This window comes from Aythya marila (genome assembly GCF_965140915.1).
Source record: "Aythya marila genome assembly, chromosome: 16".
NCBI classification, from domain to species: Eukaryota; Metazoa; Chordata; class Aves; order Anseriformes; family Anatidae; genus Aythya; species Aythya marila.
The window spans coordinates 9,255,103-9,540,168 of record NC_139057.1 but is presented as its reverse complement, the minus strand read 5'-3'; the positions used below and the strand labels follow the sequence as shown (position 1 = coordinate 9,540,168).

The following is a 285,066-nucleotide window of genomic DNA, read 5'->3' as shown; positions in this document are numbered from 1 at the left end:
CCTGCTGGTCTGGCTGCCCTTTTAATCTGAGTAATGCAAAATAAAAAGGATTCCTGTGCTTTATGTTCTGATTACAATGGCACTGAAAATAAGACTTAAGTTTGTTGTTGAATCTTCATGTCCTGAGTAATGAGTTTGTTGCAGATAATTAATTCAGACTCGGGTTTTAATAAGTCTTTGACTACTAGACTAGTTTCTGTGTGACCCGTTTTCCCCCCCCTCCCCCGGAGCTTTAATTTATGAGTGAGTGAAAGCGTCCGCGGTTCATCAGCCTGCCCCGAAGCTGCTGGCTGACTCCCTGTGTCTGCGCTCAGTTGTGGCTTTGCGGTAATGGGCTCTTCTGGTTTTGCTGGTGCATCTGAACCTCCTGCTGGTGCTCAGCACAGGTCCCTGTGCACATCCTCTGACTGGGTCCGTGCTCCCTGCTCTGCTTTATCCTGGTTTTAACTGCCTTACATAAGGCCGTGGATAAATAAATGTCTTCTCTGTAGCGAGCTGTGACTGCAGGAGAAGCTTTGACTCCCCGATGCTTATCCCACTCTCATCTGCTGGATGAGCCTATTCCTGGCTGAGCATTATGGTGTCTCATTTAGCATGAAATGAGCCAGCTTTTAAAGGTCTCTGTTTGCTTCTCAGAGGTCAGGCACCCGTGGAGATAAGTGCAGGTGTGGGAGGTTATCAGCAGTCTGACCTCTGCCCCATTGAATGCGCAGCAGGAGCGGTTGGTGAGAGTGTTGATGCGATTTACCTGGGATGAGATGGTTTAGGGGGGGAAAGGCTGGCTGGCTCCCAGTGGAACCAGGAGTGTGTTTTTAGTTCTTCTTAGTTCTTTTAGTTCTGCTGGCAGCCTGAGGAGGTGGAAGCGGGGATAAGCTGTGCAGGACAAGGTGGTTGTCTTATCCACCGAGACTGCTGTATACTTTTAAAGCGGTTCTTAGCAGCAGCCTTGGAGCTAGCTCCAGAAGTGGATCTGTGCCTGTAGCTCATGTGTGACTACGCAGATGAAGCCTGGTCTTTGGGAAGCATCTTCAGACACACCAGATTCTTCTGATGGAAACTAATCAGAAGTTCAAAGGAAAGAAGCAGCGTTTCCTCCTTCTCTGTGGTCTCCTTTCCTAATGCCTCCATTCCTGTTGTACTACCCAAATGGCTTCTTGGGTGGATGATGCAATTAGGACGAGATGCTAGCAAGCTTTCATCAAATAAATACGTCAGAATTTGAAATGTTCCATTTAGGTTCCATCAATCCTTTCCAGGTAGAGTGCAATTATTTGTGACTTGCTGTGACATGCATATGTGCGTGTTTCTTTAAAAAGCCCTCCAGGCAGTTTGCATAGTTAGTGAAGTACCTCTTGTTTGTAATAAAAATAAATTCCAGAGCAGACATTGGGATTTGGCTTTAGCTGGATACCTAGAGGGTTTCTGAGCTTTGCCATCATGATTTACATATTGGATGTTAATTCCTCTCTTTGTCCAGGTGAGCAGAAAGGCAGTTCACTTGTAGGAAATGGCTTTAATGATCATGCAATTTAATGATCATGCATACCTGTAGTTTTTAGTAGCTCAGGCATGAATGTCTGCTGAAGCAAGCTTTCTGATATATGTATATATTTTGCACACATTTCCTGGGAAGAGCAGTCTTCTGCTTTGTGCAACTTCTTAAAACAGTTAATACATTCCCACCTCTCCAAAAGTTCACTTAAACAGCAGGCATGAGGTCCATCTGGCTCATACATCTGGAGCTAGACGTTGTAGGTCAAGAGAATTTTTTTTTCCTTGGTGTTTTTCCTGCAGTTGGTCATTTTCCCTCATGGGAAAATGGAAAAAAATACCATTATTTGGGATATATTCTCTCATCCTAATTACTGTTTGAAGTGCTTGAGGTTACTGATATAAGGAATAAGAGAGTTTTATTTTTCCAGTTGAATATTGACCAGCAGATTCCAGTGTAGCTGGTAACAGTCTCCCAGGTACTCTCCCAAGCCTTTTTCATTGTGTCTTGTCAGCTGGCATTTTTTTTTGCTTATGCAATACACAGAACCAAAAGAGGTTTGGGAAGCTTTTAATGACGATGCTGAAGATCCAGCTCCCTTGTTGGTGACGAGGCACGGAGCTGGTCAGGACAGGGCAGTCCTGCACAGGGTGCTGGTCCGGCTGGCGTGGCCATGCAAGGAGTTGGGTTTGTCTGGCGTCTGGTCGGGAGAAGGGACTGGCATTAGATGATCACAGACCTTGACATGCTCAGCTTTGGAAAATGCCTGAAAAATCTTGAGGGTTGGCAGGGGAGAAATGCTGGAATAAATGAAGCATTGAGAATTGTAAGATTCTTTTTTCAGGTGTTTTCTTCTTGTTGGACTTAAGGTCTTGAATTAAATGTATGGAATTAAGCCTTGTATGAAATCTTACTGTGGACTTTGTGCTGTGGAGCACTGGAGAATTTCTAAAATAGAGGTCTAAATAAAATAACTCACTGGCATCTTTGTCAGGCACTGGAGGCAAATAGAAGGCTGATTCTGCACAGAGGATCCCCGAGCCAAGCTCTTGCTGTACTTTGCCTTCCTTGAAGGAAAGTGCCCTGACGTGAGATGAATCAATGACCACAGCGAGCACCCGTGCTCCCCGTACGTGCTGTTCCAGCCGGGAGCCGAGCGGTCCTGGGCCCCTCTACACCAACCTTTTGCTTAGCCACAGGGTTTATGATCTACCAAGATCAAACAAACCAAGGGCGGAGCTGGGGGGAACTCAAACCTGCGCTGGACTCCTTTTGTGTAACTTGGCAGATGTGGGACGCTGCCATAAGGTACTTTGTTTTGGCAGATGAGGCTGTTTCCTACCTGGGCAAACAAGGTTGCTGCTTTCTGGCTGGAAACCCACTTCAGGAGCAGAAAAGATTCAGTGTAGTGGGATTTTGTGTTGTCTTGGAGATTATGAGTTGTTGGTCTGGGGCCAATTGCACTGTAGCAAGGGTAACTTCTTTTTCTGTAGGTCTTTTTTTTCCTGTTTGGTTTTGTTTCCATGTGTGTGTTTGTTTGTTTTCCCACCCCACTGAAAAATGACTTACTCTCCATCACCAGCAATACGAGGAGAAGCCCAATGCTGTTTGCATTGGGGACAAGCTCAACAAATCCACGTTTTTTTGAATCAGGCATTACCAGGTGTTGCATGTGGCTTTTCATGGATAGCAGCAGCCAGGGCTCCCTTTAAGAGAAGGATGGGTTGTTGTGAAATACATTCAGTAACGAAATGAAGCCAAAGACATGTTTAAACAGCAATTCACCTTCCAGCTTTTAGTTTCCATACGTTTGGTTTGTCATAAAGCTGTAAATGACGTATTTGGTCCTCTTCAGGTCCAACAGCTGCTTTCTCCTGGTAGATACCATGGTTATTGGGTTGTCCTTTGATAGCTACAATAATCCATCTGTGCATCAGCCACGTTTGCTCCCTAGCTATAATAGATCTCATTCTTTGCTCCCTAGCTCCAATAACTAGATCTGGGATTTATTTTTTAATAGCCTCTCCATTGCTGTAAGCTATGGTGACCAGAGAAGCTCCAAGTGTTCTGTGAATTCTTGGTGATGAATCAACAGTAAGAGAAGCAAGGGGATGCAAGGGTGCCGAGCCTGGAGTTAGCTGGGTTAGCTGGGTGCGTGTCCAGCATGAGGAGTGCTCAATGCATGCCTAAGGGTAGGTGCTGAGTATGTCGTGATGTGGTGGCGTGTTCTCTTAGCATTTTGTACTGCCCTAACACAATAGAGCATCTTGCTGTGATGTTTGGGGAGCACTGGTGTCCTTGTGCTGGGGACGCATGGGGGAGCAGTGAGGGGAGATGGGGTTAAAGTTGCTGTTGAAGCCAGAGCTGAGAGCTCTTCTCTGCATGTCGTGATGCGATCATCCCGGTCCCTCTCCTGAGGTCAGTCAGGCCAACGTTGTGAGACCGAGGTGACTTCGGGTACCTTGTGGGAACCTTGGCCTCGGATGGCCAAACTGCTGGAATAGCACCGCTGTGGGGCAAAGCTACCTTTGGCAGGGTCTCTTCTTGGGGTTGCTGTCGTTGCTGAAGGGAGCAGGGCCGGAGGAGTGCAGCAAAGGGGGAGAAATGTGGCTTTGGTCTCTCTGGCTCCCATATCTCCTACGTGGGCCCACCATGAGCAGCCTCTCGGGGTGCAGTGCAGTCTGTCAGCACTGCCTGCAATGGCTGAGCTTGTGAACTGGTGATGTTCTCCCTGCTGTGCTTGTGTGCTTGAACTTTATTTGGTCTTGGAGGGATGACATCACTAGCTTTTGTCTCTGTTTGGATAAGGAAAAGCTTCTTCTCAGCTGTGTGAGCTGTTTGTAGGGGGAGGAGAAGAATTTGCAATGGCAGGAGCTTTTGGTAACCCTGTGTGGCTGGTGCAGGGCGAGCTTGCTGCAGGGCCAGTGGGAGACTTTTTCCTTCTCTGAAACATAATGTGAAGACCAAAAATGGTTGAGAGCTCAGTGACTGTCAAGTATCACAGTGCAAGAGCCTGGGGTTCAACTCAGAGCGTGAAAGTGGGTCATATTCAGCGTTGGAAGCACTTGTCCCTGCCTGCCCTGGAAGACTTTGGCAGTGTGCTGAGCTGTTGTGGTTCTGGGTTTCCTCCTGCTCTGGAGGTGCTCTGGGGGAAAGCACAGTTTCCTATCTGAGCACATCTCTTCATACCACATACATCTTGTACTCTGGGGGCTGAAATAAAATACCCCCACAGCTAGTGGCACTGCGTCCTTCCCTTGCTCCAGTGCTGCTGGTGCCTGCTCAGGGCAGAACCTGGGCCCCAGAAATGGCAGCCATCCCCTTGGAGGGGGCAGGGGAGGGCATGCATTTAACTCAGACCTCTGCTATTTGCAGTAGGAGACATTTCTTCATGTCTGTGGGATGGGCAGCGCGTGGGTTCACGAGCATTGTGGCAGGTGTGCTGAGGCCTTCGCTGGGGCAGCCAGCGCTGGGCTTCCCCCCCTCAGCTCTGCACCTGCTGAACTGTGACAGGAGGTGCCAAGAGGAGCAACGAGCAGCTGGGAAATGCAGACCCCCACTTATTCATTCTTAGGCAAAGAATAAATACATTGATCGGTGCAAAAATTGATGGGTGGCTTTTAAATTCAAACCTGTTGCTGCCTAAAGCTGCTCTGCAGCCTGTTGGCAGCCGGGCTGGCCCCTTATCTCCCACAGGGCCCTGGCAGGAACACCATGGGCCTCGGCCTTGTCTGCGGCTCTGTGTGTGCAGCGATGCCAGGAGTGAGGGAAGGGCTGGGCTGGGGCTGCTCCATGGCATGGCCCAGCTTTAAGACTCACTTTGGGCATCTGGAAACTGGGGACGTGCAGGTGCTGTTGAAAATTCAGTACATCCGTGTCCAGGAGCAGACAGCGTGACTCCAAGCCTGTGGATGTGATGGGCAGCATTAGTAAAATGAATGAGACTTGTGTCTACCGTACCTCAGAGCTGGCATTTACCCCTGAGCCTGCTAAAAAGGGGCTTCCTGTTGTTTCAGCCTTTTAAGAGCCCTGATATTTGCTTGCCTTGTGTGGCTGTCCCGCTGATAAGGAGAAGCTGATAGGAGCGGAGGTGGTATGGAAGTTATTTGGTGATGACATTGGCAGCGCAGAAGAAATGGATACTTCCACCGAGAAAAGGTCAAAGACTTTTTTTTTCCTTTGACAGAAAGACAGAAAATAAAAGTAAATTGGCAGGGGAAGGAAGGCTGATGGAGTGAGAAGGATGTTGGTCAATCTAGAAGACAAAAAGGAAGGTGTATTTTCCAGCATATTACATGTAAAAACAAAATAAGGCAGGCCAAAATATGACTTTTGAAGAATAAACTTAGTGATTCACATTTGTTCAAATGCATCAGAAACCTTTTGGAGAGGTCACAGCAGCAGCTCATGGGAGGCACAGAAGATTTTCTGCATCCATCGCAGAAATCTAAACCATTTTTTGGTGATCTTGACTCCTGTGGAGGAGCTTTGTAGTTTTGCAGCGTTGCAAACTAGAAACTCGCTGTAAAAGAGCTGTCTGAGAAGTTGTCTCATCTTGAATGTCAATAGAAATAGCTCTAAAGCAAACAGAGGAACTGATAAGAAACTATAAGGAATAGTTATCATTCACTCGAGTGCTGTGGGATCTTAAATATAAAATTGTTGGGATGCTTTTGTGCGTGTGCTGTTGCTTAAGTGCCCTTGGTATTGCAGATATTGATGCTGGCAGATTTGATGGCAGTTCTTGAAAGGAGTGGACCTTGGAGAAATCTGGGAGGTGGGCATCAGGCGGCTCAACGTCTGCCCAGGTGACTGCCAGAGGAGGGCTGCAGGGGATCCCAGGGACCCCCGAGCACTGTGCCTGGGTGATAAGGAACAAGTCACTGAAGGCAGGGCTGAGTGCAGCCTGTTGGGATAGGGTTAGAAGGGCTCCTGCCTCATGGACCTGCTGGAGCCTGGGTCACAGGACCGGTCAGGACCAGTACCCAAATACATAAAGTGTATTTGGGTTTTCAGACAGACTTTGACACAGTTACACACCAAAGGTTTGTAAGAATCTAAGCTGATATGGAGGAAAGGTCCTACTACAGACCCAGCGTTGGTTAAAGCACAGGATGCAAAGGGTGGGGCTTCATGGTCATTCTTCAGCATGGGTGAGAGCCAACAGAGGGCCCTAGGGACTGGGGCTGGTTTTCATCCCATTAGTGTGACCTTGGGTATGGAGGGGGGCAGTGAAACCCCCAGGTTTGCAGAGGGCCCTAAATTCCTTCAGATTGGTTGAGTACCTCACCAAAGGTGAGGAAACACAGAAGGACTTTGTGGAACTGTGTGGACAATTATGTGGCGGATGAACTTCAGTGCAGCCAAATGTGAGGTGACTGTGAGGAAAAGTGGTGTGTGATGCGCCTGCGTGATGCCGAACCTGGAAGAGGTGCTTTTAGCTCAGAGCATCCCAGAGCTGCGCTGGGCACTTCTCTGCGATCATCAGCAGAGCTGATGAATGTTGGTCTCCATCCGCAGGGGAGATGATAACAAACCAGGGGCGTCTTTCCGACCCTCTGTAACACCTCGGTGCCCCCGTATCTTGGGGGTTGCATGCTGGAGAGGCTGTAGAGGAAGATGACTGAAATGACTGAAGGACAGAGTGCTGCCTTATGAAAAGAAGGGCTCCTGGGTTTGAATCGGAGAAGGTGAGGGGCCTCAGATGGTCAAGGTATGCAAAATCTTGAAGGCAATGCTTACACTGGATTTCTATCTACCAAGCCTTGCAGCACTGGAACCAGAGGTGCTTGGTGAAACTTACAGGAGAGATTGGTTTCTGAATTCGTTGCCCCAGGAAGCTGTGGAGGAAAAAGGCACCAGCAAGTTCAAAAAGGATTTGGGTGAGCAACAGGTCTGAGCCAGATGCTGGAGAGATCAGCCAGGGAGGCACCCTTAGTATCCATAACACCAGTGTGGATTCTGGGGGCATAAAGAAAGAAATGGAGAGAGGGTGAGACGGGGTTGATGTGCTCTGCTGCTATCCTGGTTGTAGGCAGGATGGGTGGATAGCTGGTCTCACCCAGGGCACGTTTCTTACATTCTTGAATGGTTCCAGGAAACAACATCAAGTAGGAACGTAGATGTGATATGCCGGGGAAGAGGCAGCTTGGCTTTGTATACCAAAATTCCAGCCCCGTGAATTCATCAGCACTTGGAAGGCATTCATGAGCACACGGTGAGGGTGATCCAGTGGAACGGTCTGGTGAGGCTTTCCAAAAGGCTTCAGCGAGATCCTGCCCTCAGAATCTCCAAGAAATGTCCCTCATGGAACATGTGGATGAATTAAAGGTTAAAAGAGGTTGCAGAGATCAGGAGTAGGACGTCAGCTTCAACAATGGAGGGAAGTTGCTGGGAGCCTGGCTGGGATCTCCACTGCTCCGTGTTTGTTCATTACCTACAACGGGACAGGAGTGATGGGTGGGGAGAGCGTGCCATGGATCCCATGCACTGTGATGGGCTCTCAGCAAATGAGGCAAGGGATCTGCTGAGGTGTGAGATCCGGGTAACGCGTGGTGCTGTGGAAGTGCTGGAGGAAGGAAATAGGGTGTTGTGAGGAGCTGAGGGGGGAGCAGAGGACGCAGCAACGAAGGCATGGCACAGCTGCAGCTTGCTGTCCTGTGAAGGTTAAGCGTGTGCCAGGCTATCTCAGAAAAGTCCTTGCCCCAAGCTGCTGGGTACAGGAAACCCCCCCGCGTACTTTTTCACCCTGAATTTTTCTGCCTGTGGCCTTTGTACTGGAGGCAAATGGGCTGCTGAGGTGGGCAGGATGCAAAGAGATGTTGGATGTGCCCCAGTCCATGGGCTGCGTGGTAGGAGGAGGACAGAGGGAGCACTGCCGCCTCTGACACTTCTTGTGGCAGTTTGCTGAATTTGCCCCTTTTCTGCTGCTTTCCTTAACGCTGCTGAAAGTTTTGGACTGAGCACAGACTAATAAGTGCCTTTTTTTTGTGTGTGTGTGTGTGTGAGAAAACAAAAGGAGCTTGTTTTGGGCACCAAATGAAAAAGTAAATTGTTCTCACACCACCGTTCAGTTACCATGTATAGCAGTTACTGCAATGGTAACAGATATTTTCAAGATCCAGCCAAGATCTTCCAGGGCTGCAACATGACTTCTGATACTTGTGATGCTATTAATAACTATTTTCCCTCCTCATAGCCAGGAAGTTTCTTCTTCCTCATGTACCAAGTGTGAGGGATAAGCTCATTTTAAATCAATTGTGGGGAGAAGCGACACTGGGGATTTCCTGCGTTTTTTGTTGTTGTTGTGCAGATCCTGTATAGTGCTGCCAGCTTTGCAGCTACCTCCCGAGCTGAGCTGGACTGTGCCTATTGTGCTATTTAGAAGAAAGCCCAGTCGGATTTTTTTTCTCTCTTTTTTTCAAACCCGGACAAATAGATGACTTGTATTTACTCTTCCAGCTATGCACAGAAGCTTAAGTGTTTATTTCAGGCTAACTTAGTTCAGGGGAAAACCTGTGGCCAATTAAATGCGATCTGGGCCAGGCTCTGGTCTGCACTATTTCTTTCCCTATCTCCAGCCATGTAAGCAAGATGAACTGCACCATGCTGGTGGTTCAACAGTTCTTCTGAGTTTAACTTGGTTCAAAATCGCCACGTGCACACCCTCCTCTCCCCAGTTGCATGAGTTACCTGCCGGCATCTCCTGGAGCTGGAAGTGTGGCAGAGCCACCAGGGTCCCTTGGCACCTGATTAAGGAGCTGCAGCAGAAGTGGGACTTGGCCCTTTGCTTGTTCTGGGGGCTTCTGTCCTGCTGGGGCAGCCGTGGCGAGTGTGAGCAGAGTTGTGAGCCTGCTGCTGGCTCTGGTTCTGCCTGCGCACACATGAGCTTGCAGTGCAGCTGTCCCTTTTCAGCCCTGCAGAATTAATGAGATGTTTCGCTGGCCCAGCCTCTTCACCCCGCGAGAGCAGCAGTTTGGCTGTGGCTGTGAAAGTCTCCTTGCCCCCTTTCTTCACAAGCTGCAGAGCCAAGGGGAGCACTCAGCACTCCAGTTTACCCTATTTTGCGGAGCTCTCTGGTTCTGCAGTTTCTTCTGATGTCACTGCCTTTGATGTCCACCCTTCCCCAAACAGTGACATCCCCAGCTGCTGGATCGACAGCCTGCTGTTAAAACTGAGAGAAAAGTGCTTAGTATCAGGGAAAATGTGGAATCTTTTTATTTTACCAGCCCTCCTGGAGAAGATGAAGAAATGAGCATCGCTATGCAAAAGGTTGGTGAAATGCAAGAAGTAATTCAGTCTTGTCTGCAGGAAGCAACTACTTTTTTATTTTGTTTCCTCCCCTGCTGTTGTACCTTTTTCCCAGGAGGGCCTGTTGGAGGTGCTGCAGGGCTCTGCGCTCCCCCATCGAGGCAGCACATGATGTGGGAGCTCAGGCTGGGAGGTTGCAGCCTGCGCAGCCCAGATATTTTTTTCTGGACATCCACAAGAAACATCTGTGCACCTTTTGGGCTGGGGACTGACACGGGGCTGGTTTTCTGGCTTCTTGATGACTCTCAGGCAGATTAATCCCACCTTTGTTTCTGCAGCAGGGTGAGAGCAAATGCAGGTTTTGAGCTCGAACACTAATCAAACTTTGTTCAGACACGTGAGATTGCAGAGATGTTCAGTTTTTAAAAAGGCTGTGAATGCATTTTGCGGCAAGATTGAGTTATGCAGTCTTTGTTTCTCATTAAATCAAGCCTGATCTTGTCAGTGACAAAGTACCAGCACTATACATAAGTAGCATTTTTGTTTATTTGAAGTTCAAAGATGTTAATATAGCCAATGCTAGTCTTACTAGCACAGATGTGTAGTGCACAGCTCATGGGATGTGACTCCTACCTAGTGCGTGACGTTTTGGAGATGATCAGGAAAAGAGACCACATTCAGGGCAACACTTCCACATGCCTTTCCTTTTGGAGGAAGTTTCTTTTTTTTTTTTTTCATGGTTTATTACGTCAGAATTTAAAAACAATGGAAAAAAAAATCAAGCACAAGCTGGATTTTTTATCCCCAGCTACCAATTCACTCCTCAGTAGGTAAGCTTTTTCAGAGGTTGCTTTCATTCCCAGCATCTCTGCTCTGTCCTGACTGATGCACTTCCCTTGCAGCACTTTCTGTAGGCAAAACAAATGTATTGAAATCAATTTCTCATGGAAAGAGGTTTTCTGCTTATTGTTTTATGAAGCGTTTATGAACTCTGTGGCTGAGATTTTGGCTATCTATTTACCACTTCTCTTGCCTTGCCAGAGGAAATTAGTGTGCTTGGCCTGGGGAAAATGATGCTGACGCTGAAGCAGCTCCTCCACATGCAGCACTTCAGGGATGAGTTTCCTCATGGCTATGGGAGCAGAGGAGAGTTATTCATTTGCAGGCTCTGCATTTCCTGTTGCTTTTGACTTGCTGCCAAACTCCTCTGATGTCCCAGCACTGCAGTGGTTAACATGAGTCACGCTTAACAAGCTGGGACAGCCAAGCCTTTCAAAAGCTCCTCTCCATTTGTTCCTGCTTAGTTTTTTCAGCAGAGTCGGCAGAGACAGCTGCAGCTGGAGAGATTTGCTGAAGAATGAAGTGGCCTAAAAAAGTGGCGATGAAACACTGTTATCTTTGTTTTATGCTTTTAGCCACCAGTGTCTTGTGGGCTCTGCCAGCTGAGAAGTAACCTGGTCCCTCGCATACGGCGTCAGTGTTTTGCATGAGTTTTCAAGGGGCTCTGTGTTTCAGCTAATAAAGGACTGGCAGCCCTTTAAATGAAGAGACAGAGGGCTATTATTTTACTAATGCTGTGCGTTTAGGAATGTTGCTACTTCAGATATGTAGCCTTGCAAACTGCCGCTTGAAAGCCATATGGAAGGATGGTCTGCAGTCCAGCTGCTCGTCCGGAGTAAACAGCCAGGCACCCTTGTAACAGGGCTGCCTGTGCGTGGCCGTGGCTTGCAGGTGCCCCACCTTGTAATTAGACCTCTGCACCTTCTTTAGCAGAGCCGGAGCTGGGGTGGGTGTTTTATGGTCTGGCAGAATTATTTTAGGAAGATGTTGCAAAGGGCCCTTTCAGCCTTCATCACTGCCCACTCTATTTTGGCGTCTGCTTGGTCACAAGTTATGGGCTGAGGGTTTTCCATTTTCTGCTTTCATGGGTTTCTTTTTTAACCCTCCCTGTCTTCCCCAGCCTCTGCTAACCTATGGCATCCAGCAACCTTGGTCAGTGTTTTCACTTTGCTGCTGAGTGTTCCCCTGTGTAGCTCACAAGCGCTGCTGGACCTAGCACAAATGAGCCGCTGCCATGTGGCTGTTTGCTTGGCTCAGCCACGGCTGCTGTATGCTCTCTCTTCCCTGTAGTGAAGATGGTGCAAAAACTCCTGTTTTCTCCTTCTATATGGAAAACTGCATCATGGAGCTGCTTTTGCCTGCACCCGTGGCCATGGCAGCAGCTGTGGGATCCCTGTCTTCATGGCAGGGCTGGGAGGGATCCCTGGAATGGGCAACAGTGATACAGGGGACTGTAAAGAGTCAATCTCAGTCCTGAAGCAGCTGGACAGCAAGTTAGCTTCATCGGGACTTTTGTCAGTCATTCCTGGAGTGACAGAGAGGGCAGCAAGTGCTCCCATGTCCTTGAGATAGCAGAAATACCATGTGCGACATTACTGGGTCTGGCACAGGGACAGTGCTCAGCGCCGGCTGTTCTGCCAGGGCTGTTGCCCTTCAGCCTGTTGGCAGTCACAGCTCAGTGCCCCAGTCCCTGCCATGCGCAGTGGGGTTGGGAAACGTGAGGAAATGTAGCCCTGCTCGGGCTGATCTACCTCCATAAACACAGCGTGGTCAGCTTTTGAGTCGTTGACCGTGGTCTGAAGTGGTTGCCCCGTGTCTGGGGGTTAAGGTGGAGTGCAGGGACCCACCTCCTGCGGGTCCCTGCTCCATCCCTGCCTCTCACTGTGTGTCTGTCCCTTCGATAGATGGGGACAGCTCAGTCCTCGCCTGGAGAGCTGATGGCTGCAGGGTTGTGCCGCGTGCGTGTGGCCGCTGCTGCCCTCGGTGAGCCCACATGCCGGCAGGATGGTCGCATTTACGCTCACCGAGCCCAGCCTGTGGCAAATGTGCCTTCCTGAAGCTGGGGCTGAGCTCAGGGCTGAACAAGGAGGGCAGCATCCAGGAGGTGTTTCCCTGTTTAAATCCTATTTGGGGGGGATGATGGAGCCTGGCGGCAGGTTTGCCTGGATGAGGATGCGGTCACCACCAAAGCGCGGTAGCCGGTGCTGCTCCAAGGCCATCAGCAGGCCTGGCCATGTGTCCTGGGCTTGGTCCGTGTGTGATGCAGTGGGTGGGAGGACAGCACCAAGCTGCAGCAGGTCGTGGCACCCACATCCACCGGGCAGGGACCAGCCTGCCCCCGGCATCCCCTGCAGCTTCCTCCCCTCCAGTAGCCGGGGTTTGGATGGAGCCACGGAGCCATGCGGCACGTTTTGGATGGAGAGAGAGGGGATGAAAAGTGCCAGTACATTTTTCTGAAACTCATTCTCAAATACTCAGCCCTTAAAAGGAAAAACGTCTCTGCTGCAGCCCTTGCCGGGCTTAGGAGGTGCCGCGGTGTCTGGGGCAGAGCAGAGCTTTTGGAGGCCATTTAGCAATGGGGGATTTTGTCTGTGATCTGAAGCACAAAATGAAAACTCCCATCATGGTGGTGGGAGAGATGCAGAGGATGCCCCGGTAGCCCGAGGGCCAGACAGGTCAGTAGGGCATGTCCTGTAGCCCCAAAACCTAGTTCACTGCTCTGTAGGGGTTTGGGCTCTGCAAGGGACTTTGTGCCCCGGGACCAGCTATCACAGACACCCAGGATAGGTTTTCAGCTGGGCCCATTGACCCCAGCCAGCCTGGAGACCCTGTAAGAGCAGAGGGCAGCAGCGCCTGTACATTTTTGACACCGGATGCTTTTTGACCCTCTGCCCAGGCTGCAGCAGCCGCTGCTGGTCCCTGATCAGGATGGATTTGTTGTCTGGCCTTGTAGAGTGACTTGGCGTGGAGTCTGCTCTCCCCGGGGGATGGTTCACTTCTGTCCCCCTGTCTGCTTGTAGGGAGCCCAGGAGATCTTGGCTCCCGTGTGATGAGCTGCCCACTGCCCTCAGTAGATCACGGCTCTGGCAGCAGCCAGGTGGGAGCCTGCAGGGCTGGAGTGAGGGCTGGAGGGAAATCTGGGAACACCCACATGGTCATGGGGGGAGCTGGGGCTGGGGCTGGTGTAAGAAGCATCAAGGTCTGGGCAAGCAAGAGACTGACAAGTTTCTCATCTGCATTTCCAGCTTTGAAGACACCACCCAGAAGAAGGCTTGGGGCTTTTTTTTCTTTTCTTTTTAATTACAATCTCCAAAGTAAAGAGCTGCTTTGTGTACTAGGACCTTTTCCAGGCCAAACAGGCTCTCTGCGACCTCTAACCCACCCACATCAGGGTGCTGTGCTCTTTTCTCCCCTCTGTAACGTGCCGTTGGTGTAAGAGTGGCTCTGGCATGCTGGATTCTGCTTTCAGAAGGACGTTCTGCTCATGCGTGAGCTGAGCATCCGTGCTCGGGCTTTGAGCAATTGCAGCCATTTGTGCACTATTTTTACAGTCTGGTGTGTCTCCTGCTAAGCAGAGGTTGGTTGGTTTGCAAGATGCTTATTTTTGGAAGCAGGAGAGTCTTTTAGGAACAGGCTGACGTTATATTTATTTTAGTCCTTCTATAATTTCTGTTAGAAGGATGTGTGTGTGTTCAGAATAGGTTCAGAGATTATATATGAGGGAGGTGAGGGACAGGGTTGCTTTGGGTGTTTGTTTTTTTTTTTTTGTCCCCTAAGACATAAATTACAGCTTTTCTTGGCTTGGCTGTGAGTAAAGAATAAATTGACCGAGTCAGCTGGTGGAGCATTGCGGTGAGGTGCTGTCGTTGGAGACCTTGGAGGCTCTCTGCAGCTCCAGGGTGCAGATGAGTTTTACAGCCTTGTCCTGGCTTCAGCGTGTAGATCTGAGCGACTTGGATTCGCCCAGGGGTTGCACTTTCCTGCAGCGAGCGAGGTTTTTCTAAGCAGAGCCTGCCCGGCAGCGTGCTCGGGTGCTCCAGGTGGCTTCACCCATTGCAGAAGGCGAGGGGATGGGCGCGGGGCTGCTGCTGCTGGGAGCACCGTGCTGAGGCCGGCTGCTCTTCAGCACATGGGGCACCCGCAGGCAGCTTCTGGGGACTCCCTGGAGGTTGCAGGCACCACTTTGCTCCTTCTCCTGGGTCTTCGTCACATGCTGCACCAGCAGCAAACTGTGGTGATCTGAACTCCCTGGCTCCTGTGGCCAAACGGCTTCTGATGCTGCCACCAGAGCTGCGAGGCGCATCAAGCCCAGGCTGCAGTGAGCCGCCCTGGGTGCCCTGCGCCACGTTCCTGCCCCCATGGGCTCTGGCTGGCGTCCCAGCATGGGGTGGTGGGGTCATGCTGTGCCACACGCTTCTGATCTGCCTGCTCCTAGGGTTTTGCCACCACCTCCTGCTTCTCAGGGACTTCGGCAGCCCTGGCGTGGAGCTGCATTTCTTTGCACAAGGGCTGGGCTCGGCGCCTGCACTGAGTTGCGGCTGGTAGCAGCACCTCTTGCCTGCAGGGTGCAGGGTCATGCCCACGCTTCCCTTCGTGCCCATAAGCATCGTGGTGGCCCACATCCTCTGGAGTTCTTCAGTCAGTTGCTGACCAGGAGGGAGTCCTGTGTCCTGTGAGTGCAGCCATCATTCTGAGGAGGGAACTTGTCTGGGATTACCTGACTTTACGCTGGCTGTACTCAGACTCCTGCTTCCTGGAGGAAGAGCTTAATTTTCCAGGTGTTTTTTCTTTGTTGTGGGACCATCTCTGAACATGCTGGAGGCTCCTGTTGAGGCCATCCATCTTCAAAAGCCTACTCAATACAGAGGCACCGCTGGCCAAGAAGGACTGGGTACTGCTCCAAAGAAGGGAGGTGGAGGATCCCAGCTTGGGGCAAAAAAGACCAGAAATAGCAAAACGTGGAGGTGAAATGGAAGATCAAGACATGAGACCTCTCCTCGCCACCATGCAGAGGAATGTCCTCTCAGCTTGAAGTGCCTTGAAGCAAGGCTTTTCATGTCTTCCCCTGGGTCTCTCCTGTCACCAGTGGGTAAATGATTTTGTGCTGAGCAGCATGTGGAGGAAGCAGGCAGAGGGAAGGCTTCAAGCAGAGGACTAAATGTTGCTTGGGTAATGGTGGCAAGAAAATCAATTGCCCTGCGGATTAGTGGCTGTTTAGTTTCTTGGGGCTACTTGTGTATTCATTCAGACTATTTTTCCCCTCCTGTGTTTGCTCAGTTCCATTTCCAGTCCCTTCCATTTACTTGAAACGCTTTTATTCTTTCCTAGACTCACACCAGTGTCTTTGTCATTGTGAGAAGACCTAACGGGGAGATGTTAGCAGGAAGCAGGATGCCCAGTGCTGCTGTCACGTGGCTTTTTGTTGCCCCTAGCTGCTCATTTCACATGCTCGGAGCAACTTCTCATCCCTGTATGAATCAGTCCCAGGGGTGCACCCCGAGCCAGTGCGTAAAGCCTTGCCACGCCTGTTCCTGGAGCAGGGAGCTGTGTCCTGATAACTGCAGGACAGACGGACAGGGACAAGTGGGATGCCCAGGGCTAATGCCTGCTGCGCTGCTTCTGTTGCTTGTGGTTGGGTCAAGCTCAGTTCCTTGCCTGGGGTAGAGGGCCTCTTCCCTGCACAGCTGGTGTGTCCAGCATCCCTGGATGCTTCAGGACAGGCATGGAGCACGTTATGCACCTACAGTCCCGTATGCACTGCAGCCATGTGGGCTGAGGTATAGGAGCAATGGTGTGCTCTTTCAGGTTGAAATATCCTTTATTATTATTATTGTTGTTATTTATTACCTATCTTATTTCTTGGCTTTGCCAGCCAGGGTCCCTGCGGCAGGCAGGATGGACCCACATTTAGCTCTTAGTTTCTGAAAGAGCAAAGTTTGCAAATGTAAATCACACCTGTCCCAGAGGCCGGCAGGACAGAGCCGCACCTTGGACTTTTACCTGTTCTGTTTATACAGTGCCTCAGAAAAACAAAGTCTGCGAGGCGCTGGCTGAGCCTTCAGGTGAATGCAAACCTGTTTGCCCACGTGCAGCGCTATCGTTGCACACAAAAAGCTTCCTCCTGCTCTTTGCATGCCTGGCGTCCGCACGGCTGGCAGGGCACTTCCCCCAGCACCAGCACAGCGCCAGGGGACCCTATGGCAGCCCCATGGACCCCCAGCAGATCAGTGGTGTCTGGAGCTGTGGTCTGTCTGCAAGCTAGGAGGCTTGGAAAGTGTTTGTGTACCGACTTAGAGAAAGGAAGCTTCTGAAACCCCTCAGACAATAAAGGAGGATGTACACTGGGAAATGTGGTTTTGCTTTTGGAAGCAAGTGGGGATTTTGTCGCAGTTCCTCTCTGCTCAGGTTCGCTCACCGGTGAGGGGGCTGGTGCTCCAGTTTTGTGCAATGCCCTGGGGTGCGAGCTTCGTCTGGGTTTGCAAGCTGGGTCTGCGGGAATCCTGCAGCCAAAGACATTCAGGCCCAACAGAAGGGAGATGGACTGAAACCACCACGGTACTCCTGGTGCTGTGATGGTGGTGGCACTGTGTGCAGTGGCAATGGGGAGCTGGGAGGGGGGCATGTGGGGTCCAAATCTGCCCCTTTGTCCAGGGCTCAGCATGGGGAGGACAGGGAAAAGGCGTTATTCAAACTGTTCCCAGGAAACTGCTTCTTTAACCCTGTTAAGGAGTGTTTGAATTCATTTTTTATGTCCAAGTTATGGCCTTATCTCTCTCCAATCCTGTGTTTATCACGTCTTTCCAGAGTTCCTGATGTTATGTTCCAGACTTGTGTGTGGCAGCCCGGTGCTGGCCCTGCTCCAGGAATGTGCTCCTTGCTTTTCCTTCTCTTTCTTTACATGTGAATGTGATTGTAGCAAACTTTCTGTTATTTTCAATGTGTTCTGCGTGGATTTTTGCCTTGTTAAACTCCAGCTTGGTAATCCTCAGACTCAAATTCAAGGGGAGCAAAGAGGTCACCAACCCAAGGCGTCTACTTACATGTCTTTGCACGCAAAGATAAATGTGGGCTTGTTAAAACGGAAGACTATAGTTAGCAACACACACTCAGTCATGGCCGGGTGCCATGAGAAGAATTCGTTATTTTCAATAGCTTGCACTTAACATAAAATAGCTGACCTCTCCTCTCTCCCAAGAAGCACCCGCGCTGGTGGGGCTGGTCGGCGTCTCAGATCTTTGCTACTCCGGTTGCTGGCAAAACAGATCAAAACTGTCGTGCTCTCAAATGTTACGGTTTGATGGCTCAGCTTGAGGGGTGTTTTTTGTTCTGCCAAGTAAACACTGTGTAACGGCCTCCCTGCTCTCACCCCTCTGCCCAAGCGAGTGTTTCTGTGAGGCTGTGGTGTGTGGTGTCACACCATGCCTGCCTTCCTCTCCCAGCCTCACGCGGGCAGCATGCTGTGCCCAGCGCCAGCCGCAGCTCTCCCCACCAGAAATGCTCAGAAGCGTGGGTCTGAGTCCCCTTTTAGTCCACCTCTGGTTGTGCCCATTTTCCAGTTGATCTCTGTCATCGTGTGAGGGTTTCTGGTGCTCTCAGAGGTCACCGTGCTGTCTGTACCCCCCTGAGCTCCTCTGGCTGTCCATCAGAGCCACTTTTCCAGTTCCTATCTGGACTTCCTTGCTGCTGTATCCTGGGAAGTCTCCTCCCAGCACTGCTAGGCTCTTCTGCTGCCATCGTTTTCCTCTTTTATGTCATTTTTATGGATGACAACCCTTTGCAGTTCACGGTGTCCTCGATAAGAGCAGTGACTTACTGCTTTGTTCCTTCTGTGCCTCTAGGTTGGTGTTACGGTGGTTTAGAAATAACCAGCCTCACGCTGTGCTTCCCACCCCTGAGCCATGGCACGAGGGGCTGGTACACCTTAAATCAAACGGGAATCTAGTTCTGACTAGAGGATGGAGCGAGGGGGAGCTGCCAGTTCTGCCAGGGTGGGTTTTGTAGGGCCAGCCGAGTGTTTACAGGATGTGAATGGCATCAGAGTTAATATTGCTGACATTTTACTTCGCTGCCTGCTTGTCCACCCTTACACGTCCCTGTTGTACCCAATGGCATCACTGCTGGCGTGGATCAGGACCACACGGCCCAGCACCTCCATCACCACAACGCCAATGTGCTGCTCTGCCCTACAGAGGCAGGCACTGGGGAGGAGGAAGGGTTGCACGTAGGGGCGAGCACTGCTTCTGCTGCTCGCCTCGCTACCCCACGGGGCTGTCCCTGCACTGCTTGTCCCAGCTTAGTGAGGGGGCAAGGCTCCCGGACACCCTCTGCACCCCTATCCTGCACTAACCCAGCTCTTATTCCCCCACAGCTCGGACTGGGTGGAGATCATCGAGCCCCGCTCCCAGGAGCGGATGTACGTCAACCTGGCCACTGGTGAATGCGGCTGGGAGCCCCCTCCCAACCTGAAGGTGCGCCAGTCGGACCAGAAGCAGTGGTGGGAGCTCTTCGATCACAACAACAACCGCTTCTACTACTACAATGCCATCACGCGGCAGACGGTGTGGCACCGGCCCCAGGGCTGCGACATCGTGCCCCTGGCACAGCTCCAGGCTATGAAGCGCTCTCAGCCCGACTGCCAGGGCCGGCAGCACCGGGGCAGCGGCGGCAGCGACAGCAGGAGCACCCCGGTCCCTGTAGCCCTGCTGCAGGAAATGGAGAGGGCCAAAGGGGACTGCGCTGCCGAGAAGAGGCTGGACACGGGCAGGTAGAGAGAGTTTTGGTTTATATTTACTGGGTGGCTTCTGTCCCTGGGCAGGCACCGACACACGGGGCTGGGAAAGCTGCACAAGGCCAGGTGGGTGCAGTGCTGGTAGGCCCGTGGTCACCGCCACGTGCTGTCCTCATCCTGCCCCAGGTAAAGCTGTCGCCTTTCACCACTACAGTACCACTTGAGCATCCTCATTTGTGTAGGACGCCATGCACACACAGATGAAAATGTGATTGCCACAGACTCCTTTGCGCTCAGTGGGAGGAGAGGGGATGGGCAGGGCTGCTCGCTGCTTCAATGAAAGCTCTGCTGGACACCGGTGGTGGGCACATGGCATGGTTTGCCAGGGTGGCCAAGCTGCCCTGCAAGGGCATGGGTGAGTCTGGCTGCTCTGGCTCTTTCCTTCCCTGCAGCTCAGCCAGGGCAGAGGAGGGCTGCAGGGGACAGAGCACAGCCACTTGCTTGCATCTACCCTGCAAGGAAAGAACAATAACGGGATGCTATTTTGTTCGGCTGAGAGATTTTCTTGCACTCAAACCAGTCTAACAATTGAACTGCTTTCGTATTGAAACTTTGCCAACTTGAGCTGCATAAAAGCATCCCCTCCCTGGTCCGTGCCCCTTGCTGCCTTTGGCTGCCCTCCCTGCCTCCTCTGTGCCCTGTCTGGGCATCATCCTGCCACAGGGAACAGGGTGCAAATGGCCGGGGAGGCTGTGCAGTGAGTGCTGCTGAGTCACGCTAAGGAGAAGTGATTCACTCCAGGGCTAGAGTAGTGCTAGGGTGAGTCTGGTGCTCCTGCCACCCCGACAGTTCTCCGATCCTGTGTACTTCCTGCAGCATTTGGAGAGGGTGAATACAGCAGGCTAGGTGTCTTTCACACCTTGCTTTTGGGATCAAGGTCACATCACTGTGTGCATGGTGCTGGTGGGGAGAGATGAAAAAACCTTGTAGGATGGCGATTCTGGAAAATGTCTGCTCTAGAGAGCTGTAAGCTGAGGTTTATCATCTGCCCACTGCCCCGTGGAAGGTTCCTGTATGTTCACTTAAAATCTGGTGATGTACCAGAAGAAGCCTGGAGCTTTGCTGGTGCCTGTGACACCTCCAGTGCCTCCTGCCCTGTGAGCAGCCCGTCTGAGTTTCAGACCTGGCCAGAGGGTGATCCCAGAGTGGTCAGGAGCAGATAGTACAGTGAGGGACGCCTTGGGCTGAACCATGGTAGCTCCCAACACCCAGTTCCCTTCAGTCGCACCCTGCGGTCATGGATGAGTGGGCTTAGCATTCCCGAAGGGTCCCCTGACCTCCCTGCCTGATCCCAGGCTGTATCAGCAACCTTGGGACATCTTCAGCCTGTGACAAAATGCTGAAGGGCAGACGCTGGGGAAGGCGTGTGTCACCTAAGCCACTTCTGGGACCTAACACACTGCTCGGTCTCATGTTGCTTTTCCAGATCTCCATACCAGTAAGCCAACAGCATTTGCTTACAGAAGATGTTTTCCTGCAAGGATGTCAAGTGCTGTTTCTTTGCACATCTATCACACATAGTCTCAGCCATTTGTGAGCAGTTGTTAACATGTCTGGTTTTGGTGCAGAGAACACTTGCTCTACCCGAGTCTGACACTCTAGGAGAGATTTATTGCCTTTTTCTAGCTCATAAAATGGTGAGTGAGGAGCTGAGCCCAAAGCAAGGGTTCCCAGGTGGGATCTAAGACCCTTGCAAGGGTGTCTGGTCTAGTAACAGCAACAGCTTCTCAGCTCTTTTGTCTGCATTTTTCTCCAAAGACAAACTTAAGCATGTCCTTTCTTCCTCGGCAGGGTTACAGTTGTATAAACAGAAGGCAAATATGTTGAGTGCTGTTGGTAGCATTTGACATCTTTATAGGTACCTGCACTTGAGACTGTTTCATTTTTGTCTCTATCAGCAGCACGGACAATTTGTTTTTCTTCCCTTTATGCTTGTTGTCTCACAGTAGATGGAGAGGACAAAGGAGATCAGCGTGATCCCCAGGAGTGGCCTCCTGCTAGCACATGCTACAGGGAGCCGGGAAAAGGAATTTCGTCCTCTTTTTCAGCAATACTTTGCAGTTGATTTTTTTCTTATTCTTTTAGCAGCCTGTTGTGTCCCACCCTTCCTCTCTTGTGCATCAGCACTGCTAGATTTGGGTGCTGCTCTTGACATCCTCAAGCACGCTGCACTCGTGCCCTCCTACGTGCTGATCGCGTCCTCTCCTTCACCGCCCCGCTGCTCACTGCTGCTTTTTCTGCTCTCTCGATCACACAAGCTCGGAGCAGCCTCTCTGGAGACCGGCCCTTTGCTGCACAGGCAGCACTGGGAGGCTGACCTCCCTGTGGAAATGGCAGCTGCTTTCACTTGCTGCTGTTGGTGTGGGAAAATGGCTCCTCGTGTCTGGAAACGGGTGCTGCTGGAGATGCTGCTGCTCCTGGGAAACTGAATTTGTTGGGAGATCCTGGAGAGAGTCAGTGTGAGCCCAGGAACCTCATCCCGGAGCAAAAGGAGGGCAGCTGGGTTGGTGTCTCGGCTCCCAATCCACCTTTGTTAGCTGTCTCTGTTATTTGAGCTCCGGAAATGCTGGATGTGTTCCTTGGGGAACATGAGACTGATGAGGGGCTGAGGACAGTGTCCTGGAAGTATCCTGTGAGCCCCCTGCCATCTGCTGGAGCTCAGGGGACCTTGGGTGAGAGGGCTGGGGCTGGGGACAGGGTGATGGGGCCAGCCGAGGATGGCCTTGCCCCCGTGCTGCTCTGCAGTGATCGTGCACTTCGCAGCTCAGGGCTGCAGGCGGGCTCTGCCTTTCCCAGCCTTGCTGTGCCAGCTCTCTTCTCCTCCTATGGTTCTCCCAGCACCACTTTCTTTGGACGGGGTTTCCAGGGTTCCCCCTTGCAATAACACTGCATCTCAAAGTCCTTGGGGTGGAAAAGCACTGTCCCTAGGAATGTCCTGTTCCCCCAGGACAGGACAGGCCCGGGTCCCTGCTGCGTGGGCTGCAGGTGGGGTTTTGCTGCTGTCCCCTCATAGCACACCCTTGCCACAGCTCAGCGTTGTGGGCTGGGACAGAGAAGGGGATTTTGTAGGCAGTGGGGAAAGGCACGGCTTGGTCTTACCATGCCAGCAGGGTGTGCTGGAAGGAGCGTCAGAGGGGACATGTGACACAGAGGTGAACGGAGCCTGTGAAGGTACCTCAGCCTCTTCTCGGCTCTCCTCTACCTTGTCAGGGGCTTACAGCTCCTGTAAATAATGCCACAGGAAGGGTCCCAGTGTAATGCCAATATTAAGTTCTTCATAACTGGACAAGAAACACTAATACAGGCTTGTTTCTTTCCACATCTATGCCGCTGGCTGTGGGGCAGGACCCACGTGCAGGGCTTCACACATGCCCACAGAGCTCTTCTTGAGTCCTGCAGACCCAAATTTGGGTGGCTCGCCTCTGCAGCCCGTGGTGGTCTCCACTCCCATGTCCAGCGTGGACACCCCAGGTGGCAGTGGCCATGCCACTGAAATACAAACAACCCTGAAAAACAAACAGCCCTGTTTATTTGCCTCGAGGAAAGCACCAGGAAAATGACTGCTGGAAAAGGCAGAGCTGAGGTGTGGGGGCCTTTTCTGCAGGCTGCTGGGAGGGAAGAGGAAACAATGGGGAGTGCAGAAGCAGTAACTGGAGCCTGGTGAGAGCTGCTGGAGTTGGGTGCGGGCTGGGAAAGCCAGTGCTGGGCTGTAGTGTTTATATTGGAGCTACTTGAAAGCATTCCTCGAAAGAAGCCTCTCAGGGGACTCAGCTGGGTCTCTTCTGCTGGTGGCTTAAGAGCACAGCAGAGAGGCTGTGCTAGAACGTCTCTCCACTGCTAGCTCCACTTTCTGTCAGGGTTTTTACTGCTCAGAAGGAGGCTGAGCCTTTCTCCATGCTGGGAAGTCAAGAAGTCCCAGTTCCCTCTGCTTGATCTTTTCCCCATCCAGGGATGGGATTGAGGAAAGCAGGATGCAGAACCAAGAGCTTGTTCATGATTGTGGAAATGGCCTTTTTAGAAAAGCCTTGTTCTTTCCACGGTGGTACCTCTTAACTGCTGACATCCAGCTGGCAGAGAGGCTGGAGATGGCATGCTGTGCTTGAGATCAGGCCGGCACCCTCGGATACAGTACGTGTTTAGGGACTGCACTTCTCCATCAGTGGTAGTAGGGTGATCCTGAAGATCTCTTCCAACTTTTATGATTCTGTGATTCCATCACCTTACAAAGCTGCTGGGCATGGTGGCCATGGCCTGGCTGGAGCGGCACGGCTCTGCTGTTCCCGCAGGGACACCCTGGGGGTGCTGCTGGGGAGCAAGGGGAAATGCTCGCGGATCTGATCCGGTTCTAACGCCCAAATGGTGGCCACAGCCGGCTGGGGAGCAGCAGCAGTGCAGTGGCTTTGCTCACCTCCTGCCTCTGAGGCTGGGCAGCGTCCCAGCCCTCCCTGCCTGGCCACACTGCTCGGCTGTAACACAAAAGGGCCTGGTAAGTCATCCCTTTTTAGCTGACGGGAGTGGAAGGGGCAGATTAATGCTGGGCTATGCCAACTCCGGAGGTTTCGTAGGTGTCAACACCCAAAGAAATGACAAAGACAGAGAAAGCGGCTGTGCAGGGGGTTCTTCTCCAGGCCGTTGTGTCCAGGTGTAGCTCTCTGAGGCAACCCATCTCCTTTTGTTTTGAATGTGAGAAATAGCTTAACAGCAGACAAAGCAATCACAGAATTTTGTGAAGTTGAGTTTTATGTGCAAATTCCTCTCTGAAGGGAGGACCGGGCGAGGGGTGGAATGGCTGCTCTGAGGCCCTGGGTAGGACACAGGGCAGCAGGGAGCTGTCATCTGGGTCAGGTCTCACGCAGGGAGCTCTTCCTCCCAAGGGAGCGCAGCACCTGCGTTTTTCCCAGTCAGATCCCTCATTGCTATTCCAAGGGCATACAGGGCCAAGTCAAGGGCTTCACTCTTCTTCACGCATCTTGCAGAAAAATGTGATAGAGCAGGGTCCTACAGATGGCATCGCAGCCCTGCAGCACCCAAGGAGACCATCTGTGGTGGTCAGGGCTCCTTGCCACAGTCCTGGGGAGAGCGAGAGGGACCCTGCGGAGGAGTGGTGCTGGTCCAGACATGAATGCTGCTTTGGGCTGGCAGAGAGCAGACAGCTGAGTCACATCGATCACTTACCAACCTACTGGTGAACATCTCAGCTGTACAGGTTTGCTCTGTGCCTCTGGTGTTGAGCTCCATGGCAGCCCTCCAGCCAAGCAACAGATCTGCTGTGCTTGTCCTTAACGTGGCTCCTTGCCAGGCTCACCTCCTTGCCAGCTGCTGGTACAGCCAAGCAGAGGGGTGGGTGTCAAAAAGGCTCATTTAAAAGCATACCAAATGTTGCTGCTCTGGTTCTTCAGGTTGGTTCAGGAGCTCTTCTAGGAACAGCCAGGTTTTCAGCAGTGCCCCTGCTTGGCCATGTGCAGGATGAAAGTGCTCAGGCAAGGTCTGGTGCATGCAGCCCCCAGGCAGGGACCCATGAAAGCCACCCCAGAGAATGGTGACTCCCTCCTACTGTTATCCTGCCTGGTCCCTGCATGTCTCTGAGAAACTGTGCTGAGTGATGGCCAGGACTCAGCAGAGGAAGGTCTCTGGAGAGCAGGTGCAGAGCAACAGAGGGCTGGGATGTCATGATAAATCCCACAGGGCTCGAGGAGGATGGTGCAGGCAGGCACTGGCATCTCCAGGCGGCCAAGAGGCAGCCCTGGACATGCAGGGGTGGTGGGTCTTACCACCTTCATGGAGGCCACAGGGATGGGAGCAAGTGGCAAGGCTCAAATAGGGAAAAATGGCTTTGAAGGTGCCATGGGAGCACCTCCTGTTCCAGCCAGGGACACGCAGTGCACCCTTGCGTCTTACCTGGTGATGCCTGATAGTGGATGCATGGAGAGAGTACAAGAAACCGGGCCAGATTCAAGGGGACTTTTCCTGGGGACAGTGGTGACTTTTAAGACCTGAAATCTCAGGCTGGTTCAACAGCCTTTTCTTTCCCTTTTCCTCAGAGCCCACAAATGACTGACTGTAGATACTGCCGGGGGGGAGGGGGGGGTCATTATTACGCTGCAGAACGCGCCTGTGGGGCTGGGAGGTTGCAGTGAGCATGCTGGGTTGTGGCGGATGCTGAGCACTGTCACCAGGCAGGGAATACCCCTAGCAGAAGAGGATTTCAAAGCTGTGAGAGCTGAGTGGAGCCAGGAAGTTTGGCCAAGGGAACCAGATTGGAGGGCATCTGTACCAGACTGAAAGCATGCTCTGTACAGATTTACCACACCCCAGGAGCTGAGGACATACACCCCTTTGCACCTCCTGTATACCTCATAGGTTTTGCTGTAACATAGATTGAGAAAATCTCTGCTCTGCTGTTGTAATTTGGCAGTCCAAAGACAGACACTTGGGATTATTTTTCAGCTCACTGCTTGAGTAGTTCAGAACAGCTTGCTGGTCTTCAGCTGGTCGTGCTGTCTGATTAGACTTGGGAAGAGGAGGTTGCCTCCTGTCTTGGTGCTCCTGATACCGGACAGCTTGTAGTAGGACAAGTATGAACTTGTTTCATGTCGTTGTGCTGCTGTTCGTAACTCAGAGTTCTCATGTGCATAGCAACAATCTGTTTCAGGAAGGGGGATCTCCAGGAAAAAAACAATGAGGAGCTGATATAACTGCGTAGGGAATCTCCAGGCGCTTTGAGACTAACAGTCCGGTATTTGGGCAGACATAGGGGATTAAGTTAACATAGACATAGGGATAAGTTAACATAATTCTTAAATAACTCTATATTTGTGTCTTTTTTTCCTTTAGGGACACTCCTACCCACTGGCAGCCTGTGCCAGGAACGAAAGCAGCCATGTTGGTCAAAGTGAACAGTTTAAAGCAGGTACAGGGCTCTTCAAGCAGTTCCCTTCAGCTGCAGAGTGCTCCAGAGGCCAACAGCCAAAAATCTCTTCCAAAAGCAGCCATATATGCTCAGCCTCAGTCTATGTCCCAGAGCCCTGGAGCCGCCAAGCAAATGCCTGCAGGAGAAGCAAAGCAGTCTATGCAGATCAAAAAGACAGAGAATGGTGGGTTTTGCCTTGTGCTGATGAATGGTCCAACTTCTCCAACACCTCCAAGGAGCCAGGCAGGAACTCCCCAGCCTGCATCCCCCAAGTATGCCTCCCCTGCACCTATATACGATGAGCCATCTTTAGAGTCGCCCATTTACGATGAGCCACCAGTAGATATGGACACTGAAAGCATGAGTATGAGTGGGATGTCTCCACCAAGGTCACCGAGCAATAGCTTAAAGAAGCAGCTGCAACCAACCAAACTGTTACAGCATCCAAGTATACAACAGCAGCAGGGTGCAAAGAAGCATGCCAGAAATCCTTCTTCCACTGAATACAGTCCGGCTGGCAAAGAATACATAAAACACATGGTCAACATTGATCAGTCTTCCAAACTCTCCCACTCTGCTGCTGCAACTGCTGATGCTTCTACTAAACTGCCCGGTCAGCTTGCTTCAAAGGACAGCTTCAAGCAGTCTTGGAGGATCTTGGAAGCCAATGTCCTCAAGAGCATAGAAGCCCACCACAGTCGACAGAGCAGCCTGCAAACTCAAGAGTACCAAACTGGTATAAGCCACCAGGACTCTGGTTACTCAACTGGCCCTTCTCCAAGTTTGAGAAAAAGGAAAGGAAGGAGGCATGGGACAGGTCAGGGAAGACCTGGCTCTGTGGGCAGCAGCAGTGAGCTCACGGCTTTGAATGATAAGCTGATTGCTGAGATGCGTGCTGTGGTGGGCAGGTCAGCAGCTTGCCGGGGAAGCAAAGCCAGCCTTGATGCTCAAAGTCTGGAGAGTGGCATCCCAGCAGAGAGCAGCAAAGTCAGATTCCAGTCAGACCACTTGAAAAAATGCATCAACCGGAGCTCAAGGGATGACGTCTCGGCTAGTAATAGGTCTCTGTACAGACCGGGCATGGAGAGCAGGGGCAGCTTTCCCAATGATGTGGCTGCTCCACAGGACACAGTGAGGCAGAAGAGGACTTTTGAGAAAATAGATTCTTTAGAAAAGAATGTGACCAGCCAGACAAGTTTGTCTTCATCAGGTGCTATGCGTCGTTCTTCCCAGGTACCTCCCAACCTGCATCGGGTTAATTCATATGTCTGTGCTGGACTGTGTGATGCTGAGCCTGGTCCTCTCATGGGTGGATTTAGCAGATGTGCTGTGCACAGAACGGTGTGCCTGCAGAACAGCAATGGCTTACAGAACTTCAGAGCTCCATAGGTGGAGACCCCAGTGGTGTGAGAGGAGCGTGTGGATGGGGGAGGGCATTGTATTCCTGTCCAGCAAGCCCTCAGCACTGCTGTGTTATTTGTGTCGTGGCAAGTTATTTGTCTTGTGCTTAAGCTCTGTCCAAACAGAGCAAAACACCCTTTCTCTGAGAGTGTAAAGACAGATGCCAGGACATAAGCACTCAGAAGGATGTAGATGGGTCAGGTCAGGTGTCCAACATGCTCAGGGTGATCAGAAAAAAATGAGGGGAAAAAACACAGTGAGGTGGCAGCTCTGCTTCTCCTGTCATGTCCTGCCAGCATGCCACAGCACAGAGCCAACAGCTTGCATCTGAAACTTTGTTGGTTTAGTAATCCCTGATGAGCTTTTCTGCCATGGCTTGATGGCTTGGGCTGGCCGCCTTTTGGAGCCTCCTCACTTTGAGTCCCCACAGCACCTCATGGCAGAGAGTTCAGTGGTAGAATTATACCTGCTGTTAAAAGGCATTCATTTGGTCATTGTAAATCTGCTGTCTGGTTGGTCATTTTAGTGGTGCTTGTTTATCCTTTGGTAGCCCTCCCATGTCCTCTTTGAGCTGCGATGGTCAGAACCAGTGGTGAACAGGATACAGGCGTCAGGATGTGTATGGTAACATGGCAGCATCTTCTCTTGTTCGCTGCCGTTATTCTAATAGTACTTTATGTTATGTTCTCCCTTCTGATCCCCACGGACCATTGAATTGAAATATTCAGAAAGCTGTTGATCATGTCCCCAGCAGATTCTTGGTGAAAATACCTATTTTAGAGCCCATAAGCATGACTGCACAATGAATCCATTTTTTCCCTACCTTACTCTTACTTCTACCTTACTTTTCTCTACTAAATCCTGCACTTCTTCAGGATTTAGTTTGCCATCTTTTCTCCTGCTTGGACTTGGAGGAACTTCATGCTGTATGGTTTTAGTTCAGATTTAGCTTATAATAAATAATATTAATACCCCGTGCAGTTTTTGTCTCTTTCTCTTTGCTTACTTTTCCAGTTATTTCACCACTACTGCACAGCCCAGGTCTCTGCATCTCTTCTGTAGGATGCAGCTGATAACAGCCCTCCAGCATGGGAAGTGACTAGTTATTTTTAACCCTTTGTTCTCTCTTTTCTCCTATTTATCAGTCCCTGACCTTTCACAAAGAAACTTAGCAAAGCTCCCTGACCATTCTGGATTGCTCCAGTAAATGAGTGAGGTGTAACTGTTCTCTAAGAGCCAGGCAGACACATCCCTGCTGTATCAGATTTCAGTGTGCGTTCTCTTTATTATCATTTCTGACCGGTAGTGCCTGGGTTTCACCTGAAAACCTTTTTAAAACTGAAGTCACTTTTCCTCCGTTTTCCATTTTTCAGGCACAGGGTAGTTTGAGCTTACACATGACTCATGTTGCAGATAGTTCAGCGGTTTTATTTCATAACCTCTTTAGACTTGCTGGAAGGCTGCTATCCCGTCTTCAGGATGTGTTACACCTCATCACAGTGACAGGGCAAAGCTGACTCTTGATGATGCACAGGAGATGGGTTGGGCATAGACTGTAAATAACCTTGAAAATGAAGAATACTTTGTATGTGGGTAGGACAAAGAAGGAGAATAAAGTGGAAGATGTGAGGAGATGGATGATGCGGTAAAGATGAGTCCCTAAACAATCTGTATTCAGAAATGATCTGAGATACAATTGCTGCCTACTATGAAAATGGCAGCGCAGAGATTGAGTCACTAGCAATATCCTACACTGGACCTGTGTGGTGGGGATGAGAATTGGGAGAAGAGGAAATTAATTATCTCAGGAAGGTGGGCAGAAGTTTTAGGACAGGCTGAGCAGAGATGAATGTGTATTGTCAGCACAACTGTAATAGCTGAGTAGTTGAGTGAGCTGATTTTAGAGATAAACTCTAGAGAGTGAAGAGGAGAGAAGCAAGAGCCTGCTTGAACCTCTGGAGAGCATGAGGAGGTGGATCCTCAGAAACGACACGCTGAAGGAGTAAATAGAGTGGTAGGAGGAAAAGCAGCCCTGGGCATAAAAGGTGGACTGAGGATGCAGATGGCAGGGAGAACTGCAGGCAGTGACTTTTAGACAGCACAGAGATGGTGTGGAGATGGAGGGGTAACTCAAGGGATGAAAAAGAAGCAGAATGAAGCAGAAAACCAAAAATGATTGTGCCAGAGGCTGGCAGTAAGAGATGGAGTGTGATGTGTGCTGATACTGTCATCCACATGTAGGTACATGTTGGGTGTAAGATAGGGAAGGGTTGGACCACACAAGCCTCTGTCATGAGTTCAGCAGTTCCTCCTTACTAAAAAGGAGATTACTGACTTGCTCTGGATGTTTAAGAAGTAGCGTGTCTTTTGGGGTTGATTGTGGGCCAGGTCTGGAATCCAGAGTGGCATGCAAGTTAAAGGTAATCTGCAATGACAGGAAAACATACGTTCTGTTTCGTTTTGGTTTTGCCATGAAAAAAAGCTTACAGGATTTTTGTTTTCCTTTAAAAACCAAAAATGTCAATGTTATCTTGTTTGGCTTTTTCCTTCTTGCTGAGATCTCCTTGGAGAACACAGAGTGAAATGTGGGCTGTTCAGCACTTAGTTGCTGTATGTGGGATTTTCAAGTCTAACAAAAAAGTCTGTTTCTTATAACAACTTGTTGGGTGCTGGAGTTCAGTACATGTCCCAGGCTGCCACTTCCATCCAAAATAGAGAATTTGAGACAAGCAAAATGAGTGTCTTTTCCTCACAAGTAGTTATTACCCATAATTTTCTTGGGATCAGTGATGCCAAAGCTCTAATTATCTAGTTATCCTTAGAGATGGCTGGGGAAGAAGAATGGACAAGTGCTGCATGTAAAAACTGCCCACGGAGTCTGGGAGGAAGGAAGGCCTTTGTCTCTGCTGCTGGTGTCTGTACCCTTGTGATCAGAGGGCTTGTACCTGGAGCAGATAAGTTGGGTTGGTAGAGAGCATGTGTGGAGATCAACTGTCTGTGCTCCTCTGAAGAAGAGAAAAACTAAAACAGTACTTTTGAACAATTCTAATTTAATTTGGAGAAGTAGGGATCCATTGCAGAGGTGTCCCTGAGTCCTGTGCAGTGGCACTTGCAGGAGCGCCAGGTCTGTATCCGCAGCCTGGATCTTCTCTGAGGATGCTGCGGGGCTGGGCGTGTTCATCAGGAGGTCGTGCTGCTTCTGTAGGTTACAGTAAGAGCCAGCCCCAGTGGTGGGAGAAGCTGGCTCATGCAGGTATCCCAACTCTCTCACTTCACAAACTCAAACACACCCGAAATTGTGTGATTGGAGCTTGTAATTGAGCACGGTGTAGATGGCAGCCCCTGGGCACCCATCTAACTGTTGCTGTAGGTGTAGTTGTGTACACCTGGTCCTTGCCCAGTGTCCTGGGACACCCAGACCCATGAATCCCCATCAAGCCTTCAGATCTCAGTGGTAACCTCAGCAGTTGCTTTTACAGAGCTTGATGCAGCAGTGGATGTGAGGGTGTTCGTCCCGGGGTTGTGACTGCATCAGACTTGTTGCCTGCCCCCAGAATTACCATTCTTTCCTCCCAAAATACCTCCTTGGTTTGTAGGATTATCCTACCTGGGCATCAGTCTTGCCATCAAAGTAGCTGTGCTCGTGCTCTGCAGTGCATTTGTTAGCTTTTCCTACCCAGTTTGTGTGCCTGGCCAGTATTTCCATTAGGAAAGTCCTGGTGGACCTGACATGCATGTTCTGAATGCCTGGATACAGAGGCTTTGCAGGCGCAGGCTGCCAAAGCTCAGAAGCTCCTGACGGCAGTTCGAAACAATGATTTTGTTTTGTCTTTTCTTACTAGAATTGGGAAAAATATTAAAGGCAGGAAGCAGCTATGGGATTGTAGCAGCTACAAAGGGTGGAGGCAAGAAGGTAGGAGTGCCTGGCTGCCTAGTCTGCCACCTTCTGGTGTTCCCCACCCTCCTCCTGGGCTCCCCTGGCTCCAGGAAAACCGGGAGGTGAAGAGCAGGGAGACACTTGGAGCCTTGGTGTGGCCACATCACTGCATGGCTCCTTTAGGAGTCAGCCCAGCTCCTGCCTGGGCTGTCTCCAGGTGCCCTGGAACAACTTTTATAATCAGCCCCGTTATCCCACATCCCAGAGATTCCCCTGAGGACAGTGTCAAGTGTGTGACTGTGCCAGCCAGGCTCTTGCAGTACTACAGTTGTCAGTAACATACTCTGCAAAACCCCTTGTTTTGTACAGATTCACTGTTTTACAGTTGCTGGTAGCCTCATGTCTCACTGTTGTTAATTTTCTTGTCAGGATAAGGAGTCAACTAAGCTGCTTTTTTTTTTTTAACACATCTGTTCTCCTTTGCAGCCTGGGACAATAGAGGTGGACCCCAAGCAGGAGAACAGTGGCCAGCCCGGTGGCTGCACAGGATATCATTTCCCTTACAATACTCTACGGAAGCCCATCTCCCAGAGCAGCATGGCAGACTGGGCTTCTAAAAACCTGAACATGCACACTCAGGGCATCTTCCGCCGCAGGATCTCCATCTCCAACATGCTGTCATGGAACGGCAGCTCTATCAAAAAACCAATGCTCATCACTAGCAACCGTGCCATCAAAAAAGAGGCATGTGAGATGTTCAAACTGGTGCAGAGCTACATGGGAGATCGCCAGACACGCATGGACCGCAATCACGTGGCATTGGTCACGGTCACCAAGTGCTGGAGCATGCAAGGCTTACGGGACGAGCTCTACATACAACTGATCCGTCAGACAACAGATAATACATGCTACCGAAGCCTGGCATGGGGCTGGGAACTGATGGCCATCAGTCTGGCCTTTTTCTCCCCATCACCCAAATTCCAGTCTTACCTGGAAGGTTATATCTATCGCCACCTTGACAGCGATGAAAACAGTAAGTGCTTCATGCATAACATTCTGTCCCCAGCAGCACTCTGGTGGGTTTTGACATTTATTCAGAGGCTTATTTAAATAATAAACAACAAACAGGGAGTCACCAGCCAGTGCTGTGGTTTCCATCCCTGAGAGCACCATGCACTGCATGAGTCCATCCTTCCTCAGCAGGATGAAGCAGCCACCAGCTCATCTTCCCCCTACAATTCCCACTTGTGCCTGGCAAAAAAAAAATGCCAGCCCTAGACTGTGCTCATCTTAAAGAGCATCATGGCAATATCAGTGCTGAAAAGAGCCACTTCAGCCCCTGCCATGGACAGACTTAACTTGGGTTTCTGAAGATGTGATTGATGTCTTCGAAGTTCTTTGAAGAAGGGGGAAAAACAAAATAAATTATGTTAGTACAGACCTTTTTAGGGAGCCATTGTTAATGCTATAAATGGGCCTTAGCATGGCAAGTAGTCAGGGACCCTGAAGAATAATGGCTTGGTTATGAATAGATGCCTTTTAGAAATCTCGGGTACCAGCCCAGCATTACCTGGAAAGGCAGGTGTTCCTACCTAACCCATATATCTGGTTATTGCTCCAATTTTAAATTGTTGTACTATCCTGTTTGGAAAAAAAAAAAAAAAAAAAAAAAAGAGAGAAAAGCCAAGTTCCAACCTGGAGGGTGTTTATTGGCTGATTTGTGACTATTTTAGCAGTGCTTGTTGTGGCTCGTCCAGTCTCAATCAAGAAACCAGAATGCCTATGTCCCCCTGAGGCTTCAAACACAAGTTGAAGTCTCCCACAAATCCTCGGAGCAGGTGCAGACATTATCACAGAATCATTTAGGTTGGAAGAGACCTCCAAGATCACTTGGTCCAACCTCTGACCTAACACTAACCAGTCCTCCACTAAACCATATCACTGAGCTCTACATCTAAACGTCTTTTAAAGACCTCCAGGGATGGTGACTCCACCACTTCCCTGGGCAGCCCGTTCCAATGCCTCACAACCCTTTTGGTAAAGAAGTTCTTCCTAATATCCAACCTAAACCTCCCCTGGTGCAACTTTAGCCCATTCCCCCTCGTCCTGTCACCAGGCCCGTGGGAGAACAAACCAACCCCCACCTCGCTACAGCCTCCTTTAAGGTACCTGTAGAGAGCGATAAGGTTGCCCCTGAGCCTCCTCTTCTCCAGGCTGAACAATCCCAGCTCCCTCAGCCGCTCCTCGTAGGACTTGTTCTCCAGACCCCTCACCAACTTTGTTGCCCTTCTCTGGACTCGCTCGAGCACCTCGATGTCCTTCTTGTAGCGAGGGGCCCAAAACTGAACACAGCACTCGAGGTGCGGCCTCACCAGAACCGAGTGCAGGGGGATGATCACTTCCCTAGCCCTACTGGCCACACTGCTTCTTACACAAGCCAGGATGCCGTTGGCCTTCTTGGCCACCTGAGCACACTGCTGGCTCATATTCAGCAGAGTCTCAACCATCACTCCCAGGTCCTTCTCTGCCAGGCAGCTTTCCAACCACTCATCACCCAGCCTGTAGCGCTGCTTGGGGTTGTTGTGCCCCAGGTGCAGGACCCAGCACTTGGTCTTGTTGAACTTCATGCAGTTGGCCTAAGCCCATCAGTCCAGCATACCCAGATCCTCTGGCAGAGCCTTCCTACTCTCAAGCAGATCAGTGCAGGCACCTAACTTGGTGTCATCTCTGAACTTACTGAGGGTGCACTTGATCCCCTCATCCAGATCGTTGATAAAGATATTGAAGAGAACATGTGCATCTGGGTCCTGGGGGCAGCAGTGGTGCAATGCAAACCCTTGCCTTCTGGTCTCACTGGATGTGCAGTATTGGTTAGGGTTTTCATGAGGATTCTCCCCCAGATCCTTTTCCTCCAGCTACGCTTGTCCCAGGATTGTAATGTCACCCTGCTGGCACCAGGATCCAGGCAGCAAGGAGGAGTAATCTGAACTATTTGAGTGGGTTATACCTTCTGGTATTTGGGCAGTAAGTTTATTTAGGCCTAAGTTTGCTGCCTGAAGCCGCTCCTTAACTATTCAGCTATTCAGAGAAGTTGAATGATGTCCTGGGCCCCTCACACATTGTGTTTGGAGCTGGCTGTGGTACAGGACCCCAAGCAGACCTCCCCTTGCTGGAGCTAGGCTGGCTGGTTTCATTCCTGTCTGTGCGCAGTGCTGGGCTTTGGTGTTTTAACGTTCCATGTTATTAATCCAGAAGCTCTTTCCACCACACTGAAGGGGAGGAGGACAGGGAACATTTGGTCCCCTTCAATGCTCACTTAATGGTGCTTTGAATTTTCAGTTGCCCAGCGCATCAAGGAGCTTGTGGATCTGAAAAACAAGAAGAACTCAAAATCCAGGAAAAAGAGGAAACAAAACACCGAAGAGGAAGGTAAAAGGGGGCACAGCATACAGGGAGCCAACAGGGCATTAACCTCAGACAGGCTGGGCTGCTGAGCTCTGCTGAAAATCAGACCATTTCTTTAAGTGCATAGACTTAGATACAGGAAACTTCACTGCAGGTGCCCAGTGAGAGGGGTTGGGAGCAGTGTGGGTGGCCACTGGCAGTGCACAGGGCCCCGGTAGCAGTGTGGTGGTAGGTGGGAACCCGTTCGCTGACAGGTGACTGAGAAAACGGGACCTTAAGTTGGATGCAGACCTGGGGCAGTAATTCAACCAGTCTGTGCAAGCTGCAGACTTCTGTATAGTATATGTCAGTGTTAAAGGCTGTGTGAGCCAGCACTGTGGAAAGAACCTGTCTTCAGCTGTAGCTATGGACTTTGTTAGCCACCACCCAACCTGAGGACCTTCAGGGCATCAATATCTGGCAAAGAGCTCTGCCTTTCTCTTTCAAGTACTGGCTTCTCCTTGTCCATGTTTCCTGGGCTGGCCAGGTCCATTGGTCTTGTGGTCTTGTGGTCCAGGGCCCAAATAACATCTCTACTGAATGGACAAAAGCTATTGCTCCTTTTTATTTATTTGTTTGTTTGTTTGTTTGTTTGTTTTTTATAGTAGCATTACTCCAGTTTTTACTTCTGGCTGAAGGAGGACAGATAATACTTTTTCTGGCCTAAAATATTCCTGGACTAAAGTCTATTCAAGTTTTTATATTGTTTCTAGGAAACTTGAGTCAAGCCTATGAATTCCTATCAGGCAGCAGTTTGTCTCATAGCCTCGGTGTCTTTCCTTGTGGAGAGCTGGAGTCCAGCTTCCTGCGTCGTTGAGCCCTGGCTCACTGCATCATGCAGGTGCATGAAAACGTGGAAATCGCAGCTGCACTCCAGTGGTGATTGCCCTGAGTCACTGCTGCTCAGTGGCACCTGCAGGTGTGGCAAGTGGCTGAGGAGGCTCCTTGGTCACAGCCCCTGCTGTGAGCTTCTGTCCTTCGCTCTCTCACTAGCCTGTCTCCTGCGGGATTAAGTGCAGAGGCCTGAAATCACATGGGGGAATACACATGTTGTAGGAATATGTCTTTTTCCTCTCCTGTTCAGGCCCTTAAGAGCTCAGTCTACTCTGAGCCTTTGAAAAGTCATCTTGCTTGTATTAGAGGGATTTTGATATCTTTGTGGGACAACTCCCTGATCTGTTCTACACAGGGTGTGCTCAGCCTGTGTGGGCTGAGCAGTTCTGCTGTGTGATTCCCTGTCTGTGTTGTGTGTGCTGGAGGTGGGTTTAGGAATATAGAGATAGTTTTTACTTGTGTATATATGTGTGTGTATATATATACATGTGACATTGTGTTCAAAAGAACACCAGGAGAGCTTTTATGAAGTTTCCAGAAAGAAGCACTTGAAAGTCAGAAATGCTTTTGTGACTTAGTTGGGTATCTGATGACAGGCCACATGCTGCTCCCTTCACAGGACCCTGCGCACTTCATTGCACAGGAAAGACCCACTCTGGAAATGGAACGGGGCTTTGGAATAACTGAGCTTGCCTGTAGGGCTCCTGCCAGCTTGCTGTAAAGGTTGCAAGGTGCAGCAAGGGAGGCACAGAGCAGCAGGAAGAGAGGGCTGGCAATGAGGATTTTTTTCTGGAGTCTGACCCCGAGAGTCCAGGGGAGCTGCAGCTGCATCCAGTGCGATCCTGCTGGAATGTGCCAGGTGCTATCTGCTGCTTGCTGAAAGGGCCAGGTTTTTCCTCGGGGTACTTACAGTTGCTCCACCAGGCATGTCTGCTTTCCTTGTGTCGCGTGGGTGTGATGCAGTTCCCTGAAGTTCCTGGGTTGTTTCAAGGAGTTCATTAGTAGCTGTGAGATGCTTTCCTGCTACTGCATCTGTATGCATCTGTTTTACAGAGAAATCCAAACAGAAATGAAATATACTATCTTCAAATAGACTTTAATAGTATATATGTAGGCATGTATGTCTTTCAGTGAAAAATGGAGTTAAAGCAGTGATTAACACCCAAAAAATATTTTTAAGTTTCCCACGCTTACTTCTGCAATCTTCATCTTGCGGTATAATTTTCTGTGAGTAAATGAAGTATGAAGGTGGTGCAAGATCCTTTCATGGATCAGTAATCCATTGAAAATCAGAAGAATAACAAGAAGAAATAAATGATCTGCTTTCACAAGAAGGATTGTCTGCTGATCCTTCAGGAATGTATGCTGGGCTTTGGTCTGAGTCTGTACAAGGAGGATAATAACGAGCTGACAGCTTGGTGTTGGTACAGAATTATGCAGGGCTGTAAAAACTAAAGGTGCAGAGGGACCTCACGAGGGTAACTAAGTGATCAAGCAGCAGAGGAAATTGGGTCAGCAAAGGAAAGTATCGTATATGGGGGAGATGTCCTTAACTGCACATGCAGGGGGAGGCTCTTTCAAGTGGGAAAAGACATTTTGCAGCCTGTATATGGATTTCTGAAAACTGTGCTGGGAAGCAGCCAGAAAACCAACAGAAAATGGGGAGCTTTTAGAAAAGGGGCAGAGAGCAAAACAATGTTCAGCCACGGTTGTGCCTGTGCCCGCTCCACGTGCCCTGGCACTGGGGTCCCCAGGGGGAAGAAAATTTCTCATTGTCACAGCAGAAGGATTGGAAGCCACCCAGCTTTGTTGTTGGGCAGCAGGTTTAGGAGTACTCTGTCTGGAAGCACAAAATGAAGTTATACGAGTCTGCAAAGCAGGGTGTCATGCAAACAGGTTTAGGAAGAAATGGGACAAATTCAAAGAAGGGAGGTCTGTCAGTTAATGGTTAATGGTCCAGGTGCACCGCTGCCGCAGGGTATCTCCCACATGCTGTTAGCAGGAGATCTTAGCAGGGGAATACTCATTTTTCATGCATCCTGTGTCTGTTTCTCTTTCTTCTGGCAGTTGATGCAGGCTGCAGACTCATGTGGGCCTTTGGGCTGATGAAGTCTGGCAGTCCACATGTAGGGAATGGTGATGGAGCAGCATTACCAGGATGCAGAGGAACATGCTGGTGGTGTAAGGAAGGGGGAGGATGGGCTAAGGCACTGTTGTGGATGGAACTGCTTGATTATATCCAAACCAGGAGCACAGCACCAGCTCAAAGCCTGGGAGGCTCCTACCCTGCTGCTGGAGAGCAGGGCAGGCAGCTGGGGGCCTGGGAGCCTGTCTGCACAAAGGGATTCGGGCCAGGTTGAGGTCTGTGAGACGCAGTGGTAGAGCACAGAAATATTGAGACAACAGCTTCTGCTGTGCTAAAATATGTGTCCTGTGGCTGGGTTCTGAATCCACATTGTTTGCTGCATTTTTAAGACATTTTTTGGCAGGAAGGCATTCAAGTCTGTTCCAGAAGGTATGCTCCCGCATGTGCATTGCCTGGATTTCAACTTGTTATAAAAGGAGAGGCTCTTCAGGAAGCTCTTTGCATGTGTTTTTAGGCCAGCACATGGAAAAATATTTTCCTTTGCAAACTGTTTTTCACTGTGTGGGTTGTGAGGAGTCTTCTGTTCCCGAGCTCCTGGGGCTACTGTGGTACCACAGGAAATAACAGATCAGCTTGGATTTTACAGGCTCATCATGTGCTCAGAGAAGTGCAGTTACCTTGTGTTAGCTTGTCCTTGTCCATACAGGCTAACGCTACTTGTCCCTGCACCACGGGGCTCAGCCGGGGAGGGGAGGCAGTACCTGGCCGCCCTGCTGCGGACAGCCCGACTGCATCGTGTGTTTTGTGCTGCGGGCATGTCCCTAGCTGGGCGTTTTGAGAGCTGCCAGATGGTCAAGTTGGGCCAATGGCTGCAAAAAGCAGTGGCTAATGCCGAATCCTCCTCATCTCCCTTGCCTTTCTTTCCTCTCCAGCTCACCACTAGCTACTGGGCCTTTCTGACTCTCCTCCACACTCCGCAGCAGGGCTGACCTCAGGCGCCACAGGAACGCGTGCTGCTCCTGCAAGGCACGGCTCCCTGAGGGAGCTGCCATGCGTTCTGTGCCAGTGGCAGCAGCAAGCCCATCACCCCGTGCCTTAAGGCTCCATCTGCATTTTTTGCCATGCAGCTCCATGAGCAGTAGCAGGTCCAGCCCCTTGTGCAGGGGGCGAGTTTAGTTTTCAGTTTATTTGTGTAAAATTCCATGGGTCAATGAGTGGCCCCAGAGCCCGCCTTGGGTTAGAGGCCGCAGCTTGAGCATCACTGGGAGCAGGATGTCTCACTGCACACAGCACAGGATGTAGGATTTACGCCTTTCCCAGGGTATTTTCTGGGAAAACAGGCTTCTCCCAGACACCGCCTGGTGCTGCCCACGTGTCAGCAGCACAGGCTCTCTGAAGTAACCAGTTCCTTTGCAAACCTTGTTAAAGTCTTAGGGTGATCATGGGCTTTATGGTCTAATTACAATGTGAAAAAGTATTTCCTATCATTAGTTTTGAAGGCTCTGCCTCATGTGTAATTGTTCAGTTATATAGACACAGTGCAGTCTTTTTCCCATTCACTCCTCTGTAATCTGGAGCACCCTTCACTTTGGGTCTGTACTTTTTAACAACAGAAGCAGTAACCCAACGTACTGAAACATCACAAAGCAGTTCACTGTGTTTGTTTTCTTTAATTCTTAGACATTCCCAGTATAAATCATGTCTGGAATTAGCAGGATTTTTGCATACAGAGAGTAGTTTGCTTTTGATATTCCCCAGAGAAATTCTTAAAATTGACTTTCCTTTTGCCTGTGGGATGCTGTTGTACCTCCTTTGGCATTTCTCCAGTGTAGCAGGGAGGCTGCACTCCAGACGTTAAAGTCGACCAGATTCATTGAGGCAGGGTGTGCTTGTTTCATCTAGGGGAGCCAAGGGCTGTGGTTTGTCTGCTGGCTGAGAAAAGCACAGCTTTTCTGGAGGAAAGCACAGCTCTCCCCTTCGTGACTTGTCATTTTGCTTGGGGAGAGCTTGTCTTCTCTCTACATTGAGAGGATTTGAGGAACTCCAGGATCCTGACCAGCTTACCTAAGCTACAGAGTGCTTGAAAGGCTGATCTGAAATAAGCACCATCTGACCAGAATGTAGATCTTAAAAGCCACAAGTATTTTGAACTCTGCTGCAAGCTTTGAGCCTGGCAAGGAATCAAATAGGGCAGATCTATTCACTGCTTTCAGCAAGCAATTTGGGCTTGATTTGAAAAAGAACAAAAGGCCAACGGTTTTGGAAAAACTCTCCCAGCAATCAGTGCTCTGTCAGTGCAAATATTTCCCTTGGTGTCATGGGGGGATTAGCTCTGTGAATCCTGGCTCCACTCACCCTCAAAGTTCACTGAACCAAGCACAACAAGAGCAGCCGTTCTTGCAGAGGGCTGCAGCTCTCGCAGCGAAACTCCTGAGCTTTGGTGTGCCAGGTTTGCCATGCATCACAGAGCACACGTGAGCTTTATGTTAAAAGGTAGTGCTGGAGGAGGTTGCTGCCAGGAAAGTGCCAGGAAAGCCCTGCTTCCTGCAGGGCTTTGGGAAGATGGTCTCCATTTTTTTGTGCCTCCCCTTGGAGTCGTGAATTTAGGCTCAGTGCTCTCCAGCCCTGGCACGTTGCTGCCTCTCTCACTATCCCAGCTCTTGAATCATAAACAATGTGTTCAAAGCACTTGAAATCTTTCCTGGCAAGAGACTGCCTCTGCATGCTCTTTGGTTGAGATCGAGCAATATTTAAATACCCAGTCCTGTGTGTGTGAGTCCCACAACTCTGGCTCTGCAGCAGGGAACGAAGACTCATGCTCACATGCGTGCCCAGGCTGTGAACGCCGAGCACTGAGTCAGGACGGGGTCAGACTGTGTGTGTGCAGGGCTGTGATCCGCACAAGCAGGGGTGGGAGGTTCAGAGTGCCAGCCTTGAGTCAGAAGTCAAATCCCTCCAAGGCCAAGCAATAACTCGCACTGACACTGCCTTTCTCTGGGGCCACGATGTATCGGCATGCTCCACGTGAGGTTTCGGCAGCCTCTGCCCTGCCTGCAGAACAGGCTGCGCAAAATGGGGGCGGGCATTTGTACCAGTGCAAAGCACTGCGCTGGTGCTTTGCAAAGATCTGCGGCATGGCGGGTGCACAGTGTTGTGGGCTGACGTCTTGTTTATCCTTCCTGCCAGGTCTGCCCATCAGCACATACGCCAAATACTGCTACCGCAAACTCCAGAAAGTAGCCGTCACCGGAGGCAAAAAGGTGAGTTGCTGCCCCAGTTCTGGAGGCTCAGGCTGCCTGCATGGCACTCGGTTTTCCAGGTCCCAGAGAAATCTGTCCTGTGGTACTTGGAGGCCACTGCTGATTCAGTGATGGAAAATGGAGATACAGAGAGTGGAGGAGGCTTGGTCACAGCTCCTCTCCCTGTGGATGTGTGGGACAAGGCTGCTGCCTGGCTCCTGCTGTGCTCCTGCTGGAGAGCAGTGCCTGCCGTGCTGCTGGCCACAGAACTGAGTGCTTGCTTTGGGGACATGGAGGACAAAGCTGATGGTTGCCTGTCTCCAGGGCAGTAGGAGCTGTCTGTGCAAGGGATGCCCATCTCTGCAGAGCTTGCCTGGGCTTGGTCTTACAGCTGGCTTACTGTAGAGTTGCCCATTTCCAAAGTCATGCAGTGGAGATGCTTGGTACAGGCATCCCCCTCCTCCCTTTCCTCCACACGGAGCTGTGAACGCTGGCATGCAGCCCCAACCTGTCCATCCTAAGTCTCTGAGCCAGATCCGGTTGTCTTTTATTTCTGCAAATCCCTCCGGGGCCTCCCTGCCATCTGGACTCCATGTACAATAAGCAAATAGCTGAAATACCTCGGGAGGGGTGATGGCTCCAGGGCGTCCCTGTTGGGGCAGAGCAGGAGACGTCCAGGCATGCATCACACGCCACCACAGCCCCTGCCTGCTGCTGCCCACTGAGGGGTCAGCAGAGCCCACGGGAGAAGCACCCATCCCATCCTGTGCTCTGTGCTGTCACTCGCCAGGCAATCTTAAAAGCCTCTTCCAAAGCATCTGTCAGAAGAAACATGTCCTGGATGCTCCCTTGGTGCCTGCTTCTCAGAGAGCTTTAGCAGCTCTGAGAGTGAAGCTTTCCCTGATCTAAAGCCAGGCCCTGGGCTTCAACATGCCTGGGATTCTCTTTTCCCAGGGCTGTTTTTCCAGCTGTCCCGTGGCCAAGTGTTTGCCTGGTGCCAGGGCTGCTGTACACGTGCCCTGTGCCTTCCTCTGCCACACCAGCACAACTGAGCTGCCTCAGACCCAGCGCTGCTGGAGTTGTTACCACATACAAATCCCTGCAGAAACACCTCAAACTCTCCAAAGCTGCCTCCTGCCAGCAGGCAGCAGCTTCTGTGCTCCTTTTGAGATGAATGAGCTGAGCCCTCCTGATTTTGGCACGCGCAGAACCAGAGCTGTGCTGCTGCAAGGGGCTCCCAGGGGGACATCAAGGTGGCACACGCACGAGCAGCCCTCTCAGCCCGCAGCTGCACTGAGCTCTCCTCTGTCCCCAGGGCCTCCGTAAACCAACAGTAGAAGAGATAACGCACGCCAGAAATGCCATCGTGACACCGTCACTCTTTGGCAGTTCTCTGGAGGAAATTATGCTGCGGCAGCAGGACATGTATCCGGGTCACAAGCTGCCGTGGGTGCAGACGCAGCTGTCGCAGCAGGTCCTGGCACTGGGAGGAGAACAGACAGAAGGGATTTTCAGGTGAGCTTCTGCGACTCTGTGTTGCTTTTGATCCACCCACGCTATCAGCCCTTAAAGCTAAGAAATCAAGATTGACCTCCGTGTGATTCCCCTTCCCTGAGAACAGCACCCTGTCACAGATCACAAGAAAAAACAAACAACCTCTCTAGGTTCAGGAATCATATGTTTAAGTAGCATCAGTCCATTTGCATGCATTAGCACAGAGGGGACACTGTAGTTGTGATCGGCACTTGTGACAGCACATACCCAGGCACAGCACTGAACTTCTATCATAGAATTATTAAGGTTGGCAAAGACCTTCATGGTCATCTGGTTCAACCATCCCCCTACCACTGCTGTCACCCACTAAACCATGTCCCTAAGCACCATATCCAACCTTTAACACAACTTAAACAGTAGTTGCCAGTACAGGGAAGGGCCAAGCTTTTGGGTTCCTGGTGGAGCCTGCAGCTACAGCTGTGGTGTGTGAGTTTCCCACACCTCTTCTGGAGGAAGCCTGTGTGTCCTGCTTGTTTCTGTGGTGGGGGGATGCTGATGCTGAGAAGTGCAGGGATGGCCCAGTAGGTGGAAAGCTGAATTGAACTGGGAGTGACTGGCACCAAACAGGGACTAAAGCACAGCACTGTACTGCCGTGACTTGCAGTGTCCCTTGCAGAAGGCAGGCTGTAGAGGAGAGAGCTTTTCTAAGAGCAGCTTGCAATGAACTCACTACGGTGCCCTGCTTGTAGCTTTGCTGCTTTTCTCCTGCTTTCAATGGGTAATTAACACTGGAGGAGAAGTTACAGATAATTATCACACGTGGGATCTCCCTGAACATATCATGCTGAAAGGCAGACTGGTGCCAATCAGAACTCTCTCCAGTGACTGAAAGCAATTATAAAGGATGACAGAATCTGTCGGATAAAAGCAGTTCATCAAATGCAACACTTCAGCCTTGGTGATGCGCAAGACTCAGGGTATTTTGCTCCTGGGTGAACATGTGAGGATTCAAGGGAGACAAGAAAATCCGTATGATGAACACAGGGGTTCAGGGGTTGGTTTGGTTGTGTGTTTTTTTTCTTTTTCATTGTTATTTGTTTTAAGACTTTAATTAGTTTTTCAGTTATTAAATGTAATTTAAGGTAGCTAGCAGAAGACTCAACTTTGCCCTGCATTAGTTTCTAATATCTTGGCTTATTTAGCCAGAGGTGCTTCTTTTGTCTGGCCTGAATGTGCTGCAGGGAGGCCCAATTACAGGAAATAACTGCTTCTGAGGACAAAATGGCAGTGGATGTCTGAGTTAGTGGGAAGGAGACAGGTGTTTCTTCCACACCCATCTTAAAACTGTGTCTAAAAGCAGACAAGCCATTCTTTCTGACGAACTGCTTCTGTAGGTACTGCTGCTGTGTGCTCCCTTCTCCCCAGGGTCTCAGAAACAGTTTTGGAGCCACCATTTGCTGGCCTGCTGCCACGCTGGGCATATTGCCGAGCACTGTGTGCTCTCTGAAGCATCCTTGCTGTGCTTCTGTTCGCAGGATACCTGGTGACATAGATGAAGTCAACGCATTGAAGTTGCAGGTGGATCAGTGGAGAATCCCAAGTGGCCTCAGTGACCCCAACATCCCAGGTAGGGGAATGCTGCATGTGTGCACGGTGCAGCCTTAGCCATGGTACAGTGCAGAGGGGAAGGTACAGGAGCAGCCCAGGATGCATGCTGCTGTCTGGGGACATGTACACAGTGCTGTACTCTGCAAGCTGTCTTCACCAACTGGCTTTTTATTCTGTGCCTTTCTGCTGCTTTTCCAAATGCTGTCCATGGGAAAGCACTGGGGGTGGTGGAGGGTCCATCAGAGTGAGGCTGTACGAGCCCAGCAGCCTGCAGGGCAGCTGGGAGTCATTCAGGAGCAGCACTCTTGTTCCCAGCAACTCTGACTTGACCTCTAAGGTGAAATGGGACAACTGCAGAATCCTTCCTCTGTCCTCCGGTTCCTGAGGCATTCAGTCTCTCTGCCAAATTTGTCTCTGAACATGGTGGGGAGGTAACCAGAGCTGTTCTCATGCCCTCTGCTTTCTGCCCAGCCTCTCTCCTCAAGCTGTGGTATCGGGAGCTGGAGGAGCCTGTGATCCCCCAGCAGTTCTACAAAGAGTGTATCAGTAACTACGAGAACCCTGACGCTGCCGTGGCTGTGGTGCATCTTTTGCCGGAGCTCAACAGACTGGTGCTGTGTTACCTCATACACTTCCTGCAGGTAGGCAGCCCCAACCATCCTTGCCTCTGATGCCAGCCAGGAGCACAGAGCACAAGGGAGGTCATCTGTAGTGCGCCATCAGCTGGCATTTAGGATCTCTCATTTGTATTTAAGGTGGGATTAATGGAGGGAGGTTTTCTGGGCTTGTCCCTTGTTGGAGCAATAAACTATATTCTTGATCTTGTGGAGTATGGGGCTGGTCCCAAAGGGAAAGGTATAGATCTGCAGGATGTTCCCTGTCTGCTGAGACTCCCACACCATCAGCCAAGTAAGAGCATGGTGGTCTTCCCCCGTGAATTTGTGGCTGTTGGGGCACTGTCCTTCAAGGAGGCCACATCTCTGCTGTCCTTGCATCTCTTCTTAGGCCATGTCTGGAGTCTCTTGCCCTTTTTATACTGCTACAGCTCAACTTTTCCTTATTACCTGCAGATCTTTGCTCAGCCATCAAATGTGGGCAGAACGAAGATGGACGTGAACAACCTGGCCATGGTGATGGCCCCTAACTGCCTGCGCTGTCAGTCTGATGACCCTCGCATTATCTTTGAGAACACACGCAAGGAAATGTCCTTCCTTCGCATGCTGATAGTACACTTGGACACCAGCTTCATCAAAGGGCTGGTTTGAGGCACTGGCCCTGGGGTCCAGGACATTGCCCTAGGGAGTCATTGGGTGCCTGAAGTCTTCTCCTCTCTGCTTAGATTTCTTCTGTTGTCCTTGCTGCTTTCACACCCCAGGTTAGCCCCTGAACGTCTCCCAACATGTCCCTTCAAGGACAAGGACTAGACATTCTTGAAAGGCTTGGGCATTTCAGCAGCAGGACCTGGAAGTCCTTGGACATGCCAGGCCTCTGTGTGTCAGAGGGGGGAAGGCTTCCTCCTTGGAGCCACAGAACTGGCTGCATTTTGAAAGGGCTGTGACACCCACGAGACAGCTGCCTGAGGCAGTGAGATTCTCCATCTCCTTTCTGGAGGAAGAGTTGGCTTCAGGTAGGAGGACATCGCTCCTGTATTGTGGCACAAGCTGGTCCTGGGGGACATAACTGCCTCACAGGGATGGCACCCACTGCTATGAAGCCAGCCTGCTTTACCTCTGCAGACTGTTGGTTGGAGGCGTGAGGGTGGTTCTGGCACCCCATGGTGCTGCTGGTAGGTAGCTGTGAAGGTGTGGGGGGTTGACTGAGGCAGAGGGATTCCTGGGACTGCCCTGATGAGTGGAAACGTATTGCAACCCGAGGAGAGATGTCTGAGCCTCTGCTGCTGGACGGCCAGACAGACAGACATCCTGTGCCTGGGAGCTCAGGCAGGCCAGCTCAGCACAGCATCCACCTCACCCTCTCCTTTAGGCGGTTTCAGAGCTACACAGCAGTGTGGTCGGTCTGTGGGACCATCCCTGCGTGGAGCTAAATCAGCACCACCCACACCATGGGGCCTGGGGACAAGAGGAAGGCTGCACACCTGGCCGCCTACAGATGCAACAGTCTTGTTGGCATCCTTCTAATGTGGGCCATATCCTTGAGGGGTAACCCCACCAGCTTCATAGCTCCTTTCTGCCAGGCCCTTGTTGCATGTGCCGCATGAGCTGACACCAGTTTTCCTGAAGAACAGCTGAGAATGTGCCGGTGGTGCTCAGAGCGGCCTCCGCGGCTCCAGCAACCCCATTTCCTGGCACCAGGTCCTTCACAGACAGCTCTGCCCACCCTCTGGTTCAGCCCTGGTCCAGAGAAAACAGGGAAGACCACCAGTGGGAAGAAGTGCCCCTGTGCTGCGGTGTGCCCTTCCAGGCAGGGCAGCTGCATTGCCTCTTGCCTGGAGTCAGCTGTGGCACCAGTGCTTTTCCCACCAAATTCTCACTGGATCTGCAGAGGGTGTAGGAAAGGAAGGGAAGAGGCAGGTCCAAACAGCTGAGGTGCAGTGGAGCGTGCTAGAGTACTGTCAGCTCAGTGTCCTCTCTTTTGCTTTTAAACCCCTGCAGCTTTCCATGTGCCACCAAGAAGTGAGGCACAGCAAGGGGCAGCACGTAGATTTCCCTGCAGCCTCCAGATACTGTTGCATGTTCCTTAGCAAGCAGCAATCTCTAATTCTGTGGCATCCTGGCATTATTCTTTTCATCTGAAGTGTTTTCTGTGCTGGAGGCAGATCTGCAGCAAAGAGCTGCATGCTGGGATCATTCATGCAATGCTAAGCCTACTGGTAGCGTCCAAGGTTGCATTTGCATTTCTGCACCCCCTCCCTTTCAAGTGGGGACCTGGAATCGCCCTCTTTGGATTGCAGGAGCCAAGGAGTGAGGTTTCAAGCTGATGTCTGAACCTAAACCAAAGGCACGGACACAACGTGCCATGTGCAGAGGGTGCCCTGTGTCTGTTTGAATCTCTCTCTGTGAGTGGGGTTTCCAGGGCACAACTTCACTCAGAGAGCTCCACAGTGCAAATCCATTTTGTGGCCAAATGAGCCGAGAGTCGTGGTCCCCCTTGTTACACCAGATGCTTCTGTGGTCCAGGAAACCTTGTTTCTTTGTCAGGATTAGCTGTGTCAAACATGCCAAAAAATGTGCAAGGATCTGCTTCACACACTCGTCCTATCCAAGTGCTTCCAAGGAGTTCAGCTCTGTTTCGCCTTCCAAAGTGCTGAGCACCTCATGCTTCAGATTTGGGGCCACATTCACAGAAACAGAGACAGGCAGGCGGTTACCAGCTTTGCCATGTTTTGCCAAAATTTGAACTGTTGAACAGGTTCAGGGTGCCACATCCTGGCCCCATGAGGGCTGGAGCAGCCATGTGCTTGCCCCCTTCTTTGGGCTGCAGCTGCATGTGTCTGCAGCCAGCCACCAGACTGGTGATCCATGTTATTCCTTGCACTTAGCTGTAGCAGGCAATCAAATCATAGGCATTTGCTGCTATTACAAATGAATGCTTCTTGCCAGGGCTGTAAAATAGGCTAATAAATTACACTGGATATTACTTTCTTTGCCAACAGATTTGTAAATACAGATCAGTAAAGCAGCCTCTCTTCTGTTATAATAATAAATACAGTCTCCATAGTTGTCCCTGGTTCTTTTTGTGAATCTGATGTGTGATTGTGCCTGCCTGGAGCTGCAGGTTTCAGCCTGCATGTCAGTGTTCATGAATAATATTTGGGAACCAGCATGACATCAGCACTTGGAAAGCAAGCTGTGGGCTACTTCTGTTGTTTGTAATTCTCAGGGAGCTACTGTGGGGCAGTCAGTGAAACTGGGAAGAGATCAGGGAGGAGCAGATAAAGGAGAATACTTTATACAGGAGCAGTTATCTTCTGCAGCCCTTCAGGGTCAGAAGGGATTTAGGCAAGTTTATGGACTATAGCTCCACAAACGGGTAGTCAGAGGATAAGACAGGGATGTACTGCTAATATCCCTAACCCAGCAGCTGTGGGTGCTGCAGGCACGTGCTTCCTCTGCATAGTCTGTTCTGTTGCTGGAGATGTGGTTACACAGGCTGCAGGGCTGACCCAGCTGGGGCATTTTTATGTTCAGATTGGAGGAGTTTCTGGATCTTTCCTCCCCACCCCAAGAAGGAGCTAGGAGCCATCTGTGGTGGTGCTCCAGACTCACACCGGTCACATCCTGTGGTGGAGCTGCAGCACAAGTGCTACCTTTGCCACTTCAGTCGGGTGGTGACAAGTTACTGTCCTGAGTCTCACCAGGGCTGCCGATGCTCTGGAGCTGATCATATGCTGGTGGCACTGGGAAAAGGCGGTGCACTTAGAGCACAGCAAGTAAGGACTGCTCCAGTCACCCCAGCAGTACACAACCACCCGCGATGGCCAAATCATGGTCTTCTCACCAGCTGTGCTGTCAGGACAGACAAGGAGTGGACCTGTAGCTTTCAGGACAGGCAGCAACAACAGCAGAAGGAAGAGCAATAGTGTTTTAACCTCAAACAGCCCTTTCCTAGGTGGAGGTTGGCAGCCCAGCATTTAGGTGTTCCCCAAGGCTGTTCTGGCCGATGTGGCCAAATCAATAAAGCCCACAAACCAAGGGCTTCAGCTCAGGCTTGGAGGTTTGGGCTCACTCCTGCAGTCTTAAAAAATTGCCTGCATTGCTTAAAAAATTGTGTGTGACAGTGGCTTGGGACACAGCTCACCTGTCCTCCGCACCCTGTGGAAAGGCAGCACGTGCAACTTGTCCTAGACCTGCCACCGGCTGTGGAAGGGCAATGTGTCCAAAGGGGCCTGCACCCTTGCAGTGCTGCATGCTCTGGGTGCTGGTGGTGAATTTCTGGCTGGTTTAGGGCCTTTGCACAGGGCCTGGCATTAGTTTTTTGTCGTTTCCTCCATCGCGTCCTGTGGATCTGCACACAGAAATGGTAAAAGCAATTCTGCCAGCTCCCAGCAACCTGCCCTCAGGTCTGAGCTCTGCACTCCACCCCAGCGCCTCAAGAGGCTGGGCAGCTGCTGGAGCACGATGGGTGGCTTTGGGACCTCTCTGAAGGATGATCTGGGCATACCCGCTTTGGGACCCCAGTGTTACAGGATGTGGTGCCACCCCACAGGGCCACCCATACTGCTCACCCACCACCCCTCTTGGTAGAGAAGCTTTCTGCAGTCTCTCCTCCCCTTGTAAATGTGAGGTGACCAGGAGTTGTGTCTTATCCCCCAGATTCCCAGGCTGTGGGAGACCAGTTTTTAGCTTCATGTTAAGCTTTGCACTAAATCATCCCTGTGGCAAGACACAGAGGAATAGGTGAGCCTGCATCAGGAGCCCAGCAGCATAGCAGAGGGACACAGATGGGAGGGTCCCTGCCCCGATGCTGCCCCAGCACGGGTTTGATGTGAGCACGGCAAACCAGTGCCAAATTCAGCAGAACTGGCTAGTGGAGCTGGCACTGAGCTGGGGCTCCGAAGAGCAGCACTCAGCCTCTGGCACACCCAGAGATCATCTATGGGACAATCATCAAGGATAAAATGGATAAAGGTGATTTGCTTGGTGAGTGTTGCTGCTTCCAGAGCTCCTGTTGTCCTGTAACATTTGTCACCCATGCTTAATGGTGGAGAGAACCAGGTGCAGGTGGTTGAGGAACCATCTAGGTTCCATCCTTGAGGAGGGATGGACCCTGTATAGAGCTGCTGGAGTTGAATGCTTCCAGGAGGCCATGAGGTAAAGCTTTTGGGACATATTGCAGCATTGAGTTACTTATCAGTCAGTTTTCCTTTCAAATAGGGGGCACCATTTCAAGACGCTGCCCAGTCCAGGAAGGTTTGAACCTACAGCTCCCAGGGGCTCCTCCTGCTGCAGCCTCCACCCAGAGCTTCCTCCTCCTCACCATCAAAGCCATTCCGCTTTGTCTGAAGTGTTTGGTGTTTGCTGATATGGTAAAGGGAGCCTGAGTCCCTTCCTTGGTGGATTGCCTTCATCACTGCTGTCTGGAGGAGGAATATGGAGATGTGAAAACACAAGGTTGAATATGAAGTCTTTCTGCGAAAATGCAAGCAGAGAGAGCCCAAAGGTCTGGCTGCTGGTGTTGAGGGGCCCCAGGGAGGAGGGCAGGAGGGCTCAGGTGTTCACAGGCACATCAGAGTTTCAAATTGAGGTTTCTTGGTATCCTAGTGCCTGCTTTACCTGCTGTTATTGGAGAGGAGGTGTCTCCTTGGGCCACCAGCCCTTGGGTGCAGCCAGCAGCTGCCATGTGCTGTTTGGCTTCTCACAGAGCGCAAGTGTGAGCTGGAGCCCAGTGCTGGGCTACCAGGCCAAACTGCTGGTCAGAAAGAGAAACACAAGGGGCTGGGACCTCAGCTGCCAGGTTTGGGAACTGGCAGGATTCAGGGCCCAAGCCCACAAAGCCATTTAGAAGCACAAGACACAGGTTGTTCCCACAAGATGCTGCTTCCCCAAAGAACTAATGGCCTATGTCTACTCATCTCCACTCACAGCCCCATTTCCTCCATCCCACCTTGTGCCAGCTCTGGTGCTTCGTTCAGATCACAAGCAACAGTGGTGACCACACGGGCTGCAGGGGAAATGTGGAGAGCAAGGGGACAGGGGAGGAGTGGGGCCCCTCTCCTTTGAGGCCACTGAGCTATTAAACTGTTCCAGCATGTGGTACAACCTCCCCTGAAATGACCCAGCCTTGGTTCCTGCTGGGGAAGACAAAGGTGTTGCAAGTGTAAATAGCACCCAGATACCGGGCTTGGGTGTCCCTGCAGTGTGTGCTACCTCCTCACTCTCAGGCAGACCCCATGGCTCCAGGAGCCCAAAGAGGATGAGGAGATGGAAGGGGCTACAGCCTCCCCCTGCTCCCAGTTGAATCAGCATGGTGGTGCCTAGGTGCCCTGACGTGCCTGCACATCTCTGCCACACTGCTCCATGAATGGGGCTGTGCTGGCCCTGCCCAGGCTGAGGGCAGACATCCTACCTGGAGACCCACAGCCAGTTCCCAGCCTCTCTGGTTGCTCTGGCCAACAGAGAAGGAATGACAAAATGGCCTAAGCTATAAACTGCCCAGGCATGGAGTGCTGCTGTGTGGCAGAGGCACTGACTTGGTGAGTGAGCCCCTGCCCCTATATGTGCCTCGGGGCCTCGCCCAGAGGTCAGCCAGACATGGGGGGGCCTCCAAAAATGTTCCGACATGAGCCACTACGAGCAGGGCTGGACACAAAGCTCATCCTCGGACTGATCTTTGGTGTTAAGGGCACAGCTTATGGCTGTGAACTCCCCTGAGCCGTGCTGGCCCTCCTCTAATGCCCACCCGGCTCTGCAAAGCCCATGCTTGGGGCAGCCTCAGCACACCACCTCTGCTGGCAGCTGAGCCACGCCATGCTCGGGCAGGCTGGGAGCCTGCGGCCTCCCTGCGCTGTGGCGCTGCTTTAGTGCGGGCTGCAGTGACCCCGCGTGGGCTGCACGGCACGCAGCTGCAGGCTCCCCTGCTTCTCACTGGCCGGGCCCTTGTGCAGGCGAAGATAAACTTCCATGGGCGCAGAGACACCCTTTGCATCTGCCACACCGGCCCCTTGGGTGGCTGGTCAGGGAGGAGGGGGGAGTCTTCTGCAGGGGATTTCTCCAGCCAAATGCAGAGGCTGGCCTCACGGATGGCATCGTTTTGCAGCTTGTTCAGTCTCTTTTTTTAGTCAATGCAAGAGGCGCTTTCTGATCGTGGATCCTCTCGTGCTGAAGTGGAGGCAGGAGGCTGGTTGGATGCGTTGCCCTTGCCACATGCCTGATTTTCTCTGTTGAGGTATGGGGAAAATGGTCAGCAAGCTTGGCTTGCCGACAGGCAAGGGAAGCGCCAGAGCCTGGAGCACACTCCTCAGCAGTTCAGCTGCTTGTGCTCAAGGCCAGCTTGGTGAGAGCACAGTTGTAGAGCTGACCTTGAAGAGAAAGAGATGGCAAAGGAAAACACCTCACTGGGAACTTCCTCCTTCTTCTTTGGGAATGTCACCTAAACACAAAGCATCACCCTTGGTCTCTGCCTGAGCCAGGTCAGCTACTCCTGTGCCTGGCCGTGGACTTCCCTGACCCCAACACATGGGCTGACTTACTTTCTCCCTTGACCTTCCTGCCTCATCACTATGGGCTTGCGTGCTGGACTCTTATCGCTGTCACTGGATCTGTTCTGCTCCCTTTTCACCACTGGACTGCACAGTGTTGGGTAGGGCACTGCCCTCATGTTCTGTTGCCACCCCTGCTCCGGTTCGCCTGTCCCAGCACAGCACCCCACTCCTGCTGCTCCCTGACAGTGACTCACAAGGTTCATGGCACCCCTCATGCTGAATGTGGTAGGTACTCTGCAGGTGAGAAGAGCATCACTTTCCAGAGTGGACAGACAAACCCTCCCTGGCCTGCAAAGCCCAATTTGCCCACGGTTGCATTCATTGGTTTCTCTGATGTGTGAGATCCCAACTGATCCAGCTGAACTCCTGAGGGGGGCTAGGACCTGTCCCAGACAGGTGAGTACCGTGGTCACGCTCCTCTTCTGCTTACACTAGGCAGGGACAAGCTGGAGGCAGGCACAGCATTGCTGTTCACTGTGGATGTCAATGCAGGGGGAGGCTGTTCTCCAGGAAAGGCTGTTGCTCTGCAGACTGTGGAGACAGGCTGGATATCTAACATCTGAGGTTTTACAGTAAATGTCAACCAAGAACACTGACATCAGACACTGAATCTGAAGTCTTGGACTACCCACAAGGAAAAAGACATCACAAATTGGTATATACAGTTCCATAGATTGCCAGAAGTAGTTTGCTCTTGTGGGAAAGAAGGGGGCAGGAGGGAGATAAAGGGAAAATAAGACATTATTTCCCTCAACTCATAAACAATGGGATTTAGAAAGACCCATTTCTGTGGAGAAGGAAATGGTTTCTGACACCTGCTTTCTCATGACAGATGTTCTAAGGCTCAGTGCTTTTTAAGTGGTCAAAACTTTAATAAAATATAGTGCTCTCAAAACAAAATGAAACAAAACCATAAACACTACAATTACATTTTAGTAAAAGTATAAAAACAAAAAAAGGAAATTATTTTCCTCAAAACTTTGGAGTGGTTTTGTTTAGCTGATTTTTATTTTAATTCATTCTGCAATCTTTTTTTCTTGTCTCTAGAAACCTGCAATGTTAAAACCACATGTGAGATTCCCAGGTTAAAAATAGTCCAAACTGATAACTACATTTTCTGCCACTTTTTTTTTTTTTTTTTTTTTTCCTCCTGTTATGGCATTTTTAGCAAGTCATCCTGCTTCCACAAATTCACAGCACACAGCTCACAAGCTGTAAGAAACATTAACATACAAGAACATCAGAGAAACATTAACACAGAAGGTGCTTTGCACCAGCCTTTGTGCTTGTTGGGTCCAGTGCTGTTCATGGCACTGGGGTGAGGCTGATGTCATTGGATTTGTGCAGCGCCAGCAGTTTCTGTGGTTATTTGGCAGGACGAAGATGAGAGAAAAGTGCTTAGACTCGGAGCTATGAGTTGCCCACTCACCTTGTTGCATGCAGCTGTACACGCTGCTGACACACGTGGGGTATACGAGTACCCTGCAAACTGGGGAAAAAAAAAAAAGTAAAAAAAAAAAAAAGTAAAAAAAAAAAAAAAAAGCAACTCCTTAGTGACTGAAAATTGAAAATTGTTTCAGCTTTTCTCCATGAAATGATCATTTGAAATTGAAGTGATTATAAGTGAAACTGGCACTACCTGCAGCACGAGCCCCGCAGGCACCTTGGCCACAACAGCTCCCCTTTCGTCCCTCAAACCTGGCGGGTGACCATCATTCACCTGTCTGTGGCCTCCGGGCAGAAAATGATGGATTATCTCAGGCAAACCCCCTGAACCAGGAGAGTTTATCACCCACAGCAACAAATCCTGCAATATTTGAAGTTAAGAACTTCAACCTGCAGAGATTTTTGCTGTTCTGCACCAGCGTGCTCTTGGCTTTAAGTTACCATAGAACTGAGAAGAAGCGTTTTGATTTTCAGGAGGCTGCGAGGCTCCGTCCAGGGGCCGGCAGCACGGGGCCCGGAGCAGGGCGAGCTGCCTGGGGGCCGCAGAGGAGACAGACACAGCCCCTCAGGGCAGCGGGCACGCGGTGTTTGGTGTTTTTTGGGTTTATTTCACCCTTTTTCAGAGCCCTGGTGGACGCAGAAACCTCTTGCCGCGCCCCAGCCCGGGGGCAGCGCCTGTCGGGAGGCCGCTCGCCGGCAGGGCCGGGGCCGTCCTCCCACCCCTCGCCCGCAGCGCCCCGACCGCGAGGCGCCGCCGCCGCCGTTCCGCAGGGACCGGGACCGGGACCGGGACCGGGACCCGCGGGGCCGCGCAGGGAGCGCGCTGCGCGCCCCCGCGGCCCGGCAGCGAGCGGGAGGGGCCCGGCCCGAGCCCGCCCCCTCCGGCGGCGGGTGGCGGCGCCGCAGCGAGGCGGCCATTTTGTGGCGCTGCGCGGTCGGTGGCGCTGGGCTCGGCGCGCAGCGGGGCCCGGGGGCGGTTTGGCTCCGCTCTCCGCCTTTGTCCCGTGCAGAGCCCTCGGTAAGAGCGCGGCGGCGCCCGGGCGGGCCGGGCCCGCGCCTCCCGCCCGCCCCGCGCTGCGCTGCGGGCCCGCGGCGTGGCGAGGCGAGGCGAGGCGAGGGGAGGGAGGCCGGGCGCGGCGCGGCTGGCACGCGGCCCCGCGCACAAAGGGCCGGGCCGGGCCGGGCCGGGGGCGCCGAGCGGGCGCCGCTGCCGCCTGGCCGGGGCCGGGGGGCCCGGGCCGCGCCCCCGCCGCCCCCGCCCCCGCTCCCTGTCCTCTCCTCTCCTCTCCCCTCGCCTCCGCCCGCGGCCCAGGTGAGTAGGAGCGCGCCGAGCGCCGGCGCCGCGGGGCCCGGCCGTTGGGGGCGGCCGAGTGACCTTGCGGCGGCGCCGGGGCCCGGGAGAGAGGCGCCGAACGGGCCCGGGGGAGCGGCGGGGCCGGGGCCCGGCGGGGGCTGCGGCGGGAGGTGCGCGGCCGGGGAGGGGCCGGCGGCGGAGCCCGGCCCCGGCGGCCTCAGGAAGCGGCGCGGGGCCGCTCCCGGCGGGGCTCTGCGGGGCGGGGGGCGGCCGCGGCGGCCCCGGGGACGGAGCTCGCGTGGGGCCGGCGCCCGGAGGCGGTCCCGGCGGCCGCGGGCCTCGGAGCGCGTCTGCTCCCTGCTGCTGCTCGTCTCCCTGAGGCGTCTTTGGGGAAGCGAGATCGAGATCGCTCCCTGCGCGCAGCTGGGAGCCGCTTCACGTCGTGTGCGTTTGATACCCAGAGCTGGGAGGCACCGTGCTTTTTCCCGACAGACCTGGGTTCCCGATGGCTTGCTGCCTCCAGCACGGGCTGTCGGACCGCTTGGCTTGGAGCACACGTGCAGGCTGTAGCTGTGGTAGCACTCGGTTGATCGAGGAGGTTCTCAGTACAGTTTTGGGGAACAGTTACATCTCTGCTGCTTGTTCAATATCCTGCTCGTATCTCAAACGTTGCTGCGATCCCGTGCTGTTGCTTCTGGCATAAACACTTGGACATAGACAAGGAGGGATGTTTGAGTGTCCAGGAGTTCAAACTGGATGAAATCAACTGATTTTTACAGTGTACAGAATTTGGTATTGTATAGCGTAGTCAAATGAAATGTAACTTGTTAAAAACAATGCTGATAACTTGAAGTAACCTTATGTAGGTTTCTGTACAGGAGCTTGTAACTGAGCATCTGTACAAGAGAAATGCTTTTGGCGTGGACTTGTTTAACTTCCTACTACGAGCAAGGACCAGTCTCCAAAAAAAGCTCAATGAGAAGACTTCTAGCAGAGATCGTTTGTAGTGCAATTCTCTATTTTTTTTCATGTGACTTCTAGTAGTTCAGGAATTGAAGGTGGTTTAGGTAAATACTGATTGTTTGACCTAAGCCAGTTTATGGGAGAGTTCAGTTTACATTCTACTGATAACTTTGTTGGTGTGTCCTGAATGGAAATAATATTTTACTTGAGCAGCCCGAGAGTAAAATCTGCTTGCCTGTAATCCAGAGTACCTAATTAAGGTCAAGTTGGGAATGAGGCTAGAATAGTAGCTGCTCATAACAGTGCTGCCTTGATTGAAATGTAAGAAGCATATAATTAATTCTTACCTTTAATTGGATAAGTTCTCTGAAGCTCTTTTTCTTGCTCTTATGGTTCCTGGTTAACCTAAGCCATGATATTGACCTAAATTCTCCCCCTTGGCCAGGGAAGGAGGGTGCAATCCCTAATTTAATTGTAGGGGATATTAAATTCTCTGTCACTGCATCTTTTATGTATATCTGTGTTGCTGGCAGCTCAGTATTGTCTGTGGCTGTAATCTGTCAAACCTTGACAGAAGCTGCCACTGTTGCTGCGCTGCTGCCACTTGTCTTCTCTTGCTGCCCATATGGCACTGTCCTGTGCAGATGTGAGCTGAGCTAAAGAATATACACAGGGGGAGGATTTACTGTTGAGCCCCATAAGTGCTTGCCTCAGTATTAAAACTGCATTCTTGATGGTTGCCTAATTGTGTAGATGTAGAAGGTTTTGTTGTTGTTTTTTCTTTTTAAGAATAATTGCAGATACCTTGCACATAGTGGCACATCACATTGAGAAGTCTTGTGAAGTGTTCGTAACACGTCCGTTCTTTTTTTTTTTTTAATTATTTATTCCTTATCATCTTCAAAGTTTCCTCCCTTGCTTGCTTACAGGTTTTTGTTGACTTCTTGTGCCTCCTGTAGGAAAAGACTGTTTTCAGGTAAGAAATAGTAACTTACACCTTTCAGTTTGTTTTTACGGTCAAAATGCCAGTAGCTATATGACATCTGTTGTTCAAAAAACTGTTGGGTCTGGTGCATTTTAAGGCATTGTTCTTATGAAAGTGTTTTTTTTGTGTGTGTGCAAGCACCATGTTTAAGTGATCTTGTAAGTGCAGGTGCATAGCACGTCCAGTGCTTATTGATGTGTGTGACAGAAAATAACGCCGGTTAGAATGTAGTATTTACAGCTTTTTGAGACTGCTTGCTAATTTCTTGACATGCCTTTGTGTGGTTTCACTGGGTTTGAGAACTTTCGGCAAGCCTTGTCTGGATTTAGCCAGCTGCAAGCTAACTAGTCTTTTCGTGAACTCTGTTTAAGGTAGGTTTCTGAAATAGGTTGGAAAGAAATGTACCTGTGTCAGTCTGTATCTCTATGTACCATGTTTTTTTTGGGGGGTGGGAAGCCACTGGTTAGTGGGTTGGGTTTTGTTCTGTTATGTTTTTGTTTTTTAGTATGAAGTTAGTATGGAAGAGCCTTTCTAGTCTTGTTGTTGAGGTTAATATACTAGTTTAAAATCAGGTTTATTCTTTTGCTATTTATACTCAGAACTTCTCTACCAGAGAAATGGAGAATATCCTCTAGTTCTGCATAATGTTTTAGTGAAGGCACTACCTTGAATGTCTTGTGTTCCAGCTTTAAAATTGAACGTTTTTAGGACACGAATGGCAGTGCCATTGATAGGGCTTGAGTTAGGGTTTCCTTTAGTTTTAAATCTGAAACCTAAAAAGCTTCAGTAATGTAGCAGAGCTTACAAAAAGTACCAGGCTTGAGTTGCTGCTTGACTCTACTGAAAGTTGCTAATGGCTTCTGCATGACACGATCCCCTGTTTTTATATAGGTCCTCTGCCTAGGTTACAGCTCCTTCTTCTCAGTATTGCTGTTACTGGTATTGCGAAAACATGCACTGACTTTTTTTTTTCCCTGATGCCCTTTCATCTCTGAGCTGGGGGATGAGTCTACAAGCAGCCTTTAAGAGCACCTCTTTCCTTTTTTCTTGTAATAAAGCTGTGAAGTTGCATCTTCCTTATAGTGTGACACATACACAGATACGTGTCCATAATGTATTATTGTGAATGAAAATGTAGTTTGCTTCATCAAATCTCAAGCCAGTGTAACTTGCAGTTTCACTTTCATTGGCTGTGATGAATATATCCTGTTCTTTAACAGGGAGGGTAGGTTTGGTCCTGCCCAGTGAAGAAGCAGACTACTTGAAAATAATGAAACCAGGACTGCCATGTCTAAGTATCAGAACACTGAGTACTGGCTTGTTGTAAAAGTGGCCTAAAGGATTTTCAGTGGTTGGTGTTGCAGGTGGTGTAGATTCAGTGGAAAATGTTTCTTTTTTTTATGAATTCTTTTTAGGTTGACTTCTTCAAAGAAGCAGAAGTCCAGGTCCAGTTGCTGCTGCAGGTACTGTTACCAGATCATTTCTGTGTTTTTCTTTTTATTCCATCCACTTCCAGTTGTTGCCTCTTACTCTGATAGCTGCAATACATGTTGATGCTCACTGATAAGAAAAATCTTAGGTTCAACAATAACCTGTAAATATATAGGATATCACTGGAACACCCAGAGTGACCTCAAAGCCAGGGGCTGGACATCAGGTCACAAATAAGGAGTTGGTCAATTTACTACCTTCAGTTGTAAGTACCACCTTAAGTATTTTCTCTCTCAAATGTGGATTCTTCTTGAATACCAAGATGGTGCTTTTAGAAGTGATGTAGATGGTAATACTTCAATGCCACCTTAGCACTTAAAAGTTGGCAACTGTTTCCCTCAGAGTATGAAATAGTATTGGACTCAGTACTCTGGAGGTCATGTAAGCAAGCAGAAAATACATAGGCAAATTGAAGTCACGTCCTTTAGCCCTGCTGTTATTTTTTTTTAAAGGTATATTCTTTTTAAGAAGAAATCTGTAGTCTTTGCACAATAATGAGTTTGTCACATGAGTTTTTGAGCCCAAGTGTTGTTCCTTTCCTCATCTGCATCTCAAGGAAACTAGGCAAACAGTTGGCACCTTTTCCAGGGATCTGAAGGATGCACAGGGAACTTTGTGTGTTGTGGTTGTTTTTCTATTGCTTTTGAGGGAGTATAGAATGGGAATAAGAAATGTTCTACTTCTTTCATATTTATTTCTTGATTGACAAAGGCTCTGTAAGCCCATAATTAGCCATTAGGCAGGGCAAAAATATTTTCTTGGAGATGGTTTTATACTCAGTGCATTCAGCATCATGAAGTGGTGTTATACAACCTCAGGTAGATAAACAGGAGAAATTGTGTTGAGGTGCCCAATCTGCAGACTAAATTAGAACAATTCAGGTTGCTGTAGCTTGTTTCTACCAAACTCTTGCTCTTTGGAGAAGCTTTGCAAATACTGACTTGGAGAAGATTTGTAGGTGAAGAAAATGTTCTTGGAGAATCTCTTTGTTTACTTTGCACGTGACCAAAATGCACATCCCTATGCCATGTGATGGATGTAATTTATTCAACAGAGGATGTCTGTTAAAGGAAGAGGACTGCATTTGGTCATCTTAGCTTGAGTTTGTTTACTTAGCTATACATGTGTGGCATGCTCATTGCAGCATGGATTGATGTGATGAACTTTGTGATGATTTAGAGAAGTTTTTCATAAGAAATGATTCAGCTTGCTTGAGCAGTCTGCAGGTCTTTTAGTTTTTAAACATTTGAACTTGGGGGAGAGTTCTTGCTGTTTGATAGATTAATTTACACCTTAAAATATCCTTCACACTGAACTCAATTTTTCTTAACTAAGATCTAAAATCAGAGAGATTTTAAGAATCTTAAGTTGCTAGATTTATTCAATGACAGAATTGTTTCACATCAGTCTTTTTTTTTCCCTTGATTTTTTTTAGGCTGCTTTTTTGAAGTAGTAGTCAAAATTTCTTCTAAATAATTGTTTTTGTGTGTGTATATACACACACACACACATATATATACATATATATATATATATATATATGTATACACACATATATATATGTGTATATATATATACACACACACCTGAAATACTAAGAAAACACAAGTTTTATGCTATATCTGAAAAGCCATGCTTATTATAGTATGTTATTTGAACTAGTTGAAGGCTTTTATTGCGGATAGGATTTTGATTGTTTTTCAAATTACCCGTACTAAAAGATCACTTCTTAAGAAATTCTAAGAAACAAAGTTTTGCAGCAGAAATCCACCAGTATGAGTATAAATTGTATTACATCAGACATAATGACTTTTATGAATCCCAGTTTGCTGTAATTATTTGGTAAAAGAATTTTGATGTGCTTCCAAATTGAGAGTGCTCAGGCATGTTGACCCTTTGACTCAGATCTGGCAGTCTTGGCTTTGTTTGTGGGCTGCTTCTCATATTTGGACATCTCGGAATTGAAGCTTTTTTTAAGCTTCCATCCTCAGAGTTAAAGAAAGTTTGGGCAATAAGAATATAATTGGTACAGTGACATTTCTGGGCTTCTCTCAGTAGTAGTTGTCATTGAACTCATGGGAAGAAAAGAGGGGTTTGGGGTAGAGTAGTTGTACTCAAGTCTCTGAATGCTTCAGGTACGCTTGTTTTAAAATCTTACCTGCCAAATAGTGATTAGCTGGAAAAGTGGCACTTAAATTTTTTTGTAAATGAGATAAAAGGAAGAAAACCACCAGTATGAACTTGTTTTGTATTTAGCAGTCTTTTGGAAGAGATGGTGAGCACAGATTGTGATCCTCTCTGCTGGACGTTTAGCCTGGTGTTTTGTCTAGGGCTATACATTCTCAGTGTGCATGATAAAAGTGAAGGTATCCTGTAATTTTCTTTAAGTGCAGTTCTGACTACATGGTAGGTTTAAATTGTTAATAATTTATTCAAACATATGCAGCTTAAATGTTAAGTTAGTTGCACATACAAAGTTTTATATACTGTCTACTCGCTTACTGTATGGAGTTATTCTGAAATACCTGGTGCAGAAAGAAGCAATGACAGTGAAGTTACTGGTGGCTTCTAGTTCGTGAAGGATAAATGATGGAGAAATTTGATCAGGATACTTGGGGGGAGAGGGGAGTAGAATGTCTTTAAGGACCTTATAGTTCATCTGTAATTTGGATCACAGCAGCCTGGTGACCCTCTGTATTGTAGTATTTTTAGATTAAATTGATATTCCAGAGGTAATACTGTATGATTCTCTGTAGAGGAAGTATTTTTTTGAACTCTGAAGTACTGTTTGTCTCAGAATTCATGAGTATTTTTTTCATTTTCTATAGTTGTACAGCAGTGTTTAGAATGTTCGTGGCCAAATAAGCAACGTGTTTCTTCTTGGTGAGTATAATAATGGATTTCCAATTTTCTTAAATGTAGCTTCTCTTTCTTTAATCTTTTACAGTTTTGTTTTAAATTCATGTTTTTCTTAATTCTTGCAAAGGCACTGTTGATCGTATTCCTATAAATCTAACTCTGGTACTCTTAAAACAGGCGTTGCAGGCTTTCAGATGAAGGAAAAAACAGCAGTTTGGTTAAAGTAGTTCTTCTTAAATGTAGTTTGTTTTATTTAGGAAAAATTTGCTCTATTTCATGTGGCTTAAACCCTTTTCCAAAATCTTTTTGCTTGTTCAGTGTGCGTGTGTTTCTTTTATCATTAGTGTGTTACAAGGAGAAAAAAAATAAAATAATAAGAAATAGTTAAATGGGAGATAAAAATGACTGAAAAACACTCTTTTCAGTATTGAGTACTTATTTCTTTAATTGCACTTGGTAATCTAAATAGGCTTCATTACAGAATAAAATGTTTTCCTCTTTTTTTTTGAGGTGCCTGTGTTCATAATATCTGGTTCCACGTTGGTCTCATCACCAATTCGAATCAGCAGCATAGTTGTATGTGATACTGTTGATAGGATGAAAATGGCATTCTCGCTGTCTTAGGGAGAACATGAGGATCTTGACCCAGGAAGGGTAGTTTGTTTGCTAACACCCCTTCACTTTTGTCACTGAGTACTTCAAGTAAATCTTGGCTTCTCTGTGTAGAAGAGGGTAAACATAGGTTTTCTACTGGTGTCAGTTTGTTAGTCTACATTTGTAAACTAGAAGTATGTCTGAAATAAAATACTAAGTTTTATGCTTTGAATGTTTGCAGTGTTAAGGAGTTCGCTATACAGTATTACTCTTACAGAAGTAGCACGTGTCAGTTCAGGATCCAGTTTAGGTGTTGTGTTGCAGTTTATTTCCTGTGTTGTTGATTGAGTCTGGCGAACTTCTAAAGCAAGAAGTAAGTATTTGTTAAGATCTAGGTGAAAATACTGCAAGGTGTACCTCAGTACAACTACTTGTAGTTCGGTGTCTTGTTTGGAGTGTCTTTGGGGTAGAAAAATTGAGATGTTAGTGTTCTTGGGAATTTGTTGCAGTGTCTAATAGTCTTCACGTTTAGTTCAGATTTTTTCCTGTTTTTGCTCCTATTGCATTAAAAGAACAGAAGAAACTAAAAAAGAACTTGATTGAATATCTGCAGCACTGTGTTTGAAAAAAACAGTGGTAAGCATCTCTCCTGTAACTTATGGTTTTGTCCTGAAACTTTCTCATCTTGCTGTGAAATGGTGTGTACAAACAAAATATGAAGCAGGACCAGAGGATTCCTTAGATTAATACCTGGTACAGGAACTGTTTTTTAAGTGTAGGATAAAATATAGTGAGGCATACTTTACAGTAGCACTGGAGCTGTAGGCAAAACTTGTTAGGCATGGCACAGGCAAAAAAAAAAAAGTCTGTTGTAATCAGCCTCCCCAGTCAGTGCCAAAATAGTTCTCAAAAGTGGTGGTTAAATGTTAGTGAGATTCTTACACTTAGTCTCCATAAGATGCCATTGGTATTGTATAGTGTAAATGGTGTCTGTAAGTACTGTCTTGCAGTCTGATACGGCCATTACCTTTTCTCATCTGCAGGTTTGTGGTTTCAGCACAGCATGGCTGTGGTCATCCACTTGCAAGGTCTTCGATTGTGGTGGGGACCATGGACTTCTCTGGATTGACCATCCCTGATGGGGGCATGCATATTGTAGGGGGTGAACTGGGTGAGGCTTTCATTGTTTTACCAATGATGCAAGATGCAAGGGCTGGTGTGATGTATGCAGATGGTATAAATAAGAGGTCAAAAGTAATTATTGCTGAGCAGTAAAAACCTTATATGCAAAATGTGGTTGGACTTGGTCCTTGGCAGTTTCAGAATGTGCATTTAGATGTGCTAGCAGTGTTGTTATGCTGTCTAGCGCTGGAGTGAATGGCAGAGTCAGCTTACGCTTTGTGGAATCCACTCTTATCCTGTCTTAGCATAGAAACTGCTTATACTGCTGTATGTAAAGGAAGCAAAATACATTTGGGTTTTCTGTTGCTTGTATAGGACCTATATTTCAAATCTTGGGGCTAGGTTTAGAAGTCCAGCTTTGAGTTATGCTTGTAGTGCATCTCCAGAGAACACAGGACAACCTCTTGCTGGTTCCTTTCACTCCCCAGTTTCTCAAGTGCTTTTTGATACCTTTTGATACCTTTTCTACCTACCCTACCTCCTCTTTTCTGTAGTCCTATGGAACCACCAGTAATGCAGAATGCCTATTGGAATTGGACAGCAAGCTTAACACTCCAAATAAAACTTAATACTGTTTTGTATTAAGTGTTTAAGTATTATTTTTTTAATGCAATCTGCCAAAGCTAACCACGTTCTTTTTATGAAGCCAGAGAACTATGGTTATTCATCAAGTTCCTTGTTTTTTGTGAATTGGGCCCTGCTAGGAGGGTAGAGGGAGATCCCTGGTTTGGCACAGTTAAAGTACAAAGACAATAAGGCTGAATTGTGGGAGCAAATTTGCCTTCTAAGCTGCTGATGAAATGCTGAAGTAATACTCAGTTTAGAAGTGGAAGTGGTTTAAAGGCAGGGTTTTGTTTTGGTGTGATTGTAGGGAATGTTTCGGTCATAGTCACGAGTGATTTGGAAGACATTGTTTGCAAAGGTAGCTAAGGTTTTGGAAAAGACTGCAGTGATTCTGCAGTTTTCAGAGAGAGAATAAGAGGCTGGTATTAGTGACTGCCATAACTGCTCAGTTACATTTTACATGACAATATGAAACAATTGTTCAATTTCTAGAGGAACCTTCTTCTCTCAAAACTTACTGATGGTCCAGATTTGGGGCTAAGCACTCATGGGAGCTTAAAACTGAAGAGAGTAGGAAATGCTACAGCTGAGAGTATGTAGGACCTGTTTAGTGGAGCAGAAGACTTGTTCTGAAAGACAAAAAAAAATCATGATTCCCAAAGGGATCTATTAATTCAAGTGTATTCTTCTCTGCATTGTCCTTACATATAAATGTACCTTCCTAATTGGTACCTGTAAGTATTTGAATAGTCTTTTAAATCTAAATTACTTCACCCTGACTTGTACAGGGAAGGTAAGGATCTCTCTTCTAAACACCAGAAATGTGTGCTTCTACTCACACAGATTTGGAAATGCGTTCTGTTGAAACTAGCAACTTGTCTAAGTTCTAGAGTAACGGTTTCTGAAATGCTCCTGATTTTCATAGTGGAATAAGAAGTTTTAGAGAAAAGCCTTTCAGCTTTGGGGGTAGATGTAGTAACCACCGCTTGCTTTTCTTGTGGTCTCGAGCACTTGAGGAAGATGGATTCCCGGAGTTACCAAAGTGAAAGGCCTGCCCATGTCTTGTTTTAGTTGCCAAGTCAGTATAAATTAATTTTCTGCTAGAGACTGTCTGGAGTTGTTTTTAATAATCTGTTCTGGTATAGTTTAAAGTTTTTTAGGTAGTTATTGCAGGATTGGACAGAGAATCTAAGATGAACTGTGAAGCAGAGGAAAAACACTGTGCTCAGTGTTGTCTCTCTGAGCGAGGTACTCCAGGAGGTCAAGGTCACGCTGTGCAACGTGGAGGGCTTTGGGTTTGCCTGATGGCCCTGTTCACAAAGAGCTATGTGATGGCTCCCAGTAAAAGTTTTATCATCTGCTTTCAGTCTTTAGGGCTGTACATTTAAGCATAGGACTGTTGAGCTCCTCTACTAACTTAGCTGTGTTGTGTAATGTTCTGCCAAGTGTGTATCTGCTGGAGGAAGCGGTTCCTGAAACGAGCTGCAAGTGAAGAAGACAGCCTGGTTTGCAGGGCATGTGAGCATAGGGACTGCTGGATTGAGATAACAGGATCAGAGGGATGTGAGAACCCGAAGGAGCTGAAATTTCATGATGCAGAAGGGGAGAAGAAGGAAGAACGTGGGGAAGGGGTGGTGATGTGGGTGTTTTTTTCCCTAAATTTTCTGCTCTTGTTCAACTTCCTGATCGGTTGCCTTGTAACAGGCTTGGCTGAGGCGGTGAGGGGTAGTAAGTGTGTGCTCTAACAAATGGTGGTGTTCAGCTGACCAGCTGTGAGGAGGAAAGTTCAGTTTTAGAGGACCTGCAGCCCCTCTAAGTAAAATTAAATGACTTTTGCTGGTTTTTCAGATTTCCCTCTTGTTGTGATGCTCTTTAATTCTTTTTATTTTGATATTTAACTGAAACCTGAAGACCTTCCTTGACAAAGTTGCTGACATTTACGTGTAGAAGCCCTATTGTACAAGATACTGCTACTGAAGTAGCAAGGCTGGTATGCTCCTCTTGCAGGCGAGCTGGAATGCCTTGCAGCTTTTCCTGAAGGGGGGTCTCCTGTAGAGCTTCATTAGTGTACTTGTGGCATTTAGGAGTACTTGGTCTTTGTGTGTCCCTATCAGTGAGATGGAAAGCAAGTTTACTTGGACAAGAGTCAACTTGCAGCCCCAACTTCTCCTGTGTTACAAGCATTAAGCAACACGTGTGTCTACTTTGTGTTGGGAGGCATCGAATTCTGTTGCTAATGCCAGAAAGTGATATTTCATTGATGTAGATCTGTGGAGGAAGTAGAGGATGTTCCGTTTGAGGTGCAGGTGGATAAGCTGTTTAAAAAAGAAAAAATAAATTTTCAGTTACTTCTTAGATTTTCAGAATAGCATTAGTTGTTGGTGGGATTTTTTTTTTTTAAATTCTTAGTGTTTTTTCTTCAGAATGTAACCCCCCAGTTTTCTTTGATTTCCTTTCGCCTCCCCTTTTCTAATTAAAAGCTACGGAGCTGGAAGGTAACACCCACACCCCCAAATGTCTAGCCATGTAAGCCAACATTGGCTCTGGTTCCTGGACTGATTCAGAGCCATGCTGAGCTAGTCAGCTGTTTATCAGATACTCAAGAAAAGTAACTTGAAATGATTCTCAGTTCCTAGGTGGCTGAAATACCTTGCAGGTAGTGTCAATGAATCACTGTGTAGTGAATTGAGCACTCCGCCAATAGCAGTTTGATTTTTTCCCCATACCTTTGCATGCTGTTTTAATAGTAGAGAAAGTAGGTATAAAGCTGTGCTACAGAGGAAGAAAACAGGTAATCTTGTGGTAGAGCAGTTTCTTTGTAATGTGCTTGTGTTGCTTGAGGTTGTGGGGGTGCCTATATGGCCCTCCCATAGCAAATGGCCTGGTATACAAAGTATGTCAGTGGAATAGCTTTTCTCTGCAATAGAAGCTTTATGACTTTCTTAAAGATTTTTGGTTTCCAAACCATGTTTGAACTTTGAGTAGTTTTTCATAAAATAATGTTAATCTTCTTAGAGGTGCAGCTCAGCAGATGCCATTGCTGTTAATCTATTCTGTGAAAGAAAGTGCTACTGCTTACTTCAGTTGCCTGTGCATGTCTACTCATTCTTGCAGCATGACAGGTTTTTTTTTTGTTGTTGTTTGTTTTTGTTTTTTTAAATTTAGTTTGCATCCATTTTATGCACCTTTCTTTGAATCCTCAAGATACAGGAGGAGATTCTTCCCTCTGAGGGTGTTGAGGCCCCTGGTCCAGGTTGCCCAGAGCAGCTGTGGCTGCCCCATCCCTGGCAGTGCCCAAGGCAGGGCTGGATGGGGCCAGGGGTGGTCTGGACTGGGGGTAGGGACCCCTGCCCATGGCAAGGGTTGGGGCTGGGTGGGCTTTAAGGCTCCTTCGAACCCAAACCATTCTGTGATATTCTGTAATGGCTTCTTACTGTAGGCTATAAAGCATACTCCAATTTTTGGGTCTTGTGAACTTAAAGACTACAGGAATGGATTCATAATTTGTATCTTATAATTGTGGGAAGTGACTGACAAAAATTCGGGAGAAGTAGCTTCTGATCAGGCTTTATACAAAATGTACCTTTGGCAAGATTTCTTAAAATGTTTATCTGTTGGATGTGTTAAGAGACTTTTTATTTTCTGGTTAAAATGGTGGAGAAGAGGGAAGAAAACACAAATACGGTAACAGTTTAGGCAGTTTCTAAAGTTGGTTAAAGTATCTGCGTGATTCTTTAAACTCCTGCATTTGTAGTGATGAGGTAACATAGCATTTGAGAGTGTTTTACTAACATAGATTTTGAAAGATTGTTACTACGTATGTTTTTGCCCGCTTCCTATTTACTGGATTCCTTGTTTTCCTTAAAACCAGGAAGGGGAGGGGGGAAATAATATGAAACTTCTCTCTCAGTCTTGAATAAACATTGGGTTGCAGAGTTCTTAATTGACTGACAGACAAAGGTTGAGCTTCAATCTTTCCTTGTCTGGTAGCTATCCTTTTGAACACGTTTCTTGAATGATTCTGCACACTATCGCTTGGGAACTCCTGTTTAAGAGGTAATTGTCCCCACTAGTTCCTGTGAACAAGAAATACCAGGGTCCCTTAACATCTAGCTTTTGGGGGTTATGGTGCATAAGTTTATTTTGTATGTGTCTTGATTAGTGATTGATATTTAATTGCATTTTTCAGGGGAATAAAATCAGCAGTGTTGATTTTACAAAATGACAAAACATCCTCCGAATAGAAGAGGGATCAACTTTGAGGTGGGAGCCCAGTTGGAAGCCCGTGACAGATTAAAAAACTGGTATATTTTTAAAAACATTCATATTATATTAACTCTAAGTCTTTAATATATTAAACATTTTATATTGATACCGTATTTAGAGTCCTGGTCGTTTGTTTTTAGGAAAGTAGTTAATTTCTAGCAGTTTATATACCAGTGCTTAAAATGGGCAATACGTGCTGATCTGTTGTGCTGGCCTTTTAAAACGTGTACTAGTGCTGTATGTCTGGGAAATAGGACTACACAGACCTAGCAGGGCTTCAGACTGGTACTCTGCAATTCACGTTTTTACTCTGTGCTATACACAGAGTAGTCATTGTGAAGAGAGAAATCCTTTGAAGTATAGAGTACCCAAGGTATTTCCTCAGTGCTTTCTTTCCCATTGCTGTTAAGAAGTTGTAGGATTTAAAGTCTGAAATTGTTATAGCCCGAGGGTGGTCAGCCACCAAATTAATGAACTGGATGGGGAAATGCTATTAAGTTTGGAATGCTATAGAGCTTGTCTTGCAGACTCGAGTTGTGAGGAAGAAGACTTAGCAACTGCAGCAGGAGGGGAAAAAGCCCTAAAAGTTAACATGGGGTAACTGAGCCAATTTAGGTTAAGTTTGAGCCAACTTCAAACCTTCTGTTTAGGTAATGTTAAATGTAGCTCTTTATGGAAAGAACATGAAGCGCAAATATTAAGTTATATTTTGTTGCCTTTCCTGTGTGACTGAGAGTTGCATAGGTAAGGCTTCAGCCTGAATTTGCATGTATCTTTTGTATTCTTGAGCTTTGTTTATGCGAGAAGTAATTGTCAAGCCTACAAAAAAGGTTTCTTAGCCTGTAGTGTAGGCTTACTAGAGGTACAGTTGAGTATAGATCACATTTGAGTAAGACTAAAAATTCTGATTAGTAACTACCTATCTGATGTGTTTGGAGAACAACAGTGGCTCAGAGTATGAGTATGTAGCGCTTACATGGGAAAACCTGGCAGGCTGGGATAGAATTCAACACCCACTACTTTCCACGTATCCCTTGACTTAAATTGGAATTTTGTATATACTAAGTGTCCAAAACCAAACACTTACTTTTTAAAAGCTCTTAATTTTAATTGACCTGCATGTTCTGCATGTTCTGCAACTTAGTTTTGATTTTTTTTCTTTGCTTGCTGAGTTTTGGAAACCTGGGTCAGGACGTCCACGTTTCCTTGACTGGTAATCTCCATATATTTCTGTATTAAGGGGTTATGAACCAAAACCTTTAAAAACTGAGGGCTTATTTTCTCTTAGCAGCATTAGCAGCGACAGACTGGGGATACCTGTCCAATCTCTTTCATAGAAGGTATGGAATGTAGAGGACAGCAGACTATTTTCATGTTGTACTTTCACCTGCTCCTGCATGAACAGGACCACTCTCTGATATGGCTACAATGCACTCCTTTTATGTGGATATAAAACTTTCTGTTTCCAGATGCTATCTCTTCTAGATCTTCAGAGGTCCAAGCTTTTTGTTTTGTTGCTATCTTGGTATTTAAACATAGGCAGAGGTCTCCTCTTTGAACAGAGGGCTGCCTTTGATTTCTGTGCTCAATACCAAACGCACTAGTCAGTTAGTGGGCTGGTATCACTTCTCAAATTGCAGTAGTACTTTGGGAAGTGTTTCATATCAGAGCCTCATTTACCTGCCTTTCATGGCAGCAACTCTTGCCCTGGAATGCTAGTTCAGGACTTCCACGGTGTTTGGTTATGATGCCAGCCTCCCAGCCCTATTGAATAGAAAAAGTTTGCACATGCCAGCAGAGGAGTCAGTGTAACAGCTGCTCCTTGCCAGGCTGCGAAGTGAATGTTGTGTCAGATCGCATCTCAAAGGTTGCTTTGGTGTATCTTAATGATCATAGTGTATTGAATGTGTGCTGAAATTCCTGATGTTGGTTGTCTGGGTAACCTTCTAGGCTTGAACTCCAGAGAGTAGAGTGAGTACTTTGGTGCTTGTCTTATTTTAAAGGCTTGGCTGAGCTGTTATAATGGTTATAATGAAACTTTTGATTCTAGTTGAGGTTCTTGAGTATTGAGATCAAGATTACTCTTCCTAGGATAATTTTACTGCCCTGTTATGGTAAAGATTGTTTAATTGTACATGCTGTCAGAATTTTGTTCTACTACTGAAAGGATGGAAGCTCATAGCTGTTGTCCTCATAGACATTCCTGTTCTTCTTAGTGTTGTCTTGCCTACAGTAAGCTCCTCTTTTCCTAGCTCTAAGAAAAAAGGAGTGTTACAGCACTTGCAACTAAGTATATAGGAAAGGAAAGGGATACAAATTATTCCAGTGCTGAGAGAGGGGAAGTACTTCTAGTCAGCACTGTGATTTTAAATTTCCAAATACTCCTACAAAGAAAAGGGGAGGGCTTTACACTTGTCTGTACAAGAAACTTATTTTCATATTGTTTGCTGTGCTCTGACAGCTGTAGTCTGAAGTTGCCAGTCACTGCTAATCCCTGTCTGATAAAGAGTTACGCTGTTTTGAGATTTTGAGTGTTGCTTGGGTGTTCTTATCAAAACTTATTCCCATAGTTTGTGATTCTTGGTGGTTTTCCCTTGCTTTCTGTTTAGCTAGCTCATTAGGCATAAGACCTTGAAAGATACAAGCTCACGGTTCCTTTTGAATTGATCTGGAAGGCCATCTGTTTTAGTCTCCTGATAAATCATAGGAAGTTGTCTGATTGCAGCTTGTTTTTCACAGGTTGTTGGGTAAATACTCAAATCAGTCTCTAACTAATTTCTTGCCCCAAATCAGTTAGTTGCTCTGAAAGCCCAGGGAGCCATGCTTCCTTTGTGGTTTGGGAGAGGACGGCCCATACCTGGACACCTGGCAGTCTGATCTTTTCATGCCTTGTAATCCAGACTTCAGCTGTTGGCTTTTCACTTTGCGTATCTTTCCATAGTGTGTTTTCCTGATTAAACAAGTTTCTTAAGTTACGTCTGTCCCATGGTAAGTTCACAGGCTTTTTGGATATCCCTACAACGTTCATAAAAAGCATGTGCTGTATTGCTTCTACCACTTCTGTGTATATCTGTGTGGACTTCAGGAGGCACAACACTTTGAAAGCTAGGGGATAAATGCTGGAGGAAGGAAGCTTGCAGTGTCCATGTGTAGTGCTCAGAGCTGTTGAGAACCTGTGAACTTTCTTCTTCACTTTAAAGTTTCCAGGCACAAGGCAGTGCCATGGTGCTTCGTAGCTGAAAAAAAAGTTGTGTTGGGGAGGGCCGTTGAAGTTTCTAGCTAGATGTAGCAGAGCTTCTAATAGATCCCGTGTTCCAGTTGAGCACTGAACGTTGTTCACTGATGGTGGTTGCTTCAAAAAGGGAAGATGTTCAGCCTTCCCTGTATGTTACCCAGGAACTGCAGTTCACCCACACTGGCTCTCAGCTAGGCTAAAAATTGAGGCTTACTGTCAAGTATGTTTTTGCTGCTATTGTTGATAGATCAGGGTCTCCCCCACTATCAGGGGATCTTTAGAAGGCGAGATGGAATAGGTGCGTATGGTACTGGTGCACAGTTCCCAGGTGGTGGTTCTTGTGGTGAAGGATCCTGTTCTTCCTTTCCCTGTATGAAGAAGGGAATAGTCTTGGACTGTATAGTTCATTGAGTCCTGTCACGTGGGCATGTCTCTCTCCTGCAGGAGAAAACTAGTGGCTGCGTGGGTTTATCAGAGATGGATGTCTTTGTAGAACAGATCATTAGTTTAAGTCTGTTCTTGATCATTCTTTATCAGTATCCCTCTTTATCTTTGAGGATCTGGATGAGCTTCAGGCAAGAACTTCCTTTTGCTGGTCTCTCATTGAGAGGACCTGGAAATTCCTGTCTTCATTTTTGCTGTACTATGCAGGGAACTGGGTAATGCTTTTTGTAGTTACCTCTACTGAGTGTTTTGTAGTTGCTGAGATATACAAGAGAAAGCTACCTTTAATAGAACTTTCTTGTATGTGGAAGGACTTTGAATCTTCCTTCCTTATCAACCTGAGCAGTTCTGGGTTTATCTGGACTGATGGGCTGAGGCCAACTGTATCAAGTTCAACAAGGCCAAGTGCCGGGTCCTGCACCTGGGGCGCAATAACCCCAAGCAGAGCTACAGGCTGGGAGATGAGTGGTTGGAGAGCTGCCAGGCAGAGAAGGACCAGGGAGCATTGGTGGATAGTCGGCTGAATATGAGCCAGCAGTGTGCTCAGGTGGCCAAGAAGGCCAACAGCATCCTGGATTGCATAAGAAGCAGTGTGGCCAGCAGGGCTAGGGAGGTGATCGTCCCCCTGTACTCAGCTCTGGTGAGGCTGCACCTCGAATGCAGTGTTCAGTTTTGGGCCCCTCGCTACAAGAAGGACATCGAGGTGCTTGAGCGAGTCCAGAGAAGGGCGACAAAGCTGGTGAGGGGCCTGGAGAACAAGTCCTACGAGGAGCAGCTGAGGGAGCTGGGATTGTTCAGCCTGGAGAAAAGGAGACTCAGGGGTGACCTTATTGCTCTCTACAGGTACCTTAAAGGAGGCTGTAGCAAGGTGGGGGTTGGTCTGTTCTCCCACGGGCCTGGTGACAGGATGAGGGGGAATGGGCTTAAGTTGCACCAGGGGAGGTTTAGGTTGGATGTTAGGAAGAACTTCTTTACCAGAAGGGTTGTGAGGCACTGGAACGGGCTGCCCAGGGAAGTGGTGGAGTCACCATCCCTGGAGGTCTTTAAAAGACGTTTAGATGTAGAGCTTAGGGATATGGTTTAGTGGAGGACTGGTTAGTGTTAGGTCAGAGGTTGGACCAGGTGATCTTGGAGGTCTCTTCCAACCTAGATGATTCTGTGATTCTGTAAATGTGATATCTCTTAGCCATCACCAGAAAAGGGAAGTTACTTCCTAGGAAGGAAGGGGTAAAGGTATCCCTACCCTAAGTATCTCCTATCCTGTTTTCTTTCTCCTCCATAGCCTTTGCTGCATGTGTTCTGATAATATACAGGAACAGAGTAATGGCAAAGCTTGAGGTGAGGTATGTGGTTTTAGGCAGGGCCTTAGGTTGTGGCTGCAGTGCAAGTCTCTGGTGTGGAGTATTTGTAGCTCTCTTTGAAGAAGTTACGAACATCTCATATCTGCTGAAGTATTTAAGTTGTAGGTAACCCTTCTTTTGGTCCGTATGGGATTGTAAAATAATACTCTGTATTGTATTTTAAGTCTCAATTCATTCTTTTTTAGTTTTATTTTTAGTGTTAAGCTTAATCCTTTTGAAATGCCACTTCTTTATGCTCCTACCCCTTATTCTGTCTTCTTAAGTGTGATCTATAATTGTGATTTATTAGGTAAAGAGTACTTCTGGGTTTGAGGTTTTTTTGTTTTTGTTTTCCTTTAGGCCTTTGTTCCAGAATTTAGTGGGGTCTTGTTTTCAGTTATCTGAAATAAAAACATTGACGAGTAAAGGTTTTCTCCTGGTGCTATTACTGCAGAGGGAAAATTTCAATATTTGGGATGTTATCTTCAGTTGGGATAGTGAAATGTGCTGTGATTCTGAAATGTGTATTTAAGTTGCAAATTACCAATGCAATTAAAGAAATGCATAGTTTGAGGTCTTCCTGATTAGAAATCATTGTGCGCCCTCTCGCTGGTTCCTGTGCTTTCAGTATACCAAGAGCCTTGCTTGAAATTCCTAGGACTTCGAAAATGGAATTTAACTTTAAGAACCCAGAACTTAAATTGGGTGTAGTGTCTACATTAGACTTACGCAGTTAAACTGAAGAGGCAATTTATGACACGTGTTGATGGGTATCTCTGGAAGAAGTTACTGTATTGACCTTCAGATGTTGTTAAGAGGGAGCTGAATCTATCAATTTTGTGTACATGTAAAATTTCTAGGTATGGGGAAGGCTTTCTTGACTTACTGATTTCTAGCTATGTTTTCCACCCCAGACTAGAAACTCCTCAGTTGTCTTTTTTCTGTAACCAGTGTTTGCTTTTATGTTGTTCAGTTGTGGGATTCATTCTGTACTGAGCTCCAAGTCATCTGTAGCATTTTTACTGCTTATACAAGCAATAAGTGAAATAATACTGAGAACTTAGAAACTAAAGGTTGTTAGGTACAGTAACATGGATCCCCACCACACCTGCTCAAGCAGTCTTCATTTATTTTGCTTTTGATCATGCAGAAAGCAATCTGCATGTGATGTTTACGCTGTAGTTAGAGTAAGCATATGGGACATGTTTGTTCTTAACTGAAATATTTTAATCTCTGTTCTGTCCAGGTATCCAGCTCATATTGAAGAAATTGATTATGAAGAAGGAAAAGTGCTTATCCATTTCAAACGCTGGAACCATAGATATGATGAATGGTTTTGTTGGGACAGTCCTTATTTGCGTCCCTTAGAGAAAATACAGTTAAGAAAAGAAGGATTACATGAGGAAGAAGGGTGTGCAGTAAGTAGAAAATAAAGGATATTTGAGAATGTGAAACCAATGCGCTGTTGTTTCATTGCCTGCTGTATAAGCTTTAGGGCTTATTTTAAATACTGGAAAGCTAATTGTTCTGATGTTTTAATAAAGGTGTATATTTCTGTATTTCTAAGATGAAAACACTTTTAAATACTGTCTTGTAGGGTTTTCATATAAATGATCAGGTGTTGGCATGCTGGTCTGACTGTCGCTTCTATCCAGCCAAAGTTACTTCAGTTAACAAAGATGGTAAGGACTCACTTATGTTTTTGTCATGCTTTTTAGTAGTACATTTATAGTTATGTGCCTTTTTGGTTCAGAGGAGAGAGTACAGAAACAGAACGCAACTGGGACTTTTTTTTAATTACGTATCTTAATCTGTCATCAACTCTTACTGTAGCCTTTTGTCCTTCTTATGAACAAAGAACCTTCTGGGTTATCTAGTCAGTGATTGCTTTAAGTATATATTTGGAGAAAGTTGTTTCTTCCTAAACTTATAGTCTAAGGGGTGTGTGTAATTACAGTAAAACTGATGTCATAGCTGTAGAAACTCTTTACAAAGAGACTTACAAGCATAGTCATGCTTCTTTTTGAGTATCAATTAGTATAGACTTGTTTTTGTGCTGTGCTTTCTTTCCATTGACTGTACCTTGTAAGATCAAGGAGAAAAAATTATCCTGCTTCATTATTGGAGCTGTTAGTAGATACTCTGTTAAATAACTTCTGATCTTTAATACTGTCTGCTTTGTTTTCAAATTTTAGGTACATACACAGTGAAATTTTATGATGGTGTAGTTCAGACTGTCAAAAACATTCATGTCAAAGCTTTTTCCAAAGATCAGGTAAGTTGTGTGTTCATTCTAATATTCTAAAACAGTTGGTGCAAGTAACTAGGTTTGAACTATAAAGTATGAAATGAATGAAACTTCTCTATTGCTAAAATACAGCGCATTTGAAATGAAATCCATTAAACTGGAAAGGGTATGCAGATCTTCATGGCATGTTCTACAAACTCTCGGGCTCATGTTCTCATGAATACGCTTCTTGAACTAAAGAAGTCAGTCTCTAGACAAAAATTTGTCTAAAAATCCTTGGGAGATTAAGAATTTACATATTAAAACTAGTGGCGGGATACTGGAACACAGTTTGAGATGACTTTTGTGATTATATATACTTTCCCAAGGGATGGGAACTTTGAAGTGGAGGGAGATTATTTATTCCCAGAGTAACTACTAGATTATCTTGGGACCTTTAAGGAAGCTGTTGAGTAGTCTTTCATTCACAGCTTTCAAAAGATGTTTTTCCTAACCACATTCTTGTTCTGATGCTTGGCTGTTCTACTATCCCTTCACCTGCTCTGTTCTGTGGGTTCAACCTTCAGCTAGCAATGGAAAGTATTAGTGGGCTATTTTAAAGATCTTGTCCTGCTCATGGTGAGAAGAAAAGTTGTTTCTGTTCAGTTTTCATGTGGATACTTTGTAGGAAAGGGTGACAAATTCTGATCCTGTTTAACTAAGTTAAAACTTCTAAGTGCATACCTCAGAATAACCTGTATCAAAAAAATGGTTCTGTGATCCTGCCACACGTTTCTGTGGTGTAGTTGTAGCCTGTGTTTTTAGTCATGCCCTTTCCTTTTGTTTTTTTTGGGGCTCTCAAGTTTGAACAAAGAAATTGCATCTCTCCCTCAACACAAACCCTAAGTGCAGATTCCAATAATGAACTACTAATAAGCAGAATTTAAATCTATCACTGCTCTGAAGAGAGATGCTGCTGCTTTGGCGACATGAGGGTCTGTCTGTTCTCCCAGGCAACAAGCAATAGGATGAAAAGAAATGGCCTTAAGTTGCACCGGGGGAGGTTTAGGTGTTGGATATTAGGAAAAACATCTTCACTGAAAGGGTTGTGAAGCATTGGAACAGGCTGCCCAGGGATGTCATTGAGTCACCATCCCTGATGGTATTTAAAAGATGTGTAGATGTGGTGCCTAGGGACGTGGTTTAGTGGTAGACTTGGCGATGCTGGATAAATGATTTTAGAGGTGTTTTCCAACCTACATAATTCTGTGATTCTGTTCCTTGGTCTGTTGATTTGTATATCTGCCAGACTGGGAAAAAATATTTCAGACTTGCTACAAAGTGCTCTTTAGGCTTTCAAATGCTAATAATTACGCCTGATTCAGGGTTGACTCATACTCACAAGGGAACTACCTTCATGGCCATGAGAAATATTTCTGCCATATTTAACCTTAAATACATGAAGATGAATGATCTGAAGAGAGATTCTTCATAAAAAGGACAAAATATTTTGTCTCTTATCTCCTGTAGGTGGTTTCTTGTGTTTCTATATGGCTGTAGATAGGTTTTGCAAGGAATAAGTTTGCTTCTTTTAACCACTGGCTGGGAAGCTTTCTTTTAAGTTGAGAGAGAAGTTATACCAGAACATTTTGTTCTGTCCTTTAGCGTAACAAAGCATAAAAAGATTTACTTCTGATCATGTAAACAGAGCTCTAATAAAGTCCTTAAACAGTTGATCTGCTGGAGAGCTCAGGACTCAGTTGTGAATGTAAGTTCCTTGAGGTGTGGATTCAGATGCAGCACTAATGCAGCAGCATGCTGCCAGTGGAATGGAGTGGTCTCTTTCTACAGAGGGGAAGGCTGTAGCCATGAAGATGCAAGGAGCTCATGTCTTAGCTGTTTTTAAACAAACAAAAAAAGCCCACCTGGTTTCTGAAGGAAGTAGCACGAACTGGCCTTCTTTTCTATAATGACTACCTTTGTTTCTTTAATTCCCTCTGAAGAGGGAGTAACATGTTCCATTGAACAGCGATAGTGACATACTTATAACTTGCACAGAGCGATAGTATTTATGCAAGGACAGACAGCTTTTAAGAATTCAGTAAAACTGAGCTAATTCAAGAGACAACCATAAACACAGTAAGTTTAAGAACAGTTTAAGATAGTTTGTGTTGTGGTACCTCTTTTTATTCATATCAGATGGTCTGTGAGTAACGCAACTAATGAAACCTAATGTCTGAGGGTTATTTTTTGAGTGTGAGGTATGTTTTTTTGTTTGCTTTGGGGCTTTTGTTTTTAAACTGATATGTGAGGTTTCCATTGAAGCTTCTCCTACATCTGTGGTATTCAAGGAATCTATGCAAGAAATTAAAGCAGTGGTTAAAGCAGTGCTCAGGCACTAGTGCTTTTTCTTCATGAGATGATGACAGAATTTCTTCTTTTTGTCTAGCTGTTGTTCTGAAATGCGCAGCAATTTGTTTTCACATTATATAAAAAAAAAAGCCCAAAAAAAAAAAAAAAACACAAAAAAAAATAACCAAACTGTTTATCACCTCTGCTGAGTATGATTGAAATCATGTTATAGATGGTGGAACAGATGTTTGTTCACCATTTTATTGCATCAGAATTGTTTCTTAGGACTGTGATCTGGAAATGGCAATCTTAAAAGGCACCAGTTCATGTAATCCATGTACTGATAGGAAGATAGGGGTGGGAAGAGGCAAGCTGTACTATCGTACAAGGATTTACTGAAACTTAAGTGTATTCTCAGAATTTTGTGTAATTCAAAATAGCTGTTCCACTTTCTTTTTCCCAAGTGGTATTCAACCTTTTGTTTGAATCAGCCTTCAAAGTTTTTTCTAGTCTTCTCTTCCTGACCTCGTGCCTTGCTGTGCTATGGCTGGAAAGGAGTCTGGTTTCTTGCTAATGCTTCAAGATACTAGGTAACATGAAGAGGGAAGTAAATCTAAAAGCAGTGTTGACATGTGATCAGATGTAAATTACTGATCAAGGCTCAAAATTAGAAGGCTTCTGTTGATCAGAGCAGAAGTGTTTGGGGATAGCCTATAGCAGGAGCATTGGAAGGAGGTAACCAGCATCCCCCCACCATGTGGTGTTGGGATGAAACCCAATTGCAGCATGCAAACGGTGTTCAGTAACAGTGAACTGTTGATACAGGGATGTTCTTTCTGAGTTAGTGCTGCTGTATCACAGTTATGGAAAAATGAAAAGTACAAATGAATGAATTGAATGTTATCAGTAGCTTATACTGGACAGGGACTAATAAAGCTTTTGAAGTTTAAAGTGCTTAGTGTCTTTTTATTGTTTCATTTTTAAATATAAGCATGTAGAACTTAACATCATGCAGATGTTGAAGTTGGTGATATCAGTTGCTTTTTAGATTACTCTACCTAGCGCATTTCAGTAGCAGTGACGATGGCAACATAAATACTGTTTTATTTTGAGACACTTTTGTTAAAAGATGATGATGGGTCTTGTATCCAGGTGATAGAGGTGTTTGTCCTTGTCTGTGCTCTTGACTCCCACTCCTCCCTCAGTGTCCTAGGTAAGGTTTAAGTAGCACTGCTTAAGCTGGCATACAACTATGGAGTTGATTACTGGCCCTAACCTGCATATGAGAACCAAGACAGAGAGAGTCTTAGATTAATTCCTTTGACAGTTCAACAGCATAACTGTCCTGTTAAAGCAGCATGTCCATGCTCTGTTGGTTTTTGAACAGTTCAAGTACCTTTTAAGTTTTTAATCTGTGGGTTACAACAGAACATATGCCTTTATTATTTGAAAAGTTGGAAAAAGTGCAAGTCTGCTAAATACAAAGGTGGGGGGAGGACTTTCAGGCTGCAGCAAGTTAATTTTTATATTTCACTCTTTATTATAGAATATTGTGGGTAATGCTAAGCCTAAAGAAAGAGGTAATGAAATTCCATCATCTCCTGAAAAGCGGGAGAAATTTAAAGAACAGAGGAAAGCAACAGGTAATGCAAAGAAAGACAAGAATGAAAAGACATTAAAGACTGAGAAGAGGGTTAAGCAATCTGATAAAGAAGGAAAACTGATAGTCATCTCAGAAAAAGGCAAGGTCTCAGAGAAGAATATATCTAAGAATGGAAAAGAAGATAAAGAGAATATATCAGAGAATGATATGGAATATTCAGTAGATACACAAATTGAGAAGAAGCCTGAGAATGACAATGTAAAGAGTCCCCAGGAAAATGTGAAAGAAACTAAACGAAAACGTGGAAGACCGCCAATAACACCTCCAACAGGTATGTAGTTGAACTTAAATGTATATGCCATGTATCAGAAACCCTTGTAAACTTACTTACAAAGAAAACAATCTAATTCTGTCCACAACCTAAGTATCTAGAAGTTTTCAATTTTCTAAAACTTCAGCTTTGGTTTAGGGCAGCTGAGAGCATACTTGTTACTCACATTTGGAGTTCTAATGGTTTGGTTGGCGATTATTAGTATTACTTGCCTAAATCTGCATTAATAAAATATGCCTGTAGTAGGATTAAATGCTTGTATGTAGACTGAAAGCCACAGGATACTATTCATGTAGGTCTAGTATTTTAAATTGCGAGACTTGTGAATTTATGTTTTAAAGTTTCCCAGCTTTCCATCTAGTCAACTTCTGTTCTCTGTCTAAATATGTAGAACCAAGTTCTCAGACACTGCAGCCAATAACTTTGGAGTTAAGACGTCGGAAAATACCTAAAGGAGGTGAAGTTCCTTCAAAGCGTCCTAGGGTTGAAAGAAACTTGTGTGAGTGTTTTTTTTGTTTTGAACTCTTGCAGTATTTGTACGTATAAGCTGAAGTGGAGAAAGAAAAAGTCAGTGGTATTAATCTTTAACTGTGATATCTGAAATAGAAAAACAGGTGCTGCATTTCCTCTTAAATTGGCTGTTCACGTATAGCATCGTTATGCTGAAATTAGCTCCTAGGTCTTGAAAGTTTGGTTTGGATAGAGAAACCACAAGCTGTCATTCTTGACGAATTTCACGGATGTAAGGGAGGTAATAGTTATATTGGCTCTAATACTTAAAAGGTTACAGAAACCCTTCTCTAGGTGGAGAAACTATTTTCATGGAATCATAGAATTAGAGAATAGCTAAAGTTGGAAGGGACCCCCCAAGGATCATTCGGTCCTCCTCCTGGTACCACACAGGACCACTAAAAATTAGACTGCATGGCTGAGAGTGTTGTCTAAACACTTCTTGAACTCTGGCAGGCCCACTGGAGCCTGTTCCAGTGCCTGACCAGCCTTTTGGTGGAGAACCCCAGCCCAACCCTCCCCTGTCCCAGCTCTGTGCCGTTCCCTTGGGTCCTGTTGCTGTCCCCAGAGAGCAGAGCTCAGCGCCTGCCCCTCTGCTCCCCTCGTGAGGGAGCTGCAGGCTGCTATAAGGCTTCCCCTCGGCCTCCTTTTTCTGGGCTGAACAAACCAAGGGACCGCAGCCGTTCCTCCTATGTCTTGCCCTCCAGACCCTTCACCATCTTTGTAGCCTTTGGACGCTTCGTTTTGGATGTTTTTAGTTACTAGATGGAGAATTTAGCACATTGCTTCATAAAACGACTTTAATCTTAAATAAAAATTCACATCATTGCAGTCTGATAGCTTCTACTTTTAATATTGTATAATGACATTTAAGGAACTTGAATGTGTTGTTGAGAAAGAATATTACTATAGAAGATGTAATTGTCTGAACAAGGAGATGAAGATCTGAAGAAGTCACTCTTACCCTTCCTTAGGACCAGAAGGCATTAAAACTTGAGTGCATGTATGCTACCATTTTAGGATCAAAGTTGTTTGTGTCTGAATTGTCACATCTAACTTCTGGTATTATTTACATTTGTGGGATGGTTGCTTTTTAAAGCAATGTTTTATCAGTAAGATAGTGATCGTTATCTTAAATTTGTTAACAAAAGAAAATATTAAGAGATGTACAAAACGGGCTTTTCTCTGGATTCTATGCTTTTTTTTTCTATAACTGTTGATATCATTGTAGCTTTTGTGGAGAGGCCTAATCACTAGGGCTATTTGGCTTTTGCTGTTAACCTGAATCATTAAAAACAATTAAAAACCCTCACCGGGAGGGAAATGATCTTTCAAGTTAGCTACTGAGCTATTCAGTAATCCTGTGCCTTCATAGTACCATCAGATTTCTCTGTTCTAGCTCAGGAAAAATTGAAGAACTCTTCAGATAACCATGAAAAAGACCAGATCAGGAGGCGGTCTTCAAGACTCTCATCTAGTGTTAGCCATGAGATTTTAAATACAGATCAGGTCACAACTTCAACAGAAACTCAGCCTTTGAAAGATGCAATATCTAACCCAAAGGAGCCTGAGAAGGGTAAGCAGCTTCCTGGTGTACTCTGGATTTGGTATAGAAGTCTTCTAGTTGCAAGCACTGTATTTACACTCGCATAACCTGTAATCTGCATTTAAAACCCGATTTGAGCAGTGCAGAGTAAACTCAAGGAAAGCTTATTTTAATCTCTACTGCCTTCAATGTTTTTTGTTTCTGATTCCCTGTCCATCAGTAACTCTAGCACTTACCTTGCGTGTAGGGTGCTTTTCCAGTAGAGAGATAACTGGCTGGATCCTTGGCTGCCTTGAGAGGGAGAGCTCCACAGGTTGACAAAAGACTTACAGGAAAAGTTCTGAAGAGATGCAGGTTTTGCTTGCAAAAGTGAAGTAATTACGAAGTTTTAACATTCTTTTGATTGGAGAAGTAATTTAATTGCTAAACTTAATGTTTGATCCTCTTGAACACTAAAAACACCAATCAAGATGCTTTTATTTTTGGACTGGTTAGAAGTAACACTTCATTTTTCTATTTTGTCCTTTACTGCCTTTCCCTTTCAGGGAAAGTTCTGACAGTGGTATGAGTAGACCTATCCCATTTCTCTATAATGAGCTAGTAGTCTGTTTTTTAAGCAGCTTTTGAATTTAGAGGGTAGATGCAAGTGGTTGTGTTGTAAAAGCTTAATTTTGTGTTAATAAAACAGCAGTCTGATCATGGGTGGTTGTTTCTCTACTGTAATATGATGAACACACATTGTTCCAGAATATGCTTTTGTGTGCATTTTACTCAGTTTCCTCTTTTTTTTCCCCTCCCTTATAGTCCAGTTAGATGTTCCCGTTGAATCTGACCAAAGTTTCAGTGAACAAGCATCCCCTGGAAACACATCACATAGCACGGTACTCAGTACGGATGCCAGTTTGCAAGAAGAAAAAGCGGAAGACACTGAGTCTTCCTCTGCTGCTGTCAGAACTCAAGAACCTTCTGCTACAGGTTTAAATTTTGATTTTTGTTATAATATTAATGCTTTTCTTAAGTCAACTAATGGTAGGTCCTTCATGCTCTTGAGTGTGACTAACAATACATTTGTGTAATGCTAACTATGGGGGGAAAATGTGTAATTTTACTCCTTATGCACTCAATTTTAATCTCTTGTGAAAGCTTTGGAGGTTGACAGGAATATTCCAAGAAGCAGAAACCATACTCTTTAAGTGACTGGGTGTAATATTTCTAACATGTGAATGGTGACATTAACAGCAGTGCTTGTTTTCAGGATGTAATTGTCATTCAAGGTTAGGTCATAGTTAAAAGATTGGGTTATTTTTGTGCTGCAGTATGTCAGAGCACTGATGTTGGGGAATCTCAATTGTGCAATTCTATGCACTCGTGTTTTGGCCTCTGTTACAATTAAACCCTAGAATATTCAGAATTTTTAGTGCAAATGTGTGAAATAGTTCAAACACTTCAATCTTTCTCAATGTGCAAATTCTGTTATTTTATCTTAGAAGTGTACTTATCTTTCTTTTTCAAATTGAAAGTTCCTATATAGGCAGTAAACTACGCCCAAATATAATGCTGTCCTGTGATTATTTCCTGGAGCTTCAATATTCTTATCCCCAGCTAATTGGGAAAACTTGAACTATAAATTCACTAGTTTACACTCTATCAAGAAAGATTTAAATTAAATGGACCAGAGCATTTAGAGGAATTTAGAGTTGCTTAGCATTGCTAGAATAACCTCTGTGCTAGCTTTCATCCTGTTTGTTCTTCCAAACTTCCTCTCGTGCTTGCACATCCTCTTTTACCCACCCTGTACAAATGTGTACAGCTGAAACTGTACTAATGAAATTCCCTCTGTTTGCCACTGATAACAATAGCATGTGCGTGGGAAGTACATGGGTTGTCTACTAATATTTAAGTCTTAAAGCTCTTTTGATCTTTGTTCTCTTAAACAGTCTGATGATGCATACACCTGTTTTCTATGGTATATCCAGCATCTTTTCAGTTGGTATGTGTTGGGCATGATGATTTTGCTTCGTGCCATAATGTGTAATCACAGAGCTGTGGGGTTAGTGGTCAAATATTACTTCAAAAAAAAAAAAAAATTGCCTCTTGCAAGGGCTTCTGCTTTTTAACTTTAGTACTCGTATAGCTTTTCAAGGAGTTTCCCAGTATCTTAGCTTCAAGTATCTACAAAGTCAATGTAGTATTAAAATTTTTACTAGTGTACATGAACTGGGCTGTTGTAGCTGTATGCTTGTTTTCAGGGATTGCTTTTTAAGGGAAAAAAAAAAGGTTTTGGGATCTGTAATTCATCAGTATGTCAGGTTACAGCAAACAAAATACATCTAGTAAATGTGAAAGAACAAATAGATTAAGACTTCATACTAACATATTCTGTGTGTATTTGGTGCTGATTGGGGAATCTCTTCCCCTTTGAACAAACTTTAAGGAATTGATTGATAGACTTAAGGAGGAAAAAAACTGCTGCTGTTTTAGTTTGACTTTCATACATTGACTTTCATACATGTTCAGCTTGAAATCACAGGTGCAGTTTATGTTCATCTTAATATATGTTTCTGCTTGAATTGTGTACTATATGTTGAGGTGAGATGCTGTATTTTGTTGGGGAGAAAGTGGGGAAAATAACTATTTGTACATTTGAAACATAGTGATACTTCTCAGTTTTAGCTTCTGGGGAGTTTAACTCTGGCCCCAGGTAAATGGGGTAAGACTCCAGGATAATGCTGATGTGCAACTGAACCGTTGAGAATTCAAGAAGCTGTGGTCCCTTCGGTTATCTTTTGCAGTTACTACTTTAGTTTTCCCTTTGGTTTTGTATTGTGTATATTACTGAGCACTTTGTCTTAAATGGATGAGAATATCAGCTGAATGCATAATGCTTCAGTGTAATTCACACTGATGTGATTCATGGGATGTGGACATCTCCTGAGCTAACTTAGTTGGATACAAGGAATAAAGCTGGGGTAACAACTTCTAGTTTGCTTCAGTACCCAGAGCCTCCAGTATTGCACTCTTGATATTCACGCTTCTGTAAGTACTTGAGCTAACTTGAATCCAGCTCACTCAAGAATATGTGCTTGCGTTGAATTGTTGCCTGAAGTTCAGGAGTGGTGGTGGTGTCTGAAAATCAATGTTTCTGAACATGGGTTTTGTTTCATTTAATTAAAGCCACCTCACTAACCATTAGAAGCTCCAGATGTGTGTGGGTAGACATCCAGATGTGGCAATCAAGAGTTTTTATTGGAGAAACTTCTTAGGGATGTGGAGTAAGAATTGTATAGGGTGCATTTGAGTAAAAACTGTGAGTTGTCATAAAAGAAAAATTCATAGGTTTCTATATTTAACTAACATTAAAAATGTTACTGGAGTGAGTGGTTTGTTAATCAGTAATTTTAAAATCTGTAGATCCTATCAGGGCAAATCTGTTGTTAAAGATTAGAATTTTGTTATCCTGTACATATTTCTGGCTTACTTTTGGCATTGTGTTTATATACTCCACTGTAGATGACAAGCATGATAGGGAACAGCAGTGCTCCAAACACTAATAATTGAATGTCAAGCAGTTTATGTTCTCATACTTGTGGGTGTATTCAAGAGTTTTGGGGTTTGGAAAGAAGTGTTCTGTCAGAACAGCTGATACAGGTGGAAAAAACGGACACTTCTTACATACAGGGTTCTCCAAAAAAAAAAAACAAAAAAAAACAAAACAAACAAAAAAAAAAAAAAAACATGTAGGAGTTAAAGTGAAAGATAACTTTTACTTAGAATAGTGCAACCTTGTAACCCAGTACTAACTTTGTCTGTGGGCTTCAATTCTAATCACTTGATGGGAACTCATCCTCTTTTTGTAGGAAAATACTACAAAATATAAAATTAAAACCCTCCTTTTCTTCAGTGTGTGGTGTTAGTTTTGTTTTGGTATGGGTGAATGATGGACCCCAGCAGCACTGGTTTTAACATGCACAATGTATGAGAAGAACAAGGTTGATAACATTTCAATATCAGCAGTTTTTAAGGGCAAAAGTGATATTTAAGAGTGCCCGATTACTGGTCAGTAGATGATTCAAGACTTAGAGTAGTTGCAGTCACAGCAGATGCAATTGACAATGTTTACATGCTTGTTATCTTTTAAAAGATAATGTGTTCTAGAAGGCAATACAGCATTTTGTCAAAGCTTAATTTCCTTTTTTTTTTAATTTTCATCAAAATTCTCATTAAGTTAATTTTATGTAGTAGAGAATTAAAAAAAACAAAAAAAAAACAAAAAAAAACACCGTTCTGCTGTTTTTTTTGGCTCCCCTAGTGTCTAGGGATTACAACTGGTGATTTAGGTTTTAGTTAAAGCAAGTCATGCTTCAAATAATGGGGTGAGCCTGTTGGCAAATTCTTACAGCCAGTTAATGCTCCATTTCATGTATCTGAAAACAGCCTTAAAAGCACTCTACAGCAGTTGGTGTAGCTTTACTCTCAAAAATTGATTTGACTTTAAAGGGGAGCTCCCTTTGCTTTCCACAGATCTATCATGTTTTTGTTTTCCAGAACTTGAGACGACTTTACGTGCATAGACATGCATCCAAGGATTCAATTTATCTCATACTTACCATGTGGTTTTCTAACTTTGTCACATTTAGCATTGTGTTTCAGTTAATGGAGAAGCAGCAAATATTTCTATCCACATAGAGGGGACAGCTGCATATCCTGCAGCACACCTAGGTAGGCTGGTATTCCTTCAAGGTTGTGTAAAAGTTGTCATTGTAAACATAAAGATGGAGTACAAATGGAAGTCCATCAACCTTGCTAACTTAGACTTTCTTACAGCTAGACACAGTGATCTGGAAACAATGTGGAAGGCTTCACTTGCACTTTGAGAGGTTTAAGTTCACCTACCTGCTACCCCCTCTGAATGCATATTGAGGTTTGCATGTTGAGTAGTACACTGAGCACTTGCCAAGCTTTTTGTGCATTGTAGACATCCCTATTCTTATTGTTACAAATTCAGTGCTTACATAAGAAAAACATTGTAAGATGAAATAGTCTTAAGTAGTTCTTCCCATGTCAAATAACATTTCAGGCTCAAAACAGAACTTCCTGCTTTCTGTAGCTGAATGGTTGCTGGATGTGCTGAAGGTGCTTAATGCTGTTCTGTAAGGAGTGTCAGCTGGGCTAGGGGTAAGGCTGTGATGAAAACCTGAACTGTTGTGGGACTAGATGTATTCCTAAAGGAACTCCCAAGTGGTTTGTGTAATTGAGGCTGACTGCACTGAACTGACCGACAACAGTAGGCCTAATAAGCCAACTTCATGTTTTTATGACTGTTGGAAAAGTCAGAGGCAAGTTTTTTCATCACAACACAAAATACATAAAATTTACATCTGCAGTTCAAGAAGGGTAACACTAACAAACTGAAGAATCATGAAAGTACCAGATGGAAGAGACTTAAGTTTAACAGCAAACGAAGGAATAATTTGTTTTTCTCTTAATATTTCTTTGGAGAGTGGGAGACAGACTAGAAATCTAATCACTTTAAAAAGCAATTTGTGAAGATCTAATGACTAGAAACTGCAGTAAAGGCAAGCTTCTAACTGAAAGGGGAAAAAGCTCTTAAGTATTCAGTGCACTGTTGGCATTTTGAGATGGCTTACCACTGCCTTGTAGAAGATTCTCAAAGACTGGCAGACCTTAAATGTGGATTCTGGGCTGCTGCCACACATTCCTATCCCATCAAGAGTCAATCCAAAGAAGGAATCTGGGGGGAGGTAGTGGGGAGAAATCTCTTGTGGACTTAAGCTTCTACATGGTGACATTTTACTGTAAACTTACTGTTAAATTTGCCTTAAAGCTTGTGTCCTTTGGATAATAGAGTGCACTGAGAAGTGAGGTAGGCTGCTGAGCTGAATGCTGAAAAGATGTTTTTGTCTGTGCAGTGAAAGTTAAAGGAGACACTGTTGTTTGTTTGACCTTGAGTTTGTGTGGTTAATAGTGTAGTGTTTAATTGAGTACCAGGTAAAGATTTTTAACTTTGTTTAAAAGCACAGAAGAAACAGCGCGTGGGAGGTTTATCATTAAGATTTCTTTGTAGTCAGAGGAAACATGGTATGTTCACCTTACTAACCAACGTCCTCTGGGAAGGCAAGTGCCTGAAAATTTGATGCTAACAATGCAAAACTGGCCTTCTTTCAATAGAAACCAATTTTAGTGCTACGTTTAATGAGCAAAAATTATGTAAGAATGAAAATAACCCCCCTTTATATATTGGTGTGATGAAGAAGCTTCAGCTGATGCTTAGCTGGGAGTACAGCCTCCTTAAGGATTCTCCTGAGTGGCAGAGCTGAGCCTCAGTTTTGTACAGTTTCCTGGCAGCAGGGAGTTCTATAGTCTTGCAAAGAAGAAAGATGCCCCCAAATATGGTGGCAATGCTACTAATATAAGCTTTGTTCTGAACTTTGTGTGATTGTCCGTGGTTTTCATTTCTCAGAGTAGATTCCTTTTGCACATTGCAGTAAGTTTTTTTTTTTTTTTTTTCTTCTTTCCTTCCCCCTACCCCATGTCTTTGTTACCTCCTTGTTGCTAAACTTCAGCTGACACGATCCTGTGCTCCTCTTCTAACTTTTAGCTGATCATTTAGAAGCTGTTCCCTGTGTCTGCTCAAGAATTTGTCCATCCCAATGGAAGGAAAGTGCTCCAAGCTTGGGTACAGAGCTCCTGACAGGGCCTCATCGTGACAGCTGTATGATGGTATAACAGCTTCCCTTGTCATCTTCATAATACTTGTTAAATAAATCTTTGGGCCCATTTGCCCCTTCCTGCTGTAGTTAAAGTTTCCCCATCTTAATGCTAATTAAGTTGAAGCAAGTTATCTTTCGTTGTCCTGAATGCTGGTTTTTAGCCTTACAGTCAAGAGAACCTGTCTGCACTTGCTTTCACTAAATCCACCAGCCATTTCATTAATCAGTCCCAAAATAATTTTCATTCCTTAAGAATGCAGCTTCTAAAGGTGCACAGTCTATTTAGATTTTGGTATTGGCAAGCTTTGTCATTCTGGTAGCATGATCCAGTTGTTCAGGTTTGTTGCAACCTTACTACCCTCATTGCTTGAAGCAGTTTCCCTGTCAGGATGTTTTTAATACAACTACACCAAAATGTCTTTCCCGTTCTCCTTGTGAAACACCTAAAAGCTATGTCTTCGTTTCTACCATTTTCTTCTTTCTTTTAATCAATCTCATGTGCATATACGAGTCTGTTAATCTTTCTACCTATACCAGTCTCCGTAGTACTGTTCCCTGTTCTTCCTCCATGAATAACTTCAAGTTATTTTTTTCCCATGACGTATTTAAATTGATTACACTTCAGATAGCTTTCTAGGGTGCTTCTTACATGTCCTTTAAATATGCAATTCACTGGAATTCACCATTTTTGTTGCTACATGCTAAACATTTCTGAACGATCTGTGCTGTCTTGCATCAAATTGTGTTGATGCTATCTATAACTCTCCCATTCAATCTGTTCCTGTGTACGTGTGCTTGTAAAAATCTGTAACTGCTCTTGTTCATGTTTGTAATGTTTCTGGGTCCTTTGTGCTCTCTTTCCAACTATTTTCAATGTAATGCCGTGGTACACAACATGTTAATGAAAACTTTTGGGTTGTATCACTGTTGCTGGGTCTAGGTGTTGTCTTTAAATGCTTCTTCCTTCTTAACTCCCTGAGTTTGAGAATACTCATAAATAGGGAAATAATGTTTTAGTGCTGGCAAAACAAATGGAAAATTTATATTTGGAAACTGTTTTGTAAAAACGATACCTCCTTTCATACGATTACTTTGTCCTCTGGTGGTTATTTGATGCTGTATGTATGCTAGTGATGGATAATTGCCCTGATCTCTTGTATCTGTTTCCTATTTGCTGCCTCTCCTGTTTTATCAGATGCAGGGACTAGTGACAGTAGTCCGATTTACTGTTAGTTCACAACATTTATGCGTTTCATAGCAAAAACATAAAGTTTCTAAAGTCCTGGGAGAAGGAGCAAGAACTTAACAGGTTAAATGGAGGTATACCCAGGTTGCACAGTAATGCTTTGTTAAGCAAATGCTTAAAACTTTCTTGAGTTGGAAGACTTGCCTTTTTTTTTTTTTTTTTTTTTTTTTTGAGAAACCAGTTAACTGTAGCTTCTAGGAGGTGTTCAGAAAAATGTTCTGACATACTGTTTATTGTTCCTTTGTTGTTGAAAGTAATCAGACTTCGGTGGTCAGGCAAGGCATCCAGAAAGATAGGAAAGTAGTTGAGCAGAAGTGTTTTCCTTGGAAAGTGATTGCACCAAAGATGTGAACAGTTACAAACAAGTAAATAATATACTTGATAGAACAAAGTGTATGTTTTAGTTGGAATACTGAAGATTATAATTGTCTTATATCTAGAGTAGCACTATATACAGTGATACTAGCTGTTGGGCAAAGGACTCATAGAAGCAAAATATCTAGACAGTAAGTCATTCATAAAAACACGAACATTGTGACAAATGATTTTAGGAGCACAGTAGGGCAGAGTTTTCCCTTAAAAGCTATTGATCTTAACAGCAGATACAACATTAAAGTTTTTGGTTTTGTTTTTGTTTTTTTTAGCATTTCTTAGCTAACACGTTTTGAATGCATGCCCATTTTTTTAATTTTGGAAGCCTTTTGGTAAATATAGCAAGTGCATGGGGGAATTTATCTGTTTTGTTCTTACAGTAACAAAACCTTTTAGGAGAGCAGATTTTCTTGCACCAAAAAAAAATGCAACTGTTGATCAAGATCACAAGTTTAAATGCAAGTTTGTGGACTGTTCAAAATCCTTCCGCAAAGCGAAGTTATTGCATTATCATATGAAATACTTTCATGGAGTGGAGAAAGCAGAATCCCAGCAGAACCCGGTAAAAAGACATATTCAAACCAGAGCTTCTTTGGCTTCTGAAAAAGCTAATCAAGAAAGGTCAAAAAGAGGACGGACCTCAACTGGTTCATTGTGTAAGTATCTCGCTGATCTCTTCCTTTTCTTTTCCTTTTTTACTTATTTATTTTTACTTTTAACAGCAGCAACAGGGAGGGGAAGCAGAAAAGAACAGAAATTGATTTTCTTTCAGGCCAAAGGAGCCTCCTTACAGCTCCCTCTTATGTATTTCTTTGTGGAGAAGTATAATGATACCTGTAAACATCATGTTTTAATGAAGATAAACTGAACAAATTCCCTCATCTAGAAATATGGGTCATGTACTATAATGAAGTGACTATATAGCTTCTCTTATTTCTTTGTAAAAGCTTATTCAAGTGTTAAGCCTCTGTTTCTTCTTCAGAACTACAATCCATGGAGTTCCTCATCTTTTTCTTCCTTCCATTTTTGACAAATGCCTAACTAGTGTTATTGTAAGACTTCTTTTATCCTTTTCTGTACTAAGGCAACAGCCTGGATAATTCCATCTCTCTCTCTATTTCTTACTTGGTCTTCACATTTCACAAGCTAACTTCAAGAATATAGTATACTAGTGTAGGAATCTAATCCCTGTCTCTGCTGGACCTATGGGGAAAAAAAGCCAGTCTTTAACAAGTGCAGTTGTTAGAGCTGTGCTTGAAAGATCCACATGCAACTGACAGTGGAAAGGGAAAAACCTTGGGGGGGAGGGGGTGGAAATCAGAATTCTTCAGTTATAACTGATAACTGTTTTGCAGTTTTTAGATTTACTTTAACTTCTGCTTCAGTTTCATTCTCTGAAGCACTTTGATCCTGGTGTCTCGAATGCTTCAGTGACAATGTGGGTGTACCTGGGAACTGCAGTGGTGGCGTTGACGATGTGTCCAGACTTTGTTCTTGTGGGCTGCTTTCTCTTTGTACTGCAGGCCCATGAGGATTATCTGTCTTGTGTTCTGACTGAGACAGTTTTATAGAATCCATCTTTGTCTTTGCTGAATTCCCTGGTACTTATCAATCATCTTTGCACTTGATCTTTCATTAGTATTCTGTATAGTTAAGAATTTCAAAATCTTGCAAGCTAGTGACTGAGTTACCAGTGTACGATAGCAGACTGTAAAGTGCTTTACTTTGCTTCATGTCTGCTTTTCATAATGTGTCTGGCAAATACTTCTCACTGGAGATGCTACTTCCTGTTCTTAACAAGATAGTGTAACTTAACTTACTGCTACTAAATGTGAACTTCTATGCCCCAGATGCTTCTGTAACTTGAAATAACACAAAGGCATAAGATTTAATTAATTAGAGGCACCTTTTCTTTAAGTGTTTTTGTACTTGTTTATATAATTGTTTTTATATGTGTTTATTATACTCTGCAGCTTATATGAAACTGAATTACTGCCTAGAGAAAGGGACCTGGGACAAATGGTTTACAAAGTGTGGCTGCTACCACTGCAGAGCAATTAGAGTAGGCTTCTTGCATAAAACCATAGAATGGCTTGGGTCGGAAGGGACCTTAGAGGTCATCTAACTCCAACCCCCAAACCATGGGCAGGGATGCTACCCATTAGATCAGGTTTGCCCAGGCCCCATCCAGCCTGGCCATGAGCACCTCCAGAGAAATGCATTTCAAGTGTTTTTTCATAGCAGACTGCTATTCTACTTTTTGAGGAGCTGTAAAATTATTTCAGTTTGAAAAATTGTTTTCCTGTGATTGGTTTGAGGGAACTGAGTAGTGACTTGACCCTCTTGTTATTCCCTTTCCCCAGGTATATACTGTTGGTTTGATGCCGCCATCTTGGCTGCACTGGTGGGTAATTTTTTTGGTATTAAGATCTAATAATACTTCCTTATATTAAATCTCCACCCCTTTCTTCATTTGGGAGTGGGTATGTGTGGTTCATAGCATATTCCTGCAAGTAGCCCCTCGGCTGTGCTGACCGCTGTTGGCTGTGAATCAGCACTGTGGTGGAAGTTGGGCAGTGGAGTTTTCACAGTCACCATCAGAGGCTTCTGTTGTGGAGCTACTGGTTTTCCTCAATAAGGAGTGTAATTTTACATCACTTATGTCATAACGTGTCCGATTATTAAGTGGTGTGTTTTTTTAGCTCGAATTTTTAATTCTTAATGTTCTTCCTTTGCTGGTACCAAAAATTCTGAAGTGGGGTTAATGGGATTTATGGAGTCATATTGCTGTTTTCTACTCTGTTCTCTTGTCTTCTTGCAAGCCTCTTTTCTGTTCGTAAATGCCTGAACAGGAAGACAGGCTGCTAAGCAAGACCTTTTTAAAAATATGTTTCGGGATGTATTGCTTAGTGAGAGTGCGGACTTTCCAATGCATAATTAGGTATGGTACACCGTGGGTTTACTTTATCATCTTTATGATCCTTTTGTGAGCATTACAACAAATTCTCCTATTCAAAATGTACATATTTAAAAAAATATTTTACCTTTTGGTAAAAATGTCCTTTTCATAGTACTTTGCTTTATTAGATTAAGAAAAGGTGGCAACTTCTAGCAGACAAGACTTTAGAAATTAGTTTTGTTATTCCAGAAGCTTGCTTTAGATACTCCTGCTTCAGAAGCTTTATTGTGTTTTAATCCTTGATCCTTCTGAAGTTTCATTTTGGAGTTCTAGGAATGTTTACTGTTTTTGCTACATACTATATAAAAATAAACAAAAGGTTGGAAGTTAATGGAAAAATACTTACTTTTCCTGGTCCTGGAGTTCTAGGAAATGATGCAATATTCAGAACAGTTGGAAAAACTTGTTGTAGTGCTTGAAATTAGAATTCTGACACATTGAAAAGAAGATGGATGTAAGCGGTCTTCATTGACCATGCTTTCAGATGCATGAAGAGCAAATAAAAGTATTTTGCACAAAAGTAGAGACTGAAATTTCAGTGTTTGAACTGTTATAAATCATGCCACTTGCCATTGGCTTCAAAATTTAAGTGAGCTAGAAAATTTAATGTTGATGTGATTCATGCAGTCTTCTCCCTGAGAAGGAACTTGCCTTGGCAGTGACAAATTCGACAGATACCTCTCTAAATCCTGTAGTCAGTTTTCATAGAATCATAGAATATGCTGAGTTGGAAGGGGGACCCACACTGAGTTCAACTCCTTTTCTATGAATAGAGGGGAATGACCTACCATTGCCTAGTTGGTATTTTAGTTTTTCCTTAACTTGTCTGAACAAAACAAAGCAGACTTGAATGGCTACTGGCACATTCAGGCAATACCTCTTTTTAATTTATCAGGAGATATTACCATTGTCATGAAAGAACTTTTTTCCTAGCCCAGTGCTATAATACTTATCTGTGTGAGGATTGTTGCTATTTGGCCTTTCAGGAAAGAACTGTCTTCTGTAGAGAACAAGGCTGTTGATTTCACGTTTCCCTGGACTATAGGAGTTGTGGGCATTTGTACCCTAAACTCTTAGGTTGCAATCTAGAGCCATATAACAGCCCTTCTGTTTAACAGGAGAAAAAACTTTGGAGTTACTTGGTGATTGCTGTAGTGAAAGAAAAGAATAGAACCACATTCCATATTCAGATACTTTAACATAAAGTAGGTTTTGCTTTCTCTTTGTGGTCACAGCTATTTCTCTGCACAATCGCTTATATTTTACTATGATAAAATACATCCTTTTCTACCATGAGTCGTGCTCTACAAACATTTTATATAAATTTCTTCATGTGAAGATGTCAGCTTGCTTCAGGTATCTCTGGCCATCCTATTGTATGTGAAATACCTGCACAAGGTTTTAGTGTCTGTTGTGTCCTGACTGAGGCCTCTCAAAGGTATTTGGACATCCAACAGAATTCAGTTCATGCCCTTGTGCCAGGGAGTGAGCTGAACAACTTCTCTTGAAGTCTTAAAGTCAACTTGTGGCAAACTTCAGTGCTTGAACTGTTGATACACTTTACCTCAGACCTTGGCGAGGCTTCATACTTTATGCGTCCTGAAGATCTGCAGGTAAATTCTAACCTTGTCAGATGTAAACAAGTAGCACAGTTTGAGTGTATATGCAAGAAAATCCCACCAAAACCTTCACTGAGGTGGCTGGTGTACTCATAATACTCTTAATAACTACTTAGTACTGGTCTGAGCATAACTGTTGTACTGGCAGGGACTTCATCAGCTGATAGATACCCTTACACTCCTAAGACAGCTCTGTTGAGGTGTCTTGCTTTGAAGTTAGAACTGCTTTTGAGTGCTCAAAAACTCCTTGCCACACTGAGCTGCGTTTTTGGTATGCGTGTGTCTAGTCTGGTATGTTGCTACCAGTGCTGGCCCTGCTGTTCGTCTTGCAGTGAGGCACAAAAGAAAGCAGAGAACCAGCTATCAGTATTTTAAAGACCATAGAAAACTTGTGCTCAGCTGAGTCTGTGAAAAATAGTTGTAGGGAAAAAAAAGAAGCATGAATTTTGTCAGTGAGTTTAAATTTTTGTACGTGGTCCAGTTGTTTTAAAAAAAACAAAAAACTCACCTACTCAGTTAATGTGTCATGTTAATTGGATGAGTGTCTTAACATTAGGAATATGTATGAAGAAAGAAGGGTCTTGTCTTCACTCATGATAATGATGAGATCCTAACTATGCATGCAGAAGGAACAGGATGGCAAACTTGCTTTGCTTAAACTTAAAAGATTAAATTTATCTAAGGCATCCGGTTGTGGTGACAACTGTATAGCTGTTATTGTGGACCACTGTCGCAGAGCAGAGTGGTTTTCAAGGTGATCCTTTGGTGGTGAGTACCCCTTTGCTAGTAGGAAGAAGATACATGGGTGCCCTACAAACATAGGGGTTGTCACTGTCGGAGATGGTGAGGAGCTTTGTTAACCCTGATTTCTGCAGAATCACCAGTCAGTTTTGTGGCTTATCTCAAGATACAGCATGGAGTTTGTGGAGGATGGCTGTGTCAAATTCTTTAGCTGTAAGTCAAGATAAGTGGTCTTTGTTATTGGAAACATGAGTGGATGTTCTCAGCAAATGATTTCACAGCTGTGTATGGTGAATATTGTACAACAGACAACACTTGAGGAATTCAGTCTCTTTGCTTCCTGTGGATGTTGAATGTTCTTCCTAAACCAACATCTGACATGATCTGTTAGATGTGAAGGTTGTTGCATTGCTTGTTAACTGACGTGTAACATGTTCAAATCTAAGTCCCTCTTAAGGCTTTACCTGGTTAGTCTTCATGGCTTCTGCATGGCTGAGAAGATTTCATTTCTTAGAAATTAAAACAAATACAGGTCTGAGATACTTCACTGCTTCCAGATCAGTTCCTCACATGAAGGAGGGTATTTCTCACAGGCTTTGGAAAGCCAAGTCTGCAGGATAAAGGCCTGAAAGAATCTGCTGGAAGAAGGCTGTGAGCAGTTACAAGCAAGCCTGTCTGTTGTTTGTTTTTGTTTTTCTTTTAATGAATTTGTCTCCTGTTACTGTTATTTAGGTTCATCTGAACTAGAAATTCACCTGCTGGTGTTCCATTCCAGTGTCATGGTTCAAGAAGCGTTCAGCTATTCAGTACCCTTGCTCTGTGTCAGGGAGCTGTTGTGCTCTATTTGTAGAGAATCATATAATTCTAATAACTATGAGTATTTGGAATCATGGAGGGATTTAAGGGTACCACTGCCATCATGCGGGACCTCAACAAGCTGGAGAGAGTTGGGCAGGGAGAGACTTCATGAAATAGAATGAGGGCAAGTGTAGAGTCCTGTCAAGAACAACCCCAGACACCAGTATAAGCTGGGGACTGCCCTGCTGGAGAGCAATGAAGGGAAGAGGGACCTGGGGCTCCTGGTGGACATGACCACGAGCCAGCACCGTGCCCCTGTGGCCAAGAAGGCCGGTGGCATTCTGGGGTGTATCAGAAGGGCTGTGGTTAGTAGGGCGAGAGGTTCTCCTCCCCCTCTACTCTGCCCTGGGGAGACCACATTCAGAATACTGCGCCCAGTTCTGGGCCCCTCAGTTCAAGGACAGGGAACTGCTTGAGAGAGCCCAGCGCAGAGCCACGAGGATGATTAAGGGAGTGAAACCTCTCCCTTATGGGGAGAGGCTGAGGGAGCTGGGTCTCTTTAGCTTGGAGAAGGGGAAACTGGGGGGTGACCTCATTAATGTTTATAAATATGTAAAGGGTGAGTGTCAGGAGGATGGAGGCAGGCTCTTCTCAGTGACATCCAATGATACAGTGGGGCAATGGGTGCAAGCTGGAACATTGGAGGTTCCACTTAAATATGAGACAAAACTTTTTCACATTGAGGGTGACAGAGCACTGGGACAGGCTGCCTGCACATGTTCCTGTGTGACCTGATCTCGGCGTTCCTGCTCCGGCAGGGGACTGGACTAGATGATCTGTCAAGGTCCCTTCCAAACCCAAACATTCTGTGAATATTTACTTTGATTTTGATCAAGTTGAGCATTATCAGGAATGTGTGGAAGTTGTAGGTTAGATGATACATACCTGTGTCCTGTCTAAGGATAAAGTGCAGGTGTCTTGATCAGAGCTACACAGGCAGCTTTAGGAAATGCATGGTCACTGGAGCACCTACTAGGGTCTTTATGAGCATTGTTCTGCTTTTACTACAGACTTACAGTATAGACATGAGTTGTTTCTTGGTAGTTTCAGCTGACTGATTACAGGGACGAGTGCTTGACGGAGAAGTTAGCAGCAACAGAACTACAAGGTGTGTGTGCAAATGCGGTGGTTTTGCTGTTCTCTGTTGGCTTTTCTTGAAATTGCACATGAGGAATTCCTGTGATGGGGAGGAGACAGGAGAGTAGGAAGCCTTTTAGGAGAGACTCAGAGAGGGAGGAGCATAAAAGCATATGGCATGCTGCTGTCAGTGCTAAAACAAAGCCTGAGGTTGTTGAATGTGTGGGCTTTAATAGCATGTTCGTAAATGCAAGTTCTTAGTTGTGGTTGTTACGGTAAGTAATTGCTTTTCATTTTTTTGGTGGCCAATTTAAAAATTGGCCTGCTTCACAGAAGTATACTTGAAAATGTTGTTTTGGGATGACTTAACATACTGCAATCAGAAAGTTTACAAGTTTGGGTCTTCATAACACAAGTTTAATCTTTACATTCCCAAAAGTTTAGGATGACTTTTCATATTTTTAATCTCACCTTCTTGTCAATTTCAGTCACAACTCCTGAAGTGGATTTCAGAGTACTCAGCAGTCTTAGACCCTCTACGCTTTTCTATTGATAGAACAAAAAATATTTCAAAATTAACATGTTGATAACTATTTTTGAAGAAAAATACATCTGACATATGATAGGGTACCTTTGGACTACTCCAAAAGAGTGTTCATGGTAGCTGAAAAATATTACAGGAATGCATTGACCTATGTGTGTTAAAAGATGCAATAGTCTCGGCAAAAATCTTATTCAATTTTTACTCTTACAAAGCTAGAAAACACAATGCTCTTTTGTTCCCTCATGAGTGTTTGTATGTAGATCTCAGCCCACAGGAAGGCTTTTCGTGGGATCAAGGTGGCTGCAGAATTTTTCTGATGTTAATTTATGAAATTGAGTTTAGCTCTTGGGAGAAAGGAAAATGAGGAGGCCTAAATGAAGGTCCTAGTCTGATTTTTTTATTTATTTTTTCCTAGTCTGAATTATTTTTTTTTTTTAAGTTCCCTGAGATGCTGTTGTATAAATATTTTTGGAACTTAAAGCAGGCAGAATGGTAGATAGTCAGGAATGCTTCCCTGGCTTGTTTATGTGTCTTGTCTGTGTGTACTGCCACAAACCTTTTGCCTTTCAGAAAGTTTGCTAGGATTGTGTTGTTCCCAAACAGATTATAAGGTACCATAATCTTATTTTTCAGCTACCATGTACCATGGGAAAAAGTTTTTTGTTTGAACTGATGACTTATGTTTGTGAAGGTTCGCAGAAGTGATTTCTGTTAGTGAGAAATCCTGCAAAAATAGACTTTTTTTTGTTGTTGTTGTTCAAATACACAACTTCTTCCTGCAAGAGAAATTGGGCCTGTTGAAAATGGGAAGCTGTACATATTACCGTGGTATATTATCAGGGAGTATCTTCTGTATACTCAAGGAATATCTTCAAGGAAAATTCTTCATGGAAGAAACGTTCAACATCCTATAGCTTGTAGCTCTTTTGAGTTCAGTAAGCACCCAAAGAAAGGCAACAGGGAGTTGCCTTACTGGACAGAAGTCACCTTCATGACAGTCTTGTGGAGGAAACTTGGACTCTTTGTCTCTTTTCTGTCTTCCATTGTAGCTGATGTAAAGCACTATGGTAAATGACTGAAGGTTAACTAGTTGGTTACTAAAATTGTTACGAACACCACCTGCTCTTTTTTTCCTGAAGTTTTAATGTAGCTTCAGTGTGGGAGGAGGATCAGGGAGAAAGCCATCAGATAGCCTCAGGTTTTGCTGGGTATTCGCTGGTTCCTTCAGCCTCAAGAGATCCGCTTGCTTCTGAAAGGGACATAATGAGGTGTCTTAATGTGCCTCATAGCTCCAACTTGAAATGTAGGTCAGGCCAGAGTGCTTGATTCCACTTCTCTTAAGTATGCTGAGCTTGGACTCTTTTCTTCTGTCTTCAGTCATTTTCAACTCCTGCTCACAGTTATTTAGAGAGGCTTCCAAGTGAAAAACCTACTGACATGCAAGTCTTCAGATCGGACAGAAGTTGCCTTTAGTATCCAATTTGAGATGCTTATGATGATAGAATTATACATTCTTGATGAAAAACAGCATTCTGTCAGCTTGGCTACTGGTTCTGTTTGACGAAGATACTTGATACTTGATGACATACTTCAAAGTGGCAAGAAGAATATTGCAAGAAGACTTGACTTACTAGTAAATGAAATCACAGATGAAATTGCCTGTCTATCTCATGATTGTATGGATTTTAGGTAGTGATACTGAATTCTTGCATCTCTCTCCTGGCTGAAATGCTGTTATTTCAGTGGTATATACTTTAAAACTTCCCTTCCTTAGATATGCAGAGCTTCTATATGCTTGTTACAAAGCACACTTCTGAGAATAGGCTGTGGTTCCTCTATTTAAATCAACAGGACCTCTTTTATTTTCTCTTTTAAAGAAAAATTTATCTGACCATATCGCTGCTGAGCTGAACTGTTTCTCTCTCCATATTTCCTCCATGCAGCAGTATTTCTGGACGAATAAAGATTTGGGGATTGTAACAACAACAAAAAGCATTGCAGGTCTTAGACTTTAAATGAGCTTCTGCTTAAAAACTCTTCTGTGGTCAAGTTGCTGGGACTGCAAGCTTAGTGGTTTATTTCATCAGAGATGCTCCCTAGGGAGTTTATTTCATCAGAGAGGCTCCCTATGGACAACCAGAACTGCTGCTGGTGAAGTAGAGTTCAGTTTTGAACGTATTTAAAGTTTGGACCTCGTCTTTATTCTCTTTGTAGATGCTCCTCTACGCATAGCCCTAAGGAGTACCTCATATAGAGATGAAAAAATAGAGAAGAGAAGAACATCAACCGCTGTAAATGCATTAAATAGTCACCGATATTCTGTTAGAGAACAAACCAAGGAGAACCACATAGCGAGATCACTCCGGAAGCCTCCAGAAAAAAAAAGAGTTGAAAATGGTACGCTTCTTTTAGTTTAAAATGAACTCTTGCAAAAGGTTTAAACATTGGTAGGAACTGATAATATTGGTAGAAAGCATTCTATATACCTAGTTTTTAAAAGTTATTTTTTACATGAGTATACAATTTAAGCCGTATTTTTCACTGTTCCTTTGTAGTGGTTTCAAATGAAGAATCAATATAATGAAATTGGTGATTTTTTGTCTATACTCAGAATTTCAATGTTCCCAGTCATGGTGTGTAACATTTTTTAGATGGAAAAAGTAGTAGAATATTTTAAAAAGAGAAGAATGTTTTCATTCAATTTGTTTATTTGATACATTTCTTAGTTCTGTTGTTGGAACAAGCCTGGGTTGTCCAAAGCGTTATTTTAAGTAATCGTGAACTTGTCGAGATGCATAAACTTGAGGCTTTACTTTTTCTGGTAGCCAGCAATCTGTGCTACTGGAAATCTCTGGGTAGCATGGCATCGCTTAACTCTTTTCAGTGGTGTAGTGTAAACCCTGTTTATACTAGGTTCTTCTATAATATAGGTTCTTACGTCACTATTCTCTTTCAGATATGTGGTGACAATTTGAGCCACAATGGTGAAGAACATGAAAATCTGTGCTAAGTGAATTTTACTTGTAATACTTTTATTCTGGAGAATTTCAATGTTTTCACTGGTCTGACTCAGTAGGGTATTTCTTATTTGAGAGAATGGCCTAAAGACATTAGCACGAACTTTTAAGTGTTGGTGGGGTTTGACTAAGTATTCATCCTCTTTAGTCTCTTTTTGCCATTCAGGGAAATAAAGAATTTAATTTTTTTGTGCTTTCGGGGAAAAAAAAAAATCCTTTTTAAAAATGAGGTTGAGATATTTTTTTTAGGATTATATAAGGCAGTTTTTTTCTCTTAGATTATGCAAGTCTGTGAGGATGCTCCTAACCTAGGTTAGGTTGGGTGCCTGCTGTATCTGGTTGTCTTCCAGTGAGAATTCTTTTAAACTTCCAAATACTTACACGAAACAGTTTTGGATAAAAACATCCAGCAGTACAGGGTTTTTGGAAGGCCTGTGTATTTAACTGTATGAGCTAGTTAAATACACAGAAAAGTGCAAATACTTGCCTTTAAAAAGAAAAATGAAAAAATATATACCCTCTACCTCAGAGGGAAAAAGCATGGGAGCAAGGAAGATTTTGTCCCACTTACAACTGATGTGTTGAGTAATGGAAGAAATGCCCTCTCACGTACCCTAAAAAACAGGTTAGATGATCTGCCTATCTTCACTTTCCAACTGAAAAGATGCAAAGATTTCTTGCCTATATTGACCTCAGTTATTGTCCCTCTGACCTTTTCCTGGAAGAGTGAAATGACAGAACTTAATAGTGTCCCTGCATATGAGCCGGGAGAAGGAAATGGTACCCAGAGGGTCCTGAGCACTGGAAGACTGGGAGAGATCAAAGACAAAGGAAAGTAAGATGTAGCTAGAAGCTTTATGCTGAGATATGCATATGAAGCTCTTTTTCCTTTCACCCCTTCCTCCCCCCCATGGTAACAGAGTGGGAATGAAGTTTGTGTCTTCTATTGCCAGTCATTTTCAGTCATGTTCCTTCTGCAGGACATGTAATTTGTATAGCAGCCTGCCGTCAGTGTCAGCAGCTAATGTGGCTGCTGTCAATGCACAGTTTTAGCAACCATCATTAATAACATGCCAAAGGAGGAGAAAAGCTGCAAGGGAGCAGGAGATTATGCAAGGAATGAAAGGCAGGGGAGATGTAAGAGCTGAAGGCTTTTAAAAAGACATGCTATAGTGATTTGTCCCCCTGCACGTTTATCACAGCTGGTAATCACCTAAATGTGACTGAGATGTCCAGATTCTCAAAGTGGGCAGCTTGTACCTCAAAAACATAGTCTCACATTGTGGGTTAGGGAGGTTACTGAATAGTATGTTGTAGGAGGTTGACATAATGTACTGGTATGGCTTTGCTTCCTGAGTGGCTATAGACTAGTTGGGGTTCTTACGCATTTTGTGTTGGAGAGTGTTTCTGACAGTAGAGTGTCTTTAGATGTTTGTTCTGATATTGGTAATCAGTAATTGAAATAGTCTTTTCTTAAATGGGATGGTGAGTGGCTTAATCAGCTGAGCACTCTTGAGAGCAAAGCCCTTTTGAGATGCAAGGCATGCTTCCATAGTACACTTATGGTTGCACCTAGTAGTCTCTGCAGAGTCTGGAGAGTTTATTTTAAGGAACTCTGCAAGTATCTAGAGATTTTGCTGCAGAGAACTAAATCTGAAAGACAGGAGTTGTGATCAAGTGGCAGGAGATTGAAAGCAAGGGTTTGTACACGTTTCCTGGCAATGGGGTTACTTACAGCAAATGCTTCGGAGGCATGTTTTGAGGATGGACGTGACTGAAAAATATCACCCAATTATTCAAAAATATTTTTTTTCCATAAAAATAGGATGGGAAGGAAACAGAGAAAAACAGGTATAGACAAGTGAACCAGTTGTTACTCCATTTTTCTATGAAAGCAAAACGTTTGAGGAACTGGACTAGAGTTGGGGGGAGGGTTCTTACGTCAGACACAACACTACTGAAATGTTCAGCAGTAATTTCAGCTAGAAACTTATAACAAATGCTCACATGTTTTGTTTTTTAATAATCTATGAAGGCTGAAACTCCAACTACCTAAGCAGAAAATGGGGCATTGGTGCCTAGTTGCTTTCTCTTACATGCTGTTGTAACTTAGTTATGGGACAATCACACTAGGACATAAAACAGACCATTCCAATTCTGTGGGCTGGGAATTCTTAGAGGTAATATTTCTGGCTGTTTTTTTTCTAGTGAACTATCCACGCTTGCCTGAAGAAACAATGGAGGCATTTAAGAAAATTAATAGGTAGAATAGTTGTGTATATCTTTAAAATTAAATTGGAATGTTGTCTAATTTCAGCTGTTAAAGAATATGAGAAGAACAAAGAAAGAAAATCCAAAGACTGTGGAAGGTCCAAGGCAAAGAAAAAGAAAAAAAAGAAAAAGAGAGCTAAGCCTGGTAAAGCTTTTTTTTTTTTTTCTTTAGAGGAAAATGGTCTTGTTTCCTTGTTTTGCCTGTTACCTAGTTCCATGCTCTTGAGAGGAGACATTGCAGATATATTTCCTGTCATATCATTGCAGATATGTTTCCTTCATTTACCTAGTGGTTGTGATTTTATTGTCATTAAGAATAAACCATGATTGGCAAGACAATTTATGTGCATCATTAATGCTGAATAATAACTGATAATAGTGGTTATAATGGCACAGAATAAAACAAACTCCAAAATGCATGTGTTGGTCTTCAAGTCTGGCTTTCCATTAGTAAGATAGACTTCTATGCAAGTTTCACCCAGTTAAAGAGTGTGCAGGTCCCCTCAATTTGTTACCAAGTGCCCTGAGTACCAGATGTTCTCTGTGTATGAGTTCTAGCTCTCCTGTTTGAGTGATGGGGCTTGAAAATGCTGATGGGTCCTCTTTCTGCTGTTAACTTTGAGTTCTTGTATCTTCACTTATTTTCAGACGCTCTGATAATGAGCTGACACGTCCAAGTTTTTCTTTTCAAAAGGACAAATCTTGTGGAGACACAGTAAAATCTGTACTTAATGTCTGTACTCAGGCTTTGTCCACCTCATGTCTCATAAATTGCTGTTCCCTTTGCATTTAATAGGAAGATGGTAATAACGTGTCTTCCAAAGCCTCTGAGGATGAAATCAACAGGGAATACTTTCTTCTTCACACTTTGAATGTTATATATAAGCCCAAGATGGTTACTAGTGGTTGGATTTGCAACTTCCAAATGCAGCAGCTGATATCATAAAACTTCAAAATGTACAGATCAAGCTTGACAACTTCCTATGCCATTGATTGATGTCTAGGATCATTAAAGCAGTGTATTCATGCATAATTTGTCAAACAAGAGCTCCTTATGGAGGAGTTTTTCTGACTGGAAAGCATAACTTCTGTTAACTTTTGTGAAGACAAGCTGTCACGAGAGAGTAGAGGGAAAGAATGAACCACAAGTAGACTGACTCAGAATTGAATTGAAACAAATTACTTCAGTGACTTTCTGATGACATGGTGCCCACAGATATGTAGATATTGTACAAATCCTAATTTGTAAACTTACACAATAATTTGACAAAAAATCATACCAACAAATTGTTTGTTCCTTTGTCCTTGGGTTTTTGAAACATAAATGAAAGCATGTTGGCTTCTGAAGCATCCAAAATGAGTACCAGACAGGTTGGGATAGCTGTGGTGGCTGGATGTATTTCTAGTTTCTGTACTTCAGCTTACATGATCTGGAGATTCAGCATTTTAGTGTAGAAATACTCGAATGCATACAAAAAATGTGATGTGTCGTGTTCCTAAAATTTTTGGAGCAACATGAAGATTTTGGAGCATTTCAATAGCAAACTGATAACAACAATAGTTAGCTATCTCCATAAACTAGGAGAATAAAAGAACAGGCTCTGTTTCCTTGTAGTCGGTGACATCAGGGAATGTGTTTAGCCGATGTTAATAATGGGATATGAGGGAGAGGTCTCCAGCTAACAGTGCTTGAGTAGAAATGTCTATCTGTAGTGCAGAAGCATTTGTAGATCTTCATTCTGAAGAACATGTATGTATAAATAACTGGTGTTTCCAGCTTTTCTCACTTCATCAGTGAAGATGACTGAGTTGCACAGGGTTTTTCTGGCTCAGAGGGTACCTTTATTACCTCTAGGAAGTTTGCAATTCTTTCAGCAACATAATGAAGTCCTGGAGTCCTAGAATATTAAAGTGGACACTGTCTCAGTGAATCATAAGTGCCTGTTGTTATGATGCTGTTTTTTCTTCTGTCTTGTTTCCTTAACCACAAACTTGTGACCATAGTACTTCTTACAATTTTACAGACTACTCTGGCAGTGAAGAAAACACGGATATTTCGCAGGAACTTTCTCCTGAAAAATCAGTTGTCACAAAATGTATTTCTTCAAATAAATCATCTGCCCACACAAGCACAGACCTGCACTGCTCTGAGTCTGGACAGCACAGAGGAAAATCAAAAACAAATGGTAAAAGGAGACTTCTTTACAGCTTACTAGTTCTGTCTTTCATCACTAATAAATGTGTGAGCTGCTCTATTACAACATGTGTGTGAAGACTAGTACTTGTAATGCAGGTTTGGCTATTCTTGCACAGGGCCTCGTCTTTCCTTTTGCACTGCCTGAAGAAGCTGAACCAAATTCATTTGTCAGAGCTAGATGCTGGTGGTGCTTTTTGCTGTTTGCTTTGGCTCTGCCAGTGACTGGAAAAAGGGAAACATCACTCCCATTTTAAAAAAGGGTAGAAGGAAAGACCTGGGGAACTACAGACCAGTGAGCCTTATCTCTGTGCCTGGGAAGATCATGGCACAAATCCTCCTGGAAGCACTATCAAGGCACATGCAGGACAAGGAGGCGCTCTGAGACAGCCAGGACAGGTTCACCAAGGGCAAACTTTGTCTGATCCATTTGTCTGATCAAGAATTGTCTAGGTTGGAAGAGACCTCAAGGTCACCTAGCCCAACCTCTGACCTAACTCTAACAAGTCCTCCACTAAACCATACCACTAAGTTCAACATCTAAACGTCTTTTAAAGACTTCCAGGGATAGTGACTCCACCACTTCCCTGGGCAGCCCATTCCCATACCTAGCACCCCTTTCGGTAAATAAGTTCTTCCTAATATCCAACCTAAACCTCCCCTTGTGCAATGTTAGCTCATTCCCCCTCGTCCTGTCACGGGGGAGAACAGACCAACCCCCACCTCATTACAGCTTCCTTTAAGGTACTTACAAAGAGCAATAAGGTCGCCCCTGAGCCTCCTCTTCTCCAGGCGGACCAAACCCAGCTTCCCTCAGCCATTCCTTGTAAGACTCGTTTTCCAGACCCCTCACCAGCTTCGTTGCCCTTCTCTGGACTTGCTCAAACTCCTTGATGTCCTTGTAGAGAGGGGCCCAGCCTTCTAGGATGGAGTGACTGAGTCAGCTGACGAAGGAAGACCGAACGATGTCCTCTACCTGGCCTTGTGTAAGGCCTTTGACACGGTCCCACATGGCATCCCGATCTCCAGCTTGGAGTGATGTGGATTTGGTGCGTGGACCATTCAGTGGATAAGGAATGGGCCTGAAGGCCATACCCAGAGTGGTGCTCAATGGCTCCGTGCCCAGGTGGAGGCTGGTGACGAGCGGTGTCCCTCAGGGATCTGTCCCTAGGACCGGTGCTGTTTCATATCTTTATCAACCACATAGACAGGGGGATCGAGTGCATGCTCAGCAAGCTTGCAGATAACACCAAGCTGAGTGGTGTGGTTGATACCACAGAAGGAAGAGCTGGCATTCAAAGGGACCTGGGCAGGCTGGAAAAGGGGGCCCACAGGAACCGCATGAGGTTCAACAAGGCCAAGTGCACCTGGGTCAGGGCAGTCCCAGACACGAGTACAGCTGGGAGAAGAACTCACTGAGAGCAGCCCTGCAGGGAGGGACTTGGGGGTTGTGGTGGACAAAAAGCTCGACATGAGACAGCAGAAGGGCAGCTGCATCCTGGGCTGCATCAGAGAACAGTAGTGGAGGGAGGTGATCGTGCCCCTGTGCTCTGCCCTTGTGAGGCCCCGCTTGGAGTCCTGCATCTTGGCCTGGAGACCCCAGCACAGGAAGGATGCGGGTCTGTTAGAGCAGGTCCAGAGGACGGCTGCAAAGTTGGTCAGCACCTCTCCTGTGCAGAAAGGCTGAGAGAGCTGGGCATGCGCAGCCTGAAGAGAAGGCTCCAGGGAGACCTCATTGCAGCTTTTAAATACATAAAGCGGGCTTATTTAAAAACAAACAAACAAAAACAAACACTTAAAGACGGGAGATTTAGATTAGCAGTTAGGAAGAAATTCTTCAAACTCAAAGGGTGGTGAGGCACTGTAACAGGTTCCCTAGAGAAGCAGTTTTCCTGATGGTTTTGTTCAAGCCACAGAGATTCTGTATAAACTCTTTAAGTAGTGTTGGAGTATCCTTAGAGTGCACTTCACCTGAATTGAGAAATGTAATCTCAACTGGAGTCTAAAGAATAGAAGTCTGAAAGATTAAATTTTGTGTTGAACTTTTCTTCTGTGATGAAGACATTTCTTTGTGAGATCTACTGGTTCATAAGACAGAGCCATGTTCTGTTTTAGCTCTACATTTACACTACCAAGATAGTTCTATACAGATTGCAGGAACTAGTCTAAATCCTGTTGGAATTTATATACCTGATTTTGTTTGTTATACCTACTTGTCTGAAAAGACTGTGCTTTTGGTTTGAGGTGCTGTCTGTTGAGAGTGAAATTTCAATGACAGAAGCTGTAAACTTAGAATATTTCTAAGAAGCTATTAATGACAACATTTAATACTTTGTTGTAGCACTCAAACAGTAGGTCACTATTGTGGTGTTTCTTGAATTAATGAACTGAGACTTCTAGTAATGTGTGTGTACATAATTAGGGTTGAGAGTTTTCTGACCTTTCTGACTTGCTATTTTTTCTGGCTGCTTTTTATACAGAGGAAGACACTATGAGCGAGTCATCTATGGATAGCTTTCTGTGGAGTGATGATGACTGCAGTCAGGATGTTGATGTAACCACAAATCCTGATGAAGAAGCTGAAGAAGGTGATTTTGAGATTGTTCGGTGTATTTGCGAAGTAAAAGACGAAAATGACTTCATGATTCAGGTATGGATGAAGTGGAATGTGGATGCACTACGTAGTGAAAACAGTGGAAGGTGTCAGTCCAACAGTGGAAAAACTTGTAGAAATATTCACTGATACATTCTATACATGAAATAAACCTCTGCCTTCTGGAATCGTAACATTTTTCAAGATAACACGTCAGGGTGAGCAGCTGTTAGTTTGTAGAAAATCTTCATATTTTTTATAGAAGGAAAGTGGATGAGGAAGGAAAAATCTCTTGAGTCTTTAGTGGTTGGTCTTTTTGTCACTGTAGATTTGCATTTAAAAAGAAAAATACCTACAACACTTCCTAGGTTTAGAGAGGATACCTTTAAAGTAAGTGGGGCTTTAACTGGCTTTTTTTCTTCCCTCTAGTTTTGAACATGTTCAGAACATTGCTTTCTAGTCATAATATACTTCTGTTTTTCTGCCATGGCAAGAAGCTTCACTTAAACTCTCAACCCTTTATATAGTATGGACAAAAAAAAATAATTGTTTGAGCTTTTTTTGGAAGCCGAATTGCATTTGTGCATTCTGCAGCATCTTCTGTAGTTCATAATCTGCATAAAGCCATGTGTCCATTCACAATATTATGTACCCTTTGTAAACTGAGTTTGCAGAGAACTCTTTCCAGCTGGAGCAGAGTCTGCTATCTGTCCCACTTAAAAGTGGTGATAAATATCTGTTTGAAACTGTCCTGGCTGTTTACTTTTAGTTCTTGAGACATCTGTAAGTTACTGGGAAACCAATCCTTACATAGCTGCTGTCAGCCATTCTACCCAGTTCCTATTCATTTCAAACAGCGAAGAGGTCAAGTTTATATCAAATAAAAACTTCAGCATTTTTTGCTTTAGTTCATTTTGGTACTGCTTCTTACATAAGCTGTATAGGCCCCTTCAGTAAATCCTCTTAAATCTTAGATGCAGAGAAAAAACATGCAGGGGGCTCAGGTGTGTGATGCTCTTGAACCTAGCTTTTCATAGTTACCATTCTGAAGAAATGTGTAGTTTTTTTCAGGAAGTTTCCAACTTTCCTAGGTAACTTTTCTAATTGTGGGACTTTTCTGTGGGACTAGAAGGAAAGGCAGAATTTGGTATGTGCCTACCTCTCAGCCTCTGCTAGTTTTTGGTGGCCCTTGCGGCTTGAATGGGTTAAGGGGAGAGGGAGTGTACTGTTGAGGTTTGAAGAATTCTTAGCTTCTGCAGAAGGGCAGAAACACCTGTTTTGCTCTGGACATCAGCAACCTCTTCTCTAGTTTAATACAGCTAATGCAGCTGGGTTTGATTTTTGTCTTGACAGTCAAGCTTAACAATTAACTTGATTGAATGCTTTTCTTTGGCCTTCCCTAGTGGTTTACAGATAAGTTACTTGAAAAAGTGCAACACATTTCTCTTAGGGCTTAGCTCATTCTGATGCACATTGTATTAACGTTGGATTCTCACAACACAGGACGAAATATGCTGTGTGTGTTAGTAGGGATGGGGGTGGTAATGGGCAGTGGTCCAAATGTGATGAATAACATCTGGGTGTTTAGGAAGAAAAGGAGACTGATAGCTATTGGGAATAAAGGGAAGCTGGCTGCTTTCTAAGAGGATGTCTCTTTCTTTAAAAAAAAAAAAAAAAAGTGAAGGTGTAGTCTTAATATAATTTAGTGGTAAAATTAGGCTTGATGCTAGCAGAACGCAGAGAACTGTCAGCTAGCTATGAGCATAGTCTATGCATAGGTTTGTGTAAGGTTTTGTGGGCTGCTGCTTAGATCAGTCTTCTAGGCTGAACTAGTTTATGTTTCTTTGAGCTCACTGCAAAGATTTTAGAAATTAGTTTAAAAAAATAAAACACACCAAAACGCATTAGCCGTGTTATAAGGAAGCTGTATAAGACAGTGGGCTATTCTCTCAGTAAAAGAGATGCAGGTGGGCACCGTGGTGAGTACCTGCATACATTATGGGGGATTGAAGCAGTAGGAATTGGGGAGCAAGGAATGAGATTTTTGGAGGAGGTAGGGTTAGACAGGTCTCTAAAGTTACCAAATGTTGTGCTCTCCACACCCTTCTGTCAGCCTGTAGCTTTTAGGAAAAGAGTTTGGAATTTTATTGTGGTAGAAATGCCTGTGTTAGCTCTTTAAATACAGGGCATTAACTAATCCAAAGAGAAGTTCTCCTATGCAATTGTGGAATTACAATGAGGAGAACCTATTTTTAGCTTTTCAGAGGTGTAATGCTAAGACTGATGCTTTTCCTTTGACTTCTGGTGTAGTTATAGCTTTGACACTTAAATTCAAATTTGGAAGTGTCTGCCCTAGAAGAACTTTCATTTAAACTTGTGTTCTATTCCTGAGCATGCAAAGTTTTGTTCAGTATATGGTTTTATTTAGAAGAATATTGTCATTGCGTTTGTTTTCATTGGGGTGTTTGTTCTGTCTTTGCTTATTACTCTTTAGAGATCTCACTGAAATATGGTAACATTTGGTGCTTGAGCATGTGCCTTTGTGCCTATCTACTTTGACTTTGTATCATAATTTGGAGCTAGAGAAGTTTAATCCATGCCTGTGACTGGAGGTTCAGTCCTCCTATGACAACTTGTGTTGTCCCCTTAAAAAAAAAAAAAAAAAGGACAATTGCAAGTCATTTTCTCTTTGAACCAGGCACATTTCCATGAATGTGCCAAATTTAGAAATTTTTAGAATACTCATCAGGCCCAGAAAAGTCCAGACAAAGTATTGCTCCTTTCTTTTTTTCTTTTTTTTCTTTTTGGCACCTAAGCATTGCGGTGTGTGTGTAAGATAGAGAACTGTGTGGCTCCATTTTGGTGGCTTTGTAGGTGATGGAGGTAAATGGAATCAGGGTATTTTTGCTCTGGTAGGTGAAAAGCTGCTTTAAATACATGTCTATTGGGCTTGGGTATTTCTTTCAAACTGAAAATTGAATTAAAATATTATTGCCCACCTGTGCACATTTTTTCTCTTCAGAATCTCAAATTTAGCTTGCTTTGAATCTCTTTCCTACCTTCCTATTGTCTGGGTAAGTGCTGGCTTCTACTTAATGTGTATCCAGAGCAATAGGCTACAGCCTGGCTCCTCTTTCATTTCGTAAGGCCAGACATCATTAGTCCTATTTTTCAGAAGTCTGTTTTTCTCTATCCATTTCCTGTGCTTCTATTTCCTCCACAATTAAACCACTAAATTAAAGCAAATGACATACTGAAAAACTGGTGGTGCCTTTCTGTCTTTCCAAGCTGGAGGAAAAGCAGCAGATAAGGAGAAAAGCATTAATAAAAGTATTAGCCGACACAGTTGAGATGTTTATCAGGTTGGTATCATTCATTGTAGGTCAGTGAAGGGCATCTAACATTGCTTGCAGTTACCATTTCTTTGTATCAGCTCATTTGAAAACCTTTGACAATATTGTCATGGTCTCTGCGTTAAGCTTTTGCCTTTTGCTCCAAGAAATATTGATGATCTACTGTCCCAATGCTTATGAAGAAAATAACTCTAAATGGACACCACACAGTTTCAAATCATATGGACTTAATATTCTTATGTGGGGTTTTGTCCCGAGTTTTAATGTGTTTTTTTTTAGGCTGTAGTTTTCGTTTTGCCTGCTTGTGGAAGAGGGGATAAAAAAAAGGCTGAAACAGGACATGTAGATACAGTTTTTACTGCTCTGAAACTGTATTGTTTATTGCATTTTTAAATAGCATAATTGCACTAAAAAGTAATGCCAAAGTATATTTGGTCTTTGCCAGTGTGATTTTGACATTTATGCTTACCAACGCGAGCAAAGTTTTTAATTATTATTATTATTATTATTTTTAAGCTAGTACAGCTGCACCTGAATTTTTCTTTTTTATAAGCAGAGCTACCTTTGTGGAAATGGATAAAATGCTAGAGATACAGTGAAGCATAGTATTGACTAGTCCTACATTATAATAAATATCCCTAGGATTTTGTAATTGAATATGTTGATTTATTATTTAAAGGGTGGAAATTTTAATTCAGAAAACTTGGTATATTTTGATAAAGGTTGATTGTTTTTGTCCTAGATACTGTGTGCATGCATCTTTTTAGAAGATTTTCATCTCTGAAGGGAACATTTTGACACCTTTCAGAATCTCTGGGATCTCTGCTTTGACAGCATAATTGTTGTCATTCTTCATAAATCCATGTGAAAAATGTGGGAAGGTTTGAAATACTGTAGTCTGATTCTTTAATGTATTTGTAGCTGAAAGGGAGGGGATGTTAATATACCTTGTTCTTTTAAAATGTGTAGATAATGCATCTCTTCTTAATTGAGGTAAAATTATTGAGCTCCTGTAGTCTTCATTTCTGTTGATGTGCACTTCTTGACTTCAAACAGTGTGAAGAGTGTCTGTGCTGGCAGCATGGAGTCTGTATGGGTTTACTGGAAGATAATGTACCTGAGAAATATACCTGCTATATTTGCCAAGATCCTCCAGGTACAGACATTTAAGGTTACTGAACCTTCTTATATATGTAGTAACTATTAGTTTATAAATATAACCAGAGTTCAAACTTTTTTTTTCTCCACTAGCTGTGTCTGTCTTTATAGGTAATTGAGTTCATGTATAGATGCAGAAAGTTGAATTTATGTGAATGAACACAAGTCAATGTTGTGCAATTACAGCTGGACATTAATGGAAAATGAACGTTTAACTGTTACCATCTGTGTCACCTACTTGTCAGTAATAGGGATTTAAGTTTGGTTGTACAGTCTGGCTACAGAAAATTAATTCATAACTGCTCAGGAAACTTGAGTAAAGACTCCTTATGAATAAAGTGTGAAAACATCTTATGGGACTTAACTGCAGCTTTCTTCCAGTGAGGCCAGACTTACGCACTGGTTAAAATAAAAAATCAAGAGCCAGTATAGTTCTCAACAGCTGTGATGTCCTTTACTTGTTTTGAAAAAGCATGTGTATAAATACAAACATGTTATCTTGGTTAACACAGAGTTGATTTAAGCAGTACTTCCTCTGCTCCAAACTATGAAGCTGTATATTTTTTAAAATGTCTCAGTCCATCTTATGCAGCAGATGAAACTACACTTAAGGCACGGATTGTTTTTGACTTCCTACTCTGAATTATGAAGCCTTGCTGAGCATGGAAGTGGATGAGGTTTGGGCATGTGTCCTTGTTTATATGTTATGAGATACCTGGGATACCTGTCTGCCTCATCACAATCCAAATATGCACATAAACCCGAAGAGTCTTGTGATCACTGCTTTTTTGACTATTGAAAATCACCAGCTCTTTGGTAGCTTGCCTAATTGATTTGTGACCAAGCGTAGTGTGTATACTATCATCATTTGCAAGGAAGATACGCTATGCTTACATGCAGTTATCTAAGCAGTCAATTTATAATCTGTTTGCCTTCTTTTAATGGTGTTTTGCACCCAGGATTTTAACCATTTATTTTCAGGATGCTTTGACTTGATTTGTGTAAACTTAAGTTATAAACTCAACTGAAGTGCATGTGCAAACTGAAGTTGTGCCATCATGCTTGAACTGTTTGTATTTAGTAGAAAATGTTACTAGAATGCTTTCAGTAAAAACTGATTACAGCTACCATTTCACTTGCTTAATTAGTTTAATCACTTTTACTTTATCCTGAGACTTTTATTTTTTTGCTAGGATTTAATTTTTACTTGTCTTGGAAAAGGAAGTTGTATCAATTCTTTTTGACTGCAAAGCTACTAAGTGGCTTCTGAATTTCAATGAACCTTCCATGAATTTATGAATCTGCAAATAATATGCTTTCAAAATTGGTTGTAGCCATTCAGCAGACTCCTTATTTAGGAATTTTCCCTAGTTCTGGGACTTCTTACAGCACCATTGATGTTGTTGAAAGTAAAAGCAAGCTTAGTGTAATTATGTCAAAAAAACTATACAACTGTCATCTTCGACAGTTTATTGAGTCAGGTGTGATTTTCAAGCGATTTGTGTTCAAATGCCATTTGCTCTTGCTTAAGCAAAATTTTGTATAATGTTTATTATGTGGCAGATGTTCTCAAGCAATGGAAAGCATACTTTGTTAGATTCTGTCTTCCTCTCTTGAGCTTATTCACCTAGAGAGAGAGCACTTTGTGTCTCTGAGTACACCATTAAGTAAGTGACGCCATAGGCTTTAGTTGGGTAATGTCAGTGCTGTTCAGATAACTAAGGTTTTAAAATGTTGGGTTTTAATCTTGTTGACTGAACTGCATTTGCAGGTGGGAGCTTTTCTAACACACAGATAAATGTGATGAGGTTAATACAGATATATCAGGAACATCTCCAAGGTGGTTTTGGCCATACGTAGAAGGCTTCTCTCTTCAGTGTATCTGCCTGAAAGGTTGAGCTATTATAGCCTAAAGAATTTGCTCTTTCCTGAGGTTTTTTGTTTGAAAATGAGGTCTCTTGGAGGTATTGCCTCAAAACATCAGGTATTGTCCTATACAGCCTAGTGGTTACGTGCTCACACTCTTGTACATTGTCTTCAAGACAGGTTTAACATTGAATATAAGTTTAAAAGTATCCTTTATGTTGATGGATACTCATATTGGGCATGATATGCAGACCTTTTTGTCATTATTTTTAATTACCCCCAAAAAGAGATACAGACACCTATGAGTAATTTCTCAGTTGGGCATCTGAGGAGTTGTTCTGATTCACTGCTGAAATTTTCAGCAGATGTTAACCTGCTTGTATTGGAGACTTTTTTTTTCCCTGAATGTCATTCTGAGTCTGTGGTCCCATATTACCTCTGGCTTTGTAGGTTTGCATACTAGGCTGTATATATGCGTATATGGCCAGTGAATGGTGTTTCTCAGAGTGCTGAAGTGTCTGAGAACATCTGTTGTAACAATACAATTCACAGAGGGGGGGGGGCATTTGATAGTTTTATTTGTTTGGATTTTTTTCAATTTAGCAAGCATCTGAAGTTTCACCCTTTTCTGCTAAAACCCTTTTTTCTTGTATTCTTAAGTTACTTTTACTGATGCGTTTATCATATCTAATATAATTTCATTTGTTATTGTTGATATCTCAATGTCTTAAGCTAGAATTAGCATTATTAATAGCTCAATATACGCAAGATCTCCATCAACACAATGATTCCTTGTAAGATTTACATTTGACTATATTAATACGTGCATTAAACTATTAAAGTGATTCCAGTAGAGAAAGGAATTTCACTGTCTCTTGCTTCATTTTTCTGTCTGCAGAGTTGTATTCAGACTAGCTTTAATTATAGTCATGGTTACTAAGAAGTGTGATACCCTGCTAAAAACACTTTGTTTGTCAGTTGCATATTCTGTTGTGGATGTCCTTTAGCATTTGGAGTCTGAATGCTCCAGGCTCTCACACTTGGGCAGAGGTTTTCTTAACTAAGGTGTCATCTCACTTCCCAGTTACAGGTTCTTCATGGCTTTGGAGTTTTGTCTGCTGTCATGGATCTTTGTTGGTGTTACTCATATGAGCTAATAAGATGTTTCACAACTGAAAAAATCAGAATTGCTATGTAATGTTAACAATCCATGGTTAATGCTTCTTTTTAACATACTCGTTACTGTTGCTTTAGGTCAGAGGTCCAGCTTAAAGTACTGGTATGAAAAGGAGTGGTTAAGTAATGGTCACATGCATGGCTTAGCATTTTTGGAAGAAAATTATTCCCACCAGAATGCCAAGAAGATAGTAGCCACTCACCAGCTTCTCGGTGATGTACAGAGAGTGATAGAAGTACTGCATGGACTGCAGCTGAAGATGAGCATATTAAAGTAAGCAATATCATTCGGCATGTTCTCAACATGAATTTGATGTCAAATGGTAGAAAAATAACCAGAAATTCAGACTTATTTTTGTGCTTCTTTGTGGATATATAACAACATAGTTTGAATTGCTGGTGTTATCTTGGAAAAGGATATCTTGGCTTCTAAGGCTTCTTGGCTTCTAACCTTTAGGTATAGAGTCTCTATGGAGCTGGAGTAGAAAGCTCTGGTGAGTGAACGCTTGGTTTCTACTCTTCTAAAAGTTCCTTCAAGATTGCTTATCAAAGGCATAACAGATGCCGTCCTAGGTGGAGGCAGAGGAGATGCTGGTATAAAGCAGCTTGGACTAACGTGAGCCCTTGGCAGTTGCACTAATTGTTTCTTTAAGAGAGACAGAAGAAAGCTTAGCTAACATAGAGCAGATTAGAAAGAGGTTACTATGTAAGGAAAATTGGCGTGTTTTCCTGAGTGGTTTAGCTAACAGCTTCAGAAGCCGGATCTCTGCCTTCATGTGCCAGGAAGCACAGAGTGGGCTTGGGGGGGCGAGGACCCTTCTCCTTTGCATGTGGTTGAGTGCAGGTGCTTTAGCATCAGGATTTGCTTCTGCTGCTTTCTTGCAGCCTGTAGCAGATGAGCTGCCTGTCCTTTGAAGATGAGCAGATTGCTTCTGCTTTGCTCTCCTCTTTACTGCTGTTTTAATGTCTGACAAATATGGAAAAACAGTATCAGCGTTCATGATAAATTTTAATTTTTGTTACATCCATGTAAGAATCTATCTATAATTGTCCCTGATGCTGGAATAAATAACTTTTGAGAGATACTCTGTGTAATTCAATTTGAAAACAAGAATTTTTTTAAAGAAGGCAAGTGGTGTACCAGGCAGTAGTTTGCTTAGCATCTTGGAATTTAAAGGAAATAATAAATAAAAAAGTACTAACCCCACCCCACCAAGTCCACAGTTGTTGTTAAGAGGGTTATGCAAGTTCAGTGGATTGAATTTTAAAGCTTCTTTTGGGGAACTGCAGGCAAAAGTCTGATACTGAGTGGTTTGAGGAGTTTCTTTGCTTTACTGTTGTTAGAATTGTTGAAATACACATTGATATCTTAGTTCAGTGTTGGTGCATTTGACTTACCTGTTTAATATATAAATATCCCAATGAAAATGGATAACAAATAACAAATATTGAAGAAAAATGCTGCTTTCAAGGGCAATGTTTGTGAAAAATTGTATCCATCTATTTGAAACTTATTCTTCAGTTGATTTCTTAATATCATCACTTGGCTTATATACAGTGTTACAGAAATGAAAATCGTGAACATAAGAGCAGTATAGGAAGATACACAGTTGAGATCAATGAAATTATATTATTTCATAATTGTTTTTAACTGATAATGACTAAAGCATGTAGTACTTGAAATGTTATTACTTGATTTCTTTACATGTTTCTTTACATGGTAAGGTAGTGTACTTAGTAATTCTAAAGTTTAAATTTGGTGGGTGTTTCACCTTTTTATGTTTGAACAGAAATAAAGAACATCCTGACCTAAAGCTTTGGTGTCATCCGTGGAAACACATTACGGTGGATGAAAAAATCCATACGAAACACATCATTCACATTGAGGAAAACTGTTACAAAGAGGAGACGGCAAGTTATAGAACTTGGAATGGGACAGTTGAGAAACCCTCAGCCATTCCTTCTGTAGAGGAATCTTATATTACAAGTGAACACTGTTACCAGAAACCTCGGGCCTACTACCCTGCAATAGAGCAGAGGTTGGTTGTAGAAACAAGAGGTTCAGCCATGGATGATGGAGTAAATAGAATAAGAGAAAATGGGGACGATGTCCTGTCAGAGAGATTTGGTTGGAATCTGGACCGAGAAATATGCAGGATGGAAAATGAATCCAAACACAATTATTCCAAGGTATTTATGTTAAAATAACCCTTGCTGCATAAAGAATGTGTTTGCCTGGTGAAGTGCAAAGCTGATTAGTCCTTTTATTAGCATTTAGTTTATTCATTTGTGTTTATTTTTTTCATGTCATACTGTTAAACTTAGGTGGTCAGAGCAAGTTAAAATAATAGCTGTGTTCGTTTCTATCATTTCATTTTTAAAAAAATAAAGCAAATTGAAGATGATTTCTGGGCTCTAAATCATCTGTACAGTATGTGGAATATGCATTGTGGTCTTCTAATAATTTGTTGCTCCTTTTCTATGGTTTAGGCACAAAAGATAAACCCTAACAACAGAACAAGGAGAGAACAGGGCAAGCACATAAGATACTCTCAAATACACTGGTATTCCACCTTTTCATAGAATCATAGAATATCCTGAGTTGGAAGGGACCCACAAAGACAGAGTCCAAGTCCTGGTTCTATACAGGACCACTCAATAGCCAGACCATGTGTCTTGAGAGTGTAGTTCAAACACTTGAACTCTGGTAGGCTCGGTACCATGACCACAGTCCTGGGAAGCCTGTTCCAGTGCCTGACCACCCTCTCGATGAAGAACCTTTTCCTAATCTCCAGCCCAAACCTCTCCTGACACAGCTTTTAGTTATTTCCAACTTGTTCTCACACTTCTTTTAATAGTTGCATTAATTAAATTGTTTCCAGGTTCTTCAGGCAATGTATGTTTGAAAAAAGGAAAAGGAACCTGAACTGATAGTTAAGGACAATAACCATGGAATAGTTGTTTGTTTTATTTTTTCCTATTGGAGCATTCCAATTTTCTCCCTTTAATAATAGGTTCTCATTTTCAGCTCTACCAGATCTAGTAAACTTTTAGGAAGTCCTCTGCTATACCTCAATACACCACAAAACAAGCATTTTTTTTTGTAAAGTCATATGAAATACAGTCTAACAGATGTTAGAAAGCTTCAGGAGAATAGTGACTTTTTTTTTTTTTAAGAAATCGTAGAATCATTAAGGTTGGAAAAGACTTCCAAGATGAACTGGTCCAACCATCACCGTACCATCACTCTCACCCCCTAAACCATGTCCCTAAGCACCAGGTCCAACCTTTCCTTAAACACCCAAGGACGATGACTGCACCACCTCCTTGGGCAACCCATCCCAATGCCTGACTGCTTTCTGAGAGTCTCCTAATTTCCAACCTAAACCTTCCCCAGCACAACTTGAGGCCATTCCCTCTTGTCATATCACTAGTCGTCTGTGAGAAGAGGCTGACCTTCAGCTCCCCACACCTTCCTTTCTGGTAGTTGTAGAGAGCAATGAGGTCTGCCCTGAGCCTCCTCCAGACAGAACACCATCAGCTCCCTCAGCTGCTCCTCACAGGACTTGTGCTCCAGGCCCTTCACCAGCTTTGTAGCCCTGCTCTGGACAACTTCCAGGGCCTTGATGCCCTTCTTGTCCTGAGGGGCCCAAAACTGAACACAGCACTCGAGGTGCAGCCTCTCCAGAGCACAGTGCAGGGGGGACCATCATCTCCCTGCTCCTGCTGGCTACACTATTCCTGAGACAAGCCAGGATGCTGTTGGCCTTCTTGGCCACCTGGCCACACTGCCGGCTCATGTTGAGGCAAGCATCAATCAGCACCCCCAGATCCTTTTCCTTTGCAAATAACTTCTCACTGCAGCACAATTTGTTCTTTTGTTCATTACTGTCATGTAAGAAAGTTCAGTTTTCCCCTGGATCCACAGACCTAGTGCAATATGTTCCAAATGGAAGTTGTCAGGGAGCTAGCTATACGTATATACAGGTCAACGTTACATTTCTAAAATGAGGTGCTTGTGAAGTTGCAAAGACTAGGTCTTAGCAAAATAACCATGAAAACATGTTGCTTTGGATACTCTTCTTCTCTAATCCTCTGTTCTATTAGACTTTTGATGCCTTTTTTTTAAGGCATCTGTGTTTCATGTTTATTTAGATGATCTTGCCCAAACTGCCTTAACATTTCTGTATGACCTCTCCTCTCAGTCTTCCATTAACCTAAGATTTGTTGAGCCATTACCTCGGATAACCGTAAGGACCCAGATAGTCCTTCTCACTAATTTCATTTCACTGTAATAAATTACTGATGTATGTATTTCTGCTAGGTAAAAGACTCTGTATCTAAGAAAGTCTCTCCAGAGGAAGCTATTGAAATGAAATTACTGGAAAAGGACAAAGAAGGAGTTGTGAATTCACAGCTGCAGTGGCAGCTTAATCTTTTAGCTCATGTGGAATCTCTGCAAGATGAAGTCATACACAGAATGGATTTCATTGAGAAGGAACTAGATGGTAGGTGGCATTTTTCTGTTTTAAAAGCTAACTGTATTTTTTCCTATTCAAATAATACTGCCAGTTTAAAAACATGCTGGCTTTAATTTTGCTTCTGCAGACCTACAAAGTGATCAGCATTGCATTGTCAGAAGTACTACATTTAATAGTGGAAAATAGACGTGTTCCTGGTGCTCAAGGATTTTAAAACAAAATTGAAGTTCTAGATAACATTGTGAAGAATTTTAAAAAGAAAAAAAAAAGTTCTTGTTAGATCTCTAAATATTGATATCAGATGATGTAGTAGAATACCTTCCATATCTTCTTGCTTTTGTGTTTTTTTCTTGTTCCATAGCACTTCTGTGTGTTTTAGCCTTGCTGGCTGTTTTAGCCTATTCCAGGTGGCCTCATGAGTACGCAGGACTGTTATATTTTTCTGTATCACTTCAAAATTCTTTACTTAGAATCACAGCATCATAGGATATCTTGGGTTGGAAGGGACCTTAAAGATCATCTAAATCCAACTGCCCTGCCATGGGCAGGGATGCCACCCACTAGACCAGGTTGGCCAAAGCCCCATCCAGCCTGGCCTTGAACACCTCCAGGGATGAGGCATCCACAGCTTCTCTGGGCAACCTCTTACAGTGCATCACCACCCTCTGAGTGTGAAGTATTTCCTCCTAACTGCTAATCTAAATCTTCCCTCTTTTAGTTTAAGATCATTCCCCCCTTGTCCTATCATTACCTGCCTGAGCAAAAAGTTGCTTTTTTCTTTTTCTTTTTCTTTTTTTTTTTTTTTAATAAGCCCACTTTTAAGTATTTAAAAGCTGCAATGAGGTCTCCCTGGAGCTTTCTCTTCAGGCTGCGCACGCCCAGCTCTCTCAGCCTTTCTGCACAGGAGAGGTGCTGACCAACTTTGCAGCCGTCCTCTGGACCTGCTCTAACAGACCCGCATCCTTCCTGTGCTGGGGTCTCCAGGCCAAGATGCAGGACTCCAAGCGGGGCCTCACTAGGGCAGAGCACAGGGGCACGATCACCTCCCTCCACTGCTGTTCTCTGATGCAGCCCAGGATGCAGCTGCCCTTCTGCTGTCTCATGTCGAGCTTGTTGTCCACCACAACCCCCAAGTCCCTCCCTGCAGGGCTGCTCTCAGTGAGTTCTTCTCCCAGCTGTACTCGTGTCTGGGACTGCCCTGACCCAGGTGCACTTGGCCTTGTTGAACCTCATGCGGTTCCTGTGGGCCCCCTTCTCCAGCCTGCCCAGGTCCCTTTGAATGCCAGCTCTTCCTTCTGTGGTATCAACCACACCACTCAGCTTGGCAGCATCTGCAAGCTTGCTGAGCATGCACTCGATCCCCCTGTCTATGTGGTTGATAAAGATATGGAACAGCACCGGTCCTAGGGACAGACCCCTGAGGGACACCGCTCGTCACCAGCCTCCACCTGGGCACTGAGTCGTTGAGCACCACTCTGGGTATGGCCTTCAGGCCCATTCCTTATCCACTGAATGGTCCACGCACCAAATCCACATCACTCCAAGCTGGAGATCAGGATGCCATGTGGGACCGTGTCAAAGGCCTTACACAAGGCCAGGTAGAGGACATAGGTCGGTCTTCCCTTGTCAGCTGACTCAGTCACTCCATCCTAGAAGGCCACCAGATTGGTCAGACACAGTTTGTCCTTGGTGAAGCTGTGCTGGCTGTCTTGGAACGCCTCCTTGTCCTGCGTGTGCCTTGACATTGCTTCCAGGAGGGATTTGTTCCACGAGCTTCCCAGGCACAGAGATGAGGCTCACCACCTGGCCAAGGAAATGAGCAGAGGTTTGTCTCCTGTGATACTGCCCCATCGTCCTCATGCATCTTAGTGCAATGCTACAGCCCTTTGGCTGGCTGTATTATATCGTTGCCTGAGGTCTCAGTCAGTAGTATGTCTAGTTCACATTTCACACTGAGAAGCTTAGAAAAGGGATTTGTTCTGAATTTGTTTTCTTTGTGTAGTAGTCTGCTGTTTATGCTTTTAGGTTTCCTCTCCATTTTCTTTTATCTAGTTACTATTGCCTGCCCAGTTGTCTGTGTAGATGGCAAACTTCTTACATTACTGTTCTGTTGTTTTAGGATCTGATCTTAAGTTACTCTGATAGTATAATCTTTCTGTACCACAGCGTCCTTGCTCTGGAATTGACAGGTCAGAGGAAAATTAGCGCTAGATTTCACAGTGTCTGGTCATGAGTTTTCCCTTACTGCACTGCTTTTTCCTGGGAACATCTGTATGTTCTTTTTTAACTTCCTTTAAATGTGAATTATTTTTATCACACTGTATCAAAAGCTATTTGTAATGATTGATTATTTAAAGAACTTGTTTTGTGGCTTAAGATCTATTTACTGAGAACTGAAATGGTGACAGTTTTGTTTCTCTTTGCAGTTTTGGAGAGTTGGCTGGATTATACAGGAGAGCTGGAGCCACCAGAACCACTAGCTCGACTCCCACAACTCAAACATTGTATAAAGCAGCTTATAACGGACCTAGGCAAAGTGCAACAGATTGCACTTTGCTGCTCATCATGAGACTAGAAAGTATTGGAGACTGTTATTGAGTGAAGTTGGAGCATCTGATGTGAACAGCTCTGTGTATTTAAATGAATTAGCATGCTGGTTGCATGTGATGCAGATTGACTTCAGGGATTTGTGAAGAACTGCTGTTCAAAGAACAGCAAAAAAGGTTAATTTTATCTCATAATTTTGGGTTTATTAGGCAATTATAACAATATGGAAGAGGTTAATACTGTTGTCTTCAAAGGTTGTGTGTTTGTTGATAAATTATACTTAAATTTTCACTCCTTACAACTTGTTCATTGAAACGGTAGACTTTTTTCATAATTAAATTGACTAAAATTTGTGCCACTGAAGAACAGAGTTCTAAGAGCCAAAAATGTTTAGTTGACAGAGGTTGTAAATAACTTTGCATAGTTTAAGTGACTTGTGTCATGTTTTATTCCTTCTGGTTTATGCATAATAGCACACAGTATTTAATCATTAGGAAATGTTATAACAGTTTTCAGACGTAGTAAGTATGAATGTCCTGCTCTTAACTATAAATTGTTACGTGGAAGTTTGCAAGTAACAGTGGCCTAACTCTCCCCTTCTATTATATTAAATAATGTAGCAGAAGGTCACAGGTGGATTGCACTTACTTTCGGAATAAATGATTGTTTTCCATATTTATCCTGTCACTCTCACGTGACTTGGTACTGGGGAAACCCCTTAACGTTGTGTTTGTGCATTCTTGAACTCTTCAATATGGCCATACCGTGCCTCCTGAGCTAGTGCTAGCAGGACACCCACACCCTTGTGGCAGTATAAGATATTGCCGTGAAAAGACTTGGGATGTGCTTGGAGTTCCAGACTTGAGCAAGGTCTGTAATGGACATTATGTAGTTTTCTACCCATTTGTTAATAATTGCCATTCCGGTTATATTTTGAAATGTAGATTTTTTTCAATACTCTGAACGTGTTCATTGTAAAGACTTACTATGAATGTGTGGTTTTGGGAATCAGTTTATTTTATATTTGTGTAAATAAAGCCTCAAGATCTATGCATGAGGTACTGTCCTCACAGACAGTGAGTGGGTTATTATATTAACAGTATGTTCACAAAGTCCCTTTTTCTACCTTATGTTTTAATTTTCTGGTTTGTATTATTTTGTCAGAGCAAGGTGAAAATGCTGCTTAAGTTCAAGTTATATTATACAGTACTTTTTGAAACATTGATGTGTTGTAAGTATTTGAAATGTTAAGAGCCTTTCAGCTGCAGATCATAGCTCCATAAATAATGGCTGCGACTTCAGTTTTCCTTCCCTAACGTTGCCGAGTTAAGTTCACTGTTGAAAATGGTAAGCTGTTTTTGCATTGAGAGGGTGTCCTGAAAAATCTGGATGTATCTTGATTTTTGTGTGTGATGGTAACACCGAAGGGTAAAATCAAAGAACAGTTGTCATTGGAAGGCCCGTAATTATACAATTTATTAATCTTGGATATGAGCCTGTAACGTTTGTATACTGCAAAGAATAATGACTTACTATGTAAATTCCTACAATAATATTGGAAATTTTAAGTTAACAGTATCTACACAGTGAATATTTTAATCAGTTACTTCAGACAACAATAATTAGGCTTCTCTAGTAGTAACTAAAGCTTTTGTGCCAGGAGTCATTTCAGGGAATAATTTGTCTCACAGTTTTGTAGTTGGTATATAGTGAATACAACTTATGTACAGCAGAAAAATAAATTTATTTTTCTGTAACACAGTTGGAATAAAGCTTATGTGATATTTAAGTAGCACTTCGATCTCTGAAGATGATACCAATGTTATACTCTCTCTCTCCTGTTAATGACACCTCAATTTATAAATGCTGTGTGTAGCTCTAGACCAGGCAACATTAACCAACCAACCAGAACAGCATCAGAGGAGGACTACAAACAACTGTGAAGGTTTGTGGTTTTTTCAGGTTAGAATGACCAGAAGGGTGTTCCCTGGTTGAAATTCAAAGCACGTGTTTCCACCAGGAGTCTGAGAAGAATATAGCTGCTACTGAGCCAGCTGTGCTTGCAGTTTGAGGGTGTGAAGACAAGTCAGTTCCTGAGCAGACACTTCTCCAGAGTGGAACTTCTTTCCGAGCAATTGCTTTTTGTGTGCTCATTTTAGGTTTTTACTTCTGCTGTGTTTTTTTTTTTTTTTTTCCTTTTTTTTTTTTTTTTTTTTTCTCAGGGCAATACTTATGGTTTGGAAGAAAAGACAGTTCTGATGGTTGAGTGAAATGACATACTGGAGACTTGTTTTCCTTAGTAGAGCTAGAGAATAAGTTCTTGCAGGTAAAGACTGAAAATATTTATTTAAAATAGACTAGCATTTTTCATGTTCAGGAAAGATTCTTTAATGTACTTTTCCTGGATTCATTTTTGTCCTTTTTTTTTTTTTTTTTTTTTTGCAAGTTTCCACATTGTTATTTCTTAGTCTGGACCAACTGTTTGGTCTGGCAAGTCACTTTTTTATGTTTCTTTAAATCACTGGTAAGTGAATGCAACGTGGAGCCTTGATGAAATGAGCAAACATTGCACTGTGGATACATAAGTATATTTGTCTTTGTTAATGCACTATTAGAACTGAGGGCGCTGTATATAAAATTTTGCTTTGGAGCAATATTTGCAAAACTTGAAAACTGTACCTTGGTGTTTGGAATAAATAAATAGGTTTTTGTTGGTTAAGTCTTAGTAAAGTCTTTGTTTCAATTAATGATTATTCACTAAAATATTTTTGGACTCTTGTGTACACTTCACATTGAAACATAGGTACAGTAGTTAGAGTAGAATGGAGATCTTAACTGTTCTCAAAGCATCAGTGATTGTTTTCCAGATCTGTCTCATAGATATTCCTAATAGGTAAACTCTGTGTTATACTGTTTTAGAAGGGGAGCTTATATTTTATTCACAAATCCAAAAAATAAAAATTATTTAAACACTTAAAATATATATTTCAATGATGGAGCCCACCAGAGATGCTGCAGAGTATTTTGCAGTGTCAGTGAGAGGCACCTGGCTCATCTCTTTATACTTGGGTCTTTTGTGAAATCACTAATTTCAGTACTATTTTGAGGTGGAGATGTTGCCCCTTTGGCAGTGGGCTTGCAGGTGTTTCAGGTAGACTTGGGAGGGTTGAGCTAGAAGGGAATGGTTATGCAGCACCTGTGACTGATCCTAAAAGCTACCAGTCAAACTGAAGGCCAGCAGCAGCAACAAGCTTAGTGGAAAAGCTGAGTCTTTGCTGTACAAGGGAGTGATGATAAAGCATAAACATGAGGAAAGTTTGTTCCTTTGTCCTAACAAGCCAGTCTGCATAACTTCATTCTTGAAACAAGCTTCCAATAGAGCTCCAAGATTGTAAAACCAGCAGGTACTGCTCTGCTGGAGCCTAGCTTGTGAAGCCCAGAGAAAAAGGCCGCTGATGGCAGAGCCAGGCCTGTGTTTCATGGTTGAATGAAATCTGCTCACATTTAGAAAACCTGGCTCTGATGTTTAAGTGATCAGCAGTGTGAAATAATGTGCTGAAATGTGTGCAGTGGCTGGCTGTGTTTGGGAATGTGTGCCCTCTGCTATGAGCTGCTTTATATTTTACTTTGGTGTTAGGGTTCTCCTGGGGGTAGACTACCATGTCAGGAGACAGTTGCCAAATCATCAGCCTACACATGGGTAGATTCACCTCGAGGCTTTGTCAGTCTAAGAAATTTTATACACAAACATTTGAATATTCTCACTGTTACTTGTCCACGTTATCAGCTATTGTAATTACAATGATACACATTGATTGTAATCCAGACCTTGGAATCTCATTCATGCTTGATTTGATGCTGGAGCAGCATTGCTGCTGCAGTGCTGGTGTTTCAACAGCTCTTCACTCTTGTGAAGACAATACATGGAGCTCTGCACTCTTCTCCCTACAATGAAGTACTGTTCAAATAAGTAATCAAAACCTCAGAAAACAATACATTTTTTCCTCATTAGACCATACATGCACACAGCAAAACTGCAACCCTAAGAGGAACTCTTCCAAATAATGAATGCTTGGGCAATAGTAGCAGAGCTTCTAAAAACTAGATTAAAAAAAAAATAAAATAAGGGGTGGGGGGTAGAGTTTTTGCATCGGTAATGGCTGATCAATGCCTATGAGTATTAAAAATATGCCATGCTTAAGGACAGTGTGGGTGCCTGTTTCCCATGCTTATGGACCTGGGTATGCTGGCCTCTGGGGTAGAGGCAGGGTTGTATGTACTGCTGAAGGCTTCCGAGCAGTTGGTTGATAGGTGGATTGAGTCTGTGTGCTGCTGCAAGGGTCATTGAAAGAGAACCTGCCCACAAAGTGCTGCTTTTCTATGCCTTAGAGTGGCAAGAGTATTGGCTGTTGAGCGCCACGCTGAATCTAGGCTGCAGCCATAGCTGTGTCCTCTGAAGAGGGGACCAGAAGGAGATGCTTTGATTGTTGTGCAGCTCATGCAAATACCTTCAGAAGTCCCTTTCATCTCAGCAAAGGCTTGATGGCCATGGTTCTGCAGAAAAAGGAGGAGATGCTTGGAGGGAGCTGGACAGGATGGGTTAATGGGCAGAGGCCAATGGGACGAGGTTCAACTTGCTAGGTGCCAATTCCTGCACGCTGGCCACAACAACCCCATGCAATGCTACAGGCTTGGGGCTACAGGCTCAAAAGCTGTGTGGAGTAAAAGGATCTGGGGGCGTTGGTCGACGGGCGTTGGTCGATGCTCGCCTCAACATGAGCGGGCAGCGTGCCCAGGTGGCCAGAAGGCCAACAGCATCCTGGTTTGTCTCAGGAATAGTGCAGCCAGCAGGACCAGGGAGGTGATCGTGTCCCCCATATTCTGCTCTGGTGAGGATGCACCTTGAGTACTGTGTTTGGTTTTGGACCCCTCAGTACAAGAAGGGCATCGAGGCCCTGGAGAGTGTCCAGAGCAGGGCTACAAAGCTGGTGAAGGGCCTGCAGCACAAGTCCTCTGAGGAGCGGCTGAGGGAGCTGGGGGTGTTCAGTCTGGAGGAGGCTGAGGGCAGACCTTACTGCTTTTTGTAAGTACCAGAAAGGAAGGTGTTGGGAGCTGGGGGTCAGCCTCTTCTCACAAATGACTTGTGACAGGATGAGAGGGAATGGCCTCAAGTTGCACCGGGGAAGTTTACGTTGGAAATGAGGAGCCATTTCTCAGAAAGAGCAGTCAGGCATTGGAACGGGTTGCCCAGGGAGATGGTGGAGTCACTGTCCCTGGGGGTGTTTAAGGAAAAGTTGGACATGGTGCTTGGGGACATGGCTTAGGGGGTGAGAGTGGTGGTAGGGTGATGGTTGGACCAGCTGATCTTGGAGGGCTTTTCCAACCCTGATGATTCTATGAAATTGTTTTGTGGAGGATTGGGAGGAGCAGAGCATAGGCTCAGTGAGAGGCTGCAGTCTGCATGTCACCAAGTACTCATAATTTCAACTTTCAGAAGAGGTCAGTGCTGTCCACCATATGGCTAATCTGGCCAAAATGGCCACATCTCTGCAGGCTCAGCATGCCCCTGATGCAGGGGAGAGCATCGGCTGCCCAGCCACTCCCTGAGCAGTTGGAGCACGTTGGGTGCTGAGGACAGCCTGCAGCAGCAGGCCCCTTCCCCCTGGCCTGCCTTGGCAGCCTGAGGCAGCTGGCAGGGCTCCTGCTGCCCGTGCACCCTTGGGTCTGTCCCTTGCAGTGCTGTGCTGCAGGGAGTGGGGCTGGGATCCCACCATGAAGCAGAAGCCTTGGCCACAACACTGCTCAGCACTGGGGTTTGTGCCTATGCTTCCCAGCAGGAGAGAAGTGTTTGCAGAACCCGGAGCTGCTAGGGCTGGGAGCAGAACTGCCATGGGGCTGGAAGGAAGCAAGGCTCTGAGACAGATGGGCTTGGGAAGGACTTATATAGGCTTTGGAGCCAGGCGTTTTTACGAAATCACTAGAATGCAAATAGCAGAGAGGCAGCTGCTTAACTGCAGCTTCCTCCAGTGCCAGCAGCAGCCTTGGCTGCCCGTGGGTCAAACTGGAGGCTGAGGAATAAACCCCACTGGGGGCCAGGAGGAGGGCAGCCCCTGCCCTCAGGTGGCACCTGGGCCCAGGCTGAGCAAGTGTGTAAAGTTACAGGCTGCTTAAGAGAAGGAAAGGTAAAAATTTGCAATGGATGTTCAAGAGCAAAGTAATTAGATGTGAAAAATGGAGTGATTACTGAGTGTGTAAAAGGTAGGAAACGTGTCAATAGTTGGGGTCTTGCCGCAGTAACCTCTGAGAGCTCAAAGAAGGAAGGAAAGAAGGTTACTAGGCAGCAAAATTGCTTCTACATAAATTCTCACCACAGAGGAAGCTTCAGGCACTTTCCCCAAACCTTTCTTTGCTGATAAGGGGCTGCTGAAAATGAGGGCTCAGTTGTCTTTCTGTTTTGATGCATTTATACTGCTTTTAATGAGGTCACAGCCTGCTTCATCTGGCTGAAAGGGTTGTAGCTAAGATCAGCGTTTGACAACAGTGTTTGCATTCTGACTCTTCTCTCACCTAGTCCTTTTGTTGGACCAATTTCTCCCCCTACCCCCCAAGAACATCAATTCAAATAAACATTTTTAAACCTTTAGGCCTGATTAATGTACCCTGAGCAGTGTTGCAGGAACCATCCGTGCCCGGGGCAACAGCACAGGCAAAGCCCCCACAGATGCAGTGGATGGAAACTGGCACTGCTGCTACAGCTGTCAGCTCATGAGTTAGTCACCACCCCTCACCTGTTAATGAGGTACTCTTTCATTAAAATATTAGAAAGTTATTGCTGTGTGGCCAGCAGGATCCTGGTTAATAGACAGTTTAAAGGTTTAAAACGCAGCTTCTTGTGATGAAAGTGGGGTGGTCTCCTCCTGGCTGCTTCTGCTCTGGGGCAGGGTCTGTTCCTCATCAGGCTGAAGGGAGTGATTAAAAGGGGGGGCTCCCAGGCCCTGTGCTGCACAGATGACACCATCACCCAAAAAACAATAATCTGTACGTGAAGTGAGGGGCCTGATTGGGTTGGTTTGTGCCCCTGCCTGAGTTGCGTTGCTGTCGGTGAGCACAGCTGCGGCCAGGCCAGACGCAGGCCCTCTCTGTGGAGCAGTTGGGGAAGCGTCCCATGGGAGCAGAAGGCAGAGGCCTGGGGTGATGCCTGAGGGCTCAGCAGACCACAGCGAGGAAACCCAGGGCTGGGATGCAGGTCTTGCCGTGTCCTGAGGTGCCTGGGCATCAGTGCTGGAGGGGCCTCACTCCCCAGGAGCACAGCCCCTGGGCACTCAGCTGTGGTGAATGACAGCAGCTGAGGCAGGTGAAGGCTGCGACCAGGCCCGGGTGCCCATCCTGGGGCTGCAGCTGAGCGGGGTCCTGCCCTCAGCTGTTCTTCACCCCTTTCCCTGCAGAGCCCATCTCTGGTACCTCCCCATCTGTCAGGAGGAGGTAGGAGCTGATGGCTTCCCGAAGGCCCAGGCTGATGGGGGAATCCTCCTCTTCCTCCGGTGGTGGCACAGCCTCCGACAACAGGACAGAACTGCAGGGGGCGGATGGGGCCGTCAGCAGGCAGTGCCAGCCCCACAGGGGGAACCCACAACCTTGGTAGCCAACCCTACCTGTCGATCTTGTCCCAGTTGAGTGACGGCTTCTTCACCACGGTGGGCTGGGCCAGGGCTGGGGCTGCCCTTGCACCCTCCATGGAGCAGGGCTGCCTGAGGGCACAGCACAGCCCCTCCCCACACTCTGGGCAGGGGCCAGGGGCATCAGTGCAGTGCCCCCATTCCTGCACATCAGCCCCACGGGCAGGTGCCACTGCCCACCTGCTTCCCCGCAGGGCCCTGCTAGGTGACATCTGGCCCCGGGACTGGCAGCCCTTACCTGTGTAGTGGTCCACGAGATCGTGCAGGTTGGAGAAGGTGAGCCGCGGAGAGATGTAGAGCCAGCCGTTCTCCAGGCGGTGGATGCGGTAGTGTGTGACCGAGTCCCAAGAGGTGAGCTCAGTGCGCCGCACCGACAGGGAGTAGCAGCCTGCAAGGGTGCAGGGCTGGGGTGCCACAGGGCAGGACCCCACTCAGCCCCAGGCTGGAGCAGCCTCAATTTTTGCCACCCAACTGGCGTGGCCGGGAGCTCCTCATGGGCCCATGCAGCTACCGTGGGGTGCCAGCCCCACACCACAAGCACCCCACCCTGGGGACAGGAGAGTTCCAGGGTGTGGCCCAAGCAGTGTCCCCCAAAAGCTGCCGTGGCACCAGGATGGTGGTGGTGCTGTAAGGAGGGAGCATAAAGCTGCTGGGAGAAGGGCTGAGCTGAGCACTACCCTGAGACTGGGCCCTGTGCCAGGGCTATGCACACAGTGGAGTTCCCTCTGGGGGGGGGAATTGGGCCCCTGTTTCATCTTTGCACATTTTTGCTTAACCAAATGCTGCAGGAAGCCTGTTTGTTGGTTTGTAAGGGGCCCTGTGGTGGAGGAAGAGGCTCAGCATGAAGCAGAGAGCAGCAGCACCAGGAAACCACCACTCAGGGCCTGCCACCAGGTGCAATGGAGGAGCAGCCCCACAGAACAGGGCCCTGCTTGTGCCCTCAGCACCCCGGAGCAGAGAGGCCATGAAATACTTGAAGTGCACCTGGGGAGAGGTGGGGGGAGAGGGGGCTGGGGCAGGGTGGGGGAGGCGATATCAGGACTTGACAGCACTGTGCACGGGCTCTGGGGGAGTCTCAGGCGATCAGCTTTGTCTTGCATGCGATGGAGCTGTCACCACGGCCACCCTGCCCCAGCCCAGCAGCACTGCCTGTCCCTCCTGTCTGGTCAAAGACTTTTTTTTGCCTGGGGCTGTGGGTCCTGAACACCCCTCCCTCCCCCTTCAGCACACGCTGTGGGGCCGTGCACTCACCTCTCCTGGTCTGGCTCTGCCGGATCAGGAAGGACCCGCTGTGGTTGCCAGGTCGGAGCAGCAACTCCTCTGCCTTCTCCCGGCTGATGCCCTCGTACAGCCACCTGGATGGGCAGTGGGTGTTGGCAGAGCTGTGCCGATGTGGCTGCCTGAGCAGGGTGGCAGCACCTCACGCCCTGGGGATGGGGACAGGTGGGGTGGTCCCACAGCAGAGCCTGTGGGCTGCAGGGTGCAGCATCTGGCCTCAATCTTGTGCAGCGTGAGGCGTGGGGATGCAGGGCTGGGGACACCCTGCACACCTTGCCACATCACCAAGCTCTGCCCCACGGCTGAGTGTCAGCAGTGGAACTTCAGGGCCCAGCACAGTGGCTGGGGTTTGGCCTCAGGGACACTCCCTCCTCCTCTGAAGTGGGAAAGCAGCAACAAAGCACCCCTACTCTGGCCCTGCCCCCCACCCCCACCCCGTAGCACTGGGGTGGAGGTGGCAGAGCCATCCCTTGGGTGCCCCAATGCCTATGGGACACTGCAGCCCCCCCTCCGGGAGGGGACACTCCGCCATACCATGGCAGCACAGGCTGCATGGTGGCAGGCATTTCCCAGCCACAGCTGCAGTGCCAGAGAACGAACCTGGACACCAGGGTACTTGGGAGGCCTGGCGGTACCCCATGGGCCCCCAGCCCTTCCATGGGGCTGTGTCTGCCGGGTGCCAGCCTGGGATAGCACCTACCTGTGCCACACCTTGGCCACACAGCTGCTGGGGATGAGGCACTCCTTGCCAGACACCTTGGACGCCACCAACCACCACTCCCCGTCCCTGCAGGGAAGGGGACAAGATGTCCTGCGGCTGCTGGGTGCACGAAAGGGGCTCCCCGTGGCCACAGGGATGGGTGCCGGCACTGCTGGCCGGCGGTGCCCTCTCACTGTGGGGAACTTACTCGGAGAGGACGTGGAGCTGCTCTCCCATCCTCAGGACAGTGGGCGCATCTGAGCCAGAGGGGAAGTCGCACAGGGCCAGTGCCAGGAAGCTGTTTGGGGCTGTGGGGAATATCACAGGGCTCAGTGCTCGGGAGGACCGTGCCCGCCAGGGTGTGCTGGGGGCTGCTGAGCACTCACCTGCCTGCGTGGGCAGCGGGGACGGTGTGGGGACGGCAGCTGCCATTGGGATGCTGAACGACTTCTCCCGGCTGGGCAGGCTCCCCATCCTTCGCTGCACCTGTGGGGTCAGCACATGCCCCCGGCCACCACCCGCGGCCACGACTGGCTGCAAGGGAAGGAGAGGGTTGGGCTGGCCCTGGCAACATCCATGGGCAGAGGGACTGGGCCACCTGCAGCCACATGCCCCATGGCACAGCCATGTCGGGATCTGGGCCTCAGGGGTATGGCCACACACCCTGGGGCAGGGCAGTGCCACCAGGAGCGTCAGCACCATGGGGCTCTGGGCTGGGGCTGAGCTCCCAGGGGAACCCTTCGAGGAAACCTCCTGCCCACGGGATAGCGTCTGGGGACCCGCAGCTGCAGCCAGGTGGGCTGGGGACCGTCCTGGGGACAAGGCATACATGCTGTGTGGGGACCAGAAAGCCCCCATCCCCAGGCTGCCACAGAACCATGTGGGGCTGTGCTCACCCGCTCAGCACAGCCAGCCTTCCCTGTTTCAGACTCCCACGGGATGTGGGGTGCCCATCGCAGTGCCCGAAGGTGCCGGTGCTCATACAGTGCCTGCGGGCTACGAGTGTCCCCTCTATCTGCAGCAGTGCATTTCAGCTCTGTGCCCCAGTGAGGCACAGTCAAAGCTGTGCACGACCCGGATCCATGGACTGAGCCTCCTGGCTCCGCTGCTGCCCTCACCTACCTGCTGCTTGCTGCTGTCACCATCGCACCAGGCTCATCAGGGCTGGGCAGTCATCGGCTGGGCTCTGCTGTGCTGGGTGGTGCCTCCAGCGTGGTCCCCAAGGCACCGAGGCTCCACAGAGGGGATCCTCCTGCAGTGATGGGGCTCCCTCATTCAGGGAAGGTCCTGTTCGCTGCCTCCTTGTCCTTCTGCTCCAGGTTTGGGTATTTTCCTGTGCTGGAGCCAGAGGCTAGGCTGCTCTTGGCCGTGCTGCCTGCACGGGGTGCGTGGTGATGGGGCTGAGCGCTGCCTGGGCACCAGCAGCTGCTGGTGTTTCCTGTGACGCATGCGCACCATGGTGGGGGTTCTGGTTTTCACTCAGCCAGCAGTCTGCTCAGCACTGCCCGCAGGGAGGCCTCGGTACGGGGTGAGAAAAGCCTCAGGTGCAGTTTCAGGCAGCTGCCTGGAGCCACCGTAGCCATTGCCCTGGGTGCCACCGGGCTCTCCTTCACCACCAGGCATGTGGGGACAGCCACTGGGAGCCGCAGCTCTGGGTGACTCAGCCATCCCCTACCTGGTGGCCAGCCGACATGGCACCAGCTGCACCCCATGAAGCAGCGGAGGTTTTGGGCCAGAGGACCCCAGGGCTGCAGCTTGGCCACGTGTGGTGCTCCAGGAGCCGTGGCACCGATGTGGTTCTTTGTCTACCCAAATGGCTCTGTTTCTGCTGGGCCAGCTCTTACATGGCTGGAGCAGAGAGGCCAGCAGTGATTCGCCAAAAAGTAAGTCTGGACCTTGAGACAAGGCACTCGGTGCTGGAGGGTGGTCACAAACTCAAATGCCTGGGGAAGACACGATGAGGCCTTGTCCAGCTGCAATCTCTGGGTGCAGACATGCAGCACGGACATGGATGGAGCCAAACTCACAGCCTGGCTCCCACACGATGACCAGGAGATGATCCAGCACTTGCACAGCTGCCCTGAACACAACCACCATCCTTGAAAAGCAACTGGCCTTGAGCGCAAGCACCTGCTTGGGGTCACATCCTGCCAGAGCACCCCGATAGCAACCAACCCCATTGTATGGGGGATTTGGGGCTGAATTTGCATCTCAAATTGCATCTTTTTTAGGTCAAGGAGAGGGCAGGGATATTTGCAATGAAAAGATGGGCTGTTTGATGAACGACAATGTTTGATCCCCGGACTCTGCCACAGGAGTGTGGCTTGGGGCGGGGAGGTAGAAGTGCTCAGTTTTCTAAGGCCTGTGATTTCACGGGAGGGAGGGACACTGGCGCTAGGCAGCAGGAGCTCCAGTCGCTGGGTGGAGCAGAGGTCTCCTGGCACACTGCTTCCCTGCAAGCACACGGATGGGTGGATCATCCCAAGGGACAGTGAGGGCAGCCCAGCCCCGTGGTGCCCTTCACCCTGCCTCGCTTCCCCGTGTAGCACCAGCAGGCATCACAAGGCCTGTGAGCACAGCAAGGCTGAGGGACCCCTCATCCAGGTGCTGCAGCCACACTGATGGCCCCCCACACACCTCCACACCTCTTTGGCCAGGTCCAGATGAGGGGAGAAGCCCCATTTCCCCCAAGGAGAGGCTTCAGGGGTTGCTCGTGCAGCTTTGCTGAGCTCACCCTAGGCTGGGAAGTGCCGTGCTGCCACTCATGGCCCCGCTTTGCCTCCCTGGCCCCGTACCCCCCCTCCCCCCCAGCCCCAGTGCCCTGGTTGTGCCGCTGTGGCTGAACATCCTGCTGCTATTTGTGTTTCTGGTCAGTCGTAAACCACCGTGTTGGTGTGAAGTGCACACGGAAAAGAACAGCGTGTTACTAAAGCAGACACCCATAATGGCCTCACACTGCTCTTGCGGTTTGGGACGCCCCTGCTCTGGGTTTGGTCAGTGCTGGCTGCAGCAAACAAACAGCTTGCAGAAATATGTGGGGCTGAGCAAAGGTTCGTTTGCTCCTGGAAAAAGCACCACTGGTGTGCCCACCAACCTTCCCAAATGTGGCTCAGCTCCTCAAGCCCTGCTCTGCACTGCCTGGCATCTTCCTCAATTAGTGGTAGTGAAGAAAACGGGGCCCTCAGACTCAAACAGTGTGGGCAAGGGGCCTTTGTCTTACTGCTGTGGCAGCATTTGGCTATGCTAACTCCTGTGACCGAGTGGGTGGAAGGAGGCAAGAAGAACCCATGGGTTTGTGCAGACTCATGATGTGCCAGGACCCAGCCCCTCTCCTGCCACGTCTGTGCAGGGGCAGCAGTGACGGGATGGCTTCAGTGTCTCGGCTCCAGCAGCAGGGAAAGGGTCAGCAGAAGGCAAACCACCCCAGCCGCCTCTGCAGGTTAAAATCAAATAATAGATGTGGTGGTGGGAAGGAGACACCGAGGTCCCCAGTCCGACTTCCTCCTCCATCAGCAGTGACACCACGCTGGCTGTGGCTCTGTTTTGAGAGCCTCCAGGCCCAGATGGCCATTCCCAGCTGTTGTCCTGGGGCTGCAGCACCCTCCAGGCTTACAAGCAAGGAAAATTCCTGGTCAAATCGGAGCCCCTCCAAACCCCACTTTTCGGCTGCTACTCCCTGCAGCATCACCTGGCCCTGTGGAGGAGAATTCAAGGCCGCTGCCTTTCAGCAGTGAGCACGTCCCAGCTGTGAGCATGGCTGCCCACAGCTCCCGCTGGGGCCACAGGGCTGCGCTTGCAGGAGTGAAGCCGCAAGGACGGTGGTTTTGTGAGTAATGCGCAGCAGCCTCCAGCACAGGGTGTTGCACCCAGCAGCAGCCCCTCAGAAACCTCAGCCCAAGGCAGTAAGAAATATTTCCATTGCCGACCCCTGAGAAACCTGCAGCTGCGCTGAGCTCAGTGAGAATGACCCCGTGCAGCTGAAGAAAACAACGCATGCTTTTAATACCACAGCTTGGGAGCTTGAGTGAGTGCCACGGGGTGTGGAACTGCGCAGATATGTCCCTCCACATGGGCCAAGCACCGGTGTGATTTGGGATCCTGGCCCAAGGGAAGCACGTCCTCAGCTCAAGCTTTGCTCCTGGATTTGGTTGGCCTTGCTTTTGTCACCTGAAGAAACATCCTGTCTTTTATTTAACTGGGAATAGTTGTTTCCACTTCGTGTTTTGCTTTGATGCTTCTATTTTTATCAAAAAAGCATTTACTTCTGTGAAAATAATTTACTTTCTCCATATGAGAATCCTCACTACAAATCTTAAATCTTGCCTTGCTTATGCATTTGAACCACTGTCCTGGTTTCAGTCAGGACAGAGTTAATTTTCCTCCCAGTAGCTGGTAGGGTGCTATGTTTGGGATTAGGACGAGAAGACTGCTGATAACACCCTGATGTTTTAATTGTTGCAGAGCAGTGCTTACACCAAGCCAAGGACGCTTCAGCTTCTCGCTCTGTGCTGCCAGTGGGCAGGCTGGGGGTGCAGCAGGAGCTGGGAGGGGACAGACCCAGGACAGCTGACCCAAAGTGACCAAAGGGGTATTCTATACTGTATGGGGTCATGCTGGACAATATAGAGGGGTGGGGGGCCGGGCTGCTCGGGGTTAGGCTGAGCATCGGTCAGTGGGTAGTGAGCAATTGCATTGTGCATCACTTGTTTCATACACATTAGTAGTAGTACTATTATCATCATTATTGTTATTATTATTATTGTTATTATTTTCCTGTCTTAATAAACTGTCTTTATCTCAACCCACAGGCTTCACTTTCCCATTTCTCTCCCCCATCCCAGAGAGGGAGAGGGGAGGGTGAGCGAACGGCTGTGTGGTGTTTAGCTGCCGGCCGGCTTAAACCACAACAACCACCATGGCAACAAACTTCTTTCTTAATCAGCCCTCTTTCAAATTGATAAAATCTCATCTGTTTGCCCTCCCTGGTCCTTCCTTGGTCCACAGGATCCTGTAGCTGTGGGGGCTCCTGCTGAAATGCACGTCTTAAACACACTTGGTGAGCACACATCAACCCCTGCTGTGGTATTATTTCCTCTAAGTCATTTCGTTGTCATTTTAATATTGTGTTTGAATTCTTTTGGTCTGTCTCTGTATTTTCATAAGGGAACTTGGTGAAGAATCACTTGTCTGCCCAGCTACTTCTCGGTGTAGTCAGCTGGAATAAAACCCTGCTGCATGCACAACTCTTCTGAACATGTTGCTTTGCATTCAGCACTTGCATTTAGCAGCGATGAATTTCATGTGGTATCAGAGGGACTGACCTCTTTCATATTCTCCTGTCTTTAGTAGACTTGAACTTATTTTACTGCAGTTGGCCATTTTTTCCTGTTTCAATTGGTTGCAAACCTTTCAATCAGTTTGCAATTCTGGAAAACACTTTGTCTCACTTCCTGCAGTGCCAGTTCCCCAAAGGCCTGCAGAAAGTCCAAAGCATGAAGCTGCATGAGCCCACCCTGTGGACATGACAGCAGGACCAGGACTAAGCTGTGACCAGCATGTAAGCACTCTTGAAGCCCAGATAGCTTTCTGTGAGTGCATGATGACAGACTTCTGAGACTTAAGAGCAAAATCTGGATCTGAAAAGCAGAAGATAAACAGTTACGTTAAATGATCAGTTGCTCAGCATTGCTCCATCTGCACCTGGCTGGACATGTGTGCAGGCTGAAGAGTAAACAGATCTTACAGTGCTTACACTTTCCTTCCTTGACACGGGTATTACAGGTTAACTTTGTGTTATACCAGTAAATCACACAGGTGCATCGTGCTGTTCACCAGGGAAGACAGCTCGTAGGACTTGCTGCCTCTGTTCAGAGGCAATTCTTGGCACTGTCCGCTTTGTAGCAAGCCTTTTGTTTAGTCTCACTCTGTCAAAGCTGGAAGCTTCTTTCTGCATTTTGGCAGAGGCCAGCTATCTGATGCCTCCAGACAGCCTCTTGCAGGGGATGCTGTGCCACCCTGCTCCTGCACAGCCCCTAGGAAACCTCTTGGAAGAGGGGGCCAACGCTGCCCCTTCTGTGGGGCCTCTCACAGGAGGAAACACTGCAACTGACAAAACCGGCTGCAGTGCTGGGTCAGGCCAAGAGAAACAACACAAGCACACAGGGTAACAATGAAACTCAGTTATAGCTTTATTTAATAACTGGTACAAAGTCCCCCTCAGGCAGAGCCTCCCAGTCCCATTCCCTACCTGAAATGGAGCAGAACATGAGTGTGACCCTCGGAGGAGCTGGCTCCCATTGAGTCAGGACTGCTCAGCTGTTAAGAAAGGACGTGTTGCTCGTCTCTCAAGACCTGTAGTAGCCTGGCCACTCATCCCTTTTCTCCCATTAACAGCTAGACCCTGGCACGCAGCAGGCATTTGCCTCCTGCCCTCTGTGACCCAGCCAGATGCAAAAAGGCAGAAAAATTGTGAATTCCACAAAGAGAATAAACAGTACCTGCACACAGTCATTCACTGCTCAACTGCTGGCCTGAGTCACACAAATGTGCGGCTGACAGCAGTCATTCACTGGTGTTTCTTGAGCCTCACTTAAGATCCTCACTTAAGATGCAGACACGCTGCCTGGGGATGACAGCAGCAGGAAGCAGAGCTGGCAGTGCAGGAGATTTTGGGATCTCCATATGGCGAGGGGCACTGATGCCCATTTCACAGCCTGTTTGATGTTAAAGATTCACCTGTGCCAGGGTAGAATAGTGACTACGTGCTAACTGCATTTGGCCCCTCCGCAGGAGAGGCAGGTGGGTCAGCAGAGGCAGTCTGGCAGCCGCAGCTGCTGTAGTTTAATCCCTTGTACTCTGTTGAATAGTGCACCTCGGTTAGTGTACATTGACTTGCACCTTCAGGAGGCTCAAGTAAGAAATCACTCCGCTCCTTAACACACATACAGAGATGAGACCAAGACAGTATTTCTGACCATTCGTTCATCTTCCCCACAGCTCCTTGGCATGCCAAGAGTCCTGGGAACACAAAGACCTCCCGGTGGGTTCTGCACTCCAGGCACAACTCTGCCAAGAGTACCACCCGCCTCCAGTGCCTGGAGCTTCACATCATCATGGTCTTGCTTTCCCATGTCCCACAGATGCCATTCCAACTGCACCGCAAGGGTCCTTTAGCAGAAGCACAACTAGAAAGCAATTCTAAACCTCACAAAGCCACAAAAAATATATTTAAATGAACAGGGAAGACAATGGCTGTCATCTGGATTGATATACAGCACACACAGGAGATGGTATCAGCATGTACAGTAACCTGACTTACTAAGACTGCGGAATGTTAATGTTTTAAAGAGGCTCTGATGCCCAGGGCATACAGAAAGGACCAAAGTAATGCCAACTACAGACTACCAAGGAGGTAGCAGCTCAGATGGGCATGCACAAGTTAGAGAGAACAGTTAATGCCATGTTGGATGAAATGCTAGATTCTGAGTGGGTTCAGTGGGGGCGAGTGGAGTTGTCTGAATCAAGAAGGGCTCCTGCTTAACAGGATACTTCCATGGTTTGAGGTGCATCCTGGAGATCAATTCCTTCTGGGGTTCCAGCACTGCCTTCACCGTGGTTGCTAGTATGAGACCGGCTGCGGATGCTCTCCCCAGAGCCCACACTAGAAGAGGAGTGAGTACGTGAGCGGATCAGCCTGGTCATACTAGCTGCTGGCACTGCAAGAGAGAACAAGAGTACGGTTAGAAAAGGAGGAAGTTCTTAGGCTCAGAGCAAGTATCACAGCACTCAAATATGTGTTGCTGAGTAAGCACAGAGTGAGCTATCCCCTCAGAAAGAAAACTCACTCTTCACTGCCAAAATTAAGTCTTTGCATGTCTAAAGCAAGATGTTTAAGGCCCAATTTCAAAAGGTCCAAGGTGAGCAAATGCCAGAAGTGTAACTGATCATTTGCAAGTGCAGTCATGGTCAGTGTCTGTGCAAACCAAGGCAGCTGTTGTACAAGTGACCTTTTGAAAGTCAGTCTCATCACTCTAGAAAACCACAGAGCTGAAATCATGCAACAATCAACAAAATACAAATGAAAGGTGAAAAACCATAGCATACACATTGTACAATGGATCAGCCTAGCCCACAGCAGCAGGACATGCCGAAACAGAGCAATGCACCCGAGGAATCATTCAACTCAGTACACAGACTTGGGCCGAGGCAGATGCACAGTTGAAGGTACCTGACTCAGTGCTTAGGTGGCTGAGCTGCACATAAGGGACTGGAAACAACATGAGACAAGGAAAGGGATGAATACAGGTAAGAGCCAATTAGTTGCAGAGTGTGAGTAGCTGCACTGCTCCTGGGATCCCAAGCTACTTTCCCTTCCACTCCCATCTCACACACTGTGCTGTAAGCTCCCAGTATTTGTGAAAACAGCTGATAATGAGCATCTTGGGGAGATGCCAACTCAAAAACCTACCAGGGGCAAGTCTCTCCTATGATGTTAGCTGGAAACTGCAGCATAACTTCCTCAACCTCCCTGCTGTATGCACCGTAACTGCTCAACAGAGATGTCATTTTCCTTAAGTGAGGAAACTGAGGTATGCTCTGCAACTCTGGATACTGAACAGGAATTCTTGTCTTTCCTCGAGTTGACAGCATCAGATTCCAGCTACAAGGCATTACTTTCCACTTGCAGTTTCAGCATGGGCAGGTCCAGCTGTTTCAATGTGCAGAAGGAACAAGAATAGCTATTGGGGAACTGGCTTCTGCACTTCTAGAAGTGACAAGCTGCTTTGTTTCTCTGCTGTTCTCCTCCGAGATAAGGCTCTGCTGGACCAAGCTCAGCACTCCCAACAGTCTTGCCAACCAAAGTTGGTAGAATGGTTCTGTTACTAGCTACTAATTCTATAAATAGAAGTTTACCCCTCATCTTTCCCCTGTGCTACACATCCTGTTGGCAAGAGATTTGACCACCAAAGCCCTGCTGAAGTCCTTGCTCTGATGACAGTACTTGCTGATTTTTCCAGCACCAGGCATGCAAGAGACTTGAACATGGAAATGCTCTTAGATTGTGAGATTAAAGGGGCCTTTCTCACATAGCAACCTCCTCTGAAGCGTCAGGGTCTTCTGGCTAGCCTTGGAGAACACGATCATCCCACTATGTTCATGTCAGACACACAGAGCTCTAGGGAAAAGGACAGCTTCCTCTGAGTACTGACATCCATGAGTTGGTAAAGAAGCTCTGGTAACATGGAGACCATTGGAAATGTCACAGCTGCTAAAGTGGCCGTGCTTAGTGGTTCCTCAGCCATGGGAACAACCCCCTCCTATAGTTCCAGCTTTTGAAGGTTCACCATCCACAGAAGGGACCTCCTAGCCCTAGACCCTGGCAAGCAAGGCAGAGCTGTGCCAAGGTGTCTGCAATGGAGACAGGGTTGACCTGGTGCACCAAGAATCTCTTCTCCTGAAGTCCTCAGTCCCTAGAACACCAAGGGCAAGGGAAGTCTCAGCCTGACACACTCAGGACACAATTTTCTTCTGCCACGAAGCACAAGGAGGAAGCCACAGGGCAGAGCTCTCATGTACCCACCACAACCACGAGGCTGTACTGCTTGCTAACTCCTTCCCCTTTGCAGAAAGTAGCACAGAAGATTTCAGAAGATTTACTGACCTTAGGAGCACACTTTCCTTAACTGGGACAAACATGAATTTACAACATTTTATCAACAACAGCAACCAAAAAGGGGTCACCGCACTAGCTGTAGTGCAGATTAAACACACATCAGGGAACAACATTGGTTTACTAACGTGTTAGCACCCTAGTTGATTTTCCAGCATGGATGGATGTCCTGGCAACCACACTAACTCATGGGTGGGGACACAGATGCCAATGGGCTCAGATGGACCAGAAAGGCTGAGTTCCCCTCAGAACAAACCCACTCCAAAACAGAAAACTGTGTTTGCCACTTACTGTAGCCCATTCCCTGCACAAAGTACTTGAAGGCTTCAGTCAGCTTGCCAGGCTGTGGAAACAAAAAGTGCAGCATTAGTGTGAGCAGGGCAAGGGGCTTTGTACAAACTAAATCCCATGGAAGAGCTGTGACACAATTCTCACCTGAACCACCTGGGGAAGTCCTCCGCAGTCAGCCATCTGCAACAGGAAACAAAAGGGAGGTTGGGTTGTCCTTCCCACCCCAGGCCAACCCCAGGACTGGCACAGCATTGCCCACCCCACCAGGCTGAGGGCACAGGCTGCACTGTGACACAAGGCACGCTTCTATCATTTTGTTTCCAAAACCAAAGCAAGGCCTGGTGATATGTCTTCTGAGAGCTTGTGGCTGAAGAAACCCAGCATCCTGAAGGTTGCACTACCAAGCAATCTCAGGCCATATTCTAGAAGCCCAGAAGCAAACCTGCATCTGCCCAGCTCCCCCTGCCACTCTCCCCACACCTGGTGGTCTACACTTCTAAACAGTATCTTTCTGACATGCTGAGGAGCCATAGGTGAGGATGGGATGGACTTGTAGAAAGCTATAAAAAGTGATGTTGCTGACAGTAAGCAGGGTGAAGGCAGGGCACCTCTGCTAATTCTCATTAGATCTTCCCTGCCACTTGCTGGGTGAAGATATCAGAGAACTGGACATAAATCAGGGAATCAGGGACCCCCTGACAACAAGCTCTTTTCCTCTTAGTCTTTCTCCACACAGGAGAGAACACAGCCCTGAGCAACTGTCCAGAAACCTCTTGAAGCTAAATGTATAGAAGGCAAACACCTAAGTGGAGCTGGTCTCAGCAAAACAAATATGTCTTTGTGCAGGCTGGAAAGATTCTGGCATGGTACTCACCTTCAGAAGGGTAGTTTTGGTTGGGTCAAGACGTGAATTGCATTCAACCTAAAATAAAAGGAGGTAAGAGGTACGTGATATCACACAGAAATCTTGAACAGTCAGATGAAAAATGTGGGGCATCTGCTCCACTGAAGGCAATGGCTTTCTTAAGCAATAAGAGCTTCTCCAGAGCCAGGAAGGACTGAGCAAGAAAACAGACAGCACGTAGGAAGAGAACAATGAATGGAAGATGCCATGAGGAAAGGCAGGTGTTCCCATCCAAGGGACAGAACATCACTGCCTGAGAGATGGGGATATGAATTTATGGGAAAGCATCCCCAAAACCTGATCCACCATGAAACCTTGGAGCATCCCCTGAGCTCTGACAGAAAGACTGTGAGGGAAGCAGATTTCTGTGCTATGCAGCACGGAGAGAAATCACAATCCCCCAGTCAGGCAAGGAGGAAATGGCCACTTCTCTGTAGTCCTGCTGCAAACAGAGAATAGGTGGGGACCTACAGGAAAAGCAGCCCCAGAAGAGGAGATTTTCATGAGCTGGGAACCTGAGCAACTAGATAGGCAAGCTGAGATCCAGAAGACTATAGATCCTTGCCCAACTGTGGCTGGGAGGCAATGAGAACCCTTAGGAATATTATCCCAGTACTGTAAAAACTCAGAGAAAGTCTCAGACTTCCATATGTTCCAGACTGAACAGAGTGGTGAAAAGCCAACAGGACCAGAAAAAGCCCTGCAGTTCTCCATGCACAGCTCCTAGGTCCAAGCTACTGCTTTAGGAGACTGACACACTATTCCAGGTTTCTTAAGGAAACTTGTTTTGTTCACAACCCCCCGGCCTTCCCACAGTCACCTTCTGAAAGGCATCACAACCACTCTGCATTGCACCATGCCACATGTGTAACTGTGCTGGGAGGGAAGTGGTTATTAGTGCCTGCAATGACAACAACAGGAAGGAGATGCTACCAAGTGTTACTTTCCCTGCGATGCAGTGCTCTTGCAGAACTCTGTGCTCATCTCCACAACAGAGCTGGAGTCACACTGCTTATTTTTAAACCTCTGTTACCCTCAGTACAACAGGAAGAGAACAGTAATTCATAAATTGAAAACTAAACTCCAGGGGGTAGCCTGACAGACCTCAGGGAAAGACCCAAGTTCTTGAAAGAGGTCCTCTATATTGCTTGCTAACCAAGGCGCATGAGCACAGACTCTTAGTCAGATCCTGCCACCTTCAACTTAGAGCTACCCTGCAGGGCCACTAGGCGGCCCAAGCCTTGCATCTCCCACCAGTGGCTGACAGTTCTCAATATCTGGGGACTATAAGAGAGCTTTGGACAAAGAGATACTTTTTGTGGCTAGTTGTGACAAGGTGAAAACACTGCTGGGTAAGGCAGGTTTTCTAAATGTTCTCTGGGGCTCATGTCATGCAAGGAATATGGTTGTGTATACGTACCACTGCTTCCACAGCAGGTGAGTTGTCACCAACCACTAGCAAGGCAGGGCACCTGGTAAAAAAAACAAGAGAAATGTTACTTCCCATTGCTTCTAAGGAATTTCTGAGAAGGTCGAGGTCTGTGCACCAACAGCCTTATGAAACGTTAACAATGCTAAGCAAAATCCCTCTGTGCTCCCACACCATGACATTTTGTTTGCATCAAAACCTCCTCTGTGGCTTGCATATGCACCCGTACCATCCCCTCCATGTACACCAACTATCACTACTGTTACAGATGTGTTAAAAGATGGGTGTAGGGCTGAAAGAAACACCATCCCAGGCAACAGAAGGGAGCATGCTCTCTGGAACGAAAGTCAGGAATTTCAGAATAACTACATCCAACAGAGCTTAATGCCTCTGAGGGTGGCTACTGGCCAGCACTGTATTTTGGTCTGTATTTTAGAAAGATACACAAAAGATTCTGGGAATATATTGAAAAACATGATATTAAAACCTCTGTCAAGAAATCTGTGCTTTCATATCCATTTTTATATGTACTGTAATTCTAGAACAGTTAAGATTCAATGCATAAAACATACCCAGAAGGCCACTGATCAAGTGGCTGTGAATTTATATTATTCATTTACAGATAAATGTAAGAAAGGTTTGGGCTAGACACCCCACTTTGGTCTGGTGACTAGATGGCAAAAGTTATGCTAGAGGCCATGAATGACAGAGCTCAGTCAGTGAAGTACCACTAAGGTTTGTGAGACTGAGGGCCTATGAGCAAGCCTAAAAGCAAAGAGACCCAAACTTCCATAGGAATTATTTAAGGGTCTGCAGATCCCTATGAGTCTATCTGTCTGCACGACAGAGAGCAGCATGATCGGCTTTGCCTGGAGACCAAGCAAGGAAATCTACCACTTCAGGTTAGCCAAGATCTAGAGGGTTTGTCTGTAGATGCTAAAGCATCTCCTGGGACTGGCAGCAGCAGAAGTCCACACAGTTTCCAAGGAGACAACAGCAGAGCCTGTGCAGCAGCGTCTAGGCCAGCCCAGGTATTCTGCCTCAGCACTGCAATTCACAGTCTTCGTGTGGTGATGATTTGCCCCTTTTGCTTTCTTGCTTAGAACTTGAAAATTTACTTATACTTGCTCTGCACTGCTCTCCAATGTCTGTCCCTTCTCAGCTGTACTCTGCGCAGACTATTAGCCCTCTGACTAATGAGTCACTGCCAAGGTGGGAGCTGTCATACCCTCCCCATCCCTCTATGAGAATTGTGCAGACAACTTTTCTGGGCAGAGTAGGGGAAGATAGGCAGCAGCAACAAACAAAAACCTGGCTAATTTTACATGAAAAACAATCAAACTAACAGCTCAGAAAGTACAGTGGCTTCTGGGTGGAAATTCTTACTCCTCTGACCCTATCTTCTGGGGAATGTCAACATGTTCTTACTGAAAGGGCTTCCAGAAGCCTCTGCTCCACTCTGGCTGACAGCACTGCACCAAAGCCTGGGACTGTCTGAACTGTCTTCCCAGCAGCTGGTCTAGTTCTTCCTAAGAAGCAGTGACAGTTTTTCTGCTGAAGGGACTGCATATTAACTAACTAACACAGGTTGATTAACAGTAACTTACTTGAGTGTTTTTGCTGTATTTTCATTGATGCCAAGAACTGGTCTCTCAATTTCCAGGTCTCTGCGACTGGAAGACAAAGCAGAACAATTCTCCATCACATTGTCAGAGGAAACTGGTTATAGTGGGAACATTCAAAATCCAACCATGTGTGCTGGCTCCAGCAACCAGACAACAGGTAACCACCTCCCGTGTCATGCCACGGACACGAGCCCCAGTAGTCATTGCCAGAAAATGGGATCCATGGCAAGCTTGATGTAGATCTTCAGAGATTATATATATGATAGCAAATCTACTGAGCAGGATGGGTATGGGAACAATTCTGAATCTAGAAGGCACAAAAGCATCCTGTACCTGTTGTATGACGTGAGGAACAGCTGAAGGTTATCTTGGTTAATATCCTGTGCAATATGAAGCCTGTATGTTTGGATCAAATCTAGATTTGCCTGCAGTTCCTCCTGTACAAAAGTAAAAGAATTGGAAGACAAATTTTCTTCACATGTAATAATGTCTAAGAAATTACATTCTTAAAAATACTGAAGCACTGAACTGCCTCCACACTCATCGCTCACTGCTGAACAATAACCTACAGGGACAGTGACTCCAGACTGCATTAATACCTATGCTATATTAAGTGTTCCCATGAAATGACTGTGAAGGTGCAGTATTTTGGTAATGTGATCATAATTTTAAGAATGGTAGTGCACATGCTGCTGCTGGAGTATAAAGGTATCTTGAGATGCTATAAGTTGGCTCTTGAGCCTCAGCACTGCTTATATGGGTACAAATCACTCTGTTTTAGGAATGTTTTCCACTTATGTTTCATGTTAAAGAAGCAAAGCTTTATATGTAAGTGCCAAGACTGGGACCAAAGGAAAATCTCATCCCAACACACAGTTCTATGAAGAAATTGCATTCCAAAAGGGGAGAGAGAGAGAAAGGAATGCAAGGAAGCACTATACGTAATGAAGGGGTGTGAAGAGCATGTGTGCTCTAAGCAGGAGGAAGCTAGATGACTCCTTTCAGTAATTATGTGATGTTACGAGGGGGCTTCAGGTCAGGTATTGATTTGCTGCGAGTCATATGCTGTGTGCATGAGGCACAACCTCTTTCAGTTTCCTGGTAAGCTTGCTGATTGGGAGTCAGCAAATCCCAAACAGAAGGCACTGTTGTAGCCAAAAGTTTCAGGAGGGGCTATTTTGCCTCTGCTGAAGCTAAAGGGGAAGAGGAGAATGCAGCAATTTAACATCTAGACACGTACAATAACCCCCTATCAACTTACAGCCGATCTGTCCTCCACCCACAGATCAAATGCCTCTTTGCTGGTTACAAGAGAACTGTCTGACACATGTTTCTGCAGACATTTGTTTGGGCAGCAAAAAGGACAGAGTTCTGCAGCACTAATGGTGTGGGACACTACTCTCTTACCATGTCTGGAGTCTGGAGACAGTCAGCGCATGCATGAGGATGTGTTTGCTCCCCCTAGCATACAAAGTCCTGGTGCAAGCTTGCCACATAGAGAAGATTGTACAGTCTATGGCAACCCTTGATGGAGCAGGGCTATTTCAGAGAAGTTATATACAGAAGTTAGAGCTCCATGTATGGTTGCAGGGGCAACATTAACACCTACTGGTTACTTACATGGCCAAAATGATGTGCCAAGACAATATCCACTATGTTGGTTGTCCAGCCTGAAAACTGAAGAGTGACAATGAATGAGAAGGAGAGAGAGGAATTGGAAAATGCTGTTTCATTACAAATTTCAAAGCAGCTCCTCAGAATAAAGAAAATAACAACAACAAAAAAATTTCAAGGAATATAAGCAACAAAACGCCTGACGTATAGGATGGGTGTGCAAGGCTTCAAAGAAGCACGTAGAACAGACAGCCCTCCAGAATTGTGAAGCCTTGATAACAGTAAGTGGCCAGAATATCAGAATAATTAAAAGATTCATTCAGCATAAGCCAAATGAAGCCTGCAAGCACAAGTACTAAATCAGAGGAGAGGTAAGTGCATGCTTAGCAGCCATTCATCTCCATGCAGTTTTCTAAATTGGAGGTCGTGCCACACCCAGACTGAGGACACAGTAGTGACAGAAATGAGATTGTGCATTTTTGGACATAAAATGACAAATTCCTGTACTCTGCCTTTTCTTCCTTATTCCACACACTGTTTATCAAGCACTGTGGAGAGAATATATATAAAGGAAGGAAAATCTCACCTTGGATGCTGCCCAGTCGATCCAACCCTTTGCACATGGATCAACATTAATAAGCACAAGTCCCTCCACCAGGTCTGGGTGGCTGAGCTGCAGAGAGAGAGCACAAGCATGCTCAGAAGGATCGTTTAAGCCACAAAAGCACACACTGGTAGGTGTAGCAGCTGGAAAGCTACTTGTAAAAGCAAGGCAAGACAAAATAAAGATTAAATGGGGCAGACAGTGACCTTTTCAGAGCCTAGCCCAAAGCAGGCCTTTTGTACCAGAAGGATTCGTTTGTTGGCACTGATGGATCAGCTGCTCATACAGCACCTGCAGCCTGAGCAGGCCTCAGCAGTGTTTTCTAGTGCCCATATGCCTGGTGCAGCCGTGGGGTTGCAGGTCCTGCTCTGGCTCCTGTGTGTGATGGGGCTGTGAGCAGTGACCCTCCCTGCTCCAATGTGGCATCTTCAGCAGAGATGTGGCAAAACAGCATGTTGTGGCAGGTGGCACCGGAGTCTGTGCTGAGGTCCCCGAAGCATCTGCAGCCTGAATAAGGGTCTATGAAGCTCCTGGTGCAGTGGAAGGCACCCCTTTGTCCTGCTCAAGCTGCCAGCAGCCCTGTCCCCACTCTAGCCTGGCATCCCAGCACCATGCAGTTTACCTTGGGGCATGTGTGCAGAGCAGGGTAACAAAATACTCTGAGAATTGCTTGTGAACACAAAAGCAGCAATCTAACAGAAGTGGATAGCTTCAAGCTTTAGGCTCACTGAAAGGCTGAAATTTTACTGAAACCTGTACTCTCTGCTTCACTGCACAGATTAGCATCAGTTAAGCAGAAGGAAACGACTCTGTCCTCAGCAGGAAGCTGTCTGCAATCCAGGTAGCATGGCAAGGGCTTTCTGACACTTCACTGAGCTCAGGCCAGAGGTTTATTTGAGTGATTTCTTTATCAAGGCTCATAATTACACAAGATACAAAAAGTAAGCAACAGATTGAACATCGGTGATTAAAACTGATGTAGGCCCTCCCTCCCCTGACACAATCCTGACTGCTGGGAAGAGGAAACAGAACTTTTTGTAGGAAGGGGAGCTGCATGTGGCTTTAAGAAGAAGTAAGTAGCCTAACATGTCAGCAACTCTCTGCACTCAACAACTTCAAGAAAACTTTACTGAGAATGTTAAGAGTTCAGCATCTGTTTTTAAAGCTATCCCTGAATGACTCAGGTGAATTCCTGGCCCACGTCTACTGATTTCACATACTTATAAAAATTCCACCAGGGAGAAACGTAGAAGTAAGTAACAACACAAAGCTAGTGCTCCCTTCTTTAAAGGCGGAGTGCAAAATCCCCTGCCACTGAAAAAGTGCATTCCTCATCTGCACTAGTCCGTAATACATCCCCACAGCACATCACTGGATCAATTGTTTGGTGTCACAAACTCTGGAAGCAGCATACAGTAATGCAGACAGAGCTTTGTGAAGACACTGGTGCCTTCAGTGTTTCAATTACAAACATCCAATCATTCCAAGGCTGTCCATTTCTAGCAGACAGGATGGGTTCTGCTGACCCAAAGACATCACATTACAATCTTTCCATGCCTGGCATAGCTTTGGTGTAGGTTTGGCCGCTCCAGTTTAACCATCTGGTCAAGAAGTAGCTCTCACATGGCTCCTTGCATGCCTATTGGAATTACTGCTGCTTTGCCCACGCCCCACAAATGGTTTGTTTGATTAGTAGAAAACCACAGCTCATGTAAGTCACAAGGAATGAAGAGATACTTACTGCACACCTGCTGAGGACATATGCACCAGCTCCCAGTCCAATCCCAATGAAGCTCTTCAGGCTGAAATATAGGCATTTCACAATCAGCAAGGCTAACTTAAGCTGAAGCATCCCTAAAGGCAAAGCCTTTCCCCTCTCTGCATCCAGCTGTTCACTTATGGTTAATTTTCAAAATGATACAACAATGATGCAGCAGTCATAAATTGTCTCGCGTGGCAGACAGCGTTCCCAGCTTAAGAACCAGACAGGGTTACACAGGTTAGGAGACACTCAGGACTCTTGGGACAACTCAGTGAACATATCAGATTACTGCAAGCGGAGATAGAGAGAGGTGCTGGAATGGCTGAATCCAGCTGACTCACCCTGACTTTCTTTCAGAGACTTACTTCAGGTGTGTAAGAACAGCAGGCAGCATTTCAGCCAGTTCATCCATACTGGGATACTGGTACCTGAAAACCAACACAGCTCATCTGAGGTTGTCCCCGAGTTCTACCCAATGTAGGAGAGACAAGGAGCATCTGACAGGAAAGTACATAGATGATTATCATAGAATCATAGAATATCCTGAGTTGGAAGGGGACCCAAAAGGAGCATCGAGTCCAACTCCTGGCACCACACAGGTTTACCCAAAAATTCAGACCATATGACCAAGAGCATAGTCCAAACACTTCTTAAACTCCCAAAAGGCTTGGTGCCATGACTACATCCCTGGGGAGCCTGTTCCAGTGTGCGACCACCCTCTCGGTGAAGAACCTTTTCCTGATATCCAGCCTGAACCTTCCCTGTTGCAGCTTGACTCCATTCCCTCAGGTCCTATCACTGGTCACTGAAGAGAAGAGATCGGTGCCCACCCCTCCCCTCCCCCTCGTGAGGAATCTGCAGACCATGATGAGGCCTCCCCTCAGCCTCCTCTTTTCCAGGCTGAACAGGCCCAGTGCCCTCAGCCGCTCCTCGTACATCATCCCCTCTAGGCCCTTCACCATCTTAGTTGCTCTTCTCTGGACACTCCCCAACAGTTTCACATCCTATTTGTACTGTGGTGCCCAGCACTGCACACAGTACTCGAGGTGAGGCCACACCAGTGCAGAGTAGAGTGGGACAATCACTTCCCTTGACCAACTAGCAATGCTGTGCTTGATGCACCCCAGGATATGGTTGGCCCTCTGCAATGATTATTCTGCAATGATACTGTCAAGTCCAGCCAACAGCATAGATCTCATCCCTCTGAGCAAGACCAACACAGAGCTATGTTTGGGGCAGTCAGGCTTCTGTAGAAGACAGACAAAGCAAGGAACACCAGCTAGACTGTGATGTGCTGGGCTCACACTCAAGTCAGAGAGCTGGTACCACTAGCAAGGGCCTCAGTGACATGAGAGTTCCCTGCACATTCCTCAGGAAGCCTCCTCATCTTCCTCTGCTCCTGATATTCCACCACACTCTGCCTAGCAGTCCCAGTCAGGTTAAACTGGGTAGCTACCTCAGACCAGACTGCAACAACATCTGGAACTACAAATGTCTCTGCAGAGCTCTTACCCAGACGGAAATGGGGGGGCTCCTTCCTGTTGGCCTGGCGCATCCACGTGGCACACAGCAAAATGCTGAGTGATCTCCTGCATATCTTCGAAGTTAAAGAATGCATTGAAACAGGATTTGTCTGTGAGAGACAAAAAGAAATGAGACGTTACCTGACGTTTTACTATGATCCGTCCTCCACACATCATGGCATACACCTTTGTGAACCCAACCCCGTGCTGAGTCTGTGGGACAGGGGATGCTGGGTGACCGTGCTGCCGTGCCCCACTGACTGCAACGCAGCAATGAGGTCCAGCAAATTAACTGCCATCGCTGGAGGGCAGGCAAGCAGGCAAACATCACCCCAGCACGCATGCCCAGGAAAACAGGGCCCTGCTCAGGTATTCATGGCACATACTGAGAAGCACCTATGTGAACATAACAGCACGTGTGGGGTGGGAAGATATGGTAAGAGCAGCTGACCCCACTACAAACATTAGTGTACTTCTGCAGCTTTGAACAAGGGACTTGCTCACCTGCCCAGCATTCAGGAAAACTGATGCCTGGTGGCAATTCATGGAGAACAGCTCTACTAAACGGTGCAACAAGTCACCTAGAGCCCTGTAGCGTGGTAGGTGGTTTCATTTTAACCCTGGCCCCATCTTTTGGGGGCTGTTGGAGGGCAGGGGCATGCTCCATGCTCTCTCTTAAGCAGACCTTTATCTTTTTATCCTGAAATGACCTATCCCATCTCAGCTCAAGGCCAGTCCCACTGCTCTCCATACTCAATTGCTGATAACATAAACAAGCACTTTTTCAGGGTCCTTGGAATACAAGGGCTTACGGTTGAGGCCAATGTCATGGTATGTGAGGATGACAGGTCTGTTCCCCTTGGGTGTGCCCCGCATGGTGACATGAACCACTCCGAAAGCTGTCTCAATGTCATGTTCCTGCAGAGAGAGAAGAAGGAGCCTCAACATTACGTGTGCTGGCTGTGCTATGGGTAACTCCAGCTAAGGGCCAGCAATAAATGCTTCATCCATATTCTATCATTGCCATCCTGTCCACTGCTGGCATCCCTTCAGTCCACAAGTCTCTGTTCAACGTGCCTGCAGCCCACAGCCCTGGGATCATCGTGCCAAAGGGCAGGCTGAGGGGGCACAGCAATGCCAGAGAGGCTGGTAGCAGCCCCAGACCCTGGAGACCGCACATCAGAACATTTTGGAAACTGCAAGGCACCACAGAACGAGGAGACCCAAGCTCTGCAGACCCAACTGCTGGCTGCCTGGGGTGCTGCCACCCAAGGCAGTGAGAGCTCACACAGTGCCTTGCACAGGAGAGAAAGAGGACCATAAAGCCTCTGCTCTGATACGTGTCCAGGGCAGAAACAGAAGCCACAGACTCAGGATAGTGAACAAAGAAGTGCCCGTAACGTTGTCTGAGTTTAACTAGAATAGTTGTAAACACATCTAGACAAACACTGATCTGATATAACCGCAGACTTTGGAAAAGATGTGGAGATAGCAGTAAGGCTGGTTACCCAACATCATCTACAAGTCCATTCTCTAATCTATAGAAGTCACAGGAGAGCAATGCCCTAACTTACAGACACTGAGAAAAACACACATTATTTTCTTGATATTAAAAAAAATAATCTGTTTAGGGAATAACCTCATGGTTCAGCCTTAAAACAGGACATTACAAAGCCTAAAATATTTTGTATTACACAAAGTTTACACAAAGCTTCTGATTTTTTTTAACAGTAAATTCCAATAACCTGGATGTGATTAGACCGAATATAGGACAGATGAGAGTACCTGGTTCACAGCACATCAGAAATTCATCTCGCCCTTCCTTTCCCCAGAAGTATTTCTTTTTGGGAAGCCCCAAAGTCTCTCCCCTTCTCTCAGAAGTGTGGCAACAAAAGCAAGCTGCCAGAGTCGTATCACCTGAGGTAGCCCAAAGCCTTCTGCCTGATTGGCTTTAAAAGGCAGAAAGACATGCTGGAATCATTTCTGTGGTGCAGACCACCTCTGGCTGCCCTCATCCTCAGAAAGTGGTAGGGTTTTAACTGCATGCAGATATTGCATCGCACATGCAGAGAAGCCAGAGTACTTAGAAAGCAGCAGTAACCTGCCTGCACTAGATGTGGGCAACAAAAAATGGTAGGCGAGGTTCTAGAGTTTCTACAGCCCGAGGATGACAGCACTCCATCCAGCTCCCCCTTGTTCTCAGGACAGGGCTGCAGACCAAGACATCCTGCATAAGGAGATGAAAAGTCCTTGTGTGCAAAGCAGGCCCTGGACTGTGCAGCTGGCAGCAGCACTGCCTGTCCTTGCAGCACGTGTGCTCAAGCAAAGCCAGGCTGTAGCCTGGTCTCTGCCTCCCAAGCCTCTGTGAAACCACCAGGCTGTCTGCTGCTTGCCTGTCTTCTCAGCTGCTGCTCTGCTACAACTGGGAAAAGGCCTGCTCTGTACCCCAGCAGTACCAGCACCGCCACAGGAGTGGCCCTCATAGCATTTTGGAAATTAGCAGGAATGAGTAAGTCCTCTAAGGAAACTGGCAGCTTTTGGAGGAGGCTGAGGCCGGTGATTTGTAGTGCAGGCAGCTGAAGCAGCCGAGTGCAGCAAGCTCATGGAATTGCCCAGCAAGTGCCAAAGCAGCAGGAGCTTGCAGTCCCTGGCTGCAGCTCCCTCCTCATCTGAGCTAACCACGTGGCCGACTGCCATGAAAAGCAGGACTCTGCCATAAGCAGCTTTAACTCACTGACCTGGAAGGAAACTATCCAAACTATCCAGCTGATTTTTTTTTTTTTAATTAATTTCATTTATTTATTTAATTATTTTAATCTGACTTTGTTAGATTTCTGCCAGGTCAACGAGTTAAGAAGCTCACAGAGAGGCAGGACAAATGCTGGTGCTGGCTCAAAGCCAGATGGGAGGGCACAGGCTGGCAGAAGCACTAACCCTGCCCTGAGCACGAGGCCCGTTGTACTGACTCTTGTCTCATGTGGCTGCACCTCCAGAGGACTGGGGAGGGTTTTACAAACAGCAACAAAAGGTTAACTATCAAACAGAAGCACAAAACCCTGAGGCAACAGTGAGAAAATCACAGAAATAACAAAATGGCTGATTATATTAAAAAAAAATAAAATTTAAATTGGTTCAGTGGCTTTTCTGGAATTAAGTCATTGTAAGGCCACATGCGCATCCACTACGTCAAAGACTGGAGAAGATACTTAAAACAGAAACATTCACCTCTCTTCAGTCCTTTAGTACAAGCACCTCAATGTGCTTCATACTGCAACAGCCTGCACTTTTGCGTTCCCCAAAGTTGACCTTGGGTCTTTCTTTAGCTCTCTGGTAGGGAAAGAAAAGAGTTTCCTCGAGCTAAGAATCAATCCTTGCTCTCCCACTTACTTTAACTTTGTGAACTGCTTAAACTGAGATTTTGGAAAGTGAGACAGTTTATCAGAAAGAGGTTTTTCATTTTCATTTTTCTCCAAAATAGCTCTCCCACATAGAAAAGTCAAAGGATAGCATGAGACAGCTGCTTAATATAGAGACCAGGTCACAGACTTTAGATAGCAACAAAAGTCGTTGTGCTTGTAAGATACAATTGCTACCTTGAATTGGCCAAGAAAAGGAGAAAGGTTATTACATCATCACTTGGTTATTACTCTTACAGAGAAGAATAACCCAGTTGCAATAGACCCCTCCCTGCCAGCCACTCAGTGCGATGTCCCACCCTAACAACTGACTGCTCCAAATTCTGCATATTCTTTCCTGGTGTTTGCCCACTGCTCAAGTAGAAACACAATGATGGAAAGTATCAGAAGCTAGTCATCCGCATTTCTCAGACAGCTATGTTTTGTTTCTGGTCTCTGTTAAGGCCAGCTCTGACACGCTGCACCAGTGTAGTCTGAATGGAGATTCAAGGACTGCTACCTTGCAGCTGTCAAACTCCCGCAATGGTCTGTCTGAACAGTCATCTGCAGTGCAGGGAAGGAGTGATGGGAGAAGGCAGGTGGCAAAGATGCGGCCAGGAGACTGCCTGATTTAACAAATGTGCTATTTACAAAATAAGGAAGGTGAAGGCAAGAGATGATGATGATCTATGGTTGCGTTTTGAAATACTCAATAAAATTTAATTTTCACTTAAGGACTGGAAACTTTATCAGAGGCTTCTCTGAAGAGATTTTATCTTCTGCCCTCATTCATACAGTAGGTTAAAAAAGAAACAGCAGCTGCAGGCTACGTGCTGTAAATGGGAACTCAGCAGCAGAGGCAGCCCTGCTCCCCACAGCCTGCTCTTGCTGGCCATGGGCACCAAGCCGTGATGCAAGCGTGCCGATAGGAGAGTGCTGCTGGTGAGAGGGAACAGATTCTGTGTGGGCAGCTACTATTGATCAACCCAAACCAGAGCTGGGAACAGTTGCTCCAAAAACTAGCAGTGCCCTTGGGGCATGAATGAGATGAGCCATGAGGGAGGAGGATCAGGAGGGATGAAGCTAGGCAGGGCAGCTGGGGCTGGTCATACCAAAGGTCCAACCACCCCTGCGAGTCTGACTGAGAGTGGGTACTTTGGAAAAATAGACTAGAGCAATCACGTAGTGACACTTCCTCAAAAACTTGTGTCTTGTAACTTAATTTTCCCAACCTCCAACAACTTGTAGGTCAAAAGAGACTTTCTGAACTGGCTTTTGCAGTCAGTCACCCTATCACCAGAAAAGCCAAAGCTCAACAAGGTGTGGGGTGAGGAATACCTGCTTTCCCGCACCTTTTGTCTGCTGGCTTCACCTGAGACTCCCCAGTCCTTGGTTTGGAGGACAGGGAACAGCCGATTCCATTCCCACAACAGCACCACCTATCAGCTTGTCATGCTTCATGGTTGCAATTTCCCTTCATCAGTCCCTTCTCTGGGCTAATACACTCTGCCCTGTTTGGCTGGTCTTGGTGCAGCAGCTTTTGTCTGACTGTGCTGTTGTTCTCCCCCCGTTGTGTTCTGTCCTGAGCTGGGGGACTGGCAGTATGTCCAATATGGGCATGCTGTGGATTTACACGTTTGCACAATGAGGTTGCTTTGTTCTCTGTTCCTGATAAACAAGAATTGATTTGTTTTGTTGAAAGCCCCGAGCTGACATTTTCACTCATCTCTTGTAATGTTAAGGTCATACACCTCGGGGTTATCATCAGTCCTGAGCCCACTCTGATGTTCTGCTGCAGGATGTGCAGCAGAACAATGTGCTCCAGTGTGTACTCAATGTGCACCATATTTGCATTTATCCAAAGGCAGATAAAAGTTGCCATTGCACATTCATCATTTTTTCTAGATCACTTAAGAACATGTTTAAGCAGCACAGGTCCCAACAAAGGCCTCTAAGGTACTCCTCTAGTGACCTCAAGTGACAATGAAAATTAATAAAGTATCACTACCCAAACTCTCTCACGTGCTTCCACATCTGATTGTGTCTGCTTTGTTCTGTTCATGCTTAATCTGCTATAGTTTATAACCTTTTTCATTTTCACAAGCTTTTTGAAAAATGCTTTTTTTTTGTTTTCAATAGCCTCTATGCTATTCTCTTTAGTTGTGCTGGCTTCCCTGCACCACTTCTCATATCTGCCACAACACATGGTGGGCATTTGCTCTCTGCCTCCATTTTGCTGTCCATTAAAAGTCTCAGAGCTGCTGCAGTGTTTCAGTTCTTAGCTGCCTCACTTATTTTCAATAAGCTTTTCCATTTCTATGCAGTGCTTGTTTTGAACTTTTGAGCATGAAAACAGTTAAGTTTTCCTATGTTGTTTTTTTTTTTTTTCTTCACTCTGGACAGATGTTGACCTTAAGCACATTACGGTTCCCATCACACGACAGCTCTTTAAAGACAAATGTTTTGAACATGTTTCTCCACTCTGCTCATAATCAGGTCAATGTGGGGCTCCACACTGTTGCTCCACAGAAGTCTGAATCTAAAAATGGAGTCTTGGTGTCATGTCCTACTGTCACATCTGCTTGTTTGACACAGAGAAGCCTGGGAAGAAGCTTCAGCTCTTCAACTACACACAAAACATACATTTCCTAGTTGAGCCTGGTATTTCAGCCTAAGGGAAATCTATGGTGTTCGCTGACATAAGTTAGAGCCAAATCAGATCAACAAGCTTCCTGTAACACCCATCTGCATCCTCTGACACCTGCATCTACCCTCACCTTCTCATGTACTCTATCCAGGTATTAGTGTCCCACGATAAGTGTCCAACAACAGGGTCCTCAACTCTCTTCTGTGATCTCAGACAAGAATACAGTAACTATTGGCAGAAACAAATAAAAACTGAGATTTTTTGGTGTAATTTCTCATTACAAATTGGCTGACTTGATGAAGTGTTGTTGAAAGGAGAGCTTCCCTCATCATTCTGCTCTTCCCCATGTCCAGTGCAGCTGATGGTCACACAGACATCTGTAAGCAGGGTGTGGGGCAGGCTTTGTTTCCTCACTACAACGGGAAACCAAAACAAGGCACCCTGCAGCTATATGACCTCTCATTCAGATGGAAGACCAGCACCACAAGGGCAGGTGTGGCAGCAGACTTGCCTTAGCTATGCCATTAAGGAATACTTTTAGGTAGGGGCTGGGCAGAAGAACACAGCAGCCAGAGAAAGGCCAGCAATGCTACCAACTATCTCCAAAAGTCCTGACTTTTGCTATGTATTTTTTGGTTCCAGCTCCTGAGGATCACTTCAGAAAATGAAATGTGTGTTCCTGAAAGGCTCAGGCACCAGAAGGAGGTAAGATACAACCCAACAGCAGTTTTAAAACATTTGAGATTAAACAGATATAGGAATTGCTGGGATGTACTCCTTGCTGGGGATTTGCAGAAGGTCAGACTAGACTGTTATGTTATCCTATTTGGTCTTAACATCTTTGAATGATCCTTAAACAGAGGAAGAAAATGCGTATCTAAATATGACTGCCAAAATATAAATTTACTGTGAGACTGATGACGATAAGAAGTGGACACATACTCAATGTGACAAAAGCTCAAATGGGGGGACATTCTCTGACTGCCACCTGCTGCTTTTGGCTAGAAAGGGAAACAATGACAGTGCCAGTGACAGATGCCACAGAAGATTTTGAATATTAAGAAATAACATTTCTGACTGAGGGAAGGAGGCACTCAAGAGCAGCTCCAGAGATGTCCATGGCTTGCCTTGAGCTCCAGACCCCAGGCAGTGAACAAAGGGACCTGAGTGCTGGACTGCAGCAGCCCAAATTCCAGCCACACTCCCTCAGCTACAGGTCTGAGCAGGATCCAGAGCTTAAGCTTTAGAAGTTATTAAAGTCTGAAATAAACCATTTGTCTCACAGTCGGAATGATTAATGATGAGAATTCGTATTACCAGTGCTTTTCACAACTAATTTATTAAGTTTCCTTTTTAGCATTACCTCACACTAGGAGGCTGCTCAAAGTTCATTATTAATTCCCTTGAAAAAAAATAGAAGTGATTTAAACTGGAGACTGACAACGAAGAACACATCTGTGAAATCTCTTCAATATATGTATTTTTTAATTCAGCTCTGGCAGAACACAGAGCAGCAGGGTATCTGCTACTTACATTCTGCCCTCTGTACAAGCAGAGGCTAGAAAAATCCCCTCAGAGCTTTCAGTTTAAGGACACTCAGGTCCTCACTTACCTAAGGCAGAGAAACCTGCCACTGCTACTTCACTGTGGGGTGGACGACGGGCAGATTACTCAGATGGGGTTTCCCTGTTTCAGTGAAACAGTAGCTACAGATCACTTACTTGAGTCATCTTTGCTAAGGCTTGCAGAAAAGAACTGCAGAATGTTCCTGGGGTAACACATCACAGCTATTGACTATGAAGAGATTAAAGTAGGTATTTTGTTGTCTTGCTCTTTGCAACAGCTGCCCTCAAATTTCTACACATTACTAAAACAACAACACAAACTATGCCTAAAAGCTAAGGAAAAAAATGTAAGATGGTGAAGCATTGCCATCTGGTAATTCTTATCATTACAGTACCACAGACCTTAACGCAGTTGGTATGTAAGTACTTACCACCTCCTCTCTGTGCAAGATTATTTTGGAAATAGTAGGGCTGAAGGAGACGGCTGCGTGGGAAGCAAGCCTAAATCAGATTCAAAGCAACATCTTGAACTAAATTATTCATTTCCATACAGAGCAGAAATTTATTAATAGAAAACACAATATCATCTATGCATGCAGGCTACGGTTTCTAGTACTTTGTGTAACTGGATTAAATCTTAAATTAGAGAAATGCTGGGTGAGAACCAAGAGCAGCAGCAGAACAGGGTGTGTAATCTGGTTACATAAACATGAAGGCATCAGGGGACAAAGGTGGTGCTGGGCTATCCCCAGTCTACTATTTTATATACAAACAAGCTTTTGTGAACTGCTGTTGCAAGGCACATGATGCTGAAGGACAGACCTACGTGTCTGTAACCCTTTCTAATGCCCTGTCTGCCCAGAGAGAAATGGAAAGTCATCTCCAAAACAGATCCTGCCAGATAACAGCTCTGCAGTCAAATGAACTGACATCCAGTGACCTATAACAGGAGTACAGCTGATGAGTTGGGTGTGTTCCCAAATCAGAGAACGCAAGCTCTTAAAACCACACAATAATTGAGAGTGATAAAAACTAAAAAACTAATGAGAATATCTACAAGTCAGGAAAGGAGCAAAGGCAGGATTGTGCTTTTCCATCTCCTGCCCTGCCTGTGTTACATGAAGCAGTTGAAGCCACAACTTTCTTGTCCTCCAGTAATGTATCCAGTGTCATGAGCAAGGCACCCAGCAGTGCTTCTTTCTCCTTGCTCCAAGGGTAAATGCCCCCTTCCCCAGATAATGTAGGAAATTGGAACTGCCAGTACTGCCAGATCAGTAATAGCTCAAAGTGAATTAGATAACCTGGAGGTCAGCTCTAGTAAGCCCAAGCCTTGTTCCCAGAACTTCACACCATGGTTTTGTGTCAGTGGAGCAGCAGCTTGCAGCCTTCCCCGGGGGCTGCAAACAGACGAGGTCGATGCCTCCATCCCCTGAGCAGTGAGCTCCAGGTGCCACATCCAGTAGACATATGGCCCTTGTAAACATTAAACCTACACAAAGAAGACCTACATATGCTAATACAAAAGGCTAGTCTAAAACAATTTTGCGCGACCACAGACCATCTTAAACCCCTAAAGGCAACCTGGATGATGAACCAGGGCCTGCACTTCCAGCCGCTACAGGTGAGATGTGCCAAACCACATTGCCATGCCTTGCTCAAAACAAGGAACATCTTAACATCTTCTGAAGAGAAGAATGCAGGGACGTGCTCTGCATCTCCAAACCTTCAATGTCCCCACCCACTAACTAGAACTGTGTCTAACAGTGTTCAGTTGTAAATAGCATTGCAATTAGCTGCTCTGAAACACCATTAAAGGGTGTTTCATAAGGGATGGAAACAGATCAATCACTGTGAGTGGAAAACACCATTCATTAGTCTTAAGACAGGAAAGAGGCAAATCCCTTTCTCAGCCTAAGGTGCATACATTGCCTTTGCTGTAAGAATTCATTGACAGAACAAAAATAAAACCCACAGGAACTTCAAATACCCTGTCTGCATAATCAGCCTCTTTAGTACACTGTTGTCGCAAGTGTACAGAAAGCAAAAATAATGTTTAAGTAAATCCCATGGAAGGATCACAATCATACATTTCAAAATTAAAATTATGCTTAAGTCAAAGTCTAGCTAGCAAAACCTCTCCAGAATTCAATACTGCAGCATTACATAAAAAGGGAATTTTTAGATGGAAAGCCAGTGATGGGAGGAATCAGAGAAAAGCTTCCCAGGAAATAAGATTTATTTTGTTTTGGATATATCTATTTTATTTTCATCATTTTTAGCTTTATATTTTTTGTTGTAGACATGTTAACAGAAGTCAATAATAGTATTTTGTTGATGCGGCTAACTAAAAAAAAAAAATAGGGGAAGCTTCTAATTTAGTAGGCATAAAAAAACTTTCTTGCTAGATCAAAACATCTTCTGTATTGTAATTAATTTCAGACTAGCACTTTGAACAAGAGAACAAAAGAACTCGTTGTACAGATCTGGAACACAATGGTCTTCAATATCCTACAGAAGAGATTTTGATGCTGGTGAGAACAGCTCCCCTGGGATTTGTACAGAGAAAGCAAACCCTTCCTCAAAGTGCTGAAGTTGCATATTATTTCATTGCAACATACAGGACATGCTTTAAAACATCTTGTATTCAAGGCTGCTGTGTAGCAATCACAAGCTGGCTTTAATGATTTCATTAGAAAATGAAACCAGTTTCCACTTAACGTCCATGACATCAGCATATACCCATGATGTGGTATTTCCAATAACCTCTCAAATGCAGAAGACCAACTCTTACGGCACAGCAAGCAAAAGTAAAGCAAAGAGACTGGACAAGGATAGGAAAACTTCCAATAAACAAGATTGAAAAGATTAAAACATGTACTTACGGAAACACTTCACCAAAATTACATTAGCAGAAACGTGTTTATTGAAAAATTGTACTTTCCAATACAGAAAAGTGGCAAAAAAATCTTCAGTGGGCTCTGTTGTTAACAAGGAAGTTTTAATTTCTTTCCCCTGTGGGTTTATGCCTGCCTCGTCTCTTCTGTTTCAGCTGAACTTTGCATGTCCCGGATTTACTTATCCCCACTTCTTTCATAACTTCTGAGCTTTCTACAAATATTCTGCCAAATCCCAACCACCTCTCCACACTCCAGGTCCTCTGAGGTGGTTCTGTGTGGTGTGTGCTGGAGAGCAAAGCACTCCTCTCCCTTCCCACAGCTGGGAGGCAGCAGAGGGGAGGCACTAGCTAGGGACCATACTGAATGGTAGCTCGTGTCAGAATGAAACATAAAGACTGAATTGGATAGTTTACAAATATACCTATATATGCCTTCACTGCTTTTTAAGCAGAACATCTTATAAAAGGGGAGAGTTTCAGGCTAACTCTGAACACCTCAAAGCAGCTGAAGAAGGTCTGCAGATAATAAAAGCACAAGCACAGCTCTATTAACTGTGTAGGTCACCACACCATCTGTCTACCAGCAAACCAGACCATTTAATCCACCATCTGCCTGCTAACATTAGAAGAAGTCAAGCCTAGATTTCATTAGGATTCAAATAGCTTTTAAGCAAAATGTAGGTCGCAGATTTAGGTTAATACATTTTATTTCTGAGAATAGCCTAGATTCATATCGATAAAGATCCCTAAGCCACCATGCTAGCTTTCCTCTTTATGAAGATTGCAATTGGTTATCAGATTACTTTGGGGTTATTTTAATTGATGCCCAGGCAATCTGTTATTTGTCAGGGTTAACTGTGCTTGCTTGCAGATAAACAATACAAGAAAATCAGGGCACCTGCATCTGAAAGCTATTATGATGCAGCCAGGCTAAAAGCTTCTTTGTTATCACATAAACCCAGAGTAACTAACTTCAGAAGCAGGAGTATGTTTGCTGTGTTAACTTTACTCAGATCTGGTCCTGGGAAGCAATTTTAAGTCTCAAACACGAATAAGTAAAACTGGATCAGTTCCATGGGGGTCTGAATATGTCAGCCAGCCATGCTTTACTAGATCAAAAAGCAAGCAGTAATTTTTGCACAGACAAAAGCTCGACTTCCAAGTTCTTCTTCCAAGTCTGTTAGCAAATGAGACATAAAATCCAAGGAGCCATCCCTCCATCTATGTGCTCCAACAGATTTCAGAGCTCACTCAGCCCTTGGTGACATTTTAAAGGTTGGCCAGGCAGGCCAGGCCAGGACTTCTCTGAATCCACACCATATAGGCAAAGTGGAGGAAGGTGAGGCTGGGACATCTGCAGTTGCAAGAGAGGCTATGCAACTTATTGGTGAAAAAATAAAAAATAAAATAAAATAAAAAACCCACAAACTAAATGAATTACCAAGTGGGCTCCTGGAAGGAACATCTCATCTCCTGCCCAACTGTTGCCATGGCCACCAGCTCAATGCTGATCTAAATTGAAGCAGGGAGAAGCAACACGCACGTCTTTCCCCGGCTCGGTGCTCCCAAGCCCCTTTCCACAGCTGCAGGCTGCCCTGGCAGCTCCTCCAACGGCACCGGGCACGTGCAAGTCAATGGCTGCTGCTTGTTCCTCTGGGGCTCCCACTGCACACATCTAATGTGACTTCAGATTTGGAGCACTCTTTAAACAAGGGTGCAGCGAGGCTCTGCTTGTGCAGAGAAAGCATAGAGGAAGAAGAAAGGAGCAGAAACGACGCACGGCTCCATCGTGGAGACTCCTTCCTAACCCCCCATTACCTCTCAAGGCAGCTGCAAACCCAGAGCTTTGCCATCGAATTTGCAGTAAAGGCTAATGTGCTCAGATTCTTCAGATTCTTAGGCATTGTATTCATATTCTTTCAGAGCAGACAGGCTTCAGTACAGAAGAGCCTGTGAACCACTCACCCAAAGCCATTGCACCTATTCTACCCTTTGCCCCATCCTACTTGGGAGCACTCTGAACCTCTGCAGAGATGGAAAAGATGCAGAAAGAAAGACAGAGACAAGATGGTATAGGGAGGTGTTTTTCAAACCCATTATCTACCTTTCTTAAACCAGAAAAATTACTCTAACACTGCTGCCACTTCTGAGATGGCAAACTTAAGTGACAACAAGGTAAGATTGGTAATTTTTGTATTTATAGACTTTAAGATAACATTAAAAGTCACAAGGAATCACGCTAGAGCAGTACAGTGATGTGCATGCCTAGATGGGGTGTACTTTCAGTGTCCTACATCAAGAGATGGGAAAAATACAAACTGTCTTCTTAAGACCATATTTTTTATTTTCCTGTTCTTCACAAGCTTGTAGAAGGTCTTCTGGAATTGTCTACATTGACAGACTTATTAAAAAGATCCCATGTGGTGTTGACAGATCTACCCCCTAGCTGCACCACTGGGGTAACACAGCTGTGAGCACCTCTCTGGTGCTATGCAAACATTACAGGCACAGAAGCCTCCTGCAGCTGGAGAAGGGAAAAGATACGGGCTGCAGATCAGCATGCTGAGTGGGAAGTCAGCAAGGTAATCTGGCATGGTAAATGGAGACTGTGCTTTATAAAACCCACCACATAATCTCAGTGCTGTGCTCTGCCTAACAAAGAATGTGTCCTCTGTCTTGGAGGCTTGTGGTGCAACTGCTCCTCTGAAAGGATTATTCCTATAGCAACCAGAGTGCTCGTCTCCACACTACTCTGAGATGGAAAATCTCCCAGAAAATGACCACAGCTTTGCCATGATCCAGGCCCAGCAGAGCACAGGTGCTGTATTTGGGGCAGCAGCAACACCTGGTGATTTCCATTTCCTCACAACACAAATACACAGAGCATGCAGACTCCTTTTTTTCCTAGTCAGTGAACCAGATGGGATGTGACAGAGCTGCAGTTATTCAGCAGATCACATCTCACCAACAAACTGCCTTTCAGGAGACCAGCCAATCTGCGGCCTGCTGTGGAGCCTTGGCAGAGAGCAGTCTGCACCTCACAGCACACAACGACATGCTCTGGTGAAAGGGCACTTTCTGTCAAATGGACATATTCAAGCACCTATTGATTAAACCTTCAAAGAAGTTAAAACGAACATACAGTTTTTCATTTCTGTCAGCATTACTGATAGGCCACAAGGAGGCTACCCGCAGATCCTTGGCTCCTTCACACATCTTACCTGACAATCGAAGTCCTGGAAGTTGCGAGCCGCATTCTGTGAATAAAAAAACAAAACAGAAAATAGACTTCAGCACAGTATCCCAAAACACGGACCAACACTACCATGAAGGGTCACCTCAGAAACCTCTCCTTCAGCATGGTCTGGCCAGACTAAAAACAAATATGAGACTCCCCCAAGAGAACTCCATGCAAGTTTTGCCCATCACTATTCAGTGAGTCCTCTGGGGACTGCCCCAAGGTGAGCATCTGGGTACTCAGATGAGAGTTGAGAGCACTGGAGCAGGAACAGATACAACCCAAGAGAAACCCTGACCAAAGGCAGGCTGGTTATGAGGTTGGTTTTTGCCTGGTCCTGGTGCCCCTTAATAATTCAAATTTAAAACTCTTTAGAGGATTGCCACTAGAATCACAGGTAATGAGTGCAAGAACACAAGCTTTGTGGTCAGCTAATCTACAGCAGCTGTTGTTTGCATTGTTTCATCTCATGGCAAACGCAGTGTTGCTGCTGAAACCGGAACGCATGGGAACAGGAGTAAACAACCCAAAGCAGACTTTTCTCAGATGGTGTCACCACCCATACATGTGAGTATACATTTGGTGTACTGCAAGATTTAAATTCTGCAGTAAGTTGTCTGTTTGTGTGCCTGCAAAGCTTCATGAGACCCAGGCTTTGATCAGTGGGGAGGCTACACTTCGGAGTGCTGCACAAGGCTGGGCAAATTACCCAAGTCAGCATAATATCTTACACGTTATAGGCATAGCATCTTAGTGCTAAAATTACAACTAGGACCATATATGAGCAACACAAGTACCCTAAATACTGGCTGAGTACCCTAACTCCCCTCCACATGTAAACAAATGGCCCTGTTTTCCTCTCCCCAGCTTTGTCATAGTTAGGAAGAACACAGGTTACTAACTACATTCTTCAGTTTGTGATGTTCAAATTTTGGATATCTGCAAATCTGATCTAAGAATCCCCAGGTGTTAAGTACTGAACTGTGTTAGATATTTTGAACATAACGTGGCACAAAGCATCAGATCCTCAGGATGGAGGAAAAGGAAATATAAATCAGCCCTCTCGTTTCAGTTTGAAATTCTAAATTAGCTGAGATTTCCGACAGCCTCGTCTAATGAACTGAAGGCTGATCTGAATATCTGCTAAGAAAAGTGGAATTCTTGGGGATGCAACAAATCAAAGAATGAAAGCCTGTAACTGTATTGCTCGTTGTCCAAGTACACCAAGATGCACAAGTAGCAGTATTGCTGACGTGTTCTGCCTCCTGGATAGTTGATTTTAACACATCAAAATCTGACTTTAAAGCATTGATCTATTAATTTTCTCAACTTTCTCGAGTCTAAGATGAAGACACATTTTCCATTTCTCTGAAGACGTCATGTCTGTACCTCAAAGGCAAAGCACTAGCTGGAATTGTGAAAGGATATTCCTTAGGCTGAATTGGAACCTCCCGAATTAAGTTGTTGCGTTTCAGTGACTCTTCACTGAGGCTATATTAATAGGAGTCAAAGTTGCCAGAATACTAAGCAATGAGAAGTAGTAGAAAAGTTTTGAATGAAAATTAACATAATGCAGCACTCTTGGTTTTGTTTTGCAAACCATATTTGCTGAATAGTTGTTACTACTGTAACTGTTAGCCTGAAGATACTGGAACTACAGGTTAAGATGTAAAAACCATACACTATCCCATTTTGGCAGCAAATTTACACAACCACCATTCAGGATCTCTAAACATCCAGCAAGAGCAGGAACTGATAAGAACCTGAATAATAAGTAAGTTTTCTATCATATTACAGACAGTATTCTCTTCTTCTCTCTTTCAGCTAACTACAAACATTTTAAGTTGATTTTCTATCCCAGTATAAAGGCACTGTACTTTAGTGAGCCTGAAAAAGGTAAACATATATAATTTAATGAATCTTACTGCCCTGGACTCTCTATTAGACTTAATTTACACGCAAATGTCACAGTGTATTCTTTAAAAGTCAGGCTCGTAGATTTTTGCTGACTTAGATCTGAGACAAAACAAAGCCAGGGCTCAGTGGTCCCCAGTGGCATCTCCTGGCTCACACAAAGTGACCAGGCTATGATCCATTTCCATATCCCAATCATTTCCACTGTTTGAGCATTAAGATGCCAGAGCTCCTTTTCTCTGTACAGCAGTCTGAAGAGTTCATGAGCACTCACCCATTAGCAACTTAAGAGTTTTACTGTGCTATTTCTGGCCATTAATCCCTGCTGGTTCATGAAATCCTCTCTCTAAATTGGGTTGGTCAGTAAAAATATTAGTGAACCGCCAGCTCAATACTTCTTGGATGCTGATACACTGCACAGAACAGCACATTAGGGCACCACACCCATATGCTCCACAAATGATGTATAAGAAGCACATCCACATTACCTAAAGTCTGACTTTGTTAGTCATTTTTTTATGAAACACTTCAATGCTTCCTACTTAGGTTGTTTCATCTAACCAAGGGAAACCTCCCTTCTTGAACTCAGACACACACATGCAATCCTAGGAGAATCCTAGGAGAACATAAGCAATAGGTAGGGCATTACATTTGAGAAGCTTGTCTCCTATAAATATTTTTCTTTCATTATGGAAACAGAAACTGTTTTCAAGGTCTTTCTGGATTTTCATCTGCTGGTCTACACTTTTGTTGTTCTTCCAAGGATCACCCTCCCTGGAAAGATTTTAAAACGTTATGTTCAAGCTATGGTGGAACCTAGTAGTCAGCACTAGATTATAAGAACAGGCAGCTGGATTGTAGATTTCAGCTATATTTTTAGATTTCTGAGATATTAAACAGGTCTGCTAGCACACTGAAGAAATTGGCAAAAATTAAGCAGCACAAACTAAAATGTAGCAGAATTTCAGACATTTCACTCGTCTTGGGTGGAAGTCTGCAGTCATAGAAGCATAGAATATCCCAAGTTGAAAGGGACCCATAAGGATCATCGAGTCCAACTCCTGGCACCACACAGGTCTACCCAAAATTTTAGACCATGTGACTAAGTGCACAGTCCAAACGCTTCTTAAATTCAGACAGGCTCGGTGCAGTGACTACCTCCCTGGGGAGCCTGTTCCAGTGTGCGACCACCCTCTTGGTGAAGAACCTCTTCTTGATGTCCAGCCTAAACCTCCCCTGCCTCAGCTTAACACCGTTCCCGTGGTGTTAAGTCTACACAGTGCAGTCTCCTGTGTGTACACAACGAGTGGCCAAAGTAAGGTTCTCATTCAGAAGCTACCATATCCTTTGGCAGAACAAACTGGTTCTTGAAATCAGATATTAAGCAGCAAAACACTGCTTCACATACCATGAGACTCTTTGACTTGGCTGTGAGATATGGAAAGTGACCAAAAATCATTGGTCAGAATCACAATGTTCAGACACAAGATACTCAGCCTTCTTGGGATGGTCCGCAATGACTTAGGAACTCAAAGCAATAGCAGAACAAAGGTAGGCTTGTGCTTTCCTAAAGCCCAGATGGCTCTCCTCCAGTCCACAGAAGATAGAGTGAAAGGATTAAACAGCTGCTGCAATGCAATGATTTTCCAAAGTCTCAGTACCACATGAATCAGAACTGCTCTGACTAGACTCCGCAGATAGTAATAAAAAAGGCTCACCATCAATAAATCCAGTAAGTCCTCATTTGCATTTAGGGCTCAAAACAAAGATGTATAATTTGGAAAGAAAAAAGACTTTAAATAAAAGTTAATTTAAAAAAAAAGTGATACCAGGCAAGGTTTCTCTAACAAGCTTGAGCTTTCATATCAGAGCTTCTACAGCTCAGCTATATCAGGAATGGTGTCACCTTTCCGTTTTCTGACCTGCCTTTATAAAACCCCAGTACAGGAATGATGCAGTTTGCCTGAGACTCCAACTTCCTTGAACTGTGGTCTTTCTTTTCCTAAGGCTTTGGAAGGGTACGTAATGGTGGATCACTAGAGCTGGGGAAGCAATTCATGTTTTTCCATACTTAAGGTACTTCAAGCTGTAAACAGACAATCGGGGATCCTTGCCAGACACAAAGTCAGCTGGAACACACCTGTGAGAGCAAAGGAGCAGCTAGTATTACCTTATCATTCAGAAGTGGTTTGATCTCTGTCAATTGAACATCCTGTAGTTCATCCATGGTGGCGTAAGCAGTGTCACTTAACACTCACAGCAGCAAAGGAGCAATTCTGAAACAAAGGCATATGTTTAGAAACAGAATTATGAAAGACGTTAGCCAAAAGAAAGCTTTAAGGTCTTTTCATTAGACTTGCATATGCCCAAACTGAAACCTGAAAGCAGCTGGTTCTCAGTTCGACATAAAGTACCTGTAACAGGAGAATGCAAACAGCCACGTTCGCACTCAGTGTCTCATTTTGCTATGCCTCACCTTGTACATTGTCTTGCCCACTGAAAACTGTCCCTGAAAGCTCATGCCTTTCTATTCAGAAAGGCTGGGTCCATTTCCATGCGTTGCTGGTACTCCAGCCATAGTCTGCCTGGAAATGACTGGATCAGCAGAATGATAAAACTGCTCATGAGCACTGACACTGCCAGAGCATTTTATGAAGGACTGATGGTGCAGATCACGTCACTGATTAGGAAAGCTGTACATATTACTGAAGATGAAATAAAAAAAAAAAAGTCATGGGCATAAGCAGGGACAGGAATAGGCACATGGTGGGCTTCCTGGATGTTAGCTGTGTGCTAACATCCAGAAAAAGTCTTAGGTGCCACCACAAATCAAATTCTCTTTGCAAGATAACATACTGCTGCTAACCACGGAAGAAAAAGGTGGAAAACGAGTACTGCAACTGTGCTCTAAAGCCACTGTAACTCCACACAGACACTGCCCAGAAAGGAGCGCTTCTCCTCACACCAAGAGATGTGCAGGGCTGTGAATTCTTTTCATTCCCTTTTGTGCCAGAATTAATATTGGTGTGGCTGAAGCCAGTCTCACAGAATACAGATCATTATGCCTTTTCCCTCTGAAAATCACCCATAGCAACACCTGTCTCTTTTAGCTCCTTTGGCTCAGTTGTCTTGTTCTCTTTTTTCTAGAAAACATATCAGTTCTGAGACTACCAACAAACCAGCTGATTTGCGGGTAACGTTTCCTTTATCCCACATTGAACTTTCAATTGGAAGAACAGTAAAAATAGCTATATGGATGGATTGTAGCTCCCAGAGGAAGTTTAGTTCCTGTAATTCTTGTGAGGAGTTATGAAGATCAAAAATATTTTATTATAACAACATCCATGCACTCTGGAATTGATGAAGAGCTCAACATATACCCGGTTCTCCCCAAAATTCAGGGCAAGAATCCCATTACTTTACAGACACCAAAGGAGTTTCAAACAACCATCACAAAGCCCCAGGATGCTCCCTGCATAAATCTGCCCTGGGATCATTTGTTGCTGCTACAAGCATGCTACCTGAAGAGCTTTTGGTATAGAGAGACATTTTGTAAATCACATGCACTACTTTGTTAATCATTTGTTACAATAAAAAGCTAAGAAGATGTTCAAAGCAAAAATTATTAAATGCTTTTATCTCATCAACCTGTTTCATACTTGGTCTTTAGATGTGACTGCAGTGCACCCAGTAAACAGCATCACACTGAAACTGATCTGATGCTTATCTTCCTGGTCCGCTATTGCTCCATGTATTTTTTGTGAAAGTAGGGTCTCTTGGGGCTAAAACAGGGGATTACTGTGCTCCTGCTGTGTTGTACCAACTCTGCACATTGCTCCTCTGTAAAAACAAGCTGGGCAGTAGTAAGAAGGGATGTTGTTTTGGACGCTGGGCTCAGAATTTGGTGAAACTTCCTTGAGAGACAAGAGACAACCTTCCTTAGCATCAACCAGGCTCAAATAATTGCAAAAACTCCTGCAGGGGAGCATTCTGGAGGAGTCAGAGAGACTCTGCAATGAGTCCACAGCACAGTCAGCCTGGCAGACTATGGCTCAGAGCAGGCTGTTCCCCCAGGCTGCAGGAGCAAAGGCAGGACCTCCTGCAGGGCCAGAGGGGACTGAATGCTGAGGTGACCCATAAGGGAACTAAAATTACCAACTGAGACTGAAATCCTACAGAAAGATTAAATTTGCACAGCCACAAATGGCAAGATGGTTGATTTCATGTCTAATCCTTTTTATTCTAATCTGTTCACCCAGCAAATTGGAGCTTTCTTCTGCTTTCCTAGAAAATCAAAGCTTTTCAAAGGCTTTTGAAGGAAAAGCTGCTGGGGGGGTCTCTGTCACTGCTTGCAAGCTGTTTTGTTTGTTTCTTTCTTTCCTTTAGATGACTGAACTTTCTGGAAAACAGCTGTCACAGCCTCAGGACTTCAGTCTGAATCTGTTCAGAGGATATTCTGCAGGCAGAGGCACAGATGTTCTCCTCCTAGCGTCTTAGTGAGCTGGATGTGATTGACCTCAACCACATCTGGGTAACTGGGGTTTATAGCATGAGATCTAAACGGCTCTATGGGATTATACACTACAACTTCACCAGGACACCATGCTATCCTAACAGCAACACAGCTTTTAGTTTGAAACATAGCAAAGTGGCACACAAAAGAGAATGGTTTGTAAGCAGAGCAACCTGGCAAAGCACTTCTCCAATGCAGAGGCAAAGGGAAGGGGAGGTATAGGAGATCTGGGCTATCCTCTGCTCCAGCCACATTAAAGTTGCCTCATAAACGACCTGAGGACACGTCTGCCCAGGAAATAAGCAATTCTCTCCCTTCACTCCTCCTGTTATTTAAAGAAACAAACATGTCATTTCATAAGCAGCATAAATATTCACAAAATACAGATGAGCTTTGCAGAAGACAGTCTACAAGCACAGTAAAAGGTTTGCCCAGAGTGATCCACATATAAATCACACATTTTTCTATAAATGTCCCAGGACCACCTACTTTGCAAGTATTCCTCTTGGTTCCATTTATATACGGCTATAAACACACTCAAATATCCCCAATTTAAACCATCCAAGGGCTTCCGACTGGAACAGATTCCATGCTCTTTGAAAACCAGTAATACAGGAACTGAGGAAAGACTTTTGGTGAATAATTAACACACAGCCTAGAAATCCAGGTAGGACACAGCAGGCTGCAAAAAAATAAGGCAGGTGGGACACAGAAAGAAACCATCTATCTATAAATAAGATCAGAAATACGTGCTCACATGCTTACTCCACGATAAGGGTGCTCTAAATTTACATCGCTTCAATATATAGAAAAGGAAGTTGTGATAAAGCGAAGAGCATGACTACTATCGATGTGCACCCACACTGCTAACAGCACAACGGCTCTGCCTACGGGCATGCAGGCTCCCGTTTCCATTCAGCCGAGTTCTCGGGGTGCTGCTCCCCACAGGGTTACAAGCTGGGAGTCTGCAAGGGCTGGACGCAGCTGCTGGGCACCGCCTTGAAGGATCTCTCCACGTGCTCTAGGAAATCCATGCAACAAAATTTTGTAGGCAGAGGGTGAAAATTCACATTCGTTCATCTTAACATGACTACAGCTTCTGATTTATTAACTCGATAACCTGTTACACTCCTGCTTTGTATGCTAACCATGCTGAGGGAAAATTGTACAAGACAGCTATCAAGCTCTGATACAAAACATGGCATTAAATACACCTAAATATTCGCTCCCTTGTTTGCATCTAGCAAAGGCTGGCTGGAAGATCTCCTCTCCAGGGACTGACTACACTTACAGTCACGATGAACTGGATCAGGTTTCCAAGAATGGCACTCTGACACAGCCACCCACTCCTTACAAGACAGAAGGCAGAAACACTGCTCCTGAGGGCGCAGAGGAAGACTAGAGCAAAGCCCAGCTTGCAGCCAGCACCTGAACTAAGGTAAACCACTCGTGTTCCTCATGTTCACAGCTCAGCTATTTATTTAGCTGTGTGTGTTGCACAGCTTTTTACTACATTTTGTTCCTTTCTCTGGTGAGGTGACTCCTGCCCACGCCTCTCTCTGTCGTGTACGCCCTGGAAGACAAGCTGTATGGCAAGGCTTCTCAGCTTGGGCAGGCAGACCTGTCTTGGCATACTGATCCTAAGTAATGTAGGTTTCACTGAGGGCCTCTGAGGCCTTTGAGTGGTCCTGTTATGTTTCTCGTCAGTCCTTTATAAGCCTCACAACAGCAGTGTGCTTCCTAACCACCTGCACAGGCCGCTCCGTTCATTCTCTGTACCGAAATGCTGGCTGACATGGTAAACTTTCAGCAAAACAGGCAAGGGGGCCAAATTCACTTTCAAAATATTTTCCTAGGTTACTCACTTTCTGTTTCAGCTCATGTATTTTTGGGAATGCACCACACGGTGCTCCACCTCCAAGCCAAACTGTGAGCCTGTGGAGAGAAATCATGTTCTGTTTCAGCATCACCGTGCCAGCTCCTGCACATTAATTTTGGAAAAAGCATCCAATTTCTAACTACAAGGAGTGTCACACTGCCACGTGCATATCTAAGCTCAGCTAGCAAACATCATCCTTAGTCACCACTGGAATTTGTAGGCATTGAATAGGGCTGATTAAGCAAAAATGCAAGAAAAAGTCCTCAAACTGCTTTGGGTTACCTGGACCAGTGCCGATAAAGCTGCTGAAACTACACTGAGCTCCCCTACACAGTACAGTCCCAAAAGCTGTAAAGTGCAGACACACAGGGAATGAACTGGAATGCCAGATTACTGCTGTGAAAATGATGCAGATTACTGACTCCAGATGAGCCTTTTCTGCTCATGGTATATCTCTCAAAAGCTTTGCGGCATTTCCCTTTATAAGCTGTTCCTCTCATCAGAGATGAAATAAGCAGAAGCTATTGCTACCCACAGATACGTCTTGTGCAGGTAAGATCTCATGTTGCAGTGATCTTGAGACAGCAGGAAACTGCAAATCTCAACTGTATGATTTTTCCACATCCCTTTTTTCCTTCAGTGGAACCACTCTGTAACACAATCCCCACGTTATCCAGCAGTTTACAGAACTCAAACTAAAGCACAGAGACATTTTCACCCGTTCTGCGGTTAAGGACATATTTGTCCTCCAGCTTTTTGTCTTACTTCATTCAAACTGGAATCAGTGGAAGTTGGCCATCAGAAAATCATACACTAAATAATCGTGCCTACTGAATATAAGAACACAGATGCACATGGAAGTCAGATTTAATTCTCAGGTTGCAGTTTCATTATTCTAACATGCTCTGACTGCAGTCCTTTTGCAAAAGTGGCATTCATAGGATTGATGCAAATTTTCAGAGCATGTACACTTCATATGAAGAATAAATTGCTAAATCTAGATTTTTATTCTATGCTTCTCTCCCTCCTACCTTGTATGAATTAAATGCTTCTTTCCCTTTCCCCATATAGCACTGCTACTTGGAGCTCCCCTGAACAAGCTCTTCAGCTCGGCTTACTGCCCAGCCTGCACCACCTGATGGACAATCTCTTCTCCACCATCCGTGGCATTCCTTCAACACTGTCACTACTGCGGTCATGCTACTCCCTCCATCATTGCCAGTCTCTGAATTATTTTCCAAGCAGAAGACACTCTTCAGTGTTTCAGAATGAATTTTAAAGTCCAGCTCCTTCTCAGGCAGCTGGCCAACACAGGAAAGACAACTCAAATTAACACAGTTAAAGCCAGTAATGGATATGGGGCAACTCAGAATCAATTCAGGATGCGATTTCATTATTCTTTTTTCATTATTCATTTAACGCATTTGAGAGCTGCTGCCAAAAGGGATACTCCTGCCCTCCCTCCCTACACCAGGCAGGAATTCCTTCCTCTTCCCCTGCACCAGGCCGATGGCCAGACAGCAATGTGGCAAGTCAGAGCTGGCTGCTCTCTAGGCAACATTGCTTCGTGGTAGTTTGCACTTGGATCAGTGAACTGACTGAGGAAAATGCTCCTCCAGCTCATTGCGTACTACCTTTTTTCTAAATCTGTCCAGCATAAAGACTTTGTTTGAGATCCGACTGTAAGAAACTGCATTTGTTGGCAGGGCTAGTTCTTGGTTCAGTCACGGAGCCGATAAGGTTCATGGTGCTGCCAGCTGATACACGGGGAAGGGAAAGAGCACGACCGCTGTTCCAGAGGGGCCTGCACTTAGCTTCCAGACGTCACATTAATCAAGATAAAGTGCATATAGAATATAAGACAGAACTCCGTTTGCTAATCTGAGTTGCCTTGCTGCAGGGAACTCAACTTTCACTTTATGGCCTCTGAATAGGCTGCACCACTGAAGGTACATGGCGAGAGCAAAGGGAATGCAGCAACAGCTATGATCCATCCCCCTGGAAAAGTGTTCATAAAGCTCAAGTCCTGTCATCAAACAGCAGCCTTAATCGCCCTTTTGGTCTGATTTAACCTGAGTTATGAAAATGCATTTTTAATGATGGAAGACAAACTTGAAAAGACAAAGATTATTAACATGCTGGGAGGAACTAAAGAAAGCCTCAAAGGTGTGCAGACTAGAAAAGCGTGTATGCCATGTAAGTCTGCTTTGACAGTTGCACAGAAAATCTTTCACAGTGATGTGTAATGAGCTCTGAAGACAGCACCAAAGCCTGCAGTCTAAGTTGAGGAGCATGTACAACGTACTGAGTAGTCAAATATACAAGTAAAGTAGTTCAAGTGCTACAGCCTTTGCAGTTCTCCCTTAACACAAGTAACCAGGCCTATGCAGTAACATCTGGTACATATCAGCATGGGCATTCATGTTATAAATTCCTAACATGGATGGAAACCCTTTGATAAAAAAGGTAATATTGTCTTGTTTTGGAGAGGGCTGAAAGAGAGATGGGATGCAGCCATGTAAGAACATCCTTCTTCTAGGCATAGTGAACATCTTTCCTTAGGAGCTTTGGAGGCAGCTTGTAAAGGCCTGCAGGAATACAATGCAGATGTACGATGGAAAACACCAAGCACTTTTGGGGAAAATCCTGCCAGCTCTGCGAGCTCATGGCTGTCAACCCCCACAAGGTATGTTGGCCAGGCACTGAGATGCTGCCTCCGCAGATCTCACTGGGACCTACCAAAAAAAAAAAAATCTGACAAGTAGAACTCAGAGTTTTAAATTTAAAACCACATTTAAAACCACATTTTTTTTACTCTTGCTGCATTTGTAAAACTTTGTAGTTTTTTTTCCAACAGTACACTTGCTTTCTGTGACTACATGTGCAATGGGGCCAGCTCAACGGTGGGAATGAGAACCCCCAATTCAGAAGAACTACTGACACAGCCCAAATATTCAAGGCTTTGGGGGTAATTAATATAATATATATGTATATGTATAATAAAGTAAGCTAAGGTGATTTCTATTAAGCTGAATTCAGTCTTGTATACCTGGGATCCAAGAAAGACATTCACAAGCAATAGTACTTGAGACCTTCATACCACACAGCTTACTAGCTTATAGTGCGTTACTTAAAAAATATTCCTTGAAGACTTTTTTTTTTTTTTTTTTTTTAATACTGCATTATACAATACACCCTCAAAACCACCAAGAATCGTGGCATTTAGACTGGAAATCCATGATACCATGGATACTCCCATTACTGTAAACATCCCATTACTGTAAACAAAGCCCCAAAGAGGTTAAAATGCATAAAGACTTTTACTTCTTTCAGAAGTAGCTGAAGATGTCAAGACAAGTGATTTAGTTTCAGTATGCTGGTTCTGAAAGAAGCTGGGTCACTAGATGGGTTTCATGTGTAACCCCTCCATTTTTAGAAAGCCTCAGTTACCACAGATTCATTCCCTACAGACCAGCATGAGATGAGAAGGATGTAATGCACCTCGCAGCCGGTGAAAGATAAAGCTGACAAAATTAAATATTGCAGAGTCATTTGGGCTGGAAGGGATGGCTGGGGGTGATCCAGCACAGCCTCCTACTTCAGGCAGGAGTAATTTCAAAGCTGGATTAGATTGTTCAGGGTTTTACTGATTTGTAAAAGTGTAAGGATGCAACTGGTGCCTCTTGTCCCATCGCTGCAAACCTGAGAAGAGCCTGGTTCATCTTCTCTTCTACCTTTTTATGTAGCAGAATGAATGTACGCAATCAATGAGATTTTTGACCTGAAAACACCATAGGCCAGAATAAAACCAAAAATGCAAAACAGTGCCTGTTACAGCCAGACATCCGCAATATTTAACATTTCCCTTTCTAAAACTGTTCAATAAGTAACCAAGTCAGGTAATTTCAGCTAAAAGCCTAGGCGTAACAGAAATTCATCTCCTGGTAGATTTTTCAGGCAGATGTTAGTATGTCAAAATAACAGGTTCAGTATTAAATTGAACTTCCCCCCTTTCTGAACAATATTGAACAGTTTCCAGAGTAACAACACAAAGAGCTGCACTGGGGCTGTGTAGTGCAAGATCTGGTCTCTGATACAGCCTAAGAGCAAATGCCTAGCAAAGAGCAAAAGAACAGCACCAAGTGATATTTCTGCTTTGCTTGTACATCAAAGCGTATTTCAGACAAGCCTTAGTCTCTCTGAGATCCCCTTGAAGCTTCTTCCCCAATGCACTAAAGTTCTGCTGTTCTTTCTGAACATAGAGGATATTATCAGGCTTTGTGTTGCTGAAAAACAGGTAAGGAAGGCTTCCCCGTGAAACCTCTGTGGTGCCTTTCTCCCTGAAAGTCACAAAAATCATGCGCCTCTTTACCTCTTAAATACCAAAATACTCTTTTATCCCAACACCACAAAGTCCACATCCAGTTTTCAGTGCAACATAATGCATGTGGGCAACTAATCTCCTCCGACCCACAGCCTTGATCAGCCACCACTTTCCAGAGGTCTGCATGTTGGCCAGAGAAGGATTTTCCTAGTGCAAATCCCCTGGCAGAGCAGCATGCATTACAGCACAAACCCTGCCCTACAAAAGCCATTTCACAACACCTCCTCTAAAGGCAGGCTGATCAATACTCATCTGGAGAGAAATTATCAGATACCTACCATCTTTTAATATTACTTTAGTGTAACATTACATGCATGTTTCTCCCATGTTAACTTTTAGGCAGAAGTTACATTGAAAACACTGCTGATAGGTATCTCAGAAATAAAAGCAGAGCCCTAGTTACTGCTGGATGTCTTTTAATCCACTGTTACTAACCATCACCCATGACAGGCTTCGTACCTTATGCTTCTGGAAAGTGGCAGAAATATTTACTACATCCAGTGATGCAAAGTCACAGCCATGAGTTCTAAAGAAACACTGAAAAGAGATTTAAAATGTTCTAAAGAAAGGTACTGCCATACTGTAAGATGTAATTAGTCAGGTGTATTGTGTCATTAACAGATGCCAAAGCCAATCGGGTATATCATATTAGTTTCAGCAAACATCATGGAACCAAAGTGTAGATTATTTTCTGAGCCTCCTTCCCAGTAATTTAAGCCAAGGAGTTTTCGCTGACTGCTGGAGCGGTCTCAGAGCACACACACAGAGCATGACACAGTTATCAGATAAGCTTCTGTAATGCAATTACTCTGGATCATGTGCAATACTTAAAAAGTGAAGTGATAACCCACCTTCTTACACAACATCCCCTCACCAACCCAGGAGCCTGATTCAGCCTTAGAGCGTTGGCCTCTCCCAGGGAACGAGGGCCCCGAGGCCACAAATTCACACCACAGCTCAGCAAATGTGGCAACCCTAGCACAGCGTGGGTTAGCTAGAAACCACCACCAGACCTCGTTACCCCCACTTCTTTCAACCTCAGAATATCTTGCAGTAAAATTTGCAGATTGAGGTAATATCTTTTATTCAACTAACTGCGGGAGGAGGGTCACAAGCTTTTGAGACTGTAAGCCCTTCTCCAAGTCAGGAGGAGATGTTAAACTTAAACAAGTCCCAAAGCACAACTCACCTGTCTGAATTTATGTGTACACTGATCTCCCTCTTTACAATTAAGTGAAGTAAGGTACTCTGAATCAGCATACAATGGCAAGAAATTAATTTTGTCAGTGAATGCGTGAACACAAAACCACGCAGGTAACAAACCACAAACAAACAGCACTTGAACAATAGAAGCACATCCTGGTTGAAATGGCTGATGTCTTACAGACAACTCACAGCAAAAGCAGAACGAAGGACAGACACATCAGTCTTCCCACTCAGGAAGAGTTTCCACGAAGCCAAAACCTTCTCCCTCACTGACTCCTTTTCTAAATCCCACAGACCAAACCCAAAATAACACTGGTGTCATTGGATGGTGCTTTACTCTTGTACTGCTTCTGCAGCAGGTGAAGCTGGAACTACCTGCTGCAGCTGTAAGCGTACGCCACCATCCCTAACTGACTTTGGCAGATGAAGATGATGCCTTAGCTCTTGATACTGTAGATATTTAATATTCCAGTAGCAACCCCAAAATAGTGGCCACCAGGCAAGGCTATATATTGTAACCTGTAAGGGCTGTATTTGACTTTACTGGGTATTTGCACCAAAACAGCTCGTTAAGAAGTTGCATTGTTTTTGCCCGGTGAAGAAAAGATCCAAGGGGCTGTTTCAGCCAGGCTTTATAGCTGTGCTCCAACATTAAAGAGGATTTCTCTTACAAAAAGAGCTCTAGAGCTCAGCTTTAAAAGCACTGTAAACAGCGATCTGATGAAGCGTTAACTGCTGAATAAATGAGCCGAAATCCAGGGAACTGCGCCAAGAGATTAAAATCTCAATGCCAACGAGAAAGGAGGAGGTCCTGCTCCCACTTCATGAGAATCTGACTTTGTTTTGAGCCTGTTACCACTATTTTCATGTGATGGTCTTGGTCTTTTAATTGGAAGAGACAGTGAATAATTGGTTCACATTCACTCCTGCCTACTAAGACTTTATATGTTTCCATTACAATCCCTTCAAAGAGATCTTTTTAAGACTGAAGAGTTTGTATCTATTTATCATCGATTTATTGGTATAAAAAAAGACAGGGATCTCCTGGAAAGAGCAAAAGAGCAGGGCAGCCTGCTCTAGGGAACCTGCTTTGGCAGGGGGGTTGGACCTGATGATCTCTGGAGGTCCCTTCCAACTCCTACAATTCTGTGATTCTGCGATCATTCTCTACCCAGAGCCCATTTCACATCTGTCATTGCTCTGGCCAACCTTTTCAGCGCTCCTCCCAGTGTCTGTGGCTCTTTAGGCACAATGAGTCCAGTGCTGACGCAGCAACCACCACACGGGTGCACTGCAGGTTTGTACAGCAGTATGTGTCCTCCTTTGATCACTTATTTTTCTTTGAGAACATAACCTTCAATTTGCTTTTCCAGCCACTGAAACAACATTCTCATTGAACTGCCTATTATAACCCTCAAGTTTCATCTATGCCTGGAAAGTCAACTCAGAGCTCATCACCATATACACGAAGGAGGGGGCTCTTCTTCAGGTCCTTCACTACATTGATTTTAAAATCCTGTTTTATTACTCAGTCCCATAGGATTTGTCCACTTCTCTTCACAGGTAGCTCATGTTTGTCGTCATAAATAATTTACTTTTTAATCAACAAACACCGTCATTTCTGTTACCTCTCTCCCATTTATTTTCCCAGATTTCACTTCTCTGTGCCTTTGGCCTCTTCATTGCCTGTGGTAATGGGTAACACTGTGAAAACACTGTTTAAAATAAATCTTCCTTCTGTCCAATTTATAGATAAAGTTTTATTGCATATCCCAACAGTCTCAGAAATGCTGGTTGTTCTTTACTCACCTTCTATGCCATTCATGCTTCTATAAAACTTCGTTACTTTCCTTTGTCCTCCCAGTGGCTCCCTTCCAAGGTGTGAAGTCCTAAACTACTTAATGTCTCCTCTTATTTCCTCTTATTCCATGCCTTTGTTCCGTCTTTATTTCTCTTACACTCTACACTGAAACAACCTGCCAGAATAATTATGCTGATAATGAAGTCCAGTGTAGATCATGTCCAAAATTTTAGCGCACTATAGGAACATTTTTCATGCTTCTAGAGATGTATCAGTTTCTCTAAGGAAACATGCCTCAGTACTTTCACAAACCTTTAAAAATCAAATGCGCAGGCAACCTTCTCTGTAATGCCTTGCTTTCCTCCACTTTCCCATTTCCTTAGCACAGACAGCTGAAAAAAAAATTTCCTCTGAAAACTGTTGACTTTGCTAGGGTAAATTTTTGGAAAAATCCCCTGAATTGGGATTTTTTGGGGGGAATTGTTGGAACAATTTTTAATGAAACATTTTTATTCAAAGCAGCTCATATTCTTCTCCCTCAACCTCAAGCTGAGCTTTTTTTTTTTTTTTTTAATTAGTCCTTTCATATGCATTTTCTGCATTTCTCCATGAGCTATACTAGGCGTGAGCTCACTGCACATTGGTAGCAAGAACCAACTCAGCATGATACAAAAACACAGAAGAAAACTGCAACTACACAATTTTAAAACCAAATTGAGCATTACAGGCACACAAATATTACTGCAGCAGCAGCTGCTCTGAGAAACATCTGCAAGTCAGTGCAAGTATTTGGGGACTCCTACAGAACAAGTTAAAACAAAGATTCCTATAGTCCAGTCTGGGAAGCATGTCTCCAGTACTGGCTTTTCGCTTGCAGCAACTATCCAAACCTTACAAATCCAAATACATGTTAATACTTTCCCAATATCTCTTTCCTGCATCAGCAGCACAGGAACGCAAGCAGGAACAGAAGCAAAACCCAGCAGCTGCAAGCCAAGAGAAAAGTGTCCATCCACAACAGCAGATAAGCTGCTAGACTTGTTTAAGAGCTTCAGGTAAAAGATAGGCACAGAGATCAGTTTCAGTACTGCAGCTGTCCTCCTGCCCAGAACAGGGTTAAGAGTTAGCATCATTCCTCTCCCAAGCCACGCTGGCACTGAAAGGTGCCATTTCTCCTGGGATCTTGGGTCTGCACTGAATAACTTTAGCTTAAGGAAACGACCAGCACTTTCCATTGTAATCTGATACACTGGCAGCCCTACTCCTGTTAAATATTCACCTGTTATACGTGCTTTGTTTTTCCTTTAAGTGAAGCTGTAATCAAGGGAGAAATGCGGAAAGACCTTTTATTACCGAGTCACCAGTAACAGAACTCATTGTTCTTCCTCTTGGCACAGAGAGAGGAAGCACAGCGCTGCCTAACCAGACCCTTACCCGTGTAATGATGGCAATCACTAAATCCTGCTTGTGAAAAGGTACAGGCTGTCCTTCTGGAGAGACGACAGCTCAACCCCTACAAACGATGAGTAGAGAAGCATGCCTGTGAATAGGAGTGAACCATCTACTCACAGCACAGAAATCCCCACCGTCTTTGACTGTTTGGCCAATTTGCAGGTAACAGACAGATCCCCATCCTCCGACTGCTGTGCCTCGGGAGCTCAGCCGCACACCAGAGCTCCCAACCCAACCTCCACTTGTACGTTTCTCTTCCCCATGTGCTTACTTCCATAGATGCTGGAACCACGCTGAAGGACACAGGCACTGCAAAACAACTCCCTTGGTTTACTGAAAGGCAAGTGTCAGTCTTGAAAGCCATGGCCCCAGTCTAGGAAAAGTGATTTGGAATCACCACTGCTGGGAAGACCTTGGGGTTCTTCTAAAAATGCAGAACAAAATTTGAGCACTGTAACGGGCTGCCCTGAAGAGAAGTTGTGGAGTCTCCTTCTTTGGAGATACTCAAAACCTGCCTGGCTGCAATCCTGTGCAACATGCTGTGGGTGACCCTGCTACAGCAGGGGGGTTGGAGCAGATGGTCTCTGGAGGGCCCTTCCAACATCCCCCATTCCGTGATTTTGTGTACGATAAGACAAAAATACTTCAGATTTCACTAAAGGCAGTGTTTCAAGATTGTAACTTCAGTTCTGAAAGTCCTTCCTCATTGATAACTTTGGCAATATTAAGACTATATTCCCTTAAAATCATTTTTAGGCCAACGAGATGACTGATGATGGTTTCTACATAAGCAGTTCATTTTAACGTGGAGATAACGACAAAAATAGCACCGCAAGTGCCATGTTTACAATCAATCCACAGACTAGAATGACGTTTGAAGGCTAGAGATCTGAGAAAATGTTAATGTAGCACATCAAAGAAATCAAACTAAGAAAAGCAAGACACCCGCACTACGACATTTCTGTTCAGATAATTAATGCTCCAGTCCTGAATTATCTTTATGGTGCATATTGTTTCAAGCCATTTTAGTCTTTTCCCACCATCTTCCCCCAGCATCTACCACCAACCAAATAACCAGAGAAGAAGAGAAAGTGAAAACATTTACATGCTTTGGAGACCTGCATAAAGACTAAGTAACACTTTTGCCTGAACAGTACTCATTTTATGAAAATGAAATACTGACAGCAGTTATCCTACCTTTATGTGAAGTCATAAATTCATATCCATTTTTACTATGAATTTCTTCAAAGGGTGTAATACCACACAATGAAGCATATTCAATTCTTATTTTTTCTTTTCTTTTTAATTTTTTTTTCTTTTCCTTGTTTTAAGATAGTTTAAACTTCTCTAGCTGATTTCATGTTTTCATTTATAAGAAAATGCTGCCTTTATTAAAGAAGTACAAAGCAGTTTAACTTAATAGAAAAAAGAGTTATCTTGTGAAAGGACAAAGGAAAACCTATGCTATCCTATCACTGACAAAAAAAGCTAATGCTCAGTGAATTCCTCCTCCATCCGAGAAATCCCATGCAAAGCAATTTTAAAAGCTGGCATTTTGAAGCTTTATTGGGCTTGTTTTGAAACCTGAATAAAACATCTTTTTAAATGAGGGAAAAAAAAAAAAAAAAAAGCGCTAGGGTTTTTTCAGACCGCAACAGCTCCACAGGACAGACAAGGGCAGTGCTGCTGCTGGCAGCAGGGCCGTAGAGGCGGCTGCAGCTCAGCCCCAGGCAAGGCGAGCAGACAGCAACCTGCAGTCCCTGCCCCCTCCCAAGGTATCTTCCTCTCTGCTTTTGCAAGTCAGGGACAGACACCCAGACCTGTTCTTGGCTATCCACAGGATTCGACTGTCCTCCAGGAATTCTGCTCCCCACGATATGTCACTGTTAATAAAAAAGCAGGATTACAGACTTCTAAGAAGCCTTTAGGGGTCACTGCACTGCCAAGAAAAGCTGCTATTAGCCAGGAAATATCATTTTCTAACACCTACTAACACTGCCAAAAATGGAAGGTGTTCACATGGAACAGGCAAAAGACACCCCTCCTGCATAACCAACTGGTGAGCTTTGCAAATTATTTTGAAGACACTTTTATACTGGTGAGAGTGGCGGCATAATTACAGTGGCCTAGAATTACACTTGAAAACACTTAGTTTTGACAATTACTACCAGGCATAACAATAAAAGCAATTTCTCACAGCACAAACCAAATTGCTGTCAGAAGGGCCTGGTGGCCTGACTGTACCATTACGCTAGGGAGGCTTCTGTAGCACGCACGTGGCCAGACCACAACGGCTCTGAGGCGGTTGCTTCCCAGATTTTGAAGGGCTGCTTTGATACATGGGTACAGGAGCTGTTCGGAAATCAGTAATCCTCAGCAACAAGTGACTGTCAGTCAGGATACCTACGGCTTGGGAATCACAGCTGACATTCCTCTGTATTTGCAAAGATTTTGTGAAGACAGCACAAGAATGCACATCACACAGAACACAGTAATTCCTATTTGAGATGCATGAACAGGAAACAAAAATAAAAAGACTGCAAAGAACGCTTTTTTAAAGAGTGTTCTGCATCTGCAAGTATCACACCCAGAAGTTGAACATAAGTAACCCTTCTGAATGCATAAACCAGAAGTACCAGTGGTCAATGTATTCTAGGATTTGCAATTCTGCTGAAAAGATCAGAGGCCGCTTTGGTGAGCAAGAGACAATGACAAAACTGCCATCATGACTGGAAGCAGGACTTAGACTTTGCGTTGTTTGTGGCATTTTAGGAAAAGTTTTCCTAAACTTTGTGATCCCCTGGAATCACAGTTACTTTGCACCAGCACCTGCTTTGCGTGGTCAGCCCCATGGCCAAGTCCAGGAACAGAACAGCCACAAGCCCCCAGACCATTTAACACCAGTCACCAGTGCACAAATTAAGTGTCCAAAAAGTGACAAGTACTCGAGTTCTGCTCAGTGGGTGCAGCGTTTCTGCTCTGTGTGGTCAAAAGACTTTTCTTAAACCTTCACTCCTGACAAGATGCCCTGTGCTGAAAGCTCCCAGGCTGAGGTGGGCTCAAGTCGCTGCAGCACACTCACCACACCTCTCTCCCCTCAGAGGTGGAAGCCTACCAACTTTATTTTCTTTTTTAAATATTGCACTAAAAACACATGAAAACACAACTTTGCTGTCCAAAAAAAACAACACGCTTTAACTTCTTGGAAGAAGAGGTGATCTGAACTTCTTCACTAACTCATTCGCACAGACAAATCTACTGTGTCCCCTGTGCTTTCGTATTCACCCTGCTTGAACACTCCAGGCCATTTTTGCCACTCAGACTTCTGCATTAAAATCTTCATGACGATGGGCCAGCAACTGAAAAGCTGCAGTCCTAGATTACGCTGACTCCTCAGTCAACCATCAGTTATATGGCCTAGTAATGCAGAAGCATGGTACGCAGGTGTACCAAACACTAGGAGATGACAAACACTGCACTGTAACAAGGCAGCATTCACAGCCTGAGGCGGGCACACGTGAGGTCCCATAAAGCAGCCACCCTTTTGTTCCTCCCTACACCACAGCAGCAGCTATAAGCATTTGCTTTATGTAGGCATTACAGCGTATAACTCGCTTCAGAATACTTCACCTTCCCTTAAAGTACTTGAAAGGTGCTTACTGGCAGGCAGAAGCCCACGGGCCTGGTGATCCCACAGCTCAGCAGCAAACACCAAGGCACTTCCCCGGCCTCCCCGGGTCTCACAGCCAGTGGTACCTGCAGCAGCTGGGTCTGACATTCAGTCCTAAAAAGGACCAAAAAGCTTTGGAACGAGGCAAAGGAGCTCTTTGATTGACACTTTTAAAATAGCATTTCCAATTACTTATTTCTCTTAGAAATGTCAGGAAATTATCATTTTGTTCCATGGCTGACATAATCCACGTGGAGGTTTTTCACCGAGTCCGTGCCTTGGCATCCCTCGGGCTGCAGGAAAGCCTCAATGGCTTCATAAAATGAGAAACAAGATCCCCAGCTTTCCTGAACACCGAAAGAACCGTACATGGTAGCCTTACCCTAAATGAAGGAATAAAGACTCCATAACGAGGACTTTTGCTTTGACAAAACTCAGTCGGAGCAAGCTACATCAGCAAAATAGCAGCGCTGGTGGCACACAAGGGTTGACAAAGGCCCCCGCAGCAGCAGATGAGCACACGCCCGCAGGAGCTCCCAGCACCCAGCCCGGCACACAAACCAGGCAGCACCCGACTGGGCTGCGCAGAAAAGCAGGCTTTGACCCTGCCGCTCCTGAGCCCCACGTTCCTTCGTGGAAAACAACACACAAATCCACACACGAGCCCTCCTTTTTGTGGAAGAAAATGCACCGTCACATAACTATGCCAAGTCACATAACTATGTATTTACACAAGTCCATTTTTTTTTTCTTTTTACCTAGGCCAAGGTAGAAGCACCTACACAAGCTGAGAAAAACAGCCTTCACTAGCTCAACGAGACATTTCAAGTCTATCATAGGCAAAAGAAACCTTTAAAAACAGAAACACCTAATTTTAGTTCTCCACACAGAAAGACAACCCCCAGAAACCCTCAGCAGGGCACTGATATTACATAGTTCATGACAAGGGAAGTGGCGAACCTGGATATGAATTTTCAAGAAGATACCTCAAAATCCTACTTAGTGATCAGAAATTTCATTATAGAACTGTACTGTTTGTATTTAGGAAACTTAAAATCCAGAATAATTCTAGACCTTATAAAACACAAGAGCATCTGTGGCAAACTTTGTTAATATCCATTTACATACTTTTGAAATATTTACCATGCAATTGTTTAAAATAGAACAACGTCCATATCCAGGATAAAGACTAATACTAGATCCCTATTGACTTACATAAATGCACAAAATACCCTCATTCACTGTCTTTAAGAAATTCCAGGTATCAACCCACGGTCAGTTTGTTTTTCTGCTTCAACACAGTGGAAAAGTCTAAGAAGCAGTCACAAAATCTATCTAACTAGTACCTAGGTGTGATTCATACACCAAATCAAACTAATCTAACTACAGCATCAAATTCATGCCAATTTTGAAATAAATAGCGCAAATCTGTGCACTGACACATATACTGCCTTCAGTCCAGACTACAGCTGAGCCTGTAGGGTCACAATTTTAATCAGCAGCAGCAAGCTCAGAAACATGCATTCATCTAACTGAATTGCTTCTAATTAAATTCGCATATTTGTATGCTATCAGGACGTCAACACTAAATCAGTATTAATTTATAATTTGTTGAGTTCATTTCCAGCCAGATCTGCTCCCAGGCTCAGATCTTCACACGGCAGCTGGAGGGAGCCGGCAGGGCTGCAAGGACAACTGCTCCAGTGTCTGCTCACAGCAGTGATGGGACCACAACACACCATCACACCCGGAGAGCTCGGCAGTTACAGGAGAACTGGGAAAGCCCATGCCTGGACTAATAGCTAGCTGGAAAACAGATGACAGCACAGGGATAAATGGTTGATTTTCACACAGGAGGGAGACATCCAGGAGCCTTATGCAGTGCTCCGCATTGCACTCTGTATTCATGAATGGTCTGGAAAAGGGGGCAAAAGCCTGCTGAGGATACAGGCTATTCTGACAGGAGAGATGAGTGCTGAATGAAGAACTGCAGAAAAACCCTATGAGACTGAGTAAACGGGAGATAAAACATCAGATGAAATTCAGTGCAAATAAAGTAGCACACAGGAAAAAGAAAAATCCTAATTTGACATGTAAAGTGATGTGCTCCAAACTGATACTAATATTAATACTCAGAAAGTCTTGCTGGAATCATGACCAACTGATAAAACCATCAGCTCACACCCTTTCAACAATTAAAAAAGAATATAGCTAACATTAGGAAATGATTAGGAAAGAAATGGAATTAAACTACCACATAAAGCTGTAGTATGCCTGTGCTGTAAATTCTGGATACAGCCTGTTCCCTCATTTCAAGGGGACACAGTGGAAATGGAAAACATTTCTAAAAGGGAAACAGGGTTTGAAAAGATAAACAATGAGGAATAATTGATTAGGCTAGGGCTCTTCTGCCTGGAAACAGAGATTGCTGCAGTGACATATGACAGAAGTCTATAAAATCACCAGCCGCACGGAGAAGGTAAACAGAGATCAGTTGTTCACTGCTTCAAACAATAAAAAATTTCACATGAAATATGAACTGAAGGTAGCAGCTGTCAGGTTCAAAATAAAAAAGTTGATGTAATTAGCTCCTACAGCATTATTCTGTGCTCTGGAAAGCCTCCCCTGGGATGCTATAAGTTTAAATGTACTACAGATATAGGCAGGTTCACAGAAGAAAAATACATTAAATGTTACGTAAATAAATGAGAACATCTACCTATTGACATCCTAGAGCTGGCAAGAGATAAGAGGGTTCCAACAAAGGCATATATAACGTGCCCTGACCTTATGCTCTTTTCTAGGTATCCCTTTTAGTGACCGTCAGGAATGAATAGCAGAATGGGTGTTTCCACATGATTCTGCATCTGTTCGTATACCATAAAAATCAATTCCACCTCTGGTATTCCTCAGCCCTCCAATGAACTCATTCAACTTGCTTACCTGGCAAAAGTTGATCTTCTGGAGAGCAGGGGCTCAACAGGTTCAGGACAACATCCAGTAAGTGCTGGAGATGCTACAAGGCAGGGCAAGAATTTGACAAGTCCTTTTCCTTGCCAACTGGTCAATAGATCACTTTAAGATGTAATATGCAGCTTCAACACCAAAGCACAGATGAAAATGAGGAGGCAGATTGCTTATATCTTCTGCTCAAACACCCAGAGAAAAGCTACAATTAAGCTCTTTAGGGAAAAAAAAAAAAAAAAAAGGCTAATTTCTTATTTTTTTAATCCAACTGGTAATTATGAATAGAATCAACAGTCTGGTTTACACGCAATTGAATAGTAAAGGTTTCTTTAAAATGAAACATTGCAACTATAACCTGCACCACATGAAAAGTAAGGAACATGCCTTCAGTGAACTATAACCTGTTGTAAATACAGAAATGCATCCAAGTCTGGTAAGGAGCATAGCCAAATGAAAACAAAGTTATTTCTTTGCATGCTTCCTGCAGCGTCAATTTGATCATTACGTTAAACGGTGCCACATTAGTCACAGAAGCCAAGGGGATATCAACAGACAGAATAAGATGAGTGATCAATAAAAACACATTACTAAAAATCCAGGAAGACCATTTACAATTCAGAATTCACAAGAAGAAAACTGAAGGCTAAGTGAGATTATTAAAATCTCTCATCAGCTCTGATTTGCACAACAGAGGGTCTCACCCAGCCATTCCCATGTCAGGACCACGTAACCACCGCCTTGCTTAAGAATTCATAGAATCATAGAATCATAGAATATCCTGAGTTGGAAGGGACCCTTAAGGATCATCAAGTCCAACTCCTGGCACCACACAGGTCTACCCAAAAGTTCAGACCATGTGCCTAAGTTCACAGTCCAATCTCTTCTTAAATTCAGACAGGCTCGGTGCAGTGACCACTTCCCTGGGGAGCCTGTTCCAGTGTGCAACCACCCTCTCTGTGAAGAACCCCCTCCTGACGTCCAGCCTAAATTTCCCCTGCCTCAGCTTAACCCCGTTCCCGCGGGTCCTGTCACTAGTGTTAATGGAGAAAAGGTCTCCTGCCTCTTGACAACCCCTTACGAGGAAGTTGTAGACTGTGATGAGGTCTCCCCTCAGCCTCCTCTATTGGGCACACAACAGAGTAATGTTTAAGACTGAAAACTGTCTTAGTAGCATCTTCCACATAATTTCATAGTATATCTTAAGAGAACAAAACATGCTGTACATAACAAAGCCTCTGAAATCTAACATTTTTCAATGGAAAATATAAGTGTAATAATAAATTTAAAGATCCTGTCATGCATGACCAATGTGAAACACAAGCTGCAAACGGAAGCACTGAAGGATTTCTGAAGGTGATCTGAGGTTAGGTAAACACAAATTAAGAATGTTTGTTGACTTAAATTATTACTTTTTTACCTAACATATAAAACGGGTAGCCAGGAATAAAATTAAAATTTCCAACAATGCTGCTTCCAGCAGCTGTTTAATTATCATTGAATCCAGCTTCTACTTTTGCAAAGGCAAGCATCTCAGTGAAAGCCAGCTATAGCCCACACTAAGTTTCTGCCCTCAGCAGCCAGTTTTAGTACTTCCTTTGAAACAAACTAAGTTCCAAGATCCCAAACAAATAAAATTGGAATAGTCATTCTCAGTCCTGAGCCCTCTTCACAATCCCAGTCCCATGACTAATAATCCAAACGAACCCTAAAGGTTACCTCATTTCTTCAGCAGTCTACCTCTAGTTCAGTCCCATTTGAGTATGGGACACACATCTGGTAAGTTCTGCTTCCTAGTCCAGTTCACTTATCTGACAGGAAAGCTCCAAGCTGTTACTAAACTCAGCTTAGATTTTATGTAACCTATTAACTTTTTGCCATGGATCTCTATGTCAGGGCTAAGCATAGTTGGACAGGGGTTTGGACGACTGTTGCCCTCTTGTTCCTACAGAAAAGGACAGGCAAAGCCAAAGTGACGAGCTCCATCATCCTATCTGAACACAGGAGAGTCATGAATGTGCCTGGCAAAGGAAGAGAAGTTGATTCTCCTCCACTTGTACACCCATCATCTCGGCACCCAAGCACAAAACCTCTTCTGGGTTTCCCAGATTTAACTCACTGAACTCAACAGACCTTTCCTATTCCCTGGAGCAAACTGACCAAGTTGTCCCACTTCTGCTACAAACCGTGACCGTGCTCTGCACACTGCGACGGCCCCGTGCCATGGCTGCATCCCACACTGCTTCCAGGCTCCCCAAACCTGAGAGGAACGAACCAAGAACTGGCTCAGACACCGGGCTCTGACTCCGCAACGCTCCCCGGCGCTGCTGTGGGGTCAGACGGCAAACCCCACTGCTCCAGGTCGCCCGTGACACTGCTTCTTCTGTAACCCAGGCACCTTCTGCATGGGACTCGCAGCTCTGATTTCCACGCCGATGGAAGTACCTGGCTTCACTGCAACGTGTGGGATTGCTCCCCACGATGACATTACACATCAAATAAACGGACATTGACCTGAAGCCATGACGCACTTCAGCTAAAGATTATTTCTTTTACAGCCTATCCCTTCCCTATTCATGCCATGACAAGACCCTATCGAATTAAAGAAAAAAACGTTTTTGCTGTCCAAAAGAAACAAAGACCCCAGAATTTCAAGACACGAGCGCTCTCACAGAAAAGCCGCCGAGCACGGTGAGGGGCAGCCCGGGGCACCGCCGCGCATCGCTCCAACGCCCAGCGCCATCCCCACGAGAAGCCTTTCGCCGCCGGTTTGGTTCCTCCCCAGCGAAGCCCGGATTATTTCCCTCACAGCCCCGTGACGGAGCGGTGCTGCCCCCGGCACAGGGAAGCAGCACTCAACACCCCCCCCCCCACCACCTTCCCCTTCCCCTTCCTCCTCCTCCTCCTCCTCCTCCTCCTCCTCCTCCCGCGGGCACAGCCGCCGCTAGCCCTCCGCCCGCCCGCTGCCCGCCACCTCCTGCCACCCATCGCCTCGGTGCCGCGGAGCTCGGTCACCGCAGAAGCCGCCCACAACGCGTGCCGGCGGCACAGGGCTCGGCGCCGCTCCGCTGCGGGCGAAGCCCCGGCCCGGGGGCGGCCGCGGCGCTCACCTGCACGGCGGCACCACAGCAGCTCCGGCCGCCGCGGCATGGGGGGGGGGGGGGCGGGGGAGCGCTTTGCGCCTGCGCGCCGCGCCGCGGGGCTGCACACGCGCACGGCTCATGGCGGGGCTCGGGACTACAAAGATGGCGGCAGCGCCATCTCGCGAGCCGCCTGTGTGGCGCCGCCTCCCGCCCGCGGCTGAGGGGCTGTGGGCAGCGGCGGTTGGCAGACTGCGTTTGGACAGACACAGGTAAAAGGCGCCGCTTGGCTCCTCAGGCTGGATGCTTGATGGGGAGGCGGTGTGGCAAGCACCGTCTTTCAAGCTGACTTGAATATCAAACCCTTTTTCCTGTTGGCTACACCTAGGTAAAACAGTCGTTGTGGCCCTTCATCCGAGGCTGTTTCCCGTCTCACTGAAACGCATTTTGCTGCACAGTGTTTGTAACAAAGGGACTTGGACACTTCTGTAGGTGTTGAGCCACGCTCATCAGCCCGTCTCTTTGTGCAACACTTTCTCCGCACCCTCTGGGCTATGAGTCCAGGCTCAGTTCTTCCTTGTGGTGTCTTCGTCTCTATTCCTTTCAGTCTTGCACGGTGATATTTTGAAAACTTAGAACGCAAGAAAACTTCCTTCACCAGCTCAGTCCGCTGCCACAGTCACCACTGAAGATCTCATCATCTGAAATCCTAGCTAGACACGCACCTGGGCACAGCAGTGAACACAAGCTGCAGTATGTCTCGCTTGGTACAAGGTAGGTTGTACCATTCCAGGGGAGCACAGTGCCACCTTCCCAGTGTAAACCAACACATGCAACGTGTAAATGTGAATGTTCAAGGGAGCCCACTCTGAGGTCACAGTTACTCAGCCCTGTACCTACTGACAAATCCTGGTGCCGTATTCCTTTCACAGATGCTATGAATGTAGCTAAACCAGAGCAAGTTTTGCACAAAACTTGGTATTTGCAACTGCATAGAGTGCTTTCACTATTGCTGCTTTCCTGGCTCTTTGGGAATGTCTTAAAGTAAAAATACTTGGATCCCAGGATAGCAAGGCATCCCCAGCTCCTCTCACCTTAACCTTAGTATGGGCCTGCACCAAGCATTTGAAAACTAGATATTGCCCGAACTTAATCCATGTTCTGGTTTCTGGTGCCACCCAGTGGTCCTACATCCTGCTTCTAGCTCCGTTCTTAATTACGTGGAGGCTGTTACTGAATAGCCCTTGGGGGAGGGGAGGCAGAGAGGAGGGACCGTATGCAGGTAAGTAATTCCTGTGTATATTCGCAGTAGAAGAAGAAAGAGCTGTGAGTGATCCTGGCACTGGGGCGCTCAGCTGTACCCAGCATTATAGTGTCCAGTACCCCTTTCTTGTTATCTTTTAGCCTCAGCCAGTTCTTACATCACTGCCCTGAACTGCCTGCAAAATCCTGCCACCTCATAGCACTACCTGTTGTTACTTTATCACCTTATCACACTTATCAGTTATTTCTAGCAATGTCTCATGTCACATGTCACAGTCATTAATGTTTCCCACCCTGCATTTTAGGTAATTAATATCCCTGTAAGCATGCAAACAAGTCTAGTCCTTTGGCCCCATTTGTTACATGATGCTTCCCAGGTCATGGGTGTAGGCAGCGGAATGGAATATGTTTGTTATCTCTCCAGCTTCTGTTGATGGAATGAGCCCACTTTTGGTCTGGATCCTGGCCTGGCCTGCAGATCTGAGCAATCTACTGCAGGTCACTGCATTGGAGGCCAAGTCAAGTCTACTTTCTGCAAAGGAGATTCAGTTCAGCACCACAGTGTTAGGCAGTGTTATGTACTCACAAGTCTGGAGACAAGTGCTATTCCATTTTGCCAGCTGTGATTAGTATGATGCTCCCAGCACAGCCATTTGTTTACGGTGCACCTTTGCCTGGTTTTGCCAGGGCCAAATACTGGAATTGAGGCACCTGTGGTGATCATCTCTCCCGTACATTTCCCAGTTTGGCCCAGACATCTGCTCTTTCTTTCAGGGAATTGCCAAAAAGATACTGGGATTCAAAACATATATATCTCAGGTAGGCTGGCTGCTCCCTGAAGGGTGGAGGAGCCAGGAGCTAAGCATGGTAAGCTGAGCAAGGTCAAGCCAGGGAATTATACCAATATCTCATACCCACGATGGGTAGCTTGTCTCTGGGACAGACACCTTGTGTGTGTGCTGTAGCTTGTTTCCTGGACCCATGTCCCTTTGTTCCTGACAGGAGTCCCTGGAGAACCCCTCAGCCTGGTTCACTGTTTTCCCCTGTGGCTCATGGGGGCTCTCAGGGGACTTGTTAGCAGTACCTGGCTCTGCCCGTTGTGCTCAGAGCTTGTGGGACTGCTGCAGTGGTAAAGTGCTGCCTGCACTGAAGTAACCCTTAGTTCTGTCTGCAGCTGACTTGCTGCTCCCTGCAGCTCCTCATGGACTGATTGCCATAGAGTTGTCTGGGAAATGGAATAAATAATCCTTCATGTTGCTAATAATTCATCAGTCTTTCTCAGCATTTGATTCCCCATTAATTGTGTTTCCCTACCTATTTTCTTCTCAAGCACCTGTTTCAGGTTTGGTCTAATAATAAATATGACTTTTGCCCACCAACCTTATCTCAGTAGAGCAATGAACTTATTCACACTCTTTTTACATATAGGCACCTTTTTTTTTTTTTTTTTTTCCCCATATAAAAACAAGTAGAGTTACATACCTGGTGGCTGTGCACTTCTTGCACAGGCCCAAATGTAATGCCAGCTCCCAAAAGCATCTTTGTGCCTACCTGGGCTACCAAGACAAGAGGTGGAGGAAGATGATTGAGCGCAGATCTGTGCAGGTGCTATAATTGGAAATGGTTGGTGCTGCTGCTTAAGTTTTTAGGTACTATGTAAACTAGTCTGGCTGTGGAGCAGAGAAAAGAGGGAAATTTTCCCCCACAAAGCTGTACAACCACTGTGATAGCCCTTCAGCCTAGAAAGTTTTCTTCAGGCTTTGTGACATGGCCAGTCCCCATCTGTGCATGTGCTGTGGCATAGCAGTCCACGCGTCCCAGGACCCTGCAAAAGGCAGCAGAATTTGCTTTAACTAAGCTAACACCACCTCCTCCCCATGTGTTTTTGTTTGATCTGTGCACTTTTACTGCATTTCTCAGAGAAGGGACTGTTCATATTTTCTCCCAGAGAAGACATTAATAAAAAGGACTCCTTTTGGAAATGGCTTACAGAACTTTATACTGTTCTGTTGGGGATTGAATGCAGTAATAACCATGTTGCAGGTGTGAGAGATGGGACGTGGGGGGCTATCTGGCCACGAAGGCAGTTGGAGTTGTGGTTCCTTGATGCCACTGCGATCATTCAGTCCAGTGTCAGCAAAGAGGTGCCCTGTGCTGCTGGCACAGCGTGGCTCTGGGCTGAGGCACTGAGGGAGATGGGGCTCTCAGTTGAAACCTGGACGGGCCAGCTGACTTCAAATCATGAGAAATTGGGTGGTTGTTTATTTCTGAACAAGCACGGTGTAACTACAAACATTCTCAAGTCAGCCTAAATTCTTCAAAAGTCTTTGGCAGAATGTTTTTTCTTGCCAAAACATATAGTGCAGGTCAAAATACTAAAACAGTCCTGAGATGGTATCGTATTTTAATTCAATTAATTAATTTTAAAACATTTTAGAAGAATTAATTGTCCCCTACCAAGTGATAATGCTGCCTTAAGCCAATGTAATCCTCATCTACCAGTTGTGCAATGTACACATCCAGTATAACCAAATGCTTGGAGTGTTTGTTTGAATTCAGAGAAACTTGTATTTAGAAAATAACAACAGCTAAAATCTAGTCAGTCTCTGTCAGCCTCTCCTATGCCTAATCCAAGTCAGATTTTCCTATACGCTAATTTTTTTCATCACAGTTAGAGCATCTTCTCTGCATATTTGCATCATTTCTCTCAAAGGAGAGGGTGTCTGCCAGAGATAATGGCTTTAACAAAACAGATTCCCCTTAAAGGAATCTAATTCCACAAGAAGGCTACTGTGAGTGGTCTGATTCTGCAGGTAGTTCAAAATCTAACATTTTTCCTTCAGATAGGTTTTGTGACAGCACGGAAAGAAGCACATAGCATATGTAGCTGCAGTCCAAGGTTATAGGAGCCTATTCCATTATTTTTCCCACAGAAGACTCATTTGAATCATGGAAGGCCGTCCTGGATGGTGGATGGCTTGTTTTCACCAGATGCCAGGAAGGAACAGCACGGATCTGGCAACAGCCTGTGAAGAGCTTGGGGCTAATCCTTAGCAGGCATTTTTGTCTTCTGTTGCAGTAGCCGGGGGAACAGCGGGGTACAAACATAACTACGCCATCCCTACATACACACGCCTCAGCAGGTTCATTCAAACCCATGGGGCCAATGTGTTTTCCCAGGCCTTTGTGCAGAGAGTGCTGGCGACTGGATCCAAAGGGCAGAGCCCCCATGGCAGCAGCAGCTGGAGCCTGCTTGCATGCAGGAGCTGCCTGCAGGCCTGCCTCACCCTCATGGAGCTCTCCTGCTGGCTGCATTTTTCAAGCATCCTGCCAAGCTACGGAAGTTGTGATTGCTCATCTTCAGCCACAGATGGGAAATGTGGAAAGGCTGCACTGTGAGGCCAGAGATAGCTGGAGGATGGCAAGCCCCCAGGCTAGCAGTAATGCAAGAGGACCTGATGTGAGGATGTGTGTTTCCGAAGCAGTGGACTGCTCAGGTCTGGTAAGCTCACTGTGTGGTGTGCTGGCTTTAAAGGGAGCCCTGGGCTTGAGCCTGCTGCTCCAAGAACTTGTGCAAAAAGCTGCTCTTTTGCTGCATGACAGAGAAAGAAGAAAGTGTTAAAGACAGTGCGCTGAGAGCAGGATTATGAAGTTGCTCTCTGCAAAGCTTGTTTCTTTATGTCAAAGCCAAGAGTTCACTTATGTCTTTCTGGGGCTTTCATAAAAGTGAAAGAGTTGAAAGGAGCACTCTTATTTCATTGGCATGTTGAAAAACACTTTCCACATCATCACTGCACATCCATTGAGTTGACTAGTGAGACGTGTACGTGGGTGAACACTGCTTTACAGTAGAAAAAAGGGCAAAATACGATGTTGGCTGCTCTGCTTTTTCAAGGCAGAAAGCTAACCTGGGTGGGCTAGACAGTTTATGGTTGAGGGGTACAGAGCAGTAGTGAAAGGATTATATACCTGCTCAGCAGCTCCGCTGAACATGGAAAATACTTCCACTTGTTTTCGGCACAACCACGTCTCTGCCCAAGCCGTGCTCTGTCCCAGGCACAGCAGCTGGGAGTGCCAGAAATATTAGCAAACAGGGATGGCACCGTGTCTTCCAGCCTAGAAAACAGACAACACCATTTCCCACTATTTCCTCTAGAAACCCATGCTTTTTCTTCTGTAAATGTGTATTTGTTTGGCATTTATTTTCTGTGTTCACTACCTAGTAGGGCTAATGGAAACTAGAGCAATTAATGCTACGTGTGCCTGAAAATATGTTTATGTATCAGCGCATAGTAATGGGATACTACGTATAAGTAAGGGGAAATGTGAGAGTTTAACTGATGAACACTGTTCTTAAATATTTTTTCCTGAAGAACTCTAAGTGGGACAACAACACTAGGGTTATAATAAAGGACAAAATAAAATCTTCACGAGACACTGGCAGTATTGTTTCAAGATAGAAGAGCAGGCTGAGGGAGTAGCTAAAATATCTAAATTAATATATATATATATGCATATAAGCAAATTGTTATGATTACAGATGTGCATGTTATATAAATGATATGATATTGTACATGATATATGTACAATATGTTATATGTTACAATGTTACATTATGATATGTTACATGTTATAACACATAGGTACATATGTTATCTAACACATTATAGGTACATATGTTATCTGTACAATATATAGAACTGATGTGGATATCGAATGAACTGAATGTATAGTCCTGGAAGCAGTTTAGATTGGAGCTTTGAACTGGAACTATGCTCAATGTGTGCAATAATTAGGCAATTAAAACACAAATGGTAGAAGAAAGCCAATAAGAAAATGCAAGGTGCAGCATAATTAGGAGCCGATGAAATGCAAATAAAATGGAGCAGTGCCTTATATCTGGGCTCCTGACGCTCAGAAGCAGCAGCAGGCCACGCAGTCACTCACACGCAGCACTGCACCGTCCTTTCTGCCTACCAGAAGCCCGCTGGACAATTCTGGAGTCTAATCAGCCTGGGCAGAAGCAGCCTGCTGCTTACGGGGCTCAGAGCTGGGTTAGAAGTGGGTGGCTGTGGTCAGAGGCTGCACGCTGGGTGCACAGGGTGGGATGCTGCTCCTAGGTTCTGCAGAGCCAGGTACCAGGAGCGGGCGGTGGGAGAGGCAGGGCCTGGGAGCAGCAGCTGGACGCAGGCGTGAAGACCAATTTCTCCATGAGGCCTGGGGCCAGGATGACCCCCATATCTGTCTGGGTGCTATCCAAATGCACATAGGTTGATGCTGAGAGAAAACATGAAAGGCTTTCAAACAGGCAGCTGTAGCTTTTGCATTGCTGTTTACTACAGAACAGTTTTGGGCTATTCCCACACTGTGACTTCTCTTTATGGGGAATGAGTCAGCCACAAAATCTGCTTTGAACTGAAATCAGTAGAAGAAATCTTAAGACAAATTGCTCATAAGAAGGAATTGCTAGCACCAGATCATATTCACTCCTGAACTGCAGCCTAAGCAAGAAATTAGTCACCTATCTGCTTATGTAACCATAAAGCAAAACTTCCTTGATAGGAAGGGAATAGGACATGGCAAATTTGTATGTAACACTGTTCTTTAACGTGGCTCTGAAGGGATTTGGAGAACTACAGACTGTCGAGTTTCATGTCTCTAATATGCCAATACATGGAAACTATGAAAAATAATGTAATTTATCAAAATATGGGAAAATTATGTAAAATCATGAAGATTTGTTGCTGTGATTTAACCCCTGCAAGCAGCTCAGCATCATCCAGCTGCTTGCTCAGTCCCCACACAGGGGGAAGGGGAGAGAACCAGAGAGGTACAAATGTGAGACCTTGTGGGCTGGGATAAAGACATCTTGCTAGGTAAAGCAGAAGCCGCACACACCAGCAAAGCCAAACAAGGAATCATTTGCTGCTTCCCACCGGTAGGCAGGTGTTCAGCCCCTCCCAGGAAAGCAGGGCTCACCATGGATAATGGTGTCTTGGGAAGTCAAACGCTAACTCCTCCTGCTTTCCCCCAGCTTTCATTGTTCCCCATGACACTGTATGGCACGGGATGTTCCTTTGGCCATTTGGGCCAGCTGTCCTGGCTGTGTCTTCTATGCTTCTGGTGCACCCCCAGCCTGCTCACTGGCAGGGCACCATGAGAAGTTGAGAAGTTCTTAGTTCTGTGCAAGCACCGCTCTGCAACATCTATAAAATTGGCATGTTAGCAACACTATTTTCATCAGAAATCCAAAATACAACATCATATGAGCCTCTACAAAGAAAATTAACTCTCTTCTAGCCAAAACAGTAACAGTCATCATGATTTTAGAGGTGGAAACTCTGCTTTGCCAACGTAGCAGAGGGCCTAGAGGCCCCCACCAGGCCGGGGTGCAGGGGGTAATGTCCTGCAGTGCTCAGTGCCAGGAAGAGCTGCTAGCTCCAGGCCAAACCAATTCAGATGAAATTTGGAAATGAGACATGAACTTTGAAAGGAGCTTTTCAGAGAAGAAGAAGAAAAAAAAAAAAAAAGGAAAAGGAAAAAAGAAAAAAGAAAAAGGAAAAGAAAAAGGAAAAGAAAAAGAAAAAGAAAAAGAAAAAGAAAAAGAAAAAGAAAAAGAAAAGAAAAAGAAAAAGAAAAAGAAAGAAGTGGTTTTGCTCCCTAGTTATATTCTCAGTTAAGTTTAAGTAATATCTCACCTGAGTCACTCCAAAAGTGCTGTAAACCACAACAGGACTTCTCTGAGAAAGTAACTTGAAGACTGGAGCTACTATCCCAATAAATGGATGGATGACATTTTCTAACACATTTTCTAGCCTTACATTCAAAACAAGCCTTTTCTTTTCATCCTCTGATTACCAGTGTCCTTTCTCTGACTAATACTATTTCTTTGGAAGCTATGGTTCCAAAGATAGATGAAAACTATTTGCTGATCACTACTGCTTTCTACTTGGTCAGCCAGGACTGTGCTTTGAAAGCACACCATAAAATCCTTGTTGACCACAGGATAAGAAAACACAGCTAGAATGAGCTGGTACTGCAGAACAGTGATTACAACCAGTTTTAAGATCAACTGACAGCCATGGGCAAAGGTGAATACCCATTCCATATTGACAGCAAGCATCTTTTCTATCAGCACATGCGATCTTTTCCAGGAATCCCTCTGGAAATCAGTCTGGCATGTGCCTGCTTGTGTGCACACCCACCATGATGTGGATCACTGACTCCTTGGTGTGCAATGGTCTTCTGGTTGGACCACTACATTCCACCCCTCGATCCACATTTGGATGAACTTTCTAAAGATGCTGTAATTTGCAGTTCACATCAGAAAACTTTTTGGCTGCTAGAAAGCCTCTTATATGCCCAGTGATCAATACAATTAGTAAGACTAACAGCTAGGCTAGGATTCTGGAATCTTACAGGGAATGCAGTTAATATGAATCATGAATTCTACAACTTCAGCGGTCTTAATTCTACATGTTATATTTTGCAGAGTAACAACTGGTTAAGTACTAACAGCAAATGAGAAACGTGATCCAGGCAACATGTCTGGCTGTTTAGGTCAACACCCATACAGATAATTCCATTAAGCCAAATGTGCTCAATGAAATTCAATTGTCCTACTCATCTGTGGTGTCTACTTTGCTGATATTACAAAAACTAATGGCAAAACTGTTGGCCTACCTCTGATCATAAGATCCTGAGCTACACTAACTACAAAATTTTGTGAAATAATAAAGATTTAATTATAACTAAAGCTTAGTGATGTCCTCATTCTGCCCAGGATTCCTAAAAAGCTTGTCTGTCCCTGCAGGGTTAGGTGACAGCTGCCTGGAAGTTGGCCTGGGAACCAGGGGCATCCTCAAGGGTTGCAGGCAGGACAGTCAGTGCTGGTGAAAGGGACCATAGGCAAAACCCATGCCCCTGCACTTCTGGAATATAAATGAGCAAAGAGGAAAGGGCAAAGATGTGATTTGAGCATTTCTGAGCACTCCTTTGCACCTACCCCTTTGCTCATTTATACTCACCTTGTAGGTATAGCACTGGTTTCTCATCAGTCTGGTCCCTGTGCCAGGAACATCCCACTCCGAGTAATCTTCCTCCGTGGCTTTCCCACTTGCAGTGCCCTGAGGCTCCTTTGCTTCCCTCCAGACCCACAGCTTGCCGCAGTGGTAAGATAACGTCACCACCACTCTCCTCCATGCAGCCCCAGCTGGGAGGTTAGTGGTGCCTTCAAAGCAAATGGGGCACCTGCTAATATCAATTTATTCAGGCCAAGGGGCTTGCAAAGTTGTGTGAGCACATGCCTTGCCGTGCTGTTCATCCTGCACCCGCACTGACCCTCTGATGGGCAATGGTCATCTGGTCAGCATCACGACAGGCACCCAGGATGGAGATATTCCCGAGTGCTCCAACAACAGTCCCACCGTGCCTGCGCTGTTTTTGGCTGTGATAAAGTTAATTTTCCTCACAGTAGCTCCTATGGTGCTGTGGTCTGGATTTGTGATGAAAGCAGCGTTGATAATGCATAGATGTAGCTGTTGCTGAACAGTGCTTACACAGAGTCAAGGTCTTTGCTGTTTCTCATGCTGTCCTGCCAGCGAGCATGCTGAGGGTGCACGGTGTTCTTCTTGCTGGGAGGGGACACAGCCAGGACAGCTGGCTCCAGGTCATGCGATGCCGTGTTCAGCAAGAAAACCGGTGGGGAAGTTTTGCAGGGCTGCCAGTGCTTGGAGACTGGCTGGGCATTGGCCAGCCAGTGGTGTGCAATTGCATTTTGCATCATGTGTTGTTTTTTTTTTTTCTTTCTTTCTTTTTGTTTGTTTTGCTTTGTTTTATTTCCTCTTTTTACTTATCGTACTGTCTATATCTCAACCCACGAGTTTTCTAACTTTTGCCTTTCTAATTTTCTTCCCCCTTCCCATGGAGGGGGAAGCGGGTGAGTGGCTGTGTGGGACTCACCTGCCCACCAGGGTTAACACACAGCAGGCTTAACTCATGCTTTTGCTTTGGAGAGAGAATCTGAATCCTGCACCTGTGCAGATGGAGACTTGCTAGCAGGGAAAGAAAAGAAAGCAATGGTAACTTTTTTTTTTTTTTTTTTCACACTAATAGGGATAACGTGAAAACAGTAAAGTGCATGAATCCTGTAGTAAGAGGCAGAAAATCCAAACATGGCAAACTGCATTGACCTGGAGAGCTAAAGCAGAGGCACACAGCCCAAAGACATGATCAGTCCTTTGGGAAACGTGTTGAGTGCAGGAGAACAGAAAGGCAGCTTGCCAGGGGCTGCGGTGGATAAATTCTGAGCTCTCCTTTCTCTGCTGCTGTCAAGCTCAGTGCAGGGGAATGGCAGGAGCGTCTGCACAGCTGGGAGGGCAGGCAGCGGGGGCAAGAGAAAGAGGGGCTCGGCAAGCAGGACGGGCTCCCTGCCCTGCTGCTGCCTCACCCCCAGCCCCTGCTGCGTGTGCTGCTGCAGCAGCTCTCCAGAGCACTGCTTTTTGCCCCGAACACCAGAGAACCGCGCTGCTGAGCAGGACTGCACCCCTGGGGGCGGAGCACACAGGTGATACGGAGCCTTACAGCGAAAGCACCGAGCAAACCTTCGCTGCGAGCGCCCTCGCTTGCTGCCAGCCCCTGTGCCCGGGAGCCCCCAGCACAGAGCTGCGGCCGCCACCGCTGCCCCTTTAAGAAGGAGAGGGCGGCGGAGGCGCCGCCGCGCCGGACTGCGCAGGCGCGCGGCTCTGCCCCGCGACTTATTTGGCGCTGCCCGCGCGCTCGGGCGGGGTACTGTGGAGCCGCGGGGTTGCGCGCATGCGCGGCGCGCGTTGGGTCCGGGCTGCCCGCCGTGCGCTTTGTGGCGCTGCCGGAAGCGGCCGCGGGGAGCGGAGCGCAGCGGTGTCCGCCCGCCCGCCCTGGGTCGCCTCGGCCGCCGCGGGCACCATGGAGCCCTGGGCCTGAGGGCGCAGCGGCCGTCCCCGCGCAGGCCCGACATGCCCGCCGGGCCCCTCGGCGCAGGTGAGGCGGCTCCGGGCCCTCCCGCGGCGGCGCTGCCCGCGCCCGGCCGCTCTCCTCCTTCTTCCCCCCCCCCCCCCCCCCTTCCCCGGCCCTGCTCTGGGGCCTGTGGTGTTTGTGGTGGCGGCGGCGGCCCCGAGGGCAGCGCCGAGCTCCCGGGGGCCGCGGGGCTCCCGAAGGGTCTGGGCCTGGGCCCGGTCCCGGCCCTTGCCCCGGCGGCCGGCCCAGGGCGGTGTTGAGGCCCCGGGAACGGCCCCACCGGGCCGGGGTGGGGGTGGAGGGGGGAGAAGTTTCGTGTCCCGGGGTTTGCCCGCACCTCCCGCAAGCGCTGCGGGGCCCCTCCGTTGTCTCCCGTCTCCTCCGGTGCTCGGGGCCGCGGGCAGCAGGTCAGGTTGCCGCTCAGGAGGTGAGCAGTAGCTGAGGCCCAGCAGCAGGCTCGCAGCCCAGGCTGAGGGGAGCATCGGCTTTGGGAAGCCCCTTCCTCACTGTGCCTTGGCGGTTGGTGGAGTTGCACAAGGAGCTGCACCGGGGAAGAAGCCCAAATGTAAAATAAAGCGCTGAATGGGAACTGCTCTGGGGCTGGGCCAAGGAAATGCGCTGCCCTATGGAAGAGTTCCCTAAGCACCTTTTGGCACCAGTGAAGGCTGCGAGAACTCCTTAAATTCTCAGGTAGCCTACCTGAAAGATTGCTTTCTCACTGCAGCTTTTACAGATGGAGTGGTAGCACAAAGCAAATCAGTAGCAATGTCTGAGTAATGAACCTTGACAGCAGATTAAAGTAGCCAAAACTCACCCAACTGACTGATGATTTTGCTTTCTTAGGGCTTTGTTAACCTGCAGCTGTGGCAGTACCCAGGTACTTCCTGGGTAGTAACCTTCTGCACAGCAGGTGCCTGGGCTTCCTGCTTTGGCAGGGCTGTGTCCAGTGGTGTTCTCAGGACCCGCAGTGTTGAAGAGGGCTCAGACCCTAATGAGCAGGGAGTGCAGGGGGAGAGGAGTCTCTAGCTCTGGGGTTTAAACAGTGCCTTATGTCTGAAACCCTATCTTTCCCAGCTTAGCTTTGTGTACTGACTTCTGTAGCTAGGTGAGAAAGATAGGCAAATTCATCTTACCTGGGCTGGGGAGCATCACAGCTCCACTCTAATGCTCAGCAGCACTATGATGGCTCACCTGGCCTGGGGGTGGAGGACACAAGTTCCTGTTCTTCCTCTGCTTGATCGCTTCATGCTTCGAATGTAGATTTTTCGTTTAACAGTAATCCTGACACGTATCTCAGTTTATTCTTTAACAAAGTGCCAACTTCACACACACACAGAAGGGCTTTCAGCAGAGGAGGGCCTGTGGGATGTGAGTTTCTCAGGTGGGCCTTCTGTTGGTTTTGCCTGCTGGCCGCTCTGTGCGGTGTCTGTGAGTGCAGCATGTGCTGGGCATGCAGCATACCTACTGGGTGGGCTCCAAAGGCGAGCTACCCAGAGGAGCAGGCACTTCTGCACTCCTGGGGGACTTGCTGTGAGAGTGGTGCTGAGTTCTCATCTTGCCAAGACCTGGATTGCTCTCTGTACCCTCCAGCAGAAAATCAGAGTGCAGAGGGGAATCAGTGCAAGGTGGGGTGAGGGGGGGGACCCTGTTTTTCCATGAAATACTTGTGAAGTGTATTTAATATCCTAGAACTTTATGAAGTAGTCCCTTTGTATTGCTGTTTGTGTTAGGCTCTGCACTCTTCAGTGAGGTCTTGCTTGGGTACCTCTGCTGATGGTCTTTGCTTCTACTCTATTAACAGTATTCCTTCCATTGAATTTTCAGCTCAGGCTCTTCCTTTTTGGTTCTGATGAAACCAGGAAGCTTCCATTTTGGGGGGATAGTTTGTCCTTATGCTCCAAGCCCTTTTGTGTTTGTTGTAGGCAAACATCTTTTACACCTGAAGCTGCTGAGCCTGCAGGGCTAAATGTTCAAGCTTGCCCCCAACCCTCCCTGCACGCACTTCAAGGAGCTGCTTCCTAAACAAATGTTGGTTCTTTACCCTTGCCCTGCACACACTCCGAAAAGTCCACTGCTGCTCAGAGCTCTAGTGTGTTCCTTCGAAGTAATTGCAGAATGGGGGGCTGTTATTTAGATGGGTAATCTTCACCAGTGTTACTGATCCAGGAGTTTAAACATTTTGGCTGCAGCTATTCATCTGAAGGCTTTAGGGACTAGCAATAAAACTGAAATATCTTTTTTTTTATTTTTCAGTTTTATGAGCTCATTAGTAACTCTTTCATGTTTGCCTACTTCTAGAGTTTTTATGAGTTGATCTTTGGTCTTAAATGCGGAAACATCCTATTTTGGTGGTTTATATGATGATAGCTATGAAAATTCCTAAGTTGAAATGGCTCTGGAGGTAATACATTCAAATTATTTACCATTCTAAGGAATATTGGAAGTTATGTTTAGTTTCATAGTAGATGGTACATATTTTAACTCTGTAGTTGTTCCGCTACTGTTGATGCTAGAAATTTCTTTTCAAATTTGTTTGTCTGTAAAGATCTGAGGTTATTTTATTTACTGCAGCCTCCAGGAACATAAATGAGTTCTGTTTCCAAACTTGGGTGTAAAGATGCTTGGTGAATTTCCTAGTTGTATTTATTTTTCTTCCTCTCCTTAATTAGGTAGTCTGTAACCCTGAAAGTCTTTAGTGATTTTATACCTCTGTTGGTATGGAATTTGAATTCTCCTAGATTCCATGTGGCTGATGTTAAATGAGCCACTCAGAGTACTGTTTTTAAAACTAAAATGCAATACATTGCAGAAACAGGAATTAAAATCAAGGTACTCTGTGAAAACTGTATTTTTTTTTTCAAAGTTGTATAGATGTTTAAGTAATCTGATAAATACATCCTCTTTGGAGGGAGTGGTCCTCTTCCTATGAAGCATTGGGTACCTTCTGTATTGAGCTTTTTCAGCAAGTTACAGGGCTGCCAGAGTGTTCTGTTCTCACAGGTTCAACCTCAAAACAGATGTAATGGTGAAGTGACTTGCTGGCACTTTTCAACTTCTGTCCAGTTTCAAGAAGCTGAACTGCAGATGGCTTTAGCTGTACCACGGTCCTAACAGATGATGACAGTTTCCAATTCCAGTGGCAGTCAGTAGGATCTAAAATGAAAAGCAACTTTTAGTCCTTGCAGATAAATGTAGGAGGCAAGTCAATAACATTAGGGAATCCTGCCTCAAAAGGATTTTACATCTGAGATAGTTCCTTGGTTCATTATTCCTTGTATATTGATAAGTATAGCAAAAAATTATTTTATGGCAAGACCAAAGGAAGTCATGAATATTGAGAGAACTCACTCCTGAGTATTAAATTTGTGTTGGCAGTCCAGCAGGAGGCTGGGTTTATGTGGCACCAGAGGTTTTGGTTACCCCTGTGCTGCTGTCAAACATCTTACACGTGATGTGGCATATCCCAAATCTGTTACAGATGCTCCATCTCTCAGAATTTGGGGAGGTTAGCCAAAACAGCTGTACATCTCTTGCTTTGGCATGGCTGGGAACTGCATACAGAGGGATGTGGTCACCTTACCTTGTGTCAGTACAATGAGGATTATGCAAAATGCTTCAGAATTTGTGACTCCCTGTCCTATGATTTACTTTCGTCTCCTGTATAGGGGCTGCCTACAATTCCCTTGTGCTGTGCAACACTTCCATGCTTCTGGGAGCCCTGTGCTAGTTTAAGGGCAGGCAGGGCGGGCGTGCTGGCACTTATCTGCAGGCTGATAAGTTCCTGCCAGGCGGGAGCTGCTAGCTCCTTCAGCTGACACATGCTGGTGGAAACCATGTGCTGCTAGCAGCTGAAATCGGTTTAAATCAACACTCTGGATCTCAAATGGCGTTACCTGTTTCTATAATGGACTCTTGTTTCACATGGGGAGTGCATTCACACTTGCCTTTGGAGCAGCAAAGCTGGGAGCATGGAGGGTCAGGGGGGCCTGTGGCGCTGGTGGAGACCCACTGCAGACTGGGGGGGAAGGGCAGAGTGTATGGGGTGGGTGCAGTTCCACTTCTACCCCTCGTTCTTCCCCTCCCAGCTCAAGCTGGAGGCTAAGGCAGTGTCCAGGTAGGACTGGAGGGAAGATGAAGCCCATTGGGTATAGGATCTGAAGAAAGGGGAAAAAATAGCAGCAGGGAAATCTACCTGAAGAAGTTAACCAGTGAGTGAAGCCATTACAAAGGATGATGATTGTAACTGGGACTGTGGATCCCATTCCCTCTTTGGTGGTTTTGTTGTTTTGACTTCTCAGTGTCCCAAGAGCCAGTGTCTTGGAGGTGTTTTCATCTAAGCCAAAGCATCATGACGGTGGTGGGACAGGCATTCCCCTGCCACTGCTCACAGAGGTGGAAAAAATGCCCAAAGGATGCTGAGGATATGCTTCCTGCGGGCTGCACCTGCTCTGAGTAAGCTGCTGTCAGATGAGCATGTGTGATTGCTGCCTCAAACCAGGAAGGACACAGTTTGGAAACCCAAGACCTTGTTGCCTTGCCTTGCCTCTTCCCCAGAAGGGAGTTATCAGGCTTTTTGTGCAGGTTTTTAGGTGTAAGTCAGGATTCGGGGAGTGAGTTCAGTTGGCGGACGTGTTTAAAGGGTGGCTTGTTTCTAGGAAGGTGCATTTCCAGGCCTGCCTTCTTGTTTGGTTTTGGGCCAAGAAATGTGTAATGGAGGCATTCAAAACATTCCCTGTGTAACTAACTAGTTGCTGAAGCGCGCCAGCTAAGGAGAGCTGGCAAGCAGTCCTCGGAGTGCTGCTTGTGACAGCTTGAGCTGATCTGAGCTGTGCCATGCTTCTGCCTTCCCTCCTGTGCCAGCCCTGCTTGCCTTGTTTTCGATCGTTCAGGTGGTCAGCAGCCTCAAGTAACTGATGCCAGCGCTGGTGTGCGAGGGGGGGAGGAGGGAGATGGTGCTGTCCCAGTTCTGATGGCTGTGGTACCACCTGCTGGAACAGCACCTCTAAGTTACTCGGAGTAGGTATGAAAACCTGCTCTTGCCACCTCTCCTGGCTGTGTGTTCTCCTGGCTCCTCCGTGTGGTACAGATCTTTGTCTAACTGCAGTGAGATCAGATCTTGATCTAGCTTAAAAACTGTCCCAGCAGACAGGAAACTTGTGCTGGCTTAGCTTTCCTACTGCGCTGAGGAGCCGATCTCAGAGCTGCCTGCTGAGGCTGGACTGCAGCCTGTGGCTAGCTGCTGGGCTCGTCACTCGCTGTGCTGCCCAGAGCTGCTTGCCGAAAAACAAATTGGTGGGGTGTGTGTGCTGGTGCTGCAGCATGGCCCACTGCTCTTAAGGCAGAAAGACTTTTTTTTTTTTTTCTTTTTATGCTGAAGAACTGGAAGTGCATTGACTTTACAGGGGTTAGAAATGCAATAGTAGTCTATATTGCAAGTAGGACAGATTTGGTAGCAATGTGTGAAGTTAAAGTGAAACTATAAAGTGAGGCTGGATTTAAATTAGTGATCCACGAAGGCGCAGTCAGGCCTTACATCGCTTCAGGGTAAATGCACATTGCATTATCAGTTACTCAAAACTGATGGCTGAAAACTTTGATTATCGTATGCTCTAGGATTGAATGTAAAAAAAAAAAAAAAAGCTGAATTCTGTCTTCTGAGATGGGTAAGATTTTCTTGTCAGTCTCCTGGTATTTCTAACTACTGCCCAACTGAAGAAGGGCATAAGGTATGAATGGGAACCATTGCTTATATGAATTAAATACATGCATATAGAATGATTCTCTATTTAGCCAAGGAAGTCGTGTAAGCAAGAATACCTTTTCTGCAGGGCTGCCACTAGCTGAAGATGTAAGGTGAAGCTGCTGCTTCTCAAGGTTTTAGTGTCTTGAATGGGCAACTAGTTCCTAACTGAAACTTTAGGAGGGGAAAAAGTTTTTAAAAAAATAAAAATCTCAGGTACCTTAAAAACATTAAGGTTATATAACAGCTGTTATAATCTCTTATGGGTCTTCAAATTCATTAACCTTGAATTTACAATAGCAAGCAACTTTGGTTTTGGTAACTGTTTTCATAGCTATATCTACTAATTGTCTTTCTTGCCTCCTCCCCCCCAGGTATTATTTGGTTTGTAGCATAGAGGCACTATGTACTCGGAGTGGAGATCTCTGCATCTTGTCATTCAAAATGATCAGGGTAATACCAGTGTACTTCACAGCTATCCTGAAAATGTGGGGAGAGAAGTGGCAAATGCAGTGGTGCGTCCTCTTGGGCAAGCTTTAATTACATCATCAGTTGGAAGTGAAAGTTTACTAAAAACAGACAAAGAAGTAAGTGCATTTCCTTGAATATCGTAATTTTTCTCATGCTAGCGTGGTCATTTAAATAAAAGAGGCTATAGAAAATAATTTTCTTTAGTAGTCCAAGTTTTTTTTTGAAATGTACTGTATTTTTAGGTTAGTTATCTACATAATGTTTGTGTTAGCAGCCAGTTCATAGCAACAGTGTACTTTGTGACCTAGTAGTGAGCGATGTGTGGTGTTGGTGTTTATCTGAGCTGCTATACCAGGAAGTTCAGGCTAAAGAAGCAGGGTGTTGAATTTGAATTTAGTGCTTAACACATTAAAGCCTTTGTGGAGTTACCTTTGTTATTGTTGAAGCAACTGTGTGACTTTTTTTTTTTGAAGCATGTGTATTTATTTACTAGAATTTGAAAGTCTTCTGTTACATCACCTGGTAGTTGTCCAGCTCGTTGTATGTTCTGAAGAGTTCTCTATACAGTTTAGGCTGAAGACTTTCTTTGTAAAGTCATGATACCATATGAAAACCATAAGTCATTAATTCATGTCTACATCAGATAGAAATGCCTGTACTGCATAACTACAGTTACGTTGTTGCATTAGAACCAGTGTGCACTGATCGTTGTTTACTTGCCAAAATTACTTTTAACAACTTTCTTTTGTGTTTGTGTAGGTAAAATGGACTATGGAGGTAGTTTGTTATGGACTGACCCTCCCTCTGGATGGCGATACTGTGAAATACTGTGTCGACGTATATACAGATTGGATCATGGCTCTTGTATTACCTAAGGACTCCATTCCTTTACCAGTTATTAAGGAACCAAACCTTTATGTTCAAAGCATTCTCAAACATCTCCAAAATCTCTTTGTACCGAGGTGAGTGTCAGGCTGGTAGTGTTTGGGGTGGGAGAAAGGCACAGGAACTTGGACCCATAGTAAGCAGGTAACCTCTGTTAGAAAAGCCTGATGAGCTGTGCAGAGTCCTGGTTAATGTAAGATTGCTATTGTTTAGGTAGTTACAGATTGTTCATAGACACAAATGTTTGCTGTTCTAAGAACTTCATGAACAATCTATCATGTGAATGGAGGGGGGAAAAAGATTAAATAGCATCACCGTGTGATCATGTGTTAGTATCATGCAAAACTGATAATGAAGAGCACATCATGGTAGTCCCATGCCATCAGAAGTGTGGTCACCTTGTAGTTAGTAACTTCTCAATGCCTACAACTTGCTGCCTGTTGAATGAGCAAAACTATGTTGACCATCTTTCACGGGTAATTTTCAAAGAACCCGGCAGAAGAGTGCTTGCTGCCTGACAACCTGATGTTACACTAAACATGCTTTGATGTTGATATACTTGCTTCTAGCTCTTAGACAAAAAGTTATACTGCCTTTGGTGCCCTCAACATCATATTTGGTGTATAGTTTATTTCAAATGTACCTGGTGATGTTGAACATGTTGGATAAAGGAGATGTTTTAATAATGCCCTGTGAAACGGTATTTAAATGCTTGTAGTCAGAAGTTACTTCTAGTTTAGTACTGGTTTGTAAGTACCAAAGCATGTACTTTACAGAAATATTAATGCCATATCACTGCAAGTGGCCTTCAAAATGTTCTTCTGTGCTTGTATTACTTTATCTGAAGGTTGTGTTAATAAAGGGCTTTGAATAGTAATTCATGCAACTTGAGATGAGAAGGTCACTGCTACTTGTTGATTGTTTCGAATTCTACAACCTAACCAAAGTTTTCATTGCTTTTAACTTGCAGTGGAAAATATTTTAATTCCTGTTAACAGATGATCAGGGAACCCACAGAGGGAATAAATCTGAAGAAATAATGCTTCAGATTAGATTTCAGCAGAAAGCTGTCTCTGGCTATTGACAGTTTCTTGGTCATTGTGTTGGAGATGCCAATGAAATGCAGATGAACCCAGTCACTCCCTTCCTTGTCTGTTGGCCATTAGCCTAGGCCTGGCTGATGCCTTGACTAGGCTCAGATGGGTTATGGGTTTTCGCATGGGACTTCAATCATGAGAATAAAGTCAGAATTCAGTATACAGAAGCCTTCCCTGAGAAGAAAACAAGAACGTGTGACCAAGAAGAACAGAAATAGTGATACCTCCTTGCTGCTGTCTTTCCACCTTCAGTTTCAAGCCTCAGCACTGAATGTATTTCTGCCTGAGTCTCATATTTTACAGCTAATATTAGTTTCAGATGTCTAAGTATCTTTATGGACCTAATTATTGAAGATAATCCCATCTTTTTGTTACACTGCTGATTCCTTTGTCTGAGGTCTCAACTTTTCTGTATGGTACAAGTGTCAAGTCACTGTTTTTCAGTAAATGAGTGTGAAGACTCAAAAGTGGTATACAGATTAAATTTACTTTTTTTTTTTTTGAGCTGCAAGGAAAATGGAAAAGAACTCTTAACCTCTGCTGGATGTGAATAATTTTAAAAGCCCTTTTCTGGTGTGTGTCAGTTCTCTGGACTCAGTCTCATGAAATTCCTTACGTGCCTGATAATGTACCAATGAGGTACTGATGCATGATGAGGCTGAAAATTTTTGTTTCTTAAGAAGTCATTTGATGCAGGCACGAAGTATGCTTTCATTTTAAGCACTAGGTCATCATAATGAAAAATAATGAATACAATACAGTAGTGGTATCAAGAGGTCACTTGGCTACTTACCAGTATAAAGCCGCAGTACAATGAAGTCTAAACATGGAGGTAGAAGTTCCAGATAGTCTCCAGTGAAAGCAGAACTCTTTCAAAAGTTGCATCTATGTGTCTAGAATGTCAAAAACACTGGCCACTGATATATTGTTAAAGAATGTCTGAAAATTGTTAAAGAATGTCTGTCCTGCTAGCTCTTATACAGCTCTCTAACAGATAGAGAATGAAACATGCTCTCTGGGAATCCTTATTCCCTCAGCACAGTGGAGAATGCACTCTTCCTGTGTCCATTAAGTAGTTCTTGCTGTGCTCCCTTGCCCTGCTTTGCACCAGAGGCCTTGTTACCAGGCAGTTTTGTCTCCTGTGTGCTGTTGCCACTACTGCCATTCCACCCTTCTGCTCCAGCCTCACTGGTGGAGGCTGAAGCAGGCTGCACATGCTGGCTGTTGAATGAAAGAGTTACCCTACAGATGCAGGGTGACTGTAAACCTGTGTGCTTACATCCACATCACAAAGTATAACCGCTCTCCTGTTCTTCTAAGAGCCCCAATGTGTAACTGAAACGCTTTTTTTTTTTTTTTTTTTTGGTGACTGATGTTGGCAACACTTCATGTTCAAGTTCCTACTCCATTTTAAGAAAAAACTCTTCAGGTTTCTCTTCCAAGGAGCTATAGTCAGAATTAATTCCAGCAACAGGCAAGCATGTTATAATGAAGATTAAATACAGCACTGAGTTGTGTGCACCTTGCTTGAGAGAAAAGATAAGCCTGCTGTCCTTTGTGAGTACAGGGAAAAGGAGAATGCTTCCTGGATTTACCTAATTAATTCAGGGGGCTGGTACTGATGGGTGCCTGCAGAATGCTTACTCAGGAGCTCTTGTAGCAACCTCCATTGAACTATCTCCTGGAAGTAGCCTGATCTTATGGGGAAATACCAAGCCTTAATTAAAAGCCTATTTCCTATAGAGGTTTGTGATTAAAATAGCTTCCTTCCTTCCTTAACCTGGTATCCTGGAACCAATGAGGATGCTTAGCTGCCTTAAAAGTGGTGCAAGCAGAGTTGTGGTAGGGGGTTGAGACTCCGCAGAAGCACAGTTAAGGTGTAGTAAGTGACCCTTAAGGTGGGTGAACTCAAATACCATTTCGGGAATATATATCCAGCAAATACAGAAGAGATATGTGTAAGCAATTCTAGTTTGAAAGCTCAAGTAAATCAACTGTTCCTGTGCACAGTCCTTGAAATAGCATGATGCTAAAAAATTAAGATTGATGAAAGGTGAGCAAGTTGTTTCCTTTTCGTCTATCTGCCAGACTGAGTAGACAAAGGGTGGTTGCATCCTTCCCTCCAACGCTGATCTTCTGTCCATACCTACAGAAACGAGGGCTTCTTTTCATGATGTAGTTAAGTATTCCCCAAGTATTCCCCAAGCAATCCCAAGGCTGCCGATGTCTGACGAACACTATGATATTCAGGAAGCCTTGCTTAAGCAGCAGTGGTGGTTATTACTGTCAGATAAAGTTCTGATACTGCCAACTTTTGTTTGAAACATGGAAAGAAAATAGGAAAATTGTTTTCCCTCACCCTGGAACATAGACGTGGCAACTGGTGTTTTCTGTCCAGCTAAGATATCTGGAAAGTCTTGAGAGGCCGTGGGGCATGTGACTTCCTGGTAACTTCTAACTTACACATGAAATCATGGGAGCAATTCTTGTTGGGTATGAGTGTGGGAACCAAAAGGACAGGTCCTGTGGAAATCTTCAGATGTGAGCCTGCAAAATGCTGCCAACCAGCTTGCCATTCAATTGATTTTGTGGAAAAGAGGAACTGATAGATGGATGGGGACTTAGAGTTGCCTCTCAGATTAGCTCAGAAGTATCCCATTAGTCACATAGAGTTCCTATGTCAGTCCCTTTGATTCTTAGGGAATCAAGCCTTGAGACAGACTTTGAAACTTCAAGAGCAGCAAAATAAGGATATTCTTTGAGCTCTGTTGTTGCTTGGGAGAAAAGTAGTGCTATAACCAAGGCAGGACTTGCTTGTCCCAAGCTTTGTGAAATGATCTGGTAGGATAAGCACTGCAGTAGAACAACCCTCTGAAGTCCTGAACTGCAACTAGTAGTCTGAAATTTTGCTTTAGATATCTTGTTTCTTTGTAATCTTGTTTCCAGTACTGTAATACATTAGTCTATAAAGATAAGAGTGGAATGTATTTTTAAAAAGCATCTGTCTGTGAATGATCTCAATGTGAGCTACTAATTTCTAAGAATCAGATTTTTATCTAGTGGATGAGCGTGTTCATGAAAGCCTTGCCACGTAACGTGACTTGTGGCTTATACCACATTAAAAGTGTTTGGCTGGACTCCAGTAATGCTACTTAGTAGTCTGGATGGTAATATCTTTATGATTTTTTTTTTCAGTGAGTGGTAGGAGGGCTTAAGTTTACGGCTTGACATTTCAAGTATACGACTTGAAAAATGGCTTGCAAATATTGCACACTTTAATCTGTAATCTCTTTCACTCCTTAAACATTTAGGCTTGCTCAGCTTTGTTTACTGGTGTCCTGAGACATTTTCAGGAGCACTTCATGTTGCTATTCTTTACCCATTCTGCCTTGTATAAACTAACTGGTTGGAAGAGTCTGCTACTTGTGCAATGCTTCACGTCACTCAGCAGTAACAAGGTGTAACTGGTTGTTGCAGTAGAGAAAAATGACACTGACAACTTCTATCCTTATCCCTTCTTCCTTTGGTCTATTTTGCCTATTTAATAACTCTCTTTATCATTTTTTCTTAAATATAAGGAATTGGAGGCAAGAGTTGGTTCTAAGTTTTCAAGCAAGAGGTATACTAGGAAGAAGTTAACTCAGTTTGTTAATGTTTTCTTCTAATTCCAACACACTTGTCTGACTTGCATATGGAACAGTTAGTGATATCCCAACAACATTGATGTTGTTTGTTCTAAGATAGATTCAACTGGCATAATGGGTTATACTTTGTCTGGTTAAAATGTTTGTTTTGTGTTGGTGAATTCCATGCCATGTAGAGGAAAGCGTTATGGTACATCTTGTTCTCATTAAGGCAGCATTAGGGTGCTCAGAGACAGTTGCGATGCAGAGTTACGTGTTCTTGGCTCAAGTTCAATAATGTTGACATTTCTGCTTGTAATTCCTCAAAGTTCAGGTTATTGTACACATTGCTGTGCAGTGCCCTTCACTTCCTGCGTAGGAACTCAAATAGCACTTTCTTCTTTTGCAGGCCAGACCCAGGATCTAGTCAGATTAGATTGTGCTTGCAGGTTTTGAAAGCTGTCCAGAAACTGGCTCGTGAATCAACAATTATGGCAAGAGAAACCTGGGAGGTTTTGTTGTTATTTCTTCTTCAGATTAATGACACTCTTCTAGCAGCTCCAACTGTGCAAGGTTTGTGTTAAATTTTCATTTGGTTCAATTACTGAACAAAGCTTTGGCTCTGCTGGATGCTGACCTGCCAGGGGAATGGGGGGAGACCTGTTAAAAGCTCTTAGAGTGCAATAGCTCTCATAATTCTGCTACGCTATCCTGAAAGAAAGCCTTGTCAGAAAAGATTGAATGCTTTCTCAGTCAGTTCTCTGAAATGTATTGTTGCAGAACAGCAGACTCTGTACACACGCAGAGTGAAGAGATGCAGATAGCATCGTTCCCTGTTTGTGTCACTGAAACCTGTATGTGCCTTCCAGTTTGGCCTGCCTACTGGAAAAATCATTATCAGTTTATACCCATTTTAAAATAAATAAATGATATCAAATATTCTTTGTGATGGAAGACAGCCTAAGATTGGTAGCTGAATTCCCAGTATATCTTAGTGACACACACACGGCTGGGTTCTGTGCATTATTTTTGGTCTTTCAAAAAAAAAAAAAAGGAAGAAAGTTAATTGATTGCAGGAAGTCATCAGAAATCACTCAAATGAAAAATGATATGAAACTTAATCTTTATGCAGTTATTGCTTAAACTGAAATCTAAATTTGTGAGATGTAATCATGACATTTGTGAGAGTGCTTTAAGGTTGAAATATTCTTTGGAGAGATGTCTGAAGTTATTCAGATTGAGTGCTCACTAAAGGTATGCTTTGTTTCTGCTGTAAGGTGGCATTGCTGAAAGTCTGGCTGAAAAATTAATTGGTGTGCTGTTCGAGGTGTGGTTACTGGCTTGTACACGATGCTTCCCAACACCACCTTACTGGAAAACTGCCAAAGAGATGGTGGCCAACTGGCGACATCACCCTGCAGTAGTTGAGCAGTGGAGCAAGGTCATCTGTGCCCTTACTTCCAGGTAGGAGAAATCCCACAGAAATACACACCTGCTGGGACAATTGCAGCTTGATTTTTCTCTGGAGTTGCTTATTTGTGAAATGCACAGTGATCCCAGAATGAATGAGCAAACCGAAGTGCGTAATAAGAGATTTTGCGAGTACTCTTACTGTTCATAGAATCATTTGGGTTGGAAGGGACCTTAAAGATCATGTCACTCCAACCCCTCTGCTCTCTCTCCCAGTTCATTTACCACATGTAAACCAGAAAGCGTTACCTCTCAAATAGTCTTAAATTATCGCTTGCTAATTCCCCATGAGATTTTATATACCTGTATATAGTATGTTTTCCCATTTCAATTTCCATCAGTAAGCAGCTGGTGTCATAGATGATCTATGATCTATTCTTGACACAGTAGACTAAGACTTTTAAAGTGGGATAAGATCCTAAGTTTGAAAGCCCCTGTTGTAAATATATGTGTATACACACAGCTGTACACACGTGTTCAAGCATGTATGTCTTAATTCTGCAAGTGAAGATCTAAATTGGTTCTTATTGGTTCTTGTTACTGTATGATCTGAGCATTTCTCTGATAATCAACACTTTTCTTTGTGTATGTATATCAGTCTTCATCACTGACTTCTTCATCATGTCTTGTGAGGAATGAGTCATTAATATTACAATTGTGTAGTATTATCATCTGTATGTGTAGTGACAGCCATCACCAAGCTTACTAGGTGCTTGTTACTGCTGAGCAGTGTCTGCGTGTTGCTGTGTTTGAGGTGGCTCCTTGAGCTCTGCATCTCCTGCTCTCCAGAGCTGAGGTGATGCTCCTCTGGCCATGGTAACGTGATGAGCCAGGGGCAGGCTGCAGCCTCCTTCCCCCATAGTGGGTCTCTAGGAGAGCAGTACCAGGCCACACTGGGCATTGAAACAGGAGGACTGGGGGGCTGTAGGAGGCGATAGGCTGTGGCAGGAGGCCCTAAATAGAGGAGAGAGCCTCAGAACCCTTAATCATGGGGTCTTTGTGGTGTGAAGGCTTGGTGGGACAAATCTCACAGAATCACAGAATCACAGAATTTTCTAGGTTGGAAGAGACCTCAAGGTCATCGAGTCCAACCTCCAACCTAACGCTAACAGCCCTCCACTAAACCATATCCCTAAGCTCTCATCCTCTTGGAGGAGAAAACTTGATTGATTGAGGAGCAGGGGCATTGGTCACCTTTTCTCAGCTCTCCTTAGACTTCAATAATCATTTGTATGAAGGTTTGAAAATGTATTAAAACTGCTGCATTGTGAAACATTCGGTGGTATGCCTTTCTGCAAGGGTTTATTTAGCTTGGTGAAAACTTGCTCTTTAATTGCTTTTTTAAAAAAGCAAGTGTGGATGGATTTTTCCAGGTTATGCAGCTACTTGCTAAACCTGTGGGAAATAAAGCTGCAATACAAGTTCTGTGTATTTCCCACGTTTTTTCTTCAGCTATTTTTAGTTCATTAGATGTAGCATTGCATAACGGAAAATATTTTATGATTCACTGATCTCAAAAGCACAGCTCTGTCTCCAAACATGCGTTGGTGTTCTGTTCCATGTACCTCATGCTCACATTTTATCTTCCACTGTTGACTAACAGTCTTAGTTCTGTTGATGCATAATCTGCAGGGATTCTGTAATGTTGTAGTCTGCTGTTCTGCTGCATAGTAATGTTGGTTTACATCTAATTCACAGAAAACTGAATTCTGATGCTAACTTTACATTTAGTTGTATTTTAAGCTGTGCTTTTAGTACTCCAGCTTCAACCAGTTAAAGTGCTGTTTTAGTAAACAGTTGTCTGAATTGGGCTTTCAGCAATAAACTTGTAAGAGTCTCAACTTAAAACTGCATGGAAAGCTATATTTGGGATTCTGTACACACATGCAGTGTTAGTCTGTATCCATGGATATGACTTCATAGCAGAATAAAAGTTTCCTTCTGCACGCAGAAGTGCAGGGCACGACTTTGCAAGGTGTAAGCCCAGGCTAACACCAGACTTCATGAGGTTGTTTGGAACTAGGTAATTCCTCAGCAATACCCTACAGGGTGATCCCTCTGGGGCACAAAGTGTAAATGGGTGCTGAGGCATCCAGCGTGGCATACTGGAGAGCAGTTACTGCCTGGTAGTAGGTACATTTATTTCTGTTTTAGTCCCAAAGAAGGCCACTTGTCCTAAAGCTCATTGGCTTGTCTAGATGACTAGTCCCTGTGATAGACGGGGGCTCCCTGTGCACTTTGGCTGTCTTTTGCATTAGTTGGTTGCCAGTTACTGTAGTTCTCAATGCTGAGAAAGAGAAAACAGGAACTCAGTTTACCCACGAGTTAGACTTCTGTTCTCCCCTGTCACCTAGTTGTAATGTTTTTACTTTTGTAAAGTATATGGCTTGTCTGAAGCTCTGCAGGTGGGCAGTGCTGAATTGGGGCATTTTGTGTCCATTAACAAGCACTCTTAGTTGAGAAATAAGGATGTGAAAAATGGTACTACAAGAGAGTTTGGCTTAGGGAAACCAAAAACCAGTCAGGGAACATAAGGAGGTTGAGAAGGCAACACTCAGCTCTCTCCATCCTATTATGGAATGCCAAGATTATGTTGATCAGGGAAATGAGCCTGGAAGTTTGCAAAGTTGGGGATAAAGCAGGAGTCAAATCAGACAGAAGTGGCTCAGAGAAGCTTACCATAAAGATTTTAGTTTGCTTATCTAAGCCAGTATCTTCATGATATTGCATTGCGTTTAAGTCCTCTATGGGTTTCCCCTCCACTGTTCTGCAATTCTCAGATTCTGCAAAAGAAAACTCCTATCTTTTTCCTTTTTTTTTCCCCCTCTTTGAAGAGGTTGCTATTTTGTGGATTGCCATCCTGTGCTTGTTGCAGGATTGCATTGTGTTGTTAGTGGGCTGGTGTAAATCTTGAGTCATCGGTGCTTTGTAATTTAGACTTATAACCTGATGTGACTTGTTGACGTCATTGGACACTTCAACTAAAGAACCTTGGGGATAAGGGCTTAAGGTCCTTGATTATTATTTCTTTTGTCCTTTTTATGTAACGTCTTGTCACTTACGTATGTGCCTATGTTAGTTGGCAACTCCCCTGGCTAAATGCATGGGAGAGCTGCCGTGGGGTGTTATGCTTTAATTTGCTTGAACCTTCAGGCATGCTCCAAGGCAGGTACAGGTACCCTTCCAAGCTTCAAGGAGGCTAAATGATCGTATAAACTAGATTTCTCTAGGAAGATTTAAGATGTTGCATTGCTGCTCATGGCCTCCTGCTGATTTCTTTGAGGCTCCAATGCACAGTTAAATTTTGAGGAACATTAACTAAATGACAGATTTATCTGATTTGCTCTCTAGATTGCTGCGTTTTACATATGGACCTTCATTTCCTCCATTTAAGATTCCTGATGAAGATGCTGGTCTGATTCCTCCTGAAATGGATAATGAGTGCGTTGCACAAACCTGGTTTCGCTTTTTACATATGCTGAGGTATTATAATTATAATCATCCGTTGTTCACATTCTTACATTATTTTTATAATATCTTGAAATAAAAAAAAATCTCTGGAGATTGCTAAGTTTTATGTACTTAAGTAGAATAAAGTGAGAGACTTGTACCAGTGCCCTGTAGCAGTCCAGTGCAAGGTCAGGAGTGGGTTGTTCCACTTCAAACAAACCAGTTTGCATTCTGAGTCAACGAGTTCAATAAAAAATGTTTTCAAGATCCTCCAAAATGCCAAATAGCTAAAAACAAGACTTCAATAGAACTCTGTTTCTCTGAGATAGCAAACAGGAAAAGCAGAACAATAACTCTGAGATGTGTACTGCTTCCATTTGCTTTCCAGGGTGTTAAATTTAACCTACAAAAGATTATTTTTAAAATGGATGTATCTCTTTGTTTTTATGAAGAAAGTTACATGGTTAGTTTTAACATGTATAGTACTCTTCCTTAAATTTGCAACAGAGCCAAGTGGCATGCTTTATTCAAAGGATTCTTGGGAAAGGTATAACGTTAATGTCCTGAATTGATAGAATATTCAACTTTAATTAGTAAATAATGTTTTACATAAAAACCTAAATGTCAGACTGTTTAAAGCTTGCCTTTTTTTAACTAATCAAAAATCCGTTCTTTTTCTTAATTTATGATAGGTAATGTTGCAAGTACTGTAAATCTGGTCTTGCTGTTACAGGATTTGTGTTTGTCAGGGAAAAAACTCAAATTTTTACATCCCATTCATTTCCTAGTTATTTTTTGCTGGCAATATGTAATTCATTGCTTACTGTTTATGAATGATTTTAACAGTGTAAGAACCTTTTACAAACATAGTTCAAAAGACCTCATATACAGTTAATGTTATGGAACTGTGGCATTACTCTCTAGTGTATGCTTCAGTTCATTGACTATTAATAAAATTATAAAGTCTATTTGGGTAATATTTTAAGCTTTCTAATTTTTTCTTTTATAGATACATGTTTAAAATAATTAAAAAATATATATATTTTTAATGCTTAAAGACTACTACCACTACTACCAACTCAGTAAGGAAAAATTGACTACATAAAAAGCTACAAAAAATCTCCAATAGAAAAATGCTGGGACAAGAAGCTGACATTTGGAGTCTTTTATCTGATGCTTTTGTGTTCCTGTTAATTAATTGCCTTCAACTATTGCATTGTTAAGCATTCTTAATATCTGTTCTTAAACTGACTAAAATATATTTTCCTCTCTTTTGTGTCTGCATAGTAATCCTGTGGATTTGAGTAACCCAGCCATTATTAGTTCTACCCCCAAATTTCAGGAGCAGTTTCTGAATGTGAGTGGGATGACTCAAGAACTGAATCAATACCCCTGCCTTAAACATCTGCCTCAAATATTCTTTCGTGCCATGCGTGGGATCAGCTGTTTAGTGGATGCATTCTTAGGTAACACGTTTGACTTACCTGTGGATAGCTACAAATAGTAACCTAATCCTTTTTTGTTCTTTTCAAATCTGTATTCTTCAGAAAACAAATGTAGCAATTTATCATTAGCAAATATATCCTGGAATTGATAGGGAAGGGACCCACAGCCACTTTTAAATGACCATCTGTGTACACAGTAATTAGATTTGAATGCATAAATTTGCAGGTAACCTTAATTTTAAACAAATGCAAAGAAAAATTAACTGTTGAGTTCAACATACATCTTTCTCAAATAGGGCTTCTTTCTCTCATTGTCTAACCAATACTACAAATGTTATGCTTTTAGCATGTTGTGAACACTGATGACTTTGTTTTTAAACTTCGTGGCAACAGCTGTGTGCAGTGCCCCTTTTCTTGTAAAGTGTTGATTTTTGACTGGCATCTTTAGTTATTTATACTATGACTGCTACTTCCACTTAATTTAGGATTAGTGGGTGACTACTACTGCTGAGAAGAAAAATCTATTTCTTTGAACAACTCTGTTACCAGCAGACAGACTTCACTGAAAGGCAAGGCAGAAGTAAACATTGGCTGGTAATTTTTAAGTAATGCTGCTATACAGTACTTGAAATCTAAGGCGTCGTTTTAAGTACTCTTCAGGCTTATTGAAAATTCTTCAGAAATAATGTGCTATTGTAAACTCTGAAGAGCTGCCTGTCTCCTACTGCTTTTTTGCTTAAATGTCTGCAAACAAATGCTGTCATCTGCCAGAAGTGTGAGCTGATAGGAGACTGCAGAAGACTTGAACAGATTAATAAAAACTTCAGAAAAAAAGAAAATGGCTGTGAAATTAGACTGTCATTGGTAGTGTATTCCCCACTGCAAAAAAGCTTTTGTTACTATAGTTCTCACACTTGTAGGAATCATAGAATGTCCCAGGTTCAAAGGGATGCGTAAGGATTATTGAGCCCAGCGCCTGAGTCCCCAAAGAACCACCCAAAACCAGACCACTTGTCAGAGACCATTGTCCAAACACTTCTTAGACTCCAGCATGCTCAAAGTCGTGACCACTGCCCTGGTGTCCAACCACTTCTTGGTGAAGAACCTTTTCCTGATATCCAGCATGAACCGCCCATCTCGCAACCTCAAGCAGTTTCCTTGGGTCCTAGCGTTGTTTAAAAAGTTACTGAATAATAAAGAGCAATTCCACAAATTTTGACTGTTCTAGAAAGTTTTTGAAGCTACTACTTAGACAGTCATCATGAATCTTGAAACCTATTGTGTCCACTGTGATTGCTTTTCACTAATACTAGATGTGAGATTTTAAATATTCATTAGTCTATCAGATACTACCCAAATTTTTGAAAGGAAGATTATATGTAGGCAAAATGTGGCTTCACCTCAAGAAAACAATCTCCTCGTATTACTCTGTCAAAGTGTCTTCCTCTCTGTGATGTTAGGACTTGACTGTCTCCACTGAAACAATAAAATAAATATGGCCAACTGTGCATTGACGGGGAGAGAATCCTTCCTGTGCAGCGCATTTTTTTTTAAAAAGGCTTTTAATTATAGCATGCATTGAAGAAAACATACTATAACTGAGGTTTTTGTGAAACCTGGGTTGGTAATTAATTTTGAGTGTACAAAACAGTTTGTAATGAAAGGCTTGTGAGAAGAGCAGAGGGAAGTGCTGTGGGACTGTCAGCTTTGCACAGTACCTTTGCTGGGTGTTTCCTACAGGGAATGTCTATTGGCCCTTAAGAATAGTTTGGGTTTCTTATCTGAGATCTTTACCAGTGGCATTGCAGTTGGGCTTTAGTGGCCTGCATCTGGGTGTCCAAGACTCCATTTGCTCCTGGGCAGTGGCGATGAGCCCTCAGGTGTGCACATGCTCAGCCCCTGTCTTGGGGAGGAAGGGGATCTGGGACTGAGATTTACTGTGTTGCTGAGCACTTCTGTGGGCTCCTGCCAGCCCTGACTGTGCTGCAGGCACGCCAGGACCTTTTCTCTGTATGTGAACTTCTGGTAGGATGGTGAATTGGAGACTTCAGGCTTCTGAAAATCTGTTGTAGGAAGACAAAATGCACAGTGTGCTTGAAAGTCCAGCACTCAGGCACATCAGAGCTTTCAGAGAAATCAAATTCAAGCTCTGCGTGGATGGACACACACACAGTGTGTTGTCAGGCACGTGAAGGAGTCCACGCTGCTGCTCTAACAACAAAGGCTAATGAGATCTCATTACCTTCTATACCAAGTGCCAAAGCACATTGTTTTTATCTTGCTCTCTCTGACATAGTTACATAATGCATGCATTTGGCAAAATATTGCACCATCTATTAAAAAATAAATTATACCAAAGTAATAGTTTCGTAGGGCATACATGACCATTTGCTTGGGGTGCAACAGTGATGAGAAGTCAGTTTTTTAATGTATATGTTAAGCATTGAAGTGCTTAATGTAGTCAAATCTGTGTCAAATCTTCAGACATGCTGCAGTTTTGCACTTAATTCTTCAAGTGGGGTTAGAGGGCAGTGATATTCAAATGGGAAGAAGTGGTGTTTGTTGCTGCAGATTTTGCAGAGGAAATTTCTAAGCTAATTGCTTCTGATTCTGTCTAGGAGGAGTAGCTCTTATATACCACAAATACTTTCTCGAATCTAGGTTTTATGAGATTACTGATCTAACATCCTGCTACTGTAAGATTATAGCCTGCTCAGTTTTCTTACCCATCTCTTGCACTGGCTTTAATATTTGTTCAGGGAGCTGATTGATCTCACTGTTAACCATTTGCTTATCTAATACAAGCACAGTTTTCTTTTGTCTGTGCATTTATTTTTGCTAACAGTAAAAGGGGAAAGGTGTTTTTCTTACTATTGCTGTCTTTGGGAGTGGGGAGAGGGAGAAAAACTAGTCTTTTTACAGAAGGTCCAAAGGCTGAGTAACTGTGCTGCTGTGTATGAGCTTATGGAATTCTTGCTGAAAGCTTGCTTTATTTCTTGATCTACAGGCATTTCACGACCGCGGTCAGACAGTGCACCACCCACGCCAGTAAATAGGCTGAGCATGCCCCAGAGCACTGCTATCAACACAACTCCGCCCCATAACCGAAGGCATCGGGCAGTGACTGTGAATAAAGCAACAATGAAAACCAGCACTGTAAGATTTCGTGTTACGTATTTAATTCTTATCCCATTTGATAGTTTCCTCGGTTAGAGGAAGTCATTTATTTGTTTCTAGGAGCTGATTTGTTCTTCTGTTCAAATAGGTAACTACTGCACATGCTTCAAAAGTGCAGCACCAACCCTCTTCTACTTCCCCACTCTCCAGCCCAAACCAGACAAGTACTGAGCCACGGCCACTACCAGCTCCTCGCAGGCCAAAGGTTAACAGCATCTTGAACCTCTTTGGATCGTGGTTATTTGATGCAGCATTTGTTCACTGTAAACTTCATAATGGAATAAACAGAGATAGCAGCATGACTGGTAAATATTACTGAAAAGTATATGTACATTTTTTTCCTTGTTTTATTAACATTTCCTACCTGCAAGATTAACATATGCATAATCAGAAAATAAAATCTAAAGTGCTGTATTGTGGTTAACCCCTCCCAGCTGAACTGACACCTGTTATTACCCCAGCAGGTGTTTGGGGGCTTTAAAATTGAATAAATCACTTTTCACTGTTAAACACTCACTTGCTCTAACAAGCATGTCGGTCCCAATTATGCTAGTGGGAAAAATGTTATAAAGTGAAAGAAAATAATGTATTAAGAGTCCATTTCCTAATCTGATATCTACCACAGTAGCTTGCAGAGCAATGGCAGCTTTTTTGGTGACTCTTTAATGTTTGAAAAATTGTCAAACCTCACTCAAAATATTGCATAAAGTGATACTAATTGGTTTTGGAGAATGTTATGAAAACAGATAATCCTTAAGATAGCAAGTAAAGTTGCTTCCTTTCAGTGATGGTTGTCACATGTTTTCATATGCAGCTTGATGCTTTGCTTGTCTTCACTCCTCAGTTGCTAGGTTGGTCTCCTATGCTTTGCTCAGCTCTAAAGGTTAGATGTTTTGAGATATGATAGAAGAATAAGTGCTCTGCTCAGAAAGGCTTTCAAACACTCTCCTTCCTTTAGAGATAAGTATTAAAAAAAGAGTAAACTTTCTCAGTCTTTGCATTTTTCCTGTTGTGTAGTATTTTGCATGTCTGCTAAACTTTCCCAAGAGATCTGTCCATCAGAAGCTCACTGGCCAAAGTAAGAAAAATATGTAGAGGTACGTTGTAGCAAGTTGTATATAGGAGGATCTGGTGTCAGCAGTTGGACTGATAAACTTCCTTGTTCATTGCATCACAAATCCCATTCTTCCTCTGCATGGAGATGATGAGTTCAGGATTAGCTATCTCTTAAAGATATTTTTAAGTATGCAATACATGGTTTTTGGAAGTGTTCAGTCATGGATTTCTGTGGCAGGAGGTTCAGGTCCCTCTGAAAAAGCCCTATGATATATTACTAGAGAAACAATTGAGATTCGGAAGGAATAAAGCATAATTTGAGGGTGTATGCAGTTGCATATGTGGCTAATACATTTCTGTACTTACTGCTTTTCAGACTGATATGATCATTTTTTTTACATAACCTATATCTTGAGCAACTTCAATCAGGTGTTTTACCTACCAAGGATATCAGCTGAGATACTGCTTATGCAACGAAGTGTCAGCTGTAAACAGAGATGCTGTGGCTCTAACAAAAGTACACAGTTGTCCAAAATCAAAATTGACTTCCTTCAATGAGTTTCAGGACTGCCTTTTCACATATGCAGTATTTTAAGTCCTCTGACAGTGGTCAGAAGATTGTCATATGGCTATCCTTACAGAGGGCTTTACTATCTTCCTAAACCAAGAAATGTAAACGTACATGCAGATTTGTAGCAAATTTTTATCCCCAGTGCTTTTCTACTGGGAAAGGAATGAAAGGAAAAAAATGTTCCCTCTCTGAGCTCTTCAAACCAATCAATAATGGGATCAGGCTTTGCACATCACACATTCTGCCATTTATAAGGAGCAGTAGGTTTGGGAGAATTACACTGATGGAGACCCAGAAAACCATCTGTCTTCTGTACTGCTTTTCTAGCAATTTGAAAGACAAAATTGACTGGCAGAATTCAGTTGAGCATTTGCATTGCCCTTTCAACATGCCATGAGTATTGTTACCACTATGTAAAGTATTGTTCGTAGCAATGTTGTGACAGGCCATCAAAAGGAGAGTGATGCTCCCTGGAACTCTGTAGAGAGGCACCAAAGTCTGATTGCCTGGTTTAATCTTTTGGAGGTCTGAAAGTCAGCTGCTCAGCCTCTGTCTTAAGCAAGAAAATGTGGCAAGACTTCTTCTAAAGGTCTGGGCTCCTGCAGTTTCTGTTGACTTGAAGTATCAACATCCTTGAAGTCAGGTCTAAGTTGAAATTGGAGTTTGTTTTCTAGGAGTCTAATCTATGAAGCCTGATGCTGCCACGTGATGTCTTCTCGTTGAACTGTGTAAGGCAGAAGGTGCTGTGCTGGACTGATAAAGTGGGCCAAGAGGACTGTGTACTCTGGTCCCTTTCCATGACAGAAGAGGGGCCCATCAGATCTTGGTTTTGTGCCCATTCACCTGCTTGTTCTACCTAATACAGGTGTGGCATGAGGAAAGGGCTCGTGCCCTTTCCTTTCCAACTAGCCCACAGGCTAGTTGTCACAATCCCTACACGTAGGGGAGAGGGCTAAAAGAAATCTTGGTACATGATTTCTTTTTGTCTGCATTATCTATTATATTTACAAATGCTTTAACTAATATTTTGTAATTGGGAAGTGTCTGTACTAGCTTTGCTGTGTAATAGTGTCTTCCCCCTGGCCCATATACACACCGTATTTCTTAAAGGTCTGGGACTGCAGTTGTGTCAGGTTTCAACGGTTGTAAACCCCTCTAACATTCAGTTTGTTTCAATGCCACACAGTTAAGAATTTCTTCTTTAATGGCTCTCTGCTATGATTTGTTTTCTTGCTGACTGGAGGATTGAGGGCTGCCTTGCTGTGTCAGAGGAAGAGGTGAAATACCTTGGTGGAAAAGAGTCTCTTTAGGACCAAGAAGATCCCTCTGCCCTGGCACACCTTTCTGGAACACTGCATTTTCTAGTGTGTTTTTCAGTCCTGAGAAGTGGCATGAATTTTCAATGAAAACCTATATAATGGGTCTAAAGAGATTGCAGAATTTTCTCTTCCATGAGTTTAGCTGCACTGTGTAATCTGTGCATGATTGAGTGCCAGTGGAGTTTCGTTATCTGGAAAGCAGTCTTCCTGTTTGCTCTGAGCCTTGTCCTTCCAGATAGTCTTGTGTAGTTATTTGGATTCTGAAGCAAAACAGGGATCTTGCCATCATCAATGCCAATACTCTTGTGCCTTGAGCATCCTGTGTCAGTTCTTAGTTTCTGCGCTGAAATCTTTAATGGTGAAGCTTCATGGCTTTATGTCAGGCAGCTAATAAACATTATTCTGTATTGTGGGAGGAGAGGAAAACACTTAGTTCTAAAATGTGCGTTTTCCTTTGAAAGGACTTGGGTCTTGCTTGTATGCAGAATTTGAATGTAGAATTAGATGGCTGTGTGATATTTATTTAAGTACAAGCGTGGCCTGAACAGCTCCCCATGATTAAATGAATAAATTCCTTAAGAAATGCAGCAGGAAGGTTTTATGAAGACATCCCTGAATGTCACAGCTCTGGGGTATGTATACATGTACTGAGTTTAAGGTCATTGACAGGATGTGTGTCAGGACAAGCTAGGTCATGCAATGGAAGCTGCTGATAATTGCTGTCTTCAGCAAATGGTGAGAATTGGGAGAAACTCATTAATCTCATGTCCGTATTTCAGCAAGAGAATCTTCCATTCGGATGGGCTTGTTCTTAATCCTTGTACCTAAAGAAGTCATGGGTTTGCTAGCCATGTGTTGTAAAGCACCTGGGGGAGTTTTGCTGTGGGTGGTTTCTGGTATCACCTGGGTGCTGTTGGGCATTGAAGGAATCTTGGAGTACAGTTTAAGCCTCATCTTTTTTGTCCCTACTGCTGTTAATATATTGCCTTAAAGACTGCTTAGGGGAGGTCTAGGAGCCAACTGTGATAATCCCTGATTAGGGAAATGCTGAGTGTTTCTGAGAGGCTTGGTGCAGGTCTTGATCTGACCCAGCGTGTTCAAAGCAGCAGCTTCTCCAGGATAGGTAGGTGTCTGTTGTGGTTCCTGGCTTCTGGAGTTTTCCTCTCTCCCATCTGTTTCTGGAGATTGTTTCTGAGATGTTGATCTCTTTAGTGGTGCTCTGCCTTTTAATTCTGCTTTGGAAGGCTGTCTGTTGAGCTGGTGGTCAGGGGAGGCATGCTCGTGCTGTTAAGGGTTGTTAGCAGCTTGGCTTATGATGGACGGAGCAGTAATGCTATCAGGAACATGTATTTTGGAAGCTTATAGTTGAGGGGACTCTGTAGGTAAGTAATCTTCCCTTTACGAAACATACCCCAAGTAATACAATCTAGGGAAATGTACTTGAGCTGGGAAGGGTTAATACATCCTTTTAAACAACTGATGTACATTGATATGAACAGATCTAAATCTTCTTAGTATTTTGTAACTTTTTGTTCATTGTTTTGCATGGTACTTTCAAAACCATAGTTTTGGACCTGAATGCCAATTTCCTATGTGTTTAACAAGCTTGCTATTTCATAAAGCTTTTAATCTATTTTTTAAAAAAGCTAAGAGCTTCTTAACTTATATTACAATTTCACCATCTTAAAAGTATTTTATAACTACTGCTGTCCTTTGATTTGTTTCCATTTTATTTCTATTATCTTGCAGCATCTTTTATCCAAATTCTTCTTTCTTATAAATCTTGTAAGTAGGAACCAGTAGCTTTTCCTTAATTGCGGTCATGCTTTTCTTTTTCCATAATCCCATGTTTTATTTGTAAATTCATTCTCATTGTCTCTTGTAGCTTTTGCACTTTTACTTGAAAAAGAAAAGTAACTTTTTGTGTGTGTTTTTGAATGGGGAGGATTGTTGGCAAAAGCAAATTAATCTGCCTGAATCAGTCCCATCTTTTATGTATTTTAGTCTGTGATCATGTCATGAGTTTCAGGACTTTGCACTAACCATGTGTTTTTTATTTTTTTTATTTTTGTTTTTGACTTAAAGCTTATTTTACAGACCTAGTGTTTGATTTGTATGCATTGTGCATGTAGTGTTTTTTTCCAACTACAGTATATTGCTGGATAGCTTACTTAGGACAAAAAATGGCTCATGGGAAGATGCATAAAGATTTGTGCTTATTTACTACTTATGCAATGAAAATTTGTAAGGTAACAGCAAGTTAAACCATGAATTTAAAGACAAAAATTATAAGTAGACACTTGTCATTAGAGTTTCTTTTCAAAAACAACAACGGGAAATAAACAAAAATATGATCCATAAATTTAAATTATAAAGTATTCCAAATGTCAAAGTGTCAAAGTCTTTGTTTGCAAGACTGATTGTGAACCTAATAGTCCCCAGTGTCCTAGGCTTGAGATAGAGTAAGCTTTCTGGTACTGGTAGAGTTCTGTTAGCTTGATTTATTAGGAGCACACATTATTTGTTCTGTTTAGTTTTGTAGCTTATAAAATTTCTGAACATCAACATGGTCTTACCTAAGAATTAGAAGGAATGTGCTCTTTCTGCCATTAGTAATCCAACAGTGAATTTTGACTTTTTTTTCCTTTTCTTGGGCCATGAGGATGTTATCTTTTTTTTTTGGTTGCCATTCCAGAAGAAATGATGAAGTCAGCAAAATGAGTTGTCTATTGCATCATATGCATGTGATACTGATGTTTGAAAGGAGTACTGGAAATCTTTCTAAAAAAAACAAACATGAATTTAATTGGCTTGGGCTGGCAGAGCCATCCTGCAGGAAGAAAACAAGGAAGAGCATAAAGCAAGCAGAACCAAATCCTGGTTAGGTAACAGTGGTCCCTCAAGACTTGTGCAGTGCACACTGTGGGATAGTCTGTGAGTGCATAGGAGAGGACCTTTGTGGTAGCTCCCTTCTGGAAGTTATCAAACCCCAGGACTCTTGAGAACAGAAGGACCATATCAGGAGAGTGGATCTCAGCAAACTTCTCTTTCCGACATGGGTCCTTTAGAATTCTTGTGTGTTTTTTTAAATGTGTTTTATGTTCATGCAACAAAATGGAATCAAAGCAGCTTGGTGTTCAGAGCAAAGCAGGAGATTATTTAGCCAGTTGCAAATTAAGCACTTGTGTGGAAGTGGTAGTAATGGCACCGTCAAAAAGTTTTTTCATATTTTAACAGGGCAAGGAAAGGTGATGCTTCATTTTCTGGAGCTGAGAACTAGATGAAGAAGATCCTTGTCCTCTGGAGACGATAGGGAGTTAATGCTGGGTGCAAGGACACTCCTCCCAACAGAAAGTTGGGATTGGCTTTTGGTCAGCACTTCCCATCGTTAAAAGGAAAAAAAAAAAGTTATACCCTCAAATAGCTAATAAACAGAGGCACTGACTTAAATATAGTAAACTAACAGCTTCATGATAACTGCTAAATTTGACTTGATCTTTGTGTCCAGGATCCCATGAGCCTATTATGTATGTTGACAAATACAGTGAAACACTGTTTTTTCTTTTCCCAGCTATAGCAACTCAAGCTAGTGTGGAGTTCCGCCGGAAAGGATCACAAATGTCCACAGATACAGTGGCTTCCAACCCTATGTTCGATGCCAGTGAATTCCCAGACAACTATGAAGCGGGAAGGGCAGAGGCATGCGGGACACTGTGTAGGATATTTTGTAGCAAGAAGACTGGGGAGGAAATATTACCAGCTTACTTATCCCGGTACTGACCTATCTTCCAGTTGCTTTATTGGTGTTCTTTTATGGCACAAAGTAATTTGCAGTGAATAGCATTCAGTTATGGTCTGAATCCTGTGTTGCCAACTCTAAAAGCATGGTTAGCCTGCAGAAGGGGTAGGCAGAGATCCCTCTCTTAAGGGAACGTTGGCTCCCTTTTGTTTCCTTGCAGTGCTGGTTTTCACTGGGGCTTTCTTCAAGGTCTAGTTGAAAGGAAGTCCTTCAGACTGCCTCCCAGCTGGAGGGAACTTGTCTTTTTGGGACTTCCTTACCTCGTACATTCTTGAGGGTTTTTTAAACTCGCCATTGAATACTGCTATGATGGACAAAAGCATGCAGACATGAAACTTTGCATGCTTTATTAGACCATAAAGGGTCTTGTGTTGTCAAACAACACTGATTTTCTTAAAAATATTTTTACATATAAAAATACACTAATATTCCATTGTTTAAATCAGTTGTGTTTTGAAATAACCTCAATTTTCAATTTTATTTTCAATAAAATAAGGCAATCCTACCTATCATAGTGCTTCTTTTTCCATTTTTTGTTTAAAAAGTGCTGAAACAAATGCTAGAGGCAGAGAATCAACTTTATAAATCATAACTCTTAAGCTGTTCAATTATGTTTGTCATAGATGGTGTCAAAACTTCCTTGCAGACTGAGCCATGTATATATTAGACTGAGTTCATGTATGTATTAGATGGTATCTTTCAGTCAGATTCCTCTGTTTTATAATTTATTTTTTTCTCAGAAAAAGTAAAGGGGATGTAAATACTCTTTTTACCAAGAAACTGTAGAGGAACGGCTGGCTAGATAAGTTGGTTCTGCCCCTGTGATTTTTCATTTCAAATAGTTGGTTGATATATTCAGTCTTGCTTTCCAAATGCTGTAATTGCTGATCAGTGTTGTTCTTCCCCTAAGGATTTTGCAGTAATCTTCTGTTAGGAAGTTACAGTCAAGATCTCATTTAGATCCTTACACGGGGAAGCGAGTAGTGGGGGGAGCACGTTCAAGCCCTGGTAGCAATCATCAGCGCTGTATCTGCAGCAGCTCCCATCCCCTGTGTTGCAACAAGTCAGATGTTTCAATAAAGCTGTCCTCTGCTGTTTTTTCATGTGAAACGTGTGATTTGTGTGGCTATTTTTTAAGCTAGCACAGTATATTCGCCTGTGCTAACATAACTTATGGGAATGTTTATATAAACTTCTCTTAACTCTGATTTTGACACTTAATCTATGTGGATAAGATAAAGTAGTTGCTGCACATTCTTGTTCATGTAGGATGCTGATGTTTTTTTATGCACAAGTAATTCAATCTCATCTTTCTTTGTCAGATTTTACATGCTTTTAATTCAGGGTTTGCAGATAGCAGATTTCGTTTGCCACCCTGTTCTTGCCAGTGTTATTCTCAACTCTCCTCCTCTGTTCTGCTGTGACCTGAAAGGGATTGATGTCGTGGTTCCTTATTTCATTTCGGCTCTTGAAACTATTTTGCCTGACAGGTAAATTGCTGTTTCCCTATAGATATTACAAGAAGTATGACGAGGTGTTTATTTTCTGGGGGTTCTGTCATCCCTGAAGGGTTTTCAGTGAGGGAATTCTGTAGCGTGGGCCCCATATTGTGTACATATTTGATAGTGATAACTGCAGCATTTCATAAACTCCTAATCTTTCATTTCATTTAATGCAATTTCAGCTATAACAGTGCTTTTTAAAATTGAAATATTTGAGTTATCTAAATATTCATTATTGGATAGCAGCATCTACAAGAACAGGAAAAAGGAGTGATTTAGCTGAAATAACTTTCAAGCCTGCTTGTTTTTATGTAAAATTTTACAGTATATTCATTACTGGCTGTTACTTTAAGTGAGTTCATTTGGAGAATACACATCATTAAATGGAAAAAAATGATAATTTAGACAGGCTGGTGAAGTTGGCATAGATTCTTAAACCAGAAGATGTAACTTTGTTTGTCAGAGCAGTACAGATTTCTGCATGTTTTAGTAAATAACTTAACACACTTAATGCAACTGTGTGTACCTTCTTCACCATACGTTTTATGTATTTATACCAAATTTCATTTTGAAGTTATGCATAAACTATTATTTGTCTTCTGGGCTTAAATCCAAGCCACTGCTTCTTTTAGATGGGTCTTACAGTGGCTACTGAAAGAAGTTGATTTATTTTCAAGCAGATTGTATTTTATACAATATGCACTGGAACATATTCTATGTATCCCTGATAGTGCTGGGTTGGTTTGAGTTGTAGTAAGCAAATAAAGGCTTGTGAATGAGACTTCCAGCTTTGAAAATGCAGTATATGAATAATATTTTCATCTGTTTACTGCTTCTGTGTTCAGTAGAAAATACTAAACAAATAAAGGTTCTTGTATGAATAAATTGTTTCATTGCCACTGTTACAAAATAAGAAACCTGAACCAAGAAAGAAACAGCTACATCATGTGCTGCAAATTGTTTAAGGCCAATGGATGTCCGTATATTTAATTTTCACTTAAAATTTGGCTCCAAATTCTTGGGAAAAGCTGATTAATTGTATGATGCTTTGATTTGCAGAGAACTCTCAAAGTTTAAAATCTATGTAAACCCTACAGAGCTAAGAAGAGCTTCAATTAACATCTTGCTGTCTTTGTTGCCTCTCCCTCATCATTTTGGAACCATAAAATCTGAGGTAATAAACTTAGTTTTCTTTTGCATTTTGAGCTTTGTTTTCCTGGTAGTTTTAGAGTGGCATTTGGATGAGTTGTGGTATTCTGTGGTATTTAGTATTCTGATTAGCACCGAAACTCTTAGAGCAATTTTTCTAACAGTAAGACTTTATTACATGTCGACAGTAGTAATGTGTACTGTGGATGTTGACTTTTCAAACCAATACGATGCTGGTTTGTTTAGCATAAGTATGGAATTGATCTCTACTCAAATAAATGTATTTTTCCTTCAGGTAGTCCTGGAAGGGAAGTATAGCAATGATGATAGCTCAACGTACGATAAGCCAGTAACCTTTCTCTCCTTGAAGCTGAGGCTTGTGAATATACTTATAGGAGCTTTGCAAACTGAAACAGATCCCAACAACACTCAAATGATACTAGGTAAATTCAATGTCTTTTATTTATTAATTCAGTTATGAAAGTGTCTTTCTTAATCTCTCCTAGAATAATTAAATATTAGTAATTATTTATGAGAGAATTTATTATGGGAGAATAATTTGGAAAAATGTTTTGTAGCCAGTGCTGGTGAAGGGCTGAGGAAATGTATGGCTTCATAGTGGTCCTCTAAGGAAGACTCATCAGCACACTGGCAGTTGTCTCGGCTCAGGGACTGCAGGGTGATGTTCTGTTATATCTTACCCATGTGTTCCTGTACCCCTCTGGTGCCTGCATCCAGTTGGGCAGATCCTCTGCCTAGGATGGTTTCACCATTACCTGGCTGAGACACCTTAATGAACTGTTTACCCTGTTCTCCTGTTAAACTCTGGTTTCCGTATGTGAAGTTATGTCCTACTGGCTTTGGTTGGAGAGGATTCGTGAATCTCCAGGTTAGCAAGAGGTTCTTGCATGTGCCACCACCTTCTAAACAAAGATGGTGTTTATTTCCAGCTGCTCCTTAAATACTTGTCAATGACTCATTTCTCTTCATATAGCAACTGAGTTTTCCTAAACATTCATTGTTAGATTGGGGGAAAATAATGTAGTTACAGGCTGTTTGCGCTACTTGACATAAGACATCCAGAATGCATCAGCAATTTTAACTGTCTAACACTTGTGTATAGTTATTTCTCCCAGGATGGATTTTTCTGTCTACCTGCTGGCTAATTTGAATGCAGTGTGGTTGGTTACACCTGTACTGAGAGCTTCAGCTTCTTCAGTACATTATTTTGGGTATCAGTGGGAAAACAAACAAAAAAGCACAGAAACGGGATCCTGGGGATCACTTCTATGCAGAGAGTTTGGGTATATTCTGCCTCAGACTTCCTGATGTAGGAAGTTGGTTTTATGTTTTAGCCAAATCAGAATGAAAGTGATATTTAATTTGATAATCTCTGGTTTTGGAGAGCATTGATGTGAATATTGGTCTAGATTTTGGGCAGAAACATCTCTATAAAAATAGCTCTGCTACAGTGGATTGGGGATTCTCGATCAGTGTGAGAATGATCACAGCCCCTTTTGTTGATGTATTAAGGATTGTTGAATGGACCAGACCTTATCTGCCTTACTTTCCAATAGGTTGCTGTCTATACTATCAGTCCAATAAAACTTGAAACTATTATTTTAGTTTGCCAGTTACCAGCTGCCTTTTGGCTCCTAATGGCCAAATTGAGGAAGGGAGGCTCTTTGTGCGGGGCACAGAGATTAGCTCAGGCCAGTACTGTATAACCCTTGAGATGGCTTTGGACTACACAGTGCACTTTAGCTGTCTCAGTTATTTGAACACTACTGTTATTTTACTAACAGAATCAATAAATCTCTTTATCTTGAGTTTTTAAATGATCACAGTCTGATGGGAGACAGGGAAAGGTTACAACCCTTCTGTGAAACAAAAATCCTTCTGAACTGAGGAATTTAAGACACCTATGTTGAAAGCATTTTTAAAATAGCTGAAAACATTCTTTATCTCAGCTCTCGTCTGTATCAAATTGCTAAGCACGAAGCAAATACTTGTGCTTTATAGAACTCTTACAAAAATTCTCTATAAAACAGGATTGTGTTCTAGACCTTCAGTGCTTCTCTAAATTTTAGCCATGACTGTTCTATTATGATCTTTAGTAGTTACCTTCTTTCATCTAATCTTCAGGTGCAATGTTAAATATTGTTCAAGATTCAGCTCTGTTAGAAGCCATTGGCTGTCAGATGGAAACGGTAAGATTTTCGTTTGTTTATGAAGTCACTGCTTCAGAAAGAATGTGGTTCATTTTATGTGCTGTTTTAAGACGTTCAGTTAGCTCCCTGAGGTCTGATCATATTTCTGCCGTGTATTTGGAGTATCCTGCTGTATAGAGAATTCTACTCAAAAAATGTCATCGCTTAAAACTGACTTTCAATTTGCAGAATGGTGGTGAAAATAACCTCTTCAAAAGCCACAGTCGTACTAACAGTGGCATTAGCACTGCAAGTGGAGGCAGTACAGAGCCTACAACACCAGACAGCGAACGACCAGCACAAGCCCTTTTAAGGGATTATGGTAAGGATAACCCTTTTGAAAAAAAATGTGTCATTATATCCCAAGTCAATTTTTTCCCTTTTGTAGTTCTGGCTAATGCATTAATATGCATGGGTGTTTTGAACCCAAGGCGGGTAGCTCCTTTGTTTGTTACTGATTTGATCTCCTATGTGCCCATACGTGGTGCTCATGTTCATCTGTGCTGGTTGGTTTTTATGTGTTAGTTGGTTTTTAATACTACTAAGGGACTCTGCAATTAACATGTTCAAAGTAATAACATAAATTATGGAAAAAGTGTTTGCAAACTGTTTTACTATGTCATATGTTTTCAAGATGTTTAGTTTTCATGAATAGTAATGGAACACGTTGGGTATAATTAATTGCTTTATTCATTTTGGTAGCATTCCAACTGCTTACCTGAGCTTTGTAGCACCTTTGTTTTAAAAGACCATGTGGGGAACCCCTGTTTTTATAGAGCAAGTAAGCAGAATGCTTGCAATGTGTAATTATAACAAACATTTTTCAATTAATATTAGTTTGTTATGTCTTGTACTGTGCATTTTTAATTTCTAATAAAATAAATGTTCTTCTAAACCTTTCTGTGGTAAGCTAGCTGAATGTGGAGATTCTGGAATTTTGTTTGCTCCTTTGGTCTTTAGCAATGTAATTGATGTTAGCCAAGTGAATGGGAGAACAGACCATTTTGTAGGCTAGGTAAAAAACTGTTCTCACCAGATGAATTTTTTCCTCTAGTTTTCAAAATAAGAAGAAGGAGATTAATGGGAAAGATTTTAGTATATACACATGGAAATGTTAGATACAGTGATTCACATAAGCACGTTAGCGCTTTCTCAAAAGGATTTTTCTAAAATGATTGAAGTGCTAGTTTTTACCACACCACTTGGAATCTCCCAATGTAAAATATCCATTTATAAGGTTAAAAAAAAAATCTTGTAGTTAAATTATTGGCTCTTTAAACCATGATATAACTTAAAGTATTTTTGTAATATTTTGACCCTGAACTTGTTGGCATTATTGATTTATTTTACTGTGTTTTAAAAAAATCCTGTGCACAGTAGGTAAGGTTGTAATAAATTTATGAAACAAATTTCTACATTTCTGCTGTATGTTTGAAGGAAAAATCGAAAACTGATGGTCTATATTTACTGGTGAACTGCAGCTAACATTTTAATCCCCTACTAGGGTGACAGAACATCGTTTCTGAAATTAATTTTACTAGTTCAGTCTTAATGAACAATTGAGCCTAAAAATATTTTGTAATTTTAATTTTGAGCTAGAGGATCAGGAAAATTAAAAGTCTAGAACCAAATGTATCTTTTTTCCAGGATGGCTTCTTTCGTTATTTACACTTAAATACCTGATGCAACTTCTGATAAAATTAAGTACAGAGAGAATAGCTAACTTCTGACTTAGGTATCTGAAGCTACACGTTCTCTATTACTTTATTACTAGTGCCTACATGTGTAAGTACTGATGTCTAATGTGTATGATTAATGCTGAAGTTCTTCTGAGTCTGCAAGCCATCAGAGCAATTTAAGTACAATAGCGAACAATATCAAAACCTGAAGCTAGCCATTCTGTTGTTGAAATGTGACGGAGTGCTGTGATTGTCCAAAATGTCTACAAAAGAATCAAAAACAATAATGAGGCGAGATGCTAGTCTGAATGCATTTGTATAATACGCTGGTGTTGTATAGAGGGAGTTAGCCTGGGCAAGAGAGACCAAATTTCTAGTTTGTGGGTTGTGTATAATTGTTTGTGTATTGTGGCTGCTTTGGCTTGTGCCTGTGCTTTGCTTTATTGTTACTAATGCTTAGTTATTTTCCCTCCCTATGCTGTGTGGTATTGGGGTTATATCCTAGCTCTTAATACAGATACAGCTGCAGGACTACTGATACGCAGCATTCACCTGGTAACCCAAAGACTCAACTCGCAATGGAGGCAGGACATGAGCATCTCACTGGCTGCGCTGGAACTTCTCTCTGGATTGGCAAAGGTGAGAGATGAAGTTTTGGTTGCTCCAGCCTCTTCTCGGAAGGGTGATTACTGTCCTGTTCAGATGAAAGTCATGCCACCAGGCAGAAGTCTGCATCTGAGTCCGTCAGCAAGTGTTTATTTGGACTTAAACAGTCCTCCTCTTGTAGGATTGCTTCATCTTACCCTAAGGCACAAGCTCACTTCACAAGTGAAGTGAACCCAGTAAATGCCTCTTGGCTGAAAGCAAAGCTCAGGGTGGCTGGTTCAGATGCATGTTGCTCTACCGTGTGGTTCTGGCTGATTTTGTTGAGCTAGCTGGATGATTCCTAATCATTCTCATGGATCCACATGTCGATCTTTTTGCTTTTTGCTTTGTTTTGGGTTTTGGTTGTGGTTTTATTTCTTTCTTTTTACGTTGCTGGGGAAGCATCTGACATACTAGGTTGAACAGCTGAGAAAACGTGCCACTAAGTTTCCAGTGGGCAGTGTATGGGCTTGGACCATTAGTTTTCAATGCTACTGTGAACCATTTATCATAGCTTGCTTGGCTGGATGTTCAGTCTGTCCATTCACTGTGTAATCAGTCTTAGAAACAAGAGTTTCTATTGTAGTTAGTCCAGGATGGAAATACATCAGGGCATTAAATAATTTGACTGCCATCTTTGTAAATGATTTGTTTTCTAAACTTTTGTTGGAAATAATTTGAACTTAGAAAATGATAATGTATTTCTGATGTGAAAATGTCACCTTCTCAAAAGCTTTATCTACACACAGTTCCTCAGTTGAAACTGGCTGTGCTGTTTTTCTTCACCACTTCCCAGCTGAACTACTCATTTGATTTTGGCACCCTCAGCTGCAGTCTGTGTTACTAAACTCTGAGGAGACTCACCTAGCCAATAATGGGACTAACTAGCAAATTAGTAAATAGTCAATAACTAAAACTATTAGGTTGAGGGATCTTTTTTGGATAAAAGTAAAATGCCTTTTTCTGCCTGAGGGCTCTTGTTCGTGATGTTTAAGCAATACTTTAGTGTATTTACAGCAGCCACAATGGAGTGGTGTGACAGTTCAGCATTCCCTGACATGTTCCCCTGGGGCCTCGACAGATCTCTCTGAATATGCGTGTTATAGGCCTTTTTTAAAGCCTGGAGTCAGCACTGAGCCATGCTGGGCTGCATGCTTCTTTTACTAGTGCAATGGCATGAGCTAAAGGATACCTTTGAAAGTATTCTGCAATGAGTTCAAATATGATTATGGGGTGTTACAGAGCACAGGATGGAATAAGGAGTTCCTGTGTCTGGTGTGATTAAGCCAGGCTATCTTTACGCTCCCCCCCCCCACACACACATTTACAATGAGATACAAATGTGAAAGCACATATTTACAAATGCTTACCCAGGTTAATATTAAACATTGTAATCTGTGTATAATTCTCATGCAACTGAAATAATTCTGGGATATCTGGGATAGTCTTCTTTCTCTTAGTAATGAATCAGGTGGAAAGAGACCACCTCTTACTGCATAGCTTCAGAGTGGAGAACTGATTCTGCTTGTGCCTTTGGAAGCTACGATTCCCAACGTCCTTCTAAGGTTAAGGGCTGCCCTACCCTTTATCTTTTCAGTACCACCTTATTACCTTATTCGTAAATTGGAAAATCTTGTTTCCTACAGGAGTACTGGTTCACCAACATGCTTTTCATATACTAATATTAAAGGTACTTTTTGCCATACGTCTTATGCTCCTGAAGGAAATAATGCCTACAGCTCCAAAGTATCATCCATCCACTGGTTGAGTACGGATGTCTGGCTTCCTTGTTGTCAGCAGCAAGACCACCCAGCTTCCTACTTTGATATTGAGACTGTCTCTTAAATAATAAATAAGGCTTTACATGGCATCGTCAAATGCTACAGAGTAGGAAAATCCAGGTTTAACTAGCCGTTCCTGTGTCAATGCACAGGTTGGGAAGAAAAGAGATACACTTATTGCTTAATTTTATAATGCTGATCCCTGTGCCTCAGTTTGCAAAGCTCTTCGCTAACCCTTCTGGTCCAGAGTTTTGTTCTCTGAAGCCTTGCTGAGCTGGGAGAGAAGCTGAAGATTTTTTCTGCATTTTCTTCTGGTTAATCTGCTTGTCTGAGTGTAGTTTTTCTTTCACTTTTTCCCTGATGAGTATTACTGTGCTGACAAAATATGCCTAGTGGAAAGTCATACGAACAGAAAGAAGCCCTGTGGAAGGGAGACTTGGGAGTGAGTGGGTTTTCAAAGATGAGTGGGTTGCTATAGCTGAAAAGAGGTACCTGCCGAAAATAAGTTTCAAATACTAATTGTTTCAGCTTGCAGTTAATTTCTTATCAAACCGTATTGGTGCCATTTTTGCTCTTGAAGACAAAGCCATGAAATGTGGTGGCACCTTAATGCAGTATTTATTTTAGTTTCAGTATCATAGAATCACAGATGGTTTAGGTTGAAAGGGACCCCAAAGGTCACCCAGTTCCAACTCCCCTGCCATGGGCAGGGACAGCTCCCACCAGCACAGGCTGCCCAAAGCCCCATCCCGCCTGGCCTTGAACACCTCCAGGGATGGGGCATCCACAGCTTCTCTGGGCAACCTGTGCCAGTGCCTCACCACCCTCTGAGTAAAGAATTTCTTCCTTACATCTAAGGATATCTTCCTTATACCCTCTTTTAGTTTAAAGCCATTACCCTTGTCCTATCCCTACACCTCCTGACAAAGAGTCCCTCCCCAGCTTTCCTGCAGCCCCTTTAGGTCCCGGCAGGCTGCTGTGAGGTCTCCCTGGAGCCTTCTCTTCTCCAGGCTGAACAGCCCCACCTCCCTCAGCCTGTCTTCATAGGAGAGGTGCTCCAGCCCCTTGATCATCTTTGTGGCCCTCCTCTGGACTCACACTGATATTTCCGTGTCCTTGTACTGGGGGCCCCAGAGCTGAACGCAGGCTCCAGGTGAGGTCTCAGAGCAGAGGGGGAGAATCCCTTCTCCTCACACTGCTGGCCACGCTGCTTCTGCTGCAGCTCACATTGAGCTACCCACCAACCAATTCCCCCAGGTCCCTCTCCTCAGAGCTGCTCTCACTCCATTCTCTGCCCAGCCTGTATTGGTGCTTGGGATTGCCCTGACCTAGGTGCAGGACCTTACACTTGGCCTTGTTGAACCTCATGAGGTTCACCGCAGGCCCACCATGAGGTTTACACAGACCCACCTCTCAAGGCTTTCCAGGTCCCTCTGGATGGCATCCCTTCCCTCCAGCGTGTCAACCGCACCACACAGCTTGGTTTCATCAGCACACGTGCTGAGGGTGCACTTGATTTCACTGTTCTTGTCACCAAAAAAGATGTTAAATAGTGCCAGTCCCAGTACTGACCCCTGAGGAACAGGGGTCGTATTTTGAAATGCTTTTAAAAACTATTTCTTCTCTAAAGGATTTTGTGGAGAAATCCTCACCTGACAGTCCTCTCCTGCTTGCTTTTATACAGGTGAAAGTGACTGTTGACTCCTCTGATCAAAAGAGAGCTATTAGTTCAGTATGCAGCTATATAGTCTACCAGTGCAGCCGGCCAGCCCCACTCCACTCCCGTGACCTTCACTCTGTGATAGTTGCAGCTTTCCAGTGCCTCTGTGTCTGGCTTACTGAGCATCCTGACATGCTGGACGAGAAGGTAAGACTCTCTAGTGTACATATTGTGAGCACACCCAGTTGTTACACGTTTCAACCCCAACCTATCTATTCTTTGTACTTTAAAACAACACGCTTTTGTAGTTTTCAAAAATACACCAAGAATTTCAAAACCAGCCTATTTGAAAAATAGATTTCAATTTTGACTTCTGCTCTTTATTTACTGAGAATATTTTTAGTTTTACAAATAGCTTTCATATTTATAAGAAAGCATCTTGACCTTTCTTATTGCTTTGTGAAATTGAAGAAAAAAAAGTGAAATGTAAATAAGTAAGTACATAGAAAATTAAAGAAAATTAAATGTTTTTATAATCATAGTTTCACCAAGCAATTATCTAGAAACTAACCAAGGCATGGCTCAATCCAAGGTGGAATTTCCTTGGGAAGTTTGAAGAGAACAGGCAATGAAAGATACATGTTTCTGATCGCTTCCCATCATACAGTTCAATTCATTTTTTTACAAATACTATTTTCATTGTTGATTTGCTTACAGAGAAAGCTCAGTAATCTTTCTGTAATTATATATAAACATATATATGAAAATGTATATTTAAGAAAAAAAAAAAAAATTGGGAACTCTCAAGCAGGGTTTTCCATAAAGATGCTTTCTGCATGTACTTTGTGATATTGGCACAGTAGTAGGTGACCAGGGAAGGATGATTTGCCTGGATGTGTCACAGCACAGGTTTATGCAGCCACATCGCGGTTTTTTATGTTGTAAGGGAGTCCACTTGTTTTTCTTCTTTTGACTATCACTGGTTATCAGGATGGTGTTATACTATGTGCAGTACATACTGGAAATCTGGTGGCTCATTCCTGAGCCATGATAGTCCAAATGGAACCTCTCTCTGTGTTTGCCAAGCGTAAGGATCAGACTGTCCAAGGTGCCTCACCTGATACGTACTTTGAATTTCACATGTTGGTTTAACTAGCCAATACTGTAAACTCTTTCTGTAATTCTTCATAGATGGTCTTTGCTTCTCAACCCTGATTTATTTTGGTTTGTCTAAAGACTTTCACCTTCCTTCTCACTTGTTTTTCTACATTGTGAATTCAAGGAACAACACCGACCAAGGTGTGGAACCCTGCCTGGTCTCTGGTGGTAAAAGCTGACCACTTATATTTCATTCTTAGCCAGTTATTTATTCTTGAGAAAGCTTTCCTTTTTATTCCTTCCCTTAAGTCATGAGACTGGAACTTGTAGCAATCCAAATAGAGTGTTTCTGTTTTAAGACAGGTTCTCTTATGTTTTAGGATTGCTTAAAAGAGGTACTGGAGATTGTGGAGCTGGGCATTTCAGGAAGTAAATCCAAAAGCAGTGAACAAGAGGTCAAGTATAAAGGAGATAAGGAGCCAAACCCTGCATCCATGAGAGTGAAGGATGCTGCTGAAGCTACATTAACATGGTATGTAATTTGTCAAATGATGTTTGTTGTTCAGCATTGCCTTGTCAGAGAATGTGCTAATTAGGGGTTCCTACCTGGTGAGGTCTCTGATGTAGTGAGAGCATCTGAAAAGTCACCCAGAAGTTCCATCTGGTTTGCTTTTTGGGCAGGGTTGTTCTGTGCTCTGCCTTTGCTGTCTTCCTCTTCCCATTACAGGTGTCCAACACCTGCAGATAATTGGTTTGCCCTGGTAACTCTAACTGTAAGGGTAACTGATACATCAAGATATAAATGAAGAATATGAGTGAAAGTCCATGCTTGGGTGGAACAGTAAATCTTAATCTCTCATAACTTCTAACTTTTTTCTCATTTGCAGTATTATGCAGTTACTTGGAGCATTTCCTTCTCCCAGTGGCCCTGCTTCCCCTTGCAGCTTAGTGAATGAAACCACGTTAATTAAATATTCTCGTCTACCTACCATAAACAAACATAGCTTCCGTTACTTTGTTTTGGATAATAGTGTCATCCTTGCAATGTTGGAACAGCCTCTGGGGAATGAACAGAGTAAGTTCAACACTTCTTCTTCCCTTGTTCCTCTAGTTAAAACTCCTCTGCATGCAGCTGTAAAACAAAGGTGCTTCATCAAGTACCTCTCACATTTCAGGGGCTTACCTGTTCTGTGGATGTGTTGTTGAGCAGAATGTTGCTCTGGAATAACTTTAGTGTCAGTGATAGTCAAACATACAATCGCACCCAAATTGTTCGTGCAATTTTTTATCCAGATACTTGCAGGTGACTGCCATCTAAATGATAGCTGATGAATCCATGTTATAAAAGAACAAAAAACATTAAGAGTATAGGAGGTTTGATGGGGATTGGTCCTCAGCAAGTAGTTCATGTGAGACTTTCATGCTTTGCACAGTTGCTTTTGCTTACTCTAGGTCTCTTGTTACTAAATGTTTCTGTGGGTGCTTTCAGCACAATTTTAGTTGCTAAGGAGCCATTATAGCTTTCTAGTATGCCATTCTGTTCTATCGATGATACCTACTGTAAAGGAGATCTATTGAGAGAAGAGTATTGGCTTTCACAGCTGAATTTTTCTTTGACTTGTTTTAGCATTGTATGCTTTGACCAAGGAGAGCTTGCATTAAAAAAATCTGGTGGTATTGACGTGATGCTTTGAACTGAACAATTAATCTCCTTAAGTCCCTCTTATGAATCTTCATGTATCAAGGCATCACCTAAAAGAGTAGACGAAACTCCTCTTTTGTACTAGCTCCACTTAAGACTAATGTTTGTTGGATGTGTTAACCTGACACAGATGTGTTTTCCTCATCTATGGACAGGATTGAGTCTAGATACTAGTCTTGAAAATAGATTGCACTGAACTAACATCGTGAGCTCAGATTGTGGCCACTGATAGTAAGAGGAGAAACTGTTAGTTTGAGTTGTGGTCCAGAATGCTCCAATCTCATTAAGAATCACTAAACAGATCTTGCAGCTCATCCTGGGAGCCATTGCCATATGTTCACTCTCAGTCTGTATTTGAGCAAATGTGTTCCTGACAGGAACAGCTTAGAACATGCCAGAACAGCTGAACAAATCCCATCCTTGTTCTGCCTGTACTAAATGCATCACCGAGGAATCCCGTAAAGCTGTTATAATCTGAAATTAAATTAACCGTACTTGTTGTGCAGAACTTGCTTACAAATCCCCTTCGAAATACAAGATTAATTGCAGTAATGTGTAAGTATGTCAAATCACTTTTGAGGCAGACCACTGCAGTGGATTATTGTGGGGAGCTGGTTTGGTTTATGTGTGCTTGTGTAAATGTGCTGTACCCTGTATGTTCTGGTATGCTGCCCGTGAAATACCAGGGAAGAAATACATGTCTAGTACTTACCTGGTGGTGTCAATTTATGGTTTAAATGCACAAAAGATAGCTTTTAATTTTATTTTAAAATGTATTTATATCTGTAGAAGTATACCTCAATACGTATACTATACTATAGTGATTCGTCTGCTAAGGTAGCAAACTTCAGTGGCCTTTACATCTTGAAGAGAGACTGAAATCCCTACAGTGTTAGAACCGCAATCATGCAAATTAAAAGGCACCATAGGAGAACTGAAGTCTAACCTGCAGTCTAACCTCCTCTTCTCTGAACAGGGTCAGTTCTCTGAAAAGGGTCAGTATTGAATTTGCACAGAGGAGGATTATGCTCAGTGTTTTCTACTCACTAGAAATTGTCTTTAGGGTCAGGAAGGGAGTTTTTCCTTGAAAACAAAATCTCTGTAATCATGACTGTGTTTCTTTATGGTTAAATTATTGCTCAGTGAAGTATTTGTATTTTATGATGTATTATTCTTTTAACCCATGTGTTTTACAGATGACTCTTTCCCTTCTGTCACGGTTTTGATCCGTGGGACATCTGGAAGATTTGCATGGGCCCAGCAACTCTGTCTTTTACCAAGAGGAGCTAAAGCAAATCAAAAGGTCTCTATCAAAGCCCATAAAGAAATCTTTAACTGCTGATGTTCAGCAGAAATTCCACTAATGTGAGACAGCCCCGCAGAACTGGTGATTATACATTAAGGCTGAGCCATGGGGCCTTTAGCTGTAGGTAATGTTGACACATCTCTGGTGACTCTTTACAACTTGTGGTTAATAATAAAAACAGGCTGTGAAAGCACTGTTGCTGTCTAGGTTTGTTTAAGGGAGTGGGAGGGGGATCTCTCCGTATTTCTTGTTTTTTGAAAGCATCTTTGGAGGTGATGGGGCAATGTACAGTATGTTTAGTTGTGTAGGCATGAGTGTTGGTGCTGATTTTAGGATGTCAGGCAAAGCCCTTGCAGCAGAAGAAACAAAGTCTGGAGATGCAGTATGAGATGCTGCAGAGAGAACAGCTATTAACTGCAAAGCCCAGTGTTGCAAAGATGGCAGTAAAATTACAGTGGAAAAAATCTAGACAGATTCTGGACTCTAGACTGGACTCTAGACAGACTCTAGATGAACTCTGGACTCGAGATGGAATGCTTCTGGACAGGAATAGTAAAGGAGAAATAGCCCAATCTCATTTTAAAGTAGACTCTCTTACTGCAGTTGCCTAGTGGAGTATATCCTTCAGTTGCCAAAATTTCTTTCTGTTTGTAAACATCTCCAAATCTTGAAAGTCTTCATATGAGCCTCAGTAAAATACAGGAAATAATAATGTAGCTGAAATGTGGGCCTGTCAGTCTCAGCTGTCATGTTAACATTTAGATGACTCTGGTCTCTGCAGAGCAGCCTTTGGGAAGACCCTTCACTTGATGCCTTTGGAGCTATGCTGTCAATTAAGCTGAAGCATTTTACTAAATAGTGTCAGTGCAAGTGTGTTGCCTCAGTCACCAAAGGACAAGTCACATCTTGGCTGGAGACCTTCCTACCAGTTTGAAGGGAACTGTTCTAACCTAAAGGCATTACATAACTTTAAGTGTTGCCTTTTTCAAGTGTACTGGGTTGTAAATAAATTTAAAGGCAGCCCTCAAAGTATAAAGGTCCTGCTTTTGCTTGGATCTTATACACCTGCAAACCTGTGACTAGACCTTCTGCTGCTTTCAGTAGTAGCTTCAGTTTTTGAATTACATGGTGTAACATAATAGAATAGCAATGTCAAAATTGCATTACAATAGATAATGCAAGTCTTCTTGATACTTTAGCAGGGAATCTCACTCCTGACCCACAGCGTTGCTGCTGTTCACTTCCAGGACTTCTCAGCTTGACTTGTTGACATCATCATAGTCAGTAAGGTTAAAGTAGAGAATTCTGAAAAAGCTGTTAAAATTGCATCAGGGTCAATGGTTTTGGTTGGAGGGGGCCTTAAAGACCATCTAGTTCCAACCCCCAGCTGCCATGGGCAGGGATGAAACCCACTAGATCAGATTGCTTGGGGCATCGTCCAATTTGGCCTTGAACACCTCCAGGGATGGGGCATCCACAACCTCTCTGGGCAACCTGTTCTAGTGCCCCACCACTCTGAGTGGAGAATTACCTCCTAACATATAAATGTCCCCTCTTAGTTTAAAGCCATTACCCATCTTCCTGACGTGATCTGCCTGAGTAAAAAGTCTCCATCTTTTTTATAAGTCCCCTTTAAGTACTGAAAAGCTGCAATGAGGTCTCCCTGGAGCCTTCTCTTCTTCAGGCTGAACAGCCCCAGCTCTCTCAGCCTTTCTCCATAGGAGAGGTGCTCCATCCCCTTGATCATCTTTGCATCCCTCCTCTGGACCTGCTCTAACAGTCCCTTGTCCTTCTTGTGCTGGGGACCCCAGACCTGGATGCAGTACTCCAAGTGGGGCCTCACCAGGGCAGAGCAGAGGGGCACAATCACCTCCCTCGATCTGCTGTTCATTCCTCTGTTGATGCAGAGGATTGTTTGCCATTTTATTAGGATCTGAAAGTACTTAGAGGTAAGCAAGTATAATAGGTACCGTGATTGCAATTGCAATCACCACATAAAGCAAAACAGTGTCTTTTTTCTTTTTTTAAATTTACAGTGACATTTTTAGTACAAGTCTATTCTAAAATTATTAGTGAATGCTTTTTAATGATACCTCTCATATATGAATTAGTAAACTTGTGGTGGGAGGGTACATTTCCCATTATAATATGTTGTATAATGATGCAATGCCCTGAGTGAAACTATCCCCTGCTCCCATTTTTTTTGACAGACTTTTGTACCAGAACCTCGACCAGCTCCTAAAAATGATGTTGGATTAAAATACAGTGTCAAGCACCGCCCATTTCCTGAGGAAGTGGACAAGATCCCATTTGTGAAAGCAGACTTGAGCATTCCTGATTTACATGAAATTGTGAATGAGGAAGTAAGTAACTTTTAATCTTTGACTTCATTTTGCTCTTGTTTTATGTTTGTTCATGAATCACACATTAACATCTTACTGTAAATGGTATAATTCTTCAGCTTGACTAATTCATATTAATGGGGTAATAAACTGCAAACAAATGATTCTGTGCATTCCCCCAGGAAGATGGCAGTGTCTTGAATGTGTTCTTAAGGAGCATTGCTCAACACATTTTATTCCAGTTTCTAATATCCTGGTATTGCTAGGAAGAAATGATTTGCATTTTGTTGCATCTTCTGGGGAAATGTAAATAGCATTTTTGAAAGGACACCAACACCCTTGTGTGTGGGGTGTGTGTAAAAATAAAAGTATTTTAAAGCTTCACAATGCCAAATTCACTTTAGTTTTTGTTCATTTAAAAGGGAGAGGCTGTTGCTGATAACTGGGTCCATAATTTGCAACAGCTTTCCCATGCAAACAGGGTGTTGAGATGTTTACCTTGTAACCTTGCGCAAGGTCTTGTTGATAGTACTTTAGTACACATCCTGCTGGTGGAGTTGCAGCTGCTCTTGCACGTGACTTACAGATTTGCTAAATGATGGAGCTGTTGTGTTTGAGAGATCATAGTAGAGTCAACTCAACACTTCATGTTTGTGCAGCTTGAAGAGCGACATGAGAAGCTGAGAAATGGCATGGCCCAGCAGATTATTTTTGAGACTTCAATAGATCAGAAAAGTGAAGAGGAGTGGCGTAAGAAGAGCTTTCCTGATCCGATTACAGAGTGTAAGCCCCCGCCAGCAGCCCAGGAGTTCCAGACAGCACGCCTGTTCCTCTCTCACTTCGGGTTTCTGTCTCTAGAGGCATTGAAGGTGACCTGATACTTCTTAATGTTATACTAATGGCATAAGTATCCATATGGCTTAGCAAACGAGAAAAACTAAAGTTTTGTTAGTGGAAGACCTTTTTTGCAATACCATCTGCTGTTGTGCTGTAGTCTACTTGGATAAGGTGATGAACTTCAGTCTTCCAGGATTAAGAACAGGGTTGTGAAAGGCCACACGTCAAGCTGAACATACTCTGAATAGGTGGCTCTTATCTGTATTTGTGCAGTAGGTACATAAACTATCACATTCACCTGGTTATATTTGACGCTATTTCTCCAGCTTGAGTTAGGGCTACTTTGTAAGCATTTCAAAAATATAACTCCCTTAGAATTTCTGTTACAGATTATTGTGTTGAAATGGTTTAACAACATGTAAACACTTTAGAGTACACGTAGATTGTAGAGTTTATTCTTTCTGAAGTTAAAGTAACAGTGGTTTATAGAGACAATCCACATCCTTAAATTGAAATTCTGCTTCTTTCCTGTGGATTTTCCCTTTTATTTGTTGTGTTTTCTTCCAGAATACTGTCAACACTTATAGGCGATCTTGCACAAATATAAAAGTGCTTGGTATTTTATATATTGTTGATATGAGGTATTAATACAAAACTAGATACAATGTGATTGTACATAGCCATGTAGTATTTTGAAAGTCTCTGCTGCATTTGTTGTGGAAGGGAGTGTTCTTTTTTGAGCAAAATGTTATTTTTCTTAACGGATCATTATGAAAGCCATAAAGAACTTACCTGATCTGAAAGATTTTTTGAAGCTGTTGAACTCTGTTGAATAGGAGCCTGCTAACAGTCGTCTACCTCCTCACCTGATTGCGCTTGACCCTGCTCTTCCTGGGTTTTTCGATGACCTTGGCTACTTGGATTTACTACCATGTCGTCCTTTTGATACTGTTTTTGTTTTCTACATGAAGGCAGGCCAGAAAACAAGCCAGGAGGTAAGTCTGGAGTGATTAGTCTTTTGTCTTGTTTCTGGTAATCTTCATTTGAGTAAAGCATCACTGCTAGTGACTGGAGCAGAGTACTGAAAACAGTGATTCTGAGCTTTGTGTTTATTTACTATGTGAGCTGTAACAAATGACTGCATACCTTTTCATCTATAGGTTGAAGTACATTATTATCTACATCTAGGATTTCTGTGAGGTCTGGATAAAACATTTTGTATGTATATTAATGAAAATATATTATTTGTAGAGTTCAAAGATTCATACCAGAAATGTGTTTCAGATTTGTTGGCTCAGTTTGTAGGGAAGTTCTGCAGTTTGTTGCAATTTGTTCTAGCTGTGTGCGATAGCCAGGTATTTTGGTTTGATTCTAATGCTCAATATATGTCAAAGAAATGAAAACTTCTTACAAAAAAAAAAAATACTGCTTTGTAAATCTCTGTATTATACTATTTACATTCAGATAAGATTAGTTTAATCAGGTTAATTTGTGCAAGTCTCAATTGTGATTTCTCTAGACTGTGACCTAGAAACTCACTACATTAAGAAGGCTTATGGGCTTGTTAGAAATATTTTTGTGGTACTTTCTCCTCATTTCTATTAGTAATTGTTATACTAAAGAGTAAAAGCATAGCTTCAAAAACAATTAACATGTGGTTTCCTCATGTACTGTGAATATACAATTGACAGAAACATGGTAGCACCTTCCACATCTGAGTGTAATATACCACCAATCCTTGAGGCCAGTGTCATGCTGTTTGTGAGTTTTCAGGTCAAGGTTCTGAGTAGCAAGTAAACTGTCTCCAAAGTTAGCTAACAAGATACACAGGATTTAATATCTACCAGCCTTCCAGAAATGTTATGCTCTTGCTGAGCTAGCAGAATGCTTTTTTCCTCTGATGTTTACATGTAATTATGGATTTTAGACAGGTAAGATTTATTTACAGAAATTACTTAGTCCAACAGAACTTGCTGGGCTTTGGATATCCAATTAGCAGTCAGTACTTAGGAGTTCTGCCATGCCAATTTAAGAAAATCTTTATATCTGAGAGTTTTTTAGGCACATTTAGACAGACATGATAAAGATGGCATTCCTACTTCAGATCCTGGGACATCTTGGAATGATTTCTAAGCCTTCTTGGTTGTGCAAAGTCACAGTTGAGTTAATAAGATGCTCATCTCTACAGCACTGAGCTGAGTGAGAAAACCGATGCTGTTTCTGTGTTTGAAAAGAAACAAAACAGAAATAAGTCAAAAGTCAAGAGCGGAGGAGATCAAAGCCAAGTAACAATGCTTCTTTGAGCAGAAATGCCTGCACAGTTCTACTCAGCCATCCATGTGCATGTTCCCATCAGTGTGTGTGTTCATGCTTCTCTACCTCGGGAACTAATTCTGTTCTGCAAGGTGATTCCTACTCCTTTGACAAGGCGTGGTGTCAGCTCTATTTTTATCTGATGCTGCACAACCCAGAGTAGTGTTGTCTAACCTGAGTGTTCCTACATTAGCCCCACGCTTTCTCTTGTGGTGATACGCATTTACAGTTTAGAGGGGTCTCACCAAATTTATTTATACAGGGTAATGAAGCTGCCCCCATGCTTTTTATATTATACTTCATGACGCTAGTCGTCTTTTGAATATACTCCTTCATCCTTACTTTACTGTAAGTTCTTTTTTTGAAGGAGCTTAGATATAAAACCATACATCTGTGTAAATCTTGAGCTTGCATGTTTTCTGCAGTTGTTTTCTAAGCTGCTTTGTATCTCAGTTCATCCTGAAGCATAGCTATGACTTTATTGAGCATATCAGTAATATTTCAGAATATTGTACAGGGTGTTAGGCCTGGGTGCCAGGACCACGTGGGCATGAAGAACCTCCTCTCTGGGAGCTTTCCTTCCACTTTCCTTCCAGGGTCTGCCCCTGATAGTGCTGATTCAATAGAGTCTCTGTCCCAGGGCAGAGTCCCAGCACACTGTCCCTGTACAAACAAAAACCAAAAACACTCTGGCCACAAAACAAACTCCATGTGGCCCAGGAAGGAAGGAGAGATGCACTATGCAGAGTTGTCTCTTCCACATCCTAGTGGTTTGATAGATCAAATCACAAATCATTGGCATCTCCCTGCATGACACTTTGTGAAGCTCTCAATTTTCACTCAGTCACAATGGGATAAGAATTGTCTTTGGATGTGGAAACATCCCAGATCTTTATAAGAAGTGGGATTAAGGTTCAAAATGAATGGTACAGTGTGGCATTTGGTTAAAGTGCATGCTCAGTCCTGCTGAAAATTGTTTTGCAAAATCTCTTTCATAATTTAATGTGCAATGAGGCCTCTGTGCCCTAAATCACAGTATGTCAGGTACAGGTTAGAAGTGGTGAAATGCATTTCTCCTAAAGTTTTCTCTCAATTTAATAGTGTTAATTCTCTTATGTCTGCTGCTAATGCACATTCTACACTGAACAGTTGTGTTAGTTTATTCCTGATGACTGGATAAATCTCAGAATCACCATTTGTAGCGGTGTGATTGCAGGCGTCAGCAACGATGGCAGACAGCCGATTCGATTGAACAGGACATTGCCAAGCAGGATGAATGATGCTGGGCAGCAGGGACTGGTGTCCATATAGAAAGCCTGGGGTTCCAGAACAGCTGTATATGGGCAAAACCATCTCAGTGACACAATATTTTTCAGTTACAAAACCAAAGGTGGGGTGAGGAGGGGAAGAGCTGCTTCCTGGAGTCTCCTGTCCAATACCATGGTGTTGCTGGTTGTTTCAGATCCTGAAGAACATGGAGTCTTCCAGAATTGTTCAGCCACACTTCCTGGAGTTCTTGCTGTCTCTTGGCTGGTCGGTGGACGTAGGGAAGCACCCTGGGTGGACTGGGCATGTCTCAACGAGCTGGTCAATCAATAGCTGCAGTGATGAAGAGGGACCTGAACAAGGTAAGGCGTGGTAAATGGTGTAACATTAAATTAAAATATTTTGTCTCCTCTAGGATATTTTTTCTCCCAGATACCTATCTGAGCACCTGCGTACTTTTTTTGGATAAACATGAACATTTATTAGAAAGGAATGTGTAAATAGACTAAGGTTCAAGCCAAAGTTAGGAAAAGTAATGCCACTGTTTGTTGTTGGGAGAAAGTAGTCTCAGCAAGAAACACCTGTATTCTGCACTTCTGGCAGAGTTGGTGGGTCTTCATGTATAACCCAAAACCAGTATTCATCTGAAATTGGATACAGATTATAGTGTGTATCGGCAGACGTGCTTGCAATATTGTGATTTTTAGTGTTCTGTAAATAGATTAAAATGAGATGTTGGTGAATATGTTAGCTGTAATCATGCTTGCTAGTAAGTAAAGAAATCAAGCCCCTGTTTGTAGGTCACTGAGGCTGCAGCCTACACACAGCTCTTCTCCTGTCCTGCTTAATTTAGTCTGTTCTTTTCCACTACAGCAACTACTCCTCTGGGCTTGTCTTATACTGTGACCAGCTGAAGGCTTTTCTGAAAAAAAAAAACTATGCGTGATAGAAGGTTTGAAATGTTGGGGAGAAGTGAAGAGAACAGAGGCATGGCTTTCTCAGAACAAGTCAGGAGAGGTTACAAAATGGCCAGGGCTTGGTTTAATATTTCTCTGAGGATGGAGTGGTTATGCTTTACTCTGAGGCAGAGCCCTCTCCCTTCTTTTTGCAGTTGGATTTGTCAGTACAACTGCACAGATGACAGTGCCCTGAATTAGCGAGGTAACCTGTTTTAGTATGTGCTTTTTAACGTGGATGTTAAAAGTTCACTTTGAACTTCAGCTGTTTGGATTAATTAATAGACCACCAAAAAGATTAATTAATGGTGAAAGAAAGAAAAGAAAAAGCAATCAAGAATGGGAGTGAAGGAGGACTGCTTCTAATAGGCAGTAGATTGCTTCTAATCGGCAGTAGATTTTTTCCTTACTATCTGCTGTGGCTAATGTTATTTGTTTTCTTAAATGTGTTTTCTATTTGTGGATGGTTCTGCTTAAAGCAAAACACACACAAAAACAAACAACAAAAACACAAACCTAAAAGAGCTTCCAGTGAGATGTGATTAAAATAAATGCACGAGCATGTGTTTTGTGTCCCCATCCCCCCTGCAAAGGCAAAGAAGCAATTGGATTTGAGTTGAGATGATGCTCCTTGAGAGATGCAGGAATGTTTCCCTGTTGGTAAAGCATGACTCAGAGGTCTGCATGCCTCTGGCCACTTCATGTCAGAGTGTTGAATTTCTCTGCTCCAGTGGTTTTGCTGAAGCAGCTATTACAAGGGCTCTTCTGTAAACTGGTGCAGAGAAATAATTCAGCTTAAAGCCCTTGCTATTCTTTCTGGAGGAGGCACGGGGAAGGAAAAGGCATTTTTATTAATTTACTTATAGCATGGCTCCATCAAAGAATCTATAGAAATTGGCTTAAATTCCAGAATAGTGTCAGGCTGAAGCTGTAAATGTTGTAAGCTGTATTTGGAAGATTATTGACAAACTGAATGGTGTCTGTCTTAGAGGAAATGGATAGGAATAGCTACTGAATGAATGCTTGTAGCAGATGCTTACTTACTGACTACTGAACAGACTACTGAATCCAAGGAAAATATGATACTATAGTAAGTATAATTTAAATATTTTCAAAATGAAATTTCTTTCCAACCCAAAACGCTATTTCCTTCAAGATATCAAAAAAATTTCTTTGAGAGTGGTTGTTCACCATTAAAATTGACTGTGAAATCTTCTGATTTTTAAAATGACATTTGCATGATTTCTTCTCATTTTACCTTGTATTTGAAGGTCTTCTCCTGAGGAAGTGTACAGAGAGGTAAACTTTCCTCTTAACTTTCCTTTTCTGCCTGTTTCAGATGATGCAATTATTTCAGAAGATGTTGGGGCAAGTATCTTCAATGGGCAGAAGAAGGTGCTCTACTATGCTGATGCCTTGACAGAAATAGCTTTTGTTGTCCCATCACCAGTGGAGTCCCTAAGTAAGAGCGTTTTGTGCATGCTATTTAGAGGGGGAAAAAATAAAATAACTTTTTTTTTTATTTAGAGAGCTGTATCAGAAGCAGATACCAAATAAGCAAACTAATGGTGTGAATAGCAAGACCCTTGCTAGAAAAATACTGATACTTTGATTTAAATATCCAATATCCAGGAGTTTTTGACTCCTGAGACAGTATCTGTTCTGTACAACTTTTTCTCTGTCTAGGCCTCAGTATATATTCAGGTTTGTGTGACAGTATCTGTTTGCCTTGGTGTGCTTGGTTGGACATACGAGTTTGGTCTGCAGTCATGATACTGTTAAAAAAAAAAAAAAAAGCCAATGAGTTCAGAGCAGTTCAGCTGGCAATGCCTTGATGTCTTTATTTCCTTTCACTGTTCTTGATGACATGTTCCTGCAACTCATGGAGGAGTATGTGCCTAATTGCTGTGTAGGTGAGCAAGAGCTTTCATGAAGTCTTTGGAACCGGTGCGCAGAAGTCTATTTGAGGAAATTATATCCATAAAAAGGAGGAGACTGTGTTGTGTAGGAAACCATGCGATTAGACCGGATGCTTCTAAAATCCGTAGGGAGTGCTTTAATTTCAGTCAGTTTATAGAATAACTCTAAATTGTCCACTGCTGAACTCTTCCTGATTTGAGCTCTATTTTGACTTGACTGTATATCCATGTATACAAAGTTTCAAAAACCTCACCTTTTTTAGTTAAACAAGTCTACATATGATGACAACTTAGTTTTTTTTGCAGACGGTAAGACAAAATTCACATTTCTTTCGGTTACAGCTGATTCACTGGAAAGCAATGTCTCAGACCAGGAAAGTGACTCCAACATGGATCTGCTGCCAGGAATATTAAAGCAGCCATCCTTGACACTTGAACTCTTCCCCAATCATACAGACAATCTTAATCCCTCTCATCGGGTAAGGCAAAACTTGCACTGAAAAATGGTTCTTGTTTTGTTATGGTTTATGTTTTGGTTCATTTTGAAGAAGCACACTGGCAGTCCTACAGCATTTTTGATAGTACATGATTCAGTTTCCTAGCATTTGAAGTCACTCATTGTTAGATGTTAATTATTAACAACAGCTTCAGTCCTGCTAGCATTTGCACCTGCAGTAGGAGATTGGTAGATTACATTAATTAAATATAAATTAATATAAATTAAGCAATACTAAGTAGAAACATCCTGCATACGTAAATTTTGAAGCATATGCGGGAAAAAGTATATGCAGTATTTGCAAAGCAATTCAGACTCCAATCCATGCTTGGAGATGTAGGATAGATTGACGTGAAGACTTACCATACTTTGCCAGTGTGAAATAGGAGAGGTCAGTTGTGGCTGAATTATCAAATGTGAAGTTGCTTTTGTATGGTAGCAAAACAAGAAACGATGAACTTCTATAACAGTTACAGGATTTACAACTGCCATTTTTTTATATAAAATTAACTTCCAAATGTGCTTAGTTATTGTTTTACGATCTTCAAGAATGTTTAAAAAAGAAATGGATGAGTTTTTAAGATCATTAATGTCTAATCTAAATTGCAGTTGCCTGGATGCATTTTTATTGGACTTACTGCAGAAATTGGCTATTAGTATAAACACAGTAAAACTGGGGACAAATAAATTCAAGTGTAAAGCAGGAACTTCAGTTTAGCTCCCTGGTTTGGATGGGGAAATTAGCAAGGAAAAGCGCATTTCCTTGGGCAGTGTGCAGATTTTCTCTGAAATATTGAAATAATGGAAATATCATAAAACACTGCCATGATAGATGTGCTGTGTCTTCCACAATAGCATGGGAAAACAGCAGTGCACGTGCGTGTTTCCTGGGAACACAGAGCAACTGAATTGGGTGCAGCTCAGATACATGTAACAAAGCTGGGAAATGAGAAATAATTGATGTTGTTATCAATGTCTAAAGAAAAAAGAGGCTTTTCTCTCATTTATGTTGAATATAAGTATTGTGGAGACCCAAATTACTGCTTCTTAGTGGGTGGTTCCACTGTAGCTGTCCCATCTTAATGATTGGCAGAGGTTGTACCTGTCTGAGATCTGAAAGACTATGGAGCAGCTGTGGAGATGTTGTAGATATATTACTGGACTTAGGATGTTTGCAAATGCTGCTTTTCTCTTGTGTTCAAAACAGCTCAGTCCTACTTCCAGATCCAAGAAGGTGCCTCAGGGCCGGACCATTCCACCAATGGGACCTGAAACCAAAGTGTATGTGGTCTGGGTTGAACGTTATGATGACATAGGTGCGTACAATTCTTATTGTTCATTAGTGTAGCAACAGATCAGAAAAACAGAGGAAAAAAATGGTTTTGTTCCTCTGTTAAAGAATGCTAAATCCTTATTAATTTCTGTAACTGACACTTAAGACTCTAAAATTGTTCCGATATTTAAGTGATGGTCCACGAGGTGTAAATGAATCACTGGATGTAGGTCTGGAGATTATTTTAACTCTAGCAGTACATGTGAAGTGCCCTTATGCACCCTCTCCCTAAGCTTAATGTATAAGGCTAGTGTGCACCCCCAGTACTGAGTTCTTCTCAGCTGTGGTCTACTTAGAATGGAGCTTCTGTGTTTCCTTTAAAAAAAGACTGACTAGTTTTACTTCTGATCAGCTGGTTTTGTTCTGAAGGGATCATCAGCTTCCTTGTTTTGATGGTACCTTTGAAACTTTGTACTTTGATCTTTCTTTGGGAGGGCTCATTTACTCGTTGCTTGGAGTGCCAGTTTGGATGGTGCTGTGTGGTCCAGTTATTCAGGTCCAGTTATTCAGGCAGTGTTCTGCTCCTTGTGCTAAATTAATGCTCTTTGGGTTGTTGTTTCCTCCCTAACTCTGGATGCTGAATATCCTGGGAGAGACCCAGCTTTGTCCATCCTGTTATGTCCATAATGTGGACAGTGGTGTGCAGCTGTCCCCCAGGCACGAGGAGTCCTTCGTCCCTAAGAATTTCTGCATGCTGGTTCGAAGCCATGGGCCAGGCTTCAGTGTGAAGTGAGAGCCTGTCTGTACTGACCTAGCTTGGTAGTGTCTGTAAGGCTGCCAGCAACAGATTCTATTTTACATTGTTTATTCTGCCTTTGTTTCTAATCCTAGTTCCTAGTTTAGCAATAAGAGGGGACCTCAATTAACTCCGAGTCCTCCCAGAGGAAAGCAACCAAGTGAGTAGAAGAGATCAGAGGAGGCTTCCCATTAATTGCTCAGCTGCTTCTTTCAGCAGCCACGGGAATCTCCCAGAGCTATGGGCCTGAAGATGAAGAAATGAGTCTGTGAGCCTCAGTAAAACTGGCAGTCAGATGACTGAGGGGAGGCTCTTGAAAGTTTCTCCTAGCCCAGAGGCTTTGCCTTATGCTGCTTACATTTTTGGCTTTTGTCTTATGTTTTATGAATCTGGACAGAGGAAAAACCTGACTTTGTTAGTCTAGGCTATCACCCTAGTGCCAACTGCCAGTCCTCCCTCTTGCTCCATCTCAAAATACTTCTGTGCACACCCCCTCCCCTCCCATTGTCTTCCTCTGCTAAATCCAGGTTTTGGGTGCACTCAACGCTCCAGTTCTAATGCCAGAAGGTATTTTCAGGCCTTACACTCTTCCTAAGCTTCAGCCCCTAAAAAAAAATAAAAAGGATGCAGCTACCACATCCAATTCCAGGGATTCAAGTTCTTATTTATTCCTTCTGCACCTTCAGTATGCAGGGACTTGTTACCAAGTGCAAGGTGGCAGAGTGGCAGGTTATGGTCAGGATTTGCAGAGACTGGACTCGAGGAACAATGCCGTGTTTGCCAGAGCAAACTGTTATTCCTGTGTGGGGTGCTCAAAGGAACTACAGATGCAAGCAGTGCTATCATTTGAAGTTCCAAGCACTGTTTTTGAGGCTGATATTTACAGATGGGAAAAGAAGCTACTGGATAATAATTTGAAAGTTTATCTTGTTGTGAAACACTTCATCTCCTTCCTGTTTTCATTGTTCTTCTGGAGATTTTGACCTTTGGGATTAAGAAAATTGAGGGTCTGGGACACGTTACCTAATCTGTTGAGCACTGGATGAATGAGGTGTGTCTGTATACTCCATGTACTGCTTATGCTTAAAACAGACCAACAAAAGGCTTGGCATCAGCTGTGTTTCCAGAACATCCATGGCATAAATGCTTGAGGCTTACATCATTTTAACTAGTGATAACTCATCTTTCTTGGTCCCTAAATAAATAAAACTGGGGTAGTTAAACTTTATTCTGTGCGTCCTTTTCACATAGAAAACTTCCCCCTCCCTGATCTGATGTCGGAGACAAGCACTGGTGTAGAAACTACAGCCAACAGTAGCACTTCCGTAAGGTAAGACTACTCTTATTTTCGTTACCTTTCTAGATTCTCGCAGACAGCAGTCTAGGCTGCACTTCAGAAGAAGCCATAAGTGAATATATTTACATTCTTCAGCTTTCACAGGGAACCCCAGAAACTGTAGGCAGTCTTATTAAAAAGACAGTTGAGTTCCTCGTGGCCAAGAGGGCCAACAGGATCCTGGTGTGCATTAGAAGGAGCGTGGCCAGCAGGTCAAGGGAGGTGATCCTCCCCCTCTACTCTGCCCTGGTGAGGCCTCACCTGGAGTACTGTGTCCAGTTCTGGGCTCCCCGGTACAAGAAAGACAGGGATCTCCTGGAAAGAGTCCAGCAGAGGGCCACAAAGATGATACGGGGCCTGGAGCATCTTCCTTATGAGGAAAGGCTGAGAGACCTGGGTCTGTTCAGCCTGGAGAAGAGAAGTCTGAGGGGGAAATCTCATCAATGTGTATAAATACCTGAGGTATGGGAGACAGAGGGATATGGCCAACCTCTTTTCAGTGGTTTGCAGGGACAGGACAAGGAGTAATGGTCAGAAGATAGAGCACAGGAAGTTCTGCACCAACATGAGAGAGAATTTCTTCATGGTGAGGGTGACGGAGCACTGGAAAAGACTGCCCAGGGAGGTTGTGGAGTCTCCTCTGGAGATATTTAAGGCCTGTCTGGACGCCTACCTGGGCAGCCTGCTCTAAGGAACCTGCTTTGGCAGGGGGGTTGGACCCGATGATCTTTCAAGGTCCCTTCCAACCCCTTCAATTCTGTGATTCTGTGTGATCTCCCACCAGTCCTTCTCTGTTTGTGAACAGCAGGTCTAGGGGGGCACCCCTCTGGTAGGCTCACTAACCAGCTGAGTCAGGAAGCTGTCCTCCATGCACTCCAGGAACTTTCTAGGCTGCTTCCTCAGGGCTGTGTTGTATTTCCAGCACGTGTCTGGGAAGTTGAAGTCCCCCATGAGAACAAGCGCTGACGATTGAATGACTTCTGCCAGCTGCTTACAGAATGCCTCTTCTGCCTCTTCATCATGGTTTGGCGGTCTATTACAGACCCCCACCAGGATGTCCACCTTGTTGGCCAACCCCCTGATCCTTACCCACAGGGACTCTGCCTTGTCATTCCCAACCCTGAGCTCAACAATATCGAAACGTTCTCTAATATAGAGTCACATCACCTCCCCTCCTAAGTTGCCTGTCCCTTCTGAAGAGCTTGTAGCCATCCATTGCAGCACTCCAGTCGCGGGAGTGGTTCCACCACGTGTCAGTGTTGGTGATGAAGTTACAGTTTCCCTGCTGCACAATGGCATCCAGCTCCTCCTGTTAGTTGCCCATGCTGCGTGCATTGCTGTAGATGCACTTCAGTTGTGCCATTGCCCTCGCCCCCAACCCTGGGACTCCTCCCCCAGGCTCATCTTTATCAAGCATCATTTCCCCCCTGCCCTACCTGCTGGTTTAGCCACAAGACATTTTTAGCATCCTTTTAACAATCTATGGATGAAAAATGACTGGTTTGATTGAAATACTGCTAGACTGATGAACTAACAGCCATATCTTTTTCCTTAAGATCTGCCATTCCTGAGAAGGAAGTTCCTGTGATCTTCATCCATCCTTTAAACACTGGCTTATTCAGGATAAAACTACAAGGAGCAACTGGGAAATTCAACATGGTTATCCCACTGGTGGATGGAATGATAGTCAGTAGGAGAGCTCTTGGTAAGCTAAAGATGTTTAGGAACACCTGTGTTTTCTTTTGATTTTGTTTTTTATTTTCACATGGAGGCATTTCAGTGACTGGTCCAATCCATCCCATATGGCATTGACTACCTCTACCATCACAGAGCATTGCAAGTACCCTGCCAGCAATATTTTTGTTTGCACTCCTTCGCAAAAAGTAAATACAAAAGGAGTGTTAATTCCACTTTTGTTCATGCTACGTGTTTCCATTTTTCTGTTATGCTGTTAGTGTGAAATCTGGCTAATCCCAGCAATTTAATGCAGCGTTAAGGATAGCTCAGGGACTGTGGAGTGTGGGTGGTGATATATCTGCAAATTGCATGGTTTGGAATTTTTCATTGGAAGAAATACTGGGCATGACAGCACATCTTTATTTTGTTCTTTTTGCAGCAACAGTGGAAGCAGGAACAGCAGAGGGAGCAGGTGCTTAGCAGTTAGCTGGCAGCATTGCTCAGTCGGCTGAGCTGTAGGCTCAACTGTAACTGTAGCAATCAGGTGAGGGCATGGAAATATTAATGGAGGAAGGAAAAGGAGCAGTTTAGGTGGGAGAGATCAGAAATGTGGCTCAAAAATGTCTATCACTGGGGGCCAAGATGCTGGTGTTACCTGACTACCAGAAGATAGTGTTGAATTTTGAATTGTGCTAGCATGCAGTGTTTGGTCCTTGTGGTTTAGAAATAGGATTGCAATTAAAAGCCACAGAGATTGTCAGGCCTGTGTTAATGGGTGCATGTGTGCAATCCACCTTCTTCTGGGTTCCTGGATGTATTAATGACTCAATCTTGGGTATCTGTGCTATTATAAATTCAGTAACTGGAAATCTTACTCCAGTAAAAGCTATTCCCAGGGCCGATCGAAATGAATAAACTCACATTAGGGTACTTGCACATAACCATAAAGCTAATGTTGTAGGGATCTGTTGGGGGTGACTACCAGGTTCTGATTTTGCATGTCATTCAGTGATGGGGAAGTTAAAGCCAGTTTGGGCTTTCAAATAAACTTTGTGAATTCAGCTGATGACAATGGCTTATACTAATAAAGAACACCGTGTGTTTTCTTGGGGTTGTGCTGTCTTTTCAGGAGGAGAACATAATGAAATTTGTCTGACCTCTAAGTTCAGCATGTGTGGTTTGTGGTTGTCAGGAATCAGGTCCTCTAGATAAGGCAAGCGGTGTTTGTTGCAGTTTCACTGATACTTTTCTATAGGCAGAAAAGGAGTTAATGGACACTTTCATAAACGTTACATATGAATTTAATTTTGGAGTAGAAGAAAGTCTACTGCTGGTTTTGCCTAAATATTAGCTACTTAGGTTCTGAACCTTCTCCTCCCAGCCATATGCAGAAGTATGAGTTAGGGAAGGGCAACAGCTGTGGCAAAGCCATGAGGGCAGAGAGAACTGTTTCTAGCCACAACCCATAGTCTGTCTTTGCCCCCGTTCAGAGAGGATGGTTCTGTCATCCCTGCTGGTGCTGTGATGGATTCTGTACTCTTGCTGTTATCAGTGCTCGTATGGCTCCTCAATGTTACCTGTTGCCACCTCAGCCCCAGCTGAACTCCACGTGTCCTCATGCAACCTAGCCTTGAGCTGTCATACTGCTCCAGCGGTGTTGGGGTCCTACATTGTTTCCCCACTTGGTCCTGAGGGAGCTGTTGCAGGCTGCTGTGCAGCACTGGCAAAGCAGGGAAATCTTCCTTCTCCTCCAGCTGGATTAGAGTACCATAGACTTCGTCCCTTTCTTATTTGCGTTTGACAGTAGAACAATCTCACAGCCCTGGGGACCATGATTATCTGTTACCAGCTGGTCTTTCAGAAAAGTTCTTGATTTGGTGCTGCTGAGCATCTTCCCCTAGGTTTTTAGATGGAGCAGAACCCAAAACTTTCTTTATCTTTGAAACCAGCACGGGGGCACAACTTAATTTTGTTTAAACTTGATTCCAACATTGTTTCTTTTTCAGGTTTTTTAGTGAGACAAACAGTAATAAATATTTGTCGGAGAAAGAGGCTGGAAAGTGATTCATACAACCCCCCACATGTCCGCCGAAAACAGAAAATAGCAGACATTGTCAATAAATACCGGAACAGGCAGCTGGAGCCAGAATTTTATACCTCACTTTTCCAGGAGGTTGGGCTCAAGAACTGCAACGCCTAGGCCATTATCCTTCCAGGACAATCAGATCAGAGCTTGGTGGCTACAGTAATGAAAACAGTTAAATAACAACAAATTTCCTCAGCCCTCTGGAATTCAGGAAACCCATATTCTAGCACAAGTCAGCAGTTACCATGTGGGAGGAATGAGAAATGAATCAAAAACATTGCAGTTGGGATATTGACTCAATTCACCTACCCTCAAAAGATTACTGAATTCCAATCTTCCTGGATACTCGCAACATAATCTTTTCACCCAATCATCTATTCCAGACTAATTAGGAACTGTGTCTCATTCTGTGAGAAAACGATCAAAACAAAAATATCTCTGCATATCAGTATGGATAACAAAATACAAACAAACCTGCCTTCAGACACCTCGCTACACCCTCTTGTTAAAGGAGAAAGGAACAGGGTCTCTCCTTTGAGGAGAGACTTCTTTCTGAGCATTGACTATCCCTGCAAGAACTTAAGAAGTTTTCAACCCCCCTTCAGAGTACAACAGAAGATACTTCACTGCTTGTAACCAATTTGTGTACCAAAAGGAAGAAAAATGTTCAGAAATATCAGATCATGAAATTCGTGGGCAAGATGCTGTATTTTACGGTATCCTCCTTGGTTGGGCATGAGTCTATCTGCATACAACATTTCTGTCATACTGAGTACAAACACAACACCTGAAATTACCAGGCTTTCAAACATAAGCTGTTAGTAGATAAGAGTTCTTGGTCATATAAAAACAAGATTTTGACTTTCAGGTCTGTTGCAAAATGTCACATTTAATTTTAGCAGCTTGATTTTATTTTTTTATGCAATACTTATTTTGAAGTTTCCATAGCACCTAGTCGCCGTTTCCATTAAATCGTAAACATTATTTGCTTTCCTTCCATTGGCTTGAAATCTGAGGTTCTGGGGCTGCCTTCTGCCTGCCACTTTTTTATAGCATAAGTGGTTTTTGCAGCTTCTACACTTCTCAGATGCTCCTATTACAAAGGGTAAAACAATTCAAACAGAAAATTCAGGAGCTGTTCTTTTTTTCCGTTAATTAGCTATTTCATGGAAGTCCATTTGGACTTTAGTTATAACTTAAAATCGTTTTGAAGCTACTGTGCTTTCTCACTGTCAGCAGCAGTGGTTCCTTTTCTCCTAGGTCAGAAGATCTCCTCCAAACTGCTGGTGTCTCTCTTGGCCCTACTCAGGTAAAATATATGAATTGTTGGCTTTCATCCCAGGTGAAACAGGCCAGTGTGGATTCAGTTCTCTGATCATTGGCAACTTCAGTTCAAGTGCTCTGCTACTTCTGTGTGCACTTTGGCTGTGAGCTCAGCAGACAGCAACAAGCTGTCCTCCAGGAGTAGGTTTTTGAATGAGGATGCAGATAAAACTTAAAATAAATAAATTAAAAAAAAAAGTAAAAGGCATACTTTCCTTTTCAGACCACCACTTTCTCATATGGTCAGGACTTGAAGGTTGTGCTGGGAAAAGATGTTTACAACTACAAATTTAATACTGGGAATATAAGAGCTGCAGTGGGCATTTGCATTCTTGGGAGTGCTTTCAAGCTCCCAGCGCAATCTTAACTTGTGTTGCAGTAATGAATCATCACTGATGCTCCTGTGTAGGTGCAGTTTGTGATCACTGGCAGCAGCATGTGTTCTCCTTCCAATAAGTAGATAGTATAAGAGTATAAATGTAAGTAGGAATTTGTGGAGCTCTTCAAGTTATTTTAAGTTATTTTTCAGAAGCTTTTTAATATGTATTGCAATAATGCCTGTGAGTCATTTAATTTTGATATTTCACAGTTAATTTATGCAACAGTTCTGACCTGAAACAGTCTTAATTGTTTCATTTTAACTGATCTGCCAAGGACATACTCTGTCTCTGTCTTTGTATTAGCCATGAAAAAACACATGAAAACATGGGGCCCTAAAAATACACTTGCAAGGACTTTCAGGATATCAACCAAAAAGGGGCTTGGGGTGATAGCTGTGGTGGTTACAGGGGACAGGCATACACGCCTCAACTCAGGAGCTCTTGATTTTGATCCAGATGAATCTCAAGTGGAAAAACAAAACCACAGAATGAAAACCATTGTAGAAGCAAGCATGGTGGCTGGCCTGTGCTTATGTGATGCCCTGGTTGTAAATGGCAGCAGGTGTTGCAAGTCAGCATTTGGGTTTATTGGCAAAGCTGTGAAGGGAAATTTAGCTTCATTTCTCTGGTAAACTTTTGCCAGTATCAATTTAATGCACGGACACTAAATTTACCCACATTTTGTATGTACCTATTGGATTTAAATAATGGCCAAACACACTTTAAACCACTGACTAAAAGGCATGACCAATGCATGTGTAACAAAAATAAACATACTGAGCAATCAAATGTTTGCACATCTTCAATAACTTAAAAACAAAACCCACATACCATAGCTATGAGCGTGTGTTATATGCAGAATCATTGGTTTATATCCTAGTGAGCTACAAAAGATACTTCAGTTACTTGGGTACAGTCAGTAGCAAAGATGTGGACTTGGGAACCCTGGATATGTTCTGCAAAGTCCAAGATAGCCAAATGGACTGCTTGAAATACTACTCTCTAAAAAGGCCTATGCTTGGCTGAAGAATAGTTCTTTGGTCTATTTCCATATTTCATCTAAATCATGAGTACAGCACCCATTTGAGCATTAATAACAGTGAAAGCAATGCGATGTTTCAGAAATCTTGAAAGAAGGTAACTTTTGCATGCACTGTTGCTGTTTATCCTGCAGCCTGGGTGAGTAGGCATTTATAACTTGATTAATGTGATTTATAAAATCAGTTGTTTGATGCTTTTACACATTACTGATATGACCTAGCCATAAATTTGGGGTTTTGCTGTCTGGAAAGATGAACCTTCAAGAAAGTCACAGTTTAGTATAAAAACCTTGATTCCAGAAATGTGTTGTCATCCCATTTGGTTTGGATGCAAACTGCAGTAGTAAATGCCCGTGGCAAACTCATACCATGGAGCGTGTCTACAAGCAGCGTCCCTCATCCCCCTGTGCACAGAGGTCTCCACTGTCGTCATCGTAAAATATAAACCACCAACCTGGGAAAAAAAATCCTTGTCTGCTCAGAGTTTGTGGCTTCAGTTAGCCCAGGATGGAGCCTAGAGCTTTTTCTGCAAAAGAATTAGAGCAAATACGAGGTTTCAGTTGTGATGTTACTGTCAAGATTCCAGACTTCTGTTTTTTTTCCACCACAAACCACTGTATTGAGTTTTTAATTTTAAAACTTTTAATTTTAAAACTTTTACATTGTTGGTCATTGGAGAGAATTAATATTGACCACTTTGTGTGTCGTGTGACAGCCTAGACTTCTGCACATTGCATAGAGTGACAAAAGCTGAGATGCAAACATGACACAACTAAACTGAGACTTTTTCTTTTTACATAAGACCTTTCATGTTGGGTTCATGATTCTGCTTTAAGTGATGGCATCCTTTTAATGGTGCAGAAAGAGGGAGGGTAAATGTCACCCTGTTAAATGCAGTGTTGACATTACAGAAATTTTAGTACCTTAATAAAGACTCATTTAAAGAAATCATCTTAAAGGTACTTTAAAAAAGCATTACAAACTTACAGCAAAGGGGAGAGGATGGTGTCTGCGAAAAATAAGGTGTAGGCACAGACAGCAGCATGTGCATGACGGCTGTAGGGCAGAGCAGCTCTCGATGCTATGCTGGCTGCCCAGGCATCTCTTCCCTGCAAGGTTCTGCATGCTCAGAAAGACAGGAGAGCTAAATTTCAATCTAATAGACTAATTAGATGTGATTTAATGACTGCATAATTGAGTGATGTCTTTGAAGGAAAACACGGGCATTTTCCACATGGATTTTAGCAGGAGTAATTTGCAATGAGAATGCCAGATATCACATGCTTCAAATCATATACAATTTGTATGAATTTCTGTATGTTGCCAAGACATGATCTTTTTGTTCTTACTGTATTTTTCTGTAAATATTCCTGGCGCTAAGTTGTAAAGTAAAGGCAAATGTAAATATGAAGATGTGAACTATGTTTCCTTGTCTCTAGTACTTTATCTCTTATTTGTTTAGGGAAGGCACACAAAGGCTTGTTTGTATTTATGCCAATTCTTTGTCCAGGAGAAACACATCAAATATTGAATGTAACACAATTAGTCCAATAAATTTTAAAGATTCTTATCTAATAGCTTTGCAGTTTCTGATTTTTAATATTTTCCAATGCCTTTGGTTGAAAAATCAACCAATAGTGACGATGTTTCCCAGAGCAATAGCAGACAGATGTAGTAAAATTGCGCACCCTCTACTACACAGCAGCTATGGTAACAGTGCACAAGCTTATATTTAAGGAAATCACGTTGCACCTTGGCAGTGGGTGGGAGGGGAATGACGACTTGGAAGCACTGCTTTTGGGGAGAGGCCTGGTGTTCCTGCCATGCAAAGGTTCTCCATTTTTACAGTGCCCCCCTCTGTATCTCAGCTCCACCTGCGTTTGCAGCTGGCTGAATTATGCTGTGGGGCTTGGAATGCTGACGCAGTAAAGCGGAATTAAAATGCAGTGCAGAGTCCCACAAATGCCACAGAAACAACTTTTTCTTAAGGATGAAGGATTTCCAAGCTCAATCACTTGGATCAGGAGAGGAGTAGTGCAGCAGGGTGAAGCAGCAAGCTTGGAAATCAGGAAAACACTGCCAGAAAGCAGGACTGGAAGGAGGAAACAGGGTCTGCCTGCTGACCATTCCTCAGCTTCCTGGGAGTCAGGGTGGTCAGCACAGCTCTCCCTTGCCTTCACCTGGGTTCCCCAAATCAGTGCTGTGGCCTCTGCTGGGGCAGGGCCCTGCCTGCCCCTTTCAGCACCTTGCTGGCATGAGCCAGGCTGCTTGTGCAGCCGCCCTCAACACAAAAAGCTGCCTTTGGGCCATGGACTTTTCATGAAATCTGTTTACAGACTAGAAGAAAAACATTGAAATGACCCTTTCAGAAACCTTAAACAGGGCAACGCGAATGTGGTGGTGGTTAGGGTTTTTGTTTTCCTGTTGACTCCACTTGTAAGGGTTTTGGCTGCTCTTCCCTGCCATGGGATTCCGGACTGCGCTCCTCTGCAGGATCGCCTCCAGGAAAGCTTAGGGCAGGTCCTCCCCAGATGGGTCAATGTGTCCTTCCTTGCAGTCCCAAAGCAGAAAAGGTTTTCTGTGGCTCTACTTGAAGGTCTGGTTACTTCCTTCTTCAGCTAAGTGAGGTAAAAAGCACCAGGCAGAGCCAGCCATTCACCTCCCACGTGGCCAGGAAGCCCTTGCTGTACTCACCACGCTGTCCTGCCGCTGCTCCGGGCTTCTCATTGACCAGACTTTTCTTTTCTTTATTTGCCTGCTGTCACTGAGGGCCTGTCTGCCGGGAGGGAGGTAGTAGGGCAGCGGGCGCTGGGGCTGCCTTGTGCTGAGCTGTGCCTGTGACACCAGGGTTTCCCCAGGCCACGTGGGTGCTGATGGAGCATCCCTGGGCTGTGGTGTAATCGTGGCAAACGGCCGCATCTCCAGGCATTGCTGTGGTGACCGGGTGCATCCCGGGGGGCCCAGCCTCGGCTTGCTCCCTCTGCCGTGTCTTCACGCGCTGCTGGAGGCAAGTCCCTCAGTCTAAGCCCTGCACTTGGTGTGCGGCAGTGCTGGGGAGGGGGCTGCTGCGAGCATCTGGAACCAGGAAGGTGCCTGCAAGGTGTAAAGCTGTTTCCTACTGCCTGTGGGAGCAGCAACATTTTCTGCTTCATTTTATATGGTGCATCCAAAACACCCGCCCTGCAAACTGGGGCTCACCCCTGTTTTTAGCCTCACTACAGGTATCACGAAGAAGAAGTGATGCAAGATGGCTCCAGTGCTCCAGTCAGGTTTTCTTGCAAAGCTTTTACTGGGAAAGGCGGAGGTGATGCCCCAAATGCAGTTTCATGGCCAAAGGCACCTGCACGTGGCCCCAGGGGTGTCACTGATTTCACTCTCTCCATGCACCAGGCAGGAGCAGAGGGTATTTGTGGTGCCCTTGGACCCAGCTGGGTGTTGTGATGCTGCCCCCAAGTCCCCCATGGCCAGGGGGAAGGAACGTGGGGGCCAGGGACCACCCTGGGGGCTGTTGGGTCACAGGAGGCAGCTTTGGACGCGCCGATGCCAGAACAGGCCGAGGTGTGATGTGGTGGTAACAGGAGGGGACGCTGCCAAAGCACACCTGCCCTCCTTGCAGCAAGAGGGAGGCAGGAGCAAGGGCTGAACCCCCAACAGCCCATGATTGAGGCCCATTTGATGACATTATTAAATGATACAGTGCATTTTCTGCCTCTTAAAGTACTTAATATATGTGCCCGTGTGATTCATTATTATTATCTAATAAAAGATTATCTGACTCACTTTCATGTTTCTTCCAATTACAAATTGAAATTGTTCCCACTATGACCTTGCAGCTGCTAGATTTTTCTAAAATTAGCCATAATGATGCATTTTACTAAGATAATTAATGATCTAAACTGAGAAAATTGAGTAGTAGAACTACTTCACATGCTGCTAATTATCTTTTATTATGTCATCTTTACATGCAAATAAAGAAATATTGTGATTATTTTAAATACTGTTTTCATTAGCTAATATACTTGTTAGCATAGCGATGGCTCGATTCTTCCTCTGCAGTAAGAGCCCTTGGGGACCTGGCTGCTTATTGACTGCAGAACTCTTATTTTCTGTTTAAGAAAATACAGTTAAATTCAAAAAAATTGGTTTATTTTGTCAAGCACAAAACATGAAACAGTAGGGATGGATTTTCCTAACCCTAGCAGCCGTGCAGTAATTCATGACCGAGGGTTGGGGTGTCAGCATCACTCCGGGTTTGTTCCTAACACCTCCTCGAGCAACCGCTGCGATTTTCTGGGCTGGGTGCGCTTGTGCCAAGGAGCTGCCAGCCCTGTGGGGTTTGCCTGGGTGCGCCTGAAGAGGAAACCAATGGCCGCAGGAGTGGGACAACCCAAAGACATGGGGTGGCACGGGAGCCAGCAGCACCCAAGGCACTTGCTGGAGGTGAGAGCGGTTCCCCAGGCTGTGCAGAGAAGGAAGGGCTCTGCGCCAGGAGCCTTTTCATAGGAGGCCACACCTTGCTCAGGACACGCAGTTTCATGTCCTCCACAAATTCTGGGATGAAACAAGCAGTCTGAGGGGTGGGGAGAGCAGAGGATGTTCAGGAAGACCTTTGTCACCGTGCCTCTTGTGGCCATCAGGAGAAGCTGCTGGAAGGTGGGCTTTGTGGGCGGGCAGGCAGGGGAGGGCTGAAAACCGGCTGAATGGCTGAGCCCAGGGGGTGGTGATCAGTGCAGCAAAGCCAGGTTGGAGGCCAGTAATGAGCAGAGTACCCAGAGGGTCCATGCTGGGTCCAGTCCTGATCAACTGCCTCATGAAGGAGCTGGCTGAGGGGGCAGAGTGCACCTTCAGCAGGTTTGCAGGTGACACGAAGCTGGGAGGAGCGGCTGAGGCACCAGAGGGTCTGTGTGTCCCTGCTGGAGCAGGAGCAGCACCAGAGGAGCTCCAGAGGGCCCTGCAAACCTCAGCCACTCTGTGATTCTGCGACAGAGGCTGCCCATGTCCCTACCACGGTTGGGGTTAGGGATCTGGGAGAAACGATGTGTGGAGGACACAAAAGAACAGGGGATAGGGAGGGGAGATGAAAAAAGAGGGCAATGGATGGGCAGGCCTGGAGAGGGTCTTCCTGCAGCACCAGGGCAGTGGGTGTCCTCTCCTGAGCAGCACGGAGCCCACCCATGGCCCCAGGAGAGACCCGGAACTGCTGAGCTTGTGCTCTGCTGGCTGGGCCCTGCAGGATGCCAGGCGGCTGTGGGAAGGGCCTCCTCGGCTCAGGCATCCTGCACAGCCCAGCAGCATTTGGTTCCGCACCACTGAAAAATGGAGCAGGGTGCTTGAGGAATCATCGGCGCAGAGGGCAGAAATGCTGCTTCTGCTCTGTCCTTGGGGGCTGAAGGAGAGACTGTGGTTCTGGGAGAGGCAGCAAAGAGGCCCTTGGTGGAGCCCCAAGTCTCTGTCCCCCCACCCACCTCCCCCCCAGCTTTCTTCAGAGGCTTGTTGCTCCTAAAAAAAACTCAGTGAGAGCTAGCTCAGGACACCAAGGTGCCATTGATGCTCCCGCAACATCCCTGTGGAGGACTTGATGGGTTTTCTTCCCCAGGTTTTCTTCTGCTCCATCCCCTCCATCACTGGGCACATGGCTGGAAAAATATGGAGGGGAGCAGAGTCCTCCAGCTGACGCAGAGTTTGCCTTGGAGAAGCAGCTTTCTGCAGAGCTGCCACTTGCCTGGAGCTGCCTGGAGGGGTAGCCTGTGCTGGGAGGACCCCACGTGCTGGTAGCAGCACTATTTGAAATTAATTGGCAGTGCTGGCAAGGTGCTGTGCTCCCCACCTGCATCCCAGGTGCTCCCCATTGGGAGACGTCACGGGCTGGCTCTGCCTGAGTGCTGCACCGTAAATCTGCAGCAGGATGGGTTTGTTAGCACTTCCCTCCTGCACTGCCCCCAGATCTCATTTCCATCCTCTCACTCACTGGCGGGAGGCAGCTGGTGGTGCTTTTACAGCTTGCAGCCTCTGTTTTGGCAGCTGGGACCCTTCCCAGCATGGGCAGGATGGGCAGAGGATGCTTCTGCTCCCTTCAACATTTAGCTCTTAAATCACAGCTGTAAATAAGGTGGGGAAATGGCAGGATGACACATGGGTTGTTACAGCTGTAGAATGACTCAGAGGGATGGGAGGGATTTGAGGCTGGTCATAGTGATGCTTGCTTTCAGCTTACAGGTCCAAAGGGGGCTGTGCTGGAGGTGAGGGCATGTCTTCTATGCCTTGTGCTGCCTCCTGTGCTCCTGCTGCAGGAGATGAGACCCCATGAGGGAGCTGACACAGCCACTGGGGACACCATGGCCTTGGTGAGATCCAGCCACAGTGGGAACTGGTAGGTACTGGAGCTTGGAGCAGTCCCCAGAGCAAGGTACTGTATGAAAGTCTACAGGAAGGGCACTGGAACAAGACTTTTGCTGAGGACGCCCACGCTGCTGGTGTCCCACATGGAAACAGCGACACAAGGCACAACCGAGAGCAGCAAGGTCTCGCAGCTTTTCCCAGATTCACCCTCCAGTGCCTCTAGGCTGTCCTGGCTGGGTCCCCTCGCCCTACCTCTCCCTGTGCTCTGAGCCTTGCAGGAAAAAGAAGTGACAGAACCCCACTGCTGAGGTGCTGCCAGGCACAGCATGTGCAGCCGTGCTGATGGGCCACAGACCAGGCAGCAGAGCTATGCAATGACAGAATAAACGTGTGTAATAAATCTGCTGTGGACCACAAGCTTTATCGGGCAGTATGGGTTTTGAAAAGGAGGGGCTGGCAGTGCAAATGGGATGGGATGAGCTCACATAGTCCATTCGTGTCCGAGGGTAATGCAACAGAGGACCAAGACTTTTCAAGCAGAGGAACCTGCAGGCTGTGGCACCCCTGGTGAGCTGCTGGACACAGTTTTGGAGGGGGCACAGGCAAAGCCAGGCAGCTCGGTGTGCAGCACAGTGCCCAATGCTGCCAGCTGGGCCTTCTGTCCTCATCTTCCTCTGCCCAAATCCTGGGGAGAGAGGAGAAAATCAGCATTGTGACAAGCAGGGCCCGAACTGCTTCCTGTGACACTCCAAGCACCGCCTCACCAGCTGCACAGAATGCAGGGCAGAGAGGAGCAGCCTAATTACTGCTTCTCATCAGGGCAGTGAGTGAGACCCCGGGGTAAGCGGCAACATCCCTCTGTGCTGCCACCCAGCACCCCCGGCAGGGCTGGGGCATGCTCAGGCTGCTGCCTTCAGTCCCCACAGGTGGCCGCAACCCAGGGCCCCAAGGCCGGGTGCCGAGTGGGGGTGGAATGGGGCCTGGGAAGCGGAGCAGGTGCCTGTGCCTCTCACTGGCCCTAAAGCCAAACCCCCAGGGAGACAGAGGGGCCCCACATGGCCGTGGGATCCCAGCCCTGCTCCTTTCCTTAATCCGTCCCTGAAGGCCTGACCAAGGGGCCCAGCAGCACTGGGCCAGGAGGGAGCCCCTGCCCTGCAGGACACAGGCCTCATGCTGCAGCCACAGGCACTGAGCTAGTGTTCACAGTGTGCTCTTCCTCCTCCTTCGCCCTTCAATTCACTTTTGCTGAAGTATTTTTCCAAGGTTTTGCTTCAAGATTTCCAAATAGGAACCCCAAACTGTGGGTTTATGCATGTATCAAGGGAAGATTTAATACTGAGCTGTGGGTTTTTTTTTGTGGCATTGGAAATGATTGTGCCTTCCCTGATTGTGGAGAAGAAGAGATCTTAGGGAGGCATTTCCAGGCTGGCTTTCAGGCAGATCTTGCTCAAAGTTTCCCTAAAGGGGTAATGTTAATAAGCATCAGTGCCATCAAAAAGTGCAGAAAGCCCCAGCGTTGGAAAAGGCCAGGACAGTGATTCACTGCCCAGCATTGGCATCTCTGCTCCAGACTTGGATCTTATTAATATCTGCTTGCCTGGAACACAACACAGGCTGCTGGTCACAAGGGGTCAAATCTCTCAGTGAGGCAGCCCTTCACAATGGTTTATGAACCTTAGCTCCGTTAGAGGTTCCACAGAGCCACAGCCTGAGTGAGCACAGGAGACAGCGCACAAGGGGGTGCTGCACACAGGGATGGTGCTCACAGGGATGTTGGATGTAGGGCTATCAAAGCCATCAGTGTTTGAGGGGGAGGCTTCAGCTGCTGAGCCCCAGCTGTTGGGGCATGGTGAAGAATGCCTGGCTTGGCTGCTTGGTTTTTTGTATTTGTTTGTTTGCTTCCCAAATGTTCCAAATTCCTTAAAATTACAGAGGTTCTAGTAAAAACTGAACGTGTAGCCCAGGCTCATGCACCCCTGGTGGCCCTGGCTGCCAGGGAGCTCCAAGCTGTGGGGATGCCTTCAGCGGGGACAGGGAGAGCAGTAGGTCAGGGTGACAGCCCGCAATACCATGGAAAAGCAGGGGCACATGGCTGCGTCCCTGCACGGTGCCTCTTCAGTCATCAGGGCAGCACACAGACCATGAGACCTCCTGCAGGGTCTCTGAGTGGGGACAGGCACCAGGGCACCCTGAAGTATGCACACCCCTGCCTGTGCCTCCTCCCCCCCCCCCCCCCCAACCCCCCAGCTCAGGCACTCCTTGGACCCTCACCCCAGCCAGGTGCTCTTCATGCCCCCATTCCCTGCTACCTGCTCAACCGGTCCTGTCACGAGCCCTCATTCTTGCTTCAAAATACGCCTTTGAAGTTTCTCTGGCTTGCTTTCACACTGCCCCAGCCCTCCCTGCAGCTTCTTTTCTCAGGCCCCAAACCACCCCCTCCTCCCACCCTCCTTCCTACAGACACCACTGAGGTGTCCCCCCCAAGGGACAAGACCCCAGTACCAGCCCAGCCCAGCTGCTTGCCTCCCTTGTGCTGGTGCCAGGCCCAGTGCCACGCACTCCCACAAGCATCTGGATGCAGTGAAACGAGGCCACCTCTGTCCAAGTTGCTCTCCTGGGGGACCAGGGTGTGGGGAAGCACAGCGGGCAGTGCTGCTCCCAGGGAGTAGTATTGGGGAAGTATTTAGTGCCATCAATTTCAGCTAAACAGTTGTGTTGGATTGAAAGGCTTTCTAATGAAGCAATGAGACTTTTAATTTATTTTTATTCCCTAAAAATTGCTATAACTTCTGTAAAAGGAGCAGATTGTTTTACTGCTTCAAGAAAAAACGAACATAAGTTTTGCTGTTGTGTCTGGAGAGAGGAAACTCTCCTCATTCAACATCCCGCTCAACGACAGAATTGTTGCAGTAAAATACGAGACCTGAGATACTCACTCATTATTCCCTTCCCTGTTCTTTTACAGAAGAGACCCCAGCCTGAAGGCCCAGGGGCAGCTCAGGCTGGAAGGGCCCTCAGGCTCCATCATCCTGAAACCCCCCAAGGACGGAGTCCACACTCACCAAGCAGTTTGAAGGTCCTCAGGGAGGGAGAACCTTCTCCTTTGCTCCAGCCTCAGCCTCTCATCTCCAACTCACACCTCCCCTCCACTTCTGGGTGCTCCTGAGGGCTCTCGCAAGTCTCCCTGGGCAGCCCCTAGCTCCCGTCCCTGCTGGATTTTATGGGGTGACTACTGGCCAGAACCCCAGACCTGCTGTGTCCCTCTGCATGCTATGGACATGTTTTGAGGACCCACAAAAGGGTTTTGTCTGCCAGCTGGTCCTGATGCAGACTGCGACACAAGTTTTTTCTGCATTAAACAGCTGGTGGCAGAGCCTGGCAGTAGCAAGTGGCTGATGAGCTGACACACATTGTCCTTGCTGCTGGGCTAAATAACCAGAGGCTCCTTCCCCTCCAGTCTCTTCCTCCTGGAGGAGGCAAGAATAGCCCCAGGCTGGTGCAGGCACACAGCACAGCGGCTCTGGATGCTGATGATGCCTAAAGGTGTGCTCCCAGCCCCAGGGCAGGAGAAAGGAGCCTCCTGGTCCTGGGAACACCCTGACTCCACGTGTACCAGCTTGGCCCAACAGCACTTTGCAAGCACTGCAGCTGAAGGAAGGTTCACAGGGGTGAGAACAGGTTATGGACGCCTCGTGATGGAGGGCAATGCCCACATTGGGTGGGATGGGGCTGGTGCATCTGCACTGCCCTGCCCCGGTGTGGCTGTACCGCCAGTCCCCCGGCAGTGCTCCTGTGCTGTGCCGAGCAGCTCCCAAAAGCCATGCTCAGTGGGGTGTGGAGGGGGTTCCTGGCACTCCAGGTGCTGATGGAGCACAGGGAGCCTGGCAAAGCTGCCCCGTGCCGCTGCCTGCTCACCAGCTTCCCTTCCAGACCGATCTGGGAAGCCAAGCAGATGTTTGTATGGATGCAGTGGTAGGATGTGAGTGATCCTCACATTTGTGTTTATGGCTGTTTAATGAGCTATTTTTCCTTCGCACCGTTGATTTCCCTGGGTTCTGCTGAGATCGCTTGCCTCTGGGCAATGAGAAGTAACTCAGCTGCTCCGGAGGAGCCATGCCTCAGCCCCACAGGATGGGATAAGGCAGAGCAAGGAGCTGCTTCAGGAAGGGGCTGCTCCCGCTGCATGGCTCAGTGGTGTCTGGGGCCTCAGCTGCACTGGGAGAGGGCTCGAACCCAGGGGAGGCGTGTCCAGAACTTGGATGTGCATCAGGCCCTCCACATGCTGAAGTGTTGCCTTGTGTCTGGAAGAACCCGAACCTTTCTCTGTGCTGGTAATTGGCTGTGTACAGTGGGTTTGGCTCTCGTCATTGTTCCACGCTCACGCTCATAGAGACACCTTACCTCACACCGCGGTGCACTGCAGTCAGCATAAAGGGGCCCTGAGAGAGGCCTCGTCCCCCTAGCTACCCAAAACATCCCCACCTCCCTGCATCCCCATGCAGGTCTAAGGCCAAAGGATGGACTGGTGTCACCTCTGTCTCTTCAGCACCCCTGAGACCACTTCAAGGAGCAAGATGTTGTCCAGGCGCTGGTGCTTGCTGCTCGCCTTCATTCTGCCACCCCAGCATTCAGGGCAGCCTTGCTCCATCTCCTGTTTGGCACTGATAGTGTGAGGAAAGAATGGGTGCAGTGCTCATGCTGCTTTCCTCCTGCATCACCTGCAGCAGCCGGGAAGCCTCGGTGCTGCAGGAGGCTGCAACCTACCCTGGACACAGTCCTGCTGCAGGCGGCCCTTTTGGGGCAGGGGGGCTGCACCAGGTGCCCCCGACTTCAGCCATCCAGTGATCCTGTGGCTCTGGGACACAGCTGGGGGGGAGGAAGCAACTGGGACCCTATGCCAGGCTCCTAGCGCATGGGCATGGCATGAGGAAGCAGACAAAGAGTGGTGCCACTGAGGCACAGCCACCCACATCCCCGTGGGGCCACAGTGAGGTCCTGGCCAGTGCTGGTGGCCGGGAGGAGCTGCCTGTGCTACGGGAGGTGGCATTTCACATGCAGCCCCTGGGGACATGAGAGGATGGGGGGGGGTCAGGCTGCCAAACGGCTTCTGCATCGGTGTGCTGGCAAGGGATAAACAAAAGGAGCTGGAAGTCTTAATGCATGATCAAGATTATGATTTAATTGGCATAACAAAGGCTTGGTGGGCTAAGCCACATGACTGGAATATTAATACCAGAGGATGCCGCTTGTTCTGGAAAGACGGGCAGGGGATTAGGGAGGAATGTGTTGCTTTGTATATTAAGGATGAAGACATTCTGCACTCCCTCTCTCTGTGCTCCAGGGAGAACCTGGATGCCACGCTGCCAGTGGCTCTGGGGCATGTGGAGGGGGCTTCAAGTGAGACGGCCTGGCTCAGCCAAACCCAGGGCATGGCAGGGATGGAAAACTTCCCTTCCCGAGCAGCCAGTGCGAGAGAGGACAGCAGGTGACAGTGCCCAGAAAACACTTCCAGGGCATTAGCAGCAGATAAGAGACAAGTAGAAGAAAAAGTTGTCTGGGCTTGTGTCTGACATACTGGGTGTGGATGCAGCAGTGGGGGGGATAAATTGGCTTAGCACGGCCAAGACATGAACAAGACCTTTGTCTTGTGAAGGAGAAGAGACAGAGCTCTGAGCTAAGGACAGGGTTCTCTGGGAATGTCTCAGAGCAGGGCTGGTCAGAACGGGTCTCTTTGGCTCTCTGTCCTTGAAGATGTTTGAAACTTGCCTTGACAAAGTTCTCTGAGTCTGGAGCCAGGGTCTGACCGCCCTCATGGGAAAAACCCTGTCCTCATGTCAAGTCTCAGCTCCCATTTGTGGCTTCTGCTCCTGGGTACCCCTGGGTCTCACACTACAGCCAACCTGCCCATAGCTGGTGTTTCTGTGTCCTTGTCTTGCTGGTCTGGCTACGAGGATGCTACAGAAGAGCACCTCGAAGGCCTTGTGATGGCAGGGTGCACGCACCCCAGGCTCTCCTCAAAGTACAAGACTTGGCTCCTGGCTGGGGAGCAAACAGGAAGCAGGCTGGTGGGTCTGAATGTAAATGCAACAACTTGTAAGGCAAAATCAAGGCAGTCAAAGGAAAAAAAAATATACCAAAAAGGAAAAAAAATGATTCAGCAAGCAAGGCGATGAGTGTGTGCGGAAGAAGGGGGAGGGCTGATGGCTGTGAGGAAGAGGGGAAAGCCACAGGCAGGGGATAGCGGAGCACTGGAGCAGCACACGGCCTCGCTGCACCAGCCTCTGCTGTGCTCGACTGAGGCTGCACCAAGCAGCAGCAGGAGGCTGATGAGGACGCCTGGACAGGAGGCTGGCGTCATGGGGCAGTGCAGAGGAGCCGGGGCAAGGCAGGGGCAGCAGGGTGATGCTGTGTGGCGCTCAGAAAAGGAGAAACCTTTGGAGTGCTCAGGTTGGCCTCAGCCCTGGGACGCAGCCTCCACGCCGGGCAGCAAGGCCCAGCGCCTGCGGGGCAGCGGCCGTGGAGCAGCTGCCAGCAAAGGCTGGTGACGGGCAGACTGCGACGAGCTGATCACTTGTCCTGCTTTGACAGAAGAACTGGACTGGCGGTATGTATCTTGATGTTTGACACTGCTTCGTAAAAAAAGCTCATAAGCAAGTTACAGATCACATTCTGCCTAAACCTGCAATAAGATGAGCACTGTCCCCAGCCCAGATAAGCACCACCAGGCTTCAGCGACCAGCAAGTGAGATAAAGGGATACAGGACAGGCTTTTCAAACTTGCAGACAAAATATGGAGATAGGAAGAATGGGAAGCATGTCGGAAGGCAGGCTCCTAATCACAAAATATTCCTCCACGCCTCCGCTGCTGACACATTAGAGAAATAGTCTCAGGGAAGAAGATGCTGTGCAGGGAAGATAAATGCCGTTGGCACTTCAGCACAAACAGGCAATTGCATAAACAAGAAATGGGGAGCAAAAAGAGAAGGATGCATTTTAGGGGAAAGGAGCTGTGACTCTGGGGGAATCATGGCAGAGCAAAGGGAGGCTGGCAGGGGGATGCTGTGAGCAGCGCTGCCTCTCACCGTGGCACTGAGAGCAGCAGGAGATGGCAGCTACGCCTGGACAATGCCCTTTGGGCCAGTTGGAGAGAGTCCAGAGGAGGATGTCAGAGACCTGGAAAACATGACCAGCAAGGAAAAACGGCAAGATGTGGGACTGCTTAATTGGTAGGAGAGAGCAGAGGGGGCTGGTGCAGCTGTCTGCAGGAATGCAAATGACTCCTGTAAAGAGGAAAGGATTAATCTGCCCATGCTGAATAAAACAAGGAGAAACAGGCTTAAATTATCATGAAGAAATGCAAGGTAGATGCTGGGAAAATCTTCCCCATGATGAGGAGGGTAAGGGAGTGGAGTATCCACCAGTGAGGTTCCATGGAGAAGTTGGACAGAAGAGCATTAGCTGGTCCCAAAGGTTCCCTCTTTTCTAGGATTTTACATTTCTGGATAAAAGTACATGAAAAAAAAAAAAAAAAAAAAAAAAAGAAAAAAATCCTTAAAGACCTGACTGGCTTCACACCATGAAAAAAAGAAGAAAAAAATGAGGAGCAACCAGGTAGTCCAGTGAGCGAAGGCAAGGCCACAGAGATCCAAGGGGCAGGCAGGGTCTGCAGGGAGCACAGGGCCGCACCAGCCCCATTCTGGTTAGCTGCACAGCAGCAAAGCAGCTCCCAGGAATGGAGAGCAGCCACAGAAATGAGCATTTTGGGTAAAAGAAAGCAGGAGAAGCTCACGTGAGCAGCAGAGCCCATCACACAGAAGGGGTGGAGGAGAGCCACCAGGAGACCTGCCTGGAAGTTAAATCAAACGGGGTCTGCAAGGGAAAAAGTGCTGGAAGAAGAAGCTCTGTGTGAAGTGCTAGGGGCTTTACAGCATGGATTTGTTAAATTATTGCTGTTGTCTGTGCTCAGGGTGGTCCCGGCCAGCAGTTCTCTTTCAGTTCCGGGCACAAGATGAACAGAGCCCACTCGAGGGGCAGGTAATGGATGCTCCGGCGGCCTGGATAATGACAAGTAGCACATTAAGCACCTTCTCCTTAATTGGAGGAGTGATTAGGAGCACCTTTGAGCCAGTGGGTCTGAAGCAACAGGACCACAAACCTTGAGCAGACACTAAGTCACAGTGATCCCTCCGGGCAGTGGCTGTCAAGACATTTGCACTCATCCAAGGGGCAGTGAGGGGCTGCCCGAGGCCGGCAGCTCCCAGGAGCATGGGGCAGGATGCGCCTCTCCACCAGCCTGGGGATGCAGTTGCAGCAGAGCAGCATTGAAAGAAGACTGAGGATAAGTTCTCTGTAGACACAAAACTCCCTGTGTAATTCATGCAACGTGCATATCTGTGGGGTGAGCAACAGCTCCGGGCAGCAGCTTGGTGCCAGGGTTTAACGATGGTTCAGGGGCCTGGCCGTGAAATTGCCTGTTCCTGGGAGCTCCCCAAACTTTCTTCTCCGCTATCAATAATCTGTGGTGGCAAAGCCAAAGTACGGGAAATTTTACAAAAGCAATCATGTGGTTTATCTGATACAGGCCCTGCCCAAGCTCCCGAAGGCAGGGGAATTTCCTCAAAAAAAAAAACACATCCAAGGAAAACCTGTCCTTGAACCAGGAGTTTCCAGCTTCAGGGCTGTTCAACAGGCTCCCTAAAATCATGGCTGTACAATCTGGGTATGCAACCCTAAGCCTCCCACTTGTCACCCAGCCTAGCAGCAGCCAGCATGGTGTGTGTGCTGCTGAATCCTGCTTGCGTGCTGCTGCTGTTTAATTCCCAAGGGACCCGGCACTGTCTGCAGGGTGGCTAAAAATGTGTCACTCCCTACCCTGGCCGCCTGAGGCTCTATGCGGGCAGGCACATGGCCCTGCGGGGCAGGTGATCCCCCTCCCTCTCGCTGCAATGGCTCCAGCCCCTCTTCCTGGGCACAGCCACGTCAGGCTCCCCACTGAATCGGTGGCCAAGCCATGAAAGATGCACTTCCAAAATGCAACGGGGACTTTGAGCTGGTACTCGTGGCTCACTGCACCAGCAGTCTCCTTCAAATTCAATCCAAAAGCAGGCCGCCCTTCCAGCTCACCGTCACTTGGGCACTGAGTGCTCACCATCAAGAACTCCTGTGCAAAATCCTCCTAGAAGACCTTTGTAAACACAAGTGAGACTTCTTCTGCCAACGTAGCCCTACAGCTTCCCCCTCCTCTCCCTGGCTCCTGTCTCTGACACGGCTCCTGCAGATGGACCTGTGCACTGGGAGGGCCACCAGCACAAGCAGCAAACCTGCCTCTGCCCTGGGGATGCAACAATATCGACAGCAAGGGCTGGTACATCTTCCTGCAACACAACTTCCCAGTGTGGCATGGCTCCAGGGCCTCTGTAGGGCCACCAGTCTGTAGAAACCACAGATAACCAGCAGGGACATGTGAACCACCCCAAAAACAGGGAAGTGAAGGACCCAAGATGTGCACAGGCAGCCACAACACGCATAGAGCTGCTATGATCAGTGGTTGAGGCTGATGTACTGGGGTGGACAAAGCCCTGGGTCTTTGTACTGAAAAAAAATAATAATAATAAATCCAGCAGCAGATAATTAATCCGTTAATGACCTCTTCACACAATTCCAGAGAGAGCTGTGAACTGGCTGCCCTGCTGCTGGGTGTTGCTGGGTGCTGTCCCTGCCTGTGAGATGGACGGAGACCCAGCACCCCAGGCTCAGCAGCGCCCAGGTGGCCTCTCACAAACAGCACCAGTGTCCCTCCCTGCACGAAGACGAGCCTAGCCTGGAAATGCCTGGGATTTCTTCTGCCTCAAGAGACACCTTCCTTCCCCATCAGAACCTGTCCCCAGGCTGCCCGAGGGCCACATGCCCCGTGGTGCACACACACTGCCTGGCCGCAGGCACTGTGGCACGGAGCCGTGTCCTGGCAATCTGCACAGCCACTGAATATTAAACAGGAATCAGAAATCTCTGGGGCTCCTGTCTGGGAGAAGCAGCATGGTCACTGCCAGGCTGCAGCTGCCTTCAGTGACATTTTCCGGAGTGAAATGGAAGGTCTCCTTCCCTGGCGGCAAGCTCAGGCTTCTTTCTTCTTCACGCTCAGCAGTGGGAGAGTTAACGCTGCCCTTGGCAGGTAGCATGCGGCTCGTGTCCCACTGGGTGCCCACTCACAGCCTCCTGCCATGGAGCAGGGGACAACCGCTAGAGCAGAGGGTGACATGGTTCAGGTCACAGCCGCCAACCTCTGCACAGCCTGCGGCCATCTCCCCGCAGACACCGGGAGTCCTCAGGACCTCACTGTAATCAGGAGCAGAGGCTGCCAGCTCCCACATGGGGCTGCTTCTCCTGCTTCAAGGCCACCAGCCAGAAGGGCACAGGCACCCAAAGAGCTGGACCCTGGCAGGAGCCTGCTGCCTTCCCCGTGGGCTTCCTGTGAAAGCCAGCTAAGCACGTTATTTCTTCAGTTTCCTCATTGTTTTCTTTTGTGTTTGTCACTGTTGCCTAGTTCAGGTGCTGCGAGCAAGCTCCTTCATTTGCATTTTGCTGCTCCTGATTCCAGTTAACATTTAATTTGAGGTAAACATGTAACAGTAACACATTTCCTCTTCAGGGTGGTTCAAATCCATGTATCAGGGCAGTGGTGATTGCTTGTGCCTGCCGTGGCCAGCACAGCTCCCCCAGCACACGGTGGGCGAGGATAGCCCCTCCACGTGGCGAGGTGTGGAGGAGAGGTGAGGTGTCCTGAGCCCAGAACAGCTTGCCCAGGGGGACTGCCACTCTCCCTCCCTGTAGAGGCCGAAAGTTGTTTTTTATTATCTCAGCTCATACTGGGGAGGGGGGATGATGAGCCCAAAGATTGGGCAGAACAATGTCTATGCTCTGGGTGATGCTTGGCCCCGGCTTTGTTCAGCTGTTGTCCTGCACTCACAGGGTGTCACGTCCTGTGCTCCGAAGGATTTGGGAATAGCCAAGCTCAGGATTTAATTCCGCTTTTTGGCGAGGCTGGTTGGATTTCCAATACTGGTGTAAAAAAGTCCTGGGACCATCCAATGACAGAGCTCATGATGGCCTTGTGAGGGGACCAGGCAGGAATGGTCCCTGTTGGGATACGTGGGCACGTGCTCACTCCTGTTTGGGTGTTGCTAGCACAAGGAACTGCTCATGTCCTGGAAGGCTCAAGTGGGATGTTAGGAAAAACACTTTTCTAGGGAGCACAGTGCAGCCCTGGCACAGGACACGAAAGAGATGGGGGAATCCCCGGCCATACAGGGGTTTAATGCTCAGGTAAGCAGAGCCATGGCAGATCCCACCTTGTGTTTGTCACCAGTGTGGTGAGGGGAAGGAATCTCTGGAAGTTTCTGACACAACCTCCTCTGGTCCCCTCCTACCAGCACAACTGTACTTGTGTAACACAGGTGTAAAACTTCCTCCCAAAATAAAAATAAGCTGCATGGGTTTTCTGATCATAAAGCATCAATTAATTCTACCTTTACAGGTGTTCCTGTAGAGAACAAGGTGTTGCTCTGGGGTCAGAGGGAGGATAGCAAAGGATAGTGCTGGCTGGTGAGAGGTTGACCAACGCAGGAAGCAATTGAAAAGATCAGGCACAGGCATGCCTGGTGGCTCGAGGGAACAGGGAGACCTTGGGAAAAGAGAAGGCAGTGGAGAGGAATACTTCACATGTGTTGATGTCCTATATGCAGAACAAGAAGCTGAATGTGGCATAAAGACAAAAATGTAAATGTCAGACCTCAGAGAAGTCCACAAATGGCATCTGCAGGGATACCAGCTGAGGAAAAAAAAAAAGTTTAGAGTAAGGATGTGGGCTGGTAGCAAGTGAGATGGCACAAAGGGTAACGCTTAGGGAAGGAAGCCTTGGCTCATGGGGAAGCACACAGGGCTGTGATGGCTCGTGTAAGAGGCCTGCAAGAGGCGTGGGATGGGGGAGGAAGGAGGGGTGCAGCTCTCCGATGGATCTGCACCCCTGGGCTGTCCCCTTTCTGTTTGGACCATGCATGTGCAGCAGCGGGCACCTCCAGAGCATGCTGCCAGTGGAGAAACGTACAGCAAGGAGAGAAGCTGGGGCAAGGCAGAAGGCAGAAAGGGAACCAGCCAGCCCGCACAGCACAGCTGGACAAGCCAGGACTCCCAATGGCACAGCACAGGCCCGGGCCAGCACTCCCCAGGCCCCTACAGGCGCTGTGGCCGCACCAGGACCGCGCTGCGCTTGGCTCCCCAGCCCTGCCTCAGCAGAGCCCGTTAGCCCTATAGCAGCGCTTCGCTGCGGCGCTGCCACGAACTGGCCCGGAGCACGCACGAGCATCTCCGCAGCAACACCCAGCAGCGGGAGGGCAGCGCGGCTCCTCCTCACAACACCCCCCGGGGGCTGCCAAGCGGCCCCGGGCCCCTCAGGGCGCCC

The 285,066-nt window shown here is 44.9% G+C and overlaps 5 protein-coding genes across 14 annotated transcripts in view; 3 read left to right on the top strand and 2 right to left on the bottom strand.

Annotated features, from left to right (window-relative positions):
• Positions 1 to 47,933, top strand: part of LOC309884344 (rho GTPase-activating protein 39-like) — a 50,198-nt gene extending 2,265 nt beyond the window's left edge. For both annotated transcript variants that reach the window (XM_082773215.1, XM_082773216.1), the window contains exons 2-10: positions 18,951 to 19,346; positions 26,205 to 27,513; positions 32,045 to 32,591; positions 34,898 to 34,987; positions 41,109 to 41,182; positions 42,477 to 42,676; positions 44,191 to 44,282; positions 44,735 to 44,904; positions 45,334 to 47,933. In XM_082773215.1, coding sequence (XP_082629341.1) covers positions 18,951 to 19,346; positions 26,205 to 27,513; positions 32,045 to 32,591; positions 34,898 to 34,987; positions 41,109 to 41,182; positions 42,477 to 42,676; positions 44,191 to 44,282; positions 44,735 to 44,904; positions 45,334 to 45,528 — 3,073 coding nt within the window. In that variant the 3' untranslated portion in view covers positions 45,529 to 47,933. The remainder of the gene's footprint in view (positions 1 to 18,950; positions 19,347 to 26,204; positions 27,514 to 32,044; positions 32,592 to 34,897; positions 34,988 to 41,108; positions 41,183 to 42,476; positions 42,677 to 44,190; positions 44,283 to 44,734; positions 44,905 to 45,333) is intronic.
• Positions 47,934 to 54,768: 6,835 nt separating this feature from the next.
• On the top strand, positions 54,769 to 125,178 carry PHF20 (PHD finger protein 20). 6 transcript variants are annotated; one of them, XM_082773244.1, is made up of 24 exons: positions 54,769 to 54,888; positions 57,057 to 57,103; positions 58,528 to 58,575; positions 61,432 to 61,486; positions 62,629 to 62,692; positions 63,100 to 63,227; positions 67,992 to 68,106; positions 74,334 to 74,505; positions 74,685 to 74,769; positions 75,283 to 75,362; positions 79,213 to 79,600; positions 79,992 to 80,099; positions 81,510 to 81,686; positions 82,461 to 82,631; positions 90,386 to 90,661; positions 100,018 to 100,200; positions 103,138 to 103,236; positions 105,116 to 105,277; positions 107,766 to 107,935; positions 112,288 to 112,387; positions 115,510 to 115,705; positions 117,222 to 117,621; positions 119,756 to 119,939; positions 122,339 to 125,178. In XM_082773244.1, the coding sequence occupies exons 7-24, from the start codon at positions 68,024 to 68,026 to the stop codon at positions 122,479 to 122,481; spliced, it is 3,177 nt and encodes a 1,058-aa protein (XP_082629370.1). In that variant the 5' UTR covers positions 54,769 to 54,888; positions 57,057 to 57,103; positions 58,528 to 58,575; positions 61,432 to 61,486; positions 62,629 to 62,692; positions 63,100 to 63,227; positions 67,992 to 68,023; the 3' UTR covers positions 122,482 to 125,178. The 6 variants fall into 6 exon arrangements, with proteins under 6 accessions (XP_082629370.1, XP_082629369.1, XP_082629368.1 ...); XM_082773243.1 differs by lacking the exon at positions 62,629 to 62,692; XM_082773242.1 differs by lacking the exons at positions 62,629 to 62,692; positions 63,100 to 63,227.
• Positions 125,179 to 128,916: 3,738 nt separating this feature from the next.
• Positions 128,917 to 133,512, bottom strand: SLA2 (Src like adaptor 2). 3 transcript variants are annotated; one of them, XM_082773012.1, is made up of 8 exons: positions 133,236 to 133,512; positions 132,500 to 132,647; positions 132,322 to 132,421; positions 132,114 to 132,200; positions 131,387 to 131,490; positions 130,374 to 130,523; positions 130,112 to 130,238; positions 128,917 to 130,032 (listed from the first exon to the last, which is right to left on the bottom strand). In XM_082773012.1, exons 2-8 carry the CDS (start codon positions 132,585 to 132,587, stop codon positions 129,876 to 129,878), a joined length of 813 nt encoding a protein of 270 aa, XP_082629138.1. In that variant the 5' UTR covers positions 132,588 to 132,647; positions 133,236 to 133,512; the 3' UTR covers positions 128,917 to 129,875. The 3 variants fall into 3 exon arrangements, 2 of the variants coding, with proteins under 2 accessions (XP_082629138.1, XP_082629137.1); XM_082773011.1 differs by lacking the exon at positions 133,236 to 133,512 and having other exon boundaries at positions 132,500 to 132,818; XR_014318582.1 differs by lacking the exons at positions 128,917 to 130,032; positions 133,236 to 133,512 and having other exon boundaries at positions 130,374 to 130,539; positions 132,500 to 132,818.
• Positions 133,513 to 138,277: 4,765 nt separating this feature from the next.
• Positions 138,278 to 192,236, bottom strand: NDRG3 (NDRG family member 3). Its single transcript, XM_082773272.1, has 16 exons — positions 192,170 to 192,236; positions 169,361 to 169,466; positions 165,260 to 165,295; positions 152,348 to 152,453; positions 151,525 to 151,645; positions 150,378 to 150,440; positions 149,992 to 150,052; positions 148,233 to 148,319; positions 147,653 to 147,709; positions 146,366 to 146,469; positions 146,015 to 146,080; positions 144,399 to 144,450; positions 142,949 to 142,996; positions 142,219 to 142,254; positions 142,075 to 142,126; positions 138,278 to 139,828 (listed from the first exon to the last, which is right to left on the bottom strand). The coding sequence occupies exons 2-16, from the start codon at positions 169,415 to 169,417 to the stop codon at positions 139,650 to 139,652; spliced, it is 1,125 nt and encodes a 374-aa protein (XP_082629398.1). The 5' UTR covers positions 169,418 to 169,466; positions 192,170 to 192,236; the 3' UTR covers positions 138,278 to 139,649.
• Positions 192,237 to 203,257: 11,021 nt separating this feature from the next.
• Positions 203,258 to 267,839, top strand: RALGAPB (Ral GTPase activating protein non-catalytic subunit beta). 2 transcript variants are annotated; one of them, XM_082773035.1, is made up of 30 exons: positions 203,258 to 203,419; positions 209,510 to 209,722; positions 210,366 to 210,568; positions 215,621 to 215,784; positions 216,489 to 216,675; positions 220,033 to 220,164; positions 221,419 to 221,597; positions 224,584 to 224,732; positions 224,842 to 225,058; positions 231,271 to 231,472; positions 232,821 to 232,988; positions 234,060 to 234,174; positions 234,445 to 234,592; positions 236,295 to 236,359; positions 236,549 to 236,681; positions 238,556 to 238,677; positions 242,149 to 242,331; positions 243,603 to 243,754; positions 244,110 to 244,297; positions 246,121 to 246,227; positions 248,441 to 248,593; positions 249,232 to 249,441; positions 250,246 to 250,404; positions 253,185 to 253,350; positions 255,284 to 255,406; positions 256,206 to 256,342; positions 257,567 to 257,675; positions 259,680 to 259,758; positions 261,321 to 261,469; positions 263,448 to 267,839. In XM_082773035.1, the coding sequence occupies exons 2-30, from the start codon at positions 209,540 to 209,542 to the stop codon at positions 263,639 to 263,641; spliced, it is 4,476 nt and encodes a 1,491-aa protein (XP_082629161.1). In that variant the 5' UTR covers positions 203,258 to 203,419; positions 209,510 to 209,539; the 3' UTR covers positions 263,642 to 267,839. The 2 variants fall into 2 exon arrangements, with proteins under 2 accessions (XP_082629161.1, XP_082629160.1); XM_082773034.1 differs by having other exon boundaries at positions 203,260 to 203,419; positions 238,544 to 238,677.
• Positions 267,840 to 285,066: the final 17,227 nt, after the last annotated feature.

Bases quoted from the DNA above. Each gene is read 5' to 3' on its own strand.
- PHF20 (XM_082773242.1), top strand. From the start codon at position 68,024: ATGACAAAACATCCTCCGAATAGAAGAGGGATCAACTTTGAGGTGGGA. The intron at 74,506-74,684 runs GTAAGTAGAAAA...ACTGTCTTGTAG, and splicing joins ATGAGGAAGAAGGGTGTGCA to GGTTTTCATATAAATGATCA. The intron at 107,936-112,287 runs GTATGGATGAAG...GACTTCAAACAG, and splicing joins AAAATGACTTCATGATTCAG to TGTGAAGAGTGTCTGTGCTG.
- SLA2 (XM_082773011.1), bottom strand. From the start codon at position 132,815: ATGGTGCTGACGCTCCTGGTGGCACTGCCCTGCCCCAGGGTGTGTGGC. The intron at 132,422-132,499 runs GTGAGTGCTCAG...TATTCCCCACAG, and splicing joins CCCGCTGCCCACGCAGGCAG to CCCCAAACAGCTTCCTGGCA. The intron at 130,524-131,386 runs GTGAGTGCACGG...GCACCCTTGCAG, and splicing joins GCAGAGCCAGACCAGGAGAG to GCTGCTACTCCCTGTCGGTG.
- NDRG3 (XM_082773272.1), bottom strand. From the start codon at position 169,417: ATGGATGAACTACAGGATGTTCAATTGACAGAGATCAAACCACTTCTG. The intron at 142,997-144,398 runs GTACGTATACAC...CTTTTATTTTAG, and splicing joins CACCTGCTGTGGAAGCAGTG to GTTGAATGCAATTCACGTCT. The intron at 142,255-142,948 runs GTGAGTACCATG...TTCCTGTTGCAG, and splicing joins CCAAAACTACCCTTCTGAAG to ATGGCTGACTGCGGAGGACT.
- RALGAPB (XM_082773034.1), top strand. From the start codon at position 209,540: ATGTACTCGGAGTGGAGATCTCTGCATCTTGTCATTCAAAATGATCAG. The intron at 234,175-234,444 runs GTAATAAACTTA...TTTTTCCTTCAG, and splicing joins TTGGAACCATAAAATCTGAG to GTAGTCCTGGAAGGGAAGTA. The intron at 234,593-236,294 runs GTAAATTCAATG...TCTAATCTTCAG, and splicing joins CAACACTCAAATGATACTAG to GTGCAATGTTAAATATTGTT.